The 288,358-nt window shown below is 39.7% G+C and overlaps 1 protein-coding gene across 1 annotated transcript; it reads left to right on the top strand.

Annotated features, from left to right (window-relative positions):
- Positions 1–147,235: 147,235 nt before the first annotated feature.
- Positions 147,236–281,344, top strand: Etf-QO (electron transfer flavoprotein-ubiquinone oxidoreductase). The gene is made up of 11 exons (XM_068227037.1): positions 147,236–147,309; positions 168,371–168,478; positions 178,763–178,915; positions 179,486–179,644; positions 210,573–210,769; positions 223,104–223,316; positions 226,891–227,066; positions 233,095–233,306; positions 247,727–247,906; positions 266,608–266,829; positions 278,814–281,344. Exons 1-11 carry the CDS (start codon positions 147,276–147,278, stop codon positions 278,975–278,977), a joined length of 1,818 nt encoding a protein of 605 aa, XP_068083138.1. The 5' UTR covers positions 147,236–147,275; the 3' UTR covers positions 278,978–281,344.
- The last annotated feature ends 7,014 nt before the right edge of the window (positions 281,345–288,358 follow it).

Below are 288,358 nucleotides of genomic sequence, written 5' to 3'. Positions count from 1 at the left end.
TTCACTTTTTTAATTTTTTTAATAACACTAGTAACGTTGTCCCATACAACTGTGCGTCTCCGCTCACCACACGTAAACATTTCGCAGTGGGGGAGAAACAGCAGTGAAGGTGAGGAACGCGGAGACAGGCCGAACGGGGAGACAGGTGTAGGGAGAGAGGAGTGGGGGGTCTGCACTCTGGTCAACCAAGCGAAGTTGTCTTTTGCACCGTGCACAGTGCATGCACCACGCGCATGCACCCTGAGAGGCCCTGGTGTAAGTGATCGGGAGCTCTCGCTCGCTATTAGATTTCTACGGCCGGTGGCGTTTTGATTTGAAATTGCTCTCTTCAATGTGCATTTGCTCGTGGGAATCTACTGTATATTTTGAAAGGATACAAAATAACATTCTTCTTCTTCCTCTTTATCTGTTTACCCTCCAGGGTCGGGTTTTCCCTCGGACTCAACGAGGGATCCCACCTCTACCGCCTCAAGGGCAGTGTCCTGGAGCTTCAGGCTCTGGGTCGTGGATACAACTGGGGAGGATGACCAGTACCTCGCCCAGGCGGCCTCACCTGCTATGCTGAACAGGGGCCTTGTGGGGAGATGGGAAGTTTGGAAGGGATAGACTTGGAAGAGTGAAGGAAGCGGCCGTGGCCTTAAGTTAGGTACCATCCCAGGATTTGCCTGGAGGAGAAGTGGGAAACCACGGGATACCACTTCGAGGATGGCTGAGGTGAGAATCGAACCCCCCTCTACTCAGTTGACCTCCCGAGACTGAGTGGACCCCGTTCCAGCCCTCGTACCACTTTTCAAATTTCGTGGCAGAGCCGGGAATCGAACCCGAGCCTCCGGGGATGGCAGCTAATCACACTAACCACTACACCATGGAGGAGACTTTTATTATCATTATCTTAATATTGTAGTTGTTCGCTAAATAGCAAAAATAAATTCAACTCGGTTTCATGATTCTGGAGATCTCATTATACTGTATCACAGTATTATTATTATTATTATTATTATTATTATTATTAGCGTATGTGCTTGATAGACTGCACTTGAGTACCACAGTCACAGCAGGGAGAATCTACCCATCCCCACAGATGTAAGGCTGCACCAGTCCTACCGACACAACATCGGATCCTGTTCAGGGTTGACCAAACAGCACGGGGCAGACTAAAGCCAGCCAGTTTCATACTGGGGTCGGAGATATCACATAAGCCACTGGGTGATGACATCCTCCACTCTTCTCTCCAGGCATTCCTGGGATTGAACCGAAGACATGACAGGTCCAAAGCTGTCTTCCACGCTGGTTTTCTTGATTTCAGCCTAGTTGTAGTGTGCTGCTTTATATCCTGATGTATAGGAAGGGCCTCATTCTTCACTATTCTGCACCATAAGCTATTAAGTGCTTGTTGTCTCCTTATATGAGGGGGAGAGATGTTGCAAAGGACAGGTAACCATTGCACTGGAGTTGAGTACAGCGTGCCGGATACAATACGCATAGCCTGGCGAAGTTGGATATCAATTAGATTGCAGTGAGAGCTATTTAACCACATTGTGGCACAATACTCAGCTGTAGAATACACCATTGCCAAGGCGGTAGTTCGCAAAGTATTGGCGCCAGCTCCCCATGAAGTTCCAGCTAACTTGCTCAGCAGGTTATTCCGGGTCTTAAGTTTAGCGGCTGTTTTTTTTTAATTTTTTTTTTTTAATTTTATATGTGACTTCGATATGTCAGTGATCTGTCTAAAGCTACACCTAGGTATTTTGGTGTACTATTGTATTTCAAAAGTTGATTCCTGAACCACATCCTAGGTTGATAAGTAGCCTCTAAGTTGTTAAGATGGAATGCGGTACTTCCGTCTTCGAAGGACTTGGCTGAAGTCTCCACTTCCTAAAGTATTCATCCATCACTTGTAGATCTTCAGACAGTATATCCTCAGCCTCCTTGAAAGTAGATCTCTGTACTGTTAGGTTTATATCGTCGGCATAAATGTATTTCCGAGCCATGGTTTCTGGGATATCATGGATGTACAAATTGAACAGTATAGGGGCTAAGACTGAAGCCTGCGGTAAGCCGTTATTCAATTTGTGAAATCTACTCCTGGAACTTTCATAGAATACCTGGAATAATCGATTGCTCAATACATTATCAATGAGAGTAATCACCTTAAGACAAGGTACAATCTTGATTAGCTTCAGGAGGAGACCGTCTCTCCAAACAGTATTATAGGCCGCTGACAGACAAAGGAAGAAAGAAACATTTTTAAATTTCTTCTCAAAACCAATCTCCAGATATGATGTTAAGGCAAGGACTTGGTCACTACAGTCTCGCTTGGGGCGGAACCCAGCTTGCTCTATTGGGATCAGGTGTTCAATTGCAGGAGCTATCCTGTTCAGAATTACCCTTTCCATTAGTTTATATGTAACACTCAGTAGCGAAACTAGCCTGTACCTCTGGGGTATAGAAGGGTCCTTTCCTGGCTTCAGTATTGAGATGATGTTGGTTCTCTTAAATAATGGGGGTACACGTCCAGAGAGCAGTATACTGCTAAAGAAGGACGCTAGCCAGCATACAGTTGCGGGGCCACAGTTCTTCAGTAGCTCTGGATATACACCGTCAAATCCAGCTGCTTTACCATTCTGGAGGGACTTCCCTTGTTGACCATCTGGAAATCAAAAGTTGATATATTAACTTAAAAAGCCTAAGCAACTACTCCTCGCACCCGGTCTATGGCTGAAAAAAATTCCTCACTCATTTCATTATGTCACTATTGTTATGACACAGAACTCAAACCGTGACCTTGGTGACCTTCAGACCGCCAAATCATCACTTCCGCAGATCATATTAATTATGCGTGACTTATGTTCATTGTATTCTCCGCTGCATCCTTCAATGAACACTCCTTATCAGCAAGGTGAATGACAATTGCTTGTTTACCAGGGGGCACAGCTGGAGTTTCAAGTAGGGCAAGGATAAAAATAGATCGTCGTCTTCGGTGTTTGACGTCAAGTGAGTATTGAACGTACAAGTTGTTTGCGTGTAACGTAGCTTTTAGAGAGGAAGCTGTCAGTTCTACTGCATATAAACAGTAACAGGGAAAATAAATGAAATGTTAGAGGGCATTCGACCAGTGCAGGCTATTGTAAATAAAAAATGTGTGTTAAAAAAAATTAATTCCATCCCCTGGTCCATGGAGTTTGGACAGCCAAAGTAGGGGACTGCCTGTAGGGGTGAAGTACAGTGGGGACTTCGAGGGCCCTGGGACCGCTACGGTAGCTGTAAAGGCCTTTCAGGAACTCTGAAAAGTGGTGACAAAAGAGGGCTCTGGTTAAGACGTAGCAGGTCGTTTGCTACTTAGGTTCCAAAATGGGTTAAAAAAAACGTAAATAAATGCAATGTAAATTTTAATCTTATACCAGTTGCATAGCACTATTTGAAGTAATTCCACATACTTTATATGAGTTGACTATGTTTGTAAGTATAGGAGATATTATAAGTAGAATTTTGTAAACAATATAAATTTATTAAGGATAATCTGTTTGTTTAATAGAAAAAAATTGTTAAGCATAAATTGTATATTATTGTATTCTAGAAAAAAAATTCTTCTCTTGTTAATTTAAAATTTAGTGCTTGACAATAATGTATTTTAGTGTACCATTTGCCACCGAGGTAGACACCTCATTTGCAAATAAAGAGATTTTTGATTTGATTTTTGATATCACCTCAATATACAGTATACCGTATGTGGTGTCCTTAATTCCATTGCAGATCTCGTACTGGAAGTAGATAATTTTCTGGACAAAGTAGGTTTTCTCTATTTCGTAAGACTAGAATCACTTCGAAATTATTCACAAGTTTGTCATTGCGAATGTATGTAACACCCAACATTTGCCGGACTACGAAATTTAAAAAAAAAGTAGATAACATTCTAATGGTAAAATTTAAAAAATTAAAAGTTCCAACAATAATTATTTAAAGTGAGTTTTCTCTAAATATCTCTGAAATGAAATGTCGTGTGGCTTTTTGTGCCGGGATATCCCAGGACGGGTTCGGCTCGCCAGGTGCAGGTCTTTCTATTTGACTCCCGTAGGCGACCTGCGCGTCGTGATGAGGATGAACTGATGATGAAGACAACACATACACCCAGCCCCCGTGCCGTAGGAATTAACCAATAAAGGTTTAAATCCCCGACCCGGCCGGGAATCGAACCCGGGACCCTCAGAACCGAAGGCCAATACGCTGACCGATCAGCCAACGAGTCGGACTAAATATATCTGAACTATGATCAGGCATATAAACTACTCATCCAGTCTAAGCTCTCGTAAAGCACATTTTAAAGCTATTAAATAATTATGCCATCAACACAAGAAAGAAAGAAAGAAAGAAAGGGTGGAAGAAAGAAAGAAAGAAAGGACGAAAGAAAACATATAGAAACAAATTTAGGCATCTATCTTGTATACAGTAATACTGTCTGTACCGGGCGGTACACATCCACGCCGCTAATTTAAAATGTGCGCCAATTGAAACTCCTCTGCTGGAGGAAGTCTGAACTTTATTGACGGTATTAATTTTCAAGTTTCTCAGAAGATGTCACTACGTGGAAAATTTGGAGTTTTTGAACTGTGTCATTTTCGACGTATTTTTGTTTTGCTTGTAGTAAGAAGTGTGAACTTTCTCTTCTAGAGGACACTACTGAAGATCAACAATAGTGCACCCTAGTGCGGAGTGAAAGAACTGTTTTTTTTTGAGAAATTTTTATTTCAAAAGTTTGTTTCTTGTTAAATTTCTTTCTGTTATTGTTTAAGTTGGCTGTATACCCCTCTCTTTCCCCTTGTTTTGTATTTAGCCAATCCCGAATTTCTTTAATTAATTTCTGACCAATCCGATGTATCTTCCCCCAACTGGGATATGTTGCTGTACCCTACCCAATAAAGTGATTGTGGGCGGGTGTTTTCTTCCCCTAAACGCCTCGAACTTTCCGCAAGAGGATATAAACTGCTGATTTTTGGGTCTCGGTGCCACTTCTGTTCCATCTTTCAGTGTGTAAAGTACATAGCAGGGGGCGGGAAGCGCCTCTTTCTCCGGCAGAGGTCAACAACCAGGTAATGGCCGATTAATTACTTCTTTTCTTGCTTGCTCAGCAGTTTAACTCTCGGGGCGGGTCCGAAGTTTTTCCATTATGTAACCTTCCTTAAAATGTAAAGAAACTGGTATCTATTCTATCTTTTAAACTACATATTGGGATAGAGAGTGCTTAACCCTCTCGAGCTCCCACTCATATTGTTTTGAGGTGAACTTATTTTCTCAACCTATTCTTCCTTAACATTATGTAAATTTGTTTCTTTTCTAAAGTCACCTCCGTAGTATGGGATTAGCCCTTGCATCAGTGGCCTAGAGCCAAATTAGGTTTTGAAACAAATACATTAGGAGTGCAGATCGCCTCCTCTCAAATTGTTATTTTTGAGGTCATGTAATTACCCTTTTTTCATTTAATAGACCTCAGTAGGTTGGGTATGTTACCCCTGTGTCTATGTCCAGAGAGGACAACTTGAAGGTGGAGTTTGGTGTAGCCTTTGAGAGGCTTAAAGTTGAGAGCGAGTGGCTCTTTTTCGAAAATTGAGTGTTGTATGCCTCGAGGAGGCTTTTCGGTGTAAATTGGAGCAAGTGCTCCTGAGCATGAATGGGTTTTTTTTTGCCCCTCTGTTAATTCTTATTTTGAAGTAAGGTTGGGCTGATTGCCCAAGCATTGTGAAGTCGGGGCGCGAAGCCCAAATCCTGTAAATATTGTAACTACCTTTTGACTTGCTACTCTGTACCTGCCATGCTTGTTATTTCTTTTGAAAAGAAAATATAACCTTGTTAAATTTTAAATTAATTTTACTTTCGTAGCTTGAGACCTGTTCACCAACCCGCACCTTCTTTCACGCATAACTACCGCAAAAATACGGTAACACTGACAATCACCAGAAATGGCATCTGTATCATAAGTGTGGAAAATGGGTGTTTTGGAAATTAAGTTAAGAACTGTCTAGCAGAAGCCTTAAATCCATATCTGCAAGGACATGAATATGAGTAACGCAGTTAATTAATCTTGATCTGTAGTGTAGAAGTTTGAAGGTTTTACGAGACAGTGGTCCGCCTCTGTGGTGTAGTGGTTAGCGTGATTAGCTGCCACCCCCGGAGGTCAGGGTTCGATTCCCACCTCAGCCATCCTGGAAGTGGTTTTCCGTGGTTTCCCACTTCTCCTCCAGGCGAATGCCGAGATGGTACCTAACTTAAGGCCACGGCCGCTTCCTTCCCTCTTCCTTGCCTATCCCTTCCAATCTTCCCATCCCTCCACAAGGCCCCTGTTCAGCACAGCAGGTGAGGCCGCCTGGGCGAGGTACTGGTCATACTCCCCAGTTGTATCCCCCAACTAAGAGTCTGAAGCTCCAGGACACTGCCCTTGAGGCGGTAGAGGTGGGATCCCTCGCTAAGTCCGAGGGAAAAACCGAACCTGGAGGGTAAACAGATGATGATGATGATGATGGTGATGATGATGACGAGACAATGGAGTTCGAAAATGTGGTAAAATTCGCAGCGCCAAAGTGACATTCCACAAACTTCAGCATTTAAAACTTTCCCTCCTCTCCATCTTATTTTGGACTGCTTTCTTAAAATAGTTTATTTTTCACGTGTATTTACAGAAAAGTTCATCTTGTTGCCAACTTGTTAGTCAACATAAAAATGGCTGATTATTTAGCTCATGCCCTAGTGAACAATCCCGTGTAAGAATATCAGAAACTTCAACAGCTGTATTTCGCGACAAAATTATCGGTTTTGTATGATCACACCTACGTACTATGTATGTATGTATGTTCAGTTTTTATATAAACAAATCAGAATAGTGCACTGAGTGGCCGCACGTGTTAGCAATGGAGCTAAGCTCTTCATTCGGGAGACGACTGGGTTCGAATCCCACCGTCAGCTGTCCTGAGAATGACTCTTTGTCGCTTCCCATATTCGCTTCCAGGCAATCTTCGTTAGCTCCTCAACTGAGGTTGGCGTCAGGAAAGGCATCCGGTCGTAAAACATGCCGTAGAATTTCATCTCACCTCATCCCCCACCCCGTATCAGAAAACGGGACTACGGGATAGACATACATACATACATACATACATACATACATACATACATACATACATCAGAATAGCGTACTATAAATAATGGTGTGTGGCCTGCGAAGGGGTCTAGTGCAGGTCTTTCGAGTTGATGCAGTACAGGCGACCTGCGCAGGTGTGAGAATGTGGCCCAACCTGGGATTAATTCTAATAATGAAGACGACACAAAAACCCAACCCCGAATCAGAGAAATTTAAATAGCGCAATCAAACTTGTTTATATATAATAATTGAGGAGCTTTCTTGCAAACACCAAGTAAGTTATTTTTAACACTTTTGTGTTTATGTTAAAATTTCTTGTTAGAATGACGTGCTCGCGGGTTTTCACATTGGGCTTGACTTAAACGTCTTTGCACGGTGTTATACTGGAGCACGCACACGTCACTCTGACAAGAATATTTAACACAAAAACAAACATGTATAAAAAATGACGTAAGTGCCATTTACAAGAAAACTCTCTATATCTTCGCTGTAATATCATGCTTCTGTTGTCCTTGACGATAGGTTTACTTTACTCTGTTATTCTGCTGGCACCGAAAACCGGCACATGTGTAGACTACCACCCAAAAAGTTTCATACAAAACAAAACAGTATATTTCCACGCTGAATGTATTGTTCCCTATAGAGGACATAGCCATGTACACTATGCGGCAAAATACACAGCACTGAATTTACAAATATGTTATGAACATCAAGATATGTGTTCTTCTTCTTCTATCGCTATTCCCACACATGTGGGGTCGCTGGTACAAACTGTGTCACACATGTGGATTTGTCCCTGTTTTACGGCCGGATGAACTTCCTGACGCCAACCTATGTGGAGGGATATAATCACCATTGCGTGTTTTTGTGGTGGCTGGTAGTGTGGTGTGTTGTGTGAATATGAAAACATCAGGATACGTGAGCGTGGTTTAACCTATGTAATTGCACTTCTTATTGCATTTCCCATGTGAACATGGTAACCTGCGTCATGGCACCTTCAATTGCATCTAATATGTGAACATGGTTAAACATGTGTCATGGCATCTTTAATTACTTCTCACATGCGAACATGGTTAAACCTATGTCATGGCACTGTTAATTACATCTCACATGTGATCATGGTTAAACCTGTGTGATGGCACAGTTAATTGCATCTCACATGTGATCATGGTTAAACCTGTGTGATGGCGCTGTTAATTGCATATCTCACATGTGATCATGGTTAAACCTGTGTCGTGGAACCTTTCACGGTATTTCATCGACGTTTCTCATGTAGACTACACAACTCGTCGCAGAAGACTCTCCTGCTATTTTTGATCCGACGGGTGGCTACACTATCCGCTCCCGCCGACCCAACAAAGCATATAGGCCGACTCCTCGTTGGACGTTAGCCTCCCTAATACCTTCCCCCACCATGCCTACAACTACAATCACCACCACCATAGCGTCATTTATCACACCTACTCTTCCCATTCCCTCACCACTACTACATCGTCCCATCCATCGCTTGTTATGTCAACCTTCTTTTCCACGTCAATCCTCCCCGACCCCCATCGCATCTACCGACTGTCTACGCCAGCTCCATCTTTATCGGCATCAACTATGTCACCACCATCTTTAGCCGCACCAGCAGCAGCCAGTCAACCTTCGTTGCCGCCATCCACAGTGTCACCAGCAACAACCCGTCAACCTCCGTTACCGCCTTCAACAGCGTTGCCACCATCTTCAACCGCACCTGCAGCAGCCGCCGACCGCCCAACGCCATCGATATCAACTCCATTCGCACTGTTCAGTTGCGTCGTTCGCGGCGTCGACACCCTCATCTCGCCAGGGGAAGTTTATCATCAACTTCGTCGTCATGCCATACCCATCTGGAGGGCGTTTCGCATCTTTAACACCCACGGCCCAACCTATCTAATCCGTCTCCAACTCAACAGCGCAGCAGCAGTTGACCACATTGTCTCCCATGGTGTCATCCTCTACGGCCGTCTCCATACTGTCGAACCTTCTCGTTCCCCTCCCCACGCTAGAAATCCTCATTCCACATCTCGTCCTCACACCCGGCTCGATCATCCTCCTTTTCACCGTACACAACACGTCTGTCCACTTACCCCATTTGTTCATATCTAATTCCTTCCACCTATACCAGACCATCTACCACAACTCACGATTGTCATTTCCCACATAGCTTCTACACTACATCACCTTATCCCCTCTCGCAACTTCCCTCTCTGTACTCCTGCGTAAATCCTCACTTCTTTCATCTCCCCAGCCAAGCTCATTCCTAACAACGTAGCCACATTACCCATCTTTCTCATCTATCACACCGACCTCCTTTCTTCACACCTCCGGGCCCGAGAGAGAGCGTCAATCTCTAGGGGGGCCCGCCCCGCCCTTCGGGCGAGGAATGAAAACATCTCAAGAAGAAGAATAACCTTTCATTGCATCTCACATGTGAACATGGTTAACTCCGTCCAGGCACCTTTCATTGCATCTCACATGCGAACATGGTTAAACCTGTGTGGTGGCACTTTTAATTGCATCTCACATGTGAACATGGTTAAACCTGTGTCGTGGAACCTTTCAAAGCATCTCACATGTGAACATGGTTAACTCCGTCATGGCACCTTTCATTGCATCTCACACGTGAAAATTGGTAAATATATCTCATGGCTCCGTTTATTGTATCTCACACGTGAACATGGCTAAAGCTATGTCATGGTACGTTTCACTGTATTTCACCTGCTGTGGCACCTTTCATTGCTCCTCACAAGTGAGCCTGGCTAAACCTTTGTAAATAAAATAAAGGAAATAATTTCAGTGAAAGTAATATCCATTTTGTATTCACACAGGAATCTAAACTTCCAAGGAAAATACATTCTCCTACCAGTGTGGAAAAAAGCTGAGTGTCCTCGTATTTTTCTTTCCTATATGACCATGTTCGAATCCTGTCCAAAGCAAACGAGATTTTCGGGTAGGAAAGTTATATACAGGTGGTTATATTTCCACCGAGCTCGATAGCTGCAGTCACTTACTGTAAGTGCGGCCAGTATCCAGTATTCGGGAGATAGTGGGTTCGAACCCCACTGTCGGCAGCCCTGAAGATGGTTTTGGGTGGTTTCCCATTTTCACGCCAGGCAAATGCTGGGGATGTACCTTAAATAAGGCCATGGCCACTTCCTTCCTACTCCTGGCTCCTTCCTGTTTCATTGTCGCCGTGAGACCTATCTGTGTCGGTGCAACATAAGGCAACTTGTAAGAAAATAATGTTTCACTTCCCTGTAAAGCTGAAGACCTGGACACTTACGATTTAGACTTAGTTGTCATGTGAAACTCTTGTTTTACCTTTGTCTTAGTATGGTTAAAAATTAATGGAGAAAGTTGCATATCGCACATAATTAATATATTGGTCCGCCACTGTGGTGTAGTGGCTAGTGTGATTAGCTGCCACTCCCCGGAGGCCCGGGTTCAATTCCTGGCTCTGCCACGAAATTTGAAATGTGGTAGGAAGGTTGGAACGGGGTCTACTCAGCCTCGAGAGGTCAACTGAGTAGAGGTGGGTTCGATTCCCACCTCAGCCATCCTGGGAGTGGTTTTCCGTGGTTTTCCCACTTCTCTTCCAGGCAAATGCCGGGATGGTACCTCACTTAAGGCCACGGCCGCTTCCTTCCCTCTTCCTTGTATATCCCTTCCAATATTCCCATTTCCCTACAAGGCCCCTGATCAGCATAGAAGGTGAGGCCGCCTGGGCGAGGTACTGGTCATTTTTCCCAGTTGTAACCCCCAACCAAGAGTCTGAAGTTCCAGGACACTGCCCTTGAGGCGGTAGAGGTGGAATCCCTCGCTGAGCCCGAGGGAAAAACTGACCCTGGAGGGTAAACATGAAAGAAGAAGAATTAATGTATTGACATTTACGGCAATACCTCTTGACGTATTTCATCAAGACACAACAATTAAATTTATTTTGATTATTTTCTTGGTTTATCTTCTAAAGTGGCTTCACTCTCAGACTGAGTGAATTACCTATTCCACTACTCCCATAATGAGTTGTGTCCTTTTTCCTTTTTTAAGCTTATGGACTTCTGACTTTGATTCCGGATAAAACGGGGTATAGTGGATGGCCTTATCTTGCACAAATACCATACACGACTCCTCGTCGACCGACAGTACAGGAAAGTCGTTATTAGTAGTCTCGACCACACGCAAGATCCGGAGGCAATCGCTGAAGAGCTCACCGCTATTGGTTTCCGCATCTCCTCTGTGGCGCAGCTGGGTGTACAGAAAAAAAGGAAGCTTCCACACTTCCTTGTTACAACACCAACCACGCAGAAGACATCAACATCTTCGACCTGAAACATCTACTCTACACCGACATTAAAGGTGAGGAATTCAACAGTCCCACTGGGCCAGTTCAATGCTTCAGGTGCCAAAGGTCTGGCCACCTTTCCGGTGGGTGCCATTGTCTACCCAAATGTGTGATCTGCGGGGCCTACCACACCTCCATCTCTAAAAAATTAACTGGCCAGCTTTCAGACACTACATTCAATCCCATCTCCATGGCAATCCCTGTGTGAAGGGACCTGAGGATATAGTTTACTTAACAGCAGAGATAACTTCCACCGTCATCTCTGCTGCTGAATCTTCTGCCGTAGGACCCTCTGTGACCAGGACAAGGACGGATACTCTACAAACAGAAATCCTGAATCAAATGAAACTCAAAAACCGCACCCGCAAGCAGTGGAAACTATTCAGAGTCCCCCATCTTAAATCAGTCTGGAACCGGCAAACAAGAAACCTGGCTACCTTCAACAGGAACCACAAGATCAGTGCCTGAAATCCAGACTAGCTGAGCTAAGTGTGTCTGACAATTCACTGCACAGAATGGCTAGAAGGTTCACTAGGAAGTGGACTGACATACCCTCCCTCCATGTACAACGAGGATTGGCCCATTCAGATTATGACATGTCTGATAATAGTAACGGTTTCAAGATCAATCCCCTCACTGATATTCTCTAAGGTGCTAAGGAATGATCCTTCCAACCCTGTTGATATGGAAACGGCGTATCTTCTTAAAGCTAGCTCGATTCCGAATGGCATTTCCTATAGTTTGCGTCAGCAGGCTTCCGCAGTTCCCCACCTGTATGGTCTTCCTAAGATCTACAAGACAGTCCCCTTAGAACTATGTCACTAGTATAGGTTCCCCAACATGTAACCTAGTCAAATATCTCGGAGTACTTATTAAGCCGTACATAAGTAATGGAGCAACCATCAGAATTCATCGCAATATATTGGTATTTTATCCGATCTACGCGTATCTCCTAATAATATTCTAGTCAGTTTTGACACTGTGCCTGTGTTCACTATGGGTCCAATCATGGACACTTTGTTCCTGTTGGATAAGAAATATCCTAGTGACACCGTTAACCTGTTTCACCTTGTTCTCACCACAGTCTCCATGGTACAATATATGAAAACATGCAATGGGATTGGCATTGGAATCAGTCTTCGCCAGTTTCTATATGCAGGCTTTTAAAGAACGCATTCTTCAATCTTGCACACTCAAATATTCCACCTGGTTGAGATATGTTGATGATACAATTATTATTTCGCCCTATGGTGAACATGAATTATTCAGATTCTTGGATCACTTGAACAGGTTACATCCAAACATTAAATTAGCGTGGTGGCTTAATGTGGAGTTTGTTTGCTGTTCTTGGATGTTTTGGTTTCGAGGAAATCTGATGGAACTTCAGGTCATTCGATCTACCATCCATACTAATATATACAGTATCTTCATAGGTCATCTCACCACCATCCTTGCCAAAAGCGTGCTGTGCTTAAGACCCTATCAGCCGAGTAAGGGAGGTTTGTAAGGAGGATAAGTTAAAAAGTGGGCTAAATTCCTAACCAGGACATCATGAGCAATGGTTATTCAATGAAACAGATTGACGAAGTATTACATCTTAAGCCAAAAGATAGACAGTCACGTGATTCTTCTCCTGTGAGTCTAACCTTCTTGTCAAACGTACAATCTGTCACGGATAGGACTGTCAACATTTTCAGGAGTGATCATATCAAGACTATCTATAAGCCCAATATCATCATAACCCCCCCCCCATGGTACTACAGCCCTTGAAGGGCCTTGGCCTACCAAGCGCCCGCTGCTAAGCCCGAAGGCCTGCAGATTACGAGGTGTCGTGTGGTCAGCACGACGAATCCTCTCGGTCGTTATTCTTGGCTTTCTAGACCGGGGTTGCTATCTCACCGTCAGATAGCTCCTCAATTCTAATCACGTAGGCTGAGTGGACCTCGAGCCAGCCCTCAGGTCCAGGTAAAAATCCCTGACCTGGCCGGGAATCGAACCCGGGGCCTCCGGGTAAGAGGCAGACACGCTACCCCTACACCACGGGGCCGGCATATCATTATAAACAATTTAATATAATCTGAAGATCCTATTGGATTAAACTGTGCTGGAATATGTGTGATTCCAAGCATGCGTATGTTGGTAACAACGAGGGCTATGGAACATCGTAGGCACTTACGTCTTTTCCAGCCTGAGAAGTCTACTGTGGCAGAGCATGGCTATTAAATCATTTTTGTTTCAACATTTGTCACTTGAAGAAACGATGTGCACCTAGAATCATTCGTCAAGCGATAGAAAACACTAAATACTCCAATAATTTTAAGAAAGTGTACAGGTATATACGGAGCAAATCATGGATGACTTCCATAGTTAAGTCTTCAATATCTTTCTCCTTGACTTTGGAAGCCCTGGAATGAACTACACTTCTATTTCTATCTCGAGTCTAGTTACTTTGGAGTGACATTTGCCTCTGACTGGTTTCCTTCATATTGCTCTCGAGACAATCCTAGTAGCTTCAGCCTACAATTCTTGCAAAACGACCTAATATCCTCAAATACTATAATTTCTTATTCCCCTCCTTCACTACGACCCACTCCCTATGTCATTTTACATGTCTGTATTTTCGAATAATGGCATAGGAGTTTAGGCTAACTTCTATTCATATTTATCGCAATCAGTTTAAATCACATACAGCTGATCGCTAATTCGCGACCTATTTGTTGACAATGCCGATTTTAATCAGTCTGACAATATTAGATTAATAATAATAATAATAATAATAATAATAATAATAATAATAATAATAATAATAATAATAATAAGAATATGCAAGCATTTAATTTGGCGCCATTCAAGTCTGCCTGAGCAGTTTCGATGTTCTATTTTTACTCTACCAGATGGCAGAGTAAACTAGATCTCTGTTGGGCGACCTATGGTTGAGATTTAATTTTATCGGGTAAACACCAACTCTGTCACCAGAGATTTTTTTTTACATGCCAACATAGTACGAAGAATGGACTTTATTCCGCCCTTCGAAAAACCGACTGCCTAAGTTTGGGTTTGAACATGCAACCTCGGGATCCGAAGGCCGACCTCTATCACTGAACTGCAGAGGGAGCTCACAGGTAACGACTTTACAGGATTACAGAATTTTGAGCTCCTGACATGGTTGTTGATAGTAAGAACAAGCTCGATGCTACCAAGAGGCAGGTAACCATGCGGCCTTCGCCTGCCTCACACCAGCCAGGCAGCATTGGCCTCAATACCGGAGATGTGGTCCGTGTCCCACTCACTAGTTCCTTTCATTCACATTACATTGAGGATGTAAGCTCACGTCTCGTCATGATCAGATGACGTAATGAATAGTCCCGTACAAGGACCTAGTAGTTCCGTGACGGAATAATAATAATAATAATAATAATAATAATAATAATAATAATAATAATAATAATAATAATAATCGGGGGCGTGATTAGCTCAGTGGCTTAGCTGTCAGTTTCCCGTCCGAAAGGCTAACGTTCAAATCCCAGTCGATCCTGGGTTGAGATTTTCATCTCAAAAGTCACGTGGTGTCAGAAAGGACATCCGCCATTAATCCCCAGGCGAAAACCAAAATGACCCCAGAAACCCCCGGGATAAGCGTAATAATGTTTTCAGTAATAATAATAATGATAACAAAGAGACACGAGCATCTTGACTGACAGAAATATGGCCCTTAATAAAGTAGATGTCACTCTATGGAAACGCACAGCCAAATATGTTTGGCTTATATATTTTGCAGTGCCCTGTAGTTCAAATATTTACGTCAACTTATTAAACGAAGTCAGAGAAACATTGTGTTTGCATAGCCTGTTAAAATAATGATCAGTTTGCAGTCCCGCACAACATACTAGGCTTCGTCGGTGTTTTTATTAATCACCGTTCAGATACACTAGATGTACATTCATTTTACATACACCTACAGTATATACAGGATGTTTGGGAGATGAGTACAGTTATAGCCTTGTGGAAGGTAGAGATAAATGTACGCAGTTCGTAATTTTTTAAATTTCTATTTATTTAACGAATGGTTCGTCCGAGGGAGGAGCTTGAAGTGGAGTGCGATGTTTGTGGGGTAGGTAGTAGCTTCGTTTGCCCCTCGGCTAAGACAAAATGAATTAAAAAATTAAAAATACAGTCGGCCTCTTCGATGTAGTGGTTAGTGATTAGCTGCCACCCCCGGAGGCCTGGGTTCGATTCCAAGCTCTGCCACGGAATATGAAATTTGGCACCAAGATTGGAACGGGTTCTACTCAGCCTCAGGATGCCAACTGAGTAGAGGGGATTTTGATTCCCTCCTCATCCACCCTCGAAGTGGTTTCCCTCGAAGTGGTTTTTCGTGGTTTCCCACTTCTTCTCCAGGCAGATATTGACATTCTTGTGAACTCTTACATGGTCATTCCAACGCCATACGGTAGTTTTTGGAGATCCGTTCTTGTGTTGTTTAGACTGCTGCAGATCTTTATTTCAGTCGCTGGAATAATAGAGTTGTATCGTCACTGAAGGGAAGAGCCGATTCAATTATATTTCACAATACACCCGCGGAAGCTTAATTGGCTATGTGACCCAGCACAGGCAGTCGGTCGAGTGTGGTAAATTTGGTAGTGTTTGCGTAGGTTATATAAGCTGACTAAAGCACTTTTAAATATAGTGACTATGAAAAGGGTATTAAATATAAACAGTTATATACAAAGTTTGCTTTGCTTCTCAGTCGGATTCCATGATGGGGTTCAATGAGGTGAATAGAGATAAATAAATGTAATGGCTTATACTATTCGGAATCACAAAAATACGTGAGGTAAAGTAGTTAGCTGCATACTCGTCCAAATATGCCCCCTGGATTTTACCTCATTTTGATTTCTATTGAAAAGAGAGTAGAGTCCAGAGCCATGCACCTACCAAGAAGTGATAGACTCCCTTTTACATTTCTAGGCTTCCTAAGGTGAATCCAGCCATGCTCTCTCAAGACGAACCAACAAACAATGAGGGGTCAAGTGAGAGAGGGCGCTATGCCACAAAACTTGAAAAATGGAGATTTAGCCATTTCTAGTATTTTCCTCTCATCTGCTGTCTATCTCGTGAATTAGCATAGCTCCCGCGTATTCAGCTATGGAGTTTCTAAGTTCTGGAAAACACAACGATTTAGAACACTAATTTATTCCCATTTCTTGTCGAAGTGGCATAGCTCTCACTAGGCCCCTAAATTATTTACCACATCAGTTAGGTATCCCCTAAATTGTGATGATCGCGTAACCAAATGACTAATGGTTTTATATTTCTAAAGGAAGGAAATAGGTGACCTAAAGAATACTCTAAACTCTACATTAATGAATTTAATGAAAGAGGAAAGTGAGGCCATGAATAGTTAATGGACTATGAATAGTTAATTTACAGAGATTTGCAGAACGAACGTTGAAAGACACCATAATGCATATTGAAAATGAATAATAATAATAATAATAATAATAATAATAATAATAATAATAATAATAATAATAATAATCTATATATAAAAGCAAGTCGGTCTGGAGCGATGTATATATAAATATTTAAAAATGAAAAAAGACGTGAATTAATGAGGCACTTCCAGAAATCTCAGAAATTTGAAACTTGGTACGGGAGGAGTTGATGACCCCACGACCCCTAAAAAAATCGAAAATTCTCAAAATTCTCCGAAGAGGGCAAGCTGGGGGCCTCAAATTTTGGGCTAAGCATAAGAACGCAGTCGTATAATTTATCCAATGCAACAACCTATAGGTTTCGTGGCCTTAAAAATGTTCAGGAATTTCATAATTTTTATCCTCCGTCCCCCCAAATCAAGAAGGCGGCACAACCTGCCAGACGAGATAAAAAATTCAAATTTGGTGAAATTATAGCTTTTGGTCACTTACCGACGGAAAAATTCCAAGATGTTCAAATTTATCACTTTTTACTCCCAAAGATATCGAAATATGGAGGCAATTTTAATGACTGTGCAGACATTCCTTTTGAGCTATTTGTTGGCTAAACGGTAAGTCGTATCACAAAACGGATGGCACAATCTCCCTTCAGTTCGGAGTGATCTGCAACTTTGCTCCTATGACATTTTGTCGTATCTCTCTCCCTTATACGTTAGATTTGGCCGTATTTCCGGATTGTTCGTAAATTTGCTAATTTTTACAAGCATTTTTCATTGTTTGACACACTTATAGGAAAGATAGGATCATCAAATTCTACACGGATATTGGCCCATCCAGTAGCCGTATTTGTGCCAAATTGTATCTTTTAAGCTGTCACATATCTGAAAATTAATTCTATATGTGAAAAGCTTACACCAATTTCACCCTATTCAACTTTTCTAAAACAATCTCACCTTCAAATAGATGAGATACTTGAACATATCATAGGAGCACCCATTTAGATCGCTAAATGTTGCCAGAAAGTGCGTCTTATCGTACAATCCGTTTTTTTGATTCGATGTACCGTTTAGCAGCAGTTATTCTGTAAATGAAGGTAAACATCCGTATACTTCCGTATGACGACTATATTCTTTCAATGACGTTGATTTGTAGCGATCTAGAAAGGGTTTGTCTGCCATTGATATTAAATACTTTGCAAATCGACAGTGACTGTCAGAAGGAGGGCGTCTGCTCCCCAGTCCTCCCCACATCGACTTTGACAGGCAGTAAGAATGGGGTCGTCCTCCATCTCCTGTGCACTATTTTAATGCATAATTCCCTTCTCGATTCGACTAGCAGAAGACAAGGGGCCGTGTACTTTTTTTCAAAACTCTTTTACCCGATCCTGTTTGTCAGTAGGCAACGGTGTCTTCCATTATAAACAAATTTACCCATCTAAAATGTGACTGACGTTAGGCATAGTGGCCTGCTATTTTAATTGGAACTCATCAACTCGGTGTGACTGGCAGTAAGCGTCTGCCATTATAATGATGAGAACGCAACTCACTTTTGACTGGCAGTAGGAAAGGTCCTTGCAAATATAATAAAAGGTCCTCAACTGTAATCTATCTGAAAGTAGGAAATGGGATCTGCCATTGTAATGAAACCTCCCCAAATCGATTTTGGCCGCGCACTAGGCAATGGGGCCTGCCGTTAAATGAAAAGTACCAACTTCCTTGCGAATTGCAGTAGACAAGTGGACTTGCCGTTATCATCGCAATTCCGCAAATCACACTTACATTGGAAACAACGTCTGTGGATTTCACAATGTTGTTTCTCGGATAAAGCCAAGACACATCCAATTTCGATATCCGTATACAATATAGAGTACCGTAACGAAGCACGGGTACATTTGCTAGTAATAATACTAGCATTCGATGCAGTTTCCTATAACTATGTCCTAATTGGTGAACGATGGGCAACGACTGAGTGGTCTAGTAGGTTCACTCAATCTAAATTTAAGTGAATTCCTCCACTGTTGTAATCTACTATATTAAGGATGATCATATTGATATATAGCATGCTTAGCTTACACAGTATGCATTGTTCAGTGTCTCTTTCTTCATTCGCTACCCATGGTGCAAATTAAAACCGTGTTTTCATCACTTTGGAAACTATAACGATGACCATTTTGTGAAAGGTGTTTTCAACGACCAATAACCATTGCCCAGCTGTAAAGCTTAATCTACGAAAACCAAACCAAACCCCATGGCACAACAGCCCCGAAAGGCCACGGCCTACCAAGCGACCGCTGCTCAGCCCGAACACCTGGAGATTATGAGGTGTGTGGTCAGCACGACGAATTCTCTCCCCCATTATTCTTGGCTTAATCTACCAAACCAATCATAAAATAAGAAAGCTGGGCAAGTGTTTCAATTGGATCATTTCCATGCCTTCGAGTAAAGCGGAACGTCGAAATTGACGAGCAGGCAGCCAGATGTCACATTAAAATTCCTGGACACAGCAGCTGAGACCATATTATTATTATTATTGTTGTTTGTTTGTTTGTTTGTTTGTTTGTTTGTTTGTTTGTTTGTTTGTTTGTTTGTTTGTTTGTTTGTTTGTTTGTTTGTTTGTTTGTTTGTTTGTTTGTTTGTTTGTTTGTCCAACCCTTGTCCCATTTCTGTACGGGGTCGTGTACGAGGTGAGATTATTATTATTTGTTTGTTTGTTTGTTTGTTTGTTTGTTTGTTTGTTTGTTTGTTTGTTTGTTTGTTCGTTCGTTCGTTCAACCCTTGTCCCATTTTTGTACGGGGTCGTGTATGAGGTGAGATTATTATTATTATTATTATTATTATTATTATTATTATTATTATTATTATTATTATTATTATTATTATTATTATTTCCTTACCTTACCTATTGCTTATTATCACATTGTGTCAGGTCTGGTGTCAAACTCCCTTCAGTTTTAGTTCTTAAGGGTTTATGAACTTACTTCGGTCATCAAAGTTAAATGAAAAAATGAAATGGCGTATGGCTTTTAGTGCCGGAAGCGTCCGAGGACATGTTCGGCTCGCCAGGTGCAGGGTGATTTGACTCCCGCAGGCGACCTGCGGGACATGATGAGGATGGAACGATGATGAAGACGACACATACACCCGGTTCCCGTGCTAGCGAAATTAACCAACTATGGTTATTCCCGACCCTGCCGGGACTCGAACCCGGGACCCCTGTGACCGGAGACCAGCATGCTAACCACTTAGCCATGGAGCCGGACATCAAAGTTAAATTAAAGCCATGAACAGATCTCGCCATAGCCCAGCTCCTTTACAGAATTGTGAGTGCCGAGGCCTTCGTTTCAGAGGTCCTGAGTTCGAATCCCGGCCAGGATTGGGATTTTAACCGCATCTGGTTGGGGGACAGTATTTGTTCCAACACACACCTCTTCATTTACACACAACACACTGCGGTACAAATCCCGACAGAAGCACGCAATAATTAATACATCGCTCCAATCAGCATTGGCATCAGGAGCTCAACCAGCCGTAAAACAGAACCAAATCCATACATGCGACACAGTTTCCTCCCACTGCCTTAACAAGGTGAGAGGAAGACTGGGAAATATATCTTCATAAGCTCTCTCCGTTCTTAAACAATGTCGCCAAAACTGGAAATATACTTAGCAGGTTTCTTGGATAAGTTGCGTATTTTACCGTATAATTAATGCTTTGATGGTGGAGTGATTCTTGTTTCAAGGGATTTCACTTAGCTAGCTTCCAAATGATTTGACAAATTTAAAACCCATTTTCTCAGAAATTATCTCACCATTTTTTTCTGAAATGTTGTCCGGATACTAAATGTATGTGACTGATAATAAAAAATTTAAAAAAATCAATTCCAAATAACCCAAGTCTACCAACTTACTGCTCCTAAATTTTACTGCTTTTGATTTTGTATCACTTAAGGTGCATTTATTAGAAAAGTACTGGATTGAGGTTAGTGAAACTTCCTAGACTTGAAAATTCATGCCTGTGGCATGATCTGATGAAGAGTAATTGTTATACTTCTATCATTTTAAAATTATAACTTTATAAAATTTACTAGCTGATGTACCCGTGCTTCGCTACGGGATTCTCAGAAAGACTGACTTGGTGGTTTTCCTAACTGAATTCAACATAGGTCATTACAAAAACGTCAGTAGGAATGTAGCGATTGAAAGCAATGTTATGATATAAAATACTGGATCAAATGAAAAACCGCACACTTTCTCACTTTCAACGAACAGTACTACGGTGCCGATCTACGAGTCCAAAGTTCCAGAGCTGGAATAACCAGGTCGCAGACTGCCGTGAACACTCCTCTGTCATTATTCCATTAAATATGCACACTTCTCATTCCAATCAGTGGCTCAGAGTAGGGATTGTATAGCTCGAATACTAGGATGAACCAGTGTGTTACGTACCAGATATATCAGAAAAGGTATGAACCAGAGGAATGGCATGCTAAAGAAGAGAGTTATCTTACACCCCAGCTACTTCCCACCAATATACAGGCAGGCTGTTACAGTCGGTACGACCAAGCGAGTTGGCCGAGTGGTTAGGGGCGCGCAGCTGTGAGATTGCATCCGGGAGATAGTGGATTCGAACCCCACTGCCGGCAACCCTGAAGATGGTATTCGGGAGATGGTGGGTTCGGGCCCCACTGTCGGCAGCCCTGACGATGATTCTCCATGGTTTCCCATTTTCACACCAGACAATTGCCGGGACTGTACCTTAATTAAAGCCACGGCCGCTTCCTTCCACTTCCTAGACCTTTCCTATCCCATCGTCGCATAAGACATATCTGTGTCGGTGCGACGTTAAGCAAACAAATATGGTATTCCGTGGTTTCCCATTTTCACACCAGTCACGCCAGGCTGTACCTTAAAGCCAATGCCGCTTCCTTCACACCACTATTCATTTCCTATCCCATCGTCGCCATAAGACCTACCTGTGTCAGTGCGACGTCAAGCAAATTAAAAAAAAACTCGGTACGCTCCAGTAATCCTGTCTATCGGGGATGAGAGGAAAGAGAAGACAAAAAGCACATCACAGCAAACAATGGTCAATGTAGTGTTATTCTCGATAAAGTTTATGAGCTTTCTATATATTGCAGGCCTTCACATTAGTTTTCTTTCGACTCTGTGATATTAGGGTGTCTTACAAAAGAATTGATATCGTAGACTGTAGTTCCTTATTCTCAGACTTTACATACCGATTTTAACTAAATTCTGTTTACCCATTTTCTCGTGACTCGGCGCTGATATGGACTTAGTAACAAAAATCCAAATTCATGAATATCTCCGATTATATGCGGTACGGTAACAATGTATAAGACATAAGTGATCGGAAATGTAATAACTTCTTACATAACTACTACTAACTTACGACATAACTAAAGTTAGGTTAGTTATGTAGTATTTATCGATACGACCACTAATAACATAAATAATTTATTTGAGAATTACATTTCAGACCTTCCCCTAAACTATCATTTCTCTCAGCGTGAATAAAATAATGTGTAGCCTAGATTGCAGTGGTTCCTCACCCATCATTACATACCAATTTTCATTAAATTCTCTTCAGCCGTTTTATCGTGATGCGTGTACATACATACATACATACATACATACATACATACAGACAGACAGACAGACAGACAGACAGACAGACAGACAGACAGACAGACAGACAGACAGACAGACAGACAGACAGACAGACAGAAATTACGGAAAAGTAAAAAATGCATTTCGTTGTCACTGTGGACATAACCGACACAGAAATGCCATTCTTTTCAAATTCTGAGTAATGTACAGACAAAACTCTTATTTAATATATATATAGATTTATCGATATGACCACTAATAACATAAATAACTTATTTGAGAATTACATTTCAGGCCTTCCCCTAAACTACCATTTCAATCAGCATGAATAAAATAATTTATAGCCGAGCTTGTAGTGGTTCATCACCCGACATTACATACCGATTTTCATTAAATTCTCTTCAGCCGTTTTCTATTGATGCGTGTACAATCAGACAGACAGACAGACAGACAGACAGACAGACAGACAGACAGACAGAAATTACGGAAAAGTAAAAAATGCATTTCTTTTTTACTGTGGACATGACCGATACAGAAATACCATTTTCAAATTCTGAGCAATGTACAGGCAAAACACTTATTTTATATATAGATTACATTTCAGGCCTTGCCCTAAACTACCATTTCACTCAGTGCGAATAACATTATTGATAGCCTAGATTATAGCGACCTATTCGCCGACTTTGCATACCAATTTTCGTGAAGATACGACCACTAATAAAATAAATATTTGACAATTAAATTTTAGGCCTTCCCCTAAACTACCATTTTTCTCAGCGTATATAGCCTATATTTTAGCAACTTATTTTCCATCTCTGTCTAGCGATTTTCATTAAGACACGACCACTAATAACATAACTATTTGAGAATTAAATTTCAGGCCTTCCCCTAAACTACCATTTCACTCAGCGTGATTAAAATAATTTATAGCCTAGATTGTAGCGGTTCATCACCCGACTTTACATTCCGATTTTCATAAAATTCTCCTCAGCCGTTTTCTCGTGATGCGTGTACATACAGACAGACAGACAGACAGACAGACAGACAGAAATTACGGAAAAGTAAAAAATGCATTTTCTTGTTACTGTGGACATGACCGATACAGAAATACCATTCTTTTCAAATTCTGAGTAATGTACAGACAAAACTCTTATTTTATACATATAGATTTCTTGTACCGTTAATAGGTTAGGCATAGTATGTTTTACTCTCCTAATTGAATTAAGGTATCGGAATGCTGGTTCATCATATTGCGGTATGTCTATATAAGAAATATACAGCACCCCTGAGAATTTCACTAAATTCCCTGGGATATGTTTTAAGTAAACGTACCCTATATTGACAAGAATTACATTTAGAGATAAAAGCGTTCGAGTATAAACATGAAAAGTTCCAGTGAGTCTCCGACCACTCCATAATCAAAATCCTGTGCTCCAGTTTCCTTTTCCTTTCCTTCTTTTTCGTTCTAGCTCTTCCTTTTTACCTTCTTGCGTATGTCTTCCATGCACTTATATTCACTATTTTACTCGAGCAATATCGCGACTTTGGAGTGTTGCCGTGCACCAGAACCCAGCGTCCACGCCCATTTCCACTAATATAATTTTTTTGTTGAATATCCATCATTAAATACGGTACAGAAATGCCATCTAACACGCCAATAGTGATCGAGTCCTTACCAAAAATATTTCACATCTGTTCCAGGTATGGGCGCCCAAATTACAGTTTGTAGGGGGGGGGGGGGAAGCTAGACCTGGGGGTATGTAGTATTTTTAATATTTTGGAAGATGAATGGCGACTTGTATTCCGCGTTAGAATAACGCGCATGGTATCCCCTGCCTGTTGGTGGAGGCGGAACTACCACTTCTTCTACGTTATACTGACTTTTAAATCATTTTCTTGAAAGAAAAACACCTGACTACATTAGATTTTTTCCTTTCCTTGAGTGCTGGGGGAGAGGGGGGCGGCCAGCTTTGTCCCCGGGCATGGGCGCCCTTGGTTCCAGATAACTGCATTGAACATGAACACACAGACTCAGTGTTCAAATACAACAACAAAAACAACAAACAAACAAAAGACACGCGTGTATCGTCTCCAGAATACCGCATGTACTGCCATCTGTGACCATGAAAGTCTGTAGCAATATTTCTAATCGCCACGAGCCACAGCCATTCTAATGTCAAACTGCATTTGTCCATAACTCCGAAAGTATCACAGATATGAAATCGAAACTTCTTTTCCTGCATCAATGAGAAATACTAAAAAATGAACTTTATACTTTTTACTGGAAAAACAAGTTAACGCCCCCTTAGAGAAAGTATTTTTTCCTAGTTGCTTTACGTCGCACCGACACACATAGATCTTATAGCGACGATGGGATAGGAAAGGCCTAGGAGTTGGAAGGAAGCGGCCGTGTTCTTAATTAAGGTACAGCCTCAGCATTGTGAAAATGGGAAACAACGGAAAACCATCTTCAATGCTGCCGACAGTGGAATTCGAACCCACTATCTCCCGGATGCAAGCTCACAGCCTTGTGCCCCTGACCGCACGGCCAACTCGCCCAGTCCTAGAGAAAGAGCAAACTGGGCAATACTAATCAGAAATGAAAATGAAATAGGTCTAATTTTTCGAAAAATGAAAGTATCGACCAGGGAAAGAAAGGGCCACGTAGGGCATGAAAATTTTCTAGACCTCACAAATATAATACCGACGGGGCCGGAAGAGAATAATAGTGGACCAAAGGAAGCCAGATAGAAAAGATCAACGTAAGGAGCCTAGCTAGACTCAGCTATGGGACTCGTGGTCGCTATTTCACTCTGAAATTCAGACCCCATTTTGTCGCCTCTTACAACAGGCTGGGGATACCTGAATATATTTTACCATCCCACCCTGCCGTTTTGCCCTCACCTTCTTCTGTTGAAAGTAGTCTATGGGAATTGTATATACGAATCCCTTACACAGGAAATGTTGATGTACAGCTGAACATCTCCATGCGTCTTATCGCCGACTCCATCATATCTACTGATCTACTCAAACACCATTTATTGACTGTCACTTCTCAAACACGTGAGGATACTTCACTCCACAAAAAAGTGAAAGAGCAAGAACAACACTATATTTGCCGTTAAGATAATTTGTGATGCTACTCTAACGCAGAGGCAAATAACTTTCTCTTCACAGCCCAAGGCTCATAAGGAGAAAATTTCTACCTAGAGTTTGAGTTGGTGATCATGAAACCTCTATCTCTTCGTGAGCTGAGAGACTTTCTGTCTTCTAGAAAGAAACATACTACAGTTTCTACCCGAATCTCATTGTAAACTAACCTTAGCAACGCAGTCGCTCAGTCTTTGGCCGACATGTGTGTGTGTGTGTGTGTGTGTGTGTGTGTGTGTGCATGGATGGATTGATGTACTGGGATGTATTTGTTTGTTTGATTTATTTATTTATTTATTTATTTATTTATTTATTTATTTATTTATTTATTTATTTATGCTTTGTATGTAGATGAAGAGATGCGTATTATGACAATCACAAACACCCAGTTTTCGAGCCAAAAGAATTACCCAAACGCAGTTAAACTCCCCGACGCGACCGGGAATAGGACCCGGAGCCTTTTCAGCCGAAATTTAGGAAGATGACCACTCAGACAACGAGCCCCAGTTAACTAACTACATACAAATACAACCATATACAGCCACCACATTCACACAGATAATCAGGTTGAATTCTCGTAGGGCGTGACAGCACATAGCATCATCACTGTCACTGTATCAATCTTGATAAATAGGATACATGTGGGATTTTTAAAATTCAAAAATCAAGTCCATGTTTCAGATTCTACGTGAAACTAGAGGTTCCGTAGCTATGATCTCGATATCAGCTGTCACATGAAACTATAAGCTTGCTTGGCTTTATTTATTTATGTGTTGGTTAGTTGGCCCGTTCATTAACTGAGTTCTCAACCCAAAGACTGGCTGAATCCTGAACAGTTCTCCCATCAGCTATTGAAGAGAACTAAGAGCTTCTTTCCATTCCTACCGGATTTTGGCGACGATGAAATACGGAAGGGCTTAGACTTAGAGGTAAATAGTAATCATCTGATCAGCGTATGCTTGGTGTGAAATGGGAAACTATGGAAAATCATCTTCAAGACTGCTGGTAGTAGGATTCAAACCCAAGTAGTGACAATGTAAAACATTCAGTTTAAACGTACTAATAATTTGAGGATAGGTGATAATTAAAAAGCTATGTATAAAAACCATGCAAGGCAAAATATTTAAACACTGGTCGCATCTTCTTCATCCGCACCTTTTCCTTTTTGACTGTATTTGGGATCGTCCCTCCTGGGACACATTTTCCACAGCTTACGATTCTCGGTCGTCTGTATAATCTGTCTGTCTGTCTGTCTGTCTGTCTGTCTGTCTGTCTGTCTGTCTGTCTGTCTGTCTGTCTGTCTTAATCTGCTTGCCCTCCAGGGTTGGCTTTTCCCTCGGACTCAGCGAGGGATCCCACCTCTACCGCCTCAGGGGGCAGTGTCCTGGAGCGTGAGACATTGGGTCGGGGATACAACTGGGGAGGATGACCAGTACTTCACCCAGGTGGCCTCACCTGCTATGCTGAAAACCGGGGCCTTGGTGGGGGATGGGATGATTGGAAGGGATAGACAAGGAAGAGGGAAGGAAGCGGCCGTGGCCTTAAGTTAGGCACCATCCCGGCATTTACCTGGAGGAGAAGTGGGAAACCACGGAAAACAACTTCCAGGATGGCTGAAGTGGGAATCGAACCCACCTCTACTCAGTTGACCTCCCGAGGCTGAGTGGACCCCGTTCCAGCCCTCGTACCACTTTTCAAAATTCGTGGCAAAGCCGGATTGAACCCGGGCCTCCGGGGGTGGCAGCTAATCACACTAACCACTACACTACAGAGGCGGACCGTCTGTATAGTAAGGAGTATTTTCTGTCCGTAGTTCTTTGTTGATCAAAAATTCCTATCAAGTGAAGAGTCTGTCACGGTTCTTGGCATTTATGGGAATAGCTAGGACTATTCTGTCACATAACCTTCAGATTTTCTGCCCACCTGGTGGCCATGAACGTTAAGGCGTCCATTCTTCATAGCCTGACACCGTGGTTAGCTGGTTCGAGTCCCGTTGGCGGAAAAGGTTTTCGCCATGGAAATGTTGGCCGACAGGATAGGAGAGGTGTTGTTCTGCAATTTTTAATCACTAGATTGCGTGACAACAGCCTAGATTCAGTTCCAAACCTGCCCACAACGTTCATATGGAGTGAGGGCACAATACGCTGTCGATGGTCATTCCTCCGTTGGATGGAGATTTTAAGCTTTAAGCAGACCTCTTAGTGCTATACAGCAGGAGTAGGCTGTGTAACAACACAAGGTTTCACTCTCTCCTTATCTCATCATTAGTATCACATCCAGATGCGCAGGTCATTCATGGGAAACAACTAGAAAGGCCTGTACCAGGCCTCTCCGGAAGCTACAGATCACATCACATCACATCACATCACATCACATTCCATGACCAAATCAGTGTAAGTGGGATTCTCACTATTGGGTTTCACTTTAAACCTCACTAATGAACTATTTTTTTTTTTTTATGTTATAGCTTCTTGTCACAGCACAACTACATCTTAATATTTTCATCTCAGTGGCTAGAATTTCTGTTCCCGTTGTGTATATTCAACTTTTTCTTTCCCTTACTTAACGGTTGGGCTAGTTTGACCTCGAAGTCGATGAGCTGATGCGGGTGCCGCTGGCTAACAAACATAACGTAAAACGATTTCCCAGGCCTGACGGCTAAGGGCTTCATGTTTGAAATTTAAGCCTTCGGATTTTGAGGTCATCCTCGATCTGCTTTTCGTAGGAGCTATTCTCCAATGCACAGGCCTCTATCGCTAAAATAATCGGCGAAGCAGACGCCATTTGGACATTCAGCAGATGTGGCCAAACCCCTGCATTATCCGATCTTGAAGTAATTCTTTGAACGGTTTTGTATGCAGGTCTTTGCTGATCAAAAGTTCTCATGAATTCCACTTCAGTCTGATGGTTTTGTTACGAAGCCAGTCACACAAAGAAACTTCCATTATTCGTAGGAGGCACTGCCTTTCGAATACTCACTGACTCACTATCTAGGCCTACATAGATGTCATTAAATACTATTGTATGTTTGTTTCCTGATACGGGTTCGGCGCTTAGGTGAGATGTTATGACGTTTTACGGCCGGATGCCCTTCTTGACGTCAACCTCAGCTGAGGAGCTAATGAAGATGAAATGAATGATGGTGAATGAAAATGAGTAAAGAAGTGAAAGGAATCGGCTGTGGCCTATGAATAGGAACTGTCCTAACATTTGCCTGGAAGCGAAAATGGGAAACTACAGAAAACCATTCTCAGAACAACCGACGGTGGGGTTCGAACCCACTCATCTTCGGAATGTAGAGCTTGGCTCCGTAGTCTTAGCGTGTCGACATGCGCGCTCATTCCACTCGGTTGATATTATTATTATTATTATTATTATTATTATTATTATTATTATTCCCTCTGTGGATGAGTGGCAGAGTGTCGGCTTCCGAATTCCAAGATGGCGGGTTCAAAACTGGCAGAAGTAATGTTATTTTTGAAGGGTGGAAAGAAGTCCATTCGGCACTCAATTTTGCACAATGTCGGCGTATAAAAGATCTCTGGTGACAGATTTGGTGTTTACCCAACAAAATTTACTAAAAATTCCGCATTAGGTCGCCCGGAAAGAGTCCTAATTTCTTTGCTATCTGATAGGTGAAAACAGAACGTTGAAATTGACATACAAGCAGCCTAATTGGCGTCAAATTATAACGCCTGCACACGGTAGGTGAGGCATATTGTTATTATTATTATTGTCGTCGTTGTTTTTGTTTCGTTATGCCCATTCATACATTCATAGAAAGCGTTGGAACTTGTTCATTGTCTTGATGACTTTCGCCTTCCTGTTCTCTTCATGAACTCACTGTGCTGCTTCTTCCATTCTTCTGACCACTTTGTAGTTTGTACCAGTTTTCACCAAACGTGTGTTTATTCACTGAGGTCCTGAGGACTTTGCTTTTTTTTTCATGATGTCTTCCCTGATGTTCAATTCATTCAGCCCACCTCTTGTTTCAAACAGCCAATTTATTCTTCTCTTTTCGGAATTTGTTACATTGAATAATCATTTTTGTGTCCGGCTCCATGGCTAAATGGTTAGCATGCTGGCCTTTGGTCACAGGGGTCCAGGGTTGGATTCCCGGCAGGGTCTGGAGTTTTAACCAAAATTGGTTAATTCCCCTGGCACCGGGAACTGGGTGTATGTGTCATCATCACTTCATCCTCATCCAGGCGCGCAGGTCACCAACGGGAGTCAAATAAAAAGATCTTCACCTGGCGAGCCGAAGTCCTCGGACACATCCCGGCACTAAAAGCCATACGCCATTTCATTTCATCTTTTTTGTGAGTCTGTTATTATTTATTACACATCCTAAAATTTTGTCCAAAAAATTTCAAACTCCTCCGTACAGTATCCGTGTAAATACAGAGGTCTGCAATTCGCCTTTTGATCGAAAATCTATATTCTTGTATGGGGCCAAAACTTTTTCTAAGAATTTTGCCTTCTTTTCAATACCTGCAATTTTGGAATGACCTCCTAAAGTTTTCTGATGCATCTAGAGCTTCTGGTTTGTAATGTCTCAATTTAGCATTACGTGACATTACTCTTTTATTACAGTGATCCAATGGCTATATACATGCCCTCTGAAGTTCTTAGGTCCTTTCTGTATAAGCCAAACTATCTAATCCTGAAGGAAAAATTATTTCTCCAAGGTATTTTAAAAAGAAGATACGTGTGAAATTGTCCCATATGCCGTTTCAATTTTATCTTTCTTGCACTTTTGCTGAAAATTCTGCATATACTTGATTTTCTCCAATGATATCTGAAGGCCTGCCTGTGATGCTATTCTTTCTTCTTCTTACCTTCCATCCTCTTTGGGGTGTGCTTTTCCTAGTGCCCAGTACTTCTTCATTATTTCTGATCTTCGTTTTCTCTCGTCTTCCAAGATAATAGGTTTGACTTTTAATGTAGATTTGTTTTGGAACCTTATATTTTAGTCTTTGGTTATTAATTTAGCTGTTCGATCGAATAATGGATTTTCTGTAATTTTTAATTCTACTAGGTCTTTTGCAGTTTCTTTAAACCAGTTGGGTTTTATTTTGCGGTTACGGAAGAAGTCAAAGATTTGTTTAGTTAATCTATTACAGTTCGTTCTGCGAAGATGATCGTAAAAATTCTTCGCATAGTATCTATTTATTATTATTATTATTATTATTATTATTATTATTATTATTATTATTATTATTATTATTATTATTATTATTATTATTAAGCCGTCGTCTCCAAACGGAGGTAGACGATCCACACGGCCAGCTCCGATCTTGACGTTGCAGCCATGCCATGTGGATTTATTGGAATATCCCTCAGGATCTTTAATGCAGTGGTTTCCCGTTGCCTTCTGCATCCTAATGCCGTTGACCAAACTGGTTCCTCCGCCTTTGGGAACAATTTCTTGTCCCCAGGACAATACAGTGCCCTTACCCATACCCGCTCATCCACTCTCAAAGAGACTGTTGGCACTTGGTATAGGGGATCTCCTTATACCGGGAGATGATCGGCCCCTTCATTCGTTAGCGGCGAGGTGAATGTCAGAATTTCACCGTCATTGAAACAAGGACCAAATGGCATTTCCTTGTTTCTCTGGTTATTTAGAGAGGATTATTATTATTATTATTATTATTATTATTATTATTATTATTATTATTATTATTATTATTATTATTATTATTATTATTATTATTAAATATATGAGGTGATCAGTTCCTTTCCCTTTCGTAATGTACAATCTTCGTATAGACTACATAAAGTCAAGAGATATGTTTTGTTCTGCTGTAGACGTATAATACAGTCCAGGGACACTGCTCTATCATCATATATTATTAAACCAAGCCCCATCATCTAGAAACTGGTTAATGTACCGAGAATACAGCGACTATGTTTTTATTTTCTTCCTGACAGAGCCAAGAGAAAGTTGTACACATGGCAGATCTCTGGAGAAGATCCAGCCGGTTATTAATAAATGTCTGCAAAGTAAAATCAAGGCCATTAGATATTTATAGGTCGTTACTTCATATCTTTATGTTTCTTCCTAATGAAGAACATGGCTGTCTTGATCAGATGAATGGATTTTTCAGACGACCTTCATGGTCTCATGAAGGATAAGCTAGCTATTAGGTCATGGTGCTGCTAGTGGTGGTGATTGTTGTATTAATGGAAACTACAAAGAAGTAATCATCCGATAACAATAAAAGTCATATCTCAGAGTAAGCATTTAAATGATGAATACTGGCTGTATGTGTATGTTGAGTACTCAGCCCAAAGGCTGGTTTGATCCTCCACAGCTCCACCAATAACTGTTATGGATAACCTAGGCATCACTGAAGAAGCATACTAGGGAAATGAGGAGTAAGGTAGTTTCCCGTTGCTTTCCTCGCCGAGCCCGAAGTTGCTATTACTTATCAGTCTACCAAGCCCACTGAAATGCATGCACCAACTGACCTTATGAGCGATATTTTCATACTATTCATAACAGGGACTGGCTGCATAAGGAATGGCATTTCTAGCATCGCTCATACCTCGGTCACTTTCAAATTGCCAAAGGCGAGGGTGAGACTGAGACAGGTCAATGAAAGTAACAAATTTATTCTAGCCCATACAAGAAGACACAGTGCACTGTAAACACTACATCTCGCCAGCAAAGGCATGAATATTGGCTAAGTAAATAGGACGCTAGAAAAAATAGGAATAGGAGACTGTTCTTATAAAGAGTTTCAGAACGAAGGTAAGAAAGTAACTATTAGAGTGAAAGATGATCAGATGATCATGGTAGAATATGAGACCAAAAGAACATTATTAAAATTCTGCGCAATTATGCAAAGGTTGCTGCCCGCCGCCATTTCTTGGCACAAGCCAGAGCAAAGTGTAGCTTCCACCGAAGCCCCGGTCTAATCCATGTCTGTGACAATATGGAAGCTGCTGAGGTAAGTGTGTTGCTAAATAATGACATTCGGAACGCGACCAGTGCGTCTGAATGTTATGAAAGGTGTTGCTCACAGGATCAGTCGCGCTGCAGTAGCACTTTCTGGACCAGTGAGGAAAGCAATGGCAAACTATCCCACTCAACTTGCCTAAAATGTCTCATTTTGGCGTCGTCATCGGTTTTTGCGGTTTCCTATAATCGCATTAATTTTGGTGGTGCTATTTGAGGATCCAACTAGACTCTGGGTTGATGACCTAACAGACGGACATGCAAAAGTTGTCAATAAAGATTTTTTTAAAGTTGCTTTACGTCGCACCGACACAGATATTTATGGCGACGATGGAACAGGGAAGGGCTAGGAGTGGGAAGGAAGCGACCGCGGCCTTAATTAAGGTACAGCCCCAGCATTCGATTGGTGTGAAAATGGGAAACCACGGAAAACCATCTTCAGGGCTGCCGACAGTGGGGTTCGAACCCACTATCTCAAAATACTGGATAGTGGTCCCACTTATGCGATTGGAGCTATCGAGCCCGGTGCAAAAAATAAATAAATAAATAAATAAATAAATAAATAAATAAATAAATAAATAAATAAAGAGGGAAAGAAAGAAAGAAAGAAAGAAAGAAAGAAAGAAAGAAAGAAAGAGACTTAAGAATAGAGAAGTAAGAGGTATGATCTGATGGTTAATGGGTGTATTTACGAATAAGGGTCTGAGAGAGAAAGATGACGAAAATCATTGTTTATTCTGTGAGCAATGGAAGAGGCACATCTATTGAGAGTATGTTGGGAGACTGATTCATTTAGAGTTAAATCCTGGGTAGAGGATAATAAAGCAAAAGAGAAAAAAGAATTCGAAACAATTGTTAAATTAATGAATAAAGAGTAGATTGCACCGGGAAGAAGAGCAAAGTGTTTCTGTATTTCAAAAAAATATGTGGCAAAAGAAAATAAAGAGCATTTTCATTTTTATTTGTTTTACGTCGCACCGATACAGATAGGTATTATGGCGTCGATGGGATAGGACAGGGTAGAGGAATGGGGAGGAAGCAACCGTGGCCTTAATTAAGGTTCAGCCACAGCATTTGCTTGGTGCAAAAATGGGGAAACCACAGAAAACCATCTTCAGGACTGCAAACAGTGGGGTTCGAACCCAGCTTCCACACTCACTCTCTCACACACACACACACACACACACACAATCGTTCCTTCATCCCATGCGATTGGATTATATATTCACATGGAATTGTGTGATATAACACAGACTTAAGTTGAGCCCAATAATTCTAAGTTATTAGTGCACAATCTTTTCAGTCACACGGAATTACACTGACCGATGAAGTATCACAGCTAACACATAACAACTGCGGTAGCCTGTATCAGAATGGAATACTATCGACTAGCTGAGGTTTCTTATATAATGAAACCAGCTTGTCGCCTAGAGTGGTGGTAAGCCCCGCTCACTTGCGAAATTCTGTCCGTTAATAATGACTTCTCAGAGTCGTGTGAGCAGTCAAATTGTAGCCCAAAAATTCCACATTGCACTGATTGAGTTCCATTCAAATTGCATCATTGCATCTCTCGTAATCTTCTAAGCGTTCTCTTGAAAATTCGCGGTTCAGCTATTACTTCCTGGGAATTCACTCATTTCTTTCGAGCGGCTCGACCCTAACATCTGTTTCTTATTTACGCACATCTGTCTAAATTTCGACATTACCGATACTCCCATCATGTAGTACACTTTCTGATATCATTACTTTGTGTAAAATACGCCGATTCAAATGAGTCCTTACTCATAAGTTTCCATAGCGTGTATCAAAATTTTCTATTATTATTATTATTATTATTATTATTATTATTATTATTATTATTATTATTATTATTATTATTATTGTACCGGGTGGTACACCTCCACGTCGCTAATTCGAACTTTGCGCCAGTTGAAACTCCTCTACTGGAGGAAGTCTGAACTTTATCTACGGTGTTAATTTTCTAGTTTCTCAGAAGATGTCACTACTTGTAAATTTTGAAGTTTCTGAACTGGGTCGTTTTCGATGTATTTTTGTTTTGCCTGTAGTAAGAAGTGTGGACATTCTCTTCCAGACGGCACTACTGAAGAAATACTATTATGCACCCTAGTGCGAAGTGAAAGAACTATGTTTTTGAAGAAATTTTGTGTTCATAAGTTTGTTCTTTGTTAAATTTCTTTGTTATTGTTTATGTTGGCAATATTAATCCCTTCCTTCCGCCAGGTTTGAATTTAGCCAATCCCGAATTTCTTTAATTAATTTATGACCAATCAGGTGTATCTTCTTCAACTTGGATATGTTGCTTAACCCTAGCCAATAAAATTCTTGTGGGAGGGTGTTCTCACTCCTGAAACGCCTCGAACTTTCCGCGAGAGTATATAAACTGCTGATTTTCGGGTCTCCGCGCCACTTCAGTAACATCTTTCAGTGTGTAAAGTACGTAGCAGGGGGCGGGAAGCGCCTCTTTCTTCGGGCAGCAGTTCATCCACAAGGTAATGGCCGTTTAATAACTTCTTTTCTTGCTAGCTCAGCAGTTTAACTCTCGGGGCAGGTCAGAAGCCTTTTACTATGTAACTTTCCCTTAAAATGTAAAGACACTCGGTATCAATTCTATCTGTTTAAAGTATAAATTGGGATAGAGAGTGCTTAACCCTCTCGAGCTCCCACTCATATTGCTTTGAGGTGAACTTATTTTCTCAACCGTTTCTTCCATTCTAGCGTAATGTAAATTGTCTTCTCATATAAGTCACCTCTTTAGTATAGGATTAGCCCTTGCATTAACGGCCTAGTGCCAAGTAGGTTTTAAACAAAATGTATTAGGAGTGCAGCTTCGCCTCCTCTCAAGCTGGTATTTTAAAGGCCAGGTAATTATCCTGTTTCTTTACTTAGTAGGCCTCAGTAGGTTGGGTATTTTACCCCTGTTTTCATGTCCTGGGAGGACAACTTGAAAGTGGAGTTTGGTGTGGCCTTTGATAGGCTGGAACTTAAGAGCGGGTTGCTCTTTCTAAAATTGTGTTTTCTGCGCGCCTCGAGGAGGCTTTACTGTGTAATTGGGAGCAAGTGCTCCTGGGCATGATTGGGGTCTTCTGCCCCTTTGTTGAATTCTGTATATCGTAAGGTGGGGCTTATAGCTCAAGAATTAGGTGTCTGGCTCTCGGAGCCCAAATCCTGTAATCATTGTAATTGTACATTTTGGAATTGTGTTTCGGCTACTGAGTACCTGTTCTATTTGTTATTTCTTAATCTTTAAAAGAAAATATAACCTTGTTAAATTTTATCTTAACTTTAATTTCGTATTTTGGGACCTGTTCACCCCCGCACCTTCTTTCACCTCTGCACATCCACGATACTCCGTAACAATTATTATTATTATTATTATTATTATTATTATTATTATTATTATTATTATTATTATTATTATTATTATTATTATTATTATTATTATTATTAACATGTGAAGACTATGAGTTGGCATCAGTGGATATACAGGGAAATCGCAGAGAATATCCAGCTCTTGTTAAAACACTGTAATAGGCTCTGCCTTCTGCCCCAAATGCTCTCCTGCGCTTGGCGTGACTCTTCCTATCTCTGTATGCAAACAGAGAGGGTAATTCCAAGGACTCGCTGTACTGAGCTCTGTTTCTCTCTGTGTGCGTAACTAGACCCTTGCCCTTTGAACTGGCGCAGCGCATTCGTATCCCAGTCTGTCATTACGACAGTATATGTCGTAGAACATCGCGGAAAATGGCATATATTATTAGCTGGACCTCATGACATGCCTATGAACGTGGTATTCAACGGCTACAATATGTATATTCATTTATCACCGTTGGTTTAGGAGATTTTATTGTGCCGTCGTCGGCAAAGACATCTATCTATGTATGAATCTGTATTGATTATGGAGAGACACTATATTGAATGTAGTCTGCATATAGCAGTGTTCCTTCAACCACCTATTTTGGAAGATGTCGGTCAGTTTATGATATTTTACTATAAATGTAACAGTTCTTCTTGACGGGTTGGGGGGTCTCCAGCAGTTTCAATGAACACTTCTACCTTTCCTGAGGTAAGACTGATAACAGTCAACTTCCTAATTTGTGTATTTTTAACTAACGAGCTCCCCTTAGCTTTACCTTCAGCTTTACGTGGAGTTCAACGCAATTGAAGGTGACATTTTATTTAGAAATTGACTCAGAGTCGAACCAAGTCTACTTTGATATGAAGCCAGTGATGATGGAACTCGGCTATCACAATCTATTTGAAGAACGGGCAGGTGAGCAGGGAGGACAACAAACACGGTGCAAGAACGTTAGAAAATTGAATATGAATTAGTGCCAATTGACATCGACAACTGGGAGGATGTACTGTAGCATCTGTTCAGCCGTTGAAGTCAGGAGTCCTATGAAGGACATCGCAGAAATGAATTACAATCTCAAAGATGATGTGATCTACAGACTCTACAACAGCACAGCTGAACTTGTGGAGCACCGAGCTCGATAGCTGCAGTCGCTTAAGTGCGGCCAGAATCCAGTAATCGGGAGATCGTGGGTTCGAGCCCCACTGTCGGCAGCCCTGAAGATAGTTTTCCGTGCTTTCCCATTTTCACACCAGGCAAATGCCGGGGCTGTACCTTAATTAAGGCCACGGCCTTCCTTCCAATTCCTAGGCCTTTCCTATCCCATCGTCGCCGTAAGACATATCTGCGTCGGTGGTCGGTGTGACGTAAAGCAAATAGCGAAAAAAAGAAAAAACTTGCGAAGCGGCAAGAACGCACATGCCAATTATGTACATGGTAACTCCTCACGGCATGTAACACGTTGCAGCGGTAGGTTGTTTATTTTACCTTAATTAATGATAAATTGCCAACGGCCGTAGCCGTGTTGAAACACAGGATCCCGTGAGATCTCTAAAGTTAAGGAACATTGGGCGTGGTCAAGATTTGGATGGGTTGTCACGCGCTGTTGGTGGGGGTAAGGGAATGGAGGAGCGGAAAGGAACTGGCCACCCTACCGTACGTAAACTCCAGCTCAGGCACACCTCTGCCGAGGTTCGGACCTGCCTTCGGGCAGAATACACCCTCACCTTACCTTAATGATAAATTAAATGTTGCATCACTCTAATGAACAAACTTTGAGTTACAGAAGCAATGAATTCTTAATTAAGTTATGTATGGAAATAATGTATACATTATACATCTATGTTATGAAAATATAACACGTAGGGCAGTGTTTAAATTAACAACTGGCTCTGATAAACAAATATATAGTTAAATAACAACAACCCTATTATCTTCTCAAAAAAATATCGTCTATTTCAAATCCAAGTAAGCTTGGTGTTTGACCATATAACATCCTTGCAGTTATTTTTAAATATTATTATCGGACATGTCTCAATTCCAGCCTGAACATCAACCACTCTGAGGAGTGATGCTACTCGATTACCGGTACTGCCACATATTGAACCCATGACCTTTGTGCCCTAAGAATATTATGTATTAAATTGTCAATTGGAATAAGAAGTTCGATTTCTCGATATCACGGGAGTGACACGTGGCATGGCGGTGGCTACCTTCTGTCCCACGCTATGAGAGGTGACGTCATTCGCACGTGTCAACAGCGGAAGAATCTAAGTCATTTCGGTGGATTATTTCAGAAGGACGCGCGTGTCTATCTTACCCACGCCAAGTCGACAAAATATAGTGCCTACCAAATGAGGTCATTTATCCACCTAATTGAATATGTATAAATTTTAAATGTCCATGAACAATACCGCCAGCAATGTAGCAAGTATGTGGTTACCTTTAAAACTCTTTTAATTACAGTTCAGTTAAGTCAGAAAAGTTACGAAAATTTTCTTGGCGGCAAAGAAAAATGCCCGGAGAGAGGGGGTAGTTTCTATAAATAAGAAGGGACGCCATGATGAAGCCCTGCATTTTGTATCACGAGGCTGAAGACGGAGGGTTGAACTGCACAGTAAAATCGAACGACAAAAGTAGACTAAGTCCAACCAACAGATTTTAGCCGATGTGGCTGGGGTCTTGACTCCATGTGGAGATAGTTTTTCTTGAGTGGAAGTAATTGTACCAAAAGGGACGGTCAAGGTACCGAAGAAGTTTGTCTTAATTGTGTGTGGTAAAGAAAGTAATTCGTGTGCGGGAAATAATTACAATCCGTTGTGTGCGATTGACAAGAACGACAAGTGAAGGGCATTATCCTTTTTTATATGTTTTATATCCAGGAAACCGGAAGACAATATGATCTGTACAGCCAGAAATGTAAAAATTGGTAAATAAAAATGCAAGGGTCACAGGTGAGCCCTAAGATGAATGCTGGCGTGACTTAAGGTATGTGACTTACCATCTTACCACCTACTATATCTTGTTTCATGATGTCTAACTTACATGTATTTTATGGGGTATATACGACGCAGTTGGCCGCCCCTATGTGGGTTTTGTAAATGTCAGAATACGATGAAAAAGGGTCATTTGTTTTTTTTTTTTCATTTTTCACTTGGATAAATTTTTGAAGTCTTGCGAGTGCCGTATGATGTTGTAAAAGGTTATTAAATAGAGTTTCAAAGTGATATCACGTCCAATATAGATCGTCATTTCCGTATGTTTATTGCCTATATTTTGTGATGTCAAATTAAGATGTTCATCCTATGTAAAATTTTCAACTGGAATTTTGATGGAGTTGGTGCAAAAGGGATCCGTGGTTACCCATTTTATATCGGATGGAAGCGCTGTACGTAGTGTTGAGTAACGCATGTCGGTGAATTTGTCAAGGGTGAATGTATTCTATGTCCGTTTAAACCATGTCTGAGTGACAATAATATCAGGAAATTTGTAAATCATTTTCATGAAAATCCAGTTATTAAAATACGATATCATTTTATGCGAAGTTATTCATTATTAAAGCACTGTGCGTTATTAGACGTCGCGGATTCTAGTAAGGATTTTTATTCCAGTTCCTTTGTCAGTGATGGTCGTGAGTTTGGGAAACAGAGGTTAGTTTTGTCGTGTGAGTCGAGATGAGATTTGTGAATCAGGTGTTTGGGAAACCTGTCAATGAAGCCGGGACTTGTGGGCGCCTGAGGAAGATTTTATAATGTTGGGAATGGAAAGCAGAATACATGAATCCGCGCCGGTTTTAATTTGCGATGTGTACAATTATTGTGGGACTTTTAAAAGTAAATCTATGTGCATATTTGGTTGGTCAGAATATATCTTATTTTATAATTAGTCTTTTGCGAAGTTAAATGTTTCATTCTTTGATGTCAGTCAGGCATGATGAACAGATGTTTCATATCGAGACTGACAGACAGAGAAGGTTCGTTTGCGTCAAGACCGGCAGCTGATAGAGGGGGGACAGTTTGTATAACGGAACGTGTAGTGGTTTACGTGTAGGATTGAGATTGCATTCGTGGCGACGGAGATAAATAATTACGGAATCTAGTTGAAATTTCCATCCGGGAATAACGTGCGAGTAGTTGGATACTGTGAATTTGTTTAATTGAGATCGTAATGTACATTTGAGACCACGAACTTAGAGTATAATGAGTAAGGTTAGCCAATTTCAGGGTTGTCCAAAATATAGAGCGGTAGTAGTGATGATTGTTTTGTGTGTGAGGGGTGCGCAAACTTCATAAAAGGTTATGACGAGATATGACATCGTAATTATACGGCAAGTTGCTTTTGGTTTGTACGTAATTATTAGGGTTATCCAAGTGTTAATAATGGCTAGGGTTAGATTAGATTTAAAGTGTGAGGTCATGAAACAAGATATAAAACTGGACATGAATGATGTAATAGTTCTTTTCCAGCTACAGGAATCAACAGATAAACATCAAACATGATTAAACGAATTACGTCAAAAATTGTGTAGGAACTTGTGAAGAAACCATTCGTCCGTGGAAATAAAATTTGTTGTTCCTTAAGATTTCCTTAAATCATTTAAATTTATTTTATTGTTAAATTCATTGAAACCCGTATTTTGAAATAACTTTAACATCAAGCGAATAGCTTGAAGATGCATTCTGGAAATCGTAGTTTATTTTGTGGGGTATATGTAAATGTTAACGTAACGATTAAGGGGACATATCCGAAGGTAATGGATTTTACTACCACAAAGTATTGTGAGCACTGTTGTTGTTACATTATTTGACTTTGATTGATTGAGCAGTAAAGGTGCTGGGGTTAGTAAAGTGGAAACTTTGGTCATCAAGCGATGTAACTTAATTGTGTTTAGCCTTCAGCTTCAGGGGTTCATCAACCTCAGTCACTTAGATTAGGGCCATATGCCACTGTAGCATCATTTTCCTTGCGGTCATCATCCACAATGACTTTAAAGTAACTTAGAAGTTTAGATGTCGGTCCATGACATAGTCGCAGGTCACATCGATTCAATTAAGGGTCCATGCCGTATAACCGCTGCGTGGCACACACCGATTGGACTACCTTAATTATACCCAGAGTCCAGAGTTCGTGTTACAAGGGCTGGACCATAAGGAATCACTATGATGGTACATGTAGTCTCACATGGAAGCCGAATTTAAGGTTTCCAGACTTTCCTTTCTTTAATTAATGATTGAGACAATGGTTTCTTGTAATCAAGCCCATCAGGCAATTACGTCAAAGGCTCACACCAGTGTTCTGACCTTCTATGTAAAAACGATTGCGGTGTCCAGTGGACACGATTGAGTACAATGATACCGTTGATAAATCATAAATGCTTCAGGGATTACTTGAATAAATAGGAACATTTTTTAAACAAACCTTTCATTTGAGTAGATAGATTAGAATTACTGAACCCTACCTTTACCTCAGCAAGTGACGAAGAACCCGATATGACCCAAGAGACATATCTCATGAACTTTTGCTGATAGGTAGGAAGGTGGGTATGGACCAAAGGGTTCAATATAAAGTAACTATGTAGGCTTATGTGCTGGGTCTTGCGTTCCACTATGCAGGATTCGTGCGCTCTTCCACACTATCTGTGAGATGCGCAACGCTGCTCTACAAAAAAAGAGCTTCGACAGAGCTGATGTGCCAGCATTTCGGTCCTAGTAGTGATTTCTTCAGCCATCTAGGAACCCTTGATAACCCTGATGCGCTCGGAAGACATCACTACAGAATATTCGCCAGATGAGTTGACTGCTCGGGTCAGATCGCGTAGCTGTGAGCTTGCATTCGAGGGGTGAAGGATTCGAACCCCAATGACGAAAGTCCTTGCTTTCCCATTTTCACACCCACAAAAACACCTGCTCGGAGTAGAAGTGACCACCAAGCTCGAAAACAAGGAAAGTTGATATGTTAGCGCTTGTGCTTTTCGAATTGATCTCTTCAGCGACCAATATGTTTGCTATCGGTTTGTTGCTCTTTGCTACTTTGGATGATGTTATACTGTATAGAGTAATAAATAAGCGACATTTGTGAGATGGACAGCAGACAATGGTATGGTGGTAACCGGGATAAGAAGTAAGGTTGTAGGTTTCACCATGTCCTCTGAGTTTTAATAATGATTGTGTCGATGGAGTGAATATAGCTCATGAAGAACACTGTAAGTACTTATGAGTCAAAATAAGGAAAGGTCTTCATTAGAGTAATCACATTAATGGGACTGTAAATAAAATAAAAATTACAGATCTCTTCATGTGGTTATGGGGGAATTTAGAGTTGTTATAAGGATGTAAAGGTAAGGCGTAGAAGTCCCTGACAACACCCTACTTAGAGTATGGTTCCAGTGCACCGCCACCAGGATTACTTGATTTGAGAACTAAATGAAATGGCGTATGGCTTTTAGTGCCGGGAGTGTCCGAGGACATGTTCGGCTCGCCAGGTGCAGGTCTTTTGATTTGACTCCCGTAGGCAACCTGCGTTGATGAGGATGAAATGAAGATGACACATACACTCAGCCCCCGTGGCAGCGAAATAAACCAATGATGGTTAAAATTCCCGATCCTGCCTGGAATCGAACTTGGGACCCCTGTGACCACAGGCCAGCACGCTAACCATTTAGCCATGGAGCCGGACGATTTGAGAATTGGAAAATATACACACACAAAAATCAGCACAATTTGTTCTGGGTGATCTTTGACCTACGAGAGAGACCATTGGAGGAGGGTATAAAGAAAAGAGGTTTCGCATGTAGTATATGAAGTGGTGCGAATAAATTCAGTCCGCCTCTGTGGTGTAGTGGTTAGTGTGAGTAGCTGCCACCCCCGAAGGTCCGGGTTCGATTCACGGCTCTGCCACGAAATTTTGAAAAAGTGGTACGAGGACTGGAAAGGGGTCCACTCAGCCTCGGGAGGTCAACTGAGTAGAGGTGGGTTCGATTCCCACCTCAGCCATCCTGAAAGTGGGTTTTCCGTGGTTTCCCACTTCTCCTCCAGGCAAATGCCGCGATGGTACCTAACTTAAGGCCACGGCCGGTTCCTTCCCTCTTCCTGGTCTATCCCTTCCAATCTTCCCATCCTCCCGCAAGGCCCCTGTTCAGCATAGCAGATGAGTCCGCCTGGGAGAGGTACTGGTCATCCTCCTCAGTTGTATCCCCCGACCCAGAGTCTGAAACTCCAGGACAATACCCTTGAGTCGGTAGAGGTGAGATCCCTCGCTAAGTCTGAGGGAAAAGCCAACCCTGGAGGGTAAATAGATTAAGAAGAAGATAGGATAGGATAGGATAGGATAGGATAGGATAGGATAGGATAGGATAGGATAGGATAGGGAGGAAACAACCGTAATCCTAGTTAAGGTACGAAAATGAGAAACCACGCCAAAACATATTCAGCGGGGTTCGAACCCGCCATCTCGCGAATGCAAGCTAACAGCTACACGCCCCGAACCGCGCAGCCAACTCGTTCGGTGAACCAATAATTGACGACCTTGGTTCACTCGGAAGTACTGAACTCACTACCATGAGGATGACGCGCTACTGTACGGAAATATAGACAGTTATTTCTATTTAGAACTCCCTGCATGTTCAAGGGCTTGCCGGATATCGTGTTTCATTTCCTCAATACCTAATTTCCAGGAATCACATGGCGTGGGTCATTACCACCGTTTTTCCTGAAGTGTTCACCACCCAAATACAATTTTATGATGGATCTCATGAGATGTGGACGAGCACGCCATTTAGCCATGTTCAAACTTCTAGCTTTGTTTTTATGAAAGTTCTTCCTGAAATAAAAGCAGTTAAGGCCAGTTCATATTGCATATGCCAACCCGTGCTGAACAGTCGTGATCCAGGACCTGGTCAAAATCACCCCTACGCATTTTAAATGGAAGTGTTCCCACTAGATGTTCCATGGCGTTCATTTCGAGGTCTGTTACCGCGTCTTCGCTTTCAGCGCTATTCTGTCTACAACCACCGAGCGAGTTGGCTGTGTGGTTAGGATCGCGCAACTGTGAGCTTGCATTGGGGAGTCAGTGGGTTCGAATCCCAACGCCGGTAACCCTGACGATGGTTTTCCGTGGTTCCCCATTTTCACACCAGGCAAATGCTGGGACTATACCGTGCTTAAGGGCATGGCCGCTACCTTTCCAAAGCCTTTTTCCATCCTTCCGTCTCCGATAACTTTCGATGTTCTAGTGCAACATTAAACAAGTAGTAAAAAGAAATACACAGTATACAGTACTGTCGGGAGATTAGAAGAATGCACATGCCCGATGAGGCACGGGGCGAAGGGGTTTTCACCAGCAGAGCCAGTGACGCAATGGTTACCATAGCAACTCCGCTACTATTCAGGCGACTTTGTATTATCTTCTACTGGCAGCTCTTCGCTCTTGTCAGTTGTAATCCAGCAAACTGCAAAGTGTGAGTCAATGTTTTCGTGTAGCAGATAAGAGCCCATCTGTCTGGGCAGAACAGGAAGTTCGTGCTTACAGGCCACATTCATCATTCTTGCATTCTTCTCATCTCCACACAGTACTGTATATACCGGATTGTCCACCAGCCCCTTGCGATCCAATTTTATCCATCCCTTCATATTTACTACAATTCTGAAAGACATCGGTCTCTCTCCCTAAACCGGGGTCATATAACGAAATGTGTGTTTATGTGTTAGAAGACAACAGGAATCGTGAAAGCCACTATTAATTCATTATGGGTACCTCGAATGAACCCGTAAAACGAGTACAGATACACAGAACACGTATTTTAAAACTGGAGGTGGACGTATGGTACTGTATAGGCTGGGAATTGGGCGCCGAACGTCGAGTGTCGCAGTAGCTGACATGGCAAGCGGCCGGGAGATATGTGGCAGTGGACTAGTGCTCGAGGTAGGAAGTTCGAATCGCACGTAAAATTTTTTTAACAGCCAGTTGCCTAGGATGTGAAAAGGTTGCATGCTTAATAGCTTCCAAGGACTGATTTGTTTATTTGACCCTGTAAAAGACCGCATGTATCGTTGCATTGGGTATGGTGCTGGGTTGGACGAGGATGAGGAGATGATGGTCTGTGGCCAGTTAGTTACGTCGTACATGTTCCAAGCTTCGTGGACCACAGGTAGGATAAAGTATACACTATTGGAACGATAGCAACATGCGATGACATGTAAGTATGTAGCTGCGCGAACTCCCCTCCTTCGAAGCAATTCACAACACAAAGTTTATTCACTGCCTCGAGACGTATTCCAGCGACTGGATATGTTACTTATCTGTGGAGAAGCTAGACAGAATGCATACCAGGCACAACGCCTTACCAAGAACGCTATCCGGAAAGACGACACCGACGGGCATGACATTTCGGAGTGCGGAAAGATGCCTGCGAGATACTACATCCCCGGGAAGGACACGACCCGTTCGAGATTATCCCGTGACGTCTGCTGACAATGAAGAGGTCATGTTTGACGCTATCCGGCGTAACCCATACTAGCACACCGGCCATTGCACAGGAGACGAACATCAGCCGAGCAACTCTTATGCGGATATTGCATACTCACCGGTTTCACCCGTACCATCTGCACTTACACCAGGAACTCCATGGTCATGATTTCGATGCCTGGGTGGCGTTCTGTTAATGGATCCTACAGAATGTGGACACTGATCCTGCTTTTCTAGCCTCTCTCTTATTTACGGACGAAGCACGATTCCACAACAATGGAACCGTTAATCGCCATAATATGTATCACTGGAGTGTGAATAATCCCCAATGGGTGCGATAGACAGCTTTTCAGGTACAGTGGGGCGTGGATGTATGGTGTGAAATCATGGGTGATCACCTCATCGGTGTTCGCCTCCATAGCGTAACGGTTAGTGTTATTAGCTGCCGTCCTCGGGGGCCCGGGTTCGATTCCCGGTAATGCCAGAAATTTAAGAATGGCTGGTATGTGGTTGAAATGGTACATGCAGCTCACCTCCTGCCTGAAAAGAGCTGCACCACCTCGGGATGAAGACACGAGTTTACTTTCGTCCGACTCGTTGGCTGAATGGTCAGTGTACTGGCCTTCGGTTCAGAGGGCCCCGGGTTCGATTCGCGGCCGGGTCGGGGATTTTAACGTTCATTGGTTAATTCTAATGGCTCGGGGGCTGAGTAATTGTGCTGCCCCCAACATCCCTGCAACTCACGTACCACACATAACCCTATCCTCCACCACAATAACACGCAGCTACCTGCACATGGCAGATGCCGCCCACCCCCGGGCTGCACCAGGTTAGAAATAGCCACACGAAATTAATTACCTCATCGGTCCCCATTTCTTTGAGGGCCATCTGAAAAGCCAACGCTATCTGCGGTTTCTCCGTGATGAACTACCACCGTTTTTGAAATATATGCCACTCCTTGACCGCTGCAGGATGTGGTTTCAACATGACGGAGCTCGCCCGCACGCGGCGGTGGTCGTCCGGAACCATCTCCATGCGACGTATCATGATAAATGGATACGAAGGGGAGGACCTGTCCCCTGGCCCGCCAGATCGCCCGATCTTACGCCCCTGGTTATTTTTCTGTGGGGCCATGTTAAAACAACTGGTGTATGCACAGGAGCCGGCCAGTCCTTTTCACCTTAGACAGCTCATCTCCGAGGCATGCCGATCCGTTTCGCCAGAGATGTTGCAACGGGCCAGACGGTCTTTACAACATCGTGCGCTGCTCTGTATCGACCACGGAGGTCGTCAGTTCGAGCAGGTGTTGCGTTAAACGACGTGCATAACTGAAATTCTGCCAAATGTTTCCTAGCCTCTATCAACCCAGCACCATACCAACAGCCCTTGTCAGGACCAAATAAACAAATCAGTCTGTGAAAAATACCGGTATTAAGTATACAACCCTGCCACATCCCAGGCAACTGTCTGGTAAAAAAATCTCATGTCGGATTCGAACCTCCTACCTCGAACACTAGTCCACTATCACATATCTCCCCGCCCGCTTGCCATGTGAACTACTGCGACATTTGACCTACGACGCCCACTTCCCAGCCTATACAGTACCGTGCTCCCGGTCTGTGCGTCCCCCTTCTGTTTTAAAGTACGTGTTCTGCGTATCTGTCCTCGTTTTACGGGTTCATTCGAGGTATCCATAATTAATTAATAGTGGCGCTCACGAATCCTGCTGTCGTCTAGCCCGTAATCACACATCTCGTTATATTACTCCTCTTTTTAATTTGTTTTACGTCGCACCGACCCAGATAGGTTCTATGGCGACGATGGGATAGAACAGGCCTAGGAATGGGAAGGAAGCGGCCGTGGCCTTAATTAGGGTACAGCCCCAGCATTTGCTTGGTGTGAGTCGGGTTGTGTCCGAGGACTTCGGCTCGCCAGGTTCAGGTCTTTTGATTTGACTCCCGTAGGTGACCTCCGCGTCGTAATGAGAATGGAATGATGATGAAGGCGACACCTACATCCAGTCCCCATGCAAGGGGAATTAATTAATTATGGTTAAAATTCCAGATTCTGCCGGGAATCGAACCCGAGACCCCTGTGACCAAAGGCCAGCAGCTAACCATTCAGCCATGGAACCGGACAAGCAACAATCATCACAAACATCATTAAACAATGCGATGGAGCTCGACCTGTATTGGAGGGGTATGCTTTTTCGTCCCTAGCATCCCAAACCACTGATTTCAAGGTTAATAATAATAATAATGATAATATCCGCCTCTGTGGTGTAGTCGTTAGTGTGAGGCCCGGATTCGATTCCCGGCTCTGCCACGAAATTTGAAAAGTGGCACGAGAGCTGGAACGGGGTCCACTCAGCCTCGGGAGGTCAACTGAGTAGAGGGGGGTTCGATTCCCTCCTCAGCCATCCTGGAAGTGGTTTTCCGTGGTTTACCACTTCTCCTCCAGGCAAATGCCGGGATGGTACCTAACTTACGGCCACGGCCGCTTCCTTGCCTCTTCCTTGTCTATCCCTTCCAAACTTCCCTTCCCCCGACAAGGTCCCTGTTCAGCATAGCAGGTGAGGCCGCCTGGGCGAGGTACTGGTCATCCTCCCCAGTTATATCCCCAGACCCAGAGTCTGAAGCTCCAGGACACTGCCCATGAGGCGGTAGAGGTGGGATCCCTCGCTGAGTCAGAGGGAAACCCGACCCTGGAGAGAAAACAGATTACGAATGAACGAACGAATAATAATACTAATAATAATAATAATAATAATAATAATAATAATAATAATAATAATAATAATAATAATAATAACGCACATGCTCCTACAAACGATAAGAACAAGTCTGATCCAGACGAAGTTGATAATTTCTGGGACCTACTGGATGAAAAATTAAACAAAATCCCCAAACACCATGTCAAGCTTCTTTTGGGTGACTTCAATGCCCAACTAGGTCGTGAACAGAAGTACAAGAAAGTTATAGGAAATTACCCTGCTCACAAAAGAACCAATCCCAACGGCAAAAGATTGGTGTCCATTTGCGAAAATCACAACCTACAGGTCATGTCGACCCACTTTCGCCATCTGCCCAGAAAGCAAATGACTTGGCGCTCTTCCGTCCAAGCTCTCGGAGAGTTCCAAATTGATCATGTTGCAATCTCTAGGAGAAACAGCCCTGAGATTATGAATGTCAAGGTAAAGAAATGCATCAATGTGGCCTCAGATCATTATATGTCTCTTATCAAATTCAAACCAATTCCCGCAAACACAAGGAACACAACCAAACAAATCACACGCTTCGACAATGATAAACTTCGGCAAAGGGTCGAGGAGTTCCAGGAGAAGGCTAGACCAAATGACTGTGACTTTAACAACGCCAAAAGTTGAGGCCGCCAAAGACGTTGCAGAAATCAAGAGAAGCAAAAAGCATGCCTGGTGGAATGGTACCTGCGAATCAGTCTTCCAAGAAAGACTCAATGCGTGGAAACTGTACTACACTACGAAATCAGAAAATGATTGGGAAACCTACAAAATCCAACGTGCCCAAGCAGCTAGGGTGTTCAGAACTGAGAAACGTAAATACGAAAAATCTCTCATTAAAAAGATAGAACAAAACTTCAGGAAGAATGAAAGCAGAGAGTACTACAGAACCTTCAAACGCAAACTCACTGGCTATAAACCACCATCTCTATGCTTTGAGCAAAAGGATGGCACACTGGCGATGTCAAGTGAAGAAAATTGCAGCATTCTGGCAGATTACTTCAAGAATTTACTTAATTGCTCTAAACCGCAAAGCGCCATTGAGACCAAGGAACCCTTACTCAGGTACCCAGATTCCAGACCACCCGATAGAGATGAAATCAAGCGCCACATTGCCCGTCTCAAAAATAACAAAGCGCCGGGGGAAGACTCAGTAGTAGCAGAACTATGGAATATGCCCCAGAGGAATCACTGATATCTTGCAAAAGCAAATAGAAGAAATTTGGAACAAGCAGACCTTACCCGAAGATTGGAAAATAGCTTTGATCCATCCATTACACAAAAAAGGCAGCATGAAGAACATCAACAACTACAGGGGAATATCTTTGCTACCCGTGACTTACAAAATTCTATCACTTGCCATCCTGGAGCGTTTGGAAGCACAAGTCGAACATCAAATAGGTGAATACCAAGGAGGGTTCAGAAAAGGTCGTTCAAAAGCTGAACAGATCCAAAATCTCAAAACGATTATCAGATATTGTACACTAAGGTCCAAGCAGTATGTGTCTGTCTTTGTGGACTTTAAGAAAGCGTACGACTCCATTGACCGGGAAGTCCTGCTAAACATCTTAAATGAATTTGGAGTTGATTTGAAACTGCTGGCGTTAATTAGAGCCACCCTGACCGATACAAAATCCAAGGTGAAGTTCCACGGATGTCTCTCGCATTCCTTTGACATCAAAACAGGAGTCCGACAAGGTGATGGGCTATCCCCGATACTCTTCAACTGTGTTCTTGAAAAGGTCATCAGAACCTGGCGGGTGAGATTACAGGAAACCAACTACAGTCCATTGAGAATAGGAACCAAATCCAAGGGGATCGCAACAGACTGCTTAGCATTTGCCGATGATATTGCTGTTCTCTCAAACGACTTAGAAACCGCAAGAGCTCAAGTTGAAATTTTAAAGGAAATTGCCGAACAAACTGGTTTGCAGATATCGTTTGAGAAAACAGAAGTAATGACTAAGATCAAAGAGGCTCCACAGAAACTCCATACAAAATACGGGGACATCACCCGAGTAGACAAATTCAAATACCTGGGTGGGATCATCATGAAAAATGGACTGGACAAAGAAACACTTCAGGAGCGAGTACGCAAACTGGAAATAGCCTACCAAACATCCCGCACAATCTACAACAAAAAATTCCTTTCCCAAAACACCAAGATACGTCACTATGAAACAGTTCTGAAGCCAGTAGTTCTATATGCAGCCGAAACCCTGTCTCTAAATGCCAACAAAGGACTCCTTGAAGAACTGGAGAAAAGAGAACGCAAAATTGTGAGAGGAATCTTGGGATCAAAGTAGAGAAATGGAATCCATGAAAAGATCCAACAAGGAAGTCTACAGCATAATAGAGAAAATTACCGACACAATCAGAAAAAGACGGGCACGATTTTATGGTCATCTGAAAAGAATGGACGGAAGAAAGTTAACTAAAGAAATCTTTCACTTTTTTGATTCAAACCCCAAAACCACAATTCCCTGGTTTAGAAATACCAAGGAAGACCTGCAAATGCTAAATATCTCAGCTGAAGACGCCCTTAACAGAGATCTCTTCCGCAAGAAAATATTGACGAACTGGCTTAACCGAGACGAGCAACCGAAGAGAAGACACGGTGCCCCTTGGACAGAGGAGCGTAAGCAGGCCCACTCACAAAGAATGAGGGAAATTTTGGCTTTAAAGAAGGCCAAGTTCAGTGTCAAATGCAACAAGACTTAACGTGGTCCTTGATGGCCCCAGCGAATTACATATATATAAAATAATAATTATAATAATAATTATTATAATAATAATACTTATAATAATAATGTATTTGAGTGTATTCTAGCACGTATATAATTAAATGGTGAAAAAGTAACCACGGCTCATGGAAAATTATATCGTAGAATACGCAATGACTTGAACTGAAATAGGAAAAACTTGGGAAAATACTGGCTAGTGGAATCCAAATCCACTTGATGATTATGCCGTACAAGGAGAAATAAATTGATATTCACATAGTATTTTTCAATGATGACCTATCATCAGAAGAAATGTAAATAAAAGTGGAATGCTCTAGTTAAGACTTGAAGTTGCTGTGAGTTATACATTAGCCCTTTGTCAGTTTCAGTTCTCCATTACCTTTAAATTGCTATTTCAGACGATTGCGGTTTGTAGGTCACTGTCCGAGAAACAATTTCAGTGTTTTGTTCTCAGTGCTCCTTCCTTCTGCGTTCATCAGACTCCAAGTTTTTTTAACTGCTACATGGTAATACCTGTTCAGTGAACCTGTAAACTAAGGCAACTGCGCTGGGTGCAAAGAACTTTCGAATATGGTGTATAGGTTCACTGACAGCCGATCTGCGTAACTCGTTCTCAAGAGGAAAAACATGGAGTGGTTCATCTTTTTCTCCGGAGATAACGTGTCTCAAATATAGACTGAGCGGGAACAGATGTTCTGTTGCATGATGCAAGACACGGGCTGCGGTTGTAAAAAAAAAAGGGGGCATCAGATGTTTTATGTATGTCCCGTGAGCGTTTCGAAACTTTGCATCACTCATCATTTGAATATCGCGCAATAAAATCCCCTCATACAAGGACATTGAATTCAGTCTAGACAAAGAAAATAATTTGAGAAAGACAATATTCCTAATTTCACAAAATAAATTGCTAGAAGGGATCCGTAATTTAATTTCATCCACTGTGAATATTAAAGTATTCGAACTCTTTACGTCTTTTCGCTCATGAAATTACCAGCGTTTCGCCCCAGTGTGGCAGAGGGCTCGTTGCCTGGATTCCTATTTATTCCAAGACGCTGGCGGTTTTTGCACCATTGAGACACTATAAATTTTCGTTCCGTACTCTGATGAAGTATGGCAGGCCTCCTAGAGGGTGATGCACTGTCAGGCCAGAACATGCGTTCCGGTAATTTGAGATGCGGAGAAGGGTGAGGGAGAGCCGCCGTGGTCTATAAAAAGAACTGTCCCAGCATTAGCCTTAGTGGGGAGAATGAAAAACCACGGGAAACCATTCTCAGGACAGCCGACGATGGGATCAGCTCACCGTCTACCGAATGCAGAGTTGTAGAGCCGAAGCTGCCCTGCTCGGCGTGAGATTCTTTTTTTCGGGGCGGGGATGGCCGATGCTGGCTGCCTCCGGGTGGCGATCAGCACAAATCTACACCGCCTCCGACATGATGTTAGTTCTAAGAAGAAAGATATAGCAGAGAGGATTGGGAGAAATTGAAACTATAGAAGTATCGGCCTGTCCCTGTGTCAAAGATGCTACTAGGCAGATAAGGTATTAGGCTGCGTGGTACTAGAGGTTGTGTTGTAGAGGTAGCGTGCCTGTCTCTTACCCGGAGGCCCCGGGTTCGATTCCCAGGTAGGTCAAGGTTTTTTCCCTGCATCTGAGGCCAGGTTCGGGGTCCACTCAGCCTACGTGATTAGAATAGAGGAGCTATCTGAAATTGAGATAGTGGCCCCGCTCTAGAAAGCCAAGAATAACGGCCGAGAGGATTCGTCGTGCTGACCACACGACACTTCTTAATCTCAGGCTTCGGGCTGAGCAGCGGTCGCTTGGTAGGCCAAGGCTCTTCAGGGCTGTCCTTCCACCTCAACCGTCACCCAGTAACCGCACCTCTCTGGTCATCCAGTGTTACAACTGCCTGCAACTGCACCACACTTCTGCGTCGTGCAAGAATTCCACCAGATGCAATAGATGTGGCGGCCCACACCGACACACCGACTGCGAGGTACCGTTTACTCAGGCAATGTGCGCAAACTGCGAGGGACATCACGCTGCCTCGTTTCCTGGATGCCCTTACATCAAGAAAGCCATCAGGGCCCACTACAGGCACGCCAGACACCTGACCCCGAAATTTCATCCAGCACCACATCTCAACTACCCCTCAGTACCCTTTCAGACCAGCCAAGATATATCCCCTATCCTACAGCTCCTGCTTAACCTGTTACACCCTCACCTGACAACATCAGCCCCGCCAAGCACTCCCGACTGCAAACATACGTCAACCACGTAATCCCCCCTCCCGCCAAGTCATCGCCTGCCCTATTTCCTCCTCACATGCCTTCTGATTCTTGCTAATTTCACAACGTTTACCATCTCTCCCGGCCTTGCCCCCTAGCACTAGCTTATTAGATTTGTAACAGCTCAGCGAAGAGGGGTTTTCATTTCTGACATGGTGGACCTGTTCCACCATAGACAGATCGATTTTTCCCCGCTACTGACTACTCCCTGCTGTCTTCATGTCATCGTCACCGATGAGTAGAGTGGCCGAAGTGTGCCACGGGACTCCCACCTACTTGAAATCAACAAAAAAAAAAAAAAAAAAGGCTGTAGTGCCATGGGGTTACGGGGTTAGGGTACTAGAGGTTGATAGTAAGGATCAGAAAAATAAAAATCATAGGCGGAAATATAAAGATGCCTACAGGTAAACCATGGTGTGTTATACAGCACATAGCACATGCAAGGATGTGGGCTGGAAGATTCAAGAGGTTGTGTTAGTTATGAATATGTATCATGCATATCATAACCATTTTCCTAGCATTTGTCACTTATTACGGGGATCAGTCAGTCTTGTCACTGCCGGGTTCAAGCTCGGATCCGTTATCGTCCGGGCTTTGAATTTGTAGGATAGCCCCACGGTCCAGCAGCCGGGGGTCCGTGGTACCAAGTCTCCGTTTTCGGAGAAGGGGAATTAATCGCCAAGCCTTACGTGATGTAAGAGGCTATCTTCTTCCGCCCGTCGACGTCCCGTTATTGCGGTGGTGGCACACACATGTCTCTGCAGCTGCAGCTAATTGAAGTACATACATATTTATATAATACCATTTCCTGAATGATTATTTGCATTTTCTAGTGTGCGATCTGTCTCGAACGCTCTCGTGTCCCTGTTATACTGTCTACAAAACATAAGAAGACGAATACAAAAGAAAAGTTATAAATGACCATCTTGTTGGTAGAGAGCTGGCTCAGTTCCGCACCCGTGTCTCTGTCGGGATGCTGTGAGGTGGATTGTAGATCGTTATCACAAAGTCAGTCAACGGTAAGTACCACTGACATCATCAGTAACGGGCAGTTGGAAATGCTGATTGACCTTTCAAAGAACGACGGATTTGTTAAAAGAAAGGGAAGGGCCAAGAAAAGTTGTAAAAACTAGAGACTCGTGAGGCCTTGCAAACTTAATATAGATGTAACCACTGATCTGCATTTAGGGCTGTCACCCAGCTAGCAGCTACCTATTCCTTTCTAAATTATTTCAAAGAAGTTGGAAATGTATCGAGAATCCCCCTTGTTAAATTATTCAAATCCATAATTCCTCATCCCTTGAATAATATTTGCCCCAACTTGTCCTCTTGATTTCTAACATTATCTTCATATAATCCTTGCCAATTTTCAGAACTCCACTCCACCTTATTCATCTACTAATCTCATTCCACGTCATCTGTCCACTAACAGCTCGAAACACACCGCTTAGTCAAGCAGCTCCTCTCCTTACTCCCAAGTCTTCCCCGCTCAAAGTTTGCAACATTTGGTAAGACTAATCTTTTGTTAAAAATCACCCAGAACAAATCAAATATTAAAGTGAGGAGCATAAGCAATGTAATTCAGATAGCAAAATGCGGCGTCGCCTGCTCAGGATGAGAAACCTTGTGGCTTCCCACTTTAGTACAGTAGAGCCCAGTTTATCCGAAATAAAGGGGATGGAGCCACTTTGGATGACGCGGTTTTTTGGATGACACATGGTAAATATTTTCGAAATTTAAATGTCGAGATAAAAATGCATAAACTCTGTTAAGCAAAGGTGCATACCCTATATTAACATAAAAATGTTTACATAATGTCACTCATTGTATAAAATCGGTGATTTTCTTCTGAATTTTCTAGATGCAGCGCTGTCGTGCAACTAGGTCGCGCCACCATTTACTCAACAATACATCAGCTGGCGTAGATTCATCGCTTTGTTCAACAAAGGGCGAAGCAATCTGAAATAATTTAAACATTTTTTGTTCCTACTGAACTGAATACTGTATACAGCAATTAAAGCGTGTGGTACTGTATTTTAATAAAAATTCGAAATCAATCTTACCTCCAATGCATTAAATCCATCATCTGCTGTTACTCGATTCTCAGGTCGGAGTCGTCTACATAATCTTCATGACGAATAATACACTAATAATAATAATAATAATAATAATAATAATAATAATAATAATAATAATAATAATAATAATAATAATAATACAGTAATAATAATTCCTACTTGTTCAAGAAAAAATCTATCATGGAACGAACTAGAGGGTAAAAAACTATTTTGTTTTATACTACACGTGCATTCTGGCATAAGTCATAATATAAAAATAGGGTTTTCCTAGTAGCTCTCAGGACATATAGCAAGAGAATTACTAATATCGAAGGCTAAGAACGAGAGGGTAAAAACAACATATTAAAATACAGTTTTGCCAAAGCATTTCGGTTAAGCCGGGTTTCGGTTAAATGAAGTTCGGTTAAGCGGGGTTCTACTATATTCTCTTACGACGGGCAGGGGTACCATGGATGTATTCTATACCCCCATACACAGAGGGATTTTGCTCCTCAGGCTAATAGTTGTTGACCTCTTCTTTCTTGCGATAGACACGTAAATGATGTTTGTGAATAATTTCTCAAATCTAAGAGAGATTATGTGCACCTTTCTTCCTTGAGAAAGTGATGGAGTTGCTTCCCTTTAGCGCTTTATGTCAGTTGACCGCAGTGACGTAGTCGATTAATCGTATCGGAATCAATCCTTTCTGAAGTCAGTGACATCTAAGGGTGTTTAAATACGACAACTATGTGTCCATTAGCTTACAGCAACGTTGAAGTAACGAGAGAAAATGCCGACGCCCTAGCTGTTTAATATCTACTGCAAATGAAGACGTGTGCGGAAAAGCTGACTAAGCGTCAAAACTTAAAATTTGTTTAGATGAGTATTAACTATTAATAGATGGTCTAACATCAGGGAAGCTCTCGGTAGCTAAATACATTCACTTGGATGACAGAGTAATTTTGTGCAGCACAAAAATGGTCTAAGCCACCGAAGAAGTAACCAACTCTTTAGATATACATTAAAATGCCATTTTTTATTTAGGTATTATTAAAACTTTAAGATGCTAAAGGAAAAGTTTAAGATATGTTTGCTATAATACGGGAATAGGCAATCCCAGGCGTCCATCTGATGAATATGTTACTAATACTTGCACGATCAAACTTCTCTTAGAAAGTAATGTATTTAAGCCATAAATCTTGTATTGTGTTAAAAAGCAGGAGCTGATATGCTGAATGCTGTGGTGTTCATTAGATTCTGTTTTTTAATTTTTCCCATTTGATTAAAGTGAGAATTAGGCCGTTTTTGTGGTGGGGCGCAAAACAAATAAAATATGTGTCCTTAGTTGACAAAATATAATTGCGGAAAACTGCCTTAAGCCCTTCTTTCCAAAACATAGTTCTGTGGCGTTTAATGAGAGCAACTGACTGTTACTTTTCAAAATATCCCACGACATAAAACTGTCCGACATGTAGGACCTACTGAACTGACAATCAATGAACTGATAGTCTTTTGTGCACACAACGAAGTTGAACACTATAATAACCATTTCGTGTGGCTATTTCTGGCCGAGTGCAGTCCTTGTAAGGCGGACCCTCCGATGAGGGTGGACGGCATCTGCCATGTATGTTATGCGTGTTATTGTGGTGGAAGATAGTGTTCTGTGTGGTGTGTAAGTTGCAGGGATGTTGGGGACAGCACAAGCACCCAGCCCCCGGGCCATTGGAATTAACCAATGAAGGTTAAAATCCCCGACCCGTCCGGGAATCGAACCCGAGACCCTCTGAACCGAAGGCCAGTACGCTGATCATTCAGCCAACGAGTCGGACGCAGTTGAACACTGAGTGTTGTTTACAAAAGCTGTTCAAATTGTTACCCACCACATTAACTGAAAGGTGCACAACATTTCAGGTGGTCGATCCTTGGGAGGCCTGCAACGTGTATGTTTCATTTGATTCGTGTAATCCTCAGTCCACAGAGCCACTGATGTGCTATTAAAAATTCAGGCTGAAACATATGGAAAATTTCAAGGTGCCAGGAGAAGCAGGCAGGAATTGAAATACATAAATATTCGTAAATGTCAGGAGTATAACAGAAAAATTGTCAGCCGAATAGAGTTTCTGAAGAAGGTCAGTTGAATACATTTGCCCGTAAAGTGAAACAACATCGGATAGACGTGTGTTCAAGGCAAAGAAATTGTTACCACACCTACTGCTAACACTATACAGTACACTGTTTAGCAAACTAACGTCTTAATCTATAACCATAATTTTTCATTCTTTCTTCTGTGGTTAACAGTAGACGGTACTAAGTCTACAAAAGTTGGAAGGGACATTTAGTGGGCTTTTCATGCTTTTCACAGTGCGATTACAAAGTATTTTCATCGTTATTTTGATGCGCTTTTGACTGAAAAGTGCAACTGTCTGTGCGCGTTTAATGCGCAGTGAAAGAGAGTTGGCAATGATCTTTGTGTTTCTTCCCCCTTGATCTGCTTGCGGATATCCGAGATATGAATGTCTGTCACCTAGTCTTAAAGAAAATCAGAACTAGACAGCCTCGACCTTAGGGTCATTACACAAGAATAGATTGCAGTCACTTCTCTTCAATTGCATGTGGAGTAAGTGGGCTTATGAGTACTAGCCTATCTCAATGCAAGTTATGTAACGCAGTCTTTGTTATGAAACAATTCTCAAGGTCCACGTCATCATGTCCAATTAATGATTATATTTTTATAACCCGCCACACACATATAGCAACTGGGTAAACCAACAGTACAAGCAATCTTGTCCCACGCGTTCCAGTAGATGACTTACTAGCATGTGATAAGAAGGTTTCTCTTTTGTAATACGTACATCTCCTTTAGTCTGCCTCTGTAGTGTAGTGGTTAGCGTGATTAGCTGCCAACCCCGGAGGTCCGGGTTCGATTCCCGGCTCTGCCACGAAATTTGAAAAGTGGTACGAGGGCTGAAACTGTGTCCACTCAGCCTCGGGAGGTCAACTGAGTAGAGGTGGGTTTGATTCCCACCTCAGCCAAACCCACCTCAGCCATCCTCGAAGTGGTTTTCCGTGGTTTCCGACTTCTCCTCCAAGCGAATGCCGGGATTGTACCTAACTTAAGGCCACGGCCGCTTCCTTCCTTCTTCCTTGTCTATCCCTTCCAATCTTCCCATCCCTCCACAAGGCTCCTGTTCAGCATAGCAGGTGAGGCCGCCTGGGCGAGGTACTGGTCATTCTCCCCAGTTGTATCCCCGACCAAGAGTCTGAAGCTCCAGGACACTGCCCTTGAGGCGGTAGAGGTGGGATCCCTCGCTGAGTCCGAGGGAAAAACCGAACCTGGAGGGTAAGCAGATGATGACGATGATGATGATGACATCTCCTTTATAGACGATTGTAGCTTTCAGCGTCCAGCCTCCAAGCCCAAGCATCTCTACCATCCTCTACTTAAATGTGGAGTATTATAAGTCGCAGTAACTTATACAGTATTTGTTGGTGAGAAAAAGGAAGTCATAATGAGATATTAAAAGAACTAGATAAGAAACGAGTTATTTATCATAGGAGTATCTAAAGAAAAAAAGCATTCTTCTCTGGAGCGTTGTGTCTTGTGTCTTCTTCTCAGTGTTCCTGTTATTTAAATCTTGAATAAAGAAGTCATGGAAGCAAGAAACAGGCTTGAATAAAATGTTATAGACTGGGTTAAAAGCTCATGACTTACAGAATTTAAAAAGCCAATGAAAAATATTTCAATATCATCATCATTATTATTATTACTTCTTTCGTAATAATCGTCTTCATTTTTAAAAAAGGATATTCAACTATTACATATTATTAGTCTTAGTATACACTAACAGAAAATCTCTTTGAGATAAGTGTTTTCTTTTTAACCGTAACGAATTTTTAAAAGTATCAAAGAACATGAATGAATATCACCGGAGCATGGTCACATGAATAGGATTGTAAGTAAAGTTATAGATTTCTTCTTATGATGGTAATTAGAGCTTGTAGTAAGAATGTAAAAGAGAGGGCGCAAAAGTCACTGGTAAGACCCCACTTAGAGTATGGTTCATGTGTAAGGGACCCTCTCCAGAATCACTTGATACAAGAACTGGAAAATATCCAAAGGAAAGCAGCACGATTTGTTCTGGGCGATTTCCGACGAAAGAGTTGTTACGAAAATGTTCCAAACTTCGGGCTGGGGAGAATTGAAAGTAAGGAGACGAACAGTTCGACTAAGCGGTATGTTCCGAGCTGTCAGTGGAGAGTTGGTGTGGAATGGCATTAGTAGACGAATAAGTTTAAGTGGGGATTTTAATCAATCGATCAATCAATACTGATCTGCATTTAGGGCAGTCGCCCAGGTGGCAGATTCCCTACCTGTTGTTTTCCTAGCCTTTTCTGAAATGATTTCAATGACACTGGAAATTTATTGAACATCATAAAATAAGATCATAAAGATCATAAGATCATAAAATGAATATTAAGTTGGAATTGAACAGGACAAATTGGGACAAATAGTTCTTTATAGGAAGAGGGATTCGAGATTGGAATAATTTATCACGGGTTTTGATACATTTCTAACTACTTTGAAATTATTGTTTTAAATCTGGGTAAGCAAATGACAGGGAATCTGTCACATTGGCGACAGCCCTAAATGCAGATCAGTGGTGATTGATTGAATACTACAAGCATATAAATGAGAGATATTTACGAAAATCAACAACCATAGTACAAGGAATAATAATAATAATAATAATAATAATAATAATAATAATAATAATAATAATAATAATAATAATAATAATGGTTTTATATTTCTCTAGGGGCTGCCCATCCGAGGCGGTGATATAGTGCTCGGTTCTTCCGAAAGGTCGATTCTCCGTCAGGAAGTCGAAAAATTTAGAAGCGAGATTTCTATTTCTGAAGACCCATATGACCATGAGATTCACTCAGCCTACACCAATAATAAGTACCGGCATAGAGCTAATCACTCTAGCCCACTTAGTGCCAAGATTGCGGATAGTCGAAGGCTTTAACTTCCAATCCTCCAAGGGCCTCCATGGCCAGTACGGAGATTATTTTTTTCTACGTCCCATTGACTATTTTACAGTTTTCAGAGACGTCGAAATGCCGGAATTTTGTCCTTCAAGTGTTGTTCTCGCACGTAGGTAAATCTACCGACTCGAGGCTGGCGTATTAGAACACCTTCAAAGCTAATCGGACTGAGACAGAATCGAACCCGCTAACCTGAGACAGAATCGAACCCGCTAACCTGAGCCTAGAAAGCCACCCATCTACCGTCTGAGCTACTCATCTCGACTGTGCAAGAAGAAAGAAGTCCTGAATAGAGGTACCAAATAACAATTTCCACTGTTATAACTGACATACTTTGGAAATCTGGAAGCGTAGGATTGAAAATATTACAATTTGTGAAATCTGTGGCAGGATTAGAGGACTATGTCAACAACGTGGGTTCAGAACTAAAGGGGCTGTCCTAAGGGTGGATATTTAATTTAGGGGTATATTTCTTTTATCAGGTGATGTTTGACTAAAAAGTTACACAGAGACTCCGAGGAAGCAACTGGTGCATCGCCAGGTTTAGAGAACACTGCGCGGGTAACTTAAGGTTTCTTAGACTCTTACGAGGCGTGATAGTTAAATTACATTATCATTGGCTTCTGTTCTAAGTGTCCGGGAATCGAATGTCAGCCAATATAAAGGGTTTTAAAAATGTTACGAGGCTGTGATTTGAATTCCACGTAAAACTGGAGGTCCTGCGGTTATTATCATTACACCAGCAGTCACATAAAACTACAAATTTGCTTAAATGATTTTTCTCCTTCTACCAATCCCCCTTCTTCTCCTCGATGTAAACCGATGTTTACAGCAGCTTTTGTACAATGCATGGTATGGCCCTGTGGCTCGAATTCCACATACAACTGGAGGTTCTGTGCGTATGATCACGATCAACAATCATGTAAAATTATAAGTTAATTGTGTTTGCTGTAGTTGTTAAATTGCCGGGCTGAGTGACTCAGACGGTTGAGGCGCTGGCCTTCTGACCCCAACTTGGCAGGTTCGATCCTGGCTCAGACCGATGGTATTTGAAGGTGCTCAAATACGTCAGCCTCGTATCGGTAGATTTACTGGCACGTAAAAGATCTCCTGTGAGACTAAATTCCGGCACCTCGGCGTCTCCGAAAACCGTAAAAGTAGTTAGTGGGACGTAAAGCAAATATCATTAATTATTAGTTGTTATAATACCTCGTCGATATATCCCGGTTGAATAGTACCACGTTGATAAATGCCGGTTGAATAGTAAACTGCTTTGAGCACTGCTGTGTGTTATCTGTTATATATTGAAAGGTAAAGATGACGAGAAACAATGAAAGGGAAATATCCATTAAGAGTCTGTAGATGGACAGAAGCACTTAAAGTCTAAAAGTGCCTTTGAAAATAAAATAAAAATAGTAAGAGAGAGGATTTCGCATGACTGTCAAACATCCGAACAAAGAGATCACATCGAGAAAGAGAACAACATTCTTATTCTTATGTTAGTTGGATGTAAGAAAGGCTACCTGACCTTAATCTTGCCAGAATAAATTAAACATCAATCAAAAATAAGTAGTGAAGAAATATAAAAGAATGGAAGATAAAGATATTTGTAAGTGATGAAGGATAGAAAATATGCTCGTTCTAGAATACGTTACAATGTTCAACGTCTCATCACCAAACGTGTTGACTGTGCGGTAAAGATCACACAGTTATAAAATATTCTGGAGATGCTAGGTTCGAAACCTACCATTGCTAGCCCTGAAGACGGATCTCTGCAGTGCCTGATTTTCTCACTAGACAAATGCTGGAACTGTACCTTAATTATGGCCACAACTACTTTATTACTAGCCGTAGCTGTTTTCTATTCCAACATTGCTAAAAACCTAACTGAACTAATGCGACGTTAAAATACCAACAAAGAAAAATATCTCATCATCAGTGTTCAGCATAGTTGCAGGTCCAGTGTACAAAGTTTTCTTCCATTGTTCCCTATCTTGTGCTTTCCTATTCCTTCTTTACCGAGCTCGATAGCTGCAGTCGCTAGTGCGGCCAGTATCCAGTAATCGGGAGATGGTGGGTTCGAGCCCCACTGTCGGCAGCCCTGAAGATGGTTTTCCGTGGTTTCCCATTTTCACACCAGGCAAATGCCGGGGCTGTACCTTAATTAAGGCCACGGTCGCTTCCTTCCACTTCCTAGACCATTCCTATCCCATCGTCGCCATAAGACATGTCTGTGTCGGTGCGACGTTAAGCAAAATAGCAAAAAAAACTTCTTTAAGGTCATGTTTTCTTCCCCTCCTCAACAGTTCCTTTCAGGATTTTTTTTCACCAAAAATAACTCTTCTAAAGTTGTATCCTAACCAGTTCTCCTTCCTATTTGTCACTGTTTTTATTAAACTCCCTTCTACCGTTATTTCAGCTAGAACCCCTTTATTCGTAACCCTATTACTCTGTTATTACTTTAAGTATATTTCCCCTTATCTACATACCACAGGCTTTCAGTATTCCACTTTCCTTGATAGTCCATGCTTCCCATTATCCAACAGCACACTCCAAAGTAATCATTTGCAACCATTTCCTTAATCCTAAGATTTTTCTGTAGTTAATCAAGGCCCTTTGTTTCTTTGTGACAGCTCCTTTGCCATTTCAATCCGGGACTTAAATATTGCTCTAACAAATAAAACCGACATAAAAACAATTGTGGTACTTAATTACGGTTTGGAATGTATCATTTAGTACGAATTTTTATTCACAGTTTCTGATGATCTGAAACAAGGGGAAGGGAGTGTTCCATTATGTTATTTGTTGAAACTCCATACCTAAACTGAGTTTAACAGACCCAAGCAACTTAATTTACTTTCAGTACCATCCTAATGTGCCGGCCCCAGGCTGTAGGGGCAGCGTGCCTGTCTCTTACCCGGAGGCCCCGGGTTCGATTCCCGGCCAAGTCACGGACTTTTACCTGGATCTGAGGGTTGGTTTGAGGTCCACTCAGCCTATTTGATTAGAATTGAGGAGCTATCTGACGATGAGATGGTGGCCCCGGTCTAGAAAGCCAAGAATTACGGCCGAGAGGATTTGTCGTACTGACCACATGACACCTCATAATGTGCAGGCCTTCGGGCTGAGCAACGGTCGCTTGGTAGGCCATGGTCCTTCGGGGCTGTTGCGCCATGGGGTTTTATTTGGTTTACCATCCTTATGTGTTGAAGAGAACACATGTTGCTTACAACAGCTGTATTTCTGCTGTGCCATTTGTGCATTTAGTGGTCGTCATGTTTATGTCACCAGTTATCATGTCTTGCAGGTTGAATGTGTCTGAAAGGCGCAGGACAGAAACTGCATGGCTTTCCCTCATGTTATACAGTATTTCGTTTGGTAATGTGCGTATGGCACAGTCAGTTCCGATTGTTTATTAGAAAGTGGTTCATTTTAGAAGAAAGTGTAACGAATCCAAGACTGCTTTCTGAATTACAGCAAAGCGATGCGACGAGTATAAAGAAAATCACAAACAGCGTCTACACTACTAGAAAATACTCAAGGTGAGAAAATAAAAGGTAGGCCTAATCATTTCTTGCTTTCTCTGGGCGGAGTGGCTCAGATGGTGGAGTGCTGGCTTCCTGAACACAAGTTGGCCGATTTCATCTTAGCTCCGTCTGGCGGTAGTTGAAGGCGCTCAAATACGCCTACCTCGTGTCGGTAGATTTGCTGGTACATAATGGAAAGAACGAAATTCCGGTGCTTCGACGGCTCCGAAGAACTTAAAAGTAGTTGGTGTGACGTAAAACCATTATTATTATTATTATTATTATTATTATTATTATTATTATTATTATTATTATTATTATTATTATTATTAAATGAAATGAAATGTCGTTTGGCTTTTAGTGCCGGGATATCCCAGGACGGGTTCGGCTCGCCAGGTACAGGTCTTTCTATTTGACTCCTGCAGGTGACCTGCGCGTCGTGATGAGGATGAAATGATGATGAAGATAACACAAACATCCAGCCCCCGTGCCATTGGAATTAACCAATTAAGGTTAAAATCCCCGACCCGGCCGGGAATCGAACCCGGGACCCTCTGAACCGAAGGCCAGTACGCTGACCGTTCATCCAACGAGTCGGACATTATTATTATTATTATTATTATTATTATTATTATTATTATTATTATTATTATTATTATTATAGCCCCTTTGTGTCGGCAAAAAACCAGAACGTTAAAATTGACACGCAGGCAGCCTAAATGCTTGCAAATAGTACGTTAAACATATTATTATTATTATTATTATTATTATTATTATTATTATTATTATTATTATTATTATTGTAACAGCCCCCTTTGTGGATCAGTGGTAGAGTGTCGGCAAAAAAACAGAACGATGAAATTGACACGTAGGTAGCCTAAATGCTTGCAAATAGTACGTTAAACTTATTATTATTATTATTATTATTATTATTATTATTATTATTATTATTATTATTATTATTTGTTTCTTCCCTTCATTTAATAAATGCTGAACACGTTTTCGTCGTCATTGTTATTATACGCTTTCTTGTTGTTGGATTTCTTCTTGCTTCATATAAGGCATATGGATCACCAGTTGTATACCCGCGCTTAGACTTTGCTAAATCAGCTTACACCAAACACGTAATACAAGAGAACGCAACAGTCTTCTTCTTCTTAGCCAATCATCTCTTATGATGTGTTATTATTTGCTTCTTTTCCTCATAAATTCGGATACATTTCAATATAGACTGGTGTTGGTGCGGGTGGTGGTATAAAAAAAAGCAACTAGTTAGAAGTCTAAAGAAAACAAGAGTTAACCAAGGAAGGTTAGACAGGGAAAAAATTGGAAGCAAGGAAGCTGACTCAAGTAAAGCAATGGCAGACTCAGCTGTGGGACCCATGGTCGAGAACTCACGCTCTGGGGTTATTCCCTTTCCTAGCTTCTTACAACAGGTAGGAAATACCATGGATATATTCTACGCCTCCTTCTTAAGGCAATCAATGTGAACTGACTGCGTAGCGTAGTTGTTTAGGCTCTCGCATTATATACTCAAGATGCAGCTGACGACTGGAAATTGGGAGTGCTTGAATACAAGAGATTGGTGTCAATAGATTTATCATCAAGTTGTACTTTTCAGAAAAAAATCTCTAGCATCCGTGGTACAGTGATTATCGATTTTAAAGCTGTTAAACTACGAGTTTATGAACCCCTGTTAATCGTAGGTGAATGAGTTCCAACCCCTCGGAGAATGAAGGATTCACGTGGGTTTTTTTTTTTAAGGAAACATTCGTCAAAGCGATGATTTCATTTGAAAGAAAGCAATCTAATCCAAGTAAAAAAATACAATATATCACGAAGCGATGTCTGAAGGATAATGTAAACGCCATCCATAAATTAATGAATCATTAGGGAATTCACTAACTATGCAGACGAACTCATAACAGCAGTGAAAATGGCATTTTTAATGCAGAAATATAGACAAATAGATGATTTATTTTACCTGACAATTCAATTATTTTTACTATAAATATAAAAATTAATTAATAAAAATGTTGTAACCTCGGGGAAAAGGTACTAAATTTGCATAAGAAGTGCTAATGTACTAGACATTTTTTTAAAGAGCTAGTTCTAATACGAAGGTACTAACTATGGCAACTGTGTACCGTACAACTTTAATTAAATTATAATACCTGATTCAATGAACTTAAGTACTATCCCGTAAAAGTGCAATCCATCGGTCGCATGTAATATAATAACAAACAAACAAAACTGTAACTAAACCTATTTTTCGGAGAGAAACTGAATCATTAAATAAGAATTAAATCAGAGACAAATTTATAATTTAGTTGTAATACTAGCCTATGTGGTGTTAAAGTTGATTAAGTGGAAACTCATTCTGACAATAAGACAAGAAGACTACTGTGGTGTAAATGCATCATAATTTTTTGACTTATTTTGATATTAGTGTTTATAATTCTGGCTCAGTGAGGAGACCAACGAGAAACTACCTCACTCCTCGTTTCCTTAGTACGCCTGTTCAGTGATGCCTAGGCCATATATGGCTGCTAATAGTGGAGCTGCTGAGGATCCGACCAGCCTTCGGGCTGAGGACTGAACACACACACTACTATACAGGCATAATATACAGCAAACGATTAGGAATTATGGTGCCTCTACAGGTGAGAGTATTCGTTACCTAAATTAGATGTATGATCTATTGCAAACTGATCCTTATAAAATTTGTTTCATAAAGGTACACTCATACTCCATTTTCCATTATTATTTAAAAAAAGTTAAATGTCGCACTAATACTTCAAGGTTTTTGGCGACGATAAGACAGAGGTAGCACTGAAAAGGGAGTAGTCACGGTCTTAATTAAGGTACAGCCCCAGCATTTGTCTCATGTGATCCACACAAAACCACCTTCAGGACTGCCGACAACGGGATTCGAACCTATGTTCTTCTGAATGTAAACTTACACCTGTAACGTGCAGCCAACTCCTTGGTCATCTATTTTAAATTATCCTCTGAATATTATAACACAAGACACTGACCTTTGAAGTACGGAATCAGTGAGAGATACCTCGTAAAACTTGAACTGAACTTGCTTTTACAGTCTAGTTCTACTTCCTGCCAGGTCAGTTACGGGCTAAAAGAGCGGAACAGGTTCCAGACCATTCAATGGAAACAGCACGTCCTGGTCATTGTCGTACAGATCCAGATGACTGCCCCGATACCAATTCATACTCTTCTGCAATAACGGGGCCAGGGAACCTCGGCTGGTGGTCACCAACAAAAAGATAATTCTGCATTCTTGTCATAAGGGGAATCCTTCATTAGTAGTGGTGGTGTTTTTTGTGTTAATAGACAAAGTATAGTATTATCACCTTTCTTAACTCTGTTTGTCGCAGGGTGAACGCTTTAGATTCAACGGTGGTGGTGGTTATTATTGTCTTAAAATGAAGTACTTCGGGGCAATCCTCATCATCGTGGAAAAGGTCCGATTCTTCGGTGAAGGAAGTTACCGGCGAAACAAAAGGGAAGGGCGTGAAAATGACTAACTAGGCGTCGCAAAGCTCATACCGTCGTGTCGGAAGAGAACAAAAGTTAGCTAAGGGTGGTTGGATGGGAATGGCTCAAGCACGTAGAAACAATACCAAACTCAAGTAGGGGGACCCGTGATCACTAACTCACATTCCCATGTTCAAAACCCCTGGAGGTTACCCCTATTAGTCTCCTCTTAAGATAAGAAGAGCATGTCGTGGATTTATCCCACCACCCCTACCCGTAGGCAGCGAAAATTTTTGACCGCCCTCTGAAAATTGATTCCCTCGCCCGAGATTGAACGCGTGTACTTGGAATCATGAGTCGAACACTCTAGTACTGTTCCATCGAGACAACTGTTATAAGGACTATCTTTTGTCTGTTTTCCCGTCGTGCTGAAAAATGAAATGGCGTATGGCCGGGAGTGTCCGAGGACAAATTCGGCTCGCCAGATGCAGGTCTTTTGTGATTTGACTCCCGTAGGCGACCTGCGCGTCGTGATGAGAATGAAATGATTAAGACGATACACCCACCCCCGTGCCAGCGAAATTAACCAATTATGGTTAAAATTCCCGACCCAACCGGGAATGGGACCTGGGACTCTTGTGACCAAAGGCCAGCACGCTAACCATTTAACCATGGAGCCGGACTCCGGTGTTGCTGTAACAGACAAATAGCACGCTGAGTTTTACTGATGTTACACGCCAATGTGTGAACATTCCCGCACATTCTTCCCTAGAGCATTTTCCCTGAAGTGTTTTCTCCCTAGACTATTTTTCCCTATTGCAATTCTTCGGCAATACTTTCTGTCCTCCAGCAAATTATTTTCGAAACCTCTTTTCCCCTCATACAGTTTATCCTGATTTCCTAAAGTACAAAGAGAAAGAGTACAAGGCATGTACGATGATCCTAATGATAGGACATTAAGAACAGGAATGCATTCAGTGTTAGTTCCTACCTTCATACCAGTTGAAGATGTTTATATGCACATGAAAAATTGTTTAAGGAACTACCTGAAGAACTTGGTAAAATTGCAGCCTATTTCACGGTGACGTACATCTCTGGTAGACGCTGATAGAAGAAGACGCTATCTCCCACCCAAATATCTTCCAGAACAGTGGAATTGTTTTTGTGTGAAAATTCACAATCAAAATTGCACCAGTAATGCAGTCGAAGGGTGGAGTGACAGTTTTGAAAGATTGTAGGAAACATCACCCTTCCTGTATGTAGCTCTGGTGGAGATTTAAAGAGAACAAAGCGATACATAAACAGCATTAACTCGGAAATGGCTACAAATGCAATTAAAAATAAGTTCCTCTGTTCCGGATTATACTACTTATAAACAAGAGGAAAGTATTTTAAAATATTTAAGGATGTTGGACCATCATTTCACAATGACAAATAATGATGATACATGTTAAAACTTCTTATATTTGGCAATAAATTTCAGTGAAAATAACGCATCAGATTGTTATTTGATGATGGGGCAGCAGGGAAAGTAGGTATTGGAGGCAAACGGCCTGGCGATAAAATAATTTTTGAAGTAGGGTACGTGTCTAGGGAAAAATCACCGTAAATCATGGGTGAAGGGTGAGCTCTTCTCAGTTATGGTTAGTTTGACACCACGTTGTTACCACACTGTGCTTGGTGCGTGTATATCACGGCTAATCACCGTTAGCTGTTACGATTTCTCCACTTTTACTTTCCCATCGTATTCATTAGAGCTGTATGCTCGCAACTCAGCCATAACTAGTAGACTACTCCTCAAATTTCTAGAATCAGAATTTTCTAGAATCCTATAAACGTGAGCGTAAGAGAAATTATGAGTTGGAGACAATCTACACTTTCTTTATTTCTTTTGTCGAGACCTTTTCCAGATTTTCCTTTTGAGCTCCGGTTATAAAGATATGACTGGAATAAATTCTTTGGAACTTGTAAGAAAATATTGATCCATACTTTCCCTGGAATAAGCATCGAAACGGCTAGAGGTCTATGTCTAAAGTCGCTGAGGTACAAGAACGAATCATTCAATTTAAGATTCCAAGAGTTATTGTCGAATATATCAATCAATCAACCAATCAATCAATCAATCAATCAATCAATCAATCAATATTGATCTGCATTTAGGGCAGTTGCCTAGGTGGCAGATTCCCTATCTGTTGTTTTTCTAGCCTTTTCCTAAATTATTTCAAAGAAATTAGAAATTTATTGAACGTCTCCTTTGGTAAGTTATTCCAATCCCTAACTCCCCTTCCTATAAATGAATATTTGCCCCAGTTTGTCCTCTTGAATTCCAACTTTATCTTCATATTGTGATCATTCCTACTTTTATAAACGCCACTCAAACTTATTCGTCTACTAATGTCATTCCACGCCATCTCTCCGCTGACAGCTCGGAACATACCACTTAGTCGAGTAGCTCTTCTTCTTTCTCTCAATTCTTCCCAACCCAAACTTTGCAACATTTTTGTAACGCTACTCTTTTGTCGGAAATCACCCAGAACAATCGTAGTACATACACTTCGGTATGCAAAAGGGCTGTACTGACCTGAAAGCCAAACAACGTAAATATTGTAAGAAATGTCATGAATGTTGGTGTTGTAGTTTCACGTCGCACTAACACATCGAAGATTTACGGCGATGGGAAGATTGGAAAGGGCTAGGATTAGGAAGGTAGCGACTGTGGACTTAATTAAGGTACAGCCGGACTGAGTGCTTCAGACGGTTGAGGCCCTGGCCTTCTGACCCCAACATGGCAAGTTCGATCCTGGCTTAGTCCGGTGGTATTTGAAGGTGCTCAAATACGTCGGCCTCGTGTCGATAGATTTACTGGCACATAAAGGAACTCCTGCGGGACTAAATTCCGGCACCTCGGCATCTCCGAAAACCGTAAATGTAGTTCGTAGGACGTAAAGCAAATAACATTATTATTATTATTATTATTATTATTATTATTATTATTATTATTATTGAGATACAGACCCAGAATTTTCCAGGTGTAAAAATGGTAAAACACGTAAAACCATCTTCAGGGCTGCCGACGATGGGATTCGAACCCACTATCTCCCGAATACAAGCTCACAGCTGCGCGACCCTAACCTCACGGCCAGCTCGGTCAGTATGCCGTGAAGTTATTATTACTACACTGTATCAGCAAAATATGTTCACAACGCGCAATGACTAGCAAAATTAAGTACTTTCTATACAGTCAATATTTGTTCACACGCAAGTATGACGTAGACTTCAGCTTTATTTGTATTGTCAAACTGACACGTGAGGAACTTTCCCGAACTTCTCAGAATACTGGCTTGCTGCTTTATCTCGTATGCCTCTGGCCGGTCCAGTCCTGTCAACTTCCACACCTCAGATGATAAATGTGTGCTTGAGGTCAACTTCAGCCCGCAAACGTGAACGAAATAGAAATGGCGAGTTGGAGATTATCCAAAGTTACTTCTTTTGTCGAGATCTATTTGGGAACTTTCTTTCCGATTTACCCTCTTATAAAATTGTCATCAAGATTTTCCTGTTGATTTCTGAAGAGTTAAAAAGTTATATTTCTCATCCAATACATCAAATCATCACAATTGACACCTTCGCCTTGTATTATAACTGCAGTTTTGTCAATCATCGGTCATCACGTTCAGCTCCATATCGACATATATCCTGATCACCATCGTCATCGTCACCCAATCGCCGTAATCTTATAACGACCTAGTAAACAAAAAGATGCAATACATTTATTTACACTGATATGGTGGAAGTCGAAGTATACTAAAGAATTTAGCGTTTTCTCTTTCCCACCCAAACGCAAAGTACTGGTTTGCAAATAGTAATGTTAGGCCTATTTGTTTAAAATGTGTAATTTATGGTAACGGTCTTGTCAAACACTAAGGTGCAGGATGTCAGAAGTTTTCCCGTAAAAGCTCTTAAGATGATGGAAGTCAATGACGGGGAGAAATTACGTTTAAACGCGCACAGATGCCACTGACCTCAGCCGGAATTTAACCCACTGTCTTGTGAACAAAAAGCGAACATCTAAGTAAGCTCCTTAGGTCGTCTGTCGAGAAATAGAAGAGATATTCATTCCTTTGAATCAACTGATCCATGTTGGCTATTAGTTACTCCAATATGGGAGAGAGAGAGAGAGAGAGAGACCTCACAGTACTACTTGCAGCCTCCATTCTGCAAAAATTAATTGAGAAGTACAATAATTTCTGGCTGAGTTGTCAGCAGACAACTCTAATGAACGCGATGCAAAAGTAAAAGTGGAGAAATCGTAACAGGTAATGAGTAGTCCACGTGATATACACGCACCAAGAACAGTGTGGTAATAACTTGGTGTAACCCAAACGTCAGACTAACCTTACGTGGGAAGAACTCACCCTACACCCATTGGTGTGTAACAACATTAAAACCCAGTGTACTGTTTGTGTGTTACAGCGTCACGGGAAGACAAGCTGACCCGACATAGACCATCATATCAAAATACATTGTCACTTTTTTTTTTTTTAGTAATGACATTTTGACACCCCTGTGTAAGTTTCTCCCTCCATTCGCTTGTGATATCCATTAAGTCGTACGAGGTCATTCTGGTCACTGAATCTTCTAATTTTCATTTTCTTGCTGAGTCCCAAGAGACAAATTTCGTTCGGATTAATACAATTGCATATCCATACAATTGCATATCCACCCTTCTCCTATCTCCTGCTGTTCATTTCCTCTTCGCGTAACTTTAAAATCTCATTCTGTTCTTGATCTCGTCCAGATACTTCTTTCTAGATCCACCTCTAACGTTCCTGCCTGTGCGGCTCTATAGCTGAATGATACCTGTTTTGGCCTTCGGTTCTCGGGTGCCGGGATCCGATTCCAGCCGGTCCGAGGCATTTACATCTTAAATTATTATTTCTGTTGGCTCGGGGAGCGAGTGCTTGTACTCTTCTCACCGTTCCTGCAACTCATACACCACACACAACACTAGCCTCCACCTCAGAAACGCCATTTTCTGTACACACTAGAGCCGCTCACCTTCGTCCACTGGCTTGCCTATCAAAGGCTGCAGCCAGCCAGCAATAGCCACAGGAAATTATTATTATTATTATTATTATTATTATTATTATTATTATTATTATTATTATTATTATTATTATTATTATTTCATTCATTCATGTCATTTCGGCTAACTAAGGACCAGGTCATTTCAACTGTCCCCTTCCCCGGGCTTTAACATTTGCCCCGTACTCCCGCATTCGTTGCCAGTCTTAAGTGGGTTGCGCTCCAGAATATCATCATGTACGATGCCCACCTCTCGTAGATCTTCTTCTACGTCACTGAATCAGGCCCATTTTGTCTTTTTATCTTCGAATTAGGAGAATATCCGCTTGGTTGACATTGCAGGGCTCAATATTTTGCTATTTGCTTTACGTCGCACCGACACAGATATGTCTTATGGCGACGATGGGATGGGAAAGGCCTAGGAATGGGAAGGAAGCGGCCGTGGCCTTAATTAAGGTACAGCCCCAGCATTTGCCTGGTGTGAAAATGGGAAACCACGGAAAACCATTTTCAAGGCTGCCGACATTGGGGTTCGAACCCACTATCTCCCGATTACTGGATACTGGCCGCACTTAAGCGACTGCAGCTATCGCGCTCGGTGAGCTCATTATTATTATTATTATTATTGTACCGGGCGGTACACCTCTACACCGTTTATTTAAAAGTTGCGCCAGTTGAAACTCCTCTTCTGGAGGAAGGTTGAACTTTATCTATTCTATTAATTCTCTACTTTCTCAGAAGATGTCACCACGTGGAAAATTTTGAGTTTTTGAACTGTGTCACTTTTGATGTGTCTTTGTTTCGCTTGAAGTAAGAAGTGTGAACTTTCTCTTCTAGAGGACACTACTGAAGATCAACAATAGCGCACCCTAGTGCGGAGTCAAAGAACTATTTTGTTGGAGAAATTTTTATTTCAAAAGTTTGTTTCTGGTTAAATTTCTTTCTGTTATTGTTTAAGTTGGCTGTATACCCCTCTTTTTCCCCTTGTTTTAGATTTATCCAATCCCGAATTTCTTTTAGTAATTTCTGACCAATCTGGTGTATCTTCCCCCAACTTGTATCTGTTGCGGGGTCCTATCCAATAAAAACATTGTGGGCGGGTGTTTTCATTCCCCTAACGCCTAGAAACTTCCGCGAGAGTATATAAACTGCTGATTTTGGGGTCTCCGGGCCACTTCTGTTCCATCTTTCAGTGTATTAAGTACATAGCAGGAGGCGGGAAGCGCCTCTTTCTTCTTCAGCCGTTCAACACCAGGTAATGGCCTATTAATAACTTCTTTTCTTGCTAGGTCGGCAGTTTAACACTCGCGGCGGGTTCGAAGCATTTCCATCATGTAACCTTTTCCTAAAATGTAATTACTCTTTTCATCTTTTTCTTGTAAAGCTACATATTGGGATAGAGAGTGCTAACCCTCTCGAGCTCCCACTCACATTTGTTTTGAGGTGAACTTATTTTCTCAAACTATTCTTCGTTTATGTAATGTAAAGTGTTCTTCTCTAAGTCACCTCTGTAGTATGGGATTAGCCCTTGCGTTAGTGGCCCAGAGCCAGATTAGGTTTTAAAAACAAAGTGTATTAGGAGTGCAAGATCGCCTCCTCTCAAATTGTTATTTTAGAGGTCATGTAATCAACCTTCTTTTCATGTAATAGACCTCCGTAGGTTGGGTATTTTACCCCTGTGAATACGTCCTTAGAGGACAGCTTGAAGGTAGAGTTTGGTGTGGCCTTGTGATAGGCTTACAATTTTGAGAGCGGATCGCTCTTTGAAATTTGTTTCTGTATGCCTCGTGCAGGCTTTATGTGTAATGTTTGGAGCCAGTGCTCCTGGGCATGAATGGGGTTTTCTGCCCCTTGGCTAATTTTTTTTTTTGGAGTAAGGCGGGGCTGATTGCCCAAGAGTTATGAAGTAAGGGCACTGAGCCCGAATCCAGTAATATTGTACCTACATTTTTGCTACTCTGTACCTGTTATGATTGTTATCTCTTGTTTTTGAAAAGAAAATATAACCTAGTTAAATTTTAAATTAATTTTACATTGCACGTTAATTTCGTAGCTTGAAACCCATTCACACCCGCACCTTCTTTCACCTCTACCTACCACGGATATCTCCGTAACAAGTGGTAGCAGAGCGTGGTTGAATGGGTCTCAATTTAGCCCCTTTTGACGGCTAAACATTGCTTTGATTCGAACTCTAATAATTTTCTCAGTTGCTGGAATTTTTTGAGTTTTTCAAAATTGTTCTGTCATCATGCCCGGCCCTCGCGATGTTCTCCTCCTTAACTACTTGCGCAAAGAGGAGTTGATATACGAGTTAACTATCAGAAATGTGCAATCTGGAGGCACGGTTGCAATCGACACCAACAAGCTTAGAGAGTCCCTTGATTTGCCCATTTCCATCCCCAATTTGGGAGAGAAAGAAATTGATGACTCTCTTTCCACGATCGTCGAGAATATTACTGGGCTAGCATCTGTAGTCAGCTTTTTTGATGAAAACGATCCGTCTCCTAATCAAATTAAGCGTGTGCAAGGCAGGCTGTATCACTTTGCAAATAGAGTTAATGATCTGTTGTCTCTAAAGGTGAATGACGTTCAGAGGAAGGACGCTAATACGCTTCTTGAAACTATTTCTGAATTGTCTAATAAGGTCACTCAATTGCTAACCGGCGAAGTTCCTCCCAAAACTGATCAACCCGCCACGGTGAATGTAGGTAACGAGGAAGAGCCTCCTCAGGGAGAAGTCAATAGGATAACCGTTGCTGCTCAAACTATCTCTGCCCCATCGAACAACGAATCTGAACGCCGTGCGTCATTGGGTAACATCCGCTCTGAATTAACTTCTTTGCCATTGAAACCTTTAACGACTATGTCACCTGGGTTCAGTAGCTTGCCTCATCCATTGGCAATGTTGCTTAGAGGTATCTCTAAGTTTTCCGTCAACACCACCAGTGATGTAATTTCATTTTTAAGATTTCTAGTGGAATTTCAGGATCATGCTCTTGTTTTTTTTCTTTCGCCATGTCAAATTTTGCAAATTATCTATCCGTATGCTATTGGTATTCTCTCTGATAAAATCGTAAGAGCCATTGCCGAGCAATCATCTATTGAGGATTTCCATGCCCATTTGCTAGCTAACTTCATCCCGGCTAGGGCCAGGTCCTCCCTGATTCAGAAGTACTATTACCGTGTACAGCGCTTGGATGAAAACTTGGCTGATTTCATTCAAGATATCAAATTCTACACTAGGGTGTTTGCTCTGCCCTTTCCTGAAGATCAGATTGTGCAGGCTATTGTAGAAGGTATTTCGCCATCCTACAGGTCATATTTGTGTTTCGCGGCGTGTCCGCAAACCTTCTCTGAACTTGAAGCATTGGCCGTCTCAGCGGAAGGAGTTAGATACGCCGATTCTTTGCGTGTCGCGAAAGAACCCCCGCCTTCCTTTAGTAACACTCGGCCTCCACCTCGCCGACCAGTCAATCCCCGTAAATGTTATGCTTGCGGGTCGCCTGACCATCTGCGGAATAAGTGTCCTCTGATCAAGTCAAGTGGGACAAGGAATGGAGCAGGGTCATCACAAGGCTGTTTTAAGTGTGGGGCCTTCTCACATATCGCCAAGAATTGCCCAAACTCAAATAGCACCCCCTCCTGCTCAACTTCTGGTGCAAATTCCAGCTATGCCAATAATAAAAAGTGACTAGTGGCGTCGGCTGAGCCGACTAATCCATCTTCCCGAGACTTAGCCCCTAGTAAACAGGTTGTAAATGCAGAGAACGACCAGCCTTCAAATTCATCTTTTGAATGCCCTAAAGAGTGTCTTAGGATTGCGGCGGATACCCCCGCACCTGTTCCTTTTCTTAAGATTGAGTTAAATAACGAGCCTATAACAGCTCTCTTAGATTCAGGCAGTGTTTGTTCCATTATTTCGGCTGATTGGTATTCTAAATTGAAATCTGTTTGTAAACTCCCTGACTATGACTCATCTCCTGTTAAATATGTTTCGGCTAATTCATCTCCATTAGAAATTCTAGGTTCCTTACATGTCAAAATTCGGGTTTTTAAATTTACATGGAAGATCAAATTGTTTGTGGCCAAGCGTTTGTCTTGCCCCATCATATTGGGAGCGGACTTCATTTCTCACACTGGTCTTGTGCTCGATCTCCAGAGTAGGTCGTGCACATTCAAATTTGCGTCCAATTGTAGAATTCCCTTGTTAAAGTGTAATTCTGTATCATGTTCATCTATTTCGCCTACCCAGGATGAGATGTTGTTAGACCTTAGACATCTACCTGAGGAGCAGGCTGATAGTATTCGGAAACTGTGTCAGTCGTTTCCCGAGGTGTTCTCTGATACTCTTGGTGTTACTGACCTTATTGAATACAAAATTGAGGTCACGGATTCGATTCCTGTCCGTTTTCCACCGTATAGGCTATCTCCAACTAAAATGAAGGCTCTGAAAGAAATCATCGATCAGATGTTGAAGGATGGTATTATTAGGCCCTCTAAGTCAGCGTATTCTTCGCCTATTTTTCTAGTCCCGAAACCCCAAGGAGGCTTCAGGCCTGTCATTGATTACAGGGCTCTCAATCGGAAGGTGGTGTTGCAATCTGTGCCCCTTCCCGACCTTCATTCTTGCTTTTCATGGTTTCGTAAGGCCAAGTTCTTCACCATCTTGGACTTGAATCAGGCCTATAATCAAATTCCCCTTGCCGAAGAGTCTAAACATCTTACAGCGTTTGCCACGGACTGGAATTTATATGAATACAACCGCGTGCCTTTCGGGCTCCCCACGGGGGCAGCTGTGCTCACTAGGCTACTAGATAGGGTCTTTTCCGACATCAAATTTGAGTACTTATATCACTACTTGGATGATGTCGTCGTATTCTCCGAAACCTTTGAAGAACATCTAGATCATTTGCGAGAAGTTCTCAATCGCCTTCGTAAGGCTGGGTTAACTGTTAAGTTGTCCAAGATTGCCTTTGCTAAGCCCTCTATGTCATTCCTAGGGCATATTGTGTCACCTGATGGTGTAGCAGTCGATCATTCTAGAACACAGGCCATCCGTGATTTTAAACCTCCCAAGGACATTAAAGGTATCGCCAGGTTCATTGGCATGGTGAATTTCTTCAGGAAGTTCATTCCTAATTTTGCTAATAGAGCGGCGCCCTTAAACCTTCTCCGTAGGAAAGGCATCAAATTCGAATGGGGACCGTCTCAACAAGCCGCTTTTGAAGACCTTAAATTAGCTCTCTGTAATGCCCCTGTACTTGCTATGCCTGATTTCTCGAAGAAATTCATCGTCCAAACCGACGCGTCGTCGTCGGCGGTAGCTGCAGTCCTTCTTCAAGAGACTGAACTAGGGAGGCGCCCCATCGCCTATGCATCTAGGACTCTCTCGGCTCAAGAAGCAAAGTACTCCATATATGAGCTTGAAGGTTTGGCAGTTTTATTTGCCTTAGAAAAGTTCCGTCTCTATCTGGAACATGTCAAATTCGACTTGGAGACAGATAATCAAGCCTTAAGCTGGGTCTTAGGTAGGCCGCGTCGTACTGGTCGTATAGCCCGTTGGGCCATCCGTATTTCTGCCTTCCAATTCGATGTACGACATATCAGAGGTACTGAAAATGTTGTTGCTGATGGACTCAGCCGTATGTTTTCTAACGACGTCGAGACCCATGAACCTGTCGACAGTTCATCACCTTCCGAGTCCATACTATCTGAGGTTAATGCCATCCTAAGAGATGCTCCCATGCTCTTTAGGGATATCGAGAAATACCAACGTGAAGATCCGACGCTGGGTCCGATAATGGAAACCCTTTCTTCTGGGGAACATGTCGTCCCTTATGTTCTGAGGAATGGTGTTCTATGTTGCCCTTCGAGGCATGATAAGTTGATGAAAGTTGTTGTTCCAGCGGTTCTTGTACCTATGATCTTCAAATACTATCATGAGACCCCATTGGGGGGGCATCTTGGAATCTTTAAAACTCGTGAAAAGATTCGTGAAATGTTCATATGGAAAGGTATGGACGGTGAAATTCGGGAACTCGTAAAAGCTTGTAAATCTTGTTTGATCAGTAAACCCACCATGTCCACTAAAGTAGGCCTTTTGTCTTCTCATCAAGCGTCGCGCCCCATGGAACGCCTGTATATTGATTATGTGGGACCCTTCCCCCAGTCAAAGGGCAATGCCAACAAGTTCATCTTTGTGTGTGTAGATGGTTTTACAAGATTTTCCTGGTTATTTCCGACTAAGCTGGCTACCGCTCAGTCAACCATTACTTGCTTAAATTCTATTTTTGCTTCTTTTGGTCCGTGTCAATATATTGTATCTGATAATGCTAAGGCGTTCACATCAAATTTATTTCGTAAATTCTGTTTTGACTTGTCCATCTCTCATGTAACTACTTCTGCTTATTACCCTCAACCATCTCTGGCTGAACGGGTTAACCGTAATCTCAGGTCCGCACTCATTGCCTATCATCATGAAGATCCTTCCAGGTGGGACACGTCCCTGCATTGGTTAGCTTTTGCTTTGAATTCGGCGGTTCATGAATCACACAAATTTACTCCAGCTTCTTTGATGTTTAAGTTCGTTCCCAACACGCCGCTCTCTAACCTCTGGTCTCTGAATGACATTCTGCCCGAGACAATAGATCCGGACAACATTAAAGATCTTTGGAAGAAGGCTAAAGCTAATCTTAAAGTATCTCATGAAAAGGTTAGGGAAAGGTATGATCGTGGACGGAGACCCACCACTTTGAAGGTAGGTGACCAGGTTATGGTCAAAAATTTTGTTCCCGCGGGCAAGCTTGCCCCCAGATTTCATGGGCCTTGTATCATTCTCGATTTTCTTACGCCGGTTACCTTATTGCTAAGTAATCCAGCCACCGAGAGGATATTTAGAGTTCACCTGTCCCAGGTGAAACCGGTGTAATTTCTGTGTTAACTTGCTTCATATTATTTTGAAAGGATATGAAGGTTATATTTTTTTGAGTTTCACTTTTAAGGCATTCTGCCCCTTCTGTAATATTTTGGTTTTAGATGTAAGCCTTGTGTAAAACCTGCCCCGACCCGTTAAACTGCCATCCTGTGCTTGCCACGGCCATTACCACGCTCCCGTCTCCTGCTCCACCTTACACTGTGGCTTCATAATAGTAAATGCCATGGATATCTACACGCCGCTGGCCCCTCAACCTCTCCACAAGCCTGTACCCTCAAAGAAGATGATAGTCCAACACAATTCTGCCGCCTAGCTTTAATGTTTCAGCGCCCCCGCAGCCGCGCAGCGCCGTGCAGCGACTGGGGAGGGGGATGGGCCCCCTCCTCTCCAGCGAGGACGACATGTGCACGGCGAGCCGGAGCTCTCCTCCCGGCCAAGGCTGATGTGCGGCGCACGACCTGCTACATGCCCGCAGCCTGTATCTGTTCACCGCGGGCGCGGCGTACTTCAACACCTCTGCTCCCCTCATAGTGCGGGCGAGCGGTATCTCAGGGTACTTGAGGGGTCCGAGCGGCCTCCGTTGGACGCAAGCTGCAACGGCCGGTCTGGCCATCCGACTCAATCTACATCAACTACATGGACAGTCACCATAAGCAATAACTACACTTGGGAATTCAACAACAATATTTGGTGGACATTGCAAAATTTTTCTTCACCTTTAAGTATTAAAAGTTTATCTTCAGAAATTCAAATTCTACAAACATAAAGACTTTCATTCACCTGCAACAACAACATTTTGAAACTGAATTAAGAAATCTTGTAAATGCTTCTGCTATCTATCTTCGTATCAACATCATTACTTGGACTTTGTTTCAAACTGATTTCATGTGTCACCCCTGGAGGAACTTTTGGGGGGGGAGGTCTGTACCGGGCGGTACACCTCTACTCTGTTTATTTAAAAGTTGCGCCAGTTGAAACTCCTCTTCTGGAGGAAGGTTGAACTTTATCTATTCTATTAATTCTCTACTTTCTCAGAAGATGTCACCACGTGGAAAATTTTGAGTTTTTGAACTGTGTCACTTTTGATGTGTCTTTGTTTCGCTTGAAGTAAGAAGTGTGAACTTTCTCTTCTAGAGGACACTACTGAAGATCAACAATAGCGCACCCTAGTGCGGAGTCAAAGAACTATTTTGTTGGAGAAATTTTTATTTCAAAAGTTTGTTTCTGGTTAAATTTCTTTCTGTTATTGTTTAAGTTGGCTGTATACCCCTCTTTTTCCCCTTGTTTTAGATTTATCCAATCCCGAATTTCTTTTAGTAATTTCTGACCAATCTGGTGTATCTTCCCCCAACTTGTATCTGTTGCGGGGTCCTATCCAATAAAAACATTGTGGGCGGGTGTTTTCATTCCCCTAACGCCTAGAAACTTCCGCGAGAGTATATAAACTGCTGATTTTGGGGTCTCCGGGCCACTTCTGTTCCATCTTTCAGTGTATTAAGTACATAGCAGGAGGCGGGAAGCGCCTCTTTCTTCTTCAGCCGTTCAACACCAGGTAATGGCCTATTAATAACTTCTTTTCTTGCTAGGTCGGCAGTTTAACACTCGCGGCGGGTTCGAAGCATTTCCATCATGTAACCTTTTCCTAAAATGTAATTACTCTTTTCATCTTTTTCTTGTAAAGCTACATATTGGGATAGAGAGTGCTAACCCTCTCGAGCTCCCACTCACATTTGTTTTGAGGTGAACTTATTTTCTCAAACTATTCTTCGTTTATGTAATGTAAAGTGTTCTTCTCTAAGTCACCTCTGTAGTATGGGATTAGCCCTTGCGTTAGTGGCCCAGAGCCAGATTAGGTTTTAAAAACAAAGTGTATTAGGAGTGCAAGATCGCCTCCTCTCAAATTGTTATTTTAGAGGTCATGTAATCAACCTTCTTTTCATGTAATAGACCTCCGTAGGTTGGGTATTTTACCCCTGTGAATACGTCCTTAGAGGACAGCTTGAAGGTAGAGTTTGGTGTGGCCTTGTGATAGGCTTACAATTTTGAGAGCGGATCGCTCTTTGAAATTTGTTTCTGTATGCCTCGTGCAGGCTTTATGTGTAATGTTTGGAGCCAGTGCTCCTGGGCATGAATGGGGTTTTCTGCCCCTTGGCTAATTTTTTTTTTGGAGTAAGGCGGGGCTGATTGCCCAAGAGTTATGAAGTAAGGGCACTGAGCCCGAATCCAGTAATATTGTACCTACATTTTTGCTACTCTGTACCTGTTATGATTGTTATCTCTTGTTTTTGAAAAGAAAATATAACCTAGTTAAATTTTAAATTAATTTTACATTGCACGTTAATTTCGTAGCTTGAAACCCATTCACACCCGCACCTTCTTTCACCTCTACCTACCACGGATATCTCCGTAACAATTATTATTATTATTATTATTATTATTATTATTATTATTATTATTATTATTATTATTATTATTATTACTTCCTTCTTAATTCGTTTACCTTCCAGGATTGGGTTTTCCCTCGGATACAGCGACGCATCCCACCCCTACCGACTCAAGGACAGTGTCCTGGAGCGTGAGACTTTGGGTAGAGGGATACAACTGGGAAGGAGGGCCAGTACCTCGCCTTGTCTGCTATTCTGAATAGGGGTCTTGTAGTGGGATGGGAAGATAGGAAGGGTTAGACAAGGAAGAGGGAAGGAAGCGGCCGTGGCGTTAAGTTCGAGGCTGAACGGACCCCTCGTACATCTGTGTAAATTTCGTAGCAGAGTCAGGGTTGGCAGCTAATTACACTAACAACTACACCACAGAGGTGGGTTATCAATGCAAAGTCATCTCCGTACAGGCCATGAAGGCCTTTGGAGGGGGAGGGGTTTCCACTACCCGTAACCTCGGTACTTGATGGGGTAGAGTGATTAGCCCTAAGCCCGGCCACCTTTGCCCCCTGGAATTAACCTGGTACACATTTTTGGTGTAGGCTGACTGAACCTCAGGGCCATGTGCACCTCCGGAAGTGGAAATCTCGTTTCTTAAATTTTACGACTTCCTGACGGGGATTCGAACCTACGTCCTTCCGGGCGAACCGAGCCAGGCAGCCTCTAATTAATATACTACTACGCTATAATACTACTTGGTCGTATTCTATATTTATCCTACAGCACCCTAACAGATGAAAACTACTGTTAATTACTGAATACCGAAAGGAATACAAAAAATTACACAATTCTATACTGCAGTTAAGCCTGCCCTAATTAAAACAACAGAATTTTATTAAGAGAGTTTTTACAGATACCTCTACTATACTACACAAAAATTTTGCAATAATAAACTAAGCACGCCTGTTTCTAATAAGATATTACTCGTATGTTACTATACAGTTCACTACAATAATTTTAAATTACGTTCAGACGTATCCTAATTACAATACCGGTACCGTATGTCACTACTAAGCACAAACAGAAAGTGAAATCGCAAGTTTGAAATTTGCACGAACTACTGTACTCAAGGATTACCAACAAGGCTAAATGCTTAGGCAGATTGTTATTAGTACTATGCTCTAATGGATACACACGAATATAGAAGGTAATGTACTGTACTATCTAAATATACCGTATATGCACTACAATTCTAAACTGAAATGTGGTTACATGAATTTTACCGCGGGACGGAGCATATAAGTGTCCTTAAATGCTGAAAAATAAGAGCTTGTCTACAATAATTTCTGTCAAAACTACGCCGGGGCTTGAACTGCAATATTATTACGATAGGCCCTATAGGAATTTAATTATTAACTTTTAATCGATGTATGAACGAAGGTGCAAAGTACCTTAGGCTACAAATTATCGGAATACAGTAATCGGCTGAGTTTGTATTTGTTTACACAACTACCATGTACCTGTATCCCGTTCTCTTTGATCTCGTCGGAATGTACGGTATCAACGGTAGCTTCTGCAGCTATCAGGAAAGATAGGGCTGACCAGGAGGTGAGGGGATCAAATGAGGTGGGTAGGGTTGAGGCTCTGGTCATGGGGGATTCCATCGTTAGACACGTGGGGAAAGTGTGTGGAGGAAAGGGAACCAGGGTAGAATGTTATCCAGGAATTAGGTTGAGGCAGATGTTGAGGAAAGTAGAAGAGAGGGAGGAGGGGAAGGAGAAGGTGGTAGTGTTTCACGTTGGTACCAACAACGTAAGGCAAGCTGATATAAGTACCAACATAGTTGGAGATGTGTGGGATCTGGTAAATGCAGCATGGGTGAAGTTTAAGAAAGCGGAGATTGTTATTAGTGGAATACTGTGTAGGAGGGATACTGACTGGAGGGTGATTGGGGATTTAAATGAGACTATGGAGTGGGTATGTGGGAAAATGGGAGTGAAATTTCTAGATCCTAATGGGTGGGTAGGAGATAGGGATCTGCGCTCGGATGGCCTTCATTTAAACCGCAGTGGTACGTATAAGTTAGGAAATTTGTTTGGAAGGGTAATAGGGAGGTACATTCAGGGAAACGGGATGGCCTAGGGAGCGGTGATAAGGGAACAGGGAACTGGAAATCAAGTAGGGATGACATAAAATTGTTAGTGCTGAACTGTAGAAGTATTGTAAAGAAAGGAATAGAATTAATTAATTTAATAGATATATATTTACCAGATATTGTAATAGGAGTTGAATCATGGCTGAGAAATGATATAATGGATGCAGAAATTTTCTCACGGCACTGGAGTGTGTATCGTAGAGATAGGATAGGAAAGGTGGGAGGGGGAGTTTTCATTCTGGTGAAAGAAGAATTTGTAAGCTACGAAAAAGTTAAAGATGAGACACATGAAATTCTAGGTGTAAGGCTCATTTCTAAAGATAATAGGCAACTTGATATATTTGGAGTGTACAGATCGGGAAAGGGTAGCACTGATGCGGATTCGGAATTATTTGATAGGATAGTCAGCTATGTGGGAAACGACATGGATTGTAGCGGGAGATCTGAATTTGCCAGATGTAAATTGGGAAGGAAATGCGAACGACAGGAAGCATGACCAACAAATGGCTAATAAGTTAATATGGGAAGGACAGCTGATTCAGAAAGTGATGGAACCAACCAGAGGGAAAAATATCCTGGATGTGGTGCTGATAAAACCAGATGAGCTCTATAGGGAAACTGAAGTAATAGATGGTATTAGTGATCATGAAGCTGCTTTTGTGGTAGTTAAAAATAAATGCGATAGAAAGGAAGGTCTTAAAAGTAGGACTGTTAGGCAGTACCATATGGCTGATAAAGCAGGTATGAGGCAGTTTCTAAAAAGTAACTATGATCGGTGGAAAACGGTAAATAAAAATGTAAACAGACTCTGGGATGGGTTTAAAGAAATTGTTGAGGAATGCGAAAACAGGTTTGTACCTTTAAGGGTGGTAAGGAATGGTAAAGACCCACCTTATTATAATAGAAAAATAAAGAGACTAAGAAGGAGGTGCAGGCTGGAAAGAAATAGAGTTAGAAATGGCTGTGGAAGTAAGGAGAAATTGAAGGAACTTACTAGAAAATTGAATCTAGCAAAGAAGGCAGCTAAGGATAACATGATGGCAAGCATAATTGGCAGTCATACAAATTTTAGTGAAAAATGGAAGGGTATGTATAGGTATTTTAAGGCAGAAACAGGTTCCAAGAAGGACATTCCAGGAATAATTAATGAACAAGGGGAGTGTGTATGTGAGGATCTTCAAAAGGCAGAAGTATTCAGTCAGCAGTATGTAAAGATTGCTGGTTACAAGGATAATGTCGAGATAGAGAAAGAGACTAAGGCCAAAGAAGTAATAAAATTTACATATGATAACAATGACATTTACAATAAGATACAAAAGTTGAAAACTAGAAAAGCGGCTGGAATTGATCAGATTTCTGGGGATATACTAAAGACAATGGGTTGGAATATAGTACCATATCTGAAGTACTTATTTGATTATTGTTTGGTCGAAGGAGCTATACCAGATGAATGGAGAGTTGCTATAGTAGCCCCTGTGTATAAAGGAAAGGGTGATAGACATAAAGCTGAAAATTACAGGCCAGTAAGTTTGACATGCATTGTATGTAAGCTTTGGGAAGGCATTCTTTCTGATTATATTAGACATGTTTGTGAAATTAATAACTGGTTCGATAGAAGGCAATTCGGTTTTAGGAAGCTCAACTTGTAGGATTCCAACAAGATATACCAGATATCTTGGATTCTGGAGGTCAAATGGACTGTATCGCGATTGACATGTCTAAAGCATTTGATAGGGTGGATCATGGGAGACTACTGGCAAAAATGAGTGCAATTGGACTAGACAAAAGAGTGACTGAATGGGTTGCTATATTTCTAGAAAATAGATCTCAGAGAGTTAGAGTAGGTGAAGCTTTGTCTGACCCTGTAATAGTTGAGAGGGGAGTTCCTCAGGGCAGTGTTATCGGACCTTTATGTTTTCTTATATATATAAATGATATGAGTAAAGGAGTGGAATCGGAGATAAGGCTTTTTGCGGATGATGTTATTCTCTATAGAGTGATAAATAAGTTACAAGATTGTGAGCAACTGTAACGTGACCTCGAAAATGTTGTGAGATGGACAGCAGGCAATGGTATGTTGATAAACGGGGTTAAAAGTCAGGTTGTGAGTTTCACAAATAGGAAAAGTCCTCTCAGTTTTAATTACTGCGTTGATGGGGTGAAAGTTCCTGTTGGGGATCATTGTAAGTATCTAGGTGTTAATATAAGGAAAGATCTTCACTGGGGTAATCACATAAATGGGATTGTAAATAAAGGGTACCGATCTCTACACATGGTTATGAGGGTGTTTAGGGGTTGTAGTAAGGATGTAAAGGAGAGTGCATATAAGTCTCTGGTAAGACCCCAACTAGAGTATGGTTCCAGTGTATGGGACCCTCACCGGGATTACCTGATTCAAGAACTGGAAAAAATCCAAAGAAAAGCAGCTCGATTTGTTCTGGGTGATTTCCGACAAAAGAGTAGCGTTAAAAAAATGTTGCAATGTTTGGGTTGGGAAGAATTGAGAGAAAGAAGAAGAGCTGCTCGACTAAGTGGTATGTTCCGAGCTGTCAGCGGAGAGATGGCGTGGAATGACATTAGTAGACGAATAGGTTTGAATGGCGTTTATAAAAGTAGGAAAGATCACAATATGAAGATAAAGTTGGAATTCAAGAGGACAAACTGGGGCAAATATTCATTTATAGGAAGGGGAGTTAGGGATTGGAATAACTTACCAAGGGAGATGTTCAATAAATTTCCAATTTCTTTGAAATCATTTCGGAAAAGGCTAGGAAAGCAACAGATAGGGAATCTGCCACCTGGGCGCCTGCCCTAAATGCAGATCAGTATTGATTGATTGAACCAAAACCTCATCGTAGTTTTATAATTTCTTAAATACAATAGGCCGAATTGTCCTACCCATTTTCTCTCATGTATAACTGTTATTCGCTCGTTTTTGGATTTCCCTGTCAACTCATTAATATAATTAATAAACACTGCAAAGGCCGGACTGAGTGGCTCAGACGGCTGAGGCATTGGCCTTCTGACCCCATCTTCGCAGGTTCGATCCTGGCTCAGTCCGGTGGCATTTGAAAGTAAAGGAACTCCTGCACCGGAACCTCGGCGTCTCCGAAAACAATGAAAGTAGTTAGTGGGACTTAAAGCCAATAAACATTATTATTATTATTATTATTATTAGTAAACACTGCAAAGAGGAAGGGAAAAAGTCAAAAAGGTTGAGGTCTAACTGTTTTGGACGGGCTGCCATTCAGCTCCCACTCCTCGGTGCTATCCCACTACTGCTCGCCACGGAGACTTTTGGCTGCTGGGTTTCCCCCCTGGCCCGGTTCGCCTCTCCTTAGCCAACCTGGTCACCTCAGGCTCCCCCAAGGTACCCATATTGATGGCGAGCTTAGCGCGGACACCAAGTCCACATGAGGCACTGAACGCCAGAGCTCCCGACCTCAAATCATCCTCTCAACCCGGCCTCCAAGTAGCTGGATTACAGGAGCACGCCACCACTCCCAGCCGGCAACTGGAGCTAAACAACAGGGTTATGAAGTTAGTCTATTTTTAAAGTAAAGTAATCACATTTTTATTTGTTTCATTCCGTGTCTGTAGATATTTGGAACAATAAACTGAACAGGAAATAAGTTAAATAAATACAATTTTCATTCAAATATTACAAGTTTATATCGTCACATGCTGCATAGGTTCGTAATCTATCAGCAGGACACTGAACTAAAATGGTATAGCTTGATGTCATTAATTGTGGCTAGATGGCAGTAGGCCTAGATGAATTTATAAGCTACCAATGTCTAGGACCTTGCAAGCTACGCTTTGAATGATGGTAGCGTAAACAAATTGAGGTTGTGATAGATTCTCCCTGTGCTAAGCAGTATAAAATAATAGTTTATGTTACTAGCATAATAAGAGCAAAGACTGTCTTCTTTTTCGGAGTGCTAATGAATATACAGTTAAACCAGTCTTCAACCGGAGCTGTACAGACACCAGTTAGAAGTATTTTAGCCTACTAGGTTGTTTGATTTGGTTATTTACTGTATATCTTAGCAATTGAGAGTGGTGTCTTATCCTATAGCAGATTCTCTTTTAAACGCCAGCCTCGTGTTGTATAGTACGTGGAAACTTGGAGAATGTAATTGTTATTTGGTGGAATCTTTGATAGAGATTTTAATGTTTTTAACTTTTACATTTCAGTTTACCTAGAACTTTCTAGACGGTTCTGTGTTATTTGATGGTTATAGGGGTTCCGAGGTAAGAGTGATAATACCGTTGCGGAATTTTTGAACAAGACGTTAGGCCTAATTGCCGTATAGAACACATGCTGAGTTTTATATACAGGATGTATAAATAAGGTAAATTTCAGAAAAGATTCCTCCTATCTCACCTTCCTTGGTCAAGTCTTGTTCTCTTTCGATTCCGACGGTATTACGTTTTCAAGGCCTAGATACTCTTTCGTTTCCAGATCCTTCCTTATTTTGTCGATAGCTCCTTTATTCGAAGAGTCGGATCTCTTCCTTTTTGCTTCTGTTTAGTGTTAAATTGTCTAGTTGTACATCCCCACCATCACCACTTACAAAGAGTGTAAATTGCTCCATTGTCTAAAGCATTTGATAGGGTGGATCATGGGAGACTACTGGCAAAAATGAGTGCAATTGGACTAGACAAAAGAGTGACTGAATGGGTTGCTGTATTTCTAGAAAATAGATCTCAGAGAGTTAGAGTAGGTGAAGTTTTGTCTGACCCTGTAATAGTTGAGAGGAGAGTTCCTCAGGGCAGTATTATCGGACCTTTATGTTTTCTTATATATATAAATGATATGAGTAAAGGAGTGAGATCGGAGGTAAGGCTTTTTGCGGATGATGTTATTCTCTACAGAGTGATAAATAAGTTACAAGATTGTGAGCAACTGCAACGTGACCTCGAAAATGTTGTGAGATGGACAGCAGGCAATGGTATGTTGATAAACGGGGTTAAAAGTCAGGTTGTGAGTTTCACAAATAGGAAAAGTCCTCTCAGTTTTAATTACTGCGTTGATGGGGTGAAAGTTCCTTTTGGGGATCATTGTAAGTATCTAGGTGTTAATATAAGGAAAGATCTTCATTGGGGTAATCACATAAATGGGATTGTAAATAAAGGGTACCGATCTCTGCACATGTTTATGAGGGTGTTTAGGGGTTGTAGTAAGGATGTAAAGGAGAGGGAATATAAGTCTCTGGTAAGACCCCAACTAGAGTATGGTTCCAGTGTATGGGACCCTCACCAGGATTACCTGATTCAAGAACTGGAAAAAATCCAAAGAAAAGCAGCTCGATTTGTTCTGAGTGATTTCCGACAAAAGAGTAGCGTTACAAAAATGTTGCAATGTTTGGGTTGGGAAGAATTGAGAGAAAGAAGAAGAGCTGCTCGACTAAGTGGTATGTTCCGAGCTGTCAGCGGAGAGATGGCGTGGAATGACATTCGTAGACGAATAGGTTTGAATGGCGTTTATAAAAGTAGGAAAGATCACAATATGAAGATAAAGTTGGAATTCAAGAGGACAAACTGGGGCAAATATTCATTTATAGGAAGGGGAGTTAGGGATTGGAATAACTTACCAAGGGAGATGTTCAATAAATTTCCAATTTCTTTGAAATCATTTCGGAAAAGGCTAGGAAAGCAACAGATAGGGAATCTGCCACCTGGGCGACTGCCCTAAATGCAGATCAGTATTGATTGATTGATTGAACAATCGTCAACAATCCAAAAACTGTTAAGTACCGTAATTATCCAGTGAAAGTACCGTGTAATCTCTTTAACTTCTTTTTAAATCGAAGTTTACAGGCGTATCGTGCTTTTCAATTTAGTGAATTATTACCTTCGCGAGAGTTTGAATGGATAACTATACGAAATACCGGAACTGTTGCGGCGAAAGTTACGGTAGTATTCCTTATGATAATCTGCCTTTGTAAGTATTATACCAACGAACCTACAGATATTTACAAATATTTTTAAAGTTAAAATTATTACCTAAAGTATTTCCTAAACCTAAATTCGAAACAAGGTACACCTAGCTAGCCTACTTAACCTAGAAAACGTAATTTACATATTTCTGCAATCTCGATAATTTCATTTTCCTGGTAAAGGGCTCAAATTAGCATGGTGTGTCCGGTCGCGCGACCTCGGGCTACTGGAAATTTACTGCAAGCTATTAATACGGGTGATGTTGATATACCTTACTCAAGACTAAACTCGTTTTTTTTCGTTATTGTCGTGATACAAAAAAAATGAGATGTTAATGTGAAATAGATGAGTATATATATCCCCACCCCCATGGCATTGCAGCCCTTGAAGGGCCTTGGCCTACCAAGCGACCGCTGCTCAGCCCGAAGGCCTGCAGATTACGAGGTGTCTTGTGGTCAGCAGGACGATTCCTCTCGGCCGTATTCTTGGTTTTCTATACCGGGGCCGCTATCTCACCGTTAGATAGCTCCTCAATTCTAATCACGTAGGCTGAGTGGACCTCGAACCAGCGCTCAGGTCAATGTATATATCCTTGACCTGGCCGGGAATCGAACCCGGGGCCTCTGGGTAAGAGGCAGGCACGCTACCACTACACCACGGGGCCGGCGACTATGTATATATATATAAGCATAATAATTTAGAATGGCCTACATTAAATTAAATATATACATCTTTCCAATTAATTTCACAGTATTATAAATGTATATACCGTATATTCTGTGATGTTCGAGACATCACAAAGTCATATTTAGAAATATTCAAGAACTTAATTTTAACACTGCTCAAACAAAGTTAAATTGTTACTAGTACCACTTTCCAAGTTGAAAGGAGACATAAGAATTATTTGTCATCCACTGGCCATCTCATGTCTGGCAACTTGGCTGAATTGCCAGCATACTGGCATTTGCTTCGAGGATCTCGGGTTCGATTCATGGCAGGGCCGGTGATTACCCATAGCTGCGTATGGTAAATTTCCCTAGCTGGGGTAATGAGTGTTTGTGCTAATCTAAATACGCTTCTCTTCGTGTATATATACCCACCACACTACCAACCACCAAAGAAACACGCGATTGTGAATGCATGTAGATTTGGCGTCGGGAAGAACACCCGGTCATAAAACTGGGCCAAATTCACATAAAGTGCCGATCCTAATAAATTGGGGAAATGCCCAAGAGGGCGAAGAGAAGGAAGGACAAGAATAATAATGGTCTACTTCATCCGGACGCTTTGTAAGGCCTGTAAATTCAACTTTGGGCCTAATAGGCAGATTTTCTGGAAAAGTAGACAAATCTCTTCCAGTGAGCAGTGGTTTAATGCATCTAACTGCCCTAGCTGGTGATTACAAACACTGCTCCTAAGGGGAGCAGTTTTAATGTTCGAAATCATAAAAGTATGAAAACTGAGTATATTTAGAGGAAGGGGAGACCTGAGTTTCAACTTTAGTCCTCACATACAGCAGCAATCTACTTGTGGTTGACCGAACCTGAGGTTGAAATGATCTTAAAGTTCTTAGAAACTATAACTAACTTTTGTGTCTAGATACTTTTCCCTGAACATACCGTACATAAAATAAAATTGATCCAATACAGCTTGGCCGACTCTACAGATAGATACTCATTTGCTAACTATTTGCCCAAATGAGGTGAATATAGGCTATATTTTTTACTATTATTGAACGATTTGCTTATGATACCTTATTGAGACGCCTTGATTACACATTTCTCTCGAATTACGCAAGCCACAGGAGACCACTAATGACAGGCCTTGTATTAAAGTTTTTATTGACGCTCTCCAATACGAGCTGAAGTGTCTAATTATATGTACTTTCCCATTCAGACACGGTATATTAGCTCGTAGATAGGCCAGTGAAACGAGGACAGAAAATGAACATGAAGGTGATATAAAATTGATCCAGCTCCAAGAGTAAATGAATAAATAAATGATAAGAATATGAAGTTCTGCAGAATTTATTTTCGTTTATACATATTACACTTATTGGTTTGTTGTTATACTCCGAAGTACCCATATTATATACTATGTAACGTGTTTTTTTTTTTCACATTTCAGTACGTGTTCTTCTTCTTCTTCTTAATCTGCTTACCCTCCAGGGTTTGTTTTTCCCTCGGACTCAGCGAGGGATCCCACCTCTACCGCCTCAAGGGCAGTGTCCTGGAGTGTGTGAGACATTAAGTCGTTGGATACAACTGGGAAGGATGACCAGTACCTCGCCCAGGCGGCCTCAGCTGCTATGCTGAACAGGGGCCTTGGTGGGGGATGGGAAGATTGGAAGGGATAGACAAGGAAGAGGGAAGGAAGCGGCCGTGGCCTTAAGTAAGATACCATCCCGGCATTTGCCTGGAGGAGAAGTGGAAAACCACGGCAAACCACTTCTAGGATGGCTGAGGTGGGAATCGAACCCACCTCTACTCAGTTGACCTCCCGAGGCTGAGTGGACTCCGTTCCAGCCCACGTACCACTTTTCAAATTTCGTGGCAGAGCCGGGAATCGAACCCGGGCCTCCGGGGGTGGCAGCTAATCACACTAACCACTACACCTCAGAGGCGGACCATTTACTAATTAGCTTTCGTTTAAAATGTATTTTATAACTGTTAATTATTTAATCCCTGTCTAGAAAGCCAAGCATAAAGGTCGGGGGGATTCGTCGTGCCGACCACACGACGCCTCGTAATCTGCAGGCCTTCGGGCTGAGCAGCGGTCGTTTGATAGGCCCAGCCCTTCCAGGCTGTTGTGCTATGGGGTTAGGTTTGGTAACTATTTATTAACAAGAAATCTCTTATTGTAACAACAATCGAAACACGACAATAAATCATAGGACCACAGCTGTAGATCTCTCCAAATTGAACTGCGTATGTGCTATCACTTTTGCAATACGACTTACCGTTTAGAAACAAAACTAACCCGAAACGAAGGTCTGCACCGTCATTAAAATGCATGCATATTTCGATATTTTCCGGGGCCAAAAGTTATACACTTGAACAGCTTGGAAATTTTCCTCAAAGAACAGTGTCAGTGCGATAATTTCGTGGATAATATTGTTAGTGCATTTTTAAAGAATGTTTGAAGAAAACCATGTATCCGGGTTTTTTTAAGAAGGAGGGAACGACAAATCACGGCTTACCCTGGCCACTGTATTACTTAACTAGAAAATGTACCCATGCCTCGCTACGGTATTCTACATTGTATACGGATTTCTCCGTAAATTACCGTACTGTAAAAACAGCGAGTAAGATTTTATTAAATTGCATGTCTCTTAGCGCTATCCGAAAAACAAAACAAAGAGGACGCCATACATTGTTTCCGATGTAAGGTAGGCATTGGAGAAGTTTTGACAATAATGGCAGACCACATTCCCTACTGCCGTCACAATCGAGTTCTGGAGTTTCTACTATAACGGCAGGCTCACTTCGTAACCGCCATTCAGAGTAAAGATGGAGTTTTCATTATAAAGACAGGCCCCTTTTCCTAATGCCAGACACAATCGAGTTGGAGATATTCGATTATAATCGAGAAATGCAGCGCTATCTAACGTATGAACAATCGAAACACGACAATAAATCACAGGACCATAGCTGTAGATCTCTCCAAATTGAACTGCGTATGTGCTATCAGTTTTGCAATACGACTTACCGTTTAGAAAAAAAACTAACCCGAAACGAAGGTCTGCACCGTCTTTAAAATGCATGCATATTTCGATATTTTCCGGGGCCAAAAGTTATACACTTGAACAGCTTGGAAATTTTCCTCAAAGAACAGTGTGTCCAGGTTTTGGGATTAGCAATTACATACATACGGATAAATTTAGGAAGAAAGTAATACAGTTAAGAAAGTTGAAATTAATAGGAAATGGTATTATAACTGAGGACAGTCGGATAGGACAAATACGTAAAAACCAAGTGGATGTATTGGAAAATAAAATACCCCTCAATAAATTATGATGGTATGAGTTACGGATATAAGAAGGCGGCAACAGAGGAGAAATTTAGGCGCATGGATTCTTATATAAACAGATAAGAGGATGACTTAAACGTAAGGAGGAAAGGCAGAGGCAAGAAATTAAAGCGGAAAACAGAAGTAGAATAGAAATACAGTAAAAATTATAGCAATTACCAGAAAACGCCTTACGGTGTGAAATAATGGGCTACACTCCGCAGTACTGTTCAAATATTAACAGGGCCCCTTAGTGCTATCCGAGGACAATTGTAACCTCCAATGGTATTCCGGCAATATCCCGCAGAATGGCCGATTAACGTCTCCCTCGCTTTCTACCCAAGGAACAACCACGAGTTTACAGGAATGACGACGAAAATGACGTTGCTATGGTAACCTGTAGGTTCGTTGTCGGTCTAGCGGGAACTCAATGCAGAATATGAGATCCACAGAAAATAGTATGTTTCTCCGTCATTTGAAGAGTAAGCGAAATTATCTACATAACAAAAGTTGTCTATAATGAAGGGACGTTTCACATATAATTCATGGATTTTACAGAAAATCAACAGTGTAAGAGAAAATGGAAGAAAACTGCTCTGGTTTTCCTATAAACCCCCCGTCTATTCAGATATTTTAAAGTCATATTCATATCGAAACCTTCCTCGCAATGAGTATACTCTAAATGTGAAGATTGGTTGAGATCTATCCAGCCGTTTCGCCGTGATTGTGGAACAAACAAACACGAAAAATAAAAATAAAATAAAAATAAAAACCACTGATACGGTCTTGAGTTGACCTAAAACGGATAAAAATCTGAAAAATTGGCAAAACGAACAAAATTACAGGCGGTCCCCGTACAACTTTATTTATATAGATTATTCCTGTGCCTAAGTGCCATGAAAAAAAAAAAAAGGTGTTGAGTTAGTCACCAGCCTCACTATATGGAACTGTGCTTCCAACGTAGATATAACATTTGGTGTTGTGGCGGTCCAGTATAAAGTGTACGAAAATCGGCAACGATGGGCTACACAGTGGAAGTCTTCAGAAAGAGACTCACGGGACGACCTAAGCAACGATAGACTGATAATCTACACAGCATGAAAGGAGTAAACCTACATCCCAACACGACCCATGACCAAATGAAACGGAGACTGTGGAGCCACATAATGAATCATACCATTAGGCAGAACAAATGCTGATGAATATGGCATGGCTATGTTGATATTGCTACTCGGACGAAAGCAACGGGAAATTACAACCCTAACTCCCGAAGACATGTTGCTCTCTCTCTCTCTCTCTCTATCTATCTATCTATCTATCTATCTATCTATCTATCTATCTATCTATCTATCTATCTATCTATCTATCTATCTAATCTATTTATCTCCGTATGATGGATTGGTGGACTGATGATGGATTCCTCCAGAGTAAAATAGTTCCAATTCGGACCTCCGGGTGGGGGTCTATACGACAGGAGGGGATCATAAGGAAAACAATTCTGCGAGTTATACTTCTGTAGAAACCGGCCAGTGCTTTAAAGAAAATAAATTCGGGTAGAGTATGCATGCATTTATGCATTTCGACCTTGGGATTCGAACTAACCATCTCCCGAGTCCAGGCTTACAATTACACGGCTCATACCACCAAGCCAACTCCCTTGGTCTAATCTCCCATTCTATACCACCACCATGGCACCTACAAACCATTAAGAGCCATGGCCTGCCAGGGCGAATGTTGCCCAACCAGAAGGCGTTCAGTTATTGGAATTTTTGATGATCAGTGACAGCGTGACGATATCGTACATAGTGCGACTTGGTTTTCATGACCGTGTCCGCTACCTCCCATATCAGGCAGCTCATCAGTCTCACAAGGCAGTGAACCCAGTTTCAATCCTTGGGATGGCTGGATATTGATCCGGGGCCTCCAGATAAGGAACATGTAAGCCAATCCTACACTACGGGGACTGGAATTAATGACGTAAATATAATGATAATGTTTTTTGCCTTACCTCCTACTATTTCCGTGGTTTTCGGAGACGCCAGGGTAGCGGAATTTTATCCCATAGGGTTTCTTTTACATGCCAGTAAATCTAGGTTCCTATATCCTATTTTGGTGGTTCCACAGGTGAAATAAAACGAAGGATTGAAATGACAAAGGTAGCAATGATCCGACTGCGGATATGGAAACATGATAACATCACCATCAATATAAAAATAAGCTTGTTGAATGTTTGTTGAATGTCTAGTCTTCTAGTCTTTTAATATAGTGCAGAGACGTGGACAATCATACAGAGCGATCGTGCACGAACAGAAAGCGTTGAAACATGGCACTACAGGAAAATATTGAGAGTTCTTTGGACAGTTTAACACACGAAAATATCGATTCTGAACAAACTTTAGATAAAAGTTCGCCTTGGAGCAAAGGCTCTTAGCGGTCATGTGATGAGCTGAGAATGTCGTCTTCAAAAGTTGATTGTAGAGGGCAAGGTCCTAGGAACCAGGCTACTACGACGACGAGTAACAACACGATAGATCGACATGGTGAACGGCCCCTTGCAGATTTCTCTTCGAGTAATTACACTGAAAAGAAAAGAATGGTGGAGTATGGTCTATCAGCTAGCTAACTGAGTTATTATATCTAAACATAAGGCAAAACTAATAAGGAGAAATCTACCGACAGGAGGCTGGCGTATTTGAGCAACTTCAGACACCACCCTTGGGCTCCGAAGGCCTACAATCTGAGTCACTAAGCCTGTATTTACACCTTACTGTTAGTTGGTGGTATCTTACGTCGTGCTAGAGTGAATCATATTATCTCGAAGGAGAGAGACGCAGGCTAACTTCGTGGGTCAGCGTGACTACACTCGGTTCGGAAAGCATCGTGTCAGAATGCGGTCAGGCGTACGGTTTATTGCTTGTGAACACTCGGGCTATGTTTTCCGTTTGAGCAGTAACACCTTGTCACCAGAGTTTGCAGCGTGCTCTTCACCAGCTGTTTACCTTTCTGCGCGGCCAAAGATCCAAGCAACTAACAGTACGGTCCGTGCTTCCGTTTACAATGATCTTGAAAATAAGACAAACATGATTTAGCAGTAGCCATAGGTGGTCACGTCTGTTCTTGGGATAATGTAAATTGCCTCCAAGATTTTCTCCTATTTACTGGAGATATTATGCGTAAATTGCCTCGAATTTACCTAGGAAGTCGAATCCTCAGATCCTACGAAAGAACAAGAGAATTCCCCCACTACATACCGGACACCTACGAGTCAGAAGTCACCAGGTTTCCTCCTGTGGCATGCAGATCAATCATAATAAATTAGACGCAACACCAAGACCGCGAATCATTCCATAAAAAAATAACAATCGTTTCGACGCCATCTAACTTATCGCTTCATTGAAGTTCTTAAAACAATACAGATCGACACCTAGCGACATCAATGTGTCGCTTAGAATCCTAGGATAAAGGAATAAATCTGCTTTGTGCAAATAATTACTTTTACAAAATAAAATAAATACACTTCGGCAAAAACAGTTTATACGACCTCAAGGACTCACGCCCGTTTAAATAAATCGTTTTAAACACATTTAAACTTTTATGACGAAGTTTTTCTGACTGAAACTGAACAATATCTTAATCAATTTTGTTATCATAGCAGTAATTTGAAAGAATTTTACACGTAAGCCTATATTACTGACAGTTCTAAACCTGCAAATGGGACGGAAGATGCACAGGTATATTTATAAACGAGAAGCACGACCGTTCTCTCAAATAAAGAAGCGAAAATTTACATACTAAAAGATTCAAACTATTTATTTATTTATTTATTTATTTATTTATTTATTTATTTATTTATTAATGCCTTTTTTTCAGTGGCGAAGTTAGGGCTCGAGGCCCTCTCTTCCACTTAACCACATACTAATCAAAATCATAAATAAAATTATAAGATATTTAAAATAGTTAAAAACAAACAAAAAATTAATAGAATTGAGAACAAATTTAAATACATTACTAAGTTAATAATAAAACTAATTAATAGTAAGAACTCTTAATAATGACTAATCCTCAGGCGCGCACGCATTCATACTTCAGCCATTCAGTTAGCTGTCCTCAGCAGGTGGTCTCGGCAGGTGACCTTAAACCTTTGTAAAGAGCTAGTTTCTCTGACCTGAGCTGGCAGGGAATTCCATAATCTGGCGCCGGTCACTACAAACGATCTATTAATTTTATTTGTGCGGTGCACTGGAATAGAAAGAGTGGATCTGGAACATGTATTTAAGTTGTGAAATGATGATAGAAAGGTGAATTTAGAAGAAATATACAGTGGCTGACTTTCCGCTAGTACTCTAAACACCATCGTTAAAACACCTTTTCAATCGGAAAATCACCAATGTTTCGCTCCTGTGTAGCAATGGGCTCATCAGTTGGATTGCTACACCTTTCAAAGACGCTAGCGGCTAGTGCGCCGTTGGGACACAACTGCAGGTCTCCTAAGTAGGACAACGCAGTGACGGTCCAGTAGGGGCAGTATGTACCATTGTATAAATGCCTGCCGTAGGGTTGTTATATAAAAACTTAAGTTCCCAGCAGAAAACCATTGATGATCGAGCGAGTTGGCCGTGCGGTTAGGGGCGGGCAGCTGTGAGCTTCTATTCGCAGGATTGTACGTTCGTACTCTGAAGATGGTTTGTCGTGGTTTCTCATCCTCGCATCGGGAAAATGCTGGGGTTGTGCATTAATTAAGGCCACAGCCGATTCCTTCCCACTCCTAGTCCTTTCTTATCCCATCGTCGCCATAAAAACTACCTGTGTCGATGCGACGTAAAGCGACTTGTTAAAAAAACTGAGTTGCTCAAATACGTCAAACTCATGTATCGGAACACGTAAGAGAAATCCTGCGGGACTAAATTCCGGCACGTTGATGTCTCCGAAAACTGTAAAAGTAGGTAGTGAGACGTAAAGCCAATAATATTAGTTTATTAATACCTCTTACAGGGAGGCCACTGGTTCGTTTCCCTGCCAGGTCAAGGATCTTTACCTGGATCTGAGGGCTGGTTTGAGGTCCACTCAGCCTACGTGATTAGAACCGATGATCTATCTTAGGGTGAGATAATGGTCCGGGTCTAGACAGGCCAAGAGAAAGACCGAGAGGATTCGTCGTGCTGACCACACGACACCTCGTAATCTGCAGGCCTTCGGGCTGGGCAGCGGTCGCTTGGTAGGACAAGGCCCTTCAGGGCTATGTAACTTAAAAGCTCTCGGGTCTGTCAAACACACAATTTCAATATAAGTTATAATACAACAACATACCTGTAAAGAATACACACTATTAAACAAAGAATGACCGGGTGAGTTGGCCGTGCGCGTAGAGGCGCGCGGCTGTGAGCTTGCATCCGGGAGATAGTAGGTTCGAATCCCACTATCGGCAGCCCTGAAGATGGTTTTCCGTGGTTTCCCATTTTCACACCAGGCAAATGCTGGGGCTGTACCTTAATTAAGGCCACGGCCGCTTCCTTCCAACTCCTAGGCCTTTCCTATCCCATCGTCGCCATAAGACCTATCTGTGTCGGTGCGACGTAAAGCCCCTAGCAAAAAACAAAAACAAAGAATGGCATGTTTCATTCTACAAAAATAATCCTCAGATCCTTCGGGGATGTTGCACCATGGGTTTTTTTATGTTTGTTTAAAGAAAACTATTAGTTAATATCATCGATTAAAAATGCTAAAAAAAACATTCAAGCTGTTTAGGTCTTTTCAATCGTGAAACTACCAGCATTTCGCCCCTGTGTGGCAGTGGGCTCATCAGTTGGATGCTACACTTTTCCAAAACGCTGGCGGCTAGTGCGAAACGCTGGCAATTTCACGATTGAAAAGGCTTGAATGTTTTAACATTTACACTCGATAAAATTAAATTATGGTTCTTTCTAGAAATTTTATTTTTTATATAAAACCTTAATGCAGACATTTATACAAGCGGAAGTACCGTACATGCTTCCCCTAGTGCACCGTCACTCCATTGTCTTACATAGGAGGCTTGCAGTGGTGTCTCAACGCCGCATTAACTGCCAGCGTCTTGGAAATATGTTGCAATGCAACTGATGAGCCCACTGCTACACTGGGGCAAAATGCTGGTAGTTTTACGATTGAAAAAGCCTAGAGAGTTTGAATTTGTAACCGATTAAATTAAATTGCTTCCTCCTGGGAATTTAATTTCTAATCATTTACATACTGTAGCTCATATAAACAAGAGACAAAGTACCATCTCCGATCTCTTCTTTTAAACCGCTCGAATCTCGAGTAGGCCACCTCTTACCTATGGTTGTAAGAAGGCTGAGACTCAGCCCTTTCAACTCGTACCAGCTTCGTAGTCACTCCTTAAATCAAATTACAAAATCTGGCGCACAATTTTCGGCACGTGTCAGGTAGCAGCTTTGGAGAAATAAACTTGAGGAAAAGGTGATGAAAGAATATTGTTAGATCGAACGTACAGCACGAGTCACGGAACATCAGGTCTTGTCTATTTCTGTCCCATTGATCGAACACGCCTGTCACACTCTATTTACCACGAGTATCGTGACATTGAGCTCGTAACAACAGGTGGTACATTACTTGTTATTCCTACCGCAACGTGCACGGTTAAGGTCTATCTCCAGCACTAATTAGCTAGCACTGCGCGATAGATCACAGCTCCCAAGTTCACAGCACACTCTGACTTCAGTACCCCCGTGAAATAATAAGCGACTCAAGGAACAGCTTAAGGTGAGTTACGAGTAAATCTTGAAACTCTGTAACTGCAAAATGGATCATTTCAAGTATTTCAAGTATTTATATTTTTTACAATTTGCTTTAGTTCGCGCCGACACAGATAGGTCTTATGGCGACGATGTAATAGGAAAGGCCTAGTAGTGGGAATGTAGCGGCCGTGGTCTTAATTAAGGTACAGCCCCAGCATGTGCCCGGTGCAAAAACGGGAATTCACGGAAAACTATATTTAGGACTGTCAACAATGGGATTCAAACCCACTATATCCCGGATGCAAACTTACGGATGCGCACCCCTAACCTCACGGTCAACTCCCTCGGTACACATGGATACAAATATAGTTATAGGGTATTCTTAATTTCAATCTTATATCTAATACAGTTAGAGGGCATTCTTAATTTCAATCTAATATCACAACTAGATTTCGAATTAGTCCGTCTCTGTGGTGTAGTATGATTAGCTACCATCCCCGAAGGCCCGGGTTCGATTTCCGGCTCTGCCACGAAATGTGAAAAGTGGTACAAGGGCTGGAACGAGGTCCACTCAGCCCCGGAAGGTCAACCGAGTAGAGGGGGTCCGATTCCCACCTCAGCCATCCTCGAAGTGATTTTCCGTGGTTTCCCACTTCTCCTCCAGGCAAATGCCGGGATGGTACATAACTTAAGGCCACGGCCGCTTCCTTTCTTCCCATTCCTCCACAAGGCCCCTGTTCAGCGATGTATTGATCCTTCTCCCCAGTTGTATCCCCCAACCCAAAGTGTCACGCTCCAGGACACTGCACTTGAGGCGGTAGAGGTGGGATCTCTCGCTGAGTCCGAGGGAAAAATCAACCATGGAGGGTAAACGGATTAAAAAGGAATGAAAGAAAAAAGGTTTTGAATTTAAAATATTCAAATTATTTTGAAAGTAAATGTCATAAATCGAATAAATTTTCAATTAATGAAGTCCAAACCTGATGCGTGGCGATTAAATATATGGTGAATCGCCTAAAACTTGCACCCCAAATATTTCGGAAATGGAAGGTGCTGTTGCTGTGCTGTTTTCACAGAAATGAAGTGTAACTAAGGACTCGTAACCGTAGCCCATTCACATAATTTAATAATTATAAAAATGTGCATTTATTTTAGGACGTTGCCGGGCTGAGTGGCTCAGACGGTTGAGGCGCTAGTCTTCTGAGCCCAATTGGCAGTTTCGAGCCTGGTGATTTTAGGGAACTTCTCAAAATTTAATTTATTTCAAAATTAGCATATCTGGAGTTGATACACGTTACCCACCCACCGACCAGCCAATTATTTTCTCTTTTTTTTTTGAAGGTGCTCATATATGTCAGCCTCGTGTAGGTAGATTTACTGACACGTAAAACAAATCCTGAGGGACAAAATTCCGGCACCTCGTCGTCACCGAAAACCGTAAAATTGTAGTTAGTAAGTCGTAAAAACAAATAGCATTATTGTTAAAATTAAAATAATAAAAATTTTTTATCATAGAACCAAGATGTATTATACTACACTGACTTGCGTGTACAGTAATTTGCCTCTTTTTTAATTACAGGTCTAATTTAATTTTAAATACATGGAGTTTACTGTTTTATTGATTATTTTTGTAAATATAATCCTATTTCTATTGTATACATAAAAATAAACATTTTGCAGCTATAATAATAATAATAGTAATAATAATAATAATATTAATAATAATAATAATAATAATAATAATAATAATAATAATAATAATAATAATAATAATAATAATAATAATAATAATAATAATAATACTTACAACGATAAACAAGCTTCAACATTTCAAACGAAGGCTCGCATAAAAATATGTTAATATAAGCGTAATATTGGTACAACAAGCACCACTAAACCACCAAAAGGGAAATATTTATCTATATACTGGTGATTTTAGGGAACTTCTCAAAATTTAATTTATTTCAAAATCAGCATATCTGGAGTTGATACACGTTACCCACCCACCGACCAGCCAATTATTTTCTCTTTTTTTTTTTTTTACCCCACTAACAGTAAGAAGATAGTGCTTGGGGAATTTCCATCAGAACAAACAAGGAACAATTTCACCTCCTAAGACGATAATATGCGAGAACTATCTTGTACTTACCCACATACCCTACCTCCCTCTCTCTGCGAATTGTTGGGACGCTTTGTCTTGAGATCGTGCTGAAGTCTACTTTGATGAAGAGTGTTCGGTGATGCGTAAAGGAAAATCTTCCAAGTCCTACGACTGAAGCAGTGGATCACTGTTGATCCCAACTTCACTGCTGATGGAAGGGTAGGCTTCTGCCAAGTTCGCAGTAAGGAGATTAGTTAATTTGTCCCTTCTTATCCCCTTGAATTGAGGACTGCGATCGAATTTCGGTGTAACATTTATAGGCTTGTTATGTTTAGAGGCAAGTTGTTTTGCTGCAACGCTCTTGAAAGCAGTGAACTTTCAGAAATTTATATCGCTAAAATTTAAGTAAATAATTTATGGATGAGGAGCTAGAACTACCTCCAGACAACCACGGCGATCTTTTGTCACAGAGTGGATGAAGTTAAAAATTGGCACCGTATTTAAACTGTGATTCATTTCCTGTGAAAGAGATTTACATAATGTAATTTTTAACTCCCTTTTAAATAATTTGCAAGTTACTTTCACCAGCACTGTGTTCAGGCTCTAGAGAACTCTATACGGTACTTCCAAATTATAACCGAAAAATCTTTAAGAACATATTTCCATGCAAATTACAAATTGATTCCCTTAGGTCTACTCCCACTTTTATAGTGTAATACATCTGGAAACATTATCCTCTCTAATCGTTTTTCTATTTTTGTACGAGACAATAATTACGTCCCACGAACTACTTTTACGGTTTGCGGAGACGTCGAGGTGCCGGAATTTTGTCCCACGGGAGTTCTTTTACGTGCCGGTAAATCTACCGACACAGGACGACTTATTTGAGCACCTTCAAATACCACTGGACTGAGCCAGGATTGAACCTGCCAACTTGGGCTCAGAAAGCCAGCGCCTTAACCGTCTGAGCCACTCAGCCCGGTGTAGGAGGCAGTTGCATGATGTATGCTAAGCATTAATGCCAATTAACCTAACAATAGAAATAGAAAGTTAAGATATAGGAACATTGTCACTAAAGTCAATGTTATTATTTTTCAGATCAAACGTGAAAAAAAAAACAACACATAATGTAGATCAGCGCAAAACTACAGTGATTTCTCTGAACTAAGTGCAGAAGACTGTGTCACCGCAGCCTTTCTATCACACCCTCTGAACAGCAACCAGCAACAATGTACAGTACTTCAAATCTGTGTACTATAATGATGGGAGACAATATCCCACTGCAAACAATGGAGCATCCAGCATTTAAATTTTTTTAAGAAAATACGCAAACAAAATCATACCACATGCATCAACGCTGACAAAAGCCATGTCATGCCCGTCGATTCAATCAGATTTGGCGATCCTGAAGACAAACTTCAGTAAAATGTCGGGAGAACTCCCACGGAGCAAAATTCCGGCACCTCGGCGTCTCCGAAAAACGTAAAAGTAGTTAGTGGGACAGAGATGGAGAAGAGTGACATGCCTCTTTTGTAGTTTATTAGGTTTGTAGAAGAAGTTAGGGGAAGTCTTAAGCGAACATCGGAGAAGGTAGCCGCAGTCAGGGAAATAGTGTCCTGCAACAAAATTCTGGGTGAAAACTAATAGCAAATGTAGCCAATGTGCTACGAGGTGATGTAGGTGGAGCAACATGAAGCAAATGAAGCCAGTTGAATCGGTTTCATTGAGTTTTCTCCCATCACTTCATGTGATGTTGAGAGACCAGATTTTTATGAACATTCGTCATGATATTAGAATGCGATCGTTACCCGAATAGAATGAAAAGTCGCTAGTTTTAAATTTCTTACATAGTCACTGAGTGTACATTAAATATACTGTAAGTAACTTTTTAATGCCTGTCTGGTTGTCTATTTTACACAATGATGCCTAATTGCGTACCTATTTTGGCTATTTTAGTGCCTGTATGCCTGCCTATTTTAACCTATGTTAGTGCCTTTAAATCCGATCCCTAGTTATGATGTAGGCTGAGTGGACCTCGAGCCAAACCTCAGATCCAGCAAAAATCTCTGACCTGGTCCGGGGCCTCCGGGTAAGAGGCAGACTCCTACACCGTGGGGCCGGCTTTTAAAATCACATTAAAAGTAGCACTATAGGAAAAATTACAATATTTCTGAATACAGAAAATATAAGGATATTACTTCTTGGTTAAACCCAAAAATCTATATTTTTTCCCATATTTACAGAATTCTTAGTCATAGTTCCCTTAAGCCACGTTTACCTAGGAGCAGTTTGTTACACAGCGCAAACCGAACGTCTTATTCACGTCGATAGTAGTATAAAAAAAAGTATAACTTACTCCACTGCGTGTTTCTGTTTTCCTAAAAAACGGAAAGCTGTAAAGCATATGTCTCCTTGTACATAGAGTATAATAAATTAGAATCATAATAATATGTACAATTATTGCTTTTCCGATGTTGAGGGTGTTTGGTTTTACCTGAAGGGGCACTAATCGCTTGGGAGAAAATAGAAGGAAACTGTTGGCTTTCCTAATATGTTCTCAAAATCATCATGGACAAAAGGAAGAATGCATGTTTAGAATTTATGCAAAGTAGAGAAAAATGAAAGGAGAAGAGGTTGGTGTGTTCAAAATATTTATCATTAGGGTCTACATGTATCACTAATCATTTCAATGAAGAACAAAAGTTTTAAGCATATTTACGATTTAGCATCAGCTGTCTGCTTCAGTTTTGAATCCTACTGAGAAGAACTTGAAAACTGACTCTTACAATCGAGTGATGAAACAATAACACCAACTGAAAATTTGTCTCCTACTCTGAGCAAATTGACAATAAACTAACTACATCATTTTCTTTTTGTTGAAGGCTTTCATATGTTTCCAGAAGAATCAAACGAAGTACAGACCAAATCACATGAAATAAACATTATCAACATAACATGAAATCAATAGTTAACATTTTTCTATTTCTGTCCAAGTTACCTCTCTTTCACAACATTTTTGAACCTCAGATCCTTACTATCCAACAGAAATTCATTACAACCTGCAAGCTCAATCAATTGTTCATCCTCCACGGCATTTAAACAGACTTATAGTATGTTGAAGCAACAGCAAACAAAACATTCGCTATAATAATAGGCGTAGTACAATACAGATGGACACTGAAACGTAGCATACGACGCTGAAGGATCCTCCGGAACCAATCGGCTTACTACTCCCGGCGCATTGCGCTGGTGCCGCGGGCCCGGGGAACTGCCACAAAATTCGGAATTACTTTTACGTGCCAAGGGCTTGACCTACCGTTTCCTGTGTTTTCGTTGAGGACTTACTGTCAATAACATCTAGAGACACTGCTGTGGAGAAATAAAGCGACCATTTGTTAGACACTTATAAGTAGCCTAAATGCAGCACTTTAGCCGGAAATGTGATCATGTGTATACAACCAATGCCAGGGAGTCTTTCCATTTCGGTTTGAATGAGAACTTCTACCATCGTCATCCACATTATACTTCCCAGTAGTGCCAAAAGCTCTTAGTTAAAATACAAAGTTCTACGCAACAAATTATATTAATGAAGTCCACTTAGTGAAGAAACAATAACTTTGAGATAATGCCACGCATGAGTATTTCAGAGCTGAAATGAAGCCTTATTAATTTACTAAGAATGTGTTTCAGAAACAAGATACTGAAAGGGAAATAAGGATGCTTTCATTATGGTGACAGGACTGCATTAAGGCACCCGCCTTGTCGCTTATTTACGGCAAAAATTTTAACTACGCCAGCAATGCTGACGGCCCAGTCCCAAGGGGAAATATTTTCTTGGTTATATACATTTGTGGTCATTCACGTACGCCTTTATGGTGAGTCACATATAGTATGTGTTTGTGGCAATTCGCATATTTGAAACCAAGCCAACAGCAATTTTGTGGCAATTCACCTGGCACCTGGCGTAGAACATGTTGCATTGTGTCCCTCTATTTTTTCAAGTATTGAGCGCGCGATGTATTGCGCTGGACGTTTAAACATTCTACGCGGCGTTAAATGCCTGTTTCTAGTGAAATGAAATGGCGTATGGCTTTTAGTGCCGGGAGTGTCCGAGGACATGTTCGGCTCGCCAGGTGCAGGTCTTTTGATTTGACTCCCTTAGGCGACCTGCGCGTCGTGATGAGGATGAAATAATGATGAAGACGACACATACACCCAGCCCCCGTGCCAGCGAAATTAACCAATGATGGTTAAAATTCCCGACCCTGCTGGGAATCGAACCCGTGACCCCTGTGGCCAAAGGCCAGCGCGCTAACCACTTAGCCATGGAGCCGGACCCTGTTTCTAGTAGAGTACGGCAGTAGTTTGAATACTATGTAGAACACCGCAGTTCACATTAATTATTATTGCACTTTCCATTACTGACGTTGGTAACCATAGTTTAACGCATGGTGCTTTCCACAACGAAAAGAACCAACTCAGTTATTGAACGTACATCAAAATAAAACATTTCTTTCTGAAATATGTGATCTCAGTTTTGCGCAAACCTGCTACTTAATGGTATTACGTAAATGAGGATTCACTAATATAAGTAGGCCTTATTCATAAATAATAATTATATCTATCCTGTAAATTTTAAAGTGGCTAATTTCATAAAAATTTATCATATCTTACGGCAGTAGGTCTACTGTATATCAGTTCACGTCAGCATTGCATTTATTCTAATTAACTAGGTTTCGATTATTGAAAGATTATGGCTTACAAATGACAGTACTGCATTAAAGCAAAGCCATCTCAGTCTATATTTGGAGGAGTGGAAGGTAAAGGCTTCCAATATCCGTAGAGCAGTTTGGTTCTCTGGCCGGTGGATTTTGCCCCCAGAAATTGGTACTCATTTTTGGTGTAAGACTGAGTGAATCTGGGGGCCAGGCACCTCTTTAGGAGATATAATGAAACAAATAAAGAGCCTCCGTGGCTCAGACGGCAGCGCGTCAGCCTCTCACCACTGGATACCGTGGTTCAAATCCCGGTCACTCCATGTGAGATTTGTGCTGGACAAAGCGGAGGCGGGGCAGGTTTTTCTCCAGGGACTCCGGTTTTCCCTGTCATCTTTCATTCCAGCAACACTCTCCATTCTCATTTCAGAGCATCTATCAGTCATTAATAAATCATTTTGGGAGTGGCGACCCCATCGTACTAATAGCCTATATCTGCTTCATTCATTCCATTCCTGACCCGGTCAATGACTGGAAAACAGGTTGTAGGTTTTCATTTTCAAAGAAAAAATGAAAATGGCGTATGGCTTTTAGTGCCGGGAGTGTCCGCGGACAAGTTCGGCTCGCCAGATGCAGGTTTTTTGATTTGATACCCGTAGGCGACCTGCGCGTCCTGATGAGGATGAAATGTTGATCAAGACATATACACCCAGCCCCCGTGCCAGTGAAATTAACCAATTAAGGTTAAAATTCCCGACCCTGCCGGGAATCGAATGCGGGACCCCTGTGACCAAAGGCCAGCACGCTAACCATTTAGCCATGGAGCCGGACAGGAGATATACAGTAATGTATGTACAGTACAGTTCAGCTTCCTGAATCGAGTCCACGTTCTTCTGGGTGAACCGAGCACGCCTTTATTGTCTCGGCTAAGCAGCATCTGAAAGTACAATACACGAACACAAAATAAAATATACAGTAAAAAACATTTTTATTTTCACTATTTTCAAAAATATACAATTTTTGTACAATATAGGGATATAATGTATTATACAGTCCGCATCTGTGGTGTAGTGGTTAGTGTGATTAGCTGCCACCGCCGGAGGTCCGGGTTCGATTCCCGGCTCTGCCACTAAATTTGAAAAAGTGGCACGAGGGCTGGAATGGGGTCCACTCAGCCTCGGGAGGTCAAATGAGTAGAGGTGGGTTCGATTCCCACCTCAGCCATCCTGGAAGTGGTTTGCCGTGGTTTCCCACTTTTCCTCCAGGCAAACTTAAGGCCACGGCCGCTTCCTTCCCTCATTCTTGTCTATCCCTTCCAATCTTCCCATCCCCCACAAGGCCCCTGTTCAGCATAGCAGGTGAGGCCGCCTGGGCGAGGTATTGGCCATTCTCCCCAGTTGTATCCCCGACTCAGAGTCTGAAGCTCCAGGACACTGCCCTCGAGGCGGTAGAGAAGGGATCCCTAGCTGAGTCCGAGGGAAAAACCGACCCTGGAGGGTAAACAGATTAAGAAGAAGTGTATTATACAAGCTGGTAATTATGTATGATATTTTAGATAAGAGTACATGTGTCTCACAAATTATTTTTCAAAGTACATTCGTTTCTTACCGAGCGGAACGGTCGCGCGTGTAAACGCCCTTCGGCTACGATACCCAGCTCTGTATTCGAGAGACCGAGTAGGTTTGAGCGCTACCGTCGGCTACCCTGGGAATAATTGTTTTATGTGGTCTCCTATTTTCACTTCCAGGCAAATGCCGGGACACTTCCTATTCATAGGCCACTGCTGATTCCTTCAGTTCCTTACCCAATTTCATTCATCATCATTCATTTCATCTTCATTAGCTCCTCAACTGAAATTGGCGTCAGGAAGGGCATCCGGCTGTAAAACGTGCTGTATAATTTTATCTCGCCTCATCCTCGAAATAGTATTAGGAAGCGGGATGTACAACACATTTGATTCTTCTTCTACTTCTTCCTCCCTTCTCCCAGTTATATCGAGTCGGCACTACTTGTGGATTTAGCCCAGTTTTACGGCCGGATATCTTCCCTGGCGTCAACTCCACGTGCGGGAGGGGGTGTATTTCCTATTCACTATTGCGTACTTCTGTAATAGTTGGTAGTGAGATACGTTGTAGGTCTATGTAATAAATGAAGAGGTGCGTTTTAATGCAAACTCTTCTACTCAGTCCCTGAGCTAGAGGAATTAAACCGACGCGGCGAAAATAATTGGTCCGGCCGGAAACCGAAGGCCACTACGTAGCCAAGAAGCCAGACATAAAGTATAGGCCTATTCAATTATACCAAATAAAACCAAACTACGAACGTTCAGGCAACGTCATGCCCATAAGCTACGTTTACATCTCGATGCTTAGCATCCATGCTTACCAAGTTACCTAGGACCCATCAATTACAACACCCGCTTACAGAACAGGATCATCACACCACCAAACTGTACCCCTACTCCTTCATTGTGGATGCAGCAACACCGGGCGAGTTGGCCGTGCGGTTAGGAGCGCGTAGCTGTGAGCTTGCATCCGGGAGGTAGTGGATTCGAACCCCACTATCGGCAGCCCTGAATATGGTATCCCATGTTCACACCAGGCAAATGCTGGGGCTGTACCTTAATTAAGGCCACGGCCGCTTCCTTCCAACTCCTAGGCCTTTCCTATCCCATCGTCACCATAAGACCTATCTGTGTAGGTGCGATGTAAAACAAATAGCAAAAAAATGCAGCAAGCATCTAGAACTCGATACCAATCAATCAATCAATCAATCAATCAATTAATGAATGAATGAATCACCATTGATCTGCATTTAGGGCTGTTGACCAGGGGAGAGACTCCCTATCAATTATTTACCTAGTCTTTTCTTAAATTATTTTAAAGAAGTTGGAAATTTATCAAACATCTCCGTTGAAAAATTATTCCAATCCCTAATTCCTTTTTCTATAAGCGAGTATTTACCGCAATTTGTTCTCTTGAATTCCAAATCTAGCTTCATTTTATGATCTTTCCTACTTTAAAAAACTACCGAGCAAGTGGCCGTTCGGTTAGGGTCGCGCTGCTGAGAGCTTGCATTCGGGAGATAGCGGGTTCGAACCCCACTGTTGACAGCCCTGAAGATGGTTTTCCGTGGTTTCCCATTTTCACACCAGAAAAATACCGGGGCTGTGACCTTAATTAAGGCCACGGCTGCTTCCTTCCCATTCCTAGCCCTTCCATGTCCTATCGTCGCCATAAGAACTACCTGTGTCGGTGCGACTTAAAGCAATTACTTTTTTAAAAACTTGGAAAACTAATAAAACAATAAGTTCATTATTGATCGTTCGTCACAATAACTATTGTTACGATTTTCGGAGATGCCGAGGTGCCGGAATTTTGTCCCACATGAGTTCTTTAACGAGCCAGTAAACCTACCGACACGACGCTGACGTATCTGAGCATCGTCAAATATCACCGGACTGAACAAGTATCGAACCTGCCAAGTTCTATCATCTGAGCTACTCAGCCCTGCACTTTTAAAAACTGCACTCAAGCTCATTCGTCTACTAACGTCATTTCAAGTCATCTCTCCACTGACAGCCCGAAACATTTGTTTCATATCGCAGACGGGATCTCGTAATCATTAGCCTCATGCACTTAGTGCATGCTTAACTGCTGAGGCTGCACGAGATGTTATATTTAAAATGAGGCTAGAAGTTTGTGTTAGTGCCCCAGAAATAAAAAGAAACCGTCTTAGTATTTCCCCCGAGTAAATATGAAATGAGTTACGAAAACGTGTTAGTGGTATTTGTGTCCTATTAACTACAATTACAGTTTATGGAGACACCGAGGTGCCGGATATTATGTTCTGTAGTTGTTTTATGAGCCAGTAAATCTACCGACACGAAGCTGGCGTATTTGAGTACCTTCAAGTCTACCAGACTGAGATGGGATCGAACCGACTAACTTGAGTACAGAAAACCAGCGATGTAAGCCCTACCATCTGAGCCACTCCGCTCGACAGACGTAGAGAAATTTACCGAGTCCCAAGAACAAGTCACTTACTGAATAATGGTTTATGACTGAGGATATGCGGCTATGACTGAAGATCACGTAGAATTAAATATCACTCTGAAATAATAGAAAACATTGTGTGAGCACGTACTATACGGTTTGTGATATTAGAAATAGCCTGCGTGTCAGTGTTGCCAACTCATCAGCTTTTAAACGTTTGATGTGAGTAATCTTAGTAAGAGAACTAGCCTAGCGATAGTATGATGAAAACGAAAAAAAAAAAAAAAAACATACGACCTAAGTAGGGATTTTAATAGCTTTCATATTTTTAATTATTTGCTGCATTCTATTGAAGATTTAGAATTGATATTTATAGTGAGATACAAGCAAAGTTAAGAATTCGCCTATGACTTGACACTTCCAGTCCTAATAATACGAAGTTTGTTGTCATTGTTCGGAAAATGTCATTTGTATGAACTTCCTAAATGCTCCTACTAACGGAAGCACATCATGTGGAAATATCAGGAAAACCCACACCCAGTGCTGCTGAGTGTGTGGGTTCCTACAGATATAGCATTTATGGCATGGAATAAGATACGTAAGTTTATAAAAACGCTTTGTATTAGTCATTTGTTAGTAAATCCAAAAATTTAAGAAATAAGACTACTACTCCTGGGGGTGCACATGGCCCTGAGATTCGCTCAGAAATGAATACCAGGCAGTGACGGTTGGGCATAGAGCTAATCACTGGATAGTGAAAGCCTTTACCTTCCATTCCTCCAAGGGCCTTCATGGCCTGTATGGAGATTCTAGCGACTTTCTGAGTCCCGTTTGGTGACTAACTCGTTTATGAGTTGGCAACACTGCGAGCGATCATTACGAAACTCAAGTCACGTCGCAGGCAGCGAATGTACAGTTGAGATAATACGCAAGGACAATATCGGTTTCCTGTAAACACTTGCTCTATGATCCGCTCCTGCACTGCAGTTGTGTTATGTAATGCGCTTTATTCTGTTGATACTCGGTCATAAACTACTGCCCATTCACTGAACTAGATAATAGCTTGTCACGTGATCCTTCCAAGAATAACTCCGATTGAACACAGCGATTTATAGATGAGGGGTAAATTAGACATACTTCGAAAATCTTCAAAATAATGTGCAGGCGAGAGTTTTGGAGAATCATATCGTTAACTGAATTAGGTATGTTGTTAATTCATGGGAAGATCACTAACAATGTCAGATTAAAAATAAAGAATTTAACAATTACATGAAGTAATATGAAACTGAGTCGATTTACTTGGACAGAAGTTAAAAACAAACTATACCACATTTAAATATTTTATTCACGGTGTAATAAACGCATAGAATTGAAAGATTAAGTTCTCGCCTTGTCGTAAGCTAGCTTAACATTATTTCCAAGCTTCTGGTAAGAAAAGTAACGTCCTGAACGTTCATTTTAAATTTCATATTGATCAAAACAGAACATTTTTGACTGTGATAACGGTCTGTAATAATGGCGTTGGATTATATTTTATATATATTTATTTTGGGGAGATTACAGGAGACTGAAGGGAAAGGTACATTGGGTCATATAAGAGGTCATTCGAATTACTGTATGTTTTTCAGTACGATAAATTTTTAAGTAACAATCGTTACCTGGGAATTTAATAACGCACACAAAAGTTAATAAATGCACGAAGTGCGTTATTCTGTTTAAAATAGAAACTCTTTATATCATATGTTTATATTTGATAAAATAAAGAGTAATATTTCTTTCTTTTTAAATAATTTGTTAACATCCCACACATTCAGGTTTCTGAATAATAATAATAATAATAATAATAATAATAATAATAATAATAATAATAATAATAATTTCAGTTGCCCCAAAAGTAAATGGACATTCACATTCTCAGTCATACTTTCAATTAAAATATAGTCATAATCAGATGATTTATAGTGCAATAACTCATTAATTTACTATGATAATTGTTTGCAATAATGACTACGAATTATATTTTTAAATGCCCATTTACTTTTAGATAGATTAAAGGCGGATAAAAATAAAGCTCGTTGTGTCATATCTAGAGGGAAATGATTTTTCAGGTAAAATTAATAACATTGAATAACTTTCACTATTTTTAGTTTTATTGATAGGTCTATGAGATTGATGTATGAAATGATGATGATGTATCATGTTGCAATTAATATGATAAAATATTACAGTAATAGACTTCCTCCTGAGTTTCTTCTTCGACAGAACAATATGATATAACTTTAGAGTTCTTTTACCTATGTATTAGTTCCACTGTCTATTGATAACAAATGTAATCAACTACTCTAAAAGATAGGCACAGTTATTTGTGCATCGTGATACTGAGTTTTTACAGCTCATTAAATTATCGCTAATGTTTGCCAAATACATAATATTGACATTCATTATGCAGCGTACAGAACTTTTAATGGAAAAACATTTCTTTTTCAATTAATTTTCTTTTCAAATTAACGTCTTACAAGCGCTGCCAGTATATTTAGCAACAGAAGAAAACATCTTCAATATAATATATTTAAATTCATATTTCAAACTATTTCATTATAAATTAATGTGCAAATCCTTGTCCTCACGAAGTGCTCAAAAGTTGTATTTCAGTTAAATGCAAACACGATAAATAATATATGAAGAAATGTTTAAAGCTTTATAAAAATTATGTCATAAAACATGTTAACACTTTAAATTAAAAAATTCAGAATTTCTGAAACAAACGACAACTTATACACTTCAATAACAGTTTATCACAGACTGGCCTCACTTGCACTTCGTTCTTTAAATACGTGCACACATTAAGTTGTATTAATGATACGGATTTCTATAAACAGAACGAAAATACATCAGCCTATTTGGTTATATACATTCTTAGAGAAACACTTCACTGCAGTAGAAAAAATGCTAACTGGAAACATTTTACGAATTTACAAAAAAATATACCCTGTTCAGTGTAAATTTTAGTTTTAGAATATTCATCTAACTGGGTGAGAAAATAGCAATTTTGATCTAAACACTTACATTACCGGAAAAAATGTCTACCTCGGTCAGACAGCATTACTCTACTGAAATAAGACACATTCATTTATATCAGGTGTTTCCATAAACAACAATTTACAGCAAGAAAATAATTTTCTTTCTTGTGTTTTTTTTAAGTTAACGGTGGTAACTTATTTTTCATTTCACTTAGCCACATTACACACACTAACGTAAGTACGGCAATCGCCCCGTTCATATTGCACTGACGACATTTACGTAACACCAAACAGATACTATCGTAGGTAGGTGGGTGCTCGACAATGCTGCGGAACTCTACGACCCATCCAGGAGGTGTGGTGAGATTCGAACCAGTTCTCAAATCTGGAAGCCGCTTTCTTTCCTGCGCAACAATCACAATACGGCGCGGCGTCCTGACAGAAAATGTCACCAAATACGGCACGCGCCTTCGCAGGCAGGCAAAAGAAAATAACATTCATATGAATACTGACTTCATATCAAAGTAGTCACATGATAGTTTGTTTGAGTGAAAAAGATCACTTTTGACTTTGGTGATGCTTTTTACACTTCTTCATCTTCCTCCAGCACGGGAAGTGGCGACTGATGAATGGTTGGTGATCCTCGGGATGAAAAGGCACTTACCCAGGAGTCGAGATCTCGTGCAGATTCGCTCAAGAGAGTGACACACATTGGAGTATCGAAACCGCGCTGTCGAACAATGAAGCCGTTTTGCTTAGCGCCCTGCAGCCTTTCAACATAGGTATTCCTCAGATTTATGACACCTAACGGTCTGCAAACCTTCTTCTGTGGATACAGCACAGCAAAGTGTTCCAGTGAAGTGCGGTACACCTTTACCTGCACAGATTGGCAGTAATTGCCTGGTCCTACCAGGGTCATTGAGCCACTCATGGCCTCAGGATTCCAGTAGGAAGTGTCAGGAACCTCCTTCAAGAATGAACTGCAACCAGCAACGGCGACGTCAGCAGGCATCTTTAATAAGTGAGTTGAATTCAAGTAGGTCAGATGACACGAGTACAGCAAGACTGGTCGGCTTTCTTCCTTGCAAATCACAGCTCCGTTCACTAGTACTTCAGATGACTGAATGCTGCAGCTGGAAGGCGCGATCGGTAGTTATATTGACTCACAGAGGCAACGCTTCAAGTGGCTACAACAGGAACTACTCTATTACTTGGCAAGCCTCGCGGCGCAACATCAGGCAAGAGTTTGTTTCGTTTTAATTTCCTTGAGACAGTTCTTGGTAACACGGGAAAAGTACGCTAACGATTTCGACTTCTAACAAACAGAGATGTTGCGGAAATCTTTTATTAAAATTAGTTCAACACTCTCGTCAGGTAAAACCCGCAGTCAACGACATTGTATTTTTTTTTTTGTAAGAAACCTTAATTCAATAGGAACCTGGAATCAGGAAAGTGATCAGTCATAAACTTTTCGTCCTGAACTAAAATGTCGCTCTCACTCTAATTCATTAAGCTGACTAGAATTCTCGCTTAACTGCTTATCCAGCTTGCCCTATTCGGCACAAACCATCCCAGCATTTATCAGGAGCTAATGTTCGAAACTACAGAATACCATTTCTTCAGGTGATCAATCAGGATAGGATTTTCAAGCACATACTTACTTCTCTTCTGACCCGATTGAATGGATTAGGTAGGCCTACTCGTCTCCATTACTGAATGTTGCGAGATCGAAATTCTGCGCAGTGTGTTGTCCTTTAAGCTTGCATGAATTTGAGAGATCTGTGCCATAAAAAAAAACCCTTCTGTGGACGAAATACCGGCACTCTGGCTTCTCTCAATCTCAAAGTAGTTAGAGGCATGTCAAACTTTATTATTATTATTATTATTATTATTATTATTATTATTATTATTATTATTATTATTATTATTATTATTATTATTATTATTATTATCTTAGAGTACGTACTGAAACACCGGTTCTGATGGCCTTGGCTTCAAACTCAGCAATGCTAGAGATTTAAAATATGGCTTGAAGACTGTAAAAGGACGTGCTGAGTCTTGTGAGCATATCAGTATATCAGTAGAGGAGGGCTGAAATCAAAAAGTTCCGAAAACCGTAAAAATAGTTAGTGGGACGTAAAGCAAATAAATTATTAAATCAAAAAAGTGGTATTCCGTGCTTTCCCACTCCAAAATGACGCAAATGTTGGGATAGTACCTAACCTTCCAAATACAGTACTAGTCTATCCCTTTTTGATTACCATCCTTGAAAGATCCTCCATTCCATCTAGCGGAGTAAAGGTTCTATTCTCCCTTCCCAGCTGTACCTAAGAATGAGTGCCTCGATATTATACTAGCTAAGTCCAGTAGGATTTGAAGTTGTAGTCCTTTTTTTTTTTTTTTTTTTTTTTGCTACTGGCTTTACGTCGCACCGACATAGATAGGTCTTATGGCGACGATGGAATAGGAAAGACCTAGAAGTTGGAAGGAAGCGACCGTGGCCTTAATTAAGGTACAGCCCCTGCATTTGCCTGGTGTGAAAATGGGAAACTACGAAAAACCATCTTCAGGGCTGCCGGCAATAGGATTCGAACCCACTATCTCCCAGATGCAAGCTCACAGCCGCGCGCCTCTAACCGCACGGCCAACTCGCCCGGTGTATTTGAAGTTAACCGAGCGAGTTGGCCGTGCGGTTAGGGGCGCAAAGCTGTGAGCTTACATTCGGCAGATTGTGGGTTCGAACCCCACTGTCGGTAGCCCTGAATATCGTTTTCACACCAGGCAAATGTTGGGGCTGTACCTTAATTAAGGCCACGGCCGATTCCTTCCCACTCCTAGTCCTTTCTTATCCCATCGTCGCCATAAGAACTACCTGTGTCGATGCGACGTAAAGCGACTTGTTAAAAAAATTAAGTTGCTCAAATACGTCAAACTCGTGTATCAGAACACCTGTGGGACAAAATTCAGGCACCTTGGTATCTCCGTAAACCGTAAAAGTATTCAGTACAATTATTATTATTATTATTATTATTAGTCTATTATTATTATTATTATTATTATTATTATTATTATTATTATTATTATTATTATTAATATTATTTACAGACAGCTGTTGCTCAGCCCAAAGACCTGCGAATCCTGTCGGCGTTGTTCTTAGCTTTCCAAACCGGGGTCATTATCTTATCGTCATATAGATCTTCTTATGTAGGCTAAGTGGATCTCGAACAAGCCCTCAAATACAGATGAAAATCCGTTACCTGGTCGGGAATCGAACCTGAAGCCTCCAGATAAGATGCAGACATGCTATCCCTAAACGGCGGGACGAGCTTGTTTGTGTAATATTGTTTAATTATTTAGACCTGATTTTGGATTTGAGATTACTAAATCCTACCCAGAAATATGAAATAAGGTATTATCTCAGAATATCGTTCAATGAGTGTGTAAAGGCTCCAGAAAAATCGCATTCAGATTGGACGATGTCAGTGCTAGGTTCCATGGTATTGAATTTCCAATCCTATTGTGACATTGCACGAAAAAGATTAAAAACCACTTAACTCTATTTTGGTTGATCGTTATTTCGGGTGTGTCATCACACTGCGTGGAAAAATCACCCCACGTGGTTCCTCCGTAGTCCTGTGACGGCTACCTCATGGCCAGACGCCAGACATGCTCTTCCGTGTGATCGTAAATAGCTCGCAACTAACAACAGATGCTAACTGTCATGAGAAGGAAAAAAAAGAAATGTTTTTTTTTTCCAAAATATATCGCTGTTTCCTCAATCATAAGGAAAAGCTTACCGTTATAATATTACATTCAATTACGACACGAAGTGTACGGCAACCTTGAATCGCAACTACAACATAATTTTTCATAGCTTCCTCTGTAGATCACGGATTCAAACCAAAATGCCTGCACATGGTAGCTGAGGCTATACGACGATTATTATTATTATTATTATTATTATTATTATTATTATTATTATTATTATTATTATTATTATTGGGGGTTTTCAGTACATTACCACACGGTTGACCGTTCGATTTGTAGCTGTCGGGCTGAGTAGCTCAGACGGTTAGAGCACTGGCTTTCTGACCCCAAGTTAATGGGTTTGATCCCAGCTCACACCAAAGGTGCTCGAATATGCCAGCCTCATGTAGCTAGATTTATCGTCACGTAAAATAACTCCTACGAAATCAAAGTCCGGCACTTCTACGTCTTCGTGAACCGTAAATAGCAGGACGTTACAATAACTTTGTCACCAATAAAGGCGATAGATCTATCTGTAATTATGATTCCTATAATATTAGTGTGAGAGAATTTGTAACGTATGCTATAAATATCGCTATTAAAAGGAGGGGCGACCAGTTGTTTAGTTAAGTTGATTAGACGCTCATTTCCTTTACTGAAGGTCGCGGAATCGAATCCCACCACAGTCGGTTTACATTTTGAAAAGCTCAAATGTGATCCAAGTCAGTATATTTACTGGCACCTTGAATAACCTCTTTTCTGAGCAAAATTCTGGCACTATGGCGTTCTTATGACGAATAATAATAATAATATTAATAATAATAATAATGTTATTAGTTTTACATCCCACTAACTACTTTTACGGTTTTTGGAGACGTCGAGGTGCTGGAATTTTTCCCCCCAGAAGTTATTTTACGTACCGGTAAATCAATCGACAGGAAGGCGTATTTCAGCACATTCAACTACCACCGGACTAAGCCGGGGTCAATCGCGCCAGCTTGGACTGAGAAGGCCAGTAGCCTACTTCTATTGCCTGAGTCACTTAACCCGGCAATAGTAGAATATGGGACATTAGTAGTAGTAGTAGTAGTAGTAGTAGTAGTAGTAGTAGTAGAAGCAGTAGTAGTAAATGAAGCTTGTAGTTTTACGAGACTATTGATATCGTGATCGTAGCCACGGGACCTCTAGTTTTGTGGAATCCGAACTCTATGGATGTGACTTTCCTTTTCAAAAATCCCACAAACATTGGTTGGGATTCTATCCATGTCTGCCTTGGTGAGAAACCAGTGACTATGCCATTCAGCTATCACGCACCCATTATTATTATTATTATTATTATTATTATTATTATTATTATTATTATTATTATTAGTAGTAGTAGTAGTAGTAGTAGTAGTAGTGGTAGTAGTAGTAGGCATCTTAACTCAATTAAATTCTTGTTTTCACGCTTGCTCTTCCCCTCTCCCCACCGCTATACACCCAGAAACATGCTCCTGCTCATCCTAAAATAACACGGGGTTGAAGGGCAAGGATATCCCAAACACCCAATGCCAACCAAAAAACACAACAAATTCTTCAAATGCACCTTGTCAATCAGTGGGATCGTTAACTGTCAGGCATAACATCTATACATACTACAGGTAGCCGCACACCGAAATGAAAAAGCGACACCTGGTTCTTGTATGCAATAGACCCCTCATCTCGGAAGTGGGTCCAGGTTACGACGATCGTAAGGTAAAGTTTATAGTCCCGTTCTTAGACTGCCTTGCCTTAACATCTCGTTCTTTTCCGGTTTTTTTTCTTCCTTCCCTCTACAGACTTATTTCCAGGAGCTCGTTTTCCACTACCTGTCCCTTCCATTGAGACAGCGAGCAATTCTTTGGAGGTGATCAATTATTCATAAGAAGCAAGTCAGAACCAGTACTGGTAGCTTGTCTATCCGCACTGCCGACGTCTAGCACGAAACACTTTGATAAACCGAGTTTTATGTCCTATTCAACCTACCCTCATTAAAACATTTTATTGATCACTGTAACACTTTGTACGTAGTCATTTTGAGGAGTATTAATTTCCCAGATAAAATATTAATGATCGTCTTTCGTAAGCCATATCCCAAATCAACATCCAATTTTAAACCTTTTATTTCAGATGCTTCCATGTTTTAAGATATTTCTGTTCAGCAAAAATAGAATAAGGAGTCTACTTATATCTCTTTATCAAATTCAGGAGATCTTACCAGGGACAGACACTTTGAGCTGCAGCCAATAAATTGTTGATAATTATTTGAACAACCATTGTGGTGGGGGTGCTGATTATTGCATCATTGCTCTAGCTCTTAAGTTATGGTTTCTGCGAAAAATGTGTCAATATAGGTCTATATTTAAAAAGGAACTTTTGGAAATTGAATGTTAACTGATAGCTGAGAGGGAGGTGCAGTGGTACCGCATATTTAAACAGCCGATTTGATGCACTTCTGTTGTAGAAGTAATAGGATTGGGATGGTAGGGTCCGTGGCCTTAATTAAGGTACATCCCCGGAATTTGCCTGGTGTGAAAATGGGAAACCACGGTAAACCATCTTCAGGACTGCCGACAGTGGGATTTGAACCCACCATCTCCCGAATGCAAGCACAGAACTACGCGACCGCCAGCTCATTTGGTCGAATAAGTTTGGAAACCATTGTGCCAGAACATAAGTACAATTGAATTTGTACGCACTCTTATTCTTGAGATTATATCTTAGTAATGCTGTCTGGCTAACATTACAGTACTCTTAACTTGAAATAGCACCTGCTGTTTACAACTCCTCACTGATGTTGCGTGCGTAAAACTACAAATAAATCTAGTGGTAAACAAGAGTTACACCATTTTCAATGTCAGTTTTCTATTGGGAGGGAAATTCTAAAGTTACGTGAAGTTATTGACGTGTTTATCATTTAAAAAATCCCACATGCATTGACTGGGACTCTAACCATGGTCTCCTTGGGTATAAGAGAATAATGTCATAAGATTTACCGGTTTGTTCAAAGGAACCTCTTCTGGGTAATGTTCTAGTACCTCAGCGCCATAACAAATATTATTATTAGGGCTCGGATTTCTGTTACTCTGGAAATATGCATGCACTGATGCCCAAAAAGAATAGAAACATACGACACAGACATGACGAAAAAGAAATTAAATAGTGTCCAAAATGGGCTTAGAATATCAGCAACAAACTGGCCATACTCCTAACGTTATTATATCCTTTCTATTTTGACAACTTGCTGCACGAGAAACCCGTTCGTTACCTTCAAACTTCATTTATTTCAAGTTCTAAGGAAAGGAAATTCAAACTAACACAGCACTGGGCATTACTGGAACAAGATATGTTAATAATACTTCGAGTATCACCAAAACTATGATAATATGACCAAAGATATGCTTGTATAACATTTTGGTCAAATATGACTTAATGATAAAATATGCATTTATAAGCCTATAAAATCCTGTGATCGTGTTCAAAAAAAGCTAGAAATGTGTTTAATTTAATTTGGGCTTGAAAAAGGGGCAGTATGACGTCATAGGTATTCGAGCCTATTATTATCTTTCTTCTTATTCTTAATATGTTTACCCTCCAGGGTTGGCTTCTCCCTCGGACTCAGCGTGGGATCCCACCTCTACCGTCTCAAGGGCAGTGTCCTGGAGAGTGTGACTTTGGGTCGGGGTATACAATTGGGGAGGAGGACAAGTACCTCGCCCAGGTGGCCTCACCTGCTATGCTGAACAGGGGCTTTGTGAGGCGATGAGAAGTTTGGAAGGGGTAGACAAGGAAGAGAGAAGGAAGCGGTCGTGGCCTTAAGTTAGGTACCATTCCGGCATTTGCCTTGGAGGAGAAGTGAGAAACCACGAAAAACCACTTCGAGGATGGCTGAGGAGGGTCTTTTCTCTTTCATTCTCTTTATTTCTTCCACCGAATGAGTTGGAAGTGCGGTTAGGGGCGCGTAGCTGTGAGCTTGCATTCGGGAGGTAGTGATTTCGAATCACACTGTAGGCAGCCTAAAGATGGTTTTCCGTGGTTTCCCATTTTCACACCATGCAAATGTTGGAGCTGTACCTTAATTAAGGCCACGGCTGCTTCCTTCCCACTGCTGGCCCTTTCCTATACCACCGTCGCTAAAAGACCTGTCTGTTGACGGTGCGACGTAAAGCTACTTGTAAAAGGAGAAAGAAAATATAAATTTTGTGACTCCTTGACAGTGTACAGGTTCATCTGGTGTAGAGTTGTCTGTATTTTTTTTTATATGACTGCAGTTGCTGGGGTCACAATTGTAACAAAAGTAAGTGTTTTCTGTTCCCAGAGGTGTTTTGTTTCTCTTACCTGGTCTATTTGCCTTTGCTGGCAGGACCTAGTGTTTACAGTGCACTATGTCTTCTGGTATGGGCTAGAGTAATTTTGTTACTTTCATTGATCTGTCTCTGTCTTATGCTTGGCTTTGACAATATGAAAGTGACTGAGGTATGAGCGATGCTAGTAATGCCATTCCTTCTGCAGCCAGTCCCTGCTATGAATGGTGTGAAAATGTTGCTCGTAGGGTCGGTTGGTGCATGCATTTCAGTGGACTTGGCAGACTGATATGTAATAACAACTTGTGGCTCGGTGAGGAAAGCAACGGGACACTACCTCACTACTCATTTCCCTAGTACGCCTCTTCAGTGATGCCTAGGCCATCTATGACAGCTGATGGCAGAGCTGTTGAGGATCCAACCAGCCTTAGGGCTACATACATACATGCATACCTGGCATATGTATTTTTTCTGCATCTTACTTTTCGTGTTATGAGAGTTTGGTATTAAAATGTTCATATTCCATGCTCTCTTGCCTATTAGTGATGAGACAAAAGAATTCCAATATGTTTTATAACTTTGATTTTCATTTATAGCTTGTAGTTAATCTATATTATTAATATCGACAGAATTCTAACGAAAAATTAACTGCCGGCATTCTGAAGTGGAAACCTTTACGTATTGTTGTCGACTCCACTGTCACTGAAATTATTAAAACGACGAAGACAACAGGGAAAAAAATAAGAGTAAGCATTGAAAAACTTCCAAGGTTAACAGGTGATTAAATAATCGCTGTATCTCTTGCCATTGTGTGAACGTTGATAGTACGGCACGTTGCTAACTGCCCAGGGGTACCTCTCCACTAAGTCTGACCGACCAACATTCCTGCGCGTCATAGGCAAAGGTCAAGTCAGGCCACGAGTCGAAGATTGTGTCCAGTCCATGCAATGAAATTATTCGTCTTACAGATTGCTATACTAACTATATTCTTTGAAAAATGTAGGTAAAATATAAGACTGTAGCTGAATAACGACCTGACTTATCACCGCCTGAAAGACTGCCGCGCCCCGTGCCTTACAATAAAGTACCCCTTTTAAAGACTTTTTCCTTGTATACAATTGAGCCTTTTCAATAAAACAACTTCAGTCTCTTTTTGCTTGCAGTTACGTTTCTATTTTTAAATATTTAAAAGAGGTCGGGGTGGGGGAGGTGAGGTGGTTGTGGTGGTGATTATTGTTTTAAGAGGAAGTACAACTAGGCACTTCGAGAGAGAAAATGGAAGGGATCCGACACTTCGAAAAATTTAATATATCGGCCAAAGAAAGACAAGGGCCGTGAAGGACGTGAAAATGAAAGACTCCCTAGGTTTCGAACGCTCTAATACCGCCGGGGTCGGAAAAGAACAAGAGTTGACCAAGGAAGGTCGGATAGGGTAGATGAATGTGAGGAGTCTGGCACAAGTAAGTGGAAGCAATGCTAGGACTCAGCCAAGGGCCCCATGTCACTAACCCACCGGTGGTATGCATACCACAGACCGAAAATTCCTACACTAAATTCTTAAATCCCTTATGGCATATTTACATATTATTATAATTTCCCCCCTCGCCTGTCATAATCTTTTACTATTAAGGTTCTAATTAATGTCATTTCCTTCCTCACATTTCATTTTATTTTTATTTTATTGCTTCCTTTATAGCTTACGAAGCAGCTACAAACAAAGCTTACCTGAGCAACAGATGGCTAATGTTATCACTATTGCTTGACAAATTAATAGTAAATTAGGATACCTAATAAATATGTAACTCAACATTGCAATACCAATTATTTGTATAATATTGTTACAAAACTCGCTAGCATTGCTCAAAAGGTAGAAGTAGACACCACCCAGAGAGTTGATGTTGAACGTCGTTATTGATAACGATCAGCCTGAGTATAGGATTATCCTGCGTGTTTCCACATCCAGCCTTTCAATTCGCCAGGGCTATAACAAGTTCTAGACCTGGGTTTCCTAGATTGAAATAAAATTGCAGGCACTCATACTATTTTCTAGCGTCATTAATAACATAAGTATTCAGGTAGGTTAATCCGAAGTACATGAGACTGCAATCACAAAAACAGTTAAAATAGAATATAACACTCTTGTATACAGACCGCCATCGCACTACTCATAGTCATACAAGTCATACCGTGGGGGATTACTACCAAACGACGTACTGAATGTCAATCGAGGAAGGCAGAGTGTATGGCCATAAATAGAATGGCAGCGTTAGATTACAACTGCATGTGGATATGGTACAGGAAATCTAATACACAGATATAGGCCTATTTGAAATGTGACTGTAACAATACTTACAACTCTTATCTATTCTACCTGTCCATGTTTGAAATCGATCATTTTTCATTTAACGACAGTAGGTTCAGAATCTTTCACTGGTTTCATCTAAACAGACTAACTTACCAGTACCTTCGAAAAGCCAATCCATGCAGGAATTAAATCAGCTAATCGTCCATTCTATAACCATGCGTTCATAACATCGATTTTTTAGACTTCAAACACGATATAATTTAAGTTCCGAGCTTTTCAACACGTTAAAACAACAGAATACTTTGCAGCACAAAAAGGCGAAGAGAAAAAAGAAATAAAAAAATTTATACTTACCGTACTAAAAAGGATACAGAAAAATCCTTCTTGAAGTTGTACTCCAACCGACGATCCGATCACTTCATTATCGAACACATGGATGTAATTATATGTATTTTTCCGATGTGTTAGTGCGACGTTAAACCGCTAGTAATTATATGTATTTTATATATTTTTCAATATATGGATATAGATTATAGGGAAATGGAGTATCTAAGGTTTCCATAACCAAATGTGCCTAGTAATAACCATGTTATAACCTATAGGATTAATAATCAATCGGCGTTAGCACATTACAGTACTAGGCTTAATGCACAATACGTAGAATGATTCAGAAATAGTATTCCGCATATAATTATCATTAGGCACATCTATTGTCTTATTATACAAATAAAATAACAAATATAGAATCTATTTAACATTTTATTGATATGATAGTCAATGGAAGAAAGAATGCGATAACTTAGTAGATGTTTGGTCAGATACTATAATGCAGATTCCTAGTGGAATTCATATCTATATCAGTTCATTATTATCAACATCATCACACTTAAATTTCTAGTTCGATTTCCTGAGCCAATTATTTGATGTACGAAGAAACGACAACACATTGTCTCATATGAAGCATATGATGCTAAGATTTTAAACATTTATAATTTCAAAACTGATATGGTAAATCTAGCAAGAAATACAATTCCTCCAGAATGATTATATACACAAGTGTATGAGGCTAACCAAATATCCCTTTCAATCTTTCCCAATATTTTAAAAGTAAAGCTGCCAAAATTAAAAAAACAAATTAATTTCTTAAAAATTAAATATCTTTGCCAACTTAATTTGCAATTATGGTGCTTTCGACATTAAATTACAAAATTATTGTGAATATAACAGTGTGAGATAAATGCAAAAATTCATTTGTGAAAAGGAGACGAGACGTCTACATACTCCTAACAACAAAACATACTCCATCAATGAAAACACAAGTGGAAAAATTAATTATACGAAATACTTCATACAATAAATATCACAGACTTGCCTCACTTTGCTTTCACCTCTTCGTGACGAACAGCAAACATAAAATTCATATATACAAACTGCCATCTTACAGCTTGTAACCCTACAATTCACTGTTGGGGATTACTGTCAACATACCTTTATACCAAGTTAGAGTATTAACTATAATACATACCTAGACTGAATTTAAGTTCAGAATATATTTTACTTCCAATTCTTTCCGAAAATAGTGTTCTGAATTCGACTTTTTAATAAAAAATGTCAAATTTTCTCTCCACACTGAGATCTAAATGAAAATTTTACTAAAATACAGGTCACGTTAAATTTTGTCTATTTTTATCAGAGGTGAAGTGGTAACTATACACCTTACGATATAGTCTTCAGAATATTATTCTACTTACGTCCATTCGTCCATTCATACACACGTCGAACACACATGTTTAATATTGCACAGACACATATAAATAACTCATGTACACCTTCATTCACTTGGTGGGTTTTTCGTACGAGTACAAAAAAATGTTTAACGACGGCCGAAAATCCATTGCATGTAAGTTACGGAGAGATTCGAAAACAGTTCTAACAAACTTGTTATAACAATGGATGTTCGGATGGAAACAATACTGATATCAAACGAAGATCACACGCAGAAAATCTTACGCTTCTTCATCCTCCTCGAGTACTGGGAGCGGTGACGGATGGATGGTTGGTGATCCTCGGGATGAAAAAGCACTCACCCAGGAGTCCAGATCTCGTGCAGATTCGCTCAAGAAAGTGACACACATTGGAGTATCGAAACCTCGCTGTCGAACAATAAAGCCGTTTTGTTTAGAGCCCTGCAGCCTTTCAACACAGGTGTTCCTCAGATTGATGACGCCAAGGGGTCGGCAAACCTTCTTCTGTGGATACAGCACAGCAAAATGTTCCAGCGAAGTGCGGTAAACCTTCACTTGTACAGACTGGCAGTGTTTGCCTGGTCCTACCAGGGTCATTGAGCCACTCATAGCTTCAGGGTTCCAGTAGGATGTGTCTGGAACCTCATTTAAGAATGAGCTACAACCAGCAACAGCGACGTCGGCAGGCATCTTGCTTAGAAGAAACAAGTAGGTCAGTTAATACGAGTGAACCAGATACAATTGCTCACTCCGGCGTTAACCACTCGCTGTAACTTCAGCCGACTGAATGACGGCAACCGGTTGTGAGCGCCAATATGTATTACTTTCCAGAGCAGCGCTCCCAGCGGCTATTGGAGGTACTAGACCCACAGCATCTCCACCTCGACAGCACGAGCACGCGATCTCCGCCTGCCACTTTATGTCAATACAAGCTCTAACTGTTTTTTTTCCCATGCTCTGGTGGGATGGTGCAATATACGGGTACGGCCATACAGTACGTCACTATAACCCACAGCTACTTCCGGCCAATAGGAATAGAAACAGGAAAATGTTGTTACCATTATCATAACTACAAGAAAACTCGAAACTTCCCACTCTATTCAATTTCATTTCTCGTATGCACACCTCTATAAAATCCAGTGAAAGTATGGCAAATGATTTTTGAACGCAGGTTGTAAGTTAATTGGAGACTGCAAACTTGGCACACAATTGGGCCTCCCTCCGACTAGGTCGTTCATTTTTAGACTACACCTCTGGACAGGAGGTCGTTATGCTTTCAAAGAACTCAGTAAAACAACTGAACTAAAAAGACGCCCCAGTCTATTGAAAGATAAATCATTTATAGATGGTCTCTCAAATGTCATGAGAAATCACCTCTGTTCTCTATATTGCTTATTCTTTCCTTCATTCTGCCTTTTTTCTTCAATTTCTTTTGATATACTCTTCGTGTTTTACTGCCGGGTGTCTTTCCTGACGCCAACGCGATGGGTAGGGGTGTATTCATTATAACGTGTTTCTGTCATGGTTTGTAGTGCGAGATGTTGTATTTAAATGAAGATGGGTAATAAGATGAACACCAATATCCAGTCCTCGAACTAGAGGAATTAAGCAAAATCCTGACCCGGTTGGAAATCGAACTCGGAGCCCTTTGAGCCGAAGGTCAGTACGTTTACCATCCAGCTAAAGAGTCGAGCGTTGCTTATTATTATCGTTTTGCAACATAGTTCTCCTCTATCCCTGCAAGAACGCAATGGACGGAAAATGTTGTGAGTATTCTAAAAGACATTAGATTTTCGAAGTCTAGAGGGTCCTTAATTTTCTCGCATTTCATGTCTTTTCTCTTTCTTTAGCCGATACTCTTGCATTTCATGGGATCGGAAAGAATTCCTTTTCTTTCTTGGAATTAATGCTAAAAGGGATTGATAAACTTTTAGTTTTGTTCCATAAATCGGCACTTACCACCACCATGCCAACAACAACAACAAACACGGGGTTGCCACCTGTCCCGTATTTGAGGTGAAAATTTTGAGTCCCGTATTATGAACTGTTGTCCCGTAGAAACGAGCGTTGTTTTTTCTCTTTTTTTGTCTCTAAATATTTTAAAATCCGTATTTGATTTGAGCGCCACTGAAGTTCAAAGTAGCTCCATTATTTTTTCTCTTTGGGGCCTCAGGAGATGCCTCGCAGTTTCCTGGTAAGGCTGAGAATGCTGGGTTATGTCTTCTGCCGCGTACTTCCGTAGGACTTCCATTCCAATTTCCAACGTGATTGTTCATACTGTTTGAGACTAAATCTACGTAGGGCTAAATTGTGAAATCATCAAAGCTCATCGAAGGCATCAATGTTAAGAAGTCAGATGCACTGTGCTGTATGTACTGTTATAAGGGTGCAAGTTAGTTTCCTTTACGAATTTCAGTAATTATCTTATTCCGTTAATACTGGTGTGTGGCCTCCGGAGAGGCCTGGTGCAGGCCTTATGATTTGACTCCCGTAGGCGACCTGCGCGTCGTGATGAGGATGAAATGATGAAGACGACACATACACACAGCCCCCGTGCTGGGGGAATTAACCAATTATGGTCAAAATTCCCAACCCTGCCGGGAATCGAACCTGGAACCCCAGTGACCAAAGGCAAGCACGCTAACCATTTAGCCATGGAGCCGGTCATTCTGTTAATGAAAGTAATTATAATCTAATTGAAATTGATACGTAACGTTTGATTTTCTAGTAAGTTATTTATGAACTGTCCCTTATTTTTGTGAAAAATCCCATATTTTTAGGTAGGTCTCCCTTATTTCTTATATCAAAAAGTGGAAACTCTAACAACAACATCAACAACAACAAGAGTCAAAACTAATCACAGTCACTATAATAATAATAATAATAATAATAATAATAATAATAATAATAATAATAATAATAATAATAATAATAATAATAATAATAATAATAATAATAATAATAATCATAATAATAATAATAATAATAATAATAATAATAATTTCATGAAACTCGTACGTAAAGTGTACCTTTTTTGGGCGGATGGAAAGAGAGCTTAGGCTTTATTACACAAGTGCAAAAATATTCACGCCACACAAGTTACATATATAATTACCATAAAAAATGATCAGTTCTATGGATTGAAACGTTTTGTTAAAGGTAAGTTGAGCCTATATAGCCTATAACATATTAGAATTGTTGCGATTTCTTCGTTCACGTTGTTATAAAAGTATGAACTTTTTGGTATCATGTATCATAATTGTGTGCCTTTTGAAGTACGTGGAGAAAGTCTGATGTATTGCTTAGGGGAACAGAAATATACATTACATCGATATTTTCATTTTTACCTCACTACATAGGCACCTTTCAGATAATCTGGATAAATCTATGTACAAAATATAAACAAGCAAACCCCATGGCATTAACAGCCCAAAATATGCCTTGGACTACCAAGCGATCGCTGCTCACCCCGAAGACCTTCAGATTACGAGGTGATGCCCGCGACGAATCCTCTCGGCCGTTCTTTCTAGAAGAGGCTGCTATCTCACCGTCAGACAACTCCTCAGTTATTCTCACGAAAGTTGAGTAGATCTCGAACCAGGCCTAAGATCCAGGTTCAAATCCCTTACCTGTCTGGGAATCTAACCCGAGCCCCCCCCCGGTAAGAGGCAGGCTAGCTACCCCTAGACCGCAGCGCCGGCACAAAGTATAATAAAAGCTGTTAAAATATCTTCCTTGACGTCAAAGGCGGCTATACCTACCTTGACACCAGAGTCCTATTGGAAATGCATCATGCAAACCAGCCATCACAATTACGGCTACACTGTTCACGCGTGGCACAGGAAGCAAGATGTGTACCTCCGAGTTCTGAGTGGATGCGTCTGACTGATCAAAATGAATTTACTCATTCTCAAAACTGAAATACTACTTCTAAATTATGGTACTGATTAGAAAGTAATTAGGGTAATTACGAAGAAAACTTGTGAATAAGAAATAACTGATATCATGTTGTTTTTTTTTTCTTTTTTTTTTTTTGCTAGTCGCTTTACGTCGCACCGACACAGATAGGTCTTATGGCGACGATGGGATAGGAAAGGCCTAGGAGTTGGAAGGAAGTGGTCGTGGCTTTAATTAAGGTACAGCCCCAGCATTTGCCTGGTGTGAAAATGAGAAACCACGGAAAACCATATTCAGGCCTGCCGACAGTGGGACTCGAATCCACTATCTCCCGGATGCAAGCTCACAGCCATGTACCCCTGAGTGCACGGCCAACTCGCCCGGTATCATGTAAATTATGCCTAACAATCGACGTATTAATTGATAAGTGCAACGATATACAGTGCTGTACAGATTTTAAGTATCACTGTTAGTGTTCAACTAAAAAAAACCACATGTTTTAACGTTCGTGCTCCTCACACATGGTTTGCAATATTAATTATGATAATAATCAGTTTTGCGTATAAAGCATCGCATGCAGAATACTACCGCTGAATGTTATCGTCCTATTATGCCATGAATAAAATTGGAGTAGGCCTATATAAGACACTTCATATTTTCGTTATATTCATGACAGAAAAGCAATTTTTCCCATTCGCTTTGGGACCTCCTCTTCTTAGAGGTTGAAGGCTTTGACAAAGCCATAGTCATGTAGTTTGTTGTAGTACATCACTTGTTAATACTGCACGTATTTATTTACATCTGATACAAGGCAGCAAAGCCGGGTACCCTCCTCGGTTCTGTACGTAGGGTATGGGCCGGTATGGGTAGACACTGAAGGTTACAGGCTATTATACCGAAGTAATCACGAGTTACGATGTGGTCACGAGTCTTGTCATGGATGGGCTTTCTTTACGATATAACAATAAATAAACATACATTTATCACATTATAGTGCGTACTTTCTCTTTGCATTTGAACAGGAAATAATCACTTTCTTGATGAAGATAATTTGTTAGGACAGTGCTGGAATGCAGTGGGCCATGAAGTGTGTGGTATAGTTACTTTATCGCACATGGGCGGTATTTTTTCTAGTTCTGCTATTTGGTTTACGTAGCACTGACTGAGATAGATATTATGGCGACGATGGGATAGCACAGGGCTAGGAAAGGGAAGGAAATGGCCGTGGTCTTAATTAAGGTACAACCCCTAGTTTGCCCGGTTTGAACGTAGGAAACTACGGAAAACCATATTTAGGACTGCTGACATTGGAGTTCGAAGCCAACATCTCCCGAATGTAAGCTTACAGCCATATGACCCAAACTGCGAAATCAATTTGCACGGTAATTTTATTTCACGTTGTCCAGAAAACGTCGGCTTTTCAAACGCAAAGCTGTTAAGAAAACACCTAAAGGACTGCTAATGTTACATGCATGCGGGAACGTGGGCGATGATAAACTAGATGTCACTAACTCATGAAGCAGCGAATTATACAGCAATACAACACACACCGTCTTCGTGGTCTCGGGGTAACTGAGACACCGGTTCCGAAGGTCCCACGTTCTGCCAGAGATTTAAAATCCGGCGTAAGGGCTGGAACGCGAAGAAATCAGCCCCGTGAAAGCTATTGAGTAGAGATGGGTTGATATCTCACTCGTCTACCAAATATCAAATGTCGTAATGGGCACGCACGTCTCATTCCGAATCCCAGACTATGTATTCCTTGTTTCACTCTTTAAAATGAAACCCTCGTTGGATCTAGCGGGCGCCAGCCTATCCCCCAGCCCAGCCATACCCAAAATTCAGAGTCTGTGTCAAGCCCCGATCACTCAAGAAATAATGTCCGGTTCCTTGGCTTAATGGACACCGTAGCGGCCTTCGGTTCAGAGGGCCTGGATTCGATTCGAAACTAGGTGTTTGTGTCTTGTCATTGATCTCCTAATTTACGTAAAACCCACTCTGGGCTGATTATTATCAGGCATACTACACTACCACTAAAAAACACGCAATGTCAGATATATTCCTCCATATATGGTTGGTGTACGGAAGGGGATGCGGCCATAACACTGGGTCAAGTCGACATGTAGTACCAGTCCAAAGTTACTGAGGAAAGGACAAGAAAGGTAGGAAGAAAGGAAGTATATTACACAAGAAATAAGAAGAAGACTGTCTGACAGCTTATTTTTAACGTCTTTTCTTACTCAAAATAAGGCAGATCTTTTTCCTGCAAAAGGTCACGCCTTATCTTGGGCTCTTCCGTGGTTTTCCATTTTCACACTAGGCAAATGCTTTACCTTAATCAAATAAGCCACGGCCGCTTCCTTTCCACTCCAAGCCCTTTCCTATCCCATCTAGGGGATCCCCTTTTTAGTCATTTCTTACAATATGCAGGGAAATTCCATATATGTATTTTACGTCCTCGCCCACAAGAAGTATTAATGCACTTCTATTGTTCATTTTTACATTTTTTAAATTATGAAGAGTTGTAGGAAGTAGTTCCGTGACGTGATTACGACACACGTTTAAGAAGCTGTGAATTGCTGTGGGGAGATGAAGTTTGGGTTTGGTGTTTAGCGCTTCTCACTAAGCATATTTTCCGAAAAATACATTGACGGCCGTTTACGAGAGGTTCCACTGTAATGTCACATAGGGTTGCAGACGGGGAATCCAGGAGAAAGGAATGTCTGTTTTAATTTATTCGTGATGTATATTTACTCTCGATGACTAAGCGATCGTGTGGGTTCCGTCTAGCACGCTGTGCTCAAGTAGTGGGTTTCTCCGCGATTATCATCACAGATCTGCTACCTTTCGCTCAGTATGGTTGCACTGTTATGATGATTTAATGCAAGTGATCTACAAGTGGAATTCCCTTTTAATAATATTACAATAGAATAATAAACAAGTGAGTAATTTAAGCTTTTGAAAATCCCGAAAAGTTAGCTGTAGTTTGATGGCATCAATGACGTTATGATCTTCTGCAATATCGACTGAAGGGAATTCAGGGCGTGTAGCATATTTAAATGGAAATGGTTATCATGATAGAATGACCATGGCAGTAGCTCAGGCGGTAGAACGACGGCCTCCTGAGCTCAAGTTGGCGGATTCGATTTCGGCTCAGTCCATTGTATTTGCAGTTGCTCAAATACGTCAGCCTCGTATCGGTAGATTTGACACGTAAAAGAACTTCTGCGGGACTAAATTCCGACACCTAAGCGTCTCCGAAAACCGTAAAACTAGTTAGTGGGACGGAAAACCAATAACATTATTACAGTATTGATTTCTTGCGAAGCAAACTATTAAATAAAGATTTTAAGAACTTTGTATTACTTCTTGTGATATTTTTAATTTTTTGAGTCGGTATTTTTTACAATCTGCTTTACGTCGTACCGACACAGATAGCTCTTATGGCGACGATCGGATGGGAAGGAAGTGGCCTTAATTAAAGTACATCCCCAGCATTTGCACGGTGTGAAAATGGGAAACCACGGAAAACCGTCTCAGGGCAGCCGACAGTGGGGCTCGAACCCACTATCTCCCGGATGCAAACTCACAGCAGCCCTCCCCTAACCGCACGGCCAACTCGCCCGGTTCCGAAAAATGTAGATGTTCAAAATTCCTGCATGACTCCCCTTTAACTCTTAATTCCTGCTACACGCAGAGGGAGGAAGGAGAATATTCAAGCTTGTGGTCATTGTCGTTTATAAAAATAAAAAATAAACAAAATGTCGTATGGCTTTTAGTGCCGGGATGTCCCAAGACGGCTTCGGCCCGCCAGGTGCAGGTCTTTCTATTTGACTCCCGTAGGCGACCTGCGTGTCGTGATGAGGATGAAATGATGATGGAGACAACACATACACCCAGCCCCCGGGCCGTAGGAATTAACCGATTAAGGTTAAAATCCCCGACCCGGCCGGGAATCGAACCCGGGACCCTCTGAACCGAATGCCAGTACGCTGATCGTTCAGCCAACGAGTCGGACATTGTCGTTTATGCTAGTATTACAGTCAACACTTAGCGTAATCACGAATGATGACGAAAACCGTGACTGAGGAACACCGCCTAGACTCAAGAATTAGCATGTCGTATGTACTCATTCGCAATGACGAATGGATTATGAAGATTTCTAAGAATAGACTACAGTAGAATCTAGGGCTTCCCTGTGCATATAGCTCTACATCACTTCCTTTCATCCATTGCTGTTACAGACGAAACAGTTGGGTGTTTTCAGAGACAGAACCAGTAGATCATCAACCCTCCATAATACCGCAGAACCCAAGGGAGGAAAATCGAGTTTTAGCTTTAAAAAAAGGAGAAAACCAGGAAAATCAAAGTCCTCACGTGCATCAGTGGGGGCGGTGATTATTGTTAAGAAGAAGTACAACTAGGCAACTATCCCAACTTAACATTAAATCGAACAAAAAATGAAAATGAAAGATTTGTAGTTGTAAACCTAATATCATAGGGGTCGGAAGAGAACAAGAGCCGATGAAGGGAGGTCGGATAGGAAAGGTGAAAGTGACGAGGCTGGCCCGAGTAAGTGGAAGCAATGCCACACTCAGCTAGAACCCCTATGGTCATCAACCTAAGGGGTGCCGGGTGCAAGCAAATAGAAACAATGTCAGATTCAGCGGGGTGTAGGTGTAGCGCTCCTGCTTCATACCTGGAGGCTCCGTTCCGATCACGGCTAGACCAAGCTGACTGAGGACTGCAGGGTGGCTCACTCTGCGTCGTGAGACCAATTACGGAAAAGTTTGACACGAGAGACTGGGAACCCCCATTAAGAAGGCCAGGCAATAAGACTGAGGATATGGTTACGCTGACCACATGACACTCCAGCATTTGTGGGACATCTGGTTGGGCAGCAGTCGTCTTAGCATGCCAACGCCCTAACGCGCTGCTGTGTCACGAGTTTGTTTGTCATAATAATAATAATAATAATAATAACAATAATAATAATAATAATAATAGTAATAATAATAGGCGTGCTGACTGGCTCAGACGGTTAAGGGGCTGGCCTTCTGACCCCAACTTGTCAGGTTCAATCCTGGCTCAATTCGGTGGTATTTGAAGGTGCTCAAATACGCCAGTCTCGTGTCAGTAGATTTACTGGCACTTAAAAAACTCCTGCGGGACTGAATTACGGCATCTCGGCGTCTCTGAAAACCATAAAAGTAGTTAGTGAGGCGGGTGGAGGATAAGTTATCTAGGAGAACAACTGACTCGACCCTGGAGGGTAAGGGAAGCAGAGGGAGACATAAACGACGATGACAAGACTATATTTTAAAATTATTTTAAGGCCTAAATGACTAGTTGCAAATTGCAGAGGGTTGTGGAGGCGCTAGTTAATTCACAGAGATTTCAGACAGAATGCTTAAAGGCATAACAGTCGATGACGATGATTATGTAATGTAATGCTAGCTTGTGTAACGATTGAACTCATAATGTGAGTTCGGAATTGTTAGCCATTCGACTTGATTTTTTTTTTTTTTTTTTTTTTTTGCTAGTTGCTTTACGTCGCACCGACACAGATAGGTCTTATGGCGACGATGGGACAGGAAAGGGCAAGCGGCCGTGGCCTTAATTAAGGTACAGCCCCAGCATTTGCCTGGTGTGAAAATGGGAAACCACGGAAAACCATTTTCAGGGCTGCCGACAGTGGGGTTCGAGCCTACTATCTCCCGAATACTGGATACTACTTGATTATTTTGATACATGCATGGTGTATCTCTCAGGTCACATGAACTGTGCGTAGTACTGTATAATTGGACAATCAGAAGCTTAGTCACGTGTAAGCGTCGTAAATGTAATTACAAAATAAGGAGCGATTTGTGTCAGTCAACACGCGCTGTCTTGAGATCCAGGGTATTCTTAGCTTATTGAAGAGCACCTGTCGCATGACTACAGCAGAGATGCATGGGCGAGATCTGAAATGAGCGTTATTTCATCTTCGCAATAAACGAAGCGCTTCTATTCTTGACGTTTGTAAAGAAGTGGGTTTTTTTTTTCTAGGGGCTTTACGTCGCACCGACACAGATAGGTCTTATGGCGACGATGGGATAGGAAACGCCTAGGAGTTGGAAGGAAGCGGCCGTGGCCTTAATTAAGGTACAGTCCCAGCATTTTCCTGGTGTGAAAATGGGAAACCACGGAAAACCATTTTCAGGGCTGCCGATAGTGGGATTCGAACCTACTATCTCCCGGATGCAAGCTCACAGCCGCGCGCCTCTACGCGCACGGCCAACTCGCCCGGTGTAAAGAAGTGTAACCTGCCTTCTGTGGTATAGTAATTAGTGACGTGAATGATCAAGGGAGAGGTGGAATGGGGTGTTCCCCTACAGTATATAACGGCAATATCTTGTCACAGAACGTGTTTAAACGTGTTCAACTATTAGAGTCCAATAACAGTCTATGTAGAGCACGGATTTTTGTGTAATGACATAGGTATTCATTTCCTTGGAATGTGTCATCTGAAAACTCAAAATATAGGCAAATTAGGCTACTAAGACTATTATATTAATTTGTATCGCTACATATTTTTTTACATATCTCGCAGATTCTCTAATTCTAATGACAATTATGAATGTACAGCCTCTCACCGCTGGGTTGTCCAGCTCCATGGCTAAATGGTTAGAGTGCTGACCTTTCGTCACAGGGGTCCCGGGTTCGATTCCCGGCAGGGTCGGGAATTTTAACCATCATTAGTTAATTTCGCTGGCACGGGGGCTGAGTGTTTGTGTTGTCTTCGTCATCATTTCAACCTCATCACGATGCGCAGGTCGCCTACGGGTGTCAAATCAAAAGACCTGCACCTGGCGAGCCGAACATGTCCTCGGACATTCTCGGCACTAAAAGCCATACGCTATTTCATTTCATTTACCGCTGGGTTCCGTGTTCAAATCCCGATCACTCCATATGAGATTTGTGCTGGACAAAGCGGAGCTGGGATAGGTTTTTCTCCGGACACTCCGGTTTTCCCTGTCATCTTTCATTCCAGCAACACTCTCCATTAACATTTCATTTCAACTGTCAGTCATTAATCATTGCCCCAGAAGAGTGCGACAGGCTTCGGCAGTCGGTACAATTCCTATCCTCGCCGCTAGATAGGGGCTTCATTCATTCCATTCCTGACCCGGTCGAATGACTGGAAACAGGCTGTGGATTTTTCATATAAAATTTACACCCATTCCATGTGTTATTTAATTAAGCACATTTACAGAAAATTATTTTTAAAATATTTATATAATATCTTCTTTCTTTCTTTCTTTCTTTCTTTCTTAATCTGTTTACCCTCCAGGGTTGGCTTTTCTCTCGGACTCAGCGAGGGATCCCACCACTACCGCCTCAAGGGCAGTGTCCTGGAGTGTGAGACTTTGGGCCGGGGTTACAACTGGGGAGGAGGACCAGTTCCTCGCCCAGGCGGCCTCACCTGCTATGCTGAACAGGGGCCTTGTGGGGGATGGGAAGATTGGAAGGGAGAGACAAGGAAGAGGGAAGGAAGCGGCCGTGGCCTTAAGTTAGGTAGCATCCCGGCATTTGTCTGGAGGAGAAGTGGGAAACCACGGAAAACCACTTCGAGGATGGCTAAGGTGGGAAGGGAACCCACCTCTACTCAGCTGACCTTCCGAGGCTGAGTGGACCCTGTTTCAGCCCTCGTACCACTTTTCTAATTTCGTGGTGGAGGCGGGAATCGAACCCGGGCCTTCGGGGGTGGCAGCTAATTCCATGTAAAATTCCATGTAAAGTGGAGCAAATCGGCTGGATTCCCGGAAGCATAAACACTAATGGAGTTTCATTTAAGGAAGGACAAGGTAAACAATCGATACAGAATCTGCCACCTGGGCGACAGCCTAAATGCAGATCAATAATGATTGACCGAGCGAGTGGTCGTGTGATTTGAGGCACGTAGCTGTTAACTTGCATTCGGAGATAATGGGTTCGAATCCCGCTGTCAGCAGCCCTGAAGATGGTTTGCCTTGGTTTCCCATTTTTACACCAGGCAAATGCTGGGGCTGTACCTTAATTAAGGCCAGGGCTGCTTCATTCCCGCTCCTAACCCTTAAGGCAATCGGTACGACGTAAAGCAAATTCTGAAAAAGTATATATGATTGATTGATTGATTGATTGATTGATTGATTGATTGATTGATTGATTGATTGATTGATTGATTGATTGATTGATTGATTGATTGATTGATTGATTGATTGATTGATTGATTGATTGATTGATTGATTGATTGATTGAAATCATCTGTGACGCAAAAACTAAACTCAGTGTTGTCCATGGAACTATAGGTGAACAATGAAAAGAAAAGGAATCGCAGCAGTTCAAATAATTCTAGGTTATGCCAATTTATCCACTGTTTGTCAGATCCTCAGCAGAGATCCCTCCAGAGCACATCGCTGTCAGCCACACCCATGTGTGTTAAAAGATGTACCTGTGACCGTATATGATGTGTATATGAACCTGTTTTTCAATCGTCGATGATACTGTATCTTCTGTAAATCTGAAAAACATACCTTGTGGTAGCTTCGATTGCATGCCTTGAATTTTAAAACGCATCAATATTAACAATAGTTTCCAAACTGGGCTCATCGTACTGGCGTTGCCATCTTCACAAGTTTGTTCCTCACTTTCTGTGTCTTGTGGTAGATACCTTCATCTCAGGAACCAGGAAATGATGTCTGGTAAGGTTTGAAAAGCACACACGAAGAAAGCTGAACCATATTCATGAACAACAGTGTACTCAAGGTAGATTGATTGATTGATTGATTGATTGATTGATTGATTGATTGATTGATTGATTGATTGATTGATTGATTGATTGATTGATTGATTGATTGATTGAAATCATCTGTGACGCAAAAACAGATGGATTTTGTTTTAAGAGGAAGTGGGCACTGTAATCATCCTCTCATTTGTAGAGAAGCTCTTGTTAGTATGATAATTAAGTTCATCTGAGAAAAGCTACGCTCACATTCAGCAGTAGAAATGGGAATGCTGGTAATAATAATAATAATAATAATAATAATAATAATAATAATAATAATAATAATAATAATAATAATAATAATAATAATAGTGTGTGACCTCCGGAGATATCCCCCTGTGGGTGGGGGCGGTAGAATAACACCCATGATATCCCCTGCCTGTCGTAAGAGGCGACTAATAGGGGCTCTGAACTTTGGAGAGTGGGTTGGCGACCACGGGGCCCTTAGCTGAGTCATGTCATTACTTATGTCAGGCTCCTCACTTTCATTCTCCTATCGGACCTCCCTTGGTCAACTCTTGTTCTTTTCCGACCCCGACGCTATTAGGTTTACGAGGGCTAGGGAGTCTTTCATTTTCACACCCTTCGTGGCCCTTGTCATCCTTTGGCCGATACCTTCATTTTTCGAAGTGTCGGATCCCTTCCATATTTTCTCTCTGATTAGTGTTGTATAGAGGATGGTTGCTTAGTTGTACTTCCTCTTAACAATAATCACCATCACCACCAACACCTCCGGAGACACGTGGTGCAGTTCTTTCGAGCTGACGCCTGATAGGTGACCTGCACGTCTGTGAGAATGAGGCCCTACCTATGATGAATTCTAATGATGAAGAAGGCACATACACCCAACCCCCGAACAATCGGAATCAACCACTGAAGGTTAAAAACCCTGACCCAACCTGGAATCGTCCCCGGGGCCTCAGACCAAAGGCCAGCACGCTAACAATTTAGCCATGGAGCCGGACGGGATTCTGTTGAGAGAGTGTATTAACTCCAGGGTAGTGCAGCAGGCATTTTCTTCCAAACAGTTTACGGGAATGCGTTCTGAACCTTTTCGGGTTTAAAAGAGGTCCGCAATGGAATGGCATTTTTCGTTTTATAAAATCATCCTGAGATTCTTTCATAATCACCTATTTGTATACGTATATACAGAACGTGCAAACTTGTCACTGATTATGAATGAGTGATATTATATTCATGTCCACCTCTGTGGTGTAGTGGTTAGTGTGATTAGCTGCCACCTCCGAAGGCCCGGGTTCGATTCCCGGCTCTGCCACGAAATTTGATAAGTAGTATGAGGGCTGGAACGGGAATTCACTCAGCCTTGGGAGGTCAACTGAGTAGAGAGGGGTTTTCCATGGTTTCCCACTTCTCCTCCAGGCAAATGCCTGGATAGTACCCCTACCTAACCTAAGACCACGGCCGTTTCCTTCCCTCTTCCTTGTCTATCCCTTCCGATCTTCCCATCACCCCACAAGGCCCCTGTTCAGCATAGGAGGTGAGGCCGCCTAGGCGAGGTATTGGTCATCCTCCACAGTTGTATCCCCCGACCCAAAGTCTCATGCTCCAGAACACTACCCTTGAGGCGATAGAGGTGGGATCCCTCGCTGACAAAGTCCGAGGAAAAAACCGACCCTGGAGGGTAAACAGGTTAAGAAGGAAAGAATATGAGTAAACGTATTGCGAGCATTGTCCAAAGCGTTGGCATTTTCATTTCTCCATATAACATGAATGAGAAAAGCAAAGCCATCTCCGTACAGGCCATGGACATCCTTGGAGGAGTGGAAAATAAAAGCTTCCACTCAGGCGCGCTGACTTTGGGTAATTACTGGGGGCGGGGGGATGATTAACATGAACACAGGCATGTGAAATGGGGAACAAATATTAATCCAAACAATTCCATATAATAACAATATTCACAAACAGAAAATGAAAGCAGAAGAATAATGTAGCTTATTCCTCAAATACATTTTTGAACGAGACTTATGTATGGAGCTTTCAATAATATTCACAAGTAAACAGAAAAATAGAACTTGGTTCATAAATAAATATTTTGAAGGAATGTTTTATGTACGAAGCTATCAAAAACAATCACAAGTAAAAAAGAAGAACTTGCTTCATAAATACATATTCTGAATAAATGTACTGTTACTGTATATTATTTTTTTCATGATACGAAATGTGAATAGACCTCCAGATGTATGGCCTGAACATTCTCCATTGGTAAATGTAGTTTAAATGTAGTTCTTTGAAGGAATGCCCACTTTCTAATCTCATTTATTGATATAAAACCATCTACCACCTTCTCAAGGTTTAATGCCTCAGCAGCCACCGAAGACTAACAAATTCCACGTTTTAAGGGGAGTTAACATCTAGGAGGAGAATTTTTGCGTGGGTGGGGGGGAAATGGCACTCTGCCCATCTAAGATAATTTGTGGGGGAGTGGGGGGGGGGGGGCAGAAACGTCTTGTCCTTCAAAGTGGGGGCCACGGCTTCCACAATGCGTAATCTCGTCACTAAGAGTGGTTTGCTCTTTGCCCTTTGACCCCAGATTTAACATGATACTAATTTATTTATTTTTTTTATTTAGGCGGAGCGAACCTCAGAGTCATGTGCTTCTACAGAACTAAAAATCTCGTTTCATTGTATGTGTTCATCTCTTGCCTACCTTCCTCTTCTTTCTACGCCTCTTTTCGCTCTCGTTGGTGGGGTTGCGGGTACGGTCTGTTTGACACATGAGGACTTAGCTGTGTCCACTTCTTGCCCACGAAGGGGCCATAAAAGTTTTCCAAATTATCGTCAGAAAGGAGGAGGAGTATAAGTCAACGAATAGGAGGAGTATAAGTCAACGAATCAGTATGCATTCTCCATAAAAATGAATAAGGTTCAAAACATGACAAATCGAACGAGAAAGTACCGGTAATGATATTGTTCTTGTTGCCGAAATCAATTTCTGGTGAGAGAAAGCGTTCATAGTACACCGTATCTCCTGGTATAGACAAGAATAATTTTACTGCTTTCATAAATCTGATTAGTCTCATAAGAAACTACTTCACTCTTAATTTTTCTCTTCATTGACGCCTAGGTTATCTATGACAGCTGGTGGTTTAGCTGTTGGGGATGAGGAGCCAACAGACATATCTGTACAGGGTGAAGTACCTAAAACTACCACCGCGAACTGTTTTGTAACGGGATGTGCAATTGATGGACTCTTTTTTCTTCACAGAATGGTAGAAAAGGGCTCAGAAATGTAGCCCATACTGCGATACCAACAATGGAAGGAAAGTGGTTTTCGAGCGCTAGGTTGAGTTTTTTTAGTAACTCAAAGACAATATAAGGAAAGACGATCAAAATCACAATGGCTTTTGTTGCGGAGTTCTAGTGAAAATAGTTCATGACAAACATGAAACGAGAGAGCTATCTGCTGTAGTAAAACATAATCATGTAAACTAGAAAATCTGACAACTGATAACGATGCTGAAATTACTTTGATAGAAAGACGTATAGTACTTGGCCCTTCACATGTAAAATGAGAGATATATTAACTGACAACGATGATGAAACTACTTACACAGAGCTTCATTTTTAAAGACTTATAGTACTTGGCTCTGATTAAGATATATCGAAAAGAGGAAACTTCAGAATCTGAAACTTTACGTTTCTTCCTTGGTAAGTAAACTTGTGTTCTCGTATTCTTCGATGTACTGTAGTTCTTTTCAGGGCACACCCTCAATTGAGGTGAGCTGCATATATAAGTTTTTTGTAACCTCATAACTGCCCTCCTGCCACTCTTAAATCTCTAGCAGTACCAGAAATTGAACCCGGGCCTCTAAGGATGGTAGCTAATAGCGATAACCGTTACACTACGGAGGAAAGATCGTATCTGGGAAACACTGGTATAGAATGTTGGTATCCACTCTAAGATGAACAAATTTGTACCGGTACGTGAGGAAAAATTATGAATATATAACCAAGGAAGAGCCGTACCGCTACTGATTGTGGATTAAACGGGTGCCTTGGCATTATTTTCAAGAGTTCAAGGATCTTATTGACGCTCGAATTTTACACCTCCTAACCGAAACCCATTAGCGTATTTGTGTGAGCATGATTTCCCTGAGCTGACATTGGTTAAGAGCTGTTGAAGTATAAAACCATATCTCATATTCACGTTCATAAATACACTCCGCATAATTAAGGTAGTGATGTGCCAGAAACAATTTCAACTTCTCATTAACACACCAGAACGATTCTTAATAACTGATTAAAAAAATCAACTTTACTTAAGTACCTTAATAGCTGTACTCTTATAGAGATAATTATCATCTATGACATCAACTGCTATGTGCAAGCGATTTGATATGACGACGTTTACACATTAATATTTAGAAATTTCATGATCCGTATTGAAGTGGGATTACAATATTTGAAATTAAGAGGGTTCCTCCTATTCAATACAAAGATGTTTATTAACGTGAAAGAATCACATATCGTTCAAATGAGGTACTAGTTTCGGCACATATTTGGCACATATTTGGCACATATTTGGTGCCGAAACTAGTACCTCATGTGAACGATATGTGATTCTTTCACGTTAATAAACATCTCTGTATTGAATAGGAGGAACCCTCTTAATTTCAAATATTGTGACGTTTAGACAACCTGCACGCTAGTTTCGGCGTTCTATTTTACTCTACGTGATAGCGGGAAAACTGGAACTCTGTTGAGCTACATATTTACTTGCCTACCTCGTACGACACCGAGTGCTGAACGGACTCTTTTTCCAAATGGTGGTGATGGCGATTATTGTTTTAGGAGGAAGTACAACTGGGGAGCCGTCCTTTCTTAAAATATGGTCGGGGTCGGAAGAAAACAAGAGTAGACTAAGGGGGGTCAAGTAGGGTAGTAAGTGTAAGGAATACTAGACTCAGCTAGGGAACTCGTGGTTATTAACCCACACTCCAAGGCTGAGAGCCCCTAAGGATCCCGCTTTTAGTCACCTCGTACGATCGGCTGGGGATACCAAGGATGCATTCTACCACCCCCACCCATAGGAGGATTTTAAAAATACTACTACATCTGCCGGGTTTGAATCCGCTATCTCGGAGGCCGACAGTCTACCACAGTTCCACAGAGTGTATTTATTCGCAGAATATGGAAAATCCAATGAATAAATATAGTCATCAAGTCGATGACGACTCCTGGCTACTGCATGGTTGGAGTCCAGATGTTTCTGTTTTCCACGAATTCTTTCAGTTCTTCCAGTAACATATTCATTGTATCTGTGATGGTATATCTATCTCAGTGCCGGCCGCCCTCCACTCTGAGTTCCCTCCACTTTTCTAGGCATTTTCTAAGTAATCAGACCGTCTCAAATAATGTGAGTACAAGCACCGAAATAGACACTTTATATGACACTTTACAGAGACGTGTTTTCGTAAATAACATAACTCTTAGTCACTATTCAATGTGATTTGTATGATTTATTGAAATTATTTATTTCTACAGTTTATTTCATGTTGTTTCTCCTTCTAAATTTAATAAAACCCGTCATTCGTATGGAAGAATGAAGCCAATGTTTTAAAGAACATTTATCTAAATTATGAGAGTATGTTTTCTTCGTACGGGGGGTCATCACGGTGCCCAGGTGTCAAATCAAAAGACCTGCATCTGGCGAACCGAACTTGTCCTCGGACATTCCAGGTACTAAAAGCCATACGCCATTTTTTTTTTTTTTTTTTTTTTACCTCTGGTGTGTATAACTCGTTTTAATCTGCCGAGATACTTACAGCTACTGAATCCATATTTCCATACTCTTATCAGCATAATGAATTTACATAGTACCAAAGTATTTTAAAACTCATAGGCAGCGTTAATGTGCCGAGATACTCTTTATAGTTACTGGATCCATATTTCCATACAATTATCACGATAATGATTTCACTTTTAATTTAATTATATCCTAATTGTAGTAGTCATGCCTCGAATTCCTTTTCGGAAGGCTTTGCACGCATATTTGTTTCCAAGTTCAATACAGTGGGTTCGAACCTACTATCTCCCGAATGCAAGCTCATAGCTGTGCGCCCCTAACCGCACGGCCAGCTCGCTCGATAATAATAATAATAATAATAATAATAATAATAATAATAATAATACTTGAATGTCCTAGTTATTTATTATTACTTTTCTTGCTTACAAAAAGCAGGTTGTCGCAAAGACAAGGAGTACCCGTATAACAAATATGAAAGCACACTTGACAGTATTACATACATCCAGTATGTAAATATCATGTTAACTCCGTCACCGCTTACGGATTGTTAGTGGATGCAAGAGGTACCATACAAGGGATGATAACTGAGTTATGAAAGAAGTTCGCCCTCAAGGAAAGCTACCTAGCCTCGATTGCGTCTGGGCGTGGGTCCGTGCTTTCTTTAAGGAACAATTCATATTTTTAAAAAAACATAAAATGTTTACAATACTGTGTCTTATGGCAATCCCGTTTAGGGCCAGTTTACTAAATGAAGGATTGTATATAATATAAGGCATATCGAGGATTTGTATTGCGTAGATTTTGAGAGACATAGAAATGTCGAAATATTTTCCTCGTAAGAGGTCCTTTAACAAGCCTTTAAAATACTGACATCAGCTTCTGGCATTAAAACATTCATAAATTCTACACAACCAGCCCCTTCAAGCCCAGGGCAGAATAAAAATTCACGAGAAAACTTTATAAATCATGAATCAGTATAGTATGGAGAAAAATATGATAGTAATTATTTCCCTCTGAAAAGTATAACATTTCTTTCGAAATAAATACCTACCCCAGACTTGTTAACTATTAGCCTCATACTTTCAAACAATCAGCAGAAATCAATAACAATTCTGGTATGTATCACTAATATTTCCAGGATTTAATTTTTAACATACATCTTCATTATAAAAGGTTGTGCCTTTCAGCGTTCAGTCTGCAAACCTCAGTGAATTTACTAAACGCCACCATATTCCTCTATTTGTAACTATTTCTGTGGCCTCATTTAGTTCTATACCTCTTATTTTTAAGTCGTCAGAAACTGAGTCTAACCATCGTCGAATTGGTCTCACTCTACTTCGCTTACTCTCCATAACAGCGTCCATTATTCTCCTGTGTAACCTATCCTCCTCAATTCGCCTCACATGACCTCACTACCGAAGCCGGTTTATGCGTACAGCTTCATCCATTGACTTAATTCCTAACTTAGCTTGTATATCCTTATTCCGATACCCTCCTGCCACTGTTCCCATATGTTTGTACCGGCAATCATTCTCGCTACTTTCATATCTGCTACTTCTAACTTATGAATAAGATATCCTGAGTTCATCCAGCTTTCACTCCCGTAAAGCAAAGATGGTCTGAAAACAGACCGATGTTTGTTGATCGCAACTGCGAACTAACTGCATTTACTTTACTGCGCCTTGATTCAATCTCCCTTACTATACTACTATCCTGGAAGAACACACATCCTAAATACTTGGAAATTATCTACCTGTTCCAGCTTTGTATCATCAATCTGACATTCAATTCTCTTGGATATCTTATTTACTGACAACACTTTAGTCTTGGAAAGGCTAATTTTTATACCATACTCTTGCACATATTTTCAAATTAAGCTTTTAATTTAAAAAAAACCTACAGCAATGTAACAAACTCGTTTCTTAAAAGTATATATTACTGCCATCTATGTGCAAAAGTGTCACCGCTACTAACATGTTAATGTGAGAAATGAACCTCTATCTATCGGAATAATATGGAACAAAGAGTTCACCACTTGTCCAAGAGGAAGCGCTGTATGACCACTTTTATCCGGAGCGAAAAGGCTAAGGTGATCTAGGTTGCCGTGAATCTGGTATAGAACACTTCATCATGTTGGCTTACCTGTATTATAATGTGAAAGTAATAGATGACAGTCTTATCGCGTAGTGAAGAGACCAAGTAACCAAAAATGGCGCATGCTACATGTGTTACTACGAGGCTGAGTAAGACTCAATTGTTTCTATTGTTGTTTTGTTGACATAGATGGTATTGTTACTGACAGTGGCGTCTGACATTTAACGATAATTATGAGTTTTATGAGGTTAAAATATTAATTTATCTAGCACATAGAATAGAGTTATGTGTGAATATACAGGAGAAACTGCAGCAGAAAATAGTAATGCATTTATATAATCGTTCACGAAATGTTATATTTATATTGGAGTTACGTAATAGTGTATTCAATTACTGAAGTTGGTACAGCAATGGCATTTCAAAGGCGTATTATAAATTAGTGACCTTTAACATGAGTGGTGATTCAAGTTGCACTTTGAACTACAATCAACCTAATTAATATTGTACTGTACTGTACATCTCAGTAAATGAATTAATTTTGAATTATAGCTTTCGAGGTTTCCGTGACAGTAGTTGTCATTTCAAATTAAACATGTGAATTATGGAACTGAGGGAGTACATGTAAAAAAAAAAAAAAAAAAAAAAATGCACTTCGTCTAGAATCGGTTTCTGTGCTTTCTTCATTCTGTCAGTCCCTAATACGAAAATGGTATAACGTTATTATGAAACAGCGGTACAGAAACAGCTGATTACAATCCGTAGATTGGGACACATACTGTCCGGAACTTCTCTGTGGTTAAAAAGTCGACTTATTGTGGTCGGTTAGGTTACATGATACTAAACAGGTTCAAGCAACCTAACTATTAAGTACAGTAGGACAATTTTTAAAATTTTCTTTAATTGGGATACGAGTACAAGTTAAAATACGTATTTCGAAGTAAAATAGTGTTGTTAATAAATCTGATTTGTAACAAGTCTGTAATATGATTGGGAGTAATTATAGGAAATCAAATTGCTGAAATTGTGTCAGGAGCTTGAGTTTGAGTTGTGTTTTTAAAAGTAGGAAAGATCACAATATGAAGATAAAGTTGGAATTCAGGAGAACAAATTGGGGCAAATATTTGTTTATAGGTAGGGGGGGAGTCAGGGATTTGAATAATTTACCAATAAATTTCCAAATTCTTCGCAGTCACTTAAGAAGAGGCTAGGAAAACAACAGATAGGGAATCTGCCACTTGGGCGACTTCCCTAAATGCAGATCAATGTTAACAGCAGATTTTATTGCAAATTGACAGTGTGAAATTGTAACGCAGAGACTAATCCAATAATATCATTATCACTCCATCATGAAGAGGATTTGAATTCTAGTCTTGAATGTATCTGTTATTTTTATCCATTCTCATTAAGAAAGTAACTGTAAGAAACTTCTAATTTATTATTTATTTTATTTTATGCCTTTGTATGTGGCGAAGTTAGGGCTCGCGGCCCTGTCTTACACTTAACCACAACATACAGAACATAGTCATATGAATTAGAAAAATAGCATTGTTAATAGTCTCTAAAAATTACCTAAATTAATGGAATAATATTAGCCCATAACCTATTATAATTGTTTTTTAATAATTAATATTATCTATCTACATCACCCTCCTCTGCGAACCATGTGACCTTGCCGCAGTGGGGAGGCTTGCATGTCCCAATGATGCATATAGCCGAGCCGGAGGTGCAACCATATCGGATGGGTATCTGTTGAGAGACCAGACTAACAAATGGTTCATCGAAAGGGGGGTAGCAGCCTTTCGGTAGTTGCAAGGGTGGCAGTCTAGATGATTGACTGATACGGCCTTGTAATATTACTCAACATGGCTTAGCTGTGTTGATACTGCTACACGGCTGAAAGCAACGGGAAACTACAGCCGTAACTACCTCCTGAGGACATGCAGCTCTCACTGTATGAACGGTGTACTGATGATAGCTTCCTCCCGGGTAAAATATTCCGGAGGTAAACTAGTCCCCCATTCGGATCTCCGGGTGCGGACTACACGAGAGGGGGCGATCATCAGGAAGATGGATACTGACATTCTGCGAGTCGGAGCGTGGAATGTTAGAAGTTTGAATCGTTGTGGTAGGTTAGAGAATCTGAAAAGGGAGATGGATACGCTAAAGTTAGATGTAGTTGGTATAAGTGAAGTACGTTGGCAGGAAGAACAAGTTTTCTGGTCAGGCGACTACCGAATTATCAACACAAAATCAAACAGGGGAAATGCAGGAGTTGGTTTAATAATGAATAAGAAAATAGGGCAGCGAGTAAGCTACTACGACCAGCATAGTGAAAGAATTATTGTCGTCAAGATAGACACCAAACCAATGCCCACCACAATAGTGCAGGTCTATATGCCTACTAGTTCAGCGGATGATGAAGAAATCGAAAGAATATATGAGAGATAGAAGATTTAATACAATATGTAAAAGGTGACGAGAATCTAATTGTGATGGGAGACTGGAATGCAGTGGTAGGGCAAGGAAGAGAAGGTAATTAGGAGAATTTGGATTGGGACAAAGGAACGAAAGAGGAAGTCAGCTGGTTGAATTCTGCACTGATCATAATTTAGTCCTCGCCAATACTTGGTTCAAACACCACAAACGACGGCTGTATACGTGGACGAGACCTGGAGACACTGGAAGGTATCAAGTAGACTTCATTATGATTAGGCAGAGATTCAGAAACCAGGTGTTGGATTGCAAAACTTTCCCAGGAGCAGACGTAGACTCTGACCACAACTTGTTGGTCATGAAATGCCATCTGAAGTTAAAGAAATTGAAGAAAGGAAAGAATGCAAAAAGATGGGATCTAGACAAGTTGAAAGAAAAGAGTGTGAGGGATTGTTTCAAGGAACATGTTGCACAAGGACTAAATGAAAAGGCTGAAGGAAACACTATAGAGGAAGAGTGGAGAGTCATGAAAAATGAAGTCAGTAGGGCTGCTGAAGAAATGTTAGGAAAGAAGAAAAGATCAACTAAGAATCTGTGGATAACTCAGGAGATACTAGACCTGATTGATGAACGACGAAAATACAAGAATGCTAGAAATGAAGAGGGCAGAAAAGAATACAGGCAATTAAAGAATGAAGTGGATAGAAAGTGCAAGGTAGCTAAGGAAGAATGGCTGAAGGAGAAGTGCAAGGATGTCGAAGGCTGTATGGTCCTGGGAAAGGTAGATGCTGCATACAGGAAAATCAAGGAAACCTTTGGAGAAAGGAAATCTAGGTGTATGAATATTAAGAGCTCAGATGGAAAGCCACTTCTAGGGAAAGAAGACAAAGCAGAAAGATGGCAGGAGCATATCCAACAGTCGTATCAAGGTAAAGGTGTAGATAATTTGGTTCTGGAACATGAAGAGGCTGTTGATGCTGATGAAATGGGAGACCCAATTTTGAGGTCAGAGTTTGACAGAGCTGTGAGTGACCTAAATAGAAACAAGGCACCTGGAATTGATGATATTCCCTCTGAATTACTGACTGCTTTAGGAGAAACCAGCAAGGCAAGGTTATTTCATTTAGTTTGCAAGATGTATGAGACTGGAGAAGTCCCATCCGATTTTCGGCAGAATGTTATACCTATTCCCAAGAAAGCCGGTGCTGACAGGTGTGAAAACTACCGCACCATTAGTTTAGTATCTCATGCCTACAAAATTTTAACACGTATTATTTACAGAAGAATGGAAAAACAAGTTTAAGCTGAGTTGGGAGAAGATCAGTTTGGCTTCAGAAGAAATGTAGGGACACGTGAAGCAATCCTGACTTTACGTCAGATCTTAGAGGATCGAATCAAGAAGGACAAGGCCACGTACATGGCATTCGTAGATCTAGAAAAGGCATTCGATAATGTTGATTGGACCAAGCTGTTTATGATTCTGAAGATGATAGGGATCAGATACCGAGAACGAAGAATTATCTACAATCTGTATAAAAATCAGTCTGCAGTGATAAGAATCGAGGGCTTTGAAAAAGAAGCAGCAATCCAGAAAGGAGTGAGGCAAGGCTGCAGTTTGTCCCCCCTCCTTTTCAATGTTTACATAGAACAGGCAGTAAAGGAAATCAAAGAGAAATTTGGAAAGGGAATCACAGTCCAAGGAGAGGAAATCAAAACCTTGAGATTTGCCGATGATATTGTTATTTTATCTGAGACTGCAGAAGATCTCGAGAAGTTGCTGAATGGTATGGATGAAGCCTTGGGTAAGGAGTACCAGATGAAAATAAATAAGTCCAAAACAAAAGTAATGGAGTGCAGTCGAACGAAGGCAGGTGATGTAGGAAACATTAGATTAGGAAATGAAGTCTTAAAGGAAGTAGATGAATATTGTTACTTGGGTAGTAAAATAACTAACGATGGCAGAAGTAAGGACATAAAATGCAGACTAGCACAAGCAAGGAAGAGCTTTCTTAAGAAAAGAAATTTGCTCACTTCAAACATTGATATCGGAATCGGAAAGATGTTTTTGAAGACCATCGTGTGGAGCGTGGCATTGTATGGAAGTGAAACATGGACAATTACTGTACTAGTTCAGAAAGAAAGAGAATAGAAGCTTTTGAAATGTGGTGTTACAGAAGAATGCTGAAGGTGAGATGGATAGATCGAATCACGAATGAAGAGATATTGAATCGAATTGGTGAGAGGAGATCGATTTGGCTAAATTTGACGAGAAGAAGAGATAGAATGATAGGTCACATTAAGACACCCAGGACTTGTTCAGTTGGTTTTTGAAGGAAGTGTAGGGGGTAAGAACGGTAGGCGTAGACCAAGGTATGAATATGACAAACAGATTAGAGAAGATGTAGGATGCAATAGTTACGTAGAAATGAAAAGGTTAGCACAGGATAGGGTGGCATGGAGAGCTGCATCAAACCAGTCTATGGACTGATGACTCAAACACATCTACATCACCTAGCTCTAAATCGTACTTGCACACATACACACTAACATTCATACAAGCTGGTCATGTATTTAAGAGGAATTCTCGACAAGACCATTATTGAAGTGCTATTACATATAGGCCGTACTGACAGGAAGTGTGTTCCATAGCCTTGCCCCAGGCACTTGGAAAGAGTGGGTGTATACAGATGAATGATTAACCGGTATCATAAGCATAGAAGTCGATCTGGTATTATGTCCATGGATAGATGAGAGGAAGTTAAAATGTGGGGTAGGTATTCAGGTGGAGATTCGTTCAGATGTCGAAAAATTAGTCTCACAGTATGTAGATTGCTTAGCTGATCGATTTTCAGCCAGGATAGCTTCTCATAATATGGGGAAATGTGTGTCCTAAAGTTCAAGGAAAATATAAATCGTATGCAAGAGTTCATTGCCCTTTGAAGTTTCATAGTTTGTTCTACAGTTGCATCGGTTAATACATCACAGTAATGAATTATTGGAAAAATGACAGTTTGAATAAGTTTTATTTTCATGCTCTGTGGAATGGATTGTTTCACTTTTGTGGGGTGGAGAGATGCATATACCTTTCTGCAGACACTTGTTAGGCCTATATGGTCATTCCATTTTAATGTGTCATTCATGACAATGCCTAGGTTTTTTACAGACTTCTGAAAAGGTATAGCTTCACCGCAGAGCATGAGAGTAGGCTGTTATGTGATGTTTAGCGTTTTTAAAAGCCTAGATTGTCCTATTATGATAGCTTGCATTTTCGTCGGATTAATTAATAGGCAGTTTTCTTTTGAATACGAGCTAATTAAATTTAGAGTCGAGTTCATTTGGTGGATTGCTTTGTCAGAGTTGGAGACTTTGAAGAGTGAGTATATCTGAAGATCGTCAGCATAAAGGTGGTAGTTGCAGTCATTCAGATGAGACTGAATCTAATTGTCATTGGGCATTGACCAAACAGCAGATATTATTGCAAATTGAAAATGTGAAATTGTAACACAGTGACTAATCCACTGATATCATTATCACTCTGTCATGAAGAGGATTTGAATTCTAGGCTTGAGTTTACGTTATACTGAATGCTGAAAGGCATAACAGTCTGTAATGGAGATGTATGTTATTTTGAAAGTCGTAACCTAGTCCTAAATTGATAGAAACCTGATTGAAAAAACCAATTAAGTGTTGCCACTTGACCTAAAAACTGCAAACTATGCAAATTTTGAATTTAACTGTAAATATACACACTATTGATGTAAGTTTCTATGTCTAATGTCTAAAATTGCTGTAAGCTTTAATGTCTAAAAGATCGGTATGCAATTCATCATGTTCAGAACACAAAATATGTTGCCAGGTACTTTGGAACATCCTTCTTAACATTGCTGGTAAAAGTATGGTCCTTGCACACCAATCTTAACAGCATTATTTAGAAAGTAGAATTTATGCAAATTTTTCTTGGATTTTTTTTTTTTGCTAGCGGCTTTACGTCGCACCACCAGGAATTCCTTTTAGAGGAAAGATATGTTCATTGCGATGTCCTGAAACCCACCATCCCGCCCCCAGAAGTACATTTACTTTTATAACATAATAAAGAGCAGCACTCGCCATTGTCCATTGCTGAAGTAGGTACTTGCATTCTTATCAGCCATTGTAAATTCGGCTGTGATGTAATTCCTGTCAGTCATTAAAATTAGATTGTATTACCAACCCGGGCAGAATAAAAGCACAAACAAATAGAACTGATGTGTGGCGACGTGTCGAATCGAACATACAGGGTACAGCAGAAATACCTGACGAATTTCCAACATGAATTACTCAGCGACGTAATAAGTCATTCTCAAATTTATTGCGCAGTTTAAAAGAGTAATGTTTGCCATTTATGTCACATACACACTATGTTTTGAAAATAATGTCATCCCAATGCCGACCGTCCTTTCGATGCACCTCTGGAGCCTCTCCCTGAAGTTCCGCATGACTCGCTTGAGCATGTCTTGTGGTGTTGCCTCGATTTCTTTAAGGGTGGCAGCTTTCAGGTCATGTAGTGTTCACGGCTTACGTTGGAAGACGTGATCCTTGAGGTATCCCCAGAAAAAGAAATCGCGAGGGGCAAGATCAGGGCAACGGGCTGGCCACGAAACGTCACCGCATAAGGAGATCAGACGTCCTAGAAACATTTCTCTGAGGAGGCCCATCGATGCCCTGGCTGTGAGTGCAGTGGCACCATCTTGTTGGAACCACACAGCAGGATTTCCGTAGTCGTTGAGTGTCGACTGCAGGAAGATGCATAACAGCCTATGTGTCTTCCTCTTCAAGAAAGTAAGGGCCTACAATTCCGACAGTGCACCAAATAGTAACACGTTCACTGTGGAGAGGTCGCTCGTGGATCTGTCGAGGATGGTTGCGGACCAGGACCGAAAATTTAGTTTATTTACCGGTACATAGCCTGACAAATGAAAGTGCGCTTCATCACTTGATACGACACTGGTGTCAGCTGCCACAGCTTCCAGGATAGTCTCACAACACACTCTGCGGTTGGCCCAATCATGTTCACTGAGTTTCTGAGCATCCACCCTTTTTCATGGGTGGAACTTTATCTCTGCATGTAAAATCCTCCTTAAAATGTGATCCGAGAGTCCCATAACCCTTGCATGCCTACAGGCAGAACATTGAGGAGATTGCATTACGGTGTGTCTCACTGCACGGAAGGTCTCTGGTGTTTGGACACTACGAGGCCTATCTGGCGGCTTCGTTTTAACACTCAAACCACTCTTTCTCAAACTATGCACCCATAACAGAATGGTATTTCTGTTTGGAACTTTCCCATGTCTACCTAAACCAAAGTGTCTATGAAATAACGCTGTGTTATGGTAACAAAAAAGCTAAGCAAAGTCACCTCCGCACAGGCCATGAAGGCCCTTGGAGGAGTGGAAGGTAAAGGCTTCCACCATTGTTAACCTCGGCACGTGATGGGGTAGAGTGGTTAGCTCTATGCCCGGCCGCCTTTGCCCCTAGGAATTAACCTGGTACTAATTTTTTATGTAGGCTGAGTGAACCTCAGGGCCATATGCACGTGTTATGGTAACAGAGTCGGCAATTTTTTTAATAAGTCTCAAATCACGAAACTTCGACGCTCACCACCCCATGCCATGCTAGCGACTGACTGACTGACTAGCTTGATGCACCTATTTCGAGCTGTGGCCAATACTGGTGTTAGTTTGGTGCAATCTACTGTATGTGATATAAATGGCAAACACTACTCTTTTAAAATCTCCACAATAAATTTGGGAATGGCTTGTTACGTTGCTGAGTTATTTACATTTGAAATTCGTCAACTATTTCTGCCGCACCTTGTTCAATGCTCTGCTATCACACTAGGTCAGATAGAATGCTGTTGTCGCCCTAGGACAAGGTGATTTTTTAAAAAGTATGGGGAAAAGTCGCACAGAATGCGCTGCTATTGCCGTAACCCTTCCCTAACTAGTGCAGACCAATGGTGTTTACACAGGAAACTAAAGGCTTAATGTTGCCTGTGGTTGTCCCCAAATTACTGGTCTTGTCTCCTACCCTAACCTATCTAGACCAATGGTCTTGTCCACTCCTACCCTAACCAGTCCAGACCAAAGGTCTTGTCCAGGCCCTAACCTAACCAGTCCAAACCAACAATGTTTACACAGGAAACTAAAGGCTTAACGCTGCTTCGCGGCTATAACCTGGGAGGTTATGCCTCCAGATCCCCTTCGCTTTCTCCACATATTCCTGGTCTTGTCCACCCCTAACCTATCCAGACCAGTGGTGTTTTACATAGAAAACGGTCTTGAATTACTTCAATTCTTTCCTTACCACCTTGGGACTTACATCTCATCTTAGTTCTTAAGTAAGACCACATCCGCCGCAAGAAGTAAACAAAAGACAGTCACCAAGCTTGGTACACATATGACTTATTGTCTGCAAAAAATCGGTGGATGTAAGATGAATAGTTATACTCTGGATGCCGTTTAAGTCCCCATCAGCATTTGGGCAAAAAGGGGTGAAAAAGAAAATGTCTAAAATGACCAAGATTATGGATGTATGTGTACATACTCCAGCATAGCTCTCAATCAAACCTGGTGTACATATGAATTATTCTCTAGAGAAAAATGTTGTGGGGGTAAGACACCCCCTAGCATTTCTATAGTTGGAATTTAGGAAAGAGTGACATGTAAAAATCATCAAAATGAACCAATATTAGTGGTGAATTCATACTTTTTGGGGTTGCTGAGATGAATCGTGAACCGGGCGAGTTAGCCGTGGAGCGCGCAGCTATGAGCTTGCATCCGGGAGATAGTGGGCTCGAACCCCACTGTCGGCAGCCCTGAATATGGTTTTTCCGTAGTTTCCCATTTTCACACCAGGAAAATGCTGGGGCTGTACCTTAATTAAGGCCACGGCCGCTTCCTTCCCATTCCTAGGCCTTTCCTGTCCCATCGTCTCCATAAGACCTATCTGTGTCGGTGCGACGTAAATCAAAATAGCAAAAAAAGAGACGAATTGTGGCACTGGATGCCGTTTAATTCCAAGTTCAGCCTCCATTGGCATGGGGGTGGTCAGAAGGATTGATAAAGAAAATGTCCAAAATGACCGAGATTAGTGTTGAATCCACACCTTTTGCGTTTGCTGGGCCAATTGAGGACAGCCCTAATGACAGTTGGAATCATGTACATTGTATCTATAGCATGACAAGTAAATACTTAAAAATTATCACTTATTTTTATTATTTATTTTAAAGGTTCAGCTACTCTCCAAACATAATGGGCTGCAATAAGGACAAACTTCCATGAAACAAGAAATAAATCTAAAATGAAAATTTTAAACATACTACAATAACTCTAAGATTACAAAATAGTTCGTAAAATATCAGTCAATGTCACAATAAAGAAATCTACAAAAATTCACTGGACACATAATTAATGGGTAATATAAATCCTAAAAGTAAACATTCAGAAGAAGTACCTACCCAGTCCATGGAGCAGTTTCATGTAAAGACACATTATCTGACCTATTTGTAACTAATGTTGTGGAGCAGAACGGGGTACACTAGTTTACTATTAAATTATAGTATATTTTCTTACTTTTTTGTTGTTTATTGAAATTAATTAGTTGAAACATATGTTTTCAAACATGTCACAGCAAAACTTAAGGAGAAAAACTTTGTAACTAATGCAAAACTTTTAATGCTTGCTTTTCTGCTGTGTCAGTCCATCATAAAGAGCATTGACTTGGAGAAAGAATCAAAATTACTGTAAAATTCAAAGCTTAAATTCCCATTTTGATGTCCAAAATTCATGTGTGTTAGATCATTTTCTCCTCTTTCTATGTCGTCATTATCATTTACTTTGTGTTCTGAATTTGTTTCATCATCACTTTCTATCTTGTAATCCAGATCAATATCACTTGTCATCTAACATTTCTTTTAAACTTATTTCAAAGTTTGATTGATTTCCTTTCAGAACTTGTTTAGAATAATCAGTTTGTTTCCACATTATCAATCTATTCTTATTGTTGAAATGGACCTAGTCATGGCTCCATACTGTACAAACTAATTACAAAGCACAGTCAATAATGGCAGTATTATAAAAAAATATTAATCACAATAAACCAAAATATTGATTAACAAGACTCACACTTTTACTGAAGGTCAAACAGAGTGAATGGTATGCAACCTTCATTGCATGGAGGCAATGATCCAACTGAAAGGTATACAAAAGGAAAAATAATTAGGACCCCGTGATGAGAGGGGATGGCCGCCCGAAAGTTGAACAGTCGTCTCACAGACGTATGATACCAGTTGAGGGTTAGGGACCAAGAATGAGGGCTGTTTTCAGCAAGATGGAGCTCTGCCTTATTTTGCCTTTTCAGTTTGAGAATATCTTATTTAGGTGTTTCTTGAACTCTCTTTAGTTGATATGTGCATAACTTTGTCAGGTTTCATGTGCTTGCCAGGGTTGAGCAGGGTATGCCCAGTTCCGCAGATCATTTGCGAGTTGCCTTCTTTGGTGATCTTTCCAATGACTCCATGACTTCTCTGCATTGTTCCCCTCATGTTATGGTCTACCACATCTTGATTTATCCTTCATATTCCTCTGTGGGTGGGGGCAGTAGAATAATATCCATGATATCTCCTGCCTGTCGTAAGAGACGATTAAAACTGGGCCATGGGGCTCCCGACGTGGCGGTATGGGTTGGCGACCCTGCAGCTCTTAACCGAGTTCTAGCATTATTTCCACTTACTTGTGCCAGGCTCCTCACCTTCATCTATTCTGTTCGGCATCCCTTGGTCAACTCTTGTTCTTTTCTGACCCTGGCTGTATTAGGTTTGCAAATCCCAAAATAATTTTTCCTTTCATGCCGTTTGTCTTTCTTTAGCCAATATCTTCATTTTTTGAAGTGTCAGATCCCTTTCATTTTTTCTCTCCCTCTCATTAGTGTTAGTAGAGGATGGTTGCCCCGTTGTACTTTCTCTTAAAATAATAATCACCATTACTCTAATCAGTCACATGTTTTCATATAGAATAATTCAAGTGGTTATGAACACAATACCCTGAGCAAACCAAGAAGACTAAACAACAAACTCCCACAAGTTTCCATTTTAGCCGCTCAGTTATTCAATGTTTATCTTGCAGATTTCCAAGAAACAGTGCCAAAATATTTTGTGTATGCCAATAATATCCGCATAGCCACCGAACACACAAAATTTAACAGCCTTGAGAACACATTAACAAAAGATCTCTTCTCACCGATGAATTTCTTTAAAAGGTCACACCTGACACCTGGCACAACCAAAACAGAAACTCTTCACTTTCATCTGAGTAACATACTGGCCCAGACCACCTTGCAAGTGACTCTCCATGATAGCAATATACCATATAACCCAAACCCAAAATAACTTGGTGTAACACTGGACCGGATACTGTTCATATAGTAAACATCTCTCCAGCCTTATGGTCATACTAAATACAAGAAACAACATCCTAGCTAAGCTCTCTGGCAGCATGTAGGGGTCCACAGTGGCAACTTTATGAACTTCTGCCCTAAGTCTGATGTATACAACAGCTGAATACTGCTCTTCTGTCTGGCTGAATAGAGCCCACACGAAGGACATTGAGACCATCCTGAATCGGACAATGTGTCGTAAAAACATACTTACTGCACTGGCTTCCAGTCCTTGGCCACATCTTTCCACCAGCTCTGTGCTGCTTGGACAATCTTGCCTGAGAAACAAATAAAATACAGGCCAGTAAATCACTTCCGATTCACCTAGATATCCACAGAATCACATCAGCCTAACTGAAATCCAGATACCCTTCTCTGCTGCTGGCTCAAAAACTGATAAAAGAAAATTACTCTGGATTGAGTAGGCCTATCTGGAATGAAGAATGGACTGTTAAGGGCCCCGATGAATGGACATTGATCTTCGACCCTACAAAGGCCCACCCAAATTTCTTTTGTGGACTGGATGGGCCCCACGAAACAGTGTGTGCACTGGACGCGGATGTGGCAATGATTCTTGGGGCCTACAAACAACTGTGTGTAAAGATGGGAGAAAGCAGACATTTTGGTGGAATGATCAAATGAGAGCAAGCACATCAGAATTGGCTCCAAACAAGGGCTGATGCAGATGGAATTGTACGTAGATGAAAGAAACGGAGCAAAACAAATAAATGTTTCATCCAAGAAGTCGTGTTTCAATAATAACCTGCAAAGGCTAGATTGAGCAGAAGGGAAACCTTTCTGGATACCAATGAAGAAAGAGAGGGAGGGAGAGAAAAGGGAAATTAATAGTGTTTTGGGTAAATCAGGTGAACTTGTGGTAGATCCCAGGGAATTACTGGACGGGGGGAAGGAATATTTTGAAAATCTTCTCTATATAATAGTAAATCATTCTGGTGACATTATGAACAACCGAGCTCGTGGGGAGGAGGAAAATTATGTTGGTGAAGTTATGCTTGAGGAAGTGGAAAGGATGGTAAATAAACTCCATTGTCATAAAGCTGCGGGAATAGATGAAATTATACTTGAAATAGTGAAATATAGTGGGAAGGCAGGGATGAAATGGCTTCATAGAGTAATAAAATTAACATGGAATGTTAGTAAGGTACCTTTTGATTGAACAAAAGCAATAATTGCACCTACAGTATCTATAAGAAAGGGAACAAGAGGATTGCAACAGCTACTGGAGTACAGTGAAACCTCAGAATGCAAGTAACTTGGTCTACGAGTCTTTTGCAAGACGAGCAAACATTTTACATAAATTGTAACTTGATAAGCCAGTGAGGTTCCGCAATACGAGCGTCACGTGTGCCTACGTTTTGCCCTCCCCTGTTCGTTTGTTGAATGGATCGAGATCTTTGGTCCTGTAGTGAAGAAATACCTTTCAGAAAATAATCTGCCATTCAAAGTCTTGCTGGTTATGGACAATGCTCCTGCTCATCCTCCTCGAGTCCTTGAGGATGACTTACTGGAGGAATTCAAGTTAAGTTCCTTCCTCCCAACACTACTCCACTATTCCAGCCTATGGATCAGCAAGTCATTTCGAACTTCAAGAAGCTATACACCAAAGCATTATTTCAGCGATGCTTCGAAGTGACCGAAGGAACAAACCTTACCCTCCGAGAGTTTGGGAGAAATCATTTCCCCATCGTGAACTGCCTGAAGATCACCAATAAAGAGAACTCTCACTTCCGCTTGGGTAAAGCTGAGGCCTGACTGTGTTCTTGGACGTGACTTTAAAGGGATTGTTGGTGACAATGAGCCGCCAATTGTTGATGAAATTGTGTCCTTAGGGAAGACTATGGGGCTGGAGGTGAATGACGTGGACATTCAAGAGATGGTGGAAGAACATAGCCAGGAACTGACCACCAACAAACTTATGGACCTGCATCGCGAACAACAGGAGGAGGTTATGGAGATCTCGTCTGGGGAAGAAGAGGAGGAAAAGTCATTGGAATCTCTCACTTCATTTGAGATTCGGGAGAAGTGAAAAATGTAGGAAACGGTGCAAAATTTTGTAGAAAATCACCACCCGAATAAGGCTGTAGCAGTGCGAGCGATGAATCAGATCAGTGACAATGCAATGTCACATTTTCGTGAAATCCTAAAAAAGAGGCAAAAGCAACAGTCATTGGACAGGTTCCTCGTTAAAGTTGCACGTAAAGAAACCAATTCTAGTGAGTCAACAGATAGCAGTGATTCTGTTAGTGAAATTCGTGCTACACAGTCACTCTTCTCATGTCATCTCTCGTCTCACTTACACCAACAATGATTCTATCGTAAGGAAAAATGCACTTTAATTTGTTTTATGTTATATTTTGTTTTAGAAATGGTATGCGAATAAATGTTTTTGTATTGTGGACGAATCGTCTGCGTTTCAATAATTGTTTCTTATGGGAAAACTTGATTTGATATACGAGCGCTTTGGTTTACAAGCATATTGCTGGAACAAATTATGCTCGTGATTCCACTGTATTTCATTGATCAGTATACCAGGGATACTGGCATCTTGGAAGGGAGGGTGCGATCAATGGTTGAGAGTAAGTTGGACGTAAACCAGTGTGGTTTTGGAGCACAATGGGGCTGTCAGGATCAGATTTTCAGTGTGGGCCAGGTAACTGAAAAATGCTACGAGAGGAATAGACAGTTTTGTAGATCTAGAGAAGGCATATTACTTAGTATTGAGGGAAAAGATGTTTGTGATACTGAGGGATTATGGAATAAAGGGTAAAGTATTAAAAGCAATCAAAAGAATTTATGTTGAGAATTAATGGTAGAATGAGTTCTTGGTTCACGGTAGTTAAAGGGGTTAGAGAAGGCTGTAATCTGTCACTTTTGTTGTTCATAGTTTACATGGATCATTTACTGAAAGGTATAACTTAAAGTGGCAGGGAAAGATTTTTAGGTGGAAATGTAATAAGCAGTTTGACTTGTGGCAACGACTTGGTCTTAATGACATGAGCATGATAGAAAATTAGCCTTTTCAAGATTAAAGTGATGAAGGTCGAATGTCAAGTTGGGAATACGAAGCTGGAAGAGGTAGATAATTTCCAGTATTTAGGATGTGTATTTTCCCTTGATGGTAGTACTGTAAGTGAAATTGAATTAAGCAAAGCTAATACATTGAGTTTGCAGTTGCAGTCAACAGTACGGTATTCAGTAAAAGGAAAGTCAGCTCCGAGATGAAACTATCTTTATCTGGCCCGTTTTCGGACCAATTTTGCTTTTCAGGAGTGAAAGCTGGCTGGACTCAGGATGTCTTATTCATAATATGAAAGTAGCAAGAATGATCACGGGTGCAAACGGGTGGGTAAAATGGCAGTTGGGTACTCAGACTGAAGAAATAAAACCTAAGTTAGGAATGAACTCAGTTGATTAAGCTGTATGCACTAACCGACTTAGGTAGTAGGGTCCTGTGATGCAAATGGAGCAGAATAGGTTACCTGGGAAAGTATTATCTGCGCACTTTTTAGTGATAGATTTACACCCTAGTGCTGAAGCGGTCGACTTTGGTTATCTTCGAGATTCGTATTGGCAACCTTTGAAACACAAACTAAGAATCGCTTATCATCGCTGTGCGACATCTGGCGTACACTTTAAGTACTCGTACTGTTGTTGTTTACACAGCAAAGCCAAACTATAGAATTCATGCTAGGAACACGTTTCGCAACGGGAAATGTTATATAGTATTAAATATTGTGTGTGTGTGACACAGTTGTTTGCTTAAAATAATAAAGGTTTATAAAATTCATATCAATCCATCATATTATCGATTCAATTCAGATTTCATTTCCATTCAGTTGGCAGTATTAACGGAACCCTTCTTACTTCTCCAACGAGTACAAAAATCTATCACTAAAAAGTGCGCGGATAATAACTGAGTCATGCGGGGTAAGACAAGTATAGGGAGACCAGGACTACAATGGTTAAACTCAGTCTCTAATGGTTTAAAGGCAAGAGGTATAGAACTAAATGAGGCTACAGAGCTAGGTACAAATAGGGGATTGTGGTAGCATTTAGTAAATTCACAGAGGCTTGCAAACTGAATGCTCAAAGGCATAACAGTCTATAATTAAAATGTGTATGTGATGTGAGATAAATAGTTTTGAAAAGAGTAAACCAGAATGATCCGAATTGTCTAAAAAATATATATAGAAGACCAGTACACTTTTCGTTGCGGCTCATGAAGTTCAATAAGTTTTCACTAAAATTTGTATGACTGCCCATTATGCTTGCCAGCATGTTATCCTTAGCTGCCTTCTTTGCTAGATTCAATTTTCTAGTAAGTTCTTTCAATTTCTCCTTACTTCCACAGCCATTTCTAACTCTATTTCTTTCCAGTCTGCACCTCCTTCTTAGTCTCTTTATTTCTCTATTATAATAAGGTTGAACTGTCAATGTGGGTCCACAGAATGGAATTTTTTAAATCCGCAGCCAATTTTTCATAGTATCATTTTTAGAATTTAATGTTGGGGCCTTGACTTTCTGCGTGTTGTTGTATGAGGCGTCAACAATAACAACCTTTAAGGGTGGTAAGGAATGGTAAAGACCCACCTTATTATAATAGAGAAATAAAGAGACTAAGAAGGAGGTGCAGACTGGAAAGAAATAGAGTTAGAAATGGCTGTGGAAGTAAGGAGAAATTGAAGGAACTTACTAGAAAATTGAATCTAGCAAAGGAGGCAGCTAAGGATAACATGCTGGCAAGCATAATGGGCAGTCACACAAATTTTGGTGAAAAATGGAAGGGTATGTATAGGTATTTTAAGGCAGAAACAGGTTCCAAGAAGGACATGCCAGGAATAATAAATGAACAAGGGGAGTGTGTATGTGAGGATCTCCAAAAGGCAGAAGTATTCAGTCAGCAGTATGTAAAGATTGTTGGTTACAAGGATGATGTCGAGATAGAGGAGGAGACTAAGGCCAGAGAAGTAATAAAATTTACATATGATAACAATGACATTTACAATAAGATACAAAAGTTGAAAACTAGAAAAGTGGCTGGAATTGATCAGATTTCTGGGGATATACTAAAGACAATGGGTTGGGATATAGTACCATATCTGAAGTACTTATTTGATTATTGTTTGGTCAGAGGAGCTATACCAGATGAATGGAGACTTGCTATAGTAGCCCCTGTGTATAAAGGAAAGGGTGATAGACATAAAGCTGAAATTTACAGGCCAGTAAGTTTGACATGCATTGTATGTAAGCTTTGGGAAGGCATTCTTTCTGATTATATTGGACATGTTTGTGAAATTAATAACTGGTTCGATAGAAGGCAATTCGGTTTTAGGAAAGGTTATTCCACTGAAGCTCAACTTGTAGGATTCCAGCAAGATATAGCAGATATCTTGGATTCTGGAGGTCAAATGGACTGTATCGCGATTGACCTGTCTAAAGCATTTGATAGGGTGGATCATGGGAGACTACTGGCAAAAATGTTTGCAATTGGACTAGACAAAAGAGTGACCGAATGGGTTGCTATATTTCTAGAAAATAGATCTCAGAGAGTTAGAGTAGGTGAAGTTTTGTCTGACCCTGTAATAGTTGAGAGGGGAGTTCCTCAGGGCAGTGTTATCGGACCTTTATGTTTTCTTATATATATAAATGATATGAGTAAAGGAGTGGAATCGGAGGTAAGGCTTTTTGCGGATGATGTTATTCTCTATAGAGTGATAAATAAGTTACAAGACTGTGAGCAACTGCAACGTGACCTTGAAAATGTTGTGAGATGGACAGCAGGCAATGGTATGTTGATAAACGGGGTTAAAAGTCAGGTTGTGAGTTTCACAAACAGGAAAAGTCCTCTCAGTTTTAATTACTGCGTTGATGGGGTGAAAGTTCCTTTTAGGGATCATTGTAAGTATCTAGGTGTTAATATAAGGAAAGATCTTCATTGGGGTAATCACATAAATGGGATTGTAAATAAAGAGTACAGATCTCTGCACATGGTTATGAGGGTGTTTAGGGGTTGTAGTAAGGATGTAAAGGAGAGTGCATATAAGTCTCTGGTAAGACCCCAACTAGAGTATGGTTCCAGTGTATGGGACCCGCACCAGGATTACCTGATTCAAGAACTGGAAAAAATCCAAAGAAAAGCAGCTCGATTTGTTCTGGGTGATTTCCGACAAAAGAGTAGAGTTACCAAAATGTTGCAAAGTTTGGGTTGGGAAGAATTGAGAGAAAGAAGAAGAGCTGCTCGACTAAGTGGTATGTTCCGAGCTGTCAGCGGAGAGATGGCGTGGAATGACATTAGTAGACGAATAAGTTTGAATGGCGTTTATAAAAGTAGGAAAGATCACAATATGAGGGAATTCAAGAGGACAAACTGTGGCAAATATTCATTTATAGGAAGGGGAGTTAGGGATTGGAATAACTTACCAAGGGAGATGTTCAATAAATTTCCAGTTTCTTTGAAATCATTTCGGAAAAGGCTAGGAAAGCAACAGATAGGGAATCTGCCACCTGGGCGACTGCCCTAAATGCTGATCAGGATTGATTGATTGATTGATTGATTGATTGATTGATTGATTGATTGTTTGATTGAGTGAGTGAAGCACTGAATTGGGATCAACTTTTCTTTCAACCATTGAATATAATATTAATTATTCATATCTTTGTGGTAGTCTTCACTTTTCTTGTGAGACTAGTAAATAAGCAGCATGTTAGAAATAAAACCTTTCCTACCACCTCTCCAGACGGGGAGTAACACTTCTGAAGTACTATCGTCAGTCCAGGCTTTTAGGCATAGAATGGCTACCGTGTATACAGGTTTCGTCTTCATATACGATGGGATGCCCTTCTTCCTTGTACTTCTTTATGGCTGAAAGGTAAGGTACGTGCATGCTTCTTATGGCATTTTTCTCCATTAAAAGCCCTCTATTATTTATAATCTTTTCCCAGAAGCCTAACTCTTTTACAATACTTCTCAATCTACTCCTTGGAAACCAATCCTCTCTCCTGACACAGGTCCTAATTTAGATATTGAAGTTTTTTCTGTTGAATGTAAAATTCGTGGATTGTGTATCAGCACATTTATCAAAATTGTCAGTGTCTATTACACTTTTCTTTCCCTTTCCGTTTTTTTTTTGGTGTACCAAATGAAGCTCCTTCTGTCTCGTGCTATCTCTTTTCTACTAATTTTTTTTCACTACTTGTTTAACGTCGCATTAACACATTGAAGGTTTTCAGTGATGGAGGGATGGCAAAGGGCTAGGATTGGGAAGGTAGCGCCTATGGCTTTAATTAAGGTACGGCCCAAGTATTTGCCTGGTGTGAAAATGGGATACCACGGAAAACCATCTTTAAGGCTGCCGACGGTGGATTTGAACCCACTATCTCCCGAATGCAAGCTTACAGGTGTGCAACCCTAACCGTACGCCCAACTTGCTCGGTTAAAATTCTTTTGATCATCCTCTACAACACTGTTGCATCTGCTATTCTTTGTTGTACTTTCATCAACTCTCCTCTGTACTGTTCTTGATTTTATTCTTACTCTCCTCAGCTTCCTTATTCATAAAACAATGAACATTGAGAACAATCTATTGCAAGCCTGTAGACACACACAAACTCCTTCTCTCCACCACCTAAACTTTCAGGGGTCTCTGTGATGGTGATGATTATTGTTTTAAGAGCAAGTACAACTAGGCAACCATACTCTACACCAGGGGTCTCCAATTGGGAATATGGTGTAGTGACCACAGGACCCCCAGCTGAGCCTGTGTTGCTTCCACTTATTCTGGTCTATCTTTTTAATGATGACCATCCCTCATGAAACTGTTTACTCAGCTTCCAACACCAGACATAGATATACAGTTTCAGTGAATTCTTTGTGTTCAGTTCTTGAGCAATGACTGACTAGATGGATCACTAGTATATTATATAAAAATGTGATCAAGGTTACTGTTGTAACGTAGTTACATAGGCACCTATTGTTACTTTCTTATACCACAGTGGTGCTGTCTTATGTTTTCAGTTCTGCATATTTGACACATTAGTTTGGTTCATATACAGGGTTATTCAGCTAAGCCGTCCACCTCAAATATCTTTTGATCTATTCTTCTGTTTTGAAAATCTTAAATTGTATTAAGGGTGTCATTGAACACTGTCTAATTCGTCTCCATCATTTATGTAATTACTGAGAAACTGGTAGCAACTTTGTTTTTTAAAAGGGACAGTACTAATTTCACCCAATAGAACAACTAAGAATCAAGCAATAAGTTCAGTGATGAGCTTATTTTGTACCTAAATCTTATGAGTACTTTTGGAGATATTAAAGGGTTTCATATGTGTAGGCATTAAATGGAAAGCTATCTGCCACTTGCTGTGGTGATGTTGATTTCCGTAGGGAACCTGAAATATTTGTCCCGAATGAGTAAATTTATAATACCAACATAAATGGTCCGTTATTGGACATTATAAATTTTCCAGCTAACTCATTCCTGGTTGTCAGCGTTTCACGCCAGTGTGCTAAGCTGGGCTCATCAGTTGGCAGATAGCACACCCACCAAGATGCATGGCTAGTGCATACCATGGAGGCCACTGCGCAGGCTATTTGGAGCCACCGGCAGTGACAATGCACTATGAGAGACTTTGTCTCATTACCAAAAATTGATGCCTGCCTGGCCATCAAATGAGGCAAAATGCTCGCAACCAGGAATGAGTTAGCTGAAAAATTTATAATGTCCAATAATGGACCATTTATATTGGTATTATAAATTTACTCATTCGGGACAAATATTTCAGGTTCCTTATGGGAATCAACATCTATATAATTTGATGGCCAGGCAGGCATCAATTTTTGGTAATGAGACAAAGTCTCTCATAGTGCATTGGCACTGCCGGTGGCTCCAAATGTCCTACGCAGTAGCCTCCACGGTATGCACTAGCCATGCGCCTTGGTGGGTGTGCTATTTGCCAACTGATGAGCCCAGCTTAGCACATTGGGGCAAAACGCTGGCAACCAGGAATGAGTTAGCTGGAAAATTTATAATGTCCAATAACGGACCATTTATATTGGTATTACTTACTGTGATGTCGAGGGCATGCTGCATTACTCACCTTGTTGATATACACTCGTACTTTGCCCTTATTTTTAGTGGGCCCGGAGAAACAAAGTTGCTACCAGTTTCTTGGTAATTATGTATGTGATAGAGACGAATTGAACAGTGTTAGATTAGATTAGTATATATACAAATCTGTAATTGGTTTTGTCAAGTTATGTTTTATCGATTGCTTTTCTTTCAGTACAGCGGTTATCAGTCGCAGCGAAAAGATGCTATTCCGAACAAGCTTTTCCAAGAATAACAACACACTATACAATTGTACCTCGAGAAACAGATCCAAGGTGGAAAGGTATGTACAGGACTTTATGACTATTATTTTTCCTTGATTTTTAGTATTTGTTTTGTTTGTAATGTTTAACCTTGAAGCCAGTTTTTCTTATTTTATCAGGACATGTTTAAGTATTCACATGTACACTCGTCTATTAAGATACTGGTACATCTTTCTGAAAATGAAGACATGCTCGCAAAAACGGTCTAATCCTCACTTTGCTTGAAAGGAGAAAATTTAAGCTTTGTAAATGGAACAAAAAAATATATACTGCATTAATTTTACCTGATGTATTGCACATCAAATCAAGGTATACATTCAGGAAAATCTTTTCATAGCAAGTTTAAGTCATTTTATCACAGACTAGCGAAGTAGTAGCTAAATGAACTTACGGGAAGTTGTATACTCAATGTACATGTGTAAGTTTTATAACATACCTACCTGATTTTGTGATAAATGGAAAGGAAATGCAAATAATTCTGGCAATACATTATATAATATAGATAAGGAAAGTGTTGTTACAAACAAATAATACATACTTTATCAACAAATGCAATAATGAGGTTGGCCTACAGGTACTTAGTCCTGTACCTTAACCTAATCATAATCAGGAATAGCAAAAAGTGGATCCTCTTCTTCTTCTGCTTGCACGGGACTACATGCGTTGGTAGCAAGATTTTTGTAGTATGCATGATACACATGTAATCTAATAAGTCTAAAATATCCTTGATTTTGGCTGGAATTAGAGGCCTAGGTCTGTCATACTTGCATGGTAGGTGTTCAGTACCGAATGATGGTCTACCAGGTACTTGCTTTCTGAGATCTACAGAATCATATTCTTCAATAGAAGAGTATGAGTACTTGAAAAGCAACCTAAATGGATCCTCTTTACTGATTTACAACATGTAATTTTGCTTAATAATACCTTTTGCTTTGAATCAGAGACTGTTCTTTTCGTTATCTTATCCAGTAAAGGCGAAGCAGTGATAAACATGTCACGTGTCCTCTTTACCACTGCAAAAGGCTTCTTAACCCTAGTCTTCCTAACAAGTTCCATCCATTGATCTGGAATGTAAATTGATGACACTTGCCTCTTTTTCTTCTCTATAAGGCCAAAGTCTCTGTCACGTGGCAAATACGTGTGTCCTGGTACTAAATATTTATGTTCTATTATATTAAATCTTCCAGTCTGGACTAAAAACATCCAAAAGCTAACTAAAGAAAAGTTCTTGTCTTGACCAAAACAAGAATCAGAATACACTGTCAGGTGGTTAACATTATCAGGAATGGAAGTCATTACATAATGTCGAAGGCATGAGATTATATCATCAGCCCCCTTTTCCACTACATCCTAAGACCACATACTGTAAATATTGTTGCAGCGTTATTTGCAACATTGTGAATACCAAAATTCGAAGTCCAAACCTGACATTTATAAAATATTATCCCTACAGTCAAGTGGGAATTGAGGAGACATTGCTGCATGTCAAAAGCAATCACATGAACAATGCTGTCTTCCTTAGATAATTGTGTGTCTGCTTTTAACTGCTTATAAGCCGAGTCTGCTTTTCGTTTATGCAGCTCTAACTTACATTCTAGATCTTTTTTCTTTATCAGAGGATCATTCTCTGTTGAAATTTATGTTAAAATGTCTTTACAAAAACAGCATTAGTTTTATTTGCACAGCGTAACATTTAAATAGTTTGTATCATTTGCCACTCGCACTGGCTTGTGCAGCGAGCGCGGTTTCTAGCTGAGCTTTAGGTCACGAATAAACAGGAATTTCTGGAGTCTTGGTGGGTTTTTTTTTCTTTCTTTCCAATGTGCTTGTGATTAGTGATGGGCAGAATTGAATATTTAATGCGTTGGAGAACTTTTGAGAATCGATACTTACATTCAAAACAGTATTCTCGAGTTCAACATTGTAACCTTCCAGGTTTTGACACCTACATGTAAATTACTTATATTTGTATAGCCCAAATTACGTGATATCATACGATATCAGAAGATTTGTCATCGGGAATATTTCATTGACATCTGTAAATTTGATTACAGGCGATTGTAAATCTATATAATATTCAAATAATTTATTATTTATATTATTACAGCATATTTTATTATTTATATAATGTTGGAAGAAGTTTTCATTATGTTCTGTATTTTGGTCTATATTAGAAACCTACAGTTGTGTCATTTCACCCCATACTTTGTATAAGGAAGTGTTATTCTTGGAAGCCTGGGAAATTAGTATGATGAATCTGAAATATTTGTCCCGAATGAGTAAATTTATAATACCAATATAAGTGGTCCATTATTGGACATTATAAATTTTCCAGTTAACTCATTCCTGGTTGCCAGCGTTTCGCTCTCATGTGCTAGGTTGGGCTCATCAGTTGGTACCTAGCACACCTACCAAGACGCTGGCTAGTGCATACCGTGGAGGCCACTGCGTAGGCTACTTGGAGCCACCGGCAGTGCCAATGCACTATGAGAGACTTAGTCTCTCTACCAAAAATTGATGCCTGCTTAGCCATCAGATGATATAGATGTTGATCCCCATAAGGAATCTGAAATATTTGTCCCGAATGAGTAAATTTATAATACCAATATAAATATAAATGGTATTGTGACGTGGAGATGTACACCTATTGGACACGCCTACCGCACTGGTGAAGAGAAAGGATGAAAAAAAGAGATTGGCTCAGAAACAGTGAAGAAAGGAGATTGGATAGGAAACAGAGACCTGGCGGAATGGGGAATGAGCCTATAAAATATCGGGACAGGTACAAGAACAAAAACTGGAACAAGAACGGAGTTATTATGTTGTCGGAACGGAACTTACCATCATTGTGGAACTGATTTAAGTTTTTCACTATGTATCGGCAGTATTTCTTGGGACTTCAATGTTTATAGCGGTACACAGTACAGGGATACTGCTGAAATACGGTCATACTATACTATTCACAGTATAGAACTTTGTTTATTTTGAGTCTATTATACGCAGTATCGTCTTTGTATTCTTACAGTGAGACAGTTTAGTTGGTGTGGATATTCAAATTAAGATGGTAAAATTCATGATGTTGGATTTTCTCCACCCGAGATCATTTGTGATCGTATTTCATAGAAGTAGGGCCTATGTCTAGCTTACAGACAAGACAAATAGGGAGTGTTAGGCCCAATAGACCTCAATGGATTTTCCAAAGAAAGGAAGGATGTCCATGAAGCAGATCTACCATGGCGAAAAGGGGAACGAGTAACCATGGAAACTAGAGGACATCATCTGAAGCAAATTGGTGAGCTGACGTTAGATAATGCAAGCGACGATAAATTTCATTAAATTCAAATTAAATTGTTTCAGGCTGAAAAGGAACCTTTCCAATTCATCTCTTCTTTTTTTTTTTTTTGTTTAAATAAATTCAGTTAAAATTGAGATTGCGTTAATCTCCTTTCTTGTAGCGATACTTAATGGTTAATATTTCATATCCCACTTCTGTGATTTTCAATCTGAGTCTCTATGGTCATTAAAAATAAATGTTGCATTACAGTTCCTTTTAAACTGTAAAGCTGGAGCCCAATTATTACATAGAGAAGTGGGAAACCATAGTAGAGTGGTAATTAAGATTCCTATATTGTGGCAATTTGCAGGCGAGCCACAGTTCTTATTTATTTTCTTTATTATTTATTTATTTACATAGTTTACGCCCACATTGGAGCACTTAAATCAAACCCAAATACATTTATGTTAACAAAGAATTAACTGAAGATTTAGCTTGCATCATCTTCCTTTCCCAAAAACTCTTCATTCTGGCTGACCTGGCTGCCCTTTCTTCATCAGATATGACATATTGTTTGTGTTGTACAGTTTTTAATGACAATCTTATTTGTTTGTTCTTGAGAATCCTTTTTTTCTTCTCTATTTTCAATTTGCTTCATTGTAACATTCAGCTCTTGTAAATCATTCTGAACTTCTTTAAACCAATTATTTTTTGTTTTACTTTTCCAAAAGTAATTAAATAGTTGTTTTATTACCCTATTATCATTTAATCTAGAAAGATGACAGAAAAAGGCAATTCTTCTTTTTCTCATCGTATCTATTATAGATTCACTTTCCCTATAAACCACTGCTATATGCACAGTCACATAAATGTCACTCAACGAGGAGCTACTGAAGGGAGTGTTACAACATAACGTTTAAAAGTCGTGGTACAAGATTTCCAGGAACTTACTACAAACAGTATACCGGTTACCAAATGGAAGATAAAAAAAGGGATTTTGCCATCATGTTGGTCGCTTTTGTATCTGATGTATTTTATTTCATTAGATTAGATAATTAAAAATTACTTGTGGTTGATTGTTTTCAGAACATCTGATTGGTCAGTCTTCCCAGGTTCATTCTGTAGATTCTGTAGATATGTCCGAAGAACATGGCTCTGCTGTTCCGGATGGTATCTGAGATCTCTTCCGTCTTCAGATATAATTCTCGGTTTCCTTTCTTTCTGTATGGTCCATCCGCTGTTCTTTGGGGTCCTACTATCTTCCTCAGAATCTTTCTCGCCTCCAGTTCTAACATCTTGACCAATCCAGTTTTTATGAGTTTCAAACATTCAGATGCACATAAAGCCTCCAGACAGATCACTGTCTGGTTGTGTCTGAGATTTGCATTGATCAAGACCTTCTTGTTGTAAGTTTTCATAATTAGTTTATATACCAAGTTCATCTTGTCAATTCTTGATAGCAGTGCCTCTCTTTCTGACAGTTTATTGTCTATCCACTCTCAAAGATATTTTAATTTCTCCACTTTCAGAATCCTTTCTCTCTCTCTCGACCGTCATCCATCTGGATGATCTTTTGATGTTGGTCATGTATTGTGTCTTCTTGAAGGAAATCCATAGGCCTACCTTACTTGTTTCTTCCTGGGGTTGGACAATTTGGTTCCTTGCCTCTTCTATTGACTATCAGAACCACAAAGGTTAAACAGTCAACTTCAATTCCTTTGTTGTTGCACCCTGTTCGTATACCGCCTATTCCTTGCAGAATTTTGCGGCAGCATTCTCTAATCACTTTGTCAAGAGCACAGTTGAATACAAGGGAAGATGGTCCATTTCCCTGTCTGACCCCTGTTTGAATCCCAAAAGATTCCAGTGGGATCCCTCTGAATTTGATCTTGGCTGCTTTGCCAGTCACGATCTGTTTAATGAGTTCTCTTGTCTTCCTATCTAGATTTTTTCCAAAGATATGGATCATTGTCTCCCTTTCTAATGAATCGTAGTGCGACTTTAAATGGTCCCAAATACATTTAACTATATATGAATGAGATAAAATATTCATTAAATAAAATACTCAATCGTCGGACTATGTACTCACACTTAGTACTTACCTGATTACATACACATACAATATTTGATGGGTGCCAGCTACAAATTAATATAACAATAATAGAATGAGAGTCATGAATATCTCTAGGGTGTGAGATAATAAGCTTACTTTGACAGCATAACATATAGGTTCTGGGAAAAGGAGATTGGCGTTCGGTTTCCCCATTAAAATATGAAGTTATATGATGTACTATTGAAATGAAACAATTTATTTGATACTAAACAAAATATATTCTTTAAAACTTGACTTTAATGAGTGAGATTTACTGTGATAATTCAAAATATAATATAAAACTCTGACATTACAACTGAAGGAAACTCGACGCATAAAATTTGAAATACTCTTGACCAGACATTTAAAAGTTATACAAGAAATTTATCCCTCACTGTTCACTTGACTGTACCTCAAACACTTTGAGTGTAATTATGATGTAGTCCTTTGAGTTGGTATCATCTATAGGTATCTCAAGCCTAATTTAGTTTCACCAACGAGATATAGTATGGCTTGAAATTATATTTACACTTCACAATCAAATTTACAAGTAATTCACTGATAACTGTTAGTCTACATTACGACGACTCAGTATTCGGCTGTCACCGAACTGACACAAGAACTCAACGGAACAGATGCACGAAACACACTTCGAACAAATAATCCATTTGGTCACTGACGATTATGTATCCATATCACTGTTCCCCATTTGTCTCCTTCCAATTGACTTCATGGCAAGTCTCTCCATTCATCTCCTTCCAGCCAGCTGCTTCCAAGCAACTGAATTATCCAACTGACTGACTGACTGAGGCCTTTCCATGCAAATGACTGCTGCTATAGTATACAGCTCATATATATAGCCATCAGTTGACACCTGGTCTAACATTCATGTCAGATCTCAAAATAGATATGTCACTTCCACCCAGCTACAAATGTTACATATTTATGTTGAAATAGCCCCAGGCACCTTAGGAACTCCCTAAATATGATCTCATCGCTAAATGCATACAATGACAGAGCGATGACTTGACAGTTACTGTAACAGTATTGTACCATATGTTGCAATGTCAAAAGGTTTCACAAAACATATCCATATCTGATATTAGGTAGTTAGTCTGACTTTACATTATTTTGATGCTAATACACACACACACACATATATATATATACACACACACAATAAATTAAATGCAATAAAGCAAGCAATAATTAATTAATTAATACATAGCAAAATTATAGAATTGAATCAAACAATAATAATAGTTATAATAATAGTAGTAATAATACAGATACAACAACAACAATAATAATAATGATACAGATATAATAATAATACAGATGAATGCTTGTAACGGGATCTGAACCGTTGCAGTAGGCCTTTTTGAAATCCGCAAATGTGAGCACAAATTTCTTGATTCTTTATTTCTGGTATGCAGTGATAAACTTGAAGTTCAGGATCTGTTCTGCACTTGATCTGCCCTCACCAATTTGTGGCTCCAATTTTTTTTCTGCTCATTGTAGCAGTGCTTTTGCAAATATCTTATATGTCTCTGATAGTAGCGGTATTCCCCTGTAATTTTTGACGTCTTGTCTCCTTTCTTGTGAAATGGGTGTATCAACACTCATGTCCATCCATGTGACAGCTTTTCCTTTTCGTAAATGTTGCTCGGGATTCTCGTCAATTGAACGATTGCTCTATCATTGGCATATTTCCAAGGGTCCGCAATAATCCCATCTTTCCCAGGTGCTTTATTGCCCTTCAAGGTCTTGATGATACTCCTGACTTCTTCCACAGTCGGAGGTTCCAAGTCCGGATTTGATTCTTTGTGATTATAGTCAAATTTCTAGGATGATGGTTCACTATTAAGGAGTTTTATGAAGTAGTCTTCTAGGGTCTGACTGTTCTCCACATCATTGTGGGCTACCTACTTTTCCTTCTTGGTTTCTGAAGTTTAGACTTGGTGGATCGTATCTACTTAAGGTACTCCTAAATGTTTTATAAAAGTCCTGGACCGAGCTCGATAGCTGAAGTCGCTTAAGTGCGGCCAGTATCCAGTATTCGGGAGATAGTAGGTTCGAACCCCACTGTCGGCAGCCCTGAAAATGGTTTTCCGTGGTTTCCCATTTTCACACCAGGCAAATGCTGGGGCTGTACCTTAATTAAGGCCACGGCCGCTTCCTTCCCACTCCTAGCCCTTCCCTGTCCCATCGTCGCCATAAGACCTATCTGTGTCGGTGCGACGTAAAACAACTAGCAAAAAAAAAGTCCTGGATGTTATTTTTCTGAAATTCCTGTTTGATCTGGATCAAATGTTGTTTCTTTATACTTTCTCCTGAGATTCCTGATGATCTTGGCAGTTCTCTTCCTAGTTTCCTGGAACTCCTGGTTTTCGGGTGTTTTCCGCCTTCCGGCATTCCTCAATTCCCTTATCACCTTCAGATGACCACCACGCACGTTTCCTTCTTTTCTCATTTTTTCACATGACCAAACCACTTCAGTCTTGCCTTTTGGATCTTCTAGTCCTACATCTTCTCTGACTTTTTCATTCCTGATTTTATCCCTCCTGGTCTTCTGGATCATTGTGCGTAGGAACATTTCTGCTGCTTGTAGTTTCGAGTTGTCCTTTCTTGTTAATGTAGTGGTTTCCAGGCTGTATGTGAGGATAGGGATGTAGCATGATATGGATGCTTATTTAGACAGTGGATCAAGTTTGTTCACTGACAATTTCTACACGTCTGTTGATCTGGCAAATAAACTCATAGCTAGACGCACTCACCTGGTTGGTACCTTGCGGAAGAATAGAGTTGGGCTTCCGCCAGGTCTAAAAGAAAGAGTCAAGAAAGGAGAAATGGCTGCTAAGGAATCACAGAATGGTATCCTAGCACTGAAACAGATGGACAAGCAAGAGGTTTATATGCTCTCAACTGAGCGTCAGTAGGAATTTGTATCTTCAGGAAAACATGATAAGAGTAACAGGGAAATTTTCAAACCATCTGTAGTTATTCACTATAACTAAGCAAAGCCTGGCATTGATGTATCTGGTCATCTATCATATCATATAATACATCTGTTCGGAAAACTGTCAGATGGTATCACAAGGTAGCGGCGGAACTACTAATTGGAACGAACTTGGTTTATTCATGGATTGCATTGAGAAACTATCAAACATTGCCAAAGCTACAGAAAATGTCCATCACTACCTTCAAGGAGAAATGTGCTCTTGAACTGATGTGCTTGTCTGATGAAGTAGAAACACCTCATCACAATCGTGGTATCCATCTCCTTGTGGAGACAGAAGAAGCTAAAAAGGCTGGAAATCCCACAGGAAGAGAAGGAAATACTGCAGCATATGCTACAAAGAGACTAACGGAACTGGAGGCTGAGAGGCTGCAAGGAAAGTGAAGAAAGTAACAACATACTGTAAACATTGCCCAGACAAAGCATTCTTATGCAAACATCACTTGTGAGTTGGTTCACAGGTGATGTGTATCTTGTAAAAACTGTTATTCTTTCATATCATTTATACTAGATGTCATAAATTCAATGACTAGCATGATATATCGTTATCTGTGTTGGTTTCTTTTGTAATTTTAATTTTCCATAGAACAATGAAGCTCCATTGACCTAATAATAACCATTTCTGAAGTTATGTAACAATAGTAAGAATAAAGCAATAATAGACTCCAATCCACATTATTTTCCTTCCCATTAATAATTGAATTCTGATGGTTGCATATTCCAGAGAAATTCCAGTGTCTCTTGCACAATGCACAGCGTGCTGAGAAAGGAATGGGCACCGTGCTGCCATCTATGAACACCTTACATGAACAAGCAGTGCAATACAACAGCGAATGGTAGCGCTAGTTTTGCGCGACAGCCTAAAGTTGAGAGGCCTGGATACACTTGCGTGTCACCTCATGAGGGGTGTCATGCAATATTTCATAAGAGCGTCCGTCACCCCACAAGGAGTGACATCTTCTTCAACATGTTAATGAATGCCTCCCATCGTTCAGTCGTCTAGTGTCCATTCCATTTTTTCCATGCTTTGATTCTATTTTCCGTTAATGCTTTACCATAGGTTGTATTCCACCATTAAAATGAATCAGTCGTGATTAGAGTTTTTCATGCACTGCTATTTTAAAACTTGAATTTGAAAATGACTTCCCCATCCCTCATTTCTCTGCATACTCTAAATATACTGCACACTGTCATCATATTTACTCATATGCTAAGGAAATTATTGCTGTGCTTAATAGCAGTGTTTTATTGCATGTAGTAATCCCTCCAGTTTTAAGATTTTAAATATTACCTATTAAGACAGTTTTTTATTGAAAATTAAATGTGTCTATTAAGCAAGGAAAGTTTTTCCAAAATTTTAAGGGGAAATCTGCGGTCCGTCTGTTATGTGGTGGTGTCTATTACACAAGTAAATACCGTATTTACGCGAATATTACCCGCATATTTTTAAAAAAATTTGAGGCACGAAATTGGGGTGCGGGTTGTATTGAGTCAATGTTGGCATATTTTTTTCAAAACCAGCCTTCCTAAAGTTAGGGTGCGAGGAGTATTCGGTGGTGGGGATTATTCGCGTAAATACGGTAATGTATACAGGCCTAAAAGTGATGTGATGTGTTCGCCATTTACAATTATGTAGGCCTAAAAGTGATGTGTTCACCATACAAAATGGGAGATTCTTACATGTGATCTAGTTTGCAAGTAAATACAGTAATTTGAACTGAATATTTGAAATTAACCCTGCTTTTTAACTGGCTATTTCTTTTAAGAAACCTGTTTTTTTTGCCAACCCTCATTTGTAGTATAGGACTTTTTAAATAACTGGCATTGTTGTGGAGGTACTAAAATTCAGATAGAAAGATGGTTGAAGAGTTGGATCTCTTGTCTTTTAAGGTTTAGCATGTTATATTTCCTTGTTACAGATGTAAACATGGAAAGGTTTGTAGATGAAACAGATGTACTTGTGGTGGGCGGTGGTCCTGCTGGAATGTCAGCAGCTATAAGACTGAAACAATTGGCGGAGCAAAATGGAAAGGAACTAAGGGTGTGCCTAGTAGAGAAAGCAGCTGAAGTTGGTAAGTAATCAGCAATCCTTTTCAGCTAATGTTTCAAACCTACATTCAGTATTACTTCATATGTCTATTCTTGCATTTATCTTTCACCATTCGTTCAATTCTTTTTTTTAAACGCTGGAATATTCATCTCTATTCCTCTCTTTTTATGTTGAAAACCATTTTGACAGTAATTAAGAGCCGGGCTAAGTAGCTCGTACAGTAGAGTACTGACCTTCTGAGCCCAACTTGGCAAATTCAATCCTGGCTCAGTCCGGTGGTGTTTGAAGGTGTTCAGATACTTCAGCCTCGTGTCCATAGATTTACTGGCACATAAAAGAACTCTTGCAGGACAATTCTGGCACCTCAGCATGTCTGAAAACCATTAAAATATAGTTAATGGGATGTAAACCAAATAACATTATTATTAGTAATTAAAAAATATATAAAATAATACCCTTCCTTCCTCCCTCCCTCCCTCCCTCCTTTCGATTAAATTTCTTACTGAGCTGATTATATTGGAAGAGGTCCTTGTGAAGAGTTCTTATTTTTCAGCAGAAATCTTTTTTCTTTGTTTTGCATTTATTTTTCTAGGTGGCCATATATTATCTGGAGCATGTATTGAAACAATAGCATTAGATGAATTAATTCCTGACTGGAAAGAAAAAGGAGCTCCATTGAACACTCCTGTCACTGAAGATAAATTTGGATTCCTTACTCAGAAATCTAGGATACCAATTCCTGTGTTGCCAGGTAAGTGCTACTTTATAGTATCCATCCTGAGAAAGTGTTTACAAAGTTACTAAAGATGTTCTTATCCTTTCTCACTTCTGCTGCTGTGGAGCTACTACTTCGTAAAACTTTTTGGTTTAGTGCCTAATTGTGTAGTACATCTATATATATAAAGTAACTTGTCCTGACTGATTCATCATCGCCGAGCCAAAAGTACTGGACATACAGAAATGAAATTTTGGGGATACATTCATATTAACATGTAGGTGCTCGCTAAGAGAGAATTTTTGGATATTCCGTCGCTAAGGGGGTGAAAAGGGGGGGTGAAATTTTAAAATGAGTGTATCTCAAAACTTTAAAAGTTTACAGATGTAAAAATTGGCATTTAGAATCTTCTTTTTTTTGTTTTCAGAAAATCCCGTTAGGAGGGGTGAAAAAAGGGTTGAATGCCTTTAATCAGAATACCGGTACTCGTATCTCAGAAACTGAACATATTATAGACCTGAAAATTTGATCTCTTTTAAAAATAAAGAAACATGTATTTTTTTGTTTTTGGAAAATCCAATTAATGGGAGGGTGAAATGGGGGTGAATTTTTAAAATGACTGTATCTATATCTCAAAATTTGGAAGTTTACAGATGTAAAAATTGGTATTTAGTATCTTCATTAAAAATAAAGAAACACGTATTTTTTTGTTTTTGGAAAATCCCAATAGGAGGGATGAAAAGGGGTGAAAAACGGGTTGAATGCCTTTAATGAGGATACATATTTCTCAGAAACTGAAGATATTACAGACCTGAAAATTGGTGTTTGGGATCTCCTTTAAAAATAAGGAAATACGTATTTTTTTGTTTTTGGAAAATCCAATTAATGGAGGTGAAAAGGGGGTGAATTTTTAAAATGTCTGTATCTATATCTCAAAACTTTAAAAGTCTGCACATGTAAAAATTGATATTTGGAATCTCCTTTAAAAATAAAAGAACTAGTATTTTTTTGTGTTCTGTAAATCCCAATAGGAGGGGTGTAAAAGGGTGAATAATGGGTTGAATGCCTTTATTGAGGATACATATATCTGAGAAACTGAAGATATTACAGAACTGAAAATTTGTATATGGGATCTTCTTTAAAAATAAAGAAACACGTGTTTTTTTGTTTTTGGAAAATCCAATTAATGGCCGTTAAACAGGAGTGACAAATTGGGGTGAATTTTTTGAAAAATTTATCTACAGAATACCTGAGAAACGTAAAATGTTACAGACGTAAAAAGTGGTATTTGGAATTTCCTGTAAATGTAAAGAAACATAGGTGATTTGTTTTTGGAAACTCCACTTAAGGGGAACTAAAAAGGGGGTGAAATTTTAAAATGAGAATTTGTACAGTATATCTCAAAAAACTTAACATGTTACAGAAGTGGAAAATGGTATTTTTTATCTCTATTAAAAATCAAGAAACGTGTATTTTTAGTTTTTGGAAAAACCACTTGGGTGGAGGGGGGGGGGGGGTAAACGTGATTGAAAATGGTGTTGAATTCTTTTAATTAGGCTACTGATACCTCAAAAATGAGGATGTTACAGACGTAAAATTTGATATTTGGAATCTGCTTTAAAAGTAAAGAAACACGTTTCTCAGAAAATCCAATGAAGGGGGGTGAAAGAATTGAAAAATGAATTGACTTAATTGTATGAGAATACATACATCTAATAAAAACTAAAGTTGTTACAGACGTGAAAATTGGTATTTGTATCTCCTTTAAAAACAAAGAAAAACGCGTTTTGGGGGGGGGGGGGAGTAAAATGGAGGTGAATTCCTTTCATGAGGACACAGAAATAAAAAACTGAAGAAGTTGGAGTCATAATAATTGGTATTTAGAAGATCCTTTACTATTAAAGAAACAAGTTTTTTGCCGGAAAATTCACTTGGGAGGGGGTAAGGAGTGTGAAAAGGAGTGAAATAAAGTGAATTATTTTTATGGGGATACTTATATCCCAAAGCTGAAGGTAATAGATGTGAACATTGGTGTTAGGAATCTCCTTTAAACATAAAGAAACATGCCTTCTTTTAATTTTTTGTGGGGGGGTGGGGGTAAATAAACTTGACGGCGGTGGGGTGTAAAAGGAGGTGAGTCCAGTTGATTTTACTGTTCATAATGTACTTATAAGGCGCCTCTGTTGCTCAGGTGGCAGCGCGCCGGCCTCTCACAGCTCGGTTCCGTGGTTCAAATCCTGGTCACTCCACGTGACATTCGTGCTGGACAAAACGGAGGCGAGACAGATTTTCTCTGGATACTCCGGTTTTTCCTGTCATAATTCATTCCAGTACACTGTCCAGTATCATTTCATTTCATTTGTCATTCATTATCCATTGCCCCAGAGGAGTGCGACAGGCTTTGCCGCTAGATGGGGGCTTTATTCATTCCATTCCTGACCCTGTCGAATGACTGGAAACAGGCTGTAGATTTTCGATGTACTTATTCTGATCATAAACCGATCACTTTTAATCTTTCCTGGGTTCGTTTTCAAGAGCCATCTTTTTCTTCGGAGAACGTTCTTAGATTACATTAGATTCTCCTGGCATATAAATAAAAATTTAAACACTTTTGAAATAAACGATAGGAATGAGATTGACCGTCCAATTGTTCACCTCTATAATAAGGTCAATAATACACGGAAGTATGTCATTCGTATCGCCAGAAATCCCGCACACTTGCCTACGCGCGACAATGGTGCTGGTCACAATGTCAACAATGACAAGGGCAGCAGATGTAATTTACCGCCAAGTAGCGATCTTGCACCTTGCTATGGGGTCCAGAACATCGATAATAATAATAATAATAATAATAATAATAATAATAATAATAATAATGTTCTGGACCGTCGCCAAATGTGCGGACCGTGCTGGAAACGGGTCCTGGACGGGTAATAACTAAGAATGCAGTCCGGCCGCGGTTCAGTACCGCCAAGGCACCCAAGACGAAAACGCCGGATTTCCTCAAGGATTTGATCCATATTGAAAATGCTTATAGGAAAAGATGGCAAAGATTTAGGGACCCAACTGACCGGGAGGAATACCTGGACCTAGCCCGGGAAGTACGAAATCGATTCCTGGAAAGAAAGATTGAAAAATGGGAGGAAACTTGCCGAAATCTATTAGAAAACGAGTCAGATCGCGAAATTTGGCGGATTCTCTCAGAAAACCAGTCAGATCGCGAATTTCGGCTGATTATATATAAAACAATAAGCATTCAATTATAAATTTCAGTATAATACCGTAGCGAAGCACGGGTATCTTGCTAGTAATAGAATAAACTTTTTTCAGCCTATCCCAGTTATTTCTGGGGCTGCTGGATCTACTCAGGCACCATGTGATTTTGGAGATGAAAGCCTCAACCCAGGATCAACCAGGATTCAAACCTCAGCTGTCTAGGTGGGAAACCAGCCACTGAACTGATCACGTCCCCCCCCAGTACAAAGCAAAATGTATGGTGTTTATTTCCTTTCCTTTACCTATCTGGAATAACATTCTCCATCAAGTGCCTTCACATGTTTTGTGCTTATATGCAATCTGATTCGGTACTGGATTGGAATATTCTTCCAAAACAAATGCATGCCTGATTTTTGTCTCACAGAACCTGTGTTCACACAGCAGTTATTGATTCAAGTTCCTCTTATGACATGTCGTTCGAAAGAACTAGATTGTCGTTTTTAGAGGCTAAACAAAGTGATTGTCAGCCCTGAAGAACAAAGTTACTTTATTATCAGTGCTGTATTTGTGTATGTTTGTACCACAAAACATCTAAAACTATATCGTTAACAATATGGAAGAGATTTATAATAAAACTTCTAGAACGTGTCACTACATATACCTCAGAAACATAGGACCTCAGAAAGACTGTAAAGGTCAACAGTGAGCATTTAGGATACCTTGGAAAGTGAGGAAAAGAATGAAGTTCTCGTTATAATACAAGAAAAGTACAGCCTCGTTGATACCATAAGGAAAACTCTATGTATCTTCTACCTGATAGTAAAGTAAGTAAATTTGTATCCACGTCCCGAGGTAGTGCAGCTTTTTTCAGGCACACCTCCAATGGAAGTGAGTTGCATGTACCATTTTAATCACATACCAATCCTCTTGACAATCTTAAATTTGTGGCAGTATCGGTAACCGAACCCAGACCTTCGTGAGCGCAGCTAGTAACGCTGACCCTTACATTAGAAAGGTGGGCATACGATTCTCCAATTGAGTGTCACGTTACTGGGAGGATATGTTGAAGACAGAATACCCTGAAAAACACCTAGACCAATGTTCCTCGAAAGCATCAGACCAAGATGACTTTATTAAGAAATTAAAGAGTTTGCTGAAAAAAGCTAACATGTTGCATACCAACCTTTAGGTTGAGTCTCCTGATGATGATGATGATGATGATGATATGCTGTGAACATATTTTTTCCACATATCATGTTTTTTGTACCTATGTTGTTTTTAGTATTACTGGAAGGAACTTATGACCTGTGCAATTATTTCTCCTCATGCATAGGTCACTTGTCAGTCTAATTCAAGCTGTATTTCACAATTTTATACTTCCCATAGAATACTATCACTGATTTGGCTATTGTTAAGGGACAGGGACTGAAATTTCCAAATTCTATATAAACGGAGGTACAGCTTTGAAATTTTATATGCTTATGAATAGTCATAATATAAACCAGTGTGGGGAATTTGAGCATTGCAAGTTGATTAGTTCTTGAAATATTAAGTATTTTGTACATTTATATGTGCAAATTATTCAAGATTTTTAAAGGTCTGCCGCAATAAACCAATCAAGATAGTATAACTTTTAGGTAATATTCTGTTGCACTAAAACAATTGGAAGATACCTATGGATTCATTTTTGCATTGTATTAATGAGTATGAAAAAATAAATTATTTTCATATCCAAGTTTTATTCTACAAAAAAAATCTTCAATTTTTTAAGTTTGAAATTTTTTTGCAGCCAGACCAAACGTGCAATCCTAAACTCAATCCGCAGGTTTATAGACATTGCAATGAAGATAATACATGCACATTTTGAAAGCAATATCATGAGATTTATGGTGCGTGTAACATTTTGAATGCCTGAAAAAGTGAATCAGAAAAAAAGCAATTTTCTGAAATAATGGGCAATTTAAAAGGTTTCAGGTTACCAAGGACATTAGAACTGTCCTGCAGCATAGGTGACACCCTCTTTCTTCTGTTTTGCACCTTCCTTCATTTTGGTCAATTTCACCTTCCGTCGACATGCCTTTCGCTTCTCCATTGATGACCGCAGACTTTCATACTTCCTGCGACTGTCACATCTTTTAAGTGCCTGTGCTGTGACATGAGATACTGAAGTTTGTGTTATTCCTGATTTCAACTCTCTTGTTGCACTAAATCCCATGTTGAATTCTGCTACATCATTACGAACAGCAATTTCAAGTCTCCTCCATGAAATACAAATCTATTTTGGGCACTTCCTCCAGATAACAGAATGCAGAGGCTCATTCTGATTTTGAGTAGCACCCTGGATGCATCTGGATAGTAGCTCATCTGATGCCAGCCTTTCATAAACAGGCATAATCTTTACAACTAAAGGTTCTGAAAGCTTTACAGCCATTTTGTCATGGCTCTGTGAGGTTTTACTTGCTGTGATACTTGACTGTAAAAGCACCAAGACTCAGAACCTTCAGGACACTTCCTGTGCTGGGCTTACTGTCAGTTGACATATAGTGGCACAGAGTGGCATACACTGCTTTCTTCATATCTGCAATATTAGTTATGTTTTGTACTTTTGCATTCCTATAATAATTTGTAAGTTTTGTTATCATGGCATTAGTAAGACCTCCTGTACGACCACCAAGTTGTACACCTTTCAGCTTCCAAGTCTGTACCACCTGTTGCAAGCCTGTTCCCATTCTCTTTGCTACATGGTTGACACATTCCTCCACTAGAAAGCAGCACAATGCAGTCCGACAGATGTAGGAGGCCTTTTTGAATTATTCCTATGAAATGAAATAAAGAAATCTCCTTGAATACACCACTAATGTGCGCTGATCGTGAGTCAAATGAAAGTGGGCGTTTAAAGGACTGCACGCCAGGCATTTAAAAGCTATGCTAGAGCTTTATAAATGGCGGAATTCGAATAAAAACACTGCTATCTGATCCGCAGGGAAAAAACTGAAAACCAATATTTTTCATATATTTTGCCAAAATTTCAGTCCCAGTTTCCCTTAACAGTACCATCTGTTGACACTATACAATCTACATTTAGTATAGCTTTGGTCACTTGAGAGTCCAGTTGCCAGTACATGTTGTAAAGTGTTATAAAAAGTTTTGTGGTAAAAAAGATAGAATCATTTATCGTGGAGGAAAAAAAAAAAAAGAAGAGAAAAGAAACTCAATCACATTGTGGCTAGACAACACAAGGTATTCAAATCAAGTTTACAAGAGTATACAAAAAAGTTCAGAACTGTTTGGACACTGTGCGGATTCGCATGACCTTTCAAGGTCTGAAAGAGAATGCGGTATCCTTTTCGAAAATACAACTACTGTATTTTGCAATGAATTAGTAATAAATAAAATCAAGACCATCCCATCGATTAGTGGGGCCTGGGGCAAAAGTAAGTTGCAGGGCCAGTAATGTGGTGATAGTTCCATATCCAGCATGAATAAATTATTTTGCATCAAATTTGATATAAAACAATGGAGAAATATAATACTAATAATAATAATAATAATAATAATATATGAAGGCAGATCAAATATAAACTGGAATTTTTTAAAAATTTATTGCATCAACCAAAAAAATACACATATAGAAATCACTTTCCTACATATTGTCCTGCCTTCAATACACATTTTCTCCATTGGATTGGTAGTTTTTGATGCCATCCTGATAGAAAGAAGAGGGACGTGTGTGGAGCCAGTTGCGCATGAACTTTTCTACACATGCATCATCATCGAACTGCTGTCCTCCTAGGCCTTGTTTGAGTAGTCCAAATAAATGGTAGTTGCAGGGCGATAAATCTGGACTGTACGGCGGGTGTTCCAGAGGTGTCCAGTGAATTTCCTTCAGTTTTTCCTGCGTTAAAGCGGCAGTATGCGGCCTTGCATTGTCATGGAGAGGAATGGCATTTTGGATCAGTTGCCAGCGCCACTTGTTGCGATACGCTGCTTTTGCTTCATCCAAAATGCCACAGTAATAGGCTGCATTAATTGTCCTTTGTTCACGAAGAAAATCCAACATCAAAACTTCCTCAGAGTCCCAGAAAACTGTTGCAAGCACCTTTCTGGCAGATGAGTATTTTGGCCTTGACCGGATTGCTTCGTCTCTTCGCCGCCACTCCATGCTTGCTTGTTTTGACTCTGGAGTATAATGATGCACCCAAGTTTCACCACAAGTCACAATACGATGCAAGAAATCCCCTCTTTCCTCCTCGTAGCGACTTAGGAGCCTCTGACGACAAACTTCCTGGTGTAAAATTTTTTGTTCCTGGTTGAGAAGACTAGAAACCCACCTGGCAGATTATTTTTTATTTTATTTTATGAAATACTTCCTCTCATGCAGAGGCTGCCTTGTGAAAAAGTATACTTTTACATTTATTTTTAGAAGAGAAATAGATATACTGTACTTGAGAAATGTTGAAGGTAACCTAATTGTAACAGTGATTTCTTAGAATTATCAGTGAGCCCCTTAAGGCTATGATGGCAATCTCCCGTAACGTTGTAACTGGCAGAGACATCTTTTTCCAGAAATTAGCAGCACTTATTCCTACGGTAAAACAATTTGCAAAATTTTTATTAGTCTATCTTCACCAATAATGTCACGAAGGGCAACAATGTCTGCAGTGATGCTTGTCCGCAGTCTCCTTTCATGAGGTTCATTTTCCACAGCTTCTCTTCCTGCCACAAATTTTTTAGCTCACTCATACACTCTAGTCTGCGAAAGTGTTTCTTCCTCAAACTGTATGCATAGCCGTCTCAATATTTCGGAAGGTTTGGTGCCCTCTTTTGTGAGAAATTTGATAATGATACGTTGCGCAACGGACTTGTGCACCTCTTACGAACTCATGGCATACTGAAACAGCCCAGCTCTCCACCGTCGCTCGTGCATGCAAGCCCCTTCTCCAGATACTCCCACCAACATCCTGGCAAAGCCCTGCCTCAGAATTAGTACTAACAGCACCGGTGCATTCAAATTCTCCTTTATATTTGATCTGCCCTTGTAGCAATCGACTTCAGAATGTGCAGAATGTTCAAAATAGTATGGCTTGGCTTGTGATAAACACAGTTCGCGACCTTCTGTATGGCTTAAATAATAGGAATTAAATAATTAATTCAACACAATATATAATACTATTTAATAAGTGAAAACTTGTTTTGATTCTCTTGGAATCATCATCAGTACACAGTAAAATAAATAATGGATTTTAAAAACAATCAACATGAAATCTGCTTTTAAATATAATATATACAATAGTTGACATGGGTTATATGAAGATAATCCCAAAAATAAGGTCTCCTATTTTTTTTATAATACAGAACTCTGTTCGTGTGGCTGTTGGTCACAATATTGTGAAGAGTGTTTCCCGCACTCGCATATAAACATGCGCCCGCCGCGCTGAGGCACTCAGTCTTGACTTGGCAGCCGTTGAGAATGGAGCTCCCATTGGATGTTACTGCGAAATGCACGCAGTTATTAAGTTTTTGAACGCAAAAGTTACTGAACCGATTGAAATCCATCACCAGTTAACGGAAGTGTATGGTGAGTCGTGCATGGATGTCAAAAATGTTCATAAGCGATGTAGAGAGTTTGCAGCTGGTTGGACTGAAATCCATGATGAACAAAGGAGTGGGAGACCGTCAATTTCTGTCAAGACAGTTGCGAAGGTTGAGCAAATCATGCGTGAAGATCGGTGGATCACCCTGGATGATCTCTGCACTTTGGTTCCTGAGGTTTCCCGAAGCACCACTCACAGAATTTTAATGGAAAAGTTGAAATACCAGAAGGTGTGTGCAAGATGGGTGTCACGCATGCTGACTGAAGACCACATGCGGCAACGAGTTGATTCTTCCCGCGCATTTCTTCAGTGCTCTGCAGCCGAACAGGACAACTTTTGGACTTAATTGTCACAGGCAATGAAACCTGGGCATTCCACTTTACACCTGAGACCAAAGTAGTGGTGTGACGCCGGTTCTGATCCACTTTGGGGTGGGGGGTGGAGTGGGGGGTGGGCGGGGGGCGTGGTCTGTGCTCTGATTGGTTGGGGGGTGTGGGCGTGGCCTGTGCTCTGATTGGTGGGTGGGTGGGGGGCGGGGCTTTGCACTGATTGGTGGGTGGGGGCGGGGCTTTGCTCTGATTGGTGGAGGTGGGGGAGGGTGGGTGTGTTGGTCTGTCTCTGTGGGGGGAGGTGAGCGTGCGTGCGCGCGCGCGCGTGCAGGGTGGTGGGGGCGGGGTGTGGCCTCCACCCCCTTGGCGGAGGGGGGTTACGTTTCCCCCCTTTGTGCAGCTGTGTGTGTGTGGCAGGTGCGCGCTCCCCTCCCGCTGAGTCAGCCTCGTTCCCCTCCCCTCGCTCCCCCGCTGAGTCAGCCTTAACCGCGTTCCCCTTCGTGCAGCTGTGTGTGGCAGGTGCGCTCTCTTCCCGCTGAGTCAGCATGACGCGCAGATGTGCTCCCCTCCCGCTGAGCCAACATCGTTCCCCCCTCGCTCCCCCGCTGTGTCAGGCTCGTTTCCCCCCTTCCTCTGTTCTTTTGTGTGTGTGGCAGGTGCGCTCTCCCGCTAAGTCAGCTTCCCTTATCTCTTATTTTTAAACATGCATGCAGGTGCGCTCTCCCGCTGAGTCAGCATTGTTCCCTTCGCAGGTGCACCCTCTTGCCGAGTCAGCATTTTTCTCTTTGTTATTTTTAAAGAAAATGTGTGCACGTGTGCTGTCTTGCTGAGTCAACATCGTTATCTCTTATTTTTAAATGCATGCGGGTGCAGCAGGAGTGCTTAAGAAAAAAGTGGGTGTTATAAAATTAGGAGCGTTGTTGGCTTGCACGTACGCTTTCAGGGGGAGCGCTCTCCCTCCCTAGCCTAACCACCTACAGTTTCATCACGTGCGCTCCCCTGCTAGTAAACAAGCGTGTAGTGCCTAAGAGTAGGGGTAAGAGATTGAGTATATATGCTGGAGGGTTTTGTAGACTGTATCAGAGATTCGTCTCAGTTATTGAAGGGAATACTTTTTAACAGAAAAATGGTACGAGTGAAGCAGACGTTGCCACGATGCTATAAACCTATGGACTTGAGGTTTAGCCTTCAGCAGCAGCAGCAGCAGCAACAGCATCACCAGCAGGAGGAGAAGAAGGAGATGTTGCCTACACCACCGATGCAGAGCTTTCCTCAAGTCCAAACACTAGTGGACTTGAGCTGTGGTAGCCTTCAGCAGCGACAGCAACATTACCAGGAGGAGGAGATGTCGTTGGACTTGAGCTGTAACGGTAGCCCGCGACAGCAGGAGTTGCAGACCACACCACCAATTCGTAGTAGAGTTCAACCTCAGCAGCAGCAGCATCAACAACAGCAGTGGGAGGACAAGAAGGAGATGCTGCCTACACCACCACAGATGCAGTGCTTTCCTCAAGTCCAAACACTACTGGGCTTGAGCTGTGGTTGCCTTCAGCAGCGGCAGCAACATTACCAGGAGGCGGAGATGCTGTTGGACTTGAGCTGTAACGACAGCCTGCGACAGCAGGAGTTGCAGACCACACCACCACTTCGTAGTAGAGTTCAACTTCAGCAGCAGCAGCAGCAGCAGCAGCAGCAGCATCAGGAGAAGGAAGAGGAGGAGATGGACTGCAGTTTACAGCAGGAGGAGGAGGAGGAGGAGGAGCTGCACAATAGTTCCATTGTAAAATGGATTGAGGAAGTGGTGGTACTAATAAGAAAAGAAGAGGAACGACAGAAAAAAAAATCTTTTCCTCTTTAAGGAGGAGGAAGAGGAAGAAGAAGAAGAAGACCTATATGATGAAGAAGATAGTGATGATGATGATAATGATGAAAAGACATTCATCAAAGAGATGAAAAAAATTTTCAGTTTTGATTCAGTTGCTCAAAGGGGGCTTGAGGAGCAAGGGTGTTGCGAAGCACCCAATTTGGAAAGAAGTAACAACGGAGAATTTTATAATTGTAAAAATTGTAAATGCATAAATATTTTTTAAATATTGTATTGTATTGTATTGTTTTGTTTTGTATTGTATTTTGTATTGTATTTTGTGCACTAGTTTTTTAAATATATAATTATTTTTATATCTTTTTTATTTCTTAAACCTTTATATGTATCCTTTCATTATTACTAAGAGCAGAAGGAAGGAAAAAGGGAAACAAAAAAAAGCACAACATATTATATTTTTTTTATTACAATCTATTCCTTACAATACATTAGTTTCTTTAATCCAAGAATTATGAGAATCATCATACCCTAACCATTTTACAAGCACTTTATTTCCTTTCCTTCGAAGTATGCGTTCTACTAGGTAGATGTCTGGATGTTTAGTCTTTTGCAATTCTTCTGTGTAGAAGGCACCAGCTATTAGATGTTGTTGACAGTCTTTTAAGAGGTATGTCTCAGGGTTAGTAGGTTGCACCTTATAAATAGTGAAGAGCTCAGTAGTCCAGTTAGGTGTATACCCTTTTTCAAATTGATGTTTTTGCTTGCTGATGCGAACAATATCACCTACTTGAAATTTTCTCTTTCTAGTATCTACTGTTTTAATTGTGTTATACACTGTTGCAAGCAGTCGATTGTCTTTTACATCACAAGGTTTCATTTTAATAGTACGGTGATAGGTGTGATTATAATCATGGATAAGCTTTTGTAACCTATGTATCCATGAATGAGTTCCTTCTTTAGTAAACATTCTCCACATACGTTCACGAAGTGTTCGGTTGAAACGTTCTACAACACAAGCTTTCATATTGCTGTACGTTGAGTAATGATTAATGTTGTGTGATGTGGTCCATCGTTTGAACTCAGCATTGTAGAACTCTTTTCCTCTGTCTGTTTGAATATGTTTAGGAAATCGTTTGCTCTTATTGTATATCTTACGCAGCACTGCAGCAACTTCTTTTCCACTCTTACTTTTTAAAGGTTGTGCCCAAGCATATTTAGAATAAACATCTATAATGGTTAGCATATACTTAAAACCATTATTTTCTCGAGAATAGGGTATCATTTCTACTAAATCCATTTGGTGTAGATCATCTAATCCTTTAGTAATAACCCTCCGCCGCATGTAACATCTGCGAGCGGGGCGGTGTAACTCTCTAGCAATATTAGCTCTGATGTCAACACTCATTCTGATGTGGTGTAAAACGAAGACTGGTTATTTATGCAATAATTCGAGCTTCTCGAAGTTCTTCAATAATAGATAAAATTTCGTTTTCGTGTGCAGTATGACCTGCAGATTTAGAAGCCATTAACAGCTGTAGACGTTGTACAAGCTCATTAGGATCATCCCAGTGTACATAGTCAACAATAGGTTGTTGATGATTATATTTCCACTTCAAACCCATGCCTGTTCGCTTTCTTTTTCTACATGGCGAACTTTCTGTAGAGAAGAGTGGTTTAATAATGTTTGTATATTTATACCCTCGATTAGACATTAACTGTTTATCCGATCGATGCTGAACTCTGTGCGCGTTTGTAGATTCTAATATTTTTACATAATTTGAAAGATCTCTCTTTGTGTATATACTATTATTGGGGAAGGATTTAAAAATTAATTCATAAAGACCTCGCGTGCCTTTATAGCTTTTGTTATTTATGACTATGTCGTTACCGTGGAAACGTATTTCTGAATCACCAAGAAACCATCTAGCTTCTTCTTTTCGTACCCCATAAACTCGATCTAATACTTTGCGTACACTGTGTGGTTGTGTAAATAAATCCAAGTAAGAAGAAGCAATATTCCCTATTATTGGCTTCTGTGCTTTAAAAATGAATGGAACTTCTGCATTGGGTTGCTCTAGAAGAGTTCTTTCTTCGTTTTCTTTTGTTTCTTCTGCTTCTTCTGTTTCTTCTGTTTCTTCTTGTTTGATAGGAGGTGCTGTAGGAGAGTTGAATGAATTAGATTTTTCTGAGACGGTAGCCAGTAGAGATTTTAAGGGTTTGGATATAGGACTAAATGTTTTTTCAAGTTGATTTTCTTGTAAAAGCTCTCCTGATTTAAGCGCATCATATTTATATTTTACATTTTTAATAGCTTGCGCAAGATATTGATTGTCATATATGTCTTTCTTTATGTCAGATTGTACTTGGTTTCTCGAACGGATGCTGCTTTTCAAACGGGTGTTCGCTGAACGGGTGCTGTTTTTCGAACGGGTGTTCGTCGAACGGGTGCTGTTTTTCAAACGGGTGTTTGTCGAACGGGTGCTGTTTTTCAAACGGGAGTTCTTGGAAGGGCTCCTGTTTTTCAAACGAGTGTTTTTCGGACAAGTATTCGTTGAACAATTCATGTTTTTTCAAAGAAGTTCTGTAGATCTTTAGCTTTTGTTCTGTATCTATGAGCAGACAAACCCATAATGGTATTGTAATACGTTTTTCAACGCTTTTTATTCTATCATAGAGAAATCCAGGTTTGTTGTGTAGTCAAACACAATATGTAAAGGTAAAGTAGTCGTTGAATGCTTACCATCGTCTCCAACCAATTTAAATTGCAGTTTGTCTTTTGCGTGAACAGTAATTATAGTTCCTTCTCCGATTGTTATAACATTTTCATTATGTTTACACTGAATCTTGTTAGCTGCAGGAACAATAGACAATACTTCAAGTGTTCCCGAGTGTGGTAACGTGTATGTAAGATGCCCATTATTGAGACGATAAAAGGGACTATCGTACATTGATGGTATGCTTGTTATTTGTAGAAGGAAATGAACAAGCAGCTTATTTTTTAAAGCCTGTACTATAGATAGAACGCGTTCATTTACAATGCTTAATATATTATCTTTTGTTTCAACGATGGATTTTTGGATCCATTCTATGTTCTTTTCGTTTAACAAATTAAGCGTTTTAGTCATGCTAGCTTTGAGTGTAGCGATGTCTTGCTTATAGGTAACCTCTATGTTATCGGTGTGCTGTTTGTTGTACGCATAATCTTCCAGGTGGTGCAGAGTGACAACATCTTGAGCTTCTTTGGGGTTTGAAACACCAGATAGTCGTTTGTCATTTATATCAATAGTCTCTTCGTTAATATGAAAATGAGCAAAGTGATTGCTAACGTTATTTTTAAGTTCGTTGATATCATAGATTACTACATCAGTTATGAAATTTTTAAGATTAGCTATGTCTTGCTTATGGTAGACCTTTATTTTATCAATATCTTGTTTGCCGCATGCATAATTTTCTAGATGCTGTAAAGTGACGACATCTTGAGCTTCTTTGGGGTTTGAAACATCAGATAAACGTTTGCCTTTTATGTTGATAGTATCTTCGTTTATATCAAAGTGCTCAACGTGATTGGTAACGTTATTTTTAAGTTCATCAAGATTATTGACTACTACATCAGTTATGTGAGTTTGAAGATTAGCGATGTCTTGCTTATAATTAGTCTCTATATTATCGGTGTGCTGTTTGTTGTACACATAATCTTCTAGGTGCTGCAAAGTGACAACATCTTGAGCTTCTTTAGGGTTTGAAACCCCAGATAGTCGTTTGTCTTTTATGTTAATGGTTTCTTCGTTTATATCAAACTGAGCAACATGATTGCAAACGTTATTTTTGAGTTCATTGATATCTTTGACCACCACATCTGATATACGGGTTTTAAGGTCAGCAATATCTTGCTTATAGACAATCTCTATGTTATCAGTATGTTGTTTGCTGCATGCATAACTTTCTAGATGCTGCAAAGTCACCACATCTTGAGCTTCTTTGGGGTTTGAAACCCCGGATAGACGTTTGCCTTTTATATTGATAGTATCTTCTTTTATATCAAAGTGAGCAACATGATTGGTAACGTTATTGTTAAGTTTATTGATATCATTGGTTACTACATCAGTTATATGAGTGAGATCAGTGATGTCTTGCTTATAGTTAGCCTCTATGCTATCGGTATGCTGTTTGTTGTATGCATAATTTTTTAAGTGGTGTAGAGTAATAGCATCTTGATCATTTTCAGGGTCTGAAACATCAGATAGACGTTTACCTTTTATGTTAATGGTTTCTTCTTTTATATCAAAGTGAGCAACGTTCTGTTTAAGTTCATTAATATCATTTTGATGGTTGGCTATCACACAGTCTGTGTATTGTTTGTTATATGCATAATTCTCAAGATGATGCAACGTAACAACATCTTGAGAATCAATTGGATTAGAAGCTTTAGATATGCGTTTATTGTGTATATTGAGGTTATCAGTGTTTACTTCTATAATGTCATTTTGCTTATTTAAGTTTGATTTGAGTTCGTTTACAGCTTGGTTTATGCTTTCTACAACAGCATTAACATCTTCCTGACTAGATGCATACAGTTCCAAATATTGTTTATTTACCGCATCAAGAGGTTTTCTCGGATCTTCTAAACCGGTTAGTCTTCTTTTCTTAACATCTATATCACTCTCTGTTTGAATATCAAAAATATCAGCGTAAGTGTCAACCTTACGTTTCAATTCATTAAGTTCTTTTACAACTGATTCGTCTAAATACTCTTTAGAATGTGTATAATTATGAAGATGTTCCAAGGTCACTGCATTAGGAGCTGTGTTTTGATTTACTATTCCGGTAACTGTAGTGGATCCTAATTCCAAACTTCCCACTCCAGAATTGTTAACAATTGTTTTCTTGAATTCGTTAAGAGAATCTACAACAAATTTTTTATTACATGCATCATTTTCAAGTATAGGGTCGGCTACACAACGTAGTCGCTTATTATTTAATGAATAATCTCCATCTTCAGTGCGGTATAAGTTATTGGCTACAGCTTCAAACAAAATACCATCCACATAAGCCTTAGTTGGTATATCATCTTCCAGTACTGGGTAAGATACAGCAACCTTAACATTTCCACATACCTCCATGATGTTTACACTCACTACTCAGTAGATCAAATGAACATGATCCATATTATATTCGCAGTATTTATACCTTCCGTGTATCGAAATACTTATCGAATCCATTACGATACCGTCCGTTATGTAATTCACTATCTTTATCGATAACAAGGAAACTATATCGATTTTCATTCCAACACTGAGCGCAGAGTTCCTTAAACTCATCGAAGCTCATATCCGTATTAACATGATCATCGTACACATGCTTTAGGTTTCCAACATCTTGTCTAAATAATATAATAAAATTTGCGTTATCTCGAAGTAAATGTTTGGGTAGACAGGTGTAAGTTTGACATAGATAAAACACATCAACACCAAAATGTCTAGCCATACTAAAATATGTTTTCATAATACTTTGTTTATCGCACGCTACATCATCGAAAATAATCACAGAGTGAGGTTTTGTTTCTTCAGGACGTATAACATCTTCGTTTTCAGAATAGCTGTAATAGGAGATACTTGGAATGGAAGCCAGCACCTTTTCTAAGCGAGCATATTTACTTTGCTGTAACGATTTCGAATAGACGTAGACGTTGGCGAAACGCAAACCATTTGGGTGTTCCAACAGATTAATCATAAGATTAGTTTTTCCACAATTCGATGGACCACATATGATACAACGCAAAGAGTTTGGAAGGAGAACACTGTGGCGTCGCACAGCATTTTGTTCTCCTCCTCCATCACCGTCTTCTATTACACGAACAGGTAGAGAGATGGTTTGTTTTACCGTTTTAACCATAGCGGACTGAATGATATGCATCACCTGCATGCTTATATATATATGCTTACCTTGAGGTGAAAGCTTTCACACGATGTTTGTCACTCGAACGAGTAACAACAACGTTACTAGTACAACAAAGAAGACGAAGAAAAATAAGAAGAAGAAGAAGAAGACTTGTTGTGGACGTGGGTTATTGAATAAAATTATAAACAAAGGTATTGACCACCTCCCATTTGAAGCACACATTCCAGGTTACCAGTATTGTGGACCAGGCACCCGACTCGAAAAACGGTTGAAACGTGGTGATCCAGGCATCAATCCTCTAGATAAAGCGTGCAAAGAGCACGATATTGCGTACCAAGAAACTGATGCAAATCATCGACGTGAAGCCGATCGAGTATTAGCTTCTAAGGCTTGGGCTCGAGTCAAGTCACGGGACGCAAGCGTACGAGAAAGGCTTGCGGCGTTAGCCGTGGCTGGAATTATGAAAGGCAAGGCAAAGCTAGGAGCTGGAAAACAAAGAAGACAAAAAAGAAAAAACCATTTATTGTTAGCTATTCAGAAAGCTCGCTCTGCGCTCGCACGTCTAGGACCAGGTGTCGGCATCAAGCAGGCAGCTTCCGCAGCACTCAGAGCTGCACGCAAAGCTGTAGGAAACAACAACAAGAACAACAACAGTGTAGGAAAAAGAAGAAGAGTTATCCCATTACCACAAAAAAAGTTGGGGGGGATTATTCCACTTATTCCACTATTCGCAGGCCTATCAGCCTTAGGAAGCCTAGCGGGAGGAGCGGCAGGTGTAGTGAACGCTATAAACAAAGCCAAAAAAGCAAGAGAGCAACTGTCCGAGATGCAACGTCACAACCATGTCATGGAAGCAGTAGCTTTACGGGGCGGAAAAGGTCTCTATTTAGCTCCTTACAAAAAAGGATTGGGTCTATACCTCTGAAACTACCATACAAACCGCTCTCTAACATTGAATTACATCAGTATGCCTTACAGTTAGGAATTCCTTATTTTCGTGGTGTTTACATGAGAGACACGTTGCCTAAGTACGCACACAAAAACGAGAGTTGTATTGTAAATCTAGAACCCTCTTCCCTTTCAGGTTCACACTGGGTAGCAATATATAAAAGAGGGAAGCATGCACACTATTTTGACAGTTTTGGTGATTTGAGACCACCTTGTGAAGTATCACGCTATTTGCGTGGTTGTAACCGTATTCTATATAACTACGAACGATACCAATCTTTTGATAGCGTTATTTGTGAACATTTATGTCTACAGTTTCTACTAACTATAAATACTGCTGATAAGTGTTGACAACACATCATTCATCATGAAGAGTAGAAAGGAGTCGGTGTACACGTTGACTGGAAATGGGTCGGAATTGAGCATGGAACTATCTCCAGCGCTTGTTTTAGATGACTATTCGTACGAAGTAGGCATGAAGAGTTTGTATACCTCATACACGATTCCTAACATAACTAAAAATAATAATCTTCTGAGAATTAGGTATGTAGGTAAACATAAAGATATCAATCATGATATAAAGATACCACCAGGAATGTATGAAATTCAGGATCTTATAGATGTTTTAAATAGAAAGTTTGCACGAATAGGAGATACTCCTGATCAAACACATGAATACGAAAAGAATGGTACAAACAGACCCAACAGTAATTTTACTTTAACCTTTGACAAACATACGTTAAAATCAAAACTTTACAGCAAGTATACAATCGATTTCACCGTTGACGATTCTTTGGCACCTATTCTTGGTTTCGGGCGAACTATTTTGAAACCAAACACAACTAATATCTCACCTTCCCCTATCTGCATTTCGAACATTAACGTTATCCGTGTAGAGTGCAATATTGCAAGCGGTGCATTTTTAAACGGAAAACGTACACATTCCATTTACGATTTTTATCCTAACGTTGCTCCAGGGTATAAAATAGTTGAGCAACCCTTACCTATCATTTATTATCCTATTGCCTTACAAAGTGTAAACAACATCACTGTGACTCTCAAAGATCAAACTGAAAATAAGGTTGATTTACTTGACGAAAACCTTTCGGTTACGCTTCACATACGACCTATCGAATGAACACATGGGAATCGTCTACAGAAATACAAGCGATAGAAGTGGTAGTGGAGAACGTAAAGCTTCGAACCACATCTATCTAAAACCATTGACATTAAGCAACAAACGATATCTGGAATCTTTAGGATACAAAGTTCTTTACCCTTATAAAGATATAAAACTAAACAGACACACCTCGTTCTCACCTACAGTCAGCTAAGCCTTTATAGAGTAAACAACATATTCATCATGTCTCAAGCGCCAAAAGAAGAAAAACCGTTTTTCAATCATTCTACTTCGGGTACTGCAGGATACAATGATGAAATACGAATCCCCTATTACGCGAGCAAGGATACTATCTCTTGTAATCCTCACGTTATAAGTTCAGTTACAGGCGGGATCATAAAGTTATTACAAACGGACACACGTACACCCAATATGTACAACAGTTACAAACGAAAGTTTTAAGTTTTTGTGCTATCAGTCCTTATAAAGGTAAAACACACTCCGTGTTTTGCTCATAGTGAGCTAAACTTTTGTATGGTAAACAACACCTCCACCATGTTTCGTACGCTAAACATAGAAGAAAAACCTGTTTTCAATCGTTCTATTACTGCTGTTAAGGAGCGAACCTATCGCCCTTACGCAGGTACAACATTCGGATACAATGATGAAATACGAATCCCAGCACGCAAGCAAGAATACCATCTGTTGCCTTCAAAAAGTTCTCTTCACGTTATAGGTAAAGTTACAAACGGAGCAGGAGCTATATCCACTTCTGCTACCCTAGATAGCAATTTCGGTGCTTTTCTCTTCAGCGAATGTCGATATGAACTTAATGGTACAGAAATCGATCGAACAAGGAATTTGGGAATAGCAAGTACTATGAAGACTTTTGCATCAACGAAATCTACAACCAATCTCCAAAATACCGGTTGGTTCCCTGTCAGTCCAGGTTATGCCCTAGCTGACCCTACAACAGGTTACTTTCACATCGTTATGCCTCTTTCTAATATTTTAGGTTTTGCTGAAGATTATCAAAAGTGTATCACAGGTTGCTCCCACGAACTAGTATTAATTAGAAGTAGCAACGATAATTGCACCCTCAAATCTACAGAAGATAATGATAACTCTAATATAATTATTGAGGATATTTATTGGAAGGTGCCTTCACTCTCTCTCTCCCACCAAGAACAAGCACGCATGCTTAACATTGTAGAAAGAAATGAGAACTTGCAAATCGCATTTCGATCGTGGGAATTGTATGAACTTCCTTCTCTGCCTGCAACCAAACGAATGAATTGGACAATAAAAAGCATCTTCACAACTAGAAAAACCACGTTTTATTATCTTCGGATTTCAAACTGACAGAAAGAAAAAAAGCACTAATGCTTGTGTGTTTGATCATTGTAATATTTCTAAACTAAAAGTCTTTCTCAATGAGGAATATTATCCAAATGAAGACATACGTGTTAAAATAAGTGCTGGAGACTTTTCCGAACTGTATGATATGTATACAAAATTTCAAGCTGTTTATTACTCATTAGAGGAAAATGAAATCGTTGGACCTATGCTTGGTAGACTAGAGTTTAAAACATTGGCACCTTTGATTATTATCGATTGTTCTCACCAAAATGACTCTATTCGCTCATCTCCAGTCGACATTCGTGTAGAATTTGAAACCGACACCGACATTCCTGCGAATACATCTCTTTACGCACTTCTTCTTCATGACCGAATTGTGGCTTATAAACCACTTAGCGGAGAAGTTACCATAAAACAGATGTAGACTTGAGAAGAAACACTCGCCATGCTTGCATACTTCTCTGTTATTATGGAACATACTGTACTAGAACTTAAAAATAGGTATGACTGAAGAATAGGGTGGTGTCGTCATAAATCAACGCTTCCTTCACCGCGCTCGTGTCGCCATCTATAAAGTGTTTATTGATGGAGTTACTATAAAAGAGATGTGGGCTAAGAGGAAACCTTCACTCCATGTGCGTGTACTTCTCTTTCATCATGGAACAGTCTCCACTAGTTCTCATCGATCTGAAACCTTTGGAAAATGGGCGAGTTGAATGTGCTTTCTGTGAATACACCAAGGATGCTGACTTTAGTTGTGCAGCTTTAATTAAATTCGACAAACAAGATAAGTTAAAAAAATTTTTAAAAGACTTACAAAACAAATGTTTCGTTGTGGTGAACGGATTGGGTGAAGAGTTTAAAACTGTTTTTTCTAAACCTGTTGCTGATTTGTCAATGTACGGATGTTCGAAAGCAGCCTTGACAGCAGAAGAAACCAGTGATGATGAATACTTTCCGTGTGAACTACATCAAGAAGAAAAACAGAAATGTGCGTTATGGCATAATAAACACATGCATGATTGGCTCTCTAAAGAGAGTAATGTTATGCGTATGGTGAGTGCTTCTATAAACAAATATCGTCATAGTGGACTTAAATCATTCAACACTCTGGACTGGTGTTATATGCCCGATGAGATTCTGATTTCGCTTGCTGATCATCAACTTCCTTTTCTTTGGAACATACTGCCAGATGAATTCAAGGAAAAACATCCTGAATATGAATATTGTTATGAACATTACTTCAACAACGATCCAAACGCTACTACTCAAATAGATGGTACTCCCAGTATGAAGAAGGACTGTCGTATGTGTAAACAAAAAAAGGTGAAGGAGATGTATTATAATAGTTCTTGCTGTCCAAAGGAATAAATAATAAAAAAGATGGTGTAATTATGTTTATATATACACATTTTTTGTATATGTGTCTTGATTAAATAAATATCATATAACCTCTTTTGTGTATTATTTATTTCACCACCTTCCTTATTGTTAAAATAAAAACAAGCAATATATATAAATTTATTATTTTTTATTTTTACAAACTAGCTCTTTTACATTTAATTACATATATAATCACTTCATTTATACTTTAATAACAATCAAATAGGTACACAAATAATTTATTAGTTCCTGTACATACATTTTAATTAGTACATGAAACATCATACTTCTTATACTTCTTTACTATCACCATCAATGCGGTAATGACCCCACGCTAAAGTTGAAATACCATCTGATTGGATGTATCGTTTATCATCATCTGGTGTTAAAACTACTTTGTTTTGACACACAGTAAACACATGATGAAGATTTGATTGTATAGAATACTGATTTTTCATCATATGCTTATTTTCTCTGAAACACTCCTCATAATCATCTATTGTCAAATTCGCTGTAGATTTTACACCTTTGGCTTTTGTTACAGTTTTCTTTTCTGTTTTTATAGCATACATTTTTGCTCTAAGTCCAATAAATTTACAAAACAACACACCTGACAATTCATCCTTCATGTAGCCTATTTCACGTCTATTCATTCTAGGAATTCTGTAAGGATTATCCTCTGAATAGTCTCCTGTATCAAACCATTCAGCAATATCTTCCTTTATATCTGCGTAAACATCCTTAGTTTTTATATGATAAATAAGGCTATCTGTATCAGTATACACTAATGTAAGGTCCCCCTCCTTTGGATACTTTTGCTTCATGTACGCATAATGAAAATCAACTACCTTTGTTTTAGATAAGTCTAATATCGCCATTCCTACAAACATTGGTTTATCGCTCTTGACTATCACCCTTTCCATTTCAATAGCTGCACACGATTCATCAAAAATGACTCGTTTCTTAAAGGTAGGTTGCGCTATTAAACGCCCAGCACCAAAAGGTCCATCCCAACGTGTCGTCAATTTAACATCCCTAAACTTTCTCACATTCATTAGTGTGCGACCAAAAACGGAATTATTCATTAACTTGAAAAAGTTTTTATCAAGATCGTTTGTGCTTTGCTTACGTTTTTCTGTATTCAATTCAATGTAAGGTTTCATCCAAGGAGCTTGATTAAATTGTAGTATTCTGTAAATTTTTAAACATTGCAAACCATACTTTAAACATTGTTTCAAGTTTCGATAATGCAACACATACCGATGTTTATTATGTAGTGTTGTCATAAGTTTAGGAAGAGCCTTTTGTGCAGGAGATTTCCTCATTTCAGGACAAAGTGGAAAATCGTTATGCCAATCATGTATTTCTTTAGGATATGATAAATCCACTTCTAAAATATAACCTATTTCAGATTCATCATCTACATTTAGCACATCAAATTCATCTACATTTTCTACCCAAGAAAAATTGCCTACTGGGAGATACTGCATCATAGCCCACCCATATAGGTTATTTACATCCAAGTACAGTAAGTAAGAGTCGAGTATTTCTGGGTTGTAATCGCTCATGTATTTATTGTTAGCTTCAACATACCTATGAGCACAATATACTACTCCTCCTCGAATACCTCTTTCTACAAATTGCATCATATCCACATCGGTGATGAGTTCTATGTGAACTTTTGTTGTCTTTAGAAGCGAACTCCAAGCTAAACCAGGAGCAGTAAAATAATGAGCAGGATCCAACCCATAAGTCTCTCTGCACACCTTTCTAAAATTTTCAAAAATATCTGCTAAAAGTAGCACATCAGTTTTCAAATACAAATCTGAATAGTCACCCAAAGTAACACAATTAAAAGTTTTCCATACACGTTGTGCTCGTTCATATTCTATCTCAGAAATAGAACTACCAGTAAGCAAACTACCAAACATATCTTTTGGTGGTAAACTTCTTTCATCTAATACGCTTATTTCCTTTACATATTCGTAAGGAAAAACACCTTTTTGACACATCAATTCGAAATGAACAGCATCTGGAAAATATTTCCGCGTGATATGTTTAGCATCATTGTTCATGTACAAAGCACATTTCTCTGATGAACTGCCTAAGAAGTTGAATGAATCAAGAAATCGTAATTGCAACGACCTGAAAGCTTTACTATCAACAACAGGAACAACTTTAGTAAACGACTTATAGCGTTCTGTATTAGTAGGTATTAATGTCACCCTTCCTGGATTAAATACCTCACTCGCATTATCATCATTCTCCTCTACCTCTACAATCTTCTCACACAATTGTTTGATAATAAAATGACTATCGTATCCACTCAAATTATGAAAAAAACTGGTATGTAATTCGGTAAGGTGTACTGTAGATTACAACACTGGTGACTAGCACCACGAAATTTTCCAGTTAAGTGGTCATGATCTTTAACTTTAACATCTGTTGCGACAAACTCTTTTTCGCAAATATGACAAGTAATTGCTCCTAAATATTCTTCTTCCTGATCTCTATTAAGTTCCTCTTTCGGAACTACTTGAGCATAATAATGTGCTATATCTTGAACAATACTAGATAATTCTCTAACAAACCATTCGCAACAATCGTCTCCGCGATATAAATTAAATCTACTGTATGTTTCATTGTAAGAACAATGCAAATAGTAAGCGATACTGTGCGCTCTGTGATAATTCAAGGGAGCTGTATAGGAAGTTTCATTGTTTGGCATAGCCGTGTCAATCGGGTTCAAAACGCATTCGATGTCAGCATAAATAGTAAAAGGAACTATTTCTTTATGTTTATAATGAATGAACTTGATTATTTTTTCATTCTCTTTCGGCATTTCTAACTTTACAGGATTAAATTGACTACACGTAACCATGTGGTTATCTAGTCTGAGTTGTGTACCAAAGTATGATAAACAGCGTTCACACACATAGATCTTATGATTATGTTTGTTAACTGTTGAAGACACTAACCGAGATAGAGATTTGATCCACGAAAAATGGTATACAACGTTATCTTGTTCCGTTTGGAGCAGCAATAGGTTTACATGCTTCCTTGCAGAACCCTCTAATTTCTTTGTAATGTAAATAGGTACAATTGTAAACGGTTGATTGCTATCTTGCCCTGCATACATCCACTTTCCATTTTCATACATTACTCCATACACATTTACTGATATATCGTTTTGGTTTTCAAATTTAGACAACTTTTGTATTTCCATAGGAAATGAAATTCCTTCTAAGTTTAAAACACTTCTATAGTCTGGATATGATGATCGACGCTCGGTATGCGTTCTTGCTGGGTTAAGAGCAGCTACAATTGACCATGCAAAACAGTCGTCATCGTTGCATTGTACATTAACAACAGCTTTCTTATCCCGTATGGCTTTAGGTAATTTCAAATGGTGACCCGCATGAAATCCTACATATGAATTTATGTTTATTCGCAGTTCCAACAGCGACTTAAGAGCCCACCCAGAATCTCTCTCTGGATAGCGACTCAATTTGGTTAAGGTCTCTTGCACAACATTTTCTTCATACCACTCTCGTAAATCTGTTGCAATAGTAATAATATGATTTTTGGTGTTGGTGTGAAGTTTAGTTGTCTGATCCGAACTAGGCAATATGTGTTCAGATATCAATGATGTGTTTACTTTAAGCGCACTGCTTTCTAACGCTTTTTGCACATACTTTTTAAACCATATGTAACACCTTTCCAAAAACAATTTAGGATCCTTCAACTCACAACTATTTCTAATTGACCCAGTAAACATACGCGTCCTGTAACTAGTTTCTAGTAATGTCCAAGCCATACAACATTTTTCTACTCTTACAGTTACTTTGCTTAAACAATTGTTTTGTATACAATTCTTTAGACTGTCAACTAGATTTACCCAATATGTATTCAATTCATTTGTATTTTCAATTAACGTGGGTTCATAGATTGAAAGATGAGTTGATGGAATAACGTCTACAGACACATTCAACCCTCTGTCCAAACCACATTGTTCTAACATACTCTCTACGGAGGTGTATGTGTCACTTAAAAATTCTTCAAATTTATGATTGTTTGTTACATTATCCAAAGAAAAGGAAAGTTCTTCCGATAACCTCAAACGTTTTGGTTCCATCATTGTTTACCTAATTTCTCTATGTTTTAATAAAAAACAACAATAACAGTTATGTACATCCGCATGAATCCACCATTGCGAAAGGAATGTATAATGCTACTAGAACAAGGAATTAGTTTCAAATCACACTTGTTCTCAAGACTTCATAACAAATGCTAATGATATACCTTACTGTACATATCAATCAACATTAATACATTTGACATAATTTCTTTACTTTAAATAGACAGTAATGACAGTTGCTGTACACAGTATGTACATCCGTATTGTAGTTCAATAACTGTTTTTGAATCCACGAATACGGGGAATGTATAACGTCACAAGAACAGTGAATTAGTTCGGAATCACACTCATCTTGAAGACTGCATAACAAATGCTGTTGATATATCTTACTGTACATATCAGTAAACACTATCACATTCGATTCAAACCTTAGAGTTTTGTAGTTATAACCAGAAATTATTAAAAAATGAGCATTTTTATCCAACCCTGGAGTCTGTAATATCACACGTAACACACACTCATCAACATTTTTCCTGTGCTCTTGATAGTATTCTTTCGAAGAATCTGATGTGTATACAGTAAACGTTAAGGGTGTAATATTGTTTAACCAACAGTCTTCTTCTACTTCTTCTGCCTTACAACCCTCAAGACATGAAGAAACTATAACTAACTGTTCGATTCCTTCTCTCTGTCTTACACTTATATGCTTATATTTCATATTTTAGGCACACATATAAACAAAAAACAGCTTAGGCACACATATAAACACAGCTAAAAACTATGGTAGATAAAACATAGGTAGGGAAGATTCTAGCGCCTTCTCCTCCTCAGCAGACTACCCTTCCCCCTATACATGCATGAACAATGTTAAAGCAAACACTTTAAACTTTCTATTTAACAAAATCTACCTCGTTACGTGAATTTATTTTGCCTTTATATATGAGCTTCAATCCTCTTTGATTTAATTCCTCCACGTCGTTATCGGTTAGTTCTTGGTACTGAGCTGGTAAAAATACTGATGTTGCCACCTCTTCGTCACCAGATTTTTCTAAAATATCTGCAACAATTCGCCTCCCGTACCGAGTTTTAACAGCTCGGTACGAGAGCACATTGTAAACTCCATTGACCGCTAATTGATCTAGCGGTCTATACTCGCTTCCTCTTGATTTAGATAAAGTAGAAAGTTTCTTCAACAAGTCCATAACTTGATGGCAAACAGTTAAATCACACTCTGAAACCAAAAAAAAAGAAATCCTAATATTATCCTCTCTATTCAATCAAGTTATAACTTATTACATTGCGTTACAAAGAAACAGAGAGAAAAAAACTTACCAAAAGATTAGGTGTGAATCAAATCTCTGGTCAATCCCGAACAGCGCGAGCAGCAATCAAGGATATATGTAATAGATCACTGATGTACACAAGCAAGGTCGCAGAACCAGCGAATACGTTTCCACAAACGAATGTTGGCTATATATATACTAAACTCATCGCAGCAGGAGAGCGCACGTGCAAGCCAACTCAGCGGGAGGGTGCACGTGCATGCATGTTTAAAAATAGAAGATAAAGGATGCTGGCTCAGCGGGAGAGCGCACGTGCAAACCAACTCAGTGGGAGAGCGCACCTGCCACACACACACACACAAAAGAACAAAGGAAGCGGGGGAAACGAGGCTGACTCAGCTGGGGGAGCGAGGGGGATGAACGAGACTGACTCAGCGGGGGAGCGAGGGGAGGGGAGCGAGGCTGACTCAGCGGGAGGGGAGCGCGCACCTGCCACACACACACACACAGCTGCACAAAGGGGGGAAACGTAACCCCCCTCCGCCAAGGGGGTGGAGGCCACACCCCGCCCCCACCACCCTGCACGCGCGCGCGCGCACGCACGCTCACCTCCCCCCACAGAGACAGACCAACACACCCACCCTCCCCCACCTCCACCAATCAGAGCAAAGCCCCGCCCCCACCCACCAATCAGTGCAAAGCCCCGCCACCCACCCACCAATCAGAGCACAGGCCACGCCCACACCCCCACCCCCCAACCAATCAGAGCACAGACCACGCCCCCCGCCCACCCCCCACTCCACCCCCCACCCCAAAGTGGATCAGAACCGGCGTCACACCACTACTGACCAAGCAACAATCACGCCAGTGGCGGCATTCCTCTTCGCCAAAGCCGCGGAAATTCAAGCAAACACAGTCTGCCGGTAAAGTCATGACAACTGTGTTTTGGGATCTAAAAGGGGTATTGTTGGTCGACTTTATGCCCGCTGGGACCACAATTAACGTTGATAGGTACTGTGAGACCCTGAAAAAACTCAGACAGGTAATTCAGAATCGGAGAAGAGAAATGTTGAGCAAGGGCGTAAACATTCTCCATGACAACACTCGCCTGCACATAATCCGGCAAACTGTTGCTCTCCTGCAACAGTCTCAGTGGAACATCATCACCTACACACCCTCTAGTCCTGACTTGGCGCCCAGTGACTATTACTTATTCCCTAAGTTGAGAGAACATTTGGCTGGAAAGCGATTCAGCACCGACGACGGGGTGAAAGATGAGGTTCACAACTTCCTGAACAGCCTGGCGGCAAGCTGGTATGACATGGGCATACAAAAACTGTAACAGCGTCTACAAAAATGCATCAACCAAAATGGTAATTATGTAGAAAAATAGCTAAATGTTGAAGCTGCAAAATGATGTAAACCATTGTAGAAAGAAACAGGTTTATGTATTTATTAAAAAAATGGAGACCTTATTTTTGGGAATACCTTCGTATGACATAAAACACATTGATATTTACAGAACGTCCTAGGATCCAGGTCACAGATGACTGCAGTGTGTTTGTACAGTTTTGAACAGAGTTTTAAGATAATGCAAAAAAACTTGAAGTTGGGGAATACTGTGAGGTTCTGATTTGCTACTGTGGAGATAAGAAACATATGTTAAAATGTTCAAATATTCGTAGTTGAATCGTCGATGCAGGGTAACAACGTATCCAACTTGATGATCTGTAAAGTGCCCATGTTAATACAATTTTCAGTTAAAACGATTAGTTGAGGAGTTGGAGGAACACCCTTCGTTGTTTTGTAACATCTGCTTGATTGTTGAAACTGTTGTTGTTGAATAACGGTCTGGCCTTGGTTGTATTGCACAGTATCATAAAAGGTGGATGTCTGAGGAAGAAGAAGAAAGAAAGAAATGAGAACCAATGTGTGTGTTCGGGTTTAATTATTGGAAAGGGGTTTGATAGTACTTACTCCCTTTTTCCTCGCTCTCGTTAACCTGCTGCCAGAAAAGTAGGAGATGCACTGCTCGTCTGTGTCTGTGTGAAGCTTATTGCTGGCTTTGAGTCTGGTGGGGAGAGGGCGGTGACTTGCTTTGGATTGGCTGTGGTGTGGAGGGGAAGTGAGAGACTGGGGGAGTGATCCGTTGCTGCGTTGTTCTACCTAGATATGTCTTGAGAATAAGGGGGTGGATGGCCTCGTAAAGAATGTGTGTTTTCTCGATGGATTCATTCAGATTGTGATTAAAATTGACTCGTTGATCCAACGATATATAAAACATTTCCACGATATTCATTTCCATTCCTTTGTTTACATGGCCTGTCTGCTTCCTCCAGCAAGTCAGTCTTTGTTCCACATCAGACATTAAGAGATTTACGTCTTTGCCTGAGGTCCTAAATCAACTTTAAGACATCACATTGTGACAAGAAGATCATAACCTTAAATTTTATTATTACATATAGCTTAATGTTATGATTATTCCTAAAGCATTGTCTTTGTCTGGTATACATATGTTTTAGTTACCACATATTTTGTTTAATTTTTATTTGGCTGAAGATGGCCACTAAGTGGATGAAACTAGTCCCAAGATTTATGTAATATCATTTACTTGATATATTGTATTGAAAAGGTCGACCCTCTTGTCAGTTTATTCTTATAGTTGCAATATGAAACAAAAAAATGAAATGTATAGCTTATAATTAAGGGAATAGAGATGTGTAACTTTTAGCCTTGTAGCCTCGTATAGCAACAGTCAGGTTTTGAGACAATAAGTGTTTTATAATATATACCATAGTACTCCTGTATTGCGCAAGACATGTAGAATAAGCCCTTTTGACCAATCATATCTCCTGTTTCTCCTTATTTTTTTCTGATTTTCATATCAAAATCTCCTGATTTTTTGTTTTGTAAAGTTGGCAGGTATGATAATGCAATGCCATTCATCAGTAATCCATGCTTCCTAGTCTGGCACCACTCCAAACACAGCCGTTTGTGTTGTGGTGTTAATGGCAACCTACACATGGGACGGTAATTCCCTAGTCCAGCTGCTGCTAGTGCCCGACCAATGGTGCGGGATGACACAGAATGTTGCAGGGAGTACATTACTTGTTCTCGAATGGCAGACACAGGTGTGAAGGTGTTAGGATGTGCTTGGTGCACAATATGGCAGTTCTCCCTTGTGGTGGTCAGGCGTGGTCAACTGGAACCTTGACGACGAGTATGCCTGCCCTCACATTCCGAGGCAGTCCAACATCAGGCCACTGTTAGATCTGAATGCCCCACATATCTGGATATTACATGATTCGACCAGATGGCCAAATGGAGACCCACAATGAGGCTCCTTTCAAACTCTGTCGGGTGCTGATAACGCTGTCTCACACAAGTACGTGGCATCTCCGTGTCCTTCACAGTGAACACTCAACATCTGACGCTGTTCACTCCCCTTATATACTGTACCAGGCCTAGTAACATCACTAAACACGACCAACACCAATGCACTCTGGTGGCCATTCTAGAGAATTGTAACTCTTCAATTTTTTTGTCAGTCAGTGTATTCAAGCTTGTTGATTGGGATGTTATAATCAATGTTGACGTAGCAGTCCAAATTGACAGTGTAACCGGCTACTTTAATTTATATTTTTGTCATCCTCATGGTGTTACAAAATTCTACGTCCTCATGATTATTGGAACTCAGATTCCAGGTATGGGTACAAATATTCGGCACCATAACCTGTTTCCAAGCATTGATTATCCAGGATATTGCTTGGAGAGAACCTTCTCTTCTATCAAATTCTTACCACTGTGCTTCATTAGCAACTTTATTGAAGTTCTTTTACCTTGAAACTACAACACTTAATGCACTTTTGTACAGGTATGCCTATGGACAATCATGGGAACTATGTTGTTCGGCTGGGCCATGTAGTGAGATGGCTTGGGGAGCAAGCAGAGGCTTTAGGAGTTGAAATATATCCTGGGTATGCAGCTGCTGAGATCCTATATCATGAAGATGGCAGTGTTAAAGGAATAGCTACTAATGATGTTGGAATTGGGAAAGATGGTGCACCCAAGGTAAAGTATGTTACTTACGATGGAACCTAGTTAGCATGTTGCCCTTTTGATTAGTCATCTTCCACTGTGGATCAGTGGTTGCGTATTGCCTCTAAATCCCAAGATCCTGAGTTCAAAGCCGATGGCGGTAGTTAGATTTTTGAAGTCCACATGGCATACCATGTCGTTCAATGTCAACGTGTAAAAGATACCTGATGACACATTTGGCGTTAACTGGATGTAATTAGAACTTGGCCATAAATTGCTCAAAAGAGATGTGTTTCTCTGCCATCTACTGAGGTAAACCAAAACATCAAAACTGATATGCAAACAGCCTAAATGGCAGCAAATTAAAATGCCTGCACACAGTTATTATTATTAGTCATTTTTCTTAAATCACATTCCCTATAGTAGTAAATATGAGTTAAAGGAAACTGAATTTATTATTATTTTTCTCTCACTTGTTTTCAACTCTGCCAAGATTTCAAATTCGAGCCATGTGCCTATCATAACATGTTGGTGTACTTTGAGCTCGTGCATCTGACTTGTGACCAGAGGCTGGGGATAACACATCTATATTTGAGACCCTTTCCAGGAAATTATACCTCAAGTTGGAAAATCATATTTTTTGTTTATTTTATATTTTTGATAGTAGATAAATTTGTGATCATTTTCGTGAAAACAAGAAGTCTCTAGCTTGACTCTTTTGTTGGCAGGCTGTGGTTGCGCTAAGAATGCCAAGACAATTTTAATGGAAATGCACACACTAAGGAAAAACTTTCTCTTACGTACATTTTTGTAGGGAAATCCCTGTTTTGTTTTTTTCCATAGCACACACATGAATAGAGAACATGTGAGTGTGACTATAATTGCAATAAATTTTCATTTTCTTCATTTAAAAGTGTATGAACTTTGAATTATTTTTTGAAAAACTTAAATTTCAAAATTTGACCTAATTTTTACTTTTACACTGCATTTTTATTATGGGTATGATACCTTTTTGAGAATATTCAGCTAATTTTGAATTTTAAAAACTTACATTTTATGCAATTCATGATATTAATTTTTGAGAATTATGAATTTTTACAAAATCATGCACATGCAGGTTAAATACACAATAACCTCTTCTTTAATTTGAACACTTGTCAGTCAGTAAATTAATCACTAATAAATCACTTTATGTTAAAACATTGCATATTTTAATCATCTTTCATATACTTTTCCATCTTTTCATTTCTTCTTCTTCCACCACTTTTCCCACATCTTTTGCGGTCGCGGGTGCGAACTGTGTCGCACATGTGGATTTGGTCCCGTTTTACGGCCGGGTGTCCTTCCTGACGCCAATCCTATATGGAGGGATGTAATTGCTATTGCATTTCTGTGGTGGTTGGTAGTATGGTGTGTTGTCTGAGTATGAAGAGGAAAGTGTTGGGACAAACACAAACACCCTGTCCCTGAGCCAAAAATATTAATCGGACGCAATTGAAATCCCCGACCCAGCCGGGAATCGAACCTGGGACCCTCTGAATCGAAGGCTTCATCGCTGAGCATTCAGCCAAGGAGTCGACTTACCCATCTTTAAACTATTGGAGGTAAATAAACACATATAAATAAGCGAGATGACAAGCAAGTGACGCAAAGCAGCAGAGTGCAAGATTACCACATGCAAAACTTGCAATGCGTGGAAAGAACGCTTTTATAAAACTTCACTGACATCGATATCACATGTTATCGATATTTCCAGTGAGTAAAAGCTTCAATTTATCCGGTGGTATTACTTTTGCTGTAATCGGGCTGCAGGAGTTGAAGATACAAGCGAAAGAAAAACATGGCCGACAGATTGGCCCCCGGCATTTTGAGCAGTGGCTCACATGGCCGATAGATCGGCCGCCTGGCACTATAAGAGTTAAAAACTGATCACTTAATGTAACTGTAAAGTTGTAAGACAGAACTTATTGAATTTCGAGAAAATCGATTGGAAAATCCTATTACTCCTATAATATCACTATCAGCTATATTCAATCGCTTTTACGATGTGGCCTCTTTAAGTCCAAAGCAAGGTAAGTTTTCATGAGGTCTCTCCATCTGGGACGGTCTTGAGCGATGTTCTGCCAATTGATCCCAGTAATCTTACGCATGTCTTTATCCCATCTGTCCGGTGGTCTTCCCCTAGGTCTCAGATGATCTTTTGGACTCCACTCAAGCACAAGCTTTGTCCACATACCATCAGTTCTCTGAGCAACATGTCCTGCCCACTGCCATTTTAGGGTAAACACCCTTTCTAAAATGTCACTGACCTTTGTGACTGACCTGATGTAATCTGCTCTCTTCCTGTCTTTCTTCGTGAAGCCTAGCATGAACTGTTCCATAGCTCTTTGGGTTGTTCTGAGTTTTTGCTTGACAAACTCGCTCAATGTCCAGGTTTCACAACTGTAAGTCAGTACAGGGAGAACACTCTGGTCAAAGACTATCTTCTTCAGGTGGGTTGGCATGTTGGATTTGAAGATTGAAGAATTTCTTCCGTAAGCTTGCCATCCTAGTTTGATACGTCGGAAGATTTTCGGTCATAAGTCCCCTTTCATGTTTACAAGCTGCCCAAGATAGACAAACTCATTGACCTGTTGTAATGTGGAGTTTCCCACATACAGCTCTCCTGCTGGGGCCCATTTGTTGAGCATTACTTTGGTTTTAGAAAGGTTCATGGATAGTCCCACTTTTTGACAGGCTGAGACAAGATCTTGTATTAGACTTTGTAGTTCATCGATGTTGTTGGCCAAAAGTGTAATGTTGTCTGCAAACCTTAAATTATTCAGCCTTTTTCCCATTGATTTTGATTGCTGTACTTTGCCAGTTGATTTTTGACATGGCCATTTCTAATACTGCTGAGAACAGCTTGGGAGATATGGGGTCGCCTTGCTTTACACCTATAATATATTAAGGATTTATTAAAATCTCACTGTTTCACTGGGTAATGGTACATTAGCTTTGTGTATTATAGTAATTTTCATGTATTTTTATTCTCCATGTAAACATCTTCAAACTTTAAAAAAAATAAGAAAAGGAAGTTTTAGTCTTGGCTGATTTCAGAGAATAGGAAGAAGTAGGAAAGAAGTAAAGTTGAAAATAAAACTGAACAATTTGTTTTTATGATAGATAAAACATGAAATTTTGTTAATTTTATGATATGTATTCATTTTTTGATGGCTTTCTGTTTTTAATTGCGTGGTTAATTGAATCTTTATGTGCAGTATAAATTAATTTGATATTTATCAATAGTTTTAGGAATTACTGTTTATTATGATGAGAAGGTATCAAAATTCTAGTACTCTTTCTCTTCGTAGTAAAGTACTTACTTAGGTTATTAACAGTTTATATAAGGTGTAACAAGGCGATGAATTTATTGCTGCAGGCCATGTAAACACACGACGAAAAAGGTATAAAAGTTTCTGTAGATGAAATGTGCGTGGCTCAATTTGAATAAAATTTTGTATGCAAAAACAATACTGCACACCCTTTCAAGCTGCTATATGATTCATTTAAAATTTCAAATGGATTCATACGAAGCTGATAGTAAAATACGTCGTGTGTTTACGACATTCTCGCGAGCACGTTCCCCTTTCATAGAGCCTCGTGTACAGGAATGCATTATGTGATGCAACACACTGCCCACAGGATTCAGTTTTGCATCACACTCACTTGTAAAGGACGTATTTCAACTGAGGTGATTTTCAATAATGCCGCTTACTCACAAGGAACGTTGTAAACGATATCGCGAAGAGAAAAATAATGATAAGGATTTTAAAAGAAGGGAAAGGCATGCAAGGAGAAGAAGGAAAATAACACCTGCCCAGTTATGCGTATGTTGCCAACAGGTACAAGAATCTGTGAAGAAACACAGAGCTCAGAAGAAACTTCAAGGCTTATTAACAGTTATTTCCTGTACTACAAGTCCAACAACATTTGGGAAAAGCTGTAAAGCATTTGGAGTCCACGGAATAAATGGGAAGTTGTTTCTGCGCTGACTGCAAAATTTTGTGCAAGTTCATCCACCTCCGACAAGCACAGGAAGTCTTCACTTCCAAATCAAGAAGTTCTTGAATTTCTAAATCGGGATGATATCAGTTGGCCATCTCATCGAGTAAGAGATTTTATCACCGTAAAGGACAGTTCTGGAGAAAAATTAAAACAGAAACGATTCATGTGCGTCACGATGCAAGAAACATTCCAAGTATTATGTTTGTACCATAACTGAAAGTGATGGTGATGTTTATTTTGTAACCAATTTTCACAAGTGCAACGATGGAGCTAAACTGTTTTGTGAAACACTGACGAAAGACATGTGCTTTTTAAATGAAAGTGAAATTGAAAAAAAATTCCCGGTGCCTCATTTTACTTGTGGGTAATGGTATTTTGATGAGTCCATACCAGAAGCAGAATGAACAAAAAAAATTTTTTTTTTTTTTTCATTTTAAATTTTTTCTGGTCAAACTTTCATTCAAACTGTAGGCTACTTAAGCATTGAATGTTCCGATATTTTTAAATGTTTTAGTTCATTTTACATTCACTGTTATTAGTGTTAAATAAACGTGTGACAATTCATAAAAACACCTTATTTAGTAGGCCACATGTCAGTACCAGTATTATTATTATTATTTATTTATTTATGTATTTATTTATTTATTTATTTATTTACATATTTTACGCCCACATTGGAGCACTTAAATCAATACATTTGAGTTAATTTCTTCTTTTTCTTCTCCCAGAACTTTCTCATCCTCTCCGACCTGGAAGCCCTTTGTGTGTCCGATATAGTGTATTGTTTTCGTTCAACTGTTTTTAGTTTGAGACTTATGCTTTTGTACTTCAAAATCCTCTTCAAAATCTTGTTCATCTGTAATTGCATTGTGTAACAACGTACGTAAATTAGGCCTACTATACGTACGTATACAGCTTGGTGCTTAATTTTATATTCGTAAGAAAATTGTGTAACAATGTTCACAAATTAGGCCTACTAACGCAAAGTGGTTTGCAGAACATTCAGTTATGGAGAAGAAGAAAGCTAGACAGTTTACAAATGACAAAAAATGAAAGTTTATTGAGAAAGTGGATGCTAATCCACATATGAAACTTATGCAAATCACCCTGATGTTGGACATTCCTACGATAACTTTAAACATAACTGTTAGCGATGTGTATAGTTTGCATCTCTAAGAACGTTTTTCCTTGATGTTGGTGTTCTTAAAACACATTATTTATTTATTTTATTTATTATAATTGTAAACACTTGTTTCTTTGTTTTCATTGTAGTTATTTTTATGTTCAAACCTAACCTTAAATTTAACAGCGTAATTGTTTTTCATTTTCTAGCTTGTTGCCGTTTTATGACGTTATTCTTTTCCGGTCCCCACAAAAACGTCCAAACCAGTTTTGACTGCATTTGCCAAAATATGTTATTACTTTGCCTTTCATTTATAATCAGAATTGGACAAAAAAAGAATTCATTCATTCATATCCTAAAGGCAAGGCCTTGTCGCTGCAACCACATTTGTCTCTCATCTGCTGAGCGTTTCAGATCAACATATTTTTTCAAATTCAGCCTGTCCATCACGGAATCCAGATACTTCTTCCTCGGCCTTCCTCTTCCCTTCTTCATCCTCATCTGCACCCTCACATGGTGAATACACGGACACAATTCTTGTCCTAATTCCTCCAACTAATAAATCTACCCACATCATTCGTTCATTTACATGCCTAACAGAAACTATGTTGAGTGCAATGGTATTCCTGATAAAGAGCCCTACCCCATACTCTGCCCTTCCCTTTCTAACACCCGTCAGGTACACTTTATAATCTCCTATCTCTTCCTCATCATCTCCCCTTAGCCAAATATCACTTACTCCTAGCACATCCAGATGCATCTTTGCTGACTCAGCCAGTTCTACCTTCTTTCTTCCATAAGCCCCATTAATATTGATAGCTCCCCATCGAATTCCATTTCGTTTGCCAAGTTGTTTCCAAGGAGTCCCTCGCCTGTCAAATGGGAGTGGGACTCCATTACTCCAATAGGTCCAAGGCTTGCTTAAAATGTTCTGAGCTCGGTAAATTCATGAAGCAGGATGCTACCCTACTTGCACATAGTCCAAGTGAGGATCTCTCCTCTAACGGGTTATGGACCACCGGTGAATTGTATAGTCCTAGCCGCCTGAGCACAAGGAGGGCCATGACTCAGAATATGTCCGAGATGCCCACTCCCATTCCATAGCAACTGGTATCCCGACTCTCAGGACCACTTACTAGGCCACTCAGCCATTGCCCATGGTTCACAAACTAGGACGTGACTACAGTAACCCACAAACATGAACCAGTAATAAAGTAATAACTGAACAGTAATAAAGAGATTAAAACTGTTCAGAAATTCAAATATCTTGGGGAAATAATAACATGGAACACAAATGAAAAAGAAGCAATAGAATACAGAACAACTAAATTTAAACAAGCACGAAGACTTGCCTGGCCGACCTAAAAAAAAAAAAAAATCTTGCAATAAACGCTAAGCTGAAACACTATAATTCCATAGTTAAACCAGAGGCAACGTATGCTAGTGAAACTTTATATTCAAATTAAATGTAAAATCTACAACAGACAAATTACAGAAAACTGACAGAAGAATTCTTAGAACAATTATTAATAAAAAAACACCAAGTTGATGGACAGTGGAGATTGTTGCTTAACAACATTGTCTATCGTGAATGTGAATCAATAATATCTACAATGCGTAAAATAAGAATTTCCTTTTTCTGTCACATATCAAGATTGCCAGACACCAGGATACTGAAACAACTATTTGATTACTTTTTGAATAATAAAATCAATAATAATTGGTTCAAAGAAGTTCGGGATGATTTGGAAGAATTGTGTATAACTCGGCAACAAATCAAAGACAGAAAAGAAGGGAAGAGGAAGGCCGAGGAAGAAGTATCTGGATTCCGTGATGGACAGGCTGAATTTGAAAAAATATGTTGATCTGAAACGCTCAGCAAATGAGAGACAAATGTGGTTGCAGCGACAAGGCCTTGCCTTTAGGATATGAATGAATGAATTCTTTTTTTGTCCAATTCTGATTATAAATGAATGGCAAAGTAATAACATATTTTGGCAAATGCAGTCAAAACTGGTTTGGACGTTTTTGTGGGGACCGGAAAAGAATAACTTCATAAAACGGCAACAATCTAGAAAATGAAAAACAATTACGCTGTTAAATTTAAGGTTAGGTTTGAACATAAAAATAACTACAATGAAAACAAAAAAACAAGTGTTTACAATTATAATAAATAAAATAAATAAATAATGCGTTTTAAGAACACCAACATCAAGGAAAAACGTTCTTAGAGATGCAAACTATACACATCGCCAACAGTTATGTTTAAAGTTATCGTAGGAATGTCCAACATCAGGGTGATTTGCATAAGTTTCATATGTGGATTAGTATCCACTTTCTCAATAAACTTTCATTTTTTGTCATTTGTAAACTGTCTAGCTTTCTTCTTCTCCATAACTGAATGTTCTGCAAACCACTTTGCGTTAGTAGGCCTAATTTGTGAACATTGTAACACAATTTTCTTACGAATATAAAATTAAGCACCAACACATCAGCTGAATACATACGTATAGTAGGCCTAATTTACGTACGTTGTTACACAATGCAATTACAGATGTAAAATAATGCACAGCACGTCACATGAGCTACTGTTGTGGGATCCAAACAAACATACGCCTACATCAAAGACTGAATTGAGACTGATGCTCCCTGCAGCTGTAGGCCGACATGCTAGGGCCATGAAATTAAGTTCTCTACCAAATCCTCACACAGGCCAGTCGTGGCTGACGCATCATGTGTGCAATGTGGCCGGGAATGCTAATTTAAATTTCTTATGGTGGGAATTATGAACCTACTAAAGAGTGACGTAAATGTGCTGTCCAGGTTTCTTTAACATGTATTACTAGGACATGGACATGGACTTTGGAATAATGATGTAATAACCAGGGAAATACGCTAGAGAGGGACGTTTTAACTAGTTTCGACTGTACACTCTTTCATTAACAAAATGTCTAAACAAAGTGGTAGGTATACTGAGCTTGATAAAGAACCATATCTAAACTAAACATATCTAAATTGTTAGCAAGTTAGTTTTTATGCCCAAAATACTGCACTTTGACCTCTGGAAAAATGTATAGTTCAACATATTATATTTATGTATTGTACCCGTAAAAAGTGTTCATATCTTTAAGGCGCTTGATATTAAATTAACGAGCATGGTTCTTATCCTAGGGAGTAGCTTTATCATTGGAGTTGGTACAGAGAGGGGTATAGTTATCAATTTTAGAGATTCTTTTGGTAAATTGAGTTTATTGATCATCAAAAGCAAGTTCATATCACCTTCGTACAGCAGCATGGAAGTGTCGTGGCTGGTTGGTACCTCCAAGTCCTGGGAATGTGCTGGACGTCGCCTGGGCAGGGACCAACCCTGCTCGGATGAGGAGTTCTGCAATGTCTCGAGGTTCTGGAATGTCTCGAAGATTGGCACACGTTCCTGGGTTCGATTTGAGATGTAATTCACACTTGAGGTTTCTGCACGGCACTCCACACATTCATGGCACTGTCTGAACAGATATGACCTTTTAATTATGGTTACTGCACTCTAGATATTAAATAAAACGTTCTGGAATAATCACTTGAAGAACAAGATGATTTTGACTCTGTACTAGTAGAAATGCAAGTTCATAACACAAGCTTATTGTAAATTGGAATGTTCTAGAGGATTATAGTCACCACAGTTCTTAATGCATAGTTTCTGAAGATTTAAAACACATTGGCAATGAACTGAATAAATAGCACTCGGAAACTGTCTTGTTCCGTCAATAGGCGAAGTGAACAGCCATTAAAGAAAATGATATTTGAAAGAAAAAGTCTGACTTCATAAATTATGGATTCACTCAAACTACTGGAAAGTTCTAGGCTTTCTGGGAATGCGACATGCGTATTCTGAATTGTCACAGTCTTTAATGAGGATAAGAATCAAAACACAAGTCCCAGTGCAGCACTTGGAAAGTATTGCATATTTCACAATTAAACGTAATGTTGAACGTCCTCTAAGTTTCACAGTTTTTACAAGACGTAAATTCAATGAGGCACTTGGGAAAACAAGTCATATCGTTCACACGCAAGTTTATGTCGGTAGGGCACAAGTTCATCCTACACGCTCGGAAAATTTCAATGTTCCAGAAATTGATTCACAAAATACAAGTTAGAATAAGTTCGAAACGTAAGTTCAGTGTGGTACACAACACTTGTGAAAATTCAAAGTCCTTTCAATCGTCGTCAAATAACTAAGTCCCTATGTGGCACTTCAAAAAAATATTCCAGTGTGTAGAAATAATAAAGTTCTGATGTGTCAAAATATTAAAGTCCCAACACGACACTTAAAGAAAATAAAGTTTCGATGACAATGTTCCAGTATGTCTCCTTAAGAAAATAATAAAGTCTTACCGCGACACTTGGTGAAAATAACAAAGTTCCAATGAGACGCTTCAGAAAAATAATGAAGTTCTTATATGGCACTTTAAGAAAATATCAAAGTCCAATCATGACTAGGGCCCGGATTCATATGCACTAAAAATTCAGAAAATATGCATGCTCATATGCACTAAAAACGTTGTAAATATGCACGAAAATATGCACTAAAAATAAAACAAAATACACTTACCAGAAGCATCATTTAACTCAGTGTTAAATTGACAAACATGTTTAATTCCTTGCAAAATGATGCACGTCAGTAGTTTTCAACACTTTTTCAATGTTTTCAGGAGTCAATAACTTTCTGTTGTCGGGCAGAATTAATTTATACGCTGAAAATGATCGTTCTACGTCGTCCGACTCGTTGGCTGAACGGTCAGCGTACTGGCCTTCGGTTCAGAGGCTCCCGGGTTCGATTCCCGGCTGGGTCGGGGATTTTAACCTTAATTGGTTAATTCCAATGGCACGGGGGCTGGGTGTGTGTGTTGTCTTCAACATCATTTCATCCTCATCACGACGTGCAGGTCGCCTACGGGAGTCAAATAGAAAGACCTGCACCTGGCGAGCCGAATCCGTCCTGGGATATCCCGGCACTAAAAGCCATACGACATTTCATTTCATCGTTCTACGTCGACGGATGTTAGTGGGTAATACTTGAACACTGGCACTGACTGCTCGGAACATTCTTCTGGCAAAATCTTAAGGCATTTTTCAATTTAATCTGGTGAGACATGGCAGTAGACGAAGAGCAGATGAATGCACTTGTTTAAGCAAACCTCGGGAGGCTACTGTAAGGAGAAGGAAATAGCTATTGTGAAAAGCGTCATTATCCGTCTTCCTGCTTGTATTGCGACACTAAAAGCGTTTTCCTTGATCAGGGAAGGCTTCTTAGGTTGCCAAGGGATGTATAACATACAGAGTTCATTAGATTTTTCATTTCGTTCAGAAATCTTAGATAATCGATCACACATAAGAGAAAAATATGTTTGTATATGCACTAAAGCTCAAAATATGCACTAACGTTCAAAATATGCATTTGCATATGCGCATATGCATTTTTAAAATATCCGGGTCCTAATCATGACACACGAAAAATAACAAAGTTCCAATGTGTCAATATAACAAAGTTCCAACACGATGCTCGCAGAAAATAACAAAGTCCCAATCAGGCACTTCAAGAATATGATAAAGTCCCGACGCAACACTTAGAGAAAATACCGAAGTTCCAATACGTGGATTTCGAAGACTGTCAACTAGAAGTTCGACACACACAATACTCCTCCTGTCACCCATGTCGCAGAGATGGCGGAGTGACAGATACTGAATTCGTAGGTCGGGTGGTCCTCCTTATATACACGTTCGCATGGAAGTGTCTAGAACTCAGGTATTATCTACCCTTATAACTCCTATAATAATCAGTGGATTTTCTTGAAATCTTGACAGATGACATCCATTGTAAAGGTTTTGAAGATGCCAGTGTCGAAATAGCGATAAAGTAGCGCAAAATGTACTTTTGAGGGTAAGCTGGAACATTACCATATATGGCACATATAGCTGGCTTACGGCGGCCACGTCACTCGCTGGGTATGTCACTGCGTTCGGCGGGCTGCCTACCTTCCACCTCGCGCGAAGTTCAACAAACATACTTCGGACTTCTCTCGTAGCGGCGTTCCCGGTACAGTATGTATATAATTTACGTACGAAGGTAATCCCAGAAATAAGGTCTCCTAGTTTTTTATAAATACATAGACCTGTTTATTTCTACAATGGTTTACATCATTTTACAGCTTGAACATTTAGCTATTTCTCTATATAATCACCATTTCAGTCGATGCATTTTTGTAGACGCTGTGATAGTTTTTGTATGCCCATGTCATACCAGCTCGCCACCATGCTGTTCAGGAAGTTGTGAACCTCATCTTTCACCTCGTCGTTAATTGTGGTCCCAGCTGGCTTAAAGTCGACCAACAATACTCCTTTTTGATCCCAAAACATAGTTGTCATGACTTTACCGGCAGACTGTGTTTGCTTGAAATTCTGTGGCTTTGGCGAAGAGGGATGCTGCCACTGGCGTGATTGTTGCTTGATCTCAGGTGTAAAGTGGAACTCCCAGGTTTCATCACCTGTGGCAATTGGCGATGGATTTCAATCGGTTCAGTACCTTTGGTGTTCAAAAACCTAATAACTGCGTGCACTTTGCACTTGGCGGTAACATCCGACGAGAGCTCCATTCTCAGCGGCTCTCAAGCCAAGACCGAGTGCCTCAGCGCGGCGTGCTCATGTATATATGTGAGCGCGGGAAACACTCTTCACAATATTGTGACCAACAGCGACATGAACAGAGTTCTGTATTTATAAAAATAATAGGAGTCCTTATGAAGTACATTGTTTTTGAAATTTCATTTTTTTGCCTTTTTAAAATTGTCTTTATTGTTCTTATTCACCTCAATGTCGCAACTGTGTGAACTCTGACTACACTGATGTTACCGAATGAGAGAAAATGTCGTGACATTAAATCACCCTGATGTGTCAGTCCAGAATACTGCATTCAGCAAATGACCTGATCACTGTTTAAAAATGACTGTAAATTGTGTAGTTTTAATTGGTTGTTTATTTATTTATTTATTTATTTATTTATTTATTTATTTATTTATTTATTTATTTATTTATTTATTTATTATTTTTTATTATTTTTTTTATTTTTTAAATTTTTTTTTTGTTTTGTTGATATTGTCATCACTAAATACGAGGACTCTGATTGTTTTCTTTTCTTCCATACAGGACAACTTTGAAAGAGGTATGGAACTGCATGCCAAATGCACAATATTTGCTGAAGGTTGCCATGGTCACTTGGCTAAGCAGTTATTCCAACAGTTCAGATTAAGAGAAAAATGTGAACCACAAACCTATGGCATTGGGTTGAAGGAAATATGGGAAATCGAACCACAAAAGCATTCACCTGGTAGAGTGGAGCACACTGTTGGGTGGCCTTTGGTAAGTTTTATTTGTAGGCTATGGTAGGTGAAGTTTCTTCTTTGTAAAAAGAGTATGAAACAGCTGAAGGAACTCTGGAGTTGTTTACTTTGTAAACAAATTCACCTTGTGATGTCGCTTTCCACTGTGCAATGCATGGAGGTCAATTTTACCGAATGAATCTTTGTTTTGTAGGAGTATTAATGAGTACCTTAAAGAAAGAGTCAGCAAAATATAGCTGTAAGGGAAGGAACACATAATAGGACAAATATAATGGCAGGTGAGTATGGGAAGAGGGAACAACCGAAAGAGAAGACAAGGACAAACATGAAAACACAAAAGGACAATAATGATCTCCACACACTGACATCTTCAAGTAGATTGCTCTCTCCTCATTAATCCCAGGTCTTCTGTACCAATCTCTTCTCAGCCCCCCAAACAAGCTCGTTTCTGCTTCCCAGCTTCATCAGGAGGGTGGGCATCAACGTTCATTGAGGGCATCTTGACAGATTTTCAGTCTTGATGTAGGAAGTGTAGGATAACAAGAAAGCTGGATAAGTACACGAAAATAGAGTAAATAAGTGCAGGTGGTAAAAGGTTAGGAACTCAGGACAAACATGAAAGAAGACAAGAATCTAAAGGTAACAAGAAACAAACAAATTATCAAAAACATATGTCTATATACACTAAGTGGCCAAAAGTTATGGCAAGACACTGAATGTGATGTTAGTAACGAGTTGTTCCTCCGTGAGCCTCAAAATGGCAGCAATACGGCGAGGGTTCTAGACCCACGCATCTTGCACTGCTACCCTTAATTGGTCTTGTGTAGTTGGTGCGGGGTTCATGGAGCAGCCACCATCATCCACAGCATCCCGTCAATGCTTGACTGGATTAAGATCGGGGGATCTGGAGGGCCATTCCATGGTCGTAACTTCACTGGAGTGCTCCTCCAACCACCTGCGTTCCACCACAGAGCGGTGACATGATGCATTGTCCTGTTGATACCTCCATCAGGGTACTCTAGGGCCAGAAAGGGATGCAGATGGTCTGAAAGAATGTCCACTTAACGTGCACCTGTCGGCGCTCCCTGCAGCCAGACAATGGGGCCTAATTGCGACTATGAGAACGCCGCCCAGATCAGAGCTGTGCCATCTCCTTCCTGGACACAACCTTGTAGATACACAGGATCCATAGCTTCGTGGGGCATATGCCACACTCTCACCCGCCCATCAGCTCGATACAACTGGAACTGGGATTCATCAGACCATACCACACTCTGCCAGTGTTCCATGGTCCATTGCCGATGTTCACGGGCCCATGCATGTCATTGAGCTGTGTATTGAGGAGTCGGCAAAGGGACACCAGTTGGTCGTCGGCTGGTGAAACCTATGCAGTGCAGTTGCCTCCTTACAGTCCTGGTAGAAATGGGTTCCTGACTCCCAACATTCAACTGGGCGGTGATCTGACTCACAGTAGCCTTACATAAAATCAACTTCATGGTCCAGATCACACTTCAACAAATTCACAACTAAGTATTTGTTATTTTCCACCTTGTCGATACATTAGTTGCTTAAAGAAACTTATTGGTTAAAAGTGGTACATGTTTCGTATATTATTAACATCTTCCATTTAATCTTCTTATGCTATTTTAAGGACACTTTTTCTCAAAGCATTGATACTTTGTCAATATATGAATTTTTCCTCTAAACAGTGTTATGTGGCTGAAAATGTTAATAATATACAAAACATGTACCACTTTTAACCAATAAGTTGCCTTAAGCAACTAATGTATCAACAAGGTGGAAAATAAAAAATACTTAGTTGTGAATCATAATAGCCTGTCGAGTGCCCAGTATGGTTCTGCGGAGGCGATGTGATGTCCGTTCGTTGAACACCTGTGGTCTTCTCGTGCCGCGGTTTTCATGGGTGGTAACATTCTCTCCGCAGTATTGAATTTCCACCCTCAACACTGTTGACCTCGGAAACCTGAATTTGCGTGTAATCTCTGCAATGCTATGACCCGTGCGCCGTGCGTCAATGATCATCTCACATTCAGAGCCAGTTAACTCGCGACGTGCTGCCTTCTTCACGACACTGGTATCTGTAATAGGCTACGCTGCAGCTAGCCGCAACGTTCAGGTGTCACACACGGCACATTTTCTAATGGGAACCCCTCCCGTGACTTTCAGCCACTCAGTGTATGTCTTGATTTGACACTATTTTGTTTCTTTTCAGTACTTAAAATATGGCTGTAAGTGATAAAAAGGAACAGACTATAGTTGGCTCTACGAAAGTTGAAGTCTTGACATTTGAGTGGTGAAAGCCATAACTAAGAAGTACGCTGGGTTGTCATATTTACCTCCGTCTGCGGCATATCACCCTTTCATAGAGGCTGAGTATTTAATAAAACATGTAGGCCTAATGCAATTCAATAAACTTTGACCCATTCCTAAGCTCGTGCTACTGAAGATGGTTTTCCGTGGTTTCCCATTTTCACACCAGGCAAATGCTGGGGCTGTACCTTAATTAAGGCCACGGCCGCTTCCTTCCAACTCCTAGGCCTTTCCCATCCCATCGTCGCCATAAGACCTATCTGTGTCGGTGCGACGTAAAGCCCCTAGCAAAAAAAGCTCGTGCTAATAGTTCCAGCATTTAAGACAGAACACGTCATTGCCAATAAATATGAGATTTCATAATCAGTAACAAATTCATCAGTTTTTGACAATAACCTCAAAAAATGTGCATGTTAAATACAGAATAGAACTGTACAATTAGCCATTGATTAACTTACAAAAAAACTGACAACAAAAATAATATTCATAAAACAAACACGTAAATACATAAAACAGCAACAACTAACGCAGCTAACACAGTACCACTCCGAATATTATCTCAAAAGTGACAGAACAAGCCAACCCACATGGTGATAGCTTCCTTAAATCTGGCATGACTGTTATCGTTCCCATGGCAACAGACCATTTTTGAGCAGCATAAGTCAACTTTTTCTCGCTGGTGGCACTAAATATCAGGTTCTAACTCTTGTGGGTCTTAGTATAATCTCGAACCAAGTCATATAGAGAAAAAGAGAGAGAACAATATGAAAAACACTAACATAATAGGATAAACACAGTGGCAATGTAGGAAGAGGGAGCAATAAAGAGGGGTCAAGGGCAAAAGGACATGTTCAAGCTCCACATCATTACACACTGCTGCCATATTCTCACAAGAAGAAGTAAAAGATGAAAAACTGGACTTGAGGAAAATGCCTATATATTTAAAGATTGCAGTGTTTGAAACTGTGGAGTTTATCCTTGTCTGTTTGTGTATTCGTACTTGTGTGTGTCTCCTCTTTCATTGCTTCCTCTTCCCACATCGACCTGCCATTGTATTTATGTTCATGTTCCTATCTCTGTATATATCACTTGAAAATAAAGCTATTGCTTTATTTAAGTCATGAATCCTACTTTTGTTTTCATGTTTTTTGTGTGTCATAACATATTTGCAGTTTAGCTTATTGCATAAGTATCATCCCAACGTATACTGTTATTGTTAAGTAGAATAATTCTTTGATTCATAATTTTTTATTTATTTTTAGGATCGTCATACTTATGGAGGGTCTTTCCTCTATCACTTAAATGAATCCACTCCTATGGTAGCTGTGGGTTTTGTGGTAGGACTTGATTATCAGAACCCTTACTTGAGCCCTTTCAAAGAATTCCAGAGATTTAAGCAACATCCAGCCATCCGACCGACATTTGAAGGAGGAAAACGGTATGTCACTAACCGATTGTACTACAGCAGCAAAAGATTTGTATTGGCCCAAATATAAGGAGATCCTTTTACATTAAAATGTACTAATGAGAACACTATTAGTCTTACGAGCGCAGCTAACATTTATAAACTCATTTTTGTGAAAGTTTATTTGTATTATTCCCGAATTCTATTGGCTTGTGCAGTGGGAGTATCCATGTGCATAGCAGCTGAGCTGTGAAGATTTTTTCTGATTTGTTGCTTGTGTTGATGTGTTCTAATATAATTGGTCCCTTATTGGAAATATGGGAATTATGAATCTGATTGTTCAGGACAAATATATCAAGTTCACTATGGGAATTGAAATCTACATATCAATGTGTATTCAGTTTTGGCCCTTATTCCAGTCATGGTGGATCATATGGAAAGGAGAGTGTATTTGCCACTTCACTCTAAATAAAGGAATGGAAGGTTATGGTATAAACTTGCAAATAGCAGTTTTATGCAATGTAGAACGTACCAAAAATATACAGTCCGTGCAAATATGTGAATGTACAACATTGGCGAAAAGTAAATAAATATTTTTGCAAATAATGGCATGTCAAGAGAAGCATGCATATGATCAAAGATAGGAAAATTTAACAACGTTTATTAGATTCATGCAGGAAAAATGAAACCTGGGTTATCCATTTACCCTTATTTCCTCGCATACTAGACCCCCTTTTCTTCTCCCGCTTTTATAGCCGCAAAAAGTAAGGGGGGTCCAATGTGGGATAGTCTTCCATTTCGTCAAGTTGCTTCTTGGTATAAAGAACGATAAAGTGTACATGTACATATTCTACACTATTCCTTAACAAATTTATGGTTGTATTCTGAGTCTTACTGGATACCTTTATTGGAGGCAAGACTCGTATCCGAGTTTTTGTTTCTTGCCTGCAGTTCCGTAATCCTTAGTCCTCACGATAAAAGTGGCGCTGATGGCTTATCAGACCAATTCTTGCATAAAACGTGCAGCCACATATGTTGCATCCGATGAAAGGTGGGGGACGTGTCAGTGTTTGACATAGCTTCTTTCTCTTGTGAGTTTCCTCTTCCTGTCTTTGATGTTCCTGCTCAAACTGTGCAATTGCAGCTGAGATGGTAGCACGCCAGCAAGTGCGATCCAGTGCAAGATTATGCCAAGTATTTGGATTTATATCTACTCTTCTCATAGTCTGCTTAAAGTTGGTCTTTATATTGCTTCAGAGGAGCACGAGTCCTCTTGCCAGTGCTGAGTTCACCATACAGGATTTGCCAAGGGAGTCTGCTGTCACTCACACGATGGATATGACCTACCCATCTAAGCCGATGACCAACGATAGTGGCTTCGATACTGTTTAGCTTTGCTTTTTTGAGAACTGCTATATTAGTTATAGTAATCGCATTTGATGTTCATGATGGATCTAAGTTTTTGTTGATGAAAGCGTTCCTGTTTCTTGATGTCCCGGCGATATAGGGTCCAGGTTTCACACCCGAAGTGTAACGTAGAAACAACAACAACTTGGCACACCGTTATTTTCGTGCAGATACTTAGATCTTTGTTCTGGAATACACATTGTGAGAGACGTCCAAAGGCCATATAGCCTGTATTACTAAATTTAAAAAAGTAAGAAAACAATAAATCGTGAACACATGACCTTTAGGCTTACTCTTACATAACATTATTCGTTTCATCTCTTTAACCCTAGAACTGCTTCCATCAAATGCTGCAGTCATTTTTCCACAATACACAGAATAAAAGAAAAGTGTTTCTGAAAACATATTGTAATCATAACCTTCTCACACATCAATATAAAGCTGAAAGACTGATCTATTTAATTTTGATAAAAATAAAGCCATTGTTGTTATTGTGAATTAATCAAAAGAAGTGGAATTTTTTAAGATACAGTCAAAACCAGTTAGGATGTTTTCTTATTTCCCTAGTATGCCTCTTCAGTGATGCCTAGGCCATCCATGACAGCTGACGGCAGAGCTGTTGAGGATCCAACCAGCCTTACGGCTGAGGACCGAACATACATACAGTAAAACGTCAAGGAAAAATGTTCTTAGAAACATGAACTATACACGTTGTTTACAATTATGTTTAAAGTTATCGTAGGAATGTCCAACATCTGGACAATTTGCACACATTTCATGTGTGGATTAGCATTCACTTTCTCAATAAACTTTAAATTTTATTCATTTGTAAACTGTCTAGCTTTCTTCTTTCCCATAACTGAATGTCCTGCCAACCACTCTGCGTAAGTACAGTAAGCTTAATTTATGTACATTGTTACACAATTCACATATGAACATAAAATTAAGCACCAACATGTCAGATAAACTACTGTTGCATGATCCAAACAACCACAGCAAGAACTCGCTTGGGACTGACACTCCTTTCAACTGTATGCCGACACGCTATCGCACTTTGGAGCCATAAAATTAATTTCTCTACAAAATCCTCACCCAGGCCAGTTGTTGCTGGCGCGTTGTATGCGCAATGTGGCCAGGAACACTAATTTAAATTTCTTATGGTGGGAGTTACAATCATACTAAAGAGTGATGTAAATGTGCTATCCAAGTCTCTTTAACATGTATTTTAATAGGACATAGGCTGGAAGTTTGGAATAATGGCATAATAACTAGGGAAACACACTACAGGGGGACGTCTTCACCAGTTTCAACTGTATGTGGCCCATCGCGTGGAAAGAGGCCTGAAGTCGGCAATGAAAATTTTACAGCAGAACTGAACAAAACTGACTGGTGTGTAAAAATTTAATTTCTATGTTTTGAGTTATTGCACTACCTATGGGTCTTCTTGACAAACTAGTTACGCAGCAGTTAAAGTCTTTGCCAGTCGATGTCATGAAAATTTTGTACTGGCCTTTTGATGCTTGGCACAAATCTTGGACTTTCAGGATTCTGATAGGTCACTCTGTCCTCTCGTCGAAAATATAGTTTATTGCCATTTTTCTAATTTTATTTTTAAAATGCTATTAATGCACATGTAGGGAATGTGAATGTGGAAATATTGGCCACATTAAATAATCAATGGAGATGAAGTTCATTGGCAGGAAGCCTAGAGATACAAATTTCAAAGTTTGTCCTTCAGTCCAAAAGATTTTGGGCAGGGGATTTGGCACACGTTCCTACCATCATAGCTGTCTTGAAGATCTATGAATAATTTGTTGAACACTTGTATAAAATTAAAAGCAGTTGGTGAAAAATTAAGATAGAATAGATTGATGTTAAATAAGATCTAATTTAACATCAATCCAAGATCTAATTTAACATCAATCTTCAAGACAGCGATTTATGTTGTTTTTATAATACTTTTTTCTATTTGCTTTACGTCGCACCAACACAGATAGGTCTTATGGCGACGATGGGATAGGAAAGGCCTAGGAATGGGAAGGAAGCGGCTGTGGCCTTAATTAAGGTACAGCCCCAGCATTTGCCTGGTGTGAAAATTTGAATCCCTGTAAAACCATCTTCAGGGCTCCCAACAATGGGGTTCGAACCCACTATTTCACAGATGTAAGCTCATATTTCACAGATGTAAGCTCACAGCTGCGTGCCCCTAACCGCATGGCCAACTTGCCCGGTGATTTATATTTATTGAAGTATACCAACAGATCATAAGAATTTTCAAGTGTTGTGTTACATCCTCAAGACCGTGACTTATTTTAGTGTACAGTAGAAACCCGCTATAGCAAGCACGGCATATAACGAGAATTCCGTAACAGCAGATTTTTTCTTTCCCTTGAACATTCCTATATTTAACTGTGTATTATCCTTCGGTTACGACAATCCTATCACTTACACATCCGTTATTACGAGCGATTAAGCATGTGTTATTTTTTCCATTTTAGATATTTATGCGCTCCTGCGAACGATCATCTTTGGTATATTTTTCACGCTATGTGCACTAGCAAGCTCTCTCATTGACATTCGAACTTGAAGGGGATGTCGGAGTCGATTAGTAATACTCGTCGACTGGTGTTCTGTAAACACAAATTGAAAATGAAAGAGAATGTTTTTCCATAATAAATGCATAAATAACATGGCCAATAGTAGTAGTTAACTTTTTAGAAATAGAGGCTGCAATAAACGATAGCTTAATTTAATGTTATGTACCGTAATGGAATTAAGTAAGAATGTGATACATCTAAAAATATGGCGCAGAGTGGATGACTCGTTTAAGAGATTAGTTTATTCAGTACTTCTTCGGACGTTTCTGCAGGGCACACGGAAAGATGTGTTGAGAGAAAACGTACTGTCAAATACACGAATCAGAACTATCCAAAGAGGGATATGTAAACACTTGATGTGTTTTTTCCGAGATGCCTGTATTTTACGTTGTGTATGTGCAGGTACAGTGAAAGATAAATGATATCTACCGTTTCTAAAGATGAGAGTGTGATAAAGACGAGAGAACAAATACAAAAATCTTTTCCTCTGGGGCTTATTAAATACTGGTAACAACAGTGTATTAAATGGTGTGTGAAACACCAGACAACAAATATAAAACCACCTGCACTGGGGTTCATAAAAGTATCAGCACGTTATTTGAAGATCACTCTCTTTCTAAAACAAATGTCAGCTGAAGCCTTATATTTCGGACCAGCGAGTTATGAAACATTGTTTTCTGATCACACTCTTCGATCATGAATTATTTGAATGTTAAACTCGGCCGCGTGCGAGAGGATTACTATGACCATCATCTCGAATGCAACAATACTTCAATCAGATGGATCAACTTGATTCGAAACTCGAAGGTGCGAGTTTCAACATGCGCTCCACCGTTGAAGATGCGGATGCCTGTCCACTTCCTGGATTTTAAATTTTTCTTCATTAGTAAGCGATATCACGACTTTTTCAATATCCATAACTGGTCTACGCAATAATATGACCACGCTAGTCAACGTCACACAATTATGTTGCCATTGATGCTTTCACGGCCCGTACTTATAGACATGATATAGGCTTTTGGGCTTATGCTGTGTCAATAAAATAAGGTGAAATTCTTTACGTTTCACAGAGAACTTTACTCTACGTTTTCAGAAGAAAATCTTGTCTGTTCACGAGGAAGGCTATTCAAACAATTATGTTCCTAATTTGTACATAGACTATCACGTGACAAATATTCGGTACCCTTCACTGTATAACTCAACACAATAAATTTCTATCTTCTGAATGGAATGCGACATACAAGCACAAACTGGAGAGCAAAACTGAACTTTCGTGAGGGTAACGTCTTGGTTCCCAAAAAGGGTAATTTACCCTGTAAACTTCAGAACTTCAAGGCCATTTCTTGTTTCCTCCGACCGGCCTTCATAGGCGAAGACTCTAATCTGTGTTGGAAATCACATTCCTTTCACGAGAGATGACAAAGAACACTTTTAGGGCTAGGAAAAATGTGATCGTACAAAGGGGTAATAGTAAGAATTACCGAGCTCGATGGCTGCAGTCGCTTAAGTGCGGCCAGTATCCAGTATTTGGGAGATAGTGGGTTCGAACTCCACTGTCGGCAGCTCTGAAGATGGTTTTCCCTGGTTTCCCCATTTTCACACCAGGAAAATGCTAGGGCTGTACCTTAATTAAGGCCAGGGCCGCTTCCTTCCCATTCCTAGCCATTTCCAATCCCATCGTCGCCATAAGACCTAACGAGTAAGCTGCAGTATGGAAATCTGCGAAAACGAAGTTTTGAACAAACAGGTTGCCGTTTCATACCGATTTTAATGTGTGTGGGTTCTCCCCACCCTCCACCCCCTCACCATCGTTTACAAAAAATCTGATAAAACGACAATCCGCTATAGCAAGTAAATTTTTCGCCATTATGAAATTAGCTATAATGGACTTCTACTGTATATTGAATATTAGATCAAAACTATTTAGTTTTATGGTCCATCACTAGCCTTCTTCAGAGCCATGATGCCTTTGTCATTCTTAATCCATACTGTGAAATCAGCTTAAATTGATAGAATTTCATTTTTATGTTTCAGAGAATTTCATTTTTATGTTTCAGCATAGCATATGGTGCTCGTGCTTTAAATGAAGGCGGTTTCCAGTCCATTCCTAAACTAACGTTTCCTGGTGGCTGTTTAATTGGCTGTAGTGCAGGATTCCTCAATTTACCTAAAATTAAAGGAACCCATAATGCAATGAAAAGTGGAATGCTTGCTGCTGAAAGTGCTTTTGAAGTTGTCACTAATGAGAATCTAAATTCACCAACTGTTGGTAAGTGTTTCCCAATGATAAGCACAATCATATTTTTATTAGTTGTATTTTCTATGTTGAACAAATTCAGTTTATCAGGTAAGGATGTGGTTCGTAACACATACATAGGAAGTGGTGGTGGTGGTTTTTATTTTAATGTCGCACCAATACAGACAGGTTTTCTAGCAGCGATGATATAGGAAAGGGTTAGGACTAAGAACGAAGTGACCATGGCTTGATTTGCCTTGTGTGGTAATGGGAAACCACTATTTTTAGAATTCAACTCCTTCCTCACTTCTTTTCAACCTTCACCCCTTAAGTGGATTTTATGAAAACAAAAATTTGTGTTCTTTTATTTTAAAGGAGATTCCAAGTACCAAATTTTATGTCTGTAACATGTTAGGTTTTTGTGATATATTGTAGATAATCTCGCTGCTCTAAGCATACTGGAGCTGATGTTGCCATGATTACTACAGTTCATTTCTTTGTCCGATTCCTAGAGCAGGGGTAGTGTGGTACCAATATCTCAATAATGGTTGGTTTTAGGGCCTTAAAACATGGTTTTTGGGCCTGTAGGGCTGACTGAGTTTTGTTCTTTGCGTCAAGGGGCTTAAAATGGGTTTTGCCTCATCCTTGTACGACAAATTCGATATTTCACCTATATTAGCCTAGTATTTGTATATCTCTCCATGTCGCCGCCCCACCCTCCCCTCGAATTGTTTTGAAAATAAAATATTGCCTGTAGAATCGGTCCAGTAGTTCCTGAGATGAGCCATTACATACCAACAAACTTTTAATATTAGTATAGATATTGATAAACTAATAACATTAGACACACAATATGGAGTGCTTGTTAAAAAAAATTTCCTTAAAAAACCTGATGAAAATTAAAAATATTTAAAAAGCTGGAGGTCTTTTGTTTCAATATTCTCGTCCTCTGATGCGGTTCTCTGATATCTGTACACTGTTGATAATTATTATGTTCAGTCATAGGCTGATATGTAAGTTGTTATTGAATTTGAATCATCTGTTTCTAGTCCATAAGGTGGAAAATAAAATTAAGAATTAAAAAATGTTAGCTGACAGGAAACATTTAAGGCAAGTTTTGATGAGCGAAATTAATTTACATTACGTGGTCCGCTTGTATTACCCGTGTTCTCTGACTACGGCGTCCAGCTCTCGACTGATGTGCTCTTGCAGTCGAGACGTACGAAGTGTTCTTAGGAAGAGGTAGAGTGGGGAAATTGGGCGTGAGTGTGGGAGTATGTGGCATTATGGGAATGGTGACTGAAACTAATTGTAATAATTGTGAATTCTTCTGGTCTTGTTTTTTACTACAAATAATCGGAATGAAAGTTTCCCATATTACGTTCTTTTTTTTCATTTATCTCATTTAAGTTTAGGGCTGGATTCTTGTATTGATCCATACTAATGTAAAAATTCTCTAAGATGTTGAATAGTGGACCTTATTGTTCACGTAGAATTTTTAGATCTTGATATATTGTGGTGTAATTATGATTATGGTTTTAGTGATGTTTACTCATGGCAGAGAAATTATATTTTAAAGTGTTGTGGTGTTCTGTATATCTTATGAAGAAGTTCCTGCCAGTTTGTCCGACATAAGTTGAACCACATCCGTGGCTTTCCAGTTCATATATCCCAGAATTTGTATATTTATTGCTACTATTTACTGTGTGTTGGTGCGACATAAAGCAAATAGCAAAAAAAAAAAAAAAACTGTTTTTTCATTAGTGTTGCTGGTTTTCAAAGCAATTTGTAGGTTCTGTTTTTTTAGGACGTTAGTGATTATATGTATGTTATTATTACTAAATGTGATTGTGGCATATTTTTCTTTAGTTTTTACTCTTTCGTCAAAGTGGTTGTGGGCTTGTTTCTATATTTACTAATTAGCTTATTTATAAACTTTGTGCTAAATCCGTTGCTCATGGCTATTTCGCGGATGGTCTTGATTTCTTTTTCGTGCGGGCGCGCGTGTGTGTGTGTGGTTTTTTTTTTTTCCCAGCATATACTGAACTTTGTTTAGTGGTATTAGCAGTATAAGTTGGTTTTCTGTAAATGTTAAAACCAGGTTATTAGTCTTATGGCTTGATTCTGTTATATCTAAATACAGTAATTAAGAGTTGTTGTTTTCTATTTCCATAGTGAATTTAATACTCTGGTCTGAACTATTGAGTACACTAGTTCCAAAATTTCCTTTCCTTTGTTAACATTACTATCTACTGTATAATAGGTAGAACATCATGGACTTAACGTATCCAGTGTTTTATGGCTTTGATTTTGTCTGTGATGCTTGTGTGTTCTATGTGGTCCATGTATATATATTCGCCAAGATACTCGAGGATGGTGTTCCCTTTGGTAACCCTGTCTGCTGGTAGATTTTATTCTCAAGGATGAAATAATCATTACCTAATGTAAATTTTAATAAACTCATCTATTTTACCGGTGCTCAATTTACTGAATTTGGTTAAATTATTCCATATCAAGTTTATAGTGGCTTTAACAGGGATATTAGCGTACATATTAACAACATCAAATGAAAGGATCTTGTAATGTTCTGGAACCTTCAGATGTTTTATTCTCTCGCAAAGTTCTATAGAGCTCTTTATCATAGTATTCACTTGGTAGTGATAATGTGTACTGAGGAATTTCTGAATAAATGGAGATAATTTATGTCAGGCTGCCCCTAAAATTGACAGTTGGTCTTATTGGGGTGTTATCCTTATGAATTTTTTGTAATGATTTCGCTACAGATGACCTAGAGTTCATGGTAAAGAATTTTGTCTTTTCAAATACATTGAAATGGAAGATACGCTATGCTTGACTATTGATTTTAATTCTTTTTGTAACCTATTTCTGGGATCCTTCTTAATTATTCCGAAATTTTTTTCCTTGAAAAACAAATGTGTTTTATTAATATAATTGTTCCTCTCCATGATTACTGTTGCATTCCCTTTTAATTTTTTTCTTGAAGCATTTGACTTTCATATTAATAGAAGAGTCTGAATTGTGAGGAAGTACTTGTTTATGATAAGATACTAGTTGCTTTTCATAACACATTTTATGTCTTCCTGTTTATTTAAGAGTAATTTGTTGATTGAAGAACTACAGGGGAATTACAGTAAAGTCCACTATAGAGAGTACAGCATATAACGAGAACCCCGTTTTACCGGCAATATTTTGCTGTTCCTTCAAAATTCCTGTATTAAACTGTGTATTATCCTTCGGTTATAGCGAGAGCCCTGTCACTGACGCATGCGTTATTATGAGCGATTAAGCGCGCACAATTTTTTCCGTTATCAATAATTATGCACCCCAGCAATTATGTTGCATGTAATCGATTATCTTTGGTATAATTTCCTCGCTATGTTCAGTAGCGAGTTCTCTCGTCGACATTTGAAGGCTGTGTTGGAGTCTGTTAGTAATACCCGTCAACTGCTGTTCCGTAAAGAAAATTAAAAATGAAGAAGAACATATTTTCGTAATAAATGCGTAAATAACGTGTCCGATAACAGTTCTTAACTTGTTAAAAATAAAGGCTGACTAAACGATCGCTTAATTTTAATGCTAAATACTGCAATTAAGTAAAAATGTGATACACCTCAAGATATGGCAGAGTGCATAATTGATTTCACAGGTTAGTTCATATTTTCTCGCATCTGGTTAAATTGCGGAAAGGTTATTAACATGTAAATTTATAGCGAGAAGGTTATCATCTCTACTGGCACTTGAAGTATGTTTTCATCATATGTATAGTACGGTTAAGTTAGAATAGGTGACGCTGTTTGAATAAGGAAACAAACATTTGCCACAAAATGTGATCGGTCATCTTTGGTACGGTATAGGCTCCGTGCGCTGATGGGAGAAATGCACCACTGCGCTACGAGTGGCGAACATTGTAAGTTAATGCGTTCCACTGCCACACCACGTAAATGTCTGTTGTCGTCTCACCACGTACTGCCATGGCCGACTAAATAATGACAGTGGGATTTCGGAGTGTTTTATGCAACAACAATAGGGCACATTATTCCGAACTTGCAGAAAGTGGTCATGTAATAAATTACAAGAAAAACAGTTCGCAGGAAATAGCAACAAAGCAATAACTGCAAGTGTGATCAGAAAGAAACATTAGTTCACTAGATATCCTATCATTTCACGATAGAGGCAACGTAGTAATTTCTGTATTAGTAGTGGAGTGGTGATAACGAGATTAGTGTTCATATACACATTCAACAATGCTGTCTTCATAAAAACATCCTTGGTCTATTTCTAATACGATATAATGTTAGCATAGGTTAATGCTGCTTGGGAGGTGAAATATTTTTAATTTCAATTAATTTTAAACATGATAACCTTCTCGCTATAAATTTACATATTAATAATCTTTCCGTAATTTAACCAGATGCAAGAAAATATGAATAGGAAGGTCTTGGTAACAATCGTTATTATTTCATGAAGGCGAATAATTGTTTCCATGAAATGTAAGCATATTTCAGCTGTTGTTTATGTAGTTTTGCTCAGAACGTCACCTTGCGTACTGATTGACCGTGTGAATGGTCTCGACCTCGCATCTCAAACGCATACCTGCCAAGTATTCCGGTTTTTCCGTAAAATGTACGGATTTTGAGTGTGTTTTACGGTTCTGTGGATGAACAACGTTATTGTACGGATTTTGAATATCCGCACTTGGTTTCGCTTTCTGCGGTCAAATCGGATTTGACTTTCGATAGTAGCTGGTAATGATATACTAACAATTTGTTGGTTATTTTGATCCACCTTTTCAATACAAATTACAGTTTGTGTTGCTAAGTTGTAATGTTACAACACTAATTTACCGGGACATGTTTCGCTTTTATTCACAAGCATCATCAGCCTATACAATTGCCTCAAGGTTTGTCATTTTTGGTTTGTTGTTACAAATTTCATTACATTGAATGTAAATCTAATTTCAGTGATAACAATATTTAAAACAAGAATAATATACACATTAAAAATTATGACAATATGTTCTGCGATGTTAAAATGTAAAGTAGCTGGTAATACGAGATGCAGTGTTTGAAATTCGCCCGCTAAATGTATCGATTATCACCGTGCTTATGTCACCTGTGCGACCTCAACTGGTACTTCATTCATTGGGGCTGTGATTTTGAAGAAAAGAAATCCGTGAAAAGTAGCAGGCTGTGAATATAATATATAAAACAACTGTAGTAACTGCGTCGTGCTTCGTAGCAGCTGAAAGGCTTTGTTTTTTTGTACGTGTTCCAAAACTCGTGAAGGTGTGTGTTACGAATTTCTAGGCGATCTAGTATTTTTAGTTTTGTTCGTGATGAGTTACTAAGAAACTATTGTCAGTCTTTTCGTGAGGCATATTCTGCTTAATTTCCTTGTTTTGTACGACCACGGAAAATGTTCCCAGTGTTATGTGAAAACAGATGAGCACTCATCAAGATGTAACTTTGTGTATTTAATTTCAGGGTTGACCATAACAAATACAGTAAAATCTCACTGCATCGTTTTTCAGGGGGCAGGGGGAAAATGACGACGGATGTGGGAAAACTATAAATGCGGGCAACATAAAAAATAGGGGGAAAGCAAAATAATAAAATACGGGTACTGCATTGGGACATGTTTTGTTATGTAAATATATTGTGATTGTGATTATTATTATTATTATTATTATTATTATTATTATTATTATTATTATTATTATTAAAACAACAATGGCGCATGGCCTCCAGAGACGGGTGCAGGTCTTTTGAGTTGTCGCGTGATGGGCGATCTACGCACATATGAAAATGCGGCTCTACCCAAGATGAATTCTAATGTTTAATTCAGCAAACAGTCAGCCCCCGAACCATTGGAATTAACCAAGGAAAGTTAAAAACCTTGACCCAATCGAGACCCCTTCGACCAAAGGCCAACACGTGCTAACCATACCGGTATAGCTCATATGATACATAATGGTATCAAAATAATTGCAACCATGACATAGGTCTACGAGGTGAAAATAAAAAGCGTGACTTTTATGCCGTTTCGTTTCACTTTTCTTTACACATTTCGTAATAATTGAAAACCTTTAAGTTCAGTTCTCTTTATTGCAAATTAACCCTTTCCAGCCCAATGATGCCATATGGCATCATGATATTTAATGTTTTTTCTGTGCTTTGAAAATTATCTTGAATGCCATATTACATTATGGTAGGATACGTTGTGGTGTTAGGAGTTCATTGGTAGCACTGGAGCAGTTCAGTAGTTGAACATCGCCGAAGAATAATGCATGTTCTATGATCATGTCGACTTGGAATTGGAGACTCCTTCACACCGCACTGCATTATAACATGTTTTATTTTAAGTACTATTCATTTTTGTTTCAAATTGTGTTATTTTGGAGATAAAGGATGTAATATAAATATTCTGTATGTAATTTTTTTTATGTTAAGCTTGACAGGTTTTCTGTGTGTGTAAATATGTATGATGCCATATGGCGTCAGTGGGCAGCAGCCATGTCTTACGTTATGTTTATCTGAGGCAATTAGATTTTTATTCAGCGGCCTTTCTCATTATTACTGGTTGTTTTGCGATATTATATAAACGCTTAACAGTATATTTTGATCATTAAATGTAAGAAAACCTGCTAATAAACAGCACAACTGAAATAAGTAGCCTACTATTCCAAATTATATCATAATAAATTTTCGTTAGAAGTTGCATTTCAAATTGTTGTGTACTGTTTATTCACTTTATTTTTCTAGATGAATCCATTAAGTGTAAAATTTTATCTGAGAAAGAGGTCATTCTTCTTCCGGAAGGTGACATATCTGACGTTGATATCAGTAATGATGATCACAAGGAAGAAGTAACAACACCAAATACAGTTGCAGAACCAGTGCCAAATACTATTCCGGAAGTGGGGCTGAATTTTGAAGTAAATGTTGAACCTAATTTGCATGAAGATGTAATACCGTTGGCTCATCGACTTCAGGCAAAAACATCTACTTCTGGCTCACCAGTACCCAATGAGAGGCAGAGGGACTCAAGGTTGCGGTGTAAAATCTTAGAACCTATTTATTCAGAGTGCACAGTGAATCACTCTGTTCTACCAGGTGAAATGACTCCATATGAAAATTTCAAACAATTTTGTACAGCTTCTCTCATAGACAATTTTGTAGGCAACTCAAATTTATACTGTGTTCAGAAAGCTTGATCCTCACTGAACACAAATAAGAATAAAATAGAGCAATTTCTGGGAATTCACATTCTGTCAGGCATAGTCAGGATGCCAAGTTACAGAACGTACTGGGCACAAGCAACCAGATTCCCCCCAATTGCTGACATTACGTACCGCAATAGGTTTGACAAACTCAGAAACTTCTTCCACATCAACGATGATAATATGAAGTCACGTGATCATCCAGAGTGTGATAAACGTTTCAAAGTCAGGCCTTTTATTGATGCCATCAGAGCTAGATTCGCTGATATTGAGCCCGAGGAGTACAATTCTGTGGATAAGTAAACTCATGTCCTCATCCCGAGGTGGTGCAGCTCTTTTCAGGCACACCCCCATTGGAGGTGAGCTGCACGTACCATTTCAACCACATACCAGCCCTCCTGCCATTCTTAAATATCTGGCAGTACCGGGAAGCGAACCCAGGCCCCCGAGGACGGTAGCTAATAACACTAACCGTTACGCTACGGAGGCGGACAATTCTGTGGATGAAATTATAATACCGTTCAAAGGGCGAAGTTCATTGAAACGATACATGAAAAATAAGCCTCATAAATGGGGTGTAAAAGTTTTTGCTCAAGCTGGTTTCAGTGGTATTGTCTACGATTTTGAAGTGTATGTTGGTAAAAGTACTATTTTACAGTCAGGAGAACCGGTTTTAACAATGGAGCATTTATACAAATGGTATTATGATTGTATTTCAGGTTCACAATTTGAAGAACATTTCATGAGGACTTGCATCGCATGTGCCCAATGATGCCATATGGCATCACAAAATTTTGAGCATATGAGAGTGCGACAAAAATTAAATATTGGTGGTTTCATGTTCAGGACGCACATTTTAGATGAAATTCACAGGAAAATAATTTTTTCCATCACTGCAGATAATTTGGGCTGGAAAGGGTTAAAGATATAAGTGGATATTACGGCGATAACCTGTATTTAGGAAAAGACTCCGTAGACCCTTTGCAAACGATAGGTTAGATACCCAACATGGTGCGGCTCCCGGAGCTCAGCTCAGACGTTGTCACAGAGGTTAGAAATTCAACGCGGTGCATCTCGAAAGATGTAACAGTGAAGTTGCCAACTTAGGAACTAGTTACAAGACTAGGCTGTGATAAAAGATTATTTGTCTCGTTTGGTTAGGTCTGGCTTTTCAAGACTATTGGGCAAAGGGCAACAAAGCGGTCAACAGGCCTCTAGCATCCCACACACTCCACAAGGTACGACGTGATTAATCACCCTGCGAGTAATTAAAACGTATCTGGTGCACTGCGCGATTTTATCTTTTTTTCAACGAAGTTGGCAGCCCTAGGTACTCTATACCAGCACAGAAAATGGTGGCAAATTTGAGTTTTACACTATCTACGTTTTAATTCTTGTAAATAAGAATATTTCTAGGGGTCAGTTAATGGGCCGAGGAGAAGCATTGGCACCAGGAGGCTCGTAGTGAGGTTGCGCGTGAATAACCTGCGCACAGCACTCCAGCCTACCAAGATCCTTGTTCAAGACTAGCAACTCAGAATCACTCGTACATTCTCGCGTAACAGGTTGCCGCTATTATGTGCTAAGAGTAATGAGCACTCCCTCTAAATTAAAAAAAAAAAAAGTTGCGTATATTTTTCTTACGCGCAATCGATCAAATCGGGAAAATTGTGACCTAGGACAAATCATTTTTCGACGATCGATGCGATAAAAACGATAGTTCGAGAAATGATAGATGTGGGGAAATTTAATATTGGTTTATATGGAACACTGTTTGGACCGAATAAATTCAACGATGGATTCGGGAAAATGACAGTTACGGGATCGTTGCATTGAGGTTCTACTGTATTTGAATTGTATTAGTATTGTTTATAATTCCCCCCCTCTTGCCGTCCTTTTTCATTATGTCTCAAGACTTTCGCATGCGTGTGTTAAAATTTTCCGCTTAAGAATCTTCCGAATTTCTCTTTTTGAAAGTTGGCAGTTATGCAAACGTAGGGAAATAGAAATACATTGGGGGCACATTCGCTCCATTATCTGCGTCCATTGCTTTAAACCAATCAGAGAACAGCGTCACTGATTTCTGAGAATTACAACATTAAATCTCCATTTATTACCTACTTTTAATATTAAGTCATGCTTTTAAAATTTTCCTCATTATGAGTCTGTATTCAGTTTTCCTTTATAAATTTGATCCACGAAGTCACTCATTATATCACTTCCCATAATATAATGTGAGCTTGACTGCTTCTCTCCGGCATATTTTACTATTGGCTCATAGCTAAGCAGGAGTCTGAAATCTCATGTTATTTCTTTAAATACCAACTGCAAGCTTCAACAAGGGCTCAGCGTAGGATTTTCCATGATGTCATTTTCACGAATTCCTGCGTGACGTGCTCCCTTTGTTCAGTAGATCGGCTGGCCCTGGAGCAACGTATTTCGCGGTTGGGTTTGGAAATAGCCCTTCTGTTCTCTTTCCAACTTGGCAATATATCTTGAAATACTCATTTTTCTGGCCCTTGTTTCCTTCTGAGACTGTAATCCTCGTGAAGACAGAAGTCTGTGTAGCTGTCTCAATACCTTACCAACTGGCCGGTAGGCCCACGATGTACAAATGTAAGATATTCTTGCTGAGTGAATATGAATTATGTTCTGTAACAAATAATTCTCATTGAATGATGCAGCCTTCAACCCCACCAGGGTACAGTATTAATTGACCCTGTTATGTGCAACCGTGTTTTAACACCTTCATCCAGGAAATCATTCTTGGTACAAGTGTCTGGCTTCCAGTGTGGGAAAACTTTGATTAAGAGCGAGATTGGAATTATCTGTTTTCAGAAAAAATGGGATTGGTGTGGCAATGGTGAAGACTTACCAAGAGATGGATTAAGAAGTTTGGCAGGTAGATTGGACGGGGACATAGAAAGAGAGAATAGAAATGAAAGAAACCCAATAGTTTTCAAATATTCAGTTAACAAAACATCTTATACAATAAATAATCTCAAAATTAACAATTAGAAAAAGTTAACAATTTTGATAGATGAAGATCAACTTCTTGACTAGATAACCTATAAATATGTAAAGTTGATACAGAAAAAAACAAACAGGCAAGAAACTTGCTAGTCCAAGATTTTACTTTGTATAAAGAAAAAGATCTTGCAGAAAATGGTTATTGATTAGATGAAATTGCATTAATGTTTCTTGAGAAAGGAAACCCTATTACACTGTTCAAGATGATGAAGAAAAAAGACTTGAAATTTAGATGCCACTAAATTGGCTAAGGTTGTATCAGTATATATTGAAATAAGGAGATTTGATTACTTATTTTAACCTTCTTCTTCTTAGGAGCAGCATAATACGGAATTAATTAAAAGAAAACCATACAAGATTTTGAAGTGTGTCGGCCAAGTTGACAGTAGAAGTTTGTGCTAATCAGTGAAGATCTTGTAGGTACTTAAAATTACTTGGTAAAACATCCACCCCAGGCTGAGATCGAAACGGCAAAAGGATCAGTCAGTCATCATTGTAGAGACGTGGTGGTTAAGAACCACTTGTTATCGGAGATATCAGGCTGACTTGTTGTAGAAGTCCCTTGTTGAAAATCAGGTTGCTGCCATGTGATGTGTGAAAGCCGGCATACACATCCCTGAAGAAGAAGTAAGTTCAACTGTTGTTTACGTCATGGTTCTAGTTATGTGTGCATCTAAGTGGAAAGTAGAGTACTCGCAAAGCCTTGTTGACAGGTGCATTGTGCTGACACACCCAGCGTATTGATGACAATTGGTGAGGAGTTTACAGTGCCGGTTATATAGCCAATGGAGAAGGTGGTCTAAAGCAGTAACTAAGGTTTTACAGATTGGGCAGAAGAATTATGAGTAGAAAATCTATATATATAAAGTAACTTGTCCTGACTGACTGACTGACTGACTGACTGACTGACTGACCGACCGACCGACCGACCGACCGACCGACCGACCGACTGACCGACCGACCGACCATCGCCGAGCCAAAACTACTGGACATAAAGAAATGAAATTTTGGGGATACATTCATATTAAGATGTAGGTGCTCGCTAAGAGAGGATTTTTGGATATTCCGTCGCTAAGGGGGTGAAAAGGGGGGTTAAATTTTAAAATCAGTGTATCTATATCTCAAAACTTTAGAAGTTTACATATGTAAAAATTGGTATTTAGAATCTTCCTTCAAAATAAGGAAACACGTATTTTTTTGCTTTCAGAAAATCCCAATAGGACGAGAGAAAAAGGGTGAAAAAGTGGTTGAATGCCTTTAATCAGGATACCGATACTTATATCTCAGAAACTGAAGATATTACAGTCGTGAAAATTGGTACTTTTGTTCTCTTTGAAAAATAAAGGAACACGATTTTTTTGGTTTTTAGAAAATCTAATTAATGAGAGGGTGAAATGGGGGGTGAATTTTTAAAATTAGTGTATCTATATCTCAAAACTTTTAAAGTTTATAGATGTAAAATTTGGTATTTAGAATCTCCCTTAAAAATAAAGAAACACGCATATTTTTGTTTTCAGAAAATCCCAATAGGAAGGAAGGAAAAGGGTGAAAATGTGTTGAATGCCTTTAATGAGGCTACTTATATTTCAGAACCTGAAGATATTACTGACCTGGAAATTGGTATTTGGGATCTACTTTAAAAATAAAGAAACAGGTCTTTTTTCGTTTTTGGAAAATCCAATTAATGGGGGGTGAAAAGGGGGGTGGATTTTTAAAATGAGTGTATCTTCATCTTAAAATTTTAAAAGTTTACAGATGTAAAAGTTGGTATTTTGAATCTCCTTTAAAAATAGAGGAAAAATGATTTTTTTTTTGTTTTCGGAAAATCCCAATAGGAGGGGTGAAAAAGGTACATGGTATTTTTTATCTCTATTAAAAATAAAGAAACGTGTATTTTTAGTTTTCGGAAATACCACTTGGGTGGTGGGGTAAAAGTGACTGAAAATGGTGTTGAATTCTTTTAATTAGGCTACTGTTATCTCAAAAATGAAGATATTACAGACGTGAAATTTGATATTTGGAATCTGCTTTAAATGTAAAGAAACACGTATTCTCGGAAAATCCAATGAACGGGTGGGGGGGGGGGGGGGGGAGGTAAAAGAATTGATAAATTAATTGACTTAATTGTATAAGAATACTTACATCTAATAAAAACTAAAGTTGTTAGGGCCTACAGACGTGAAAATTGGTTTTTGGATCTCCCTTAAAAACAAAGAAAAACCCTATTTGGCGGGGGGAATCATCTTGGGGGGCGGGAGTGGAAAGGAGTTGAATTCCTTTCATGAGGACACATAAATCAGAAACTGAAGGAGTAAGAGTCGTGATAATTGGTATTTAGAAGATCCTTTACTATTAAAGAATCAAGTATTTATTGTTGGAAAATTCACTTGGGGGGGGAAGGAGGAGTGTGGAAGTGAAAAAGAGAATTATTTTAATCTCGAAACTGAAGGTAATAGACGTGAACATTGGTGTTTGGAATCTCCTTTAAACATAAAGAGACACGCCTTCTTTTAATTTGTTTGAACATTCTTAGATTACAGTAGATTCTCCTGGCATATAAATAAAAATTTAAACACACTTGAAATAAACGATAGGCATGAGATTGACCGTCCAATTGTTCACCTCTATAATAAGGTCAATAATGCACGGAAGTATGTCATTCGTATCGCCAGAAATCCTGCACATTTGCCTACGCGCGACAATGGTGCTGGTCATATTTTCAACAATGACAATAGCAGCAGATGTAATTTACCGCCAAGTAGCGGTGTTGCATCTTGCAGTGGAGTCCGGAACATCTGTAATAATAATAATAATAATAATAATAATAATAATGTTCTGGACCATCGTCAAATGTGTGGACCGCGCTGGAAACTGGTCCTGGACGGGTAATGACTAAGAATGCAGTCCGGCCGCGGGTTCAGAACCGCCAAGGCACCCAAGACGACACCACGCTGGATCTCCGGAAGGATTTGATCCATATTGAAAATGCTTATAGGAAAAGATGGCAAAGATTTAGGGACCCAACTGACCGGGCGGAATACCTGGACCTAGCCCGGGAAGTACGAAATCGATTGCTGGAAAGAAAGCTTGAAAAAGGGGAGGAAACTTGCCGTAATCTATTGGGAAACGAGCCAGATTGCGAATTTTGGCGGATTCTCTCAGAAAACGAGTCAGATCGCGATTTTCAGCGGATTATATATAAAATAATAAGCATTCAATTATAAATTTCAGTATAATACCGTAGCGAAGCACGGGCATCTTGCTAGTAGTATATAAATAAACTTAAATGTAAGAAATATAATTAAGGTACAGTGGTTATCGAAAGTAACAAAGAATCAACTAGAAAACAGCAAAATAAGCTAAATGACAAAAGACTGACATTATAAGAAATGTCACAGTACGTGAGACAACTAACCTGTAGAATTTAAAGAACAGAAAGCTCAAGAAATGAACGCTCCCAAGTGACAAAAGTGATCAGTACGTTAAATACTAAACTGAAGTTTGGACACAAAGCAGATATATAAATTCTAAATAATACGTAAAGTAACATTTCATAAAAATTAGTATTGGTCTCCACTTTACATAAAATGGTACAGTGTTTTTGAGATGGGCCTCACTTACTGCCTTGTGTACCGTTTTTGCATTGTGCGGGGAAGTCTGTATCTATCTGTACATAAAATTACTGTAAGATGTTGCATAAGATAGGACTAAGGCATTCAATTCCTAGCTGGTTAATTTTGAGCTACCAGGCAAGTTGGCCATATGGTTTGGGGCACGCGGCTGTGAGCTTGCATCCGGGAAATAGTGGGTTCGAATCCCACTGTCAGCAATACTGAAAATGGTTTTCCGTGGTTTCCCTTTTGCACACCAGGCTGTACTTTAATTAAGGCTACGGCCACTTCCTTCCACCTCCTAGGCTTTTCCTATCCCATCGTCGCCATAAGACCTATCTGTATCAGTGCGACGTAAAGCCACTAGCAAAATAAAATTTTGAGCTAGAGCATAACTTATTATTTGCTAGTCTTTGAATTGAGAATGAGCATATATAGTCAGTAACATTAATTAAATTAATTTGAACAATGTTTGAATTTAAACCTTGTTAAGAAACAGGTCTTTTTAAACCTGCTTTCTTCCAGCCTTGGTTAGAAAAGAGATTTATTCATTTTATTCTGTTGAATTGCAGGTCTTGAACCTATATCATATGAGGAGAAAATTCATCAGAGTTTTATATGGAAGGAACTGAAGGCTGCCCGAAACATCCGGCCTTCTTTTCATACACCTTTGGGCCTCTATGGAGGCATCATCTATTCTGCATTTAGTTTTTTGATTAGAGGAAAAGAGCCTTGGACTTTTAGCCATGGAGGTAAGAATATTTTTTTCATAAAATGTGCTTTTATTCTAGCTGCCTTAAGAATAAATAATAAATAAATAAATTAATTAATTAGTAAAAATAATTCAGATCCTAGGGAGAAAATTCCTTGAAAACCTCCAAAAATGTATATCACTAACTTGGAAGAATGTGGAACAAAGAGAGGCAGAGCTGAGATAATTAGTTCCAAGGTGTTACCTGGCAAGGAAGGGATTATGAAATTAGCCCAGAAATTCTAAGATTTCCAGTTTCTAAATTCACCTACAATGAGCTTGTTCAATATCAATCATAATCAGACACCACTGATCTGCATTTAGGGCAGTCATCCAAATGGCAGACTCCATATCAGTTGTTTACCTAGTTTTTTCTTATATAATTTCAAAGAATTTGGAATTTTTCTTAACAACTCCCTTGGTAAATTATTTCAGCCGCTAACTCTGCTTTCTGTAAACAAATATTTGCCTTAATTTGTCCTCTTGAATTATAAATTTATCTTCATATTTAACTTCCTACTTTTAGAAACACCACTCTAATTTTAATATCATTCTATGCCATCCCTCCACTGACAGCTCAGAACATACTGTTTAGTCAACCAGTTAGACTCCATTCTCTCAAGTCTTCCCAGCCCAAACTTTACAACATTTTGGTAATGCTACTCTTTTGTCGGAAATCACCCTGATCAAATTGAGCTGTTTTTTACTGGATTTTTTCCAGTTCTTTAATCAAGTAATCCTGGTGAGGGTCCCATACTCTGAATCCATACTCTGATTGTGATCTTACCAGAGACTTATGTAACCTTTCCATTGCATCCTTACTAGAGTCCCTAAATACCCTCATAACCATATGGAGAGATCTGTAACCTCTATTTACAATCCCATTTATGTGATCTTTCTGTATATTAACACATAGTTACTTACAGTGATCCCCATGAGGAACTTTCACCCCATCAATGCAGTTTAATAAAAACTGAGAGGACTTTTCCTCTTTGTGAAACTCTCAACCTTTTCATCCCATATACCATCATACCATCACATTCTGTCCATCTCCAACATTGTCAAGGTCTTTTTGTAGTTGCTCGCAATCTTGTATCTTATTTATTACTTTATATAGTATAATATCATCTGCAAAAAGAACCTTATCTCTAATTCCATTTCTTTACTCATATCACATGATGTCATATTTTCCAGGGCTCACTAAGAAACGCATGTGGCATTCACGCATCTCGCAGCCACTCAAAGCCTCAATGGAAATAAAAGGAAACATAATTACACTTTAAGCAACACTTCCTATTCAACGCAGGTTCCTGAAAAATAATTTCATGACACAAAATCAATAAACTGGTGGACTTCACAGTATCACGCAGAAATCAACGTGGATTCCTGAAATGAAATTACATGACACAAATTCTTAAAAGAAATGACAGAGTAGACTTTACCTTTCAACACCTATTTCAACGTTGTAACCTGGAAGAAATGACATGACACAAAATATTCCTCAGCACGGTTATATCATACAAGAAAATCCAAAACAAACGTCGCGATAGAAAATTCTCCCAAACAACCGTAGAGACATGGATAGAAACAATAAAATCACGAAGTATAGGCCGCTCAAATAAAACTGTCCTTGGTAGACAAACATATCACCCTTGCCAACACACGGCGGTGGAGATCCACGTCTCCCAAAGAGATAAAGCAGCAAATACCAAAACCACAGGGTTCAACCCTTTACACACGCTGCTCAACAGTCTACCCGAGGCAAGTCACATAAACACGAAAAAATGCAGGCCTTTCAGATGAGGAACGCATTATCTTACTCAAAATCACACAAATAACGTCTCATGTCCTAAAGTTGCATAAAAACTGAAGAAATATGAAGGACGTCTGTCTAACATTCACTCACATGAAAAGAAACAAGGCCGTGCTGGTCACAAATCAAAGCAATCGTGCTCAAAGTAAATATGAATAATAAAGTGCCCAACTGTGTAATAAATATGATAAACTGAAACTAAGAAATTGCCACATTGACAATTGATCATGTCTGAACATCGGAAAGTTACTGAAATATCTCAATCCTACATAGCGAGAAACTCGCATTGATGATGATGATGATAATAATAATAATAATAAGTTTTACAGAAATTTTATTCTAATATTTGGAACTTGAAATATGAAACAGCGTTCGTGGAACTCGTGAACCAGTTACTAATTTACCACCTAGATATACAAAATAGTCGTGAAGATGAAGCCAACAACTTCGTGGATCCACACTCCACCGTCTTACACACTCTCATTCACACATCATGCAATAAATCCCAAAAAACGTGACGGCATGTTTCCATACACTTTGAGCTCCCATTAATAATACTTTAATCTAGTCCTTCCTGACTTTAATTTGAATCCTTATTTACATTTACAATTAAGCCCTGAGATGTATTATCTGCGCACCTTTTCTGGATAGATTTACACCCTAGTGCTGAATTGGTCGACCTCGGCAATCTTCGAGATTCGTACTAGCAACCTTTGAAACACAAATTATGAATTGCTTATGCATTGCTGTGCAACATCTGGCGTACACGTACTAGTACTGTTGTTATTTACACAGCAAAGCCAAACTATAGAATTCACTCTAGGAATAAGATTCGCATCGAGAAGTGTTATATAATGTTATATAATGTGTGTGTGACACAGTTGTTGGCTTAAGATAACAAAGGTTTAGCAAAATTCATATCGATCGATCATATTATCGATTCAATTCAGATTTAATTTCCATTCAGTTGGCAGTACGTACGGAACTGGAATTGCTCCCTCCTTACGCCTCAAACCCGTACACAAATCTATCGATAAAAAGTGTGCATATCAAATATCGAAAAAATTACAAATAAAAAATATATAAGGCAAAAAAGACTGGCTCATAAAAAAATTGACGCTAACCACTCAGCTAAATAAATCAGAATAAAATGTTAGAAAGCAAGCTGCGACCTCATGCAAACGGTCCACATTTGTTACAATTATATTTACATTAACAAGCTTCCTATCATTTACTTTAAGTAGGACGTAGTTCTTCCAAACAAAGCTACATCTACTGAAATTAAATATCAAGTTAACCTATCCCCTTTTGCAACATTAAACACGTTCACACTCACAAAATTACATTAAAAACCCTATACTCATCTGTTACATTCACTTATGGCCTCCCGTCTTCAGAAGACAGCCGACCCCATCTTGTTTTTAGCCAGGCATATCGGTGATGATGATGATGCTGCCTTCAGGAAAGATCAGTCCCTTTGTCTCCATCGAGGGGTAGAAAGGTGATGTCGTTATTTTCCGTTGCTGCTTCTGCTTCCGGATGTAGTCTAAAACATCCCCTCGTTCACGATGTATAAACTAGGTCAAGATCAACCTGCCGGTTACTAAGACACTATAGCCGGGGGTAAATTCCACTGACCATGAAACCAGTTCCCATTCAGTAGCGGAACTACTTCTCTTATCTACTCCCGTAAGTAGGTAAAATATTTCCCATTTATAAAAGGCTGGACTGGAAATTGTAAAGTTTATGCCCTCGGAAAACTATTTACACAGGCAAGCTACTATGTATTTTGAAATTATTAAATGGAACTGTTCTCTCCCTTTGGTAATTGTAAGTTAAATGCCATTCTCCCAGCATTAGAAAACTTGAATAGATTAAATGCAGACATATCAAGATTACCAGACACCAGGATATTGAAATAACTATTTGATTACTTTTTGAAAATAAAATAAAAAATAATTGGTTCAAAGAAGTTCAGGATGATTTGGAAGAATTGGATATAACTCAGCAACAAATCAAAGAAAAGAGAAGAGGATTTTGAAGAACAAAAGCATAAGTCTCAAACTAAAAACAGTTGAACGGAAACAATATACTATATTGGACACACAAAGGGCTTCCAGGTTGGAGAGGATGAGAAAGTTCTGGGAGAAGAAAAAGAAGAAATTAACTCAAATGTATTGATTTAAGTGCTCCAATGTGGGCGTAAAATATGTAAATAAATAATAAATGCAGACAAGTCCCCACACGATCACTTGTGTAAATAAAAAACTTCTTACGATGTTACCCGCACATAATCTCTCCGAATAATAGGGTAACTAACTGACGCGGTCATCGTTCTTATTAACTCTTCCTCGAAGACACTGTCGTATCCTCGATTGGGGCCATCTCTTCCCTAGACCAATGCCTAGCCATATCAACGGTGGCTCTATTGTTTCATTGGCTCAACACATCGCGTACCTGACGCTTACTTCAAACATCTCTCACAAGCAACCCTAGCCTCTCGCCCGGGCATCCGAAATGTTGTCCATTGGAATTCTATTGTTTCCCTGCTCAGCTTTGTGTGCGTCATGTCGAAATTCCATCTTCCAAACTTGGCTGGTGAGCAAACAAACTCGAGCTCCAAGCTCCCTGCAGAAATTGCGACATGTGCTGCTGAATGTAGATGCTTTCTGCCAGTTACTAGTACTTAATAAAAATGAAATATTCTCTATACATTTGAATAAATGACTGATTAATTAAATGAGCACTTCAATAAGGGCTCAGAATGTACATCAGATATAATCATAAGGCGTATTATGATGCTCAATCATATAAATTAAGTAATGTAGAACTATTAAAATTCACTGTAAACTATGACCATTTAAAGTCATACACAGCATTAATATTGGACAATACCAAAGCATTTCCTGATTTTAGGATTTTATCAAACTTTGAAAATGCTCTCCTGCAAAATATATATATATATATATATATATATATATATATAATCTCTGATAGAACACTTCATATAGTTAGATATATATATATATATATTTTTTTTGCTAGTGTCTTTACGTCACACCAACACAGATAGGTCTTGTGACGACAATGGGATAGGAAAGGGCTAGGAGGTGGAAGGAAGCGGCCGTGACCTTAATTAAGGTACATCCCCATCATTTGCCTAGTGTGAAAATGGGAAACCACAGAAAACCATCTTCAGGGCTGCCGACAGTGGGATTCGAACCCACTGTCTCCCGGATGCAAGCCCCTAACCGCACGGCCGACTCGCCCGGTGATAGATACATTAGCTTCTTAACTTCAGTGTTCCTGTTGTACGTAGTTGTTCTTATTTAGTTTATTTTCTGGGTTGAACCGTGTTGTTGTTTTCTGTTCATTATGTACAGTTTGCCGATGTTTCGAATAGATTGCAGTATTCTCTGTCAAGGCGACTGATATACCCCTACTCGATCCGAGGTAATCAGTCTCCCAGGCAGCAATCGCGAGGTACTGTTTGTTGATTTCAGATTTCACTTCTTTTGCCACTACAGTATTTCCATGTCTGTGGGGTCTCGGGTGCATCTGTCACACATGTGAATTGGCCCTGTTTTGTGGTCGGATGCCCTCCTTGGTGCCAACCCTATGCAGAGGGATGTAATCACTATTGCAAGTTTTTGTGGTGGTTGATTCCAGATTTCACTCTTTCTGTAAATAAATCCGAATTTATTCCTGCAAAAAATATTAAGGGGGGTTATGAATGAATTTAGAAACTCCGTCGGTTTTGATTCTGTTTTTACCAAACTTAGGTTTCACATGTAGGTACAAATAAATGCATTTTTTACTAGATTAGAGATATGTACATGTATTGGTTCAAAACTTTTTTTCAGTTTTCTCTTATACAGTACTAGCAAGACACATGCTTTTCTGCGGTTTTAAACAGGATGTTAGATTTCAAAGTTTTAAATTTTGGAGACTCCACTGTCAGCTAGCCTATAAAATACACACTCAGTTTCTATGTCAAACGGTTTTGGAGGAATGATTATGTATTTTTCGATCTCACACTCATTTCAACCCCATACATTTGGATGTTTTAAAACCCTATGTTATTTAACATCTAGGATGTAGATGTGACCAACCTCTGAAATTTTTATTTTGTACGTCGAACAGTAATAGATAAATGATTGTTTTGTTTTAGAGGTAGAATGTTTTAAACATATTTCTTATGTAACACCTAGGACATGGACCTTCATGCAAAATTTTAAATTCATGCGTGAAACATGTTTGAAATTTTTTTGTTAATTTCAGTGAACCCCCATCTAAACTCCTTAGAGAAGAAAGTTTTTGAAGCCAGGCTGAGTGGCTGAGATGGTTAAGGTGCTGGCTTTCTGAGCCGAACTTGACAGGTTTGATCCTGGCTTAGTCTGGTGCTCAAATATGTCAGCCTTGTGTCGGTAGGTTTACCAACACATAGAACAACTCCTGCGGGGAAAAATTCTGGCACCTTGGTATCTCCAAAAATCATAACTAAAAGTAGTTTGTGGGATGTATAACCATTATTATTATTATTATTATTATTATTATTATTATTATTATTATTATTATTATTATTATTATTATTAACACCTAGGACATAAAAGGACCTTCTTGTAAAATTACAGCTTTGTGCATCAAACAGTTTTGGAGGGATGAATCATTTTGTTTCCAAAGCTAACCTCATTTAACCCCCTAGGGGAGTGATATTTTAAAATAAATTTTCTTTCACACCTAGGATTTAAAAATATATACCTTCATTTAAAATTTTGTCTTCATATGTTAAACGGTTTCAGTGGAATGAGTATTTTTGTTTTTTGGTCTTAACCCGCATTTAACACCTCTGTTATTTAACACCTATGATCATATGAAATAGCATACTTTTTGGTAGTTTGATTCACTTTTGAGTATAAAATTCTCGTCATTAAACTCATCATAAATAATAATATCCCTCAGTGAGTGGTCCATCGAGTACTAACGACTAAATTAATTTACCTTATCACACTGGTCATCGATTGAGAGGGATCGACTGCACGGAAACAGCTGATACTCCTGCCGAGTACCGTATAGGCTACAGACGTATTCATATTAATGAGCGGAAAAGAATGTGTTGTGAAAGCGATAATTCAAGTGAAGATATTATTCTAATGTATGAATATATTAAGAGAAAGATAAGAACCAGACGATCGCAGTGGACAAGCTAAATTTTCCTTAAACGCTAGAGCTTTGGAGAATTCGTCCAACTTGTGCCTTCGTCGTGGAATGAGGAAGAAAAATTCAGGAACTAGTACTGAATATCCATCAATACTTATAAGAATTAGTTGAAAAAAATTAATTCACTAATAGACATCAGGCAAACAAATTACAGGAAAAGTATAAGTTTTGAGGAGAGGCTTACGGTATCATTAAATTCATTATTCACAACAATTTTTTAAAGTTTAAAGTTAGAAGTGACATTCACCTCCGAAACAACTGTCCATGGCAAAATATATAAAATAAAAGATTAGTGGCAGGTACATTTCATTGCATTCTACAGGTTGCTAATAAAGTATTGATTAAAAATAAGGACTGAAAACAGTGGATGCATTTGTGTGGATCAATTTGAAGGTACTACAATTAACAGTGGAAATATATTTATTTAGGCCTACAGGTTTCTGGACATTGGTGACTCGTACATGTCTGCATCTTACAGATTTAGGATTGCTCACAATACAACCAGTGGATTTGTTCCTATTAGGCTATATGTGATGCCATTCAAAGAGCATTACACCCAGAATTTTTGACTTGGGTGAAAATTGCAATAAAAGCCTCATAACAGTGGATCATTGTACTTCAATTATAAGACTTTATTACCCTTTATGCCTATTTCTTAAATGCTGCTGGTTCTTGGGACATAATTACTGTCTTTTCAAATGATATTTTGAGGTGTTTATTAGATGGAGGTTAACAGCTTTTAAATATTTTTTACCGGGCGGGTTGGCCGTGCGCGTAGAGGCGCGCGGCTGTGAGCTTGCATCCGGGAGATAGTAGGTTCGAATCCCACTATCGGCAGCCCTGAAGATGGTTTTCCGTGGTTTCTCATTTTCACACCAGGCAAATGCTGGGGCGGTACCTTAATTAAGGCCACGGCCGCTTCCTTCCAACTCCTAGGCCTTTCCTATCCCATCGTCGCCATAAGACCTATCTGTGTCGGTGCGACGTAAAGCCGCTAGCAAAAAAAAATTAAATATTTAAAAAAAATGTTTTTTCATTCCACTTGGTGAGACACCACCTACCAGAATAATAGTCATATCAAGAAATGCTTCCAGTCAAAATTTACATTACCTAATGTAGAAATAGGGTGTTAAGTATCATTACAATCCTGTAAATAATTTTGAAAGGAAGAGAAATGCACAAATTCTGAATATTGTGAAACTGAGAAAAACAAGGAAAAGCAATGGGTTTCCTTTCACTGTATTCTCTCTCTCCCTCATGATCCTCAGCAAATCTCTTGTTGCCTCTCCTGTTCTGTGCTATTGTGCCATGTTCAGAATAGTAGCATATCGCTTTCATGACAAGCATGTTGCTGAATTTCCGTACTGTCTTCTGTGCAAAGAATCCAGGTCCAAATCCACACTTTGCAATAATGACAATCCTGTCTTTATTTACATCATTGAAGACAACAGCAGGTAATCTTACGAAATGGCTGTGGAGAAAGGTTGTCTATGGCCATCTCTTCCAAAGTAGAAAATTTAAATTCTCGTTAGGGTTCTGTGTATTCACATATGTGTACATTTCTTGAGGAGTTCAAGTGAAGCTAGTGCTCTAGGAGTTAAAGTGAGGCTAGTGCTGTGTAGACTGGCTTAATAACTAAAGGAAAAGCTTCTGGATTATTGTTCTTATGAGTAAATGGGCAGTGTAATAGAATGATACTTGTCACAACTACATGTAAATTACACACGAGGTCTTGTTTATTACCCTCATCACTATGCGTAAACTGCTCTCTCCCCAAACTTTGCACTGGCAAGCTGATCTAATTGCTAACTTGGCAGTAATAAGCCTATTAATCTACATCCTGCACTTCCATCCAGGTTACTGGTAAACTCCTTGGTACAGAGTGACAAATTTTTCCACAAAGTACTGGTAAGCATGTAAGAAGGAAAAGGAAGCACCTTGCTTTCTATTTCAGAAGTGAAGAATATGCCTTTCCAACAACTAAATACTATAGCCGTCCACAGTAAGAATGTCATTTAGGGCTGTTGCTCAGGAGGTAAATGATTTCATTTTGTTATATCTTACATTGCCTGTAAAAATTGTTTATTATATATGTATTATATAAAATAATGTTTGACAGAGTAGGGTGCATGGCTCTTGTAAGATCTCTGATTAACTTATAGGGTAATTAATCTACTCACCCTTTTATTACAAGCCTGTAACTGTCATATAAATTTATTTTTAATAAATACATTTTCTGCCATCATATTCCCTTAATATCACATCACACAAAATGCCATTTAAAAAATTTTTTAGATTAAGATCTACAAAACTTTGGTAGAAACACCTGTCAAAATAGTTACAAATGAATTTTTCATCTTTGTTTTTCATTGTTTACGTGGATCTACAGCAACAAGAAATAAAATAATGGGTCTACCTTGTTGCCCTCATTAGGCCTATATGTTATTAATCTGTATATATAAAATAAGAGTTTTGTCTGTACATTGCTCAGAATTTGAAAAGAATGGTATTTCTGTATCGGTCATGTCCATAGTAACAAGAAAATGTACTTTTTACTTTTCCGTAATTTCTGTCTGTCTCTATGTATGTATGTATGTATGTATGTATGTATGTATGTATGTATGTATGTATGTACACGCATCACAAGAAAACGGCTGAAGAGAATTTAATGAAAATCGGTATGGAAAGTCGGTCCTATCGATAAATACTATAGAACTAAAGTTATATAGAATTCAATTTCCAGTCATTTATATCTTATACATTTTTACCGTACCGGCTCTGATAACACAGATATTAAGGAATTTGTATTTTTGTTGCTAAGTCCATATCAACGCCGAGCCACGAGAAAATGGGTTAACAGAATTTAATGAAAACCGCTGTATAGAGTCGGGGATAAGAAACTACAGTCTAGGCTGTAAATAATTTTATTTTCCCCGAGATGAAATGGTAGTTTAGGGGAAGGCGCCTAAAATTTAATTTTAAATACCGGTACCTATGTTATTGGTGCTATAGAAAAGTACGGTACTACATAAGAAAAGTTATAGACAGTACAATTTCCGATCATTTATGTTTCATTCAGTTTTACTGTACCGACTATGATGAGAGTGGTATTTTAGAAGGCCTACAATATCCAAAGCGCTTAACACTGATCAACAATTACTTTACATTGACCATTGTTTGTTGTGATATTCTTCGTTTCTTATGGTGCTGCTCAACTCCGATAGATGGGATTACTACTGCGTACAGAGTATAACAGCCTGACTGAGTATTGGCGGGAAATAGCTGGGGAGTTAGGAAACTTTCTTCTTTAGCATGCCATTCCTCTGGTTCATACATTTTCTGATACTGTAGGTACGTAACACACTGGTTCAAATATAGCATTCACCAGTATCCAGTAATCGGGAGATAGTGGGTTCAGGCCCCACTGTCGGCAGCCCTGAAAATGGTTTCCGTGGTTTCCCATTTTCACACCAGGCAAATGCTGGGACTGTACCTTAATTAAGGCCACGACTGCTTCCTTCCACTTCCTAGGCCTTTCCTAACCCATCGTCGCCATGAGACATATCTGTGTCGGTGCAACGTAAAGCCAAAAAAAAAAAAAAAAAAAAAGCATCATAGCATTTGAGCTATTCAATCCCTACTCTGAGGCACTGATTGGAATAAGCAGCGTGCATATTTAACGGAATAATGACAGAGGAGTGTTCATGGCAGTCTGCGACCTGGTTGTTCCAGCTCTGGAACTTTGGACTGTTAGATCGGCACTGTAGTACTCTTCGTTGAAAGTGAGAAAGTGTGCGGTTTTTCATTTGATCGAGTATTTTATATGATAACATTGCTTTCAATCGCTACATTCCTACTGACGTTTTTGTAATGACCTATGTTGAATTCAGTTAGGAAAACCACCAAGTCAGTCTTTCTGAGAATCCCGTAGCAAAGCACGGGTACATCAGCTAGTAAGTCATAGGTAACAGACGTGAAAGTAGTGTGAATGATTGCTGGTGTAAACAGGTATGATCAGTGGCATGGAATGGAATGACTTGGAATGAGGAGATAAAGGCTAAGTTACAAAGGTATAAGATGGCAGGGAGGGATTCAGTTAGGTAGAACTGTAGTAACTAGTTTGTCCTATGCAGACAACTTGGTCTACTGAAACCGTGCAATCTAATATCTTGCAACTTGAAAAAAGATGCAATGAGTATGTCATGAAAATTAGTCTTATCAAGACTGAAGTGATGTCAGTAGGGAAGTCACCTAAAAGAGAACTGAATGTCAGGTTGGGAATACAAAACTGGAACAGGTAAATAATTTCAAGTAGGTATTTAGAACGTGTATTCTCCCATATGGCAGTATAGTAAGCAACATTGAATATAGATGCAGCAAACCTAGTGCATTGAGCTTGCATATGTGATCAACAGTATTCTGTAAGAAGGCAGTCAACTTCTTGACAAAACTACTCGTACCACCTGTGCTGTACAAACCTAGTGCAATGAGCTTGCAGTTGCGATCAGCAGTATTCTTGGACAGAACTATCAGTACACGAGTCTGGTTTCAGACCACCTGTGCTCTACAACTGCTTGCTACATAACACAGAAAGGACCTACTACCAGTATTTCAAAATACTCTTTTTTGTAACCATACATGTTCTACCACATAAAATATACACATTAAGATGTTGTAATAATGTTATTACCTAAAAATTAATAAAAATTGGAGTTAATGTTACTTTCCCATCCGGTGCCAATATATATAACTCACTGAGGATTCCAATAAATCTTGATAGATAAGTAGAAGGAAAACAGATTTAATTAAAAAATTAGAACATTTCTCAAGGACATAAGTTGTATTTTATTAGATTCTTTCTTGATCTAACACTGTATACAACAGTTCCTGAACTTTAACTTTGAAACCCCTTCGACCTAGTTCACTCAGTCTTTCCATGGCATCATGAAGACACTCTAAAAATAACATTGATAATGTTTTCTTTTGAGTTTTCAGTTTCTTTTCTAAATATTTACCTAATACATCACTGTCACTTTCACATTTTTTTGTAACTGCTGGCAGAGCTTTTTGTAGAAGCAGAAATGTGAGAAATGTATTTTTCTTCCACCTATTCATTATTACTCAGTATTTTTTAAGTTAGAGTTAAATCCTCATTAAAATAAGAATTGGTATATGTTTCGCCCTTTCCTATGGGGCATCATCAGCCGTATAGCATTACCTCAAACCATATCAGGTACTGTTCTAAAATATACTATAAAATTGAATACATTAAAGAAACTTCACTTTAAAAAGCAGTCATTACGTGAGTAACTTGATTAAGATACAAGTGGAATTAACAGTGTTGATGGCCTTGAGCCATGGTCAATGTTGAATATGAATGAAAGTATAAAATATTGTTCACAATGATGAAAGTGAATAGAGAACAAAGATAAAATTGATTATATAAAAACTTAGTAAGGAATGCATTCCAACACTGTGCCATTTTTACGTAATATTGGACCTTGGCATGTGTACTTGATTATAGTCCTATTTAAAGTTTATAGTTTGTAACTGGCCCAGAAAGACATTATATTTATGTTGTAGTTCTACTTGAGCACCTATGTTGAACAGATTATTAGAGAACAACTTAATGAGGCTACTGAAATGTCATTAGACCATCTTTGTATGTTGGGCAATATTCTGAGTTGGTAGTGAGCCTGGCGCAGAAGGACGTTGTTTTCATGTCATAGTTCTACTTCAGAACAAAAAAAAAAATTTGAATTTCTTAAGACAATATCAATAAGCACTCCCACTAAGCCGATAAACATAACAAACTAGCCTAAATGAAAAAATAGGTTAGGATGTAATAGAATATCATCTAGAAATGGTATGTGGGATGTATATCATAGGAAACTCACTGAATGTAACTTAGAGATACGGAAAGCAAAGAGAAAATCTTGGAGATTGTTCTGCGAGAAAGTGGAATCACACACTGAAGTAGCAAGGCTCCAGAAGGTTCTGAAAGCAACCCATATAAATCAGGTGGGGGCACTGGAGAAACCAGATGGGTCATTTAGTCAGGCGGGGAAGAACACACTGGAGATGCTAATGGTGTGTCACTTTCCTGAGGCAGAGAAGATGACAGAAGAGGAAACGGTTGGAACAGAGACTGGAGCTCGAGGAGCAGACTGGAACTGTGCCAACAGAATAATAAAACACAACCATGTAAAATGGGCAGTCACCAAGCTCGATAGCTGCAGTCGCTTAAGTGCGGCCAGTATCCAGTCTTCGGGAGATAGTGGGTTCGAACCCCACTGTCGGCAGCCCTGAAGATGTTTTCCGTGGTTTCCCATTTTAACACCAGGCAAATGCTGGGACTGTACCTTAATTAAGGCCAGGCCGCTTCCTTCCCAGTCCTAGCCATCATCTCCCATCGTCGCCGTAAGACCTATCTGTATGGAAATTCTAAGTTCCCAAGGAGGGAATTAGATATTTTTCCACCAATAGAGGATGTCAAAAAAAAAAAAACAAAAAAAAAACCAAAAAAAAAAAAAACAGATCAGATGTAAGGCTTTTCAGGCGTTTGCTCTATTAACCAGAGTTTCATCAGACTCTGATGAGTCTAGCGTCAGACCTAAGACGAAACGCTGGTTAATAGAACAAACGCCTGAAAAGCCTTACATCAGACCTATCTGTGTCGGTGCGACGTAAAGCCAGTAGCAAAAATAAAATTAAAAATTGGGCAATCAACATGTTTCACCCTACAAAGGCTCCGGGGCCAGATGAGATACTTCCGATACTCCTACAGGAAGGACGGGAGATACTCGTCAATGCCCTGACGGACTTCTTCAGAGCTAGCGTAGCTTTAGGGTACATGCCGAAATCATGGTCTGAAGCTAAAGCAGTATTCATACCTAAGTCTGGAAGGGCAAACTATGCCCAAGCCAAAGCATACAGACCATCATTATGTTTAACCTCCTCCATACTGAAACCAATGGAGAAAATTCTGGATAAATATATCAGAACTCAACGTTTCATGAAAATCAGTTTGCATGTAGACTTGGCCGGTCCACTGAAGTAGTACTCAACCAGTTTATTTGTAAATTAGAGGAAAGCCTAGAATATAAAGAAATTGCACTGGCGGCATTTCTAGATATAGAAGGAGCCTTCAACAATACAACCTATGACTCTATGATCAAAGCATTGGAAAAGAGCAAGGTGAGTAAAACCGGCATCAAATGGATTAAATCCATGTTAGACGGAAGGAAGATAAAAGCAACCCTGTTTGAAGAAATGCTGGTTAGGGCCACCTGAGGCTGTACTCAGGGAGGAGTTCTTTAGCCTCTGCTGTGGAACCTCGTGGTGAACAAAATCATAGCTATGCTCAACGAACAGTGTTTCAATATGCAAGGACATGCAGATGACCTAGTGATTGTGGTATGAGGTAAGGTGATGATATAGATGTTGATTCCCTTAGGGAACCTGAAATATTTGTCCCAAATGAGTAAATTTATAATACCAATATAAATGGTCCGTTATTGGACATTATAAATTTCCCAGCTAAAGGTGATGAGTGTTATCCAGGACCTTATGCAAAGATCACTCACCCTTGTGGAGAACTGGTGTCGAGAAGAACAACTATCAGTCAACCCGAACAAGATAACTCTTGTCCCTTTTTACAAGGAGAAAATTAGAGGGAAAGTGATCACTGAAGCTCTTTGGGCAAGATCTATATATATATATATATATATATATATATATATAGAAGAACAGGCACTGCACTTAGGTGTAGTGTTAGATAAAAGTCCAACCTGGAATCCACTTATAGAAAAGAACATAACCCGGGCCAAGAACCTGCTGTATGCATGTAAAAGAACTTTTGGGAAGACATGGGGCCTAAGACCATCAGTGGTAATGTGGATATACACAATGGTCATTAGACCGTTGATGGCCTATGCTGCAATGATCTGGTGGCAGAAAGTAAGTCAAGGAAAAGTCAGCAGTAGATTGGATAGCCTACAGAGAATTGCGTGCATAACCATAACTGGGGCTATGAGAACTACGCTGACAGAAGCCTTGAATACTTTACTAGACCTCCCATCATGATGCAATTTCATAAAAGGGCAGGCTAGAATGAGTTCATATAGATTGGCACAATCAGAGTGCTGGAATGCACAAAGACCCAATCTAGGACGCTGTAAAATTAACAGAGTAATAACAGAGAAAGTTCTATATATGCCTTCCGATCATATGATACTAAAGTACAACTTTGAAAAACTGTTTGAGACCCATATAATAAAAAAAGAAGACTGGGATATCAACAAATTGAATACTGAAAAAGAAGATATAGTGTGGTGGACTGATGGCTCAAAGACTGTGGGTGACACAGGAGGAGGGATCAACGGGGGAAGACCTGAGAGATCAATCCAGATGAGCCTCGGCAGACACACTACAGTCTTTCAAGCTGAAATGATAGCTATCACAACATGTCTTGAAGAAAATCTGAAAATGAACTGTAGGAATAAGAACATTTTCATTTTTATGGACAGGCAAGCAGTCTTTAAGGCACTAGTGGCAGTCCGGATAGTATCCAGAATTGTCTGGTATTGCCACTCACTTCCCCTGAAGTTCTCAAATTACAACATTGTCAAAATAATATGGGTACCGGGGCATGCAGATATTAGAAGGAAATGAAAAGGCAGGTAAACTGGCCAGGAAAGAGGCTGAAACACATTTTGTAGGAAAATGGGTACAAAAGAAACAAATGGAGAACTGGAAAAGTACTCCAGGATGCAGGCTTGCAAAGGAACTGATAAAAGGACCAAGCAAGAAGCATACTAAAGAACTGTTGAAACTCAGCAGAGAAAATATAAGATAGGTAGTAGGACTGTTGACAGGACACTGCCATCTGAAAAAACACCTACATAGAATTGGAGTAATAAGAGACAACATTTATGTAGGAAATGCAATGAAACAGAGGAATCGGCTGAATACATACTTTTCGAATGCGAGGCGCTGGGTAGAATCAGACTCTCCACTCTAGGACTACCAGGTGAAGAGAGAGAAAAAAATCCAAAAAGAACCAGTAAGAACAACCTGCAGCTTTGTGAAGGGAGCAGGTATATCTAGGTGGGAATAAAGGAAAAACATGCTAGCAAAACATCTTAGAGGTCGACGCTAACTAGGAACTAATATTTAGAGGCCCCATGAAGAAAAGTAGTAGTTCTCTAATAATCTGTTCAATATAGGTGCTCAAGTAGAACTACGACATAAGTATAATGTATTTCTGTGCCAGTTACAAACTATAAACTTAGAACTTATTCGATATCTTTTAAATCAAGTACACATGCCAAGGTCCAATATTACGTAAAAATGGCACACTATTGGAATGCATTTCCTTGCTAATTTTTTATATAATCAATTTTATCTTTGTTCTCTATTCACTTTCATCATTTGAACAATATTTTATACTTTCATTCATATTCAACATTGACCATGACTCAAGGCCATCAACATTGTTAATTCCACATGTATCTAAATCAAGTTACTCATGTAATGACTGCTTTTTTTAAGTGAAGTTTTTTAACGTATTCAATTTTATAGTATATTTTAGATCAGGTACCTGATGTGGTTTGAGGTAATGCTACAGCTGATAATGCCCCATAGGAAAGGGCGAAACATATACCAATTCTTATTTTAATGATGATTTAACTCTAACTTAAATATTGAGTTGTAGAAAAATAAATTTCACACATTTTTCATATGATTGCAGTCATTTGATCGATCCAGTGTGACAGCCCCCTATCGCAGAGAAGACCACTAAAGAGCTCTGAACCTTGTGACTTGCACGTTTCCCATTGTCATACGAATTAACAAACGTAGAAGATAAATTTCTGCCACATAAGTTCATAAACATTGACCTATTAATGCAGTTGTTATCTAGCACAATACTAAAAAGCTTACACCCCAATTTGGTCTACATCTTCAAGACCTGTTCCTCTTAAATCTTTGCAAGAAAATAAACCTTCAACATCTTTATTGCTTGATAGTAAAGAGGATACTGTGAAAGTCTGCATAGTTGAAGCTAGATTTAATGAATTTTCATTGGAGGGTTGTTCAACTAAACCTTCAAGCTTGCTGGATTTGTATGTTGCTTCAGACCTAACATAAATTTCATCTAAAAGCAAATTGCAATGTCTTTGACGTTCACTTTATGCTGATAATTTCTTCTATAAATACACGTAATTTACGTGAGATAAGTCTATTCCATAGCTTCCACAGTCTATTTTAGAAGTAAATGTTTTCAAATACAGTATCCTGAATGTGGCAGTTAACAATTTTGACTGTGTAATACTTTTGTATGCACCAGGGGAGGAGGAAAACATTGTTGCAAACCAAATCAAAGTTGTAAAACAGTATGTGATAGTTTTTGACATAGATAAGTTAATTTATTCTGTGTAGAAATATAATTTGTCACAAACTTTCTGGTGATCAGTCTCATCCTTAATATAACCTATCAAGTTACTCATTACTCAGAGTTGCTAATTTGTCCTTTTTCCAAACCCTTAACAGGATGCCCTGTTGATATATCAAGTTACACAGGTATTTGAACCAAGACCTTTACAAACTTTAGAAGTCTCACACATTTCTAATACATTTATCCCTCAATTGTTTTTAACAATGAATAAATTAAGGGTTAATTATCAGAGATATTTTGATTTTTTTGAAACATTTTTTGTCAGACTAACTAAGTAAGCTTAGCTGGTTATTGCTTAGTTTTGCATATAAATTTTCCAATTCAGGTGCTTACTTTACTGAAAAATTCCTTGTTATTTTTGGAAGCCATTAATGTTGTCTAGTAATTCCTCTTTATTCTTGAAATCTTGAATGCGTTCTTCTATTTAGTTCTGCCTTTGTTCAGGATCTTTTCTTTCTGGTGGCAAAACTTTCGATAGATATGACCCTTTCTTTTTAAATTTGTGGGTATGACATCATTAGTTAATTTTAACCAATTCTGCTTCACAGTTAGCACAGTACCATCAGACCCTGTCACCAAATCTTCCTGCACTATATACCTTTCATCAAAATATTTTATGCGTACCTTTGACGAATTAGTAACTTTACAATCACTCCTGTGGATAGCTTCAAGCCATATTTAAGCTTTAGTGGGATCTTGAAGAAACAAAAATATAGTGACAGGATGTTTTGGTTTATAGTTACTTTTACAGCCTGGGATGCAACAGTTAGACGACATGTTCAGTCACTGTCATTTAATGCATACCTGGATTTAACTGTACATCACAACACTAAATCTAGAAATTATTAAACACGTCCAGAACAGGGATGAAGTGATCAAAGGAACAACGCACAAACAGCCAAGGTCGCGGACAGGAAATGGCACGGCTTGAATCAAGGTGCTTGCTTGCTCAGTCTTGTGTTGTGATGTGGCATCTGAGGTGGTAGGGGAGAAGCACAGCCTGTATATCTTGTGTGGCCTTGGAATGAAAATTCAAGGGGGAAGTTGTTTTTTTGAGCAGACAGATATGGGAGCCAAGAGACTGTAAAAACAAGGGCAGCAAACACAGGATATCCTGGCAGCCCTACATATCATGTGATACTTCAGTTGTTAAATTAGTAATTTTGCTTTAAGTGGACATTTAAGTTGAAATTTGTTTTATAATCTCTTTCAGATCCAGATTATAAGAGACTGAAGCCTGCTGCTGAATGCACCCCTATTGAATATCCTAAGCCCGACAATGAAGTTAGTTTTGACTTGTTAACCTCTGTGGCTTTAACTGGAACTAATCATGAAGGGGATCAACCACCACATCTCACACTAAGAGATGACACTATACCTGTTAAGAGGAATCTGGCTATTTATGGTGGTCCTGAAGCAAGATTTTGTCCAGCAGGTTAGCTTCAGTTGTCAGTAGCTTACATAGTAACCTAATTTAAACCTGAGTAATGAATAGGAACAAATAAAATCAAGCCCTACATTGAAAATTAGTACCTGAGATTATGTTTATCCTTTCATGTGTTCCTATTCATATTTTTATCTTTCTATAAATATGTAACTTGATTTGACATTAGTTTGTTCCTTATTACTTATATTGACCGTTTGTGGTACCTTTCTGCCTCTGTGTTTAACCTGTACACGTAGCCTTCTAACTCCTGTATTCATCTTTATCTTCCCTTTTCTTGTATTTATCCAGCTTCTTATCCTATACTTTTCATATCAAGATAAGATCTGTCAAGATGGTCCTCAGTGAGTGTTAAAACCTGCCTTCCTGATGAAGCTAGGAAGCAGCAGAAACAAGCTCATCATTGCTGAAAAGAAACAGATGTAGGAGGACTGGGATTGTTGAGGAGAGAGCCTGTATGTATGAAGATGTGGAGATTGTCCTTTTGTGTTTTTATGTCCGTACTTACAAAGGGCACTAGGAAAGTTTTGCATTACGCAAGAACGGTTGGCTGGACACCCCTGTTATGGTGAGGGATGAAAAGCGGGGTGAAAACTGGTCTAGAAGACAGCAAGGCGTGACCTTCACACCAGTTGTTGCCAAGCAGTGAGATTGAAAACAAGTTAAGATGTCAGTGTGGTCTAAATGTGAATATCGCGCAATTATCCGCTACAATTTTGCTCGTGGATTAACTGTTGACCAGTGCCTGGAGGAAATTACTCCTGTGCTGGGGAAAGACTGTCCACATCGCACAACAATTTTCCGCTGGTTCAAAGAGTTCCAGAGGGGAAATTTTGGGGTTGAAGACGATCCTCTTTCTGGGCGACCGTCTGAATCAGTGACTGAGGAAAACATTGAAGCTGTGAGGAAAATCTTGCAGCAAGAGAGGCGATTGACATATCGGCAGGTAGAAGAGACCCTCTACATCCCTGCACCAGCTATTCATTCAGTTCTACACGACCATCTCCATGTTAGAAAGGTTTGTTCCCTTTGGGTGCCCCATTCACTTTCAGAGGAACAAAGGGCACATCGAGTGAAATGGTGCCAAAAAAATACTAAAACAGTTTGAAAATGGGACTTCGCGTAAGGTCAATAGCATCGTTACAGGTGACGAAACTTGGCTTTATTATTACGATGTCCCAACAAATTCCCAGAACAAGGTGTGGCTGTTTGAAGATGAGGGTACTCCTGTGACTGTGCGAAAGTCAAGGTCAGTGAAGAAAAGGATGATTGCAGTATTCTTCACTGAACGGGGCATCCTGACTTGGGTTGTGCTAGAAACACAAAGGGCAGTTACTGCGAAGTGGTATAGTGAGAATTGTCTGCCTCAGGTCATCCAGGCTCTCAAGTAGCTCCGTCCAAGGTCACGATTCAACACTTGGCTCTTACATCACGACAATGCTCCAACACATTGTGCTAATGTAACAATGTATTTTCTTGCCAGATCAGCGTTGACTGTGCTTGGTCACTGTCCATACAGACCTGATCTTGCCCCATACGACTTTGCACTCTTCCCAGAAGTTAAAATGAAGCTGAAAGGGTTGCGTTTTGCATCCAACGAGGAGCTTCTGGCAGCATGGGATGAAGAGTGTGAAAATGTAACCGAAGAAAAGTGGCAGAGTTGGTTCTGTGACTGGTTTTGACGTATGGAGAAGTGTATTGAGTGTGTTGGAAATTATTTTGAAAAAGTCTACAGCGTTCACTCACATTGCAAAACTTTCCTGATACCCTTTTTATCTCCTCTTTCTGATTCTCCCTCTTCCCACACTGATGTATGATTGTATTTATCCTTGTTACTATCTTTCTATTTATTGATATTGTGGATCAGTCAAAATATTTAATCGATAAACTATTTAGTTTTAATTTGAACGATTTGAAAACCACATTTATGGCTAAGACAAGGAATGCAAATAATCTATGGATCAAATTGTTTAACTTGTGTTCTGTGATTAGTATGAACTTTTTATTATTTTTTAAAAGTGTTGGGTTCTTCAGTCTGCCAAAACTAATTTTTGAATAAATAAATGTATAAACTACCTAAAAAAAGAAAATACAGTAAAACTTGCTCAAAGTGGATTTGCCATTTTTTGTTTTTCAAAATAAGACAAGTTTCTGCCTTTCACAAAATATCGTGGATTTTTTTTTCCCCCTTAAAGCACCAGTCATCACCATCCCAACACAAAACATAATACAGTATACAGTAATTTTAAATATTATTTAGAGCTTACCTGTACCTGTCTTCGCATGACACTCGGCTATCCTGATTGATGTACAACAGTGATTTGTTAATTATTATTACTGCGCTTTATTATTACATATATTATAATATACAGTATATAATTTTGACACTGTCACAACACTATATTACACTATTTCACAACCCGGGATATACTGTACACACCTTAAACTTACTTCTGTCACAACACTTATGCAGTATTTCACAACACTAAGTTTTCTTCCACAGGTCAAACCAATAAAGTTCTTTCCTGTTCGAAATCGACTTTCAACCTATTAGGTCGTGTTACGTACATTTAGTACATATTGAAGAGATGTTAAGTACAGAACAAAAATGGCCAACCAGACACCAGTGGGATCTGAACCCACAACCTCCGATTTTGCGTCGGTTGCTCTACCAATTGAGCTGTGGTGGCCTAGGCCATCTTTGTTCTGTTGGAAAGCATCTAAACTAGAGGTCTGGCACAACTGCCATCACACTGTAGAGTGCGTTTAAGTTGCCCATTGAGGGCCAAGTCAATGAATATTGAATTTTCACAACCGCATTGTAATCAAAATCGACTTTCAACCTATTAGGTCGTGTTACGTACATTTAGTACGTGTTGAAGAGATGTTAAGTACAGAACAAAAATGCAATGCTATTATTGTTCTATGTTAGAACCTCAGAAGAATTATCAGCAGGTCACCTGTAGTCATCGTGTAGACACCCACTTCCCCGGAAGTTGGCTTTGATCCAAACTTCCGTAACTCTTGATTTAAACAGTGGTAGCAACAGCGTCCAGCCTATTTAATCATGCGGTATACTCTGTTTCCCTTCAGTAGCTCGGATAAAATCTTCTTGATCTTGTCGATTACATCTTCAGTGCCGTAATTTCTTTCAGTGATGAACTTCAAAACTCTTTCAATGTATTCTGGAACTTCCGTCCAAATCTCTTCGTCAACAGTGCCTTTAAAGAAGGATTTAGAGACATCGAACTGTAACACATGCATCCCACGCTGTGGTATGTGAACCATACCAAGGCAAATAGAAATGAGTTGCACTACGGGAGCATAGATCTCTTGCTGTAATCCATCCCAGGATGTTGAAAAAATCCCTTCGCGACAACCTTAGCTTTCCGTTTAGTTATAGAACCATCGGCATATTTGTTTCTCAATACTATCCAACTCCTGACAGTTGAACAATTCTTCGGATACTCCACCAAGTCCCAGGTATCCTTCTTCAGTATTGAAAAAACTTGTTGGCCATTGCCTGTATCCACTTTTTTCATCAGGACCAGAAATTGCGGACTTAATGGGAACTTTTGCTATGCATGCAACATCTGGATGATCTCCGACTTCCTCTTCAGTAACCCGGTGCTTCCTTGGTCTGCCGGTTTTCTCGTGATAACCTTCTTAGGCTTACCTGGCCTGTGCTTTATCAGTGTTGTAATTTCAACTGGAAGTGGATCCACATCAAAACCCACGAAGCCCGGTTCATCTTCTGAATCTGTCAAATTCAATTGCATATCATCTTACTGAACTTGAATGTTGATCGATTCATCCCTACGACGTCAGATTGTTGACACATGTTGCTCTTTTGTCAGCTCTCAGATCGTCAACAGTCTCAGCGATATCAACCATCTGTGCTGGGTAGAAATTCTCGTGACGACGACCATCCACTTTTGGAAGCTCTTTCAGGAACTGGGCTTCGCGAAATTTCCACTCGACGTTCCTCAAGGATTCAAATTCTGAAGGTATTGGAATCCGCAGCAAAGTCCAGAAACACACCCTTTTGCGCATGTGGTTCGAACTTGCCAGTTCGATGTAAACAGTAGACCAATGAGCCAAATTCCTGAAAGTTCCCCACATCTGTTTCTTCTCCCATCCACGCTTGTTCATTTGGTATTTGAGGGAAGTGTAGGTTGTAAGAATGGTAGGGTATGAAGACTATAATTATGTAGGATTTAGCAGTTATGTAGAAATGAAAAGGTTAGCACAGGATAAGGTGGCATGGAGAGCTACATCAAACCAGTCTATGGACTCTGATGACAAACAACAACACAACAATAACTTTAATAAACAGTTACTGTTCGTAGTCTGGTAGGCTAGGCTAGTTCACTGGTGTTGCTTCCTGATGGATTAACTTGGCATTGAGCTTGACCATAAGCTGCGGTAGGGAACAAGCAAGCGTATGAGATCAACTTTCTTTGTAACTCTTGCTGTATGGTTTCAGTATGAAGTGATATATTCAGTAGTCAATTAAGAGATTTTGTTTTTAATCTTTTTAAATCTGATAAGTTATTAAATAATCAGGTTTTATCCTACTCTTAATCAAATCACCTTTCTTATCTCTTGAAGGCGTGGATCATGCAATTGGTTAGCCCACTAATGGTCTCTAGGTCTGATGCTAGTGCCCATGGGGGAAGGTTATGATCAGGAATATTTGACTGTATCTCTCTCTGTGGATCAGTAATAGAGAGTCAGTCTCTGAATCCCAAGATCATAGGTTCAAACCCAGTCGAGGTAGTACATTCGACACTCCATGTCATACGCTGTTGGCATGTACGAGATCTTTGGTGACACATTTGGTGCCCAAGAGAGATCCAGTTTACTCTGCTATCTGGTAGAGTAAAATAGAGCATCAAAACTGATGCGCAGGCAGGCAGGCAGGCAGGCAGCCAGCCTAGATGACAGCAAATCAAAAAGCCTGCACAGTGTATTTAACTGTTAACTTAACATGAGTAAAACTACATTATATTCCTTTGACTTCCACTTTGACTTTGGTACGGAATGCAATTTGCTGCATACACTAGTCTTTAGCTACTGTCTAAAGTACGTACTTGTATTTTCATCACTTTCCCCAGAACATAGTCACAAACTCAAACACTCCTCACACTTTTAACACGGAAACACTCTGGGGTAACTTTCACAAATTTATTATTATTATTATTATTATTATTATTATTATTATTATTATTATTATTATTATTATTATTAAGATGAACTTAAGGAGCTCTAGCACCCAAGTGGCATCTACGGGCTTCTGGATTCCCCAGTGCATTTACATTTACCTGATTAACACAATACTGTGGAATACAATTCAAAATAACTGATTAAGCTCTTTTGTATTTGATAACACACAACATAAATATAGCATGATACTGATATAGCTACCAGGGTGGGTCATAAGATGACGATATCCTGACTTGCTTACCTAACCTGATGACCTGTAGAACTGAAGCGGTATAGGGATATATTGGCTAGGTTATACTCTCTCCTTAAATGACACACACAGAATTAAATATATCGACATACTCTCAAAATCAACCACGTGTGTATATATATACCTACACCTGGAACATAACATCCACCTTTTACAACAAAACACCACGAACCTGCTACGCAGGCGTAGCAGGGGGAGAGGTGATACTTCCACGTGGCGCGTCCCAGGTGGTGGATAGGGGGGTCCTAACCGGCTTGCCGGCGGACTTGAGGGAAATAAAATACCTCTCGCGGACCAAACACACCCCCCCTGTGGGTGGGGGAGGCAGACGAATAATACACCCACGGTATCCCCTGCCTGTCGTGAGAGGCGACTAAAAGGGGCGACCAAGGAATGATTCTATTAGAACCATGAAACTACTTTTGATTAGTACCATCACGCGCGGAACACCATCGGTCGCTTTTACTTGCGAGTAGTACCACTCTAGATTCACAATTAAGTATTTAATTTATTTTCCACCTAGTCGATACAATGATTGCTTAAGGCAATTTTTAATGGTCAAAAGTGGCAATGGGATCACACATGACTGCCACAGGTCATAAATTTACCAACATAGAACAAGACCTGACCATCATAAAAAAGTTAAAAAAGGGCAGCTTAATGAACACATATGAAGACCTGTACATTCATCTAGACCAACTTGTAAAGAAAAATGATAACCTTAATGAGGCTGTAGAATATAAGAATCCATTATATTATCAAATTCTAGTATATTTGAAAATGCTTGAGAAGGATCACAAAAAAAGAATTGGAATTTCTCCACCTACAGATAGCCCTACAACTTGTTCCTCCTCAGTTGAAGCTATAGGTGACAGCAAGGAAGTTTTTGACACACCTATATCCCCCGCTCTTCCACCTCCTCAGGTGCAAGAGGAAGGAAGATCGCATCATCAATATTACACCCGGCGCAAAACTGTGAAAGAATGACAGGAGTTACTGTTCCGAAGGAAAGCAGGCTTAATAAGATTTGACAACTAGGAATTAGTTATATTTTCATCTACATTAATAATAAGAGCCGCACTGTGATATCAGGATTTCTTCATTTCGATAATTACTTATAAATTGTATAATTTTTAATTTATAAATTGATCTTTTTTCATGAATTATTAAGAAAAGAATACTTATTAGGACAATTTCTCTATGGAATATTGTACAAGTGTTTCCTTGACGACTGCTTTCTATTGTAGAAATAATTTATATATTTTCTCTTGAGTTATTTGTTTGTTTTAATCTTGTCAATCTTTTGTTAATTTTAAGGACACTTCCTCTAAAGCATTACTTTGTCAATTTTATATATTTTTCATCTAAACAGTGTTATGTGGCTGAAGATGTTGATAATATACGAAACATGTACCACTTTTGACCATTAAAAATTGCCTTAAGCAATCATTGTATCGACTAGGTGGAAAATAAATTAAATACTTAATTATGAATCTATTGAAGTGCGATACGGACCATGAAGCTGATTTTATGTAATAGTACCACTCTGTTAGGTACTCCATTGTTTTGTGATTCGTAGCACTCGAGTGGGGTTCATTGTGGGTTTCCAGTACCCGTGAGTCGTGCCCATGTGTGCAACACTGCGGGCCTGGGTGTTGCCTGTGAGTTGTACCCGTGTGAGCGACACCATGGGTATGGGCGTAGCCTGTGAGTTGTACCACTATATGAGCGACACCGTAGGTCTGCGTTGCCAGTGATTAGTACCCACTCTGTAGGAACACCACGGGAACACCGGCGCCAATGATTAGTACACCTAGGTGAGGAACCTCATCGGTTTGCGTTGGCTATGAGTGGCACCATTGTGTGAGAAACACCATAGGTCTGCGTTACCTTTACAATGTACAATACTTGTGAGTAGTACCTTAATGTTTGGAACACCGTGAGTTTACGCTACCTTTGATTAGTACCGCAGCTTGAGAAATATGGTTCTCCTTTACTACCGATAAGTGCCATTAGCATCATTGTGCTTTATAAGTGGTCCTTTGGTCACTAATACTATTATTTACAATCTTTTTTGAGTCTGATCCACTGTTTTTTGTTTGTTTGTTTTTTGTTTTTGTTGTGTTTATGTCCATCCATTCATTCTTCATGACATTTTTTACTTTTTTATTGTTTGGTCAGTGGATGCTTTTCAATTTTTTCTTGTTATTTCATTTCGTACCATTAGGGGCCGATGACCTCGATGTTAGGCCCCTTTAAACAACAAGCATCATCAACATCATTTACAACAAAACAAACATCCTACTACTTAACAAAATTTGACAATTTTTTGTGTATCTCATTTTTTGTGCATTGATTGCTTAAATTGGTGATGCTGATTATGAATATATATAAGTAGTTTTTTTTAAGTGTCAATATTTTGGATGTGATACGAATTTTCCAGTTTTCTTAAAAGCTACTAATATTGCATGAGTAAAGAAATGTCATTCAAACTTCAAGATAGGCAGAAATATTAAACTTAATTGCCTAGCATTCACAGACGATCTTTCATTCCTAGCAAGTTTTGTGGAAGAAGCTTCATATTTTTATAAGTCTCCTTAAGTTGTGCAGAATGATCTACTGGTATGGAAGGAAACTTCTTCCCATTGTGCAGTAGGACAGCTTTGAGACTTCTACTCAAATTATCTATAAATAGATGCCATTGATCTGGTTCATGAGAAATCTTAATGTGTTCAAAGAGACCATTAACATCACAACAAAAACAAAGATTTCCAAACATTTGGTAGAAGCATTCAAAATCCTTATGCCTTACCCTATATTTTGTTATTTTACAGGATTTATCAAGAAAGTTATATTGCTTCAGATGGGATGCAAGAAATTCAGCCTTTGATTTGGTTAGTTGCAATTCCCTAACAGGGTCATCCTATTTCAGGTTCCAAATTACTACCATCACTAAAATTGAAATCACTGTCATCACTTGAATTCGTCTCTACGTCCTTTTCACTAGTATTCTGTTTTAGCGGTGATGGAATTGGCAGCTTTTCAGTATGTGGTTGTGGGGCAGTAGATTACGATATGCTAGGATATGGAATTTTTTTCTGCTCTTGGTACTTTTGTAGTGTGTAATATCCACCATACAAAAATAACAGGTGTCGTGATGATTTGTAGGTTCTTGTCATATTTGGGGAATTCCAAATGGCATACATTTTCTTGTTCCACGTAGCCAACCCTCTAAAGTAGACTGGCAGCTGTCACAAGTCATATGGGGAGCCCATGTAACATGTTGGTCTTGAACCTGTACACTGAAGTAAGCGTGGTACACCTCACAGCACTTCATACTGGGCACAATTTTAGGTTTCACTTGTTTAGAGCCAATGCATTGTCCACAAACATAATAAAACGTGTCTGCTGGCAGTTTACAACTTCTGGATGTTGACATTTTACGTTAAAAGACTACAATAAACGTTACTTTTAACCACAGAACTGCATCTATATTCACAAACGATAGGAAGACATTTTGGAAAAAATATAGATACATATCAATGTGTACAGTTGGATTTTGAAGTAAGTATTTACTGCTTTCTTGGAAGGCACATACTTTTCCCAAGTAGCTTTCTTACTCTCTCAAATCAAATAATGGGCTTTGGCCCATAGGTGTTTAAATGTTTTAAATGTTTGAACATACTTCCTCTTAAAACAAAAATCGCCACCATCACAACAGTTTGCTACGAAGCGAAATCCAGGACCATGAAAGCATCAGTCAAAACATGAAATTTCAGCTGTTGACTCGTATGGCTGCAACTGAGTGAGAAAAAGAAAGTATTTTAACAGTCATCTAGGAGGTGCAATAAACCTATCCTGAGTCCACCAGGTCTTGATGATGATAATAATATGAATTTTAACTTGAGAAATGTTCATATAACTACCATTCATTGGTCAGAAGCCAGCATGTATGATGTTTGTATCGAAAAATAACTGGAATTATTTTATTACTAGTAAATACTGACTGCCTTTATTCACATTAATTTATAAACTGGTATTATTTTATTACTGGTAAATACTGGCTGCCTTTATTCACATTAATTTATAGACCTTACACACAATACAGTGGGTCCAGCATTCTGTCCACTGTTCAAAACACTTCCAAAAGCCCTTCTTGGATAATCTGTTGAGTATGATGAGTATACCCAAAAATATATATTGTTTAACCCCTGCTTAGTATGAAAATGATGGACCTTTTTCACTGTAGAAAATAGGTAGAAATCACATGCCGCTGGGTCCGGTGAATAAGCTGGCTGTGAATACGGTGATTGTTTCCTGAGTCTTGCTGGCGTGATGAGCAGGTGCATTATCTTGATGAAGGATCCATCCCATTTGAGTAAGGGTCGGTCATGTAGCAGAAATTTTCTTCTTGAGTGAGCCCTTCAGTACTTCACAATAATAAACGGCAGTAAATGTGCTTTACTTCTTCACCACATGAGAGTACACAATGCTTTGCTAATCAAAAAAAGACAAGGTGCATGGCTTTTTCTGCACTTCTTTCAACCTTGGCGTTCTTGGGTCTTGGACTTGGAGGATGTTTCTACTCGGCACTTCCCTTTTTTATCTCAGGGCCGTATTGATGGCACCAGGTTTCATTGCATGTGATAAATTTGGCCAAAAAAAATTCTGGTTCTCGCTGAAGCCTCTCTTTTCATTGCTGACATGTCGTCACACGGTGAGGTTTTTTTATCATTAACCACACGAGGCACCCACTTCGCTGCAACTTTGCGATAGCCAAGAACATTGCATATGATGTCTTCAGTTGAGCCATAGGAGATATTCATAATTACTGCAACCTGTGCAATCTTTACACGACGGTCTTCTCCCACGACATCAGTTATGTTGACATTGATGTCGGTCATTACAGTTGAAGGCCGTCCAGGACGTGGGACATCCTCGAGGTCAGTTTTACCCTATCTAAATCATTTATGCCACTCAAAGACTGTGTTTTTCCCATGGCTTGCAACAACATTTTCATTGTGTGTGATGGAGTTTTGTCTAGGAGAACACAAATTCTAATTGATGCACATTGCTGCAACTTAAGATCCATGTTGGGTACAGTTAATATGTTCTTTCACTTTGACTGAGCACTTTCAGGCGCATGATCCACATGACGACGTTTCACTCAAGGTCACCCCTCTCCAATACTGTCAACACCAACTGAAGTGTGAGAACATTGAACATTAATAAAATCATTCCAGTTATTTTTTTTATACTCCTCTGTGTTTTGTGTAAAACTACATTCTGTTTGCAATAGATGTGAAATTGCATCAAATTAATAATGCCTGTCTAGCAATTTGACTTTATGTGAATGAAGATATACTTACATGAGTTTAATACCTTGTGTATTGCAGAATTTGCATTACTTTTAATGATTCTCTTACATTTTGATTTGGTGTGACACCTTTTTGTAGGATGTTTCATGGGTCAGAGTTTGTAGAAAAATCATGCAGTAATCTATCAGATACCAGGCGAGTTGGCCATATTGTTAGAGGCACACAGCTGTGAGCTTGCATCCGGGAGGTAGTGGGTTTGAATCCTACTGTTGGCAGCCCAGAAGATGGTTTTTCGTGGATTCCCATTTTCACACCAGGCTGTACCTTAATTAAGGCCACAGCCGCTTCCTTCCCACACCTAGCCCTTTCCTATCCCATCGTCGCCATAAGACCTGTGTCTGTTGGTGCGACGTAAAGCCACTAGAAAAAAAAACTCTTGCAGATATACAAGATGATTTATTTCTTCACATTTCAAACACTATATCTACTGCAAGATCTGAATATATGTCAAATGTCAAGTAATAGCATAAGTTTAATAACTTAGGTGACATAACTATTGTGTCCATCCAAAACAATTAACATCATTAGTGTTTTTTTTTTTTTGCATACTTATCCTGGTGAGTGTTGATGTTTATCTCTTTCTTTGCTTGAGTCATTGCCATATTTGTAGTTATTGGTAAGTTGTGGAACTTCCACATAAATCTGGTAAAGATTGCATATCTTGATATTGCAACAGTGCCAAAATCTTTGAACTATAACTGCAGTAGTTGTTTGAATACTATCCTCCTAGTGGTTTTGCTATGCCATAACAGTATTGCCTGGATTCTGAAGTATATTAGTTTTATTATAATACCTGTACTATTTAAGATTTAGCCTACAATATCCAATTTTTGCACAGATTAATAGAAATATAACTATGGAAAAAATTGAGCTTTGTGTAGAATTGTGAGTGTACATTATTTTCAATATTTAGTGCTTCTGTATAGATTTCTGTTAAGTAGTTGTGAATTGTGCCTTTTAACTGTACTGTATATCTTTCTTTTATGTCATGTTATTTAGCTATTCCTGCCCATAACATCTCAATTTATTTGGTGCAGATGTGGACAAATTTTTTCTATTGATTGTGATATTAATTTTCTGTCCTCCTTATTTCCGTTCTTATGTTGTGTGCATTTTCACAGGGGTTTACGAGTTTGTTCCTCTGGAGGAAGGTGATGGGCAGCGTCTGCAAATCAATGCTCAGAATTGCATTCATTGCAAGACCTGTGATATCAAGGATCCCAGTCAAAATATCAACTGGGTAGTCCCTGAAGGAGGCGGTGGACCAGCATACAATGGCATGTAAAAAAGTGAATGACTTCATCTTTCTTCACATTCTCCCAGATAATGCTGTAGAAAACGTGATGTGAAAAGATATGTAAGGCTGTGCAATGCTGTCGAATCTGATTGCTGGTTATACTTTTATCCAAAGGAGATGTTCTGTGAAGGGAAAATGTTGCAAATGGGTCTTGGAAGGTGGTCAATTTGTGTACTGATATTCATTTATATATATGAAGTTCTGTCAGAGGCAGGTACAAAATACTTCAAATATATTTCCTCTAATAACTGGTCCTAAACCAAATGAAAGATTTCAGTTTTGTGGACCAGTGTGGCTTCCTCAAGTCTTCTTTAGAAATGAAAGCAAATTCACATTTATATTCTTGTATACCAGATGTCTTGTTATTCACCAGTGTGTTATCTCTTGCATTTTAATGTACTAACTACTGTAAAGGATGAGATATGGCTCTTTTCTGTTAATTTGCTCAAATCAGTTTAATTTACTGTTCTACTTGTAAACAACGTTGTTCTCTAAAAAGCAGATATGTCAGACCTAAGTAAGACTGATCATTGCTGACAACTAATGTAGTTACTGATGAAAATCACCAAACGTTTCCTAAGCAAGCTGTATCTCATTGCAAGTAATGGAGGTTCAGATACCTAAGGACCTTATTCATGAAACTTTAGTTTTTATCTTCCACCAATTTGATTGTTAAAAACCTTATTCATATATGCTGCTATTCTATTTATATTCCTAAAAGAAAAGAAAATATTTATTAGTTACACTCCAAAATATATTAGTAGTGGCTTTCACTGTACACTATGAACATAGATAATAGTTTAGCTCATCGTAAACCGTGCAAAATGCTGCCAGCATGTGATTTAAGAGATACTTATAAGATGTATCAGTAAACAAGCTCTCCTCACTGTATGGATGGGAACATTGAATGCAACCCAACAGTTAAAAAATGAATTATAAATATCTAGCTTCAGTCGTAGAGGTGGAGGAATGGTGAGATTTCTTGTTTAGGGAACAGTGTTAAGCGACAAGGACTATAATTGTAGTGCTAACATGAAATTTTTTTTCCATCTATAGTGAAAGCAAAATTGTTATTTATTCCTTGCAGATTAGAGTATGATCAATTCCTCTTCAGTATAACTGGATCTTAGCACTTATATATCTCATTGTACCATTCTGTTTAATGTCGACCTTTTCTGTATGCACTGTTGAACCACACCAGACTAGTAAATTAAGATGAGAGCTATTGTACGTAGAACTATTGCATTTCTTCCTCAACCTTTACCACTTAAGTTAGATGTTACTTTGAGTTATAACCTTCACTGCTTCTCTACAGGGATGTTTTTTGTATCATGTAGAGTTCCAATACATTTTGTCGAGTACTTTCTGTTACTTGTTGACCTTCGAAATCCACTCCCAGGTATGGGGTGGTATGTATACACTGTTGAATTGCATTATTATGACCACTCTCTCTGTGCTCTATGGCTGAGTAGTCAGTGTCTTGGTCTTCAGTCCTTGGGGCCTGGGTTCAGTTCCCAGCCAGGTTGAGGGATTTTAATATGAAAAGATTGATTCTCTTGGCTTGGAGGCTGGATGTTTGTGTTGTCTCCAACATCCCTATAACTCATACATGTCACTAGCCTGTAGTTTTCCATGCATGGCAGGTCCCACCCACACTTTTTGGAGGGTCAGCCTTGCAAGGACTGCACCAGGCTAGCAGTAGCCAAATGAAAATATACTGGTATATACTGTATATAGCACTTACATACTCTGAAGGAAAATCTGTATATGATGTAGAGTCAGTAAAGGAATGGTAGCTGTCATTCATTGTAATAAATAGCAATAATATTGTATAGCCTTGGCTGACAACTTCCAAGTCTTTTCAGTTGATGCTAGACAAACATTTTGCACATCAATTCCAAACTTACATTCTTGCTATTCATGCCAACAGGTCTTGTCACTGTTGTTAAGTGGTCAGCACTCCCTGCAAAACTAACAACTCTGCGCTCACATATTAGATTGTTGAGAGAATTTTGCCTAAGGTTTGCCTAAGATTTTACATGCTAACATAAATATCATAGCGTGTTATGGCTTTTTGTGTCTTTGAAAGATCACTGACATGGATAAGATAAAACCTGTAGTCTTGAAGACAAGAGCGTATTATTCTAACCATTCAACCACTCGCTTTCCTTGACGGTGGCTGAAACTCATATCCGAGTATCAATTTATTTCTCTCCTGCAATTCTTGCATCATGTGCATGCTCTATGCAGATGTCTTTGATGCCATAGCAGACCAATCCTGGCTTGAAACATGTGGCCACATTGATTGCACCTAATGGAAGGTTGAGGACGTAGCTGGACCTGAAGTAATTTACATCTCTGACGTTTCTCTTCTTCTTCTTCTTCTTCTTCTTCTTCTTCTTCTTCTTCTTCTTATTATTATTATTATTATTATTATTATTATTATTATTATTATTACTTGTTCAGATTATGCAACAGCAGCTGAAGTGGTTGTGCACCAACAAGTACAGTCTTCTGTAATGGCACACCAAGTACTCAGATTAGTGTTTGTGCTCCCCAAGGTCTTCTCGAGTTGATCCTTATAACACTATATAGGGATTGTTGAAGTCTGTCATTGCTCATACACTGAACATGCCCCGTCCATCGGAGTTGGTGACCAGTGATTGTAGCCTCTATACTGTTCGTCTTTGCCCTCTCAAGAACTGTTGTGTTCGTTGTGTTGTTCATAATGGATCTGAGCTTCTGTTGATGGAAGCGTTCAACTTTCTTGATATCGCAGTAGTATAAAGCCGAAGTTTCACGTCAATGAAGCAAGGTAGAGATTACAACTGCTCGATACACCATCAGTTTGGTGTATATTATTAGATCTTTATTCAAAAAGACCTGATTGATGTGCGGGACAACCAAAAGCTACATGGGCAGCACAAATTCTGTTCTCCACGTCCTCCTCCAGTGAACAGTTAGTTGAGAGAATACTTCCTAGATATATGAAGTTATCTACAGTACTTGTTCCAGACACACATCGGAGATGGAAATATTGAAATTTGGGAAGACAGTTCCCGGAGCTGTCTTGGTGAGTACCTTCATTTTTTGAAATATTGATGGTCGGGCAAAATCATGCATATGCCCTACTGAAACAGGTACCTGACAGTTGCAGCCCATCAGGTGTACGAGCTGGAGAAGCATTCCTCTGCATATTGCAGTTCATTTAGACAGGTGAGATTTGTACGCCTTTCTGATCGGAGTCTGGTTTGATTAAACAGTCTTCCATCAAATCAAATCTGTACTTAAGTTCCACACCTATGTTGTTCGCAGATGATGTTTTGTAGAGCGTGGTTTTCGGGCACAGGACAAGAAGTGTTGGTGTGATTACACAACCTTGTTTAAGCCCATTAGTGGTGGGGAATTTTTCTGATGCTTCATTCTGGTACTACAGCACCTGCCCAAACATATCACGGAGTGCTTGAATCAGTGCAACTATTGTTGTTCTCTGCACTTCTCCTGTAGTTGTCTCGCACAGAAGATCATATTAGTAGTGTCTCTGGAGGGGCAAAACCTGGCGGAGATTCAGGAATTACCTTCTTAGAGATTGTTTGGAGATGATTCAACAAAATTCTAGCAAGCAAAGATTTCCCAGCTATGGAGAGCAGGTATATATACTTTGGTAATTGCCACTGATGCTTCATTCACCATTTTTTAAGATGGTGACTGGCGGACTTCTTCATGTCAGTGGACGAAAACCAAGCATGAGCATGACTACTGGAATGTCAAGACTGTACTGGACTTAATGGACAACAACAGACCAGAGAGAAGAACAGGTCTCAACTCACAAGCTAGCTAGACTGGATATCAACATTGTTGCTCTGAATGAAACCAGGTTATCAGGTGAAGAACAAATCAATGAGACCTGCTCAGGCTACACCATCTTTTAGAGAGGAAAGGATGCGGGAGTCAGTGTTCTCCATCTCCACAACCATTGGGATTCACAGTGGCAGTAAGTTCCTCCTCTGCCGTCTTTGCCTTTATGGCCTAATATGTGAAGGCTTCCAGTGTCATATCCTCTACTGAGGGGATCATTACCCCACCTAACGGGCTTATCCGCCAGAAGCCGTTGGACTGTTTAGGGGATAGTTATTTACTGACACTCTGCGTTAATTCACTGGCAGTACGGTCTTTCTCTATTACAAAGCAGGATACCCGACTAGACTTCATATTAAACCACTAGCATCTGGAGAATAATTATCAAACATGAGTTGACGACAGTTATTAGTGATATCACTACTTGAATATAGTTTCTTTACAATAAAAATGAAATGACGTCTATCTGTCTTCCAAAACATCACGTCTAAACTGCTGGGTGGAATTTCAGGAAATTGTGTACAGACATTTCCAGAGGGAACCGTCACATGACTAACTATAACAGAAAATATAGTGTTAGCAAAATTATTTGCTGCTGGGCTGAGTGGCTCAGACAGTTGAGGCGCTGGCCTTCGGACCCCAACTTGTCAGGTTCGAACCTGGCTTAGTCCGGTGGTATTTGAAGGTGCTAGAATACGTCAGCCTCATGTCGGTAGATTTACTGGCACGTAAAAAAACTCCTGTAGGACTAAATTCCGGCACCTCGACGTCTCCGAAGACCATAAAAGTAGTTAGTGGGACATAAAGCCAATAACATTATTTTAAAATATTTGCTAAAAATAACGTAATAGTGTGACGCACCCTGTCCGGAAAATGTTGTAACAGTAATCTGACTACATTTGAATCAGCCGTGATTCCGTCTAAATTCTGGCAAATCATAACATGTGACAAGAAATACTCAGTCATTGAGACGCCTTCATTATGTTTGAATTTCACAAATATTACCCTTTCTCTTTCACGGTTTTGAACGTGTTCATTCCAATATTTGTCTGTGAACTTCGTCTTAAATTCCTTCAGACTTTTCATGTTGCTTTTATAGACTGAAAACCAGGAACGCGTCTCTCCCACAAAAGCATGATCAAAAGCAGTCCATAAATCCCTCCTCAATCCGTTTCCCAAACCGTTTTTCTATTATTTTAAGAAATTCTAGTGGGTTAGTTTGTTTCCCATTGAACTTTGGTAATTCGATTTCCTTCCTGTAAATCCCTCCATGACTTTGTCTCTCAGTGTTACCTTGCCTTTCTCTTACTTCTCGTCGTATGCATGCTTCTGCCATCGCTATGCGGTTCTCTACATCTTTATCTCTTCTTTCAATTTCATTCACTACAGTGTTCTGTTTTTCTTTCAATGTCTTAAATTTCCACTGTATTGCCTTCTACCATTGCAAACTTTTCTCTTTGTTTCCTAGTGTTGTCATCTATTATACACTTAACCGTATCGATTTTGTTTTGTACCTGTTCCTTAAATTCTCTCATTTCTTCCTTTTGGGTCTCAACTTTATTATTAATACTTGTCACCTGTGTCTCTAACTCCTTTCTGGTGTTGTTGCTTTCTTTTTCCATTAATCCCAACAACTCACTCCTCTGCTCTACAAATTTCTTTTCTACCTCTTGTTTGTTTACTTAACATTAACTGCATCATTTCAAGTAATTGAGTATTATTACTCTCATTGTTAGGGCTAACCTCCGCCTCGCCCCCCATCGTACTATCGTCTGAATCTAACGTAACTTTGTCATTTCTACTCTTATTTCCTTCGCTATCTTCGCTCCTATTATCAGTTTCCTCCTCTACACATTTATCTACCTCTTCCTTAGAATTACTTAAAACACTGTTCCTCTATCTGCTTGTTAAATCTTTCATTTTGTTTAAATAATTCTTGTAACTGTTTGCTATGTTCGTCCATCCTTTTATTAGCTTCGACCTTGTGTTCATTCAATGCCTTACTTAATTCTCGTTTAGTTTGTTCTACTTCATTTTTAATTTCTGATTTAGTTTGTTCCACATCTGTTTTAATTTGTTCCAATTCCTTTTTTATTTCAGATTTATTTTGTTCCATTTCATTTTTTATTTCAGATTTACTATCCTCTATCTTACTTAACATTAACTGCATCGTTTCAAGTAATTGAGTATTATTACTCTCATTGTTAGAGCTAACCTCCGCCTCACCCCTCATCGTACTATCGTCTGAATCTAATGTAACTTCGTCATTCCTACTCTTATTTCTTTCGCTATCTTCGCTCCTATTATCAGTTTCCTCCTCTACACATTTATCTACCTCTTAGAATTACTTAAAACACTACCCTTCAGCACGTGTCCACTACGCAGCGTCATGTCTTTCTCCTCTTGCTCAGCCATGCTACCCCCAAAATCAAACACACAAGAAAAATATACTGTGGATACACAACAGTTACCCCAAAAATACTGATTCTAGCCGTTCTATACAAGTACTTAATGATTTACGAGCCCCACACTTGCGGCGACAATATGTGACGTACCCACTCTGCCCACAGATGTGTGACAAAATTATAACAAGGCGGGTCACTTTAATATTAATATAAATAAATGATATCTCATTGTTTCTCCATCAACAATATCCCATGGGCACCATCCTTCAAGCTTATGGCTTGGAAACGAAAGTTATAATAATAATAATAATAATAATAATAATAATAATAATACGTAATGAGACTCAAAAAACTCCCAGGGATGGGGTGACGGAACACAAATCATTAAGTACACTAACTTGGAATTTAAGGATCATTAATAATAATTTCAGAAAATACAAATTAAAACAGCTATTTATTAGGATGAAAAACGTGACGTAACGGCATATTAACGGAATCTGAACTTATGAAAAAAAAAATTGAATGAAATAAACTCTAAGAAAATCAACTGTTGCGCGAAGACTTGCAGTAACTTATGCCATTAGCTCACCATTTGTAGACTCTGTTATCTTGAAGCTGATGATTAATGGATCTCTCGTACCGGCTGCGTCATCTGTTGTTGGATTCCAGTCCTACTTCTGCTTTTCCTGCCTTTAACACTTCCTGCTGTACTCCTTACATAAAGTCGTAATGAGTCCTAATTTTAAATGCAAAACCACCATGGGTTATGTTCATGGAGAGAATACACTTGTATTCTTCCGTATTACGGAACAGTAGTGTAACTAAATTCATAATAAAAGCTCTCCTCTCCTATACTAGTCAAAACCGGTCTCCCGTTGACTTTACCTCTCGTCATTGAGATAACAAATCCCAATGAGAGTAACTTTTGAGTAGTATGTACTCAGATGCGAAGTGAACTAAGTTAAAATCTTCTCCGATGTGCAGACGTAGAATAGTCGTAAGAGTGTTTTCCAAAAGTACGAGTACGAGTGTGAATCTGAATACAAGTAAAAGTAAGAATGTCCTCTCCAGCTCTTGTCGGCGGGTATATAGCCGTCAAAATCTCCCTCCATCAACCATATCACATGGTCCAGTAAGATTTGAGGTCTCATCCCTTCTCCTATGTATTGCTATGAATCCATCACGTTGCTTCATTACATCCATTCACATAGGCTGAACTTTCCCGCAAAATCAAAGCGTCAGGTAGCAAACTTCGAAAAGTAGGCGTTCATAATGTTTCAACTGTCTCTTCATAAGGTGGAGAGGGTAAGGTCTCTCGTTACCTTGATGACGTACTTTTCCTGGAAATGGGCTGAAATTAGCCTGGTGACTCTGGTCACCTCACTACGGCTATTGGAAAATTTACTCCAAGCTATTATTACGAATGATGTTGAAATACTTTACACAATTATTTGTTCGTTCAGAATACGTTATAGCCGCGATACAAAGAAATGAAATGATGATGTGAAATGGATGATTAAAACTCTATATATATTAATTTAAAAATGATCTACCAGTGATTATAATATGTACATATTATCAGTTAATTACACAGTTCAATAATTTATCACATGCTGTGATGTTCCAAACATCACAATAGCTGTATACAAGATGATCTCTCTGTAATTCCTGATAAGTCGCAGCAAACCTGTGGTACCAATTGAATTGAAATTTGATAAGGGTATATGTCAAATATGGAGCCTCCGTGGCTCAGGCGGCAGCGCGTCGGCCTCTCACCACTGAATACCGTAGTTCAAATCCCGGTCACTCTGTGTGAGATTTGTGCTGGACAAAGCAGATGCGGGACAGGTTTTTCTCCAGGTACTGCAGTTTTCCCTATCATCTTTCATTCTATCAACCCACTCCATTCTCATTTCATAGCATCTATCAGTCATTAATAAATTACTTTGGGAGTGGCGACCCCATCGTACTAATACCCTTTATATATGCTTCATTCATTACATCCCTGACCTGGTCACTGACTGGTAAACAGGTTGTAGGTTTTCATTCACTCATTCATTCATTCATATGTCAGATATGCATTTGAGCACAGTCCTATTCTGATTTTTCTAAATGAGAGCTTTTAGTATATAGGTATTTACCAAACTTGCGCATATTATATACTTAAAAGCCATATTATATACTTAAAAGCCAAAACAATGGACAAATGATTAGTCCTACCACAAAATAAATCCTAGCATGTGTACTTAAAATTCAATTTTCTTAAAAGGAGATAGTACACAGTACATGTTCTTTTTAATTCTAATGACTCTGCAGGAAATTACACTATTGTTAAAGCACATATTCAACAATAACAGTACACTGACTCACTGCTGTTAATAAATGTGCTCAGTCGCTTTCACTGCCACCCACCTCTGCTTAATGGCATTACTTCTGCAAATGTACAACTGAAATCATAGGTAGGCCTACATCAGCTGGTATCATAAATTTATATTTCCTAAACAAAGAGTTTCAAATATTCAAAACCGAGCTCGATAGCTGCAGTCGCTTAAGTGCGGCCAGTATCCAGTATTCGGGAGATAGTAGGTTCGAACCCCACTGTCGGCAGCCCTGAAAATGGTTTTCCGTGGTTTCCCATTTTCACACCAAGCAAATGCTGGGGTTGTACCTTAATTAAGGCCACGGCCGGTTCCTTCCCACTCCTAGCCCTTTCCTGTCGCATAGTCGTCGTAAGATCTATCTGTGTCGGTGCGACGTAAAACACCTAGCAAAAATAAAAATCAAAAAAAAAAATATTCAAAGCCTAGATATTTTATTCAGGGACAAAACAGCGAAGTGCTGAACTCTTTTTCGCATTTGTATTTCGAACATCTGATCTTACTTCACAGTTCTGTGACCATAAAATTGGTATATGAGGAGTATGAGCTGGTAATACTTGTCAGATATTCAGAAATATATTCATACATTTCCTCAAAATATGCATTAGAAACTTAAATGTGTCTTAAGGCCCCTTTAGGTATAATAGCAAATAATAATCAAACTATTTGATGTTATTAGGGGAGTAGCCAGGTACTGTATCCATTTACCTTGTTATTTATTTGCTTGA

This window comes from Anabrus simplex, chromosome 3, assembly GCF_040414725.1.
Source record: "Anabrus simplex isolate iqAnaSimp1 chromosome 3, ASM4041472v1, whole genome shotgun sequence".
Lineage (NCBI taxonomy): Eukaryota > Metazoa > Arthropoda > Insecta > Orthoptera > Tettigoniidae > Anabrus > Anabrus simplex.
Note: the sequence above shows the minus strand (reverse complement) of the source record. Positions and strands in the feature narration are given on the sequence as shown.

Coding starts and splice junctions, on each gene's coding strand:
- Etf-QO (XM_068227037.1), top strand. CDS start 147,276: ATGGCGCATGCTACATGTGTTACTACGAGGCTGA. Junction 168,479..178,762: donor AACAGATCCAAGGTGGAAAG/GTATGTACAGGA, acceptor TCCTTGTTACAG/ATGTAAACATGGAAAGGTTT. Junction 227,067..233,094: donor ACATTTGAAGGAGGAAAACG/GTATGTCACTAA, acceptor TTTATGTTTCAG/CATAGCATATGGTGCTCGTG.